Below are 288,358 nucleotides of genomic sequence, written 5' to 3' on the forward strand. Positions count from 1 at the left end.
ACTGAATATAATATGCAAAATGCATATTATGTTAGGGGAAAATGCTTAGGCAAAATTGCCAACCAAAAAAATGTGTGTAGCAGGAGAAATTTGCACCTAAGTGGCAATGAATTTTCATGAGGATTTTTAAAGAAAGGAATTCACGAGCGGATAAGTGGAATTGTGGAGAGCTGAACTGAAGATTGGGAAAGAGAGAAACTGCAAGAATCAAAAACGGAGAGATTTGCTCACCCCTATTTCAGAGTAAATATGCATGGAACTGAACTGTAAAAGCCTCTCTATCCTGTAAACTGAGTAGATCCTGGAAATTGTAAATTGGTTAGGGTGTTGATAATTTTATTTTGGAGGCTGAGAGCCTTCCTCACAGAACAGCAGTTTAGCATGGTCAGAGGCAGAAGAGAAGGGGGCTGCTGCACATTTAATAGCTATAGCTGCTGAAATTCTTTCTTCTTTACAACTATTAATGCTGCCTCTATTCCATCTGGTCACCTATTACGGATCCCAGGATTTCCTGGAGAAAGGAACTGTGTATGTCTATTAAAGGTGGGACGCGGGTGCTGCTGCCGAGGAGTTGCCGATCAGAAGGTCGGCGGTTCGAATCCCTGCAATGGGGTGAGCTCCCGTTGCTCGGTCCCTGCTCCTGCCAACCTAGCAGTTCAAAAGCACGTCAAAGTGCAAGTAGATAAATAGGTACCACTCCGGAGGGAAGGTAAACGGCATTTCCGTGCGCTGCTCTGGTTTGCCAGAAGCGGCTTAGTCATGCTGGCCACATGACCCGGAAGCTGTACACCAGCTCCCTCGGCCAATAAAGCAAGATGAGCGCCGCAACCCCAGAGTCGGCCACGACTGGACCTAATGGTCAGGGGTCCCTTTACCTTTACCTATGTCTATTAAACTAGTTTAAGGCTCCAATGCTAAATAAACGTACTAGAGAATAAGCCTACTGAACACTTACTACTTAGGGTTGCCCTCCAAGTCTGTTGCACAGATACTCACAGTCCAATGCTTTGCTTGTTTCCATTGGGTTCAATGGTTCTTGCTTCCAGGATTGCAGCCTCAGTATACATTATGGACCATTTAACAACCAAGAGCTGTACTAGGAAGACTCCAAACTTTTTTCAATTCATCTGTCCCCTCCCCACTCTGTCCAGAAATGAAAAATTAAACCCTGGAAGATTTATTAAATTGATTTCTGTAAACAGAAATGTTTAAATTCTCTCTGTTAATCGTTCAAATGTAATTGAATTTATGCAAAAGGCAGAGGGAAGGGGCGGCAATGAGGCTGCTTGTGGAAGGAGCCAAACATCATTGCATTCGCCGGCTGCTTGCAAGGCAAATCGACAAACAACTCTGATCCATTTAACGGTGTGGCAGAAGGATCTCGACGCCCCCCGCCAGACTGAGCTGTGCAAAAGCTTGAGATGGCCAGCAAAGCAAGCATGGCCAACCTAGCAAGTCCTGCCATTCCGACATTGCAGCTAACACCACAAGGATGTTGTACAGAGACAAGGGAAAGGCTATAGTCAGTGCACATGGATAAAGTCCCAGATTTGATCCCTGGCCAATGAAGGAGTATTGTCTGAAATCCACCTTCTCAAACAGCTTCCAGGGGCAAGTCCGGGGCCAGAGACAACAGAGGTTTGAGGAATGCATGTAAACCTAACCTTTGCACAGTAGCCTAGTTTCTACACCTCTCTGTCCTCCGTCCAGGCAAGCAGGTGGCATGATCTGAGTTCAAGGACACATTTCAGGCAGGCAAAAACACTTGAGGCTGGTGCAACACTTGAGGCTGGTCCTAAAGAGAAAGTATGTAGCTGGGGGTACGTCAGGCGTCAGAGGATCCAGCCCCACAGTAGGTTGCCAGGAACGGATAAGACAAGGAAAGTTCTGTCCTCTCCCCCATGCTTTTTAACATCTATATGAAGCCGCTGGGAGAGATCATCAGGGGGTTTGGACTGGGTGTCCATCAATATGCAGATGATACCCAGCTCTACCTTTCTTTCAAATCAGAACCAGTGAAGGCGGTGAAGGTCCTGTGTGAGTGCCTGGAGGCGGTTGGAGGATGGATGGCAGCTAATGGATTGAAGTTGAATCCTGACAAGACAGAAGTACTGTTTTTGGGGGACAGGGGGCGGGCTGGTGTGGAGGACTCCCTGGTCCTGAATGGGGTAACTGTGCCCCTGAAGGACCAGGTGCGTAGCCTGGGAGTCATTTTGGACTCACAGCTGTCCATGGAGGCACAGGTCAATTCTGTATCCAGGGCAGCTGTCTACCAACTCCACCTGGTACGCAGGCTGAGACCCTACCTGCCCGCTGACTGTCTGGCCAGAGTGGTGCATGCTCTAGTTATCTCCCGCTTGGACTACTGCAATGCGCTCTACGTGGGGCTACCTTTGAAGGTGACTCGGAAACTACAACTAATCCAGAATGCGGCAGCTAGACTGGTGACTGGGGGCGGCCGCCGAGACCACATAACACCGGTCTTGAAAGACCTACATTGGCTCCCAGTACGTTTCCGAGCACAATTCAAAGTGTTGGTGTTGACCTTTAAAGCCCTAAACGGCTTCGGCCCAGTATACCTGAAGGAGCGTCTCCACCCCCATCGTTCTGCCCGGACACTGAGGTCCAGCGCCGAGGGCCTTCTGGCGGTTCCCTCATTGCGAGAAGCGAAGCTACAGGGAACCAGGCAGAGGGCCTTTTCGGTGGTGGCACCCGCCCTGTGGAATGCCCTCCCATCGGATGTCAAGGTGATGGACAACTACCTGACATTCAGAAAACATCTTAAGGCGGCCCTATTCAGGGAAGCTTTTAATGTATGATATTTTGGTGTTTCTTGGTTTCTGTGGAAGCCGCCCAGAGTGGCTGGGGAGACCCAGCCAGATGGGCGGGGTACAAATAATAAATTATTATTATTATTATTATTGCCGATGCTTTTTATTCAATATTCACAGAGAGAGGCTTAGAAATACAGCCTCTTGGAGCAATGGCGTTGCTCTAAGTGACTCTCCATCCCCTTCCTCTCTCCTATTATGTGTCATCACTACGGGTTGAGAAATGTGCCCTCTGCCTCTGAGCTCTCTGCTCTCCTACTTTCAAGGCCCACTGGGTTCTGAGAGAAGGGGGGTCTGGAATGCTTTCTAAAGACACTGTGTCCATCAGCTGTCTCCCCCCCCCCCGTGCTTCTTCCTCCTCCTCTTCCATTATTTCCCAGGTTTCCCACTCTTCTGCCTCTGAGCTATCATCTCCCTCAAACCCCTGTTGTAATTCTGAACTGTCTTCTTCTTCTCTGGAAGGGTCAGGCTGAGGAAACGGGCTCTACCATTCCTCCTCTGCCCAGTCCCTGGCTGGGTATGACCTGGTGGAATAAGAATAACAATAACAACAACAACAACAATTTATTATTTATACCCCGCCCATCTGGCTGGGTTTCCCCAGCTACTCTGGGCGGCTTCCAACACAATATTAAAATACAGTAATGCATCAAACGTAGGGACACAGGTGGCACTGTGGGTTAAACCACAGAGCCTAGGATTTGCCGATCAGAAGGTCGGCAGTTCAAATCCTCACAACGGGGTGAGCTCCCGTTGCTCGGTCCCTGCTCCTGCCAACCTAGCAGTCAAAGTGCAAGTAGATAAATAGGTACCACTCCGGTGGGAAGGTAAACGGCATTTCCATGCGCTGCTCTGGTTCAACAGAAGCAGCTTAGTCATGCTGGCCACATGACCCGGAAACTGTACGCTGGTTCCCTCGGCCAATAAAGCGAGATGAGCGCCGCAACCCCAGAGTCATCCGCAACTGGACCTAATGGTTAGGGGTCCCTTTACCTTTTAATGCATCAAACATTAAAAGCTTCCCTAAACAGGGCTGCCTTCAGATGTCGTCTAAAAGTCTGGTAGTTGTTGTTCTCTTTGACATCTGGTGGGAGGGCGTTCCACAGGGCGGGTGCCACTACCAAGAAGGCCCGGAAGTGCCAGGGTACACACAGAGAAGCCTAGAGGGTCCCAGATCCCTGAGTTCAGTAGGCTAGTGGCTTGATCTGGTATAAGGTGGCCTTGAAAGCTCAACTGAAGGGTGACATATTGTTGCTGGGAATTGCAGGTGGCCGTGTGCTGTTGTGCTGAAGCCCTGTTCACAGATTTCCCACGGGTATCTCTTTGGCCATTGAGCGATCAGGATGTTGGACCACACGGAGCACTTGCCGGACCCAGCAGGGCTTGTCTGGTGCTTTTGTGTTCTTTTAAACAAATGTCCAGATGGCTGGACATCAATGCGTCCGGCCATTTGACAATCTGGTGTCCCCCACCCTACAGCTCGGACGGCGTCAGCCTGGACACCTTCCCGAACTTTGGGGAAAGGGCAGAGGGTAATGAGGTCAGCGGACAGCCGCACTCCTTCCCGAAATCCCAGGAGGAGCCGGCGCCATTTGGTGACATTTGTGGAGCAAATTGAAATTTCAGGTTTCTCCGAGTGCATTTGTAATCAGCAGCTGCATCCCTTCTGGCATCTATGGGTAACTTATCACCCAGACAGCAGCAATCTGGGCTTTCACAACCATATTGAACTTCTGCGCCACGTTCTTGAAGGTTATATATTAATTCCTGATCAATACCAAAAGTCGCAGCCTTCCCGCCCCCCCCCTCCTGCTGTTCTCCCCTGCCCCCCTTTCCGCCCCGCCGGCCTCCACCCTTTGCCGCCAGCTCCCTTGCTAAATGCATTGTCCTACATTATTTACAATTCCCCTGTTTTGTCCAGCAATCGCCTTCAATCACAGCATTCCCATCACTTGGGGAGGCCAGGGACCAGGAGCGGCTCGTAGATCGGCCTTCTATGAACTGGAGAGAATGAAGAGGAATTGGAGGGAGGCAAACTGATCCGTTCTGGAGGCTGACAATGTGGTTGAATACACACACACACACACACACACACACACACACACACCCCTAAACACAGAGAACTGTCATAGCACAGCAAGGGCATCTGTGGTGCTGCCTTCTAGTTAAAGGTTGTGCAAAACCACTTCTGAGAAGTTTTGGTAGCAGAACAATTCAATTTTTGTTTTGCTCAAGCTTCGGGGTGGTTGCCATATCCAGACTCAGTTCCACAACAACCCACTCCAGATATATGCAAATAGGGTTATGCAATACATGTCCCAAGGCCTCCAGGATATCAAGGGGACAATGAAGCCACTATCCATATTGACTCCTTGGGGGGGAAGAGTCTGGGACACAGAGTATGGATCTCCCCAGATCACAGTACTAGAAGAACAGGATGGATGGATGGACTGACAGCTTTATCTCTCGCCTTTTTCTCCAAGGAGCTCAAAGCATGTATATGTGTGTGTGTATGTGCATTTGTGTATAAAAGATGGTGTGATTTTGCTGTGTTGTGTGTGTGTGTGTGTAAGATGGTGGGATTTTGCCATCTTAAATTATTGTCAGTTGCGCCTTGTTAGTCAAATCTTGTATCTATTTTGACCTTGGGGGCCCTTTTGCCGAAAGGCAATATGGAAATAAACTGAGGTAAAAGCTCCAGGTGGTGTGCGTGGCTGTCCACCTCCCACAACAACCCTGTGAGGAAGGTTAGGCGGGGGGGCAGTGACTGGCTTAAGGTCACCCAGTTAGCTTCATGGCCAAGTAGGGATTCAAACCCTGGTCTCCTAGCTCCTAGTTTGACCCTCTAACCCAGGCTTCCTCAAACTCGGCCCTCCAGATGTTTATGGGCCTACAACTCCCATGATCCCTAGCTAGCAGGACCAGTGGTCAGGGATGATGGGAATTGTAGTCTCAAAACATCTGGAGGGCCGAGTTTGAGGACGCCTGCTCTAACCACTACACCACGTAAGTAAGCCTGCCGGATTATGCCAAAGGCCCATCTCCTCCCACATCCGGTTCTCAGAGAAGCAAACCAGACGCCAGTGAGAAGCTGGACACAAGAGCAAGAGTTTCCAGCAACTGGCATTCTGAGGCATGATGACTTTGACAATGGAGATAACCCTTGATAGCCTTGGAATTATCTAATCCTCGCTAAGCCATGCCTCGTGTTCTGGGCAAGGTCTCCAAGTGCAGAAAGGACCCAGAGGTCTCTGACCTGCAGAGATTCCCAGAAAACAGCAAGGTCTCAGAAGCTTAACACTTGACCTCGCTTTCCTTGCCCAGAGAACACCCCACAGTCCCTCTCCCTGAAAAGATGGCCCAGCTGCTGTTTATTTCCTTTGTTCCTTAGAAATGAATGAGAGCCACGGAAAATGGAGAAGCCTGCTCACAGTCTGCAAACAGTCCCGTTATAGTCGCATAGCTCCTTCCCCCTACGTCCTGTCTCTTGGCCACTCTAGAGTGGAATAAAGAGATGGCTAAGGTAGATAGATACATGGGACGCGGGTGGCACCTTGGGTTAAACCACAGAGCCTAGGGCTTGTTGATCACAATGGGGTGAGCTCCTGTTGCTCGGTCCCTGCTCCTGCCCACCTAGCAGTTTGAAAGCACAAAGTGCAAGTAGATAAATAGGAACCACTCCGGCGGGAAGGTAAACAGCATTTCCGTGCGCTGCTCTGGTTCGCCAGAAGCGGCTTAGTCCTGCTGGCCACATGACCCGGAAGCTGTACGCCAGCTCCCTCGGCCAATAAAGCGAGATGAGTGCTGCAACCCCAGAGTCGGCCACGACTGGACCTAACGGTCAGGGGTCCCTTTACCTTTACCTTAAGGTAGATAGATAAATTGACAGAAAGCAAGAACAAAATGCATACTTTCCAACGTTTCTCCAGTGAAAATAGGAACGTCCCATTTATATTATTATTATTATTATTATTATTATTATTATTATTATTATTATTTGTATTTGTATTATTTGTACCCCCGCCCATCTGACAGGGTTGCCCCAGCCACTGTGGCTGGCTTCCAATTCAATAAAACACAATAAGGATTTAAAAAACTTCCCTATACAGGACTGCCTTCAGATGTCTTCTAAAGGTTGTATGGTTATTCATCTCCTTGGCTTGGGGGTCGCATAACTCCATCCCCTCCAACATTTCTCCAATGAAACTAGGGACGTCCTAAGGAAAAGCGTTCAGGGGTCAAATCAGAAACCGGGACGGCTTCTGTGAATCCGGGACTGTCCCTGGAAAATAGCAACACTTGGAGAGTCTGAAAATGCCAGTTTTTGTGGTGGGTTTGCTGCATGTTCCAAGGACCCATGAGGAGGGTGGTGTACTTGTGGGGTCTGTGAAGATGGATACATTCAGCACTAGTATATCCCCAATGAAATCTGGAGCACTCAGTGTCAGGGGAGAGGAGATAAATGTTGCCCTCATGGCCACAAGGCTTTAGTGTTCCTTGCAGGGCTGAGAGGCAACTTTTCACTTACAGTATATGAGACCGAGGCAAGAGATGCACTCTGGGAGACCATTGGCGTTTTGCTAAGCTTGTCCCATCCCTTGAGGCGCCACTGAGAATCAAGCTTGTTCCTATCTGCATAGCTTCTTTCTGGGTCCTCTCCCCACTTCCTAAGGAGCAAGCCCCACTGAACTTAATGGTACTTTCATTGGTGTTGACATGTATAGGGTTGTGCTGTTGGTCACACAGGTGTGTGATGGAATGCAGGCAGGCAGGCAGGCAGGCAGGCAGGCAGGAAGGAAGGAAGGACCATAACCCAGTGCTTTGCATTCAGAAGTTCCAGGTTCAATCCCTGGTGTCTCCAGGCAGGGCTGGGAAAAGACCGCATCTGAAGACAAACGCTGCCAGTCAGTGTTTTCAAAAGGGAGCTAGATAAAGACTCTCCTCCCTGCAAGAGAGGGGAGTGGTTGTGGCCGGGAGCCGGACTCCGCCTCAAGCAGGGGGCGTTTGCCCCCTGCCTCCCACCCACCTGGCTGGCGCCCACGCCCTCAGCCAGGCATCCAACCAGGTGCCTTCAAGGGGGCGTGTACAGCAGCCTAAATTGCTGCAGCGCCAGCCTCCAGACCTCACTTTTTGTTGTCCCGTCATAAAGTTGTGGCCTTTTCTTGCCCATTAACCTTATATCACGTGTCCTTGTGTTTCATTCCACTGCACGGGGTTCGGGTCCTCGAACCACAAACTCATGCTCTGACTTGGTATAAGGCAACTTCCCATTTTCCCTTATGTACAAATGCTGAAAAAAGGCAGAAGAACTGCAACGTTTAACTTGGTTAATCAGTTTTAAGATTTTCAATCAGCTGAAAAGGTGCTGCAATTAATCAAAACGCAGATTATTCTTCTTATTATTATTTTTAAAAGGGATTATTCTTTTTAATACAAATGCTGATGGCAAGCACCAGTCATAGGGTGAAGACCAGGTAATAAATTAAAATACAACAACAACAACAACGCCCACCTTTTCTCTCACATATGATGCCTATGATACATGTGAATGCCAACCAAATCCCCATGTTCTTGCAGTGTCCCAATCAGACTACTGTAACATGTTATATGTGGGGCCGCCTTTGGAAACTGCAGTCAGATTGCTAACTGGACCTGGTATTGCATTTGGGAATTTCATTTGAAGAGTAGGGGTATAAACCAAGCAACGAAATAAATAAGACAAAGGGAGCGAGATTCTTGCTTTTAGAAATATTGTTTTTGCGTGCATATGCAAATTCAATCAATAGCTTAATCGACTAAAACTCATAGGGTTAATCAATCAAAATATTTTTAATCAAGTTGCAGCCGTGATAGATATTAATGCGGCACACGGACTGCTGTCTCCTTTTCCCATCATCCATTCCTTGCGCAGAAGCCATCCATGGCGGCAGACTGGCTCCCCCCTCACAGTTTACATTGGTACCATTGGGACAGGTTTTGGGGAATGGCCCAGGGGCCCAATCAGCAGAGAAAGCAGGAGGGCTTCCAAAACACAGGGCCACATGCCAATCAGCCGAGGGCAGGTCCAGGGGCAAAAGTGGGTAGGCAGTGGAGGTTTTGGCGAAGGGTGGGATGTAAGTTTTAAAATAATAAGGTAAAGGTAAAGGTACCCTTGACAGGTAAGTCCAGTCACGGACAACTCTGGGGTAGCGCGCTCATCTCACTTTACAGGCTGAGGGGGCCAGCGTTTGTCCGCAGACAGCTTCCGGGTCATGTGGCCAGCATGACTATGCTGCTTCTGGCAAACCAGAGCAGTGCACGGAAACGCCATTTACCTTCCCACCGGAGTGGTACCTATTTATCTACTTGCACTGCATGCTTTCAAACTGCTGGGTTGGCAGGAGCTAGGACCAAGCAACAGGAGCTCACCCCGTCGTGGGGATTCAAACCGCCGACCTTCCAATCAGCAAGTCCAAGCGGCACAGTGGTTTCAACCACAGCACCACCCACATCCCTTTTAAAGATTTTTAATATTTTAAAATGATACATTTTAGAAAATTGGGCATGGTGACCTCATCCTGCTCCTTGCTCAGCCTACCTTGCAAATGCAGTAAGATACTCCAAGCTCTGGAGATGACTGCGGAGGGATTTGGGTGAGGGTGGTGGGGGGTTTTTTGTGCGTTTCCCCCCTTCTGCCTGTTTCATTTGTGTATTTAATTGTTTTCCTTTCTTCTTCCTGTCTTGACTTGTTTGATCTTGTGGTAACAGCTGTTAGAGGCTCCAAAGATACCTGTCAGAGCGTAATTGCTAGTGTATGGTTAATTAGTTGAGCTAATCAGCGATGTTTAATCGGTGTGGGAAAATAAACACACAGTAACCTCGGCCTCTGAGTGGCTGAGCCGAAGCATAGCTGCCAGCAAGGAGGTCAGCCAAAGATAATTCCCAGGACCTGGGAGTCCTTGCGACAGCCGAGAGGGAAAGGGGAAAATTGGTAGACTGTGTAGCGCAGACCCTCCAACATGGCACAGGTGAGAACAGGTGAGGTGGCTGTGTTGCACCATCTATGTGCATGGCTTATGCGCATAGATCCACATGCAAGTAAGTGTGCGCTGGAATCAAGTTACATGTCATAACACACAGGGATGTATTCTCCTAAGATCTACCCAGAGCAGAACCATTGAAATAATAATTTAAAAATCTAAGTTATGTCCATTAACTTCAATGGTCAGTCTGTCAGTCAAGTTTATTGTATATAGCCATATTATTATTATTATTATTACTATTATTATTAAATATTATTATATAATATTATGTTGCCTTCTTCTCTAGCAGGGAATAAGGCAGCTTACAGATATCCAAAGGCCGTTACAATACATAAAACATAAAAATTCCAAAATAATGCATGAAATAAAGGAGAAACTTGTTAAGGAAGTCACAGGGCGAACATTAACAGCATATATGCTCCCCTCGCAGGGCAACAAAGCATTGGACTGGAAATTATAATACATTATAATTCTTGATATGGCTAGAAAGCAGCTTCTTAGCTGCCGGTGCAAATTTAGCTACCAAATGTGTAATGTACAATTCTTTGTCAGCTGGAAGTTCAATTACCACTTTCTGAGGCGGTTGATCTGAATACAGCTGAAGAACAGGTGACAAAAATTTCCCTCTGGGCTCTGAATACATAGGACAGAGCAGCAAATTGTGTGTAATGCCTTCGATCTGATTACTTCAATGGGTATACTCCGAGTAGGACTAGCATTGAATAACACCCACATGGCAACACACTTTACATGAAACATCTCAAAGCAATTAATAAAGGTGGCTTGCACAAATGAAAACAACACAGATTGAATACAAAAGGCTAAAAACTTATAAAAGTTTAAAAGTGTTAATAAAACCACAATCGAATCGTAGAATTGTATAGTGGGAAGGGACCACGAGGGTCATCTAGTCCAATCCCCTGCGATGAAGGAATCTTTTGCCCAATGTGGGTCTCGAACCCACAACCCTGAGATTAAGAGTCTCATGCTCTACCTACGCAGCTATCCCAACTCACCTTAGAATTAAAACAATATAAAAACAGATCTATTAAAATACAGATAGTAAAATGGCTCAGGACCGCCATACCTCAAGGACCACCTCTATCCATATGTGCCACCCGGACCCTGAGATCATCCTCTAAGGCCCTTCTTTGTGTGCTCCAGAAGGTGGCAACACAAGAACGGGGCCTTTTCTGTGGTGGCTCCCGTTTGTGGAATGCTTTCCCCAGGGAGACTTCCCCAGCCCCTTCATTGTACATCTTTAGTCACCAGGCAAAAACATTCCTTTTCAACCAGGCCTTGGGCTGTTTAACATCCTATACCCTTTAAAATGTGTTTGCGGGAAGGGGTAGCAGGGAGAGGGAGTTATTGTTTTGTTCCTGTTTTTATTATGTTTTGTTTTGTTTTAATTTGCTTTTTATTAGTTTTCTTACTTGATGTACAAACACAGACAATAAAATAACCAAAATAGTAAAATGACAACAACAAACTAAAGGGGGGAGAGAGTTACAGATAGGTAGCCGTGTTGGTCTGCCATAGTCAAAATAAAAAAATCCCTTCCAGTAGCACCTTAAAGACCAACTAAGTTATTTCTTGGTATGAGCTTTCGTGTGCATGCACACTTCTTCAGATACACTGAAACAGAAGTTGCCAGATCCTTCTATATAGTGAGAAGGTGGGGAGAAGGGTATTACTCAGAAGGGTGGTGGGAATGGGAGATTGGCAGATAGCTGAGATGAGCCTGTTGACGACTCTTAACGAATGCAATAGGTATTACAGGAAAAGACAAGGGGTGAGAAGGTGAAAAATGGCTTAGTCATGTATAATGAGATAAGAATCCAATGTCTCTGTTCAGACCAGGTCTCTCCATGGTTTTGAGTTTGGTAATGAGTTGCAATTCAGCAGCTTCTCTTTCCAGTCTATTTCTGAAATTCCTTTGTAGTAAAACAGCTACTTTGAGATCTTGTATAGAATGTCCTGGGAGATTGAAGTGTTCTCCTACTGGGGGGAGAGAGAGAGAGAGAAAAGGAAGGAAAAAACAAACATACAACCATAAATGCATAAGTTCTTACATACAGACTTATGTCACCCTATTCTTCAATCCCAATTCCCTTTCTTCTCTCATAGGCTTCCGTCCTCCTCAACGTGGGTCTATTTTGTCTATTTTTTAAACTGCTCTTTTTATCCTTTCTTCATTTCTACTGTTTGCTGCATACAATACTTGTAATCCATGTTGTGTTTTGCGAAAATTAATCAAAGCAAACCCAGGGCAGTATACAAATTTAATAATAATAATAATAATAATAATAATAATAATAATAATAAATTGTATACTGCCCTTCATCCATAGAACTCAGGGCACTTCACAGCAGAAAAATACAAGATATAAACACAAAAATCCAGGTTTTAATTTTGCAGTATACAAATTAATAATAATTATTATTATTATTTTAAAAAATAGCAGCACAGCACTATTTAGAAGCCCTTTCCTTAATAGAACAGTCAGTCGCCAAAAGCCTGTGGAAATAAAACAGTCTCCACTTGCCATCTCACTGCAGACCACTTCTCAGGCACTGCTACCCTCGGAACAAGGTGCAAGTCACCAGATCCCACCAGACACCACCACAGTCTCTGGACAGGCAAAAACACATCTCCTTCTCAAAGAGAAAAGCAATCCACCCATGTTCCCAGATGTAGGCCAGGGTGGGTATCCTTATTCCATCTCAAGGTCCGCATTCCCCCCTGGGCAATCCTCTGAAGGCCACATGCCAGTGGTGGGAGGAGCCAAAGACAAAAGTGGGTGGGGCAACCAAAGTCAACGTTGTCTTTGAGTTTCTGCACATGCAAACTCCCTGCTCTCTTTCCTCCACCCAGGGGAGCAAGAGGCATCATCAGAGGTCAAAACACATTATCCAGGTAAAAACACTTGGGTGCAAAGGAGGACCAGTGAGGGGCATGGTGTGAGGAAGTTGGGGGGGTTGGAGAGCATTCTGAGGGCCTGGAGGTCTGTATTTGGCCCCTGAACCAGAGGGGCCTCACCTGTAGCAAAGAAGAAGAAGAAGCAGAAGCAGAAGCAGAAGAAGAAGAAGAAGAAGAAGAAGAAGAAGAAGAGGAGGAGGAGTTTGGACTTGATATCCCGCCTTTCACTCCCCTTAAGGAGGCTCAAAGTGGCTAACAATCTCCTTTCGCTTCCTTCCCCACAACAAACACTCTGTGAGGTGAGTGGGGCTGAGAGACTTCAGAGAAGCGTGTCTAGCCGAAGGTCACCCAGTCATTGCAGGTGGAAGAGCGGGGAAGCGAACCCGGTTCACCATATTACGACTCCATCGCTCCTAACCACTATACCATGCTGGCTCTCTGCACTTCATCAACCAACAGACTAATAATAATAATAATAATAATAATAATAATAATTTATTTATACCCCTCCCATCTGGCTGGGTTTCCCCAGCCACTCTGTGCGGCTTCCAACAGAATATTAAAACACAATAATCTATTAAACATTAAAAGCTCCCCTAAGCAGGGCTGCCTTCAGATGTCTTCTAAAAGTCTGGTGGTTGTTCTTCTCTTTGACATCTGGTGGGAGGGCGGGTGCCACTACCGAGAAGGCCCTCTGCCTGGTTCCCTGTAACTTGGCTTCTCGCAGTGAGGGAACCACCAGAAGGCTGGACCTCAGTGTCCGGGCAGAATGATGGGGAAGTCTTTGCTTGGTGGAAAGGAACTCTGCACATGCTCAGAGGCAGCAAGATCTAGGGCCAGGTTCCCCCCCCCACACACACATGAAACCAAAAGTGGCAGGCCTGGAAAGAACCCTGACGGTAGCAGGAGGAGAAATGAGTTTGTGACAGCTCCCCACCCCCTTTCCCTTCCGCACCACTAGCAAGTCACCAGCAACATGAGATTAATTGCCGTGACAAAACTAACCACGCTGGCATAGACATCTGTCATCCTGGCTGGGGCTGCGGGTCTGAAGCCAGATTGAACGTGACTGAGGGTGTCGTAGGAGGTAAGATGCCTCTGGAACAGCAGAAGGAAGTGCTATCATTCCATGCGCCTTGCTCAGGGAAGGGAGATCAGGAGGAAAACAAACCGTCAGCTGAGAAATTTTATAAAGCTTCCCTGTTTGGTCTGTCTTGCCACAGACAAGGCAGGAGGTGTCCACACACACACACACACACACACACACACACGTGCATAGGGATGTATATTATTGGGGGGGGGAGTGGAATCTGAACAAAATACACTACCATCTGTCCAATAAATCTGACATAATAAATATGTCATTTTACTTAACTAGTGTTCAAGAGAAATAGACAGAGCTAAAGGAATCAAGAGAGCGTTTGGTTTAAAGCACACACACACACACACACACACACACACACACACGAACGCACCCTCTCAAGACGGCAAAATTAAAGCAATCAATCAGGGCCTCTCAAAACGTTGACATCACTTGGAATAATATTTTATTGTCAGCTATTGATTGGATCCCGCAGCACCAAATTGCAAACAATGAATTCTGGCATTCTCTAAACAAGAAGCGCCACTGGAATAACTTATGCTGAAACCTCGCGTGTGATCTCTGCGCGTTTGGCAAGACAAAAAAACAGTTCTGGAAGTGTTCTGCTTCTCGCTCGCTTTTATGTGGAGCTCCTTGTGTGCTGAGGTCCCCCAAAACACCCCTACCCCAATAACTTACACATCACTCATAAATTTTTGTTTAAGGTTTTTGGCATAATTTTGGCCACAACTTTATTAAAATACAAATTGTGAGTGGTTGCTTAGGCATTGGTTATGACTATCTGTCTCCCCCGCCTTGGGGGACAGCACTGGCTCCCGGATTCCAGCGAAAGCCAGTGTGGAGGAACAAGATCAGGGATAACTGGAGCTGCGGCACAGACCCTCAGCTTCTCCCCGCATGCTCCCAGGGGCTTACGCGGCCCGCACCCGATTCCAGGGGTTTAGACGAAAGAATGGTAAGCCCCTGAATTCCTTTAACGGAATTCCCTTGCAGTGGCAGCATTGGAGGGGCAGGCACAGCCAATCCATACCCCTCCACCAACCAATTCAAACCAATGCCTAACCGCCAACCTTACAAGTTGTGACGATTTGCTACGCAGTAGGCAAAAACCAAATGGCACACACTAATCAGCCAAATGGAAAAATTCCTACCAGGCCCCCGCACCAAGGCGGACGACCCCATGACAGGCATAGCAAGGTCAAAGCACAGGCCCAAACAAGGGAGGGCGGGTGGGTGATCCGGTGCCCACAGCGAAAGAGAAAGCAGCCTGCTGTGCACCCTGTTTAAATAACCTCTGTTCCCACCCCCAAATTGGCAACATCAAATTTACCCCAGCAACACCAACCACCAATCCCAAGCCATGCCCATTTAATCTATCCTGCCTGGCAGCTATGGGGTGCTCTCCTTTAATGAGAACATGCTTTGTCAGGAGGTTAGCCAAGAGAAACCTTTGCTCCCGATTTCTCCCCATCTTTCTGTTCTTGAGATTGGGCTTTTTTTGTTCAATGGGTTCGTTAGGCCACATCCAAAGTATGCATGAGTGGAAGGCCAGTTGGGCAACCAACCTTTCTTCCCTCCCTCAGCAGACCCCTTCACCACCCAAATCTATGGTCAGAGTGTGTGATGTTCATTCTAACAGCACAGGCTGTGTTGGACCTGCTCACAAGTCCTTGTATGATCAGTGGAAGCAGTTAGTCCTGGCAAGTATTAACCACGGTCAACTCCAACCTGATAATTGCCACCTGCCCAGATTTTAACTTGTCTGAATTAATTTTGAGATGTATTGTGCTAGGCAAGCAATGTTGGGAAGGAAAGATTCCATTAACGATGTCTCCGAAAAAATGTACACATCACTTGGGAAGACAGGCGAACTAATGACAGTGTACTGGAAGAAGCAAAGCTCACCAGTGTTGAAGCAATATTCTTCAACATCAACTTCGTTGGACTGGTCATATTGTGCGGATGCCTGATGATCGTCTTCCAAAGCAACTACTCTATTCCAAACTTAGAAATGGAAGGCGTAATGCTAGTGGTCAACAAAAGAGATTTAAAGACTCTCTCAAGGCAAATCTTTAAAAATGTAGTATAAACACCGACAACTGGGAAACACTGGCCCGAGAGCACTCCAATTGGAGAACAGCCTTTCCCAAAGGTGTCATGGGCTTTGAAGGCGCTCAAACTCAGGACAAAAGGGAGAAACGTGCTAAGAGGAAGGTATGTTTGGCAAACCCCCACCATGATCAACTCCCACCTGGAAACCTATGTCCCCTCTGTGGAAAGACGTGTGGATCCAGAATTGGCCTACACTGTCATTTATGGACTCACTGTTAAAACCGTGTTTATGGAAGACAAGCTTATTCGGCTACGAGTGATCGCCAAAGAAGTAGTAGTAGTAGTAGTTGGGAAGGAAAGTTGTTTTCATTTGATTGGCAAAAGTTGCTTCTCAAGGAAGCTGCTAAGGGTTGGAGTTGTGGAGTGTGTGCGTTTGGACATTACATCTCTTAAAATTCAGCTCCGAGATGCTGCTGGCGACGAGCATTCCCAGGACAACTGAAAATCAATGGACGCCCCCAAGAAAAGGGCTCCGAGATGTAATTAGCCAACACACACATTCCTAACCCAAACATGGCTGCGGATGAATGGGAAGCAGCTCCCGGTATCCCTTAGCTACATCTGAACCCCTTTGACCCTAATTCTCCCCTCCCGCCTGTGAATCGATGATCCCAGCCTTGCAAAGGCGACCTTCGCACGTTAATTCTCCAGCTATGAAAGGGTCCCTCTCTGGGCAGCTGATTCTAGGGAGAGAAATTAGTAATTCAAATGGGAACAAAGACTAATCCACCGATTCGAAAGCTCCGGACTGAATTTTCTAACATTTATTTTAACCGAGGAGAGGACGGCACTTGCATTTGACCATCTTAACAGGTTGATTCGTTATGCAAGACCTCCCCCGAGAAAGGGCCCTGGTGATCATTCAGCGCAGCAGCAGGAAAGGAAGACTCTGGGAAGGCAGAGTGCAAAGGAGAAGAGGGCTGGAGAAGAGGAGAAATCTGTCTCTTTTTCTAGGGTGGTACCCAAACTTGACGAAACGCTGTTGGATGGAACAGGTGGCTGCGTGGGCAGAGTATATGGCAGGATGTTGTGTGCAGATTCTGACTCCAAAGGTTACAGAAGTGCTGCAGGGGGAGGGAAGAAGGAGAGAGATTCACTTCAGCAAATGGACATACAAATAGCAGACACATTTAATACACCAACCAATCTCACAAAACACACTGGAGGCTTTTTAAACAGAGGTTGGGTGGCCATCTGTCAGGGATTTTTTAGTTGTGCTTCCTTGCATTGCAGGGGGTTGGGCTAGATGACCCATTGGGTCCCTTCCAACTCTGCGATTTTGTGCTTCAACATTAAACTTAATTTGAATCCTCTTTGCAGGATAACCGCAGGAATAGGGGCCATTGTAAAAAATGTTATTCAATTCAGATCGCCTTACAATGTATTGCATTGTTGGTTTCCATTCTTTTACTTTTCTCCCCCCCCCCCAAAAAAAAAAAATTTGCGTAACACTCACAAAAAGTATAAAAATGTGTTTCAGGATATAAAAGTACATACTGAAGAAAAAAGATAGATAGCAATAAAACCAAATAAGAGGGGGGGAAATCTATTATAAGGGCACCAACAACTGTTACTAGACACTGTGCTTCTGTTGATGCAGCCTAGAATAGCATTAGCCTTTTTTGCTGCTGCATCACATTGCTGACTCGTGTTAAGTTTGTGGTCCACTAAGACCCCTAGATCCTTTTCACATGTATTGCTGGCAAGCCAGGTGTCCTGAATCTTCAAAGATCCAGCTTCACTGGATGTCCCCGAGGTCTAGTGTCATGGGGTGGGGGGGACTTGTTCTGTATCTATTCTCTCCATGCCATTCATAATGTGTGAAGCACACATTACTCAATCCTCATTTGTAGTTCTGGTGAACACAAAGGGCCATAAAACCTATCATGTTATCAGTACCTAAAACCTTCTCAATACCTCCTTGTCTTTTTGCCCTCATTATAACTAGATCTCTCCCTTGTTCCTGCCCTGAAGACCGGATTTTCTGGATGGTCCTGAATTAGCAGTCAGCAATTAAATGGCAACGCAACCCAGATAATAGAGAATTTGTAGGCCGGTGGAATGGGCAGTCAGGATGCACTGAACTTGGAAATTTCAGCCCGAGCGGAAATGTATCAGCCATGCTAGGGCAATCTGAAGAGAAGGTTCCTTGGATGAAAGCAAACTCTGGTGGATTGAAGTGCCCTCTGGTGGGGATGGTTTGGAACCTGCCGTATTCAAGCCTTTCCTTGCCCTTGCTTCTCACTGGATTATGTTTTATTTTAGGGATTCCCCTGTCTTCCATCATCTGTCATGCACAATATGAGAGAACGGCGGCTCAGAATGCAGGAGAGAGAAGGCAGAGGTGGCGTGAACAAGCTGCTGCCATAACAGTACGTCCTCGCCATTGACACTCTTCCAAAATGCAGAGCCCTAACACGACACTAAAAGCTACCCCACAGCACACAGCACAAGTTCACATGAAACCGCTCGGTGAAATCTTGAAGGCCTCAAACTTGCAAGTTTGTTTTTATATAATGATAATGATTTATACCCTGTCCATCTGGCTGGGTTTCCCCAGCCACTCTGGGCGGCTCCAAATAGAATATTAAAAAACAGAATAAAACATCAAACATTAAAAACTTCCCTAAACAGGGCTGCCTTCAGATGTCTTCTATAAGTCAGGTAGTTGTTTATTTCCTTGACATCTGATGGCAGGGCGTTCCACAGGGTGGGTGCCACCACCGAGAAGGCCCTCTGCCTGGTTCCCTGTAACCTCACTTCTCGCAGGGAGGGAACTGCCAGAAGGCCCTCAGAGCTGGACCTCAGTGTCCGGGCTGAATGATGGGGGTGGAGACACTCCTTCAGGTATACTGGGCCAAGACCGTTTAAGGCTTTAAAGGTCAGCAGCAACACTGAGAGGTGCCACACGTGCAATGCAAGGAATATGCAGAAATCACACCCTCATCTAAAATATCTCGGAAATATCTGGCCGCACATCAAATTAAGCTAAACAGCCTTACAGGTATTGCACATGGGCCAAGCTGAGGCCCACACAGGTCCTAATTTGGCCCACAAGGCTGTTTCCCTCAAGCCACCCCACACCTGATGCCCTAGGGCACAATGGGGGGGGGTTCGTACGGAGCCCCCGGTCGTCTAAACAACTAAACAACAACAACAAGGCCTACAGGAATGGAGCAGCAAGAGCATCTGGAACTTAGGAAGCAGCCATAATGCACTAATATTTGTGGCTTGTATAACGTAGGTGTGCAGAAACTTTGGCACTCCCAAAATTTTGTAAAGGTAACGTGACAGCCATTTGCTTCATGCATCCAAAGTTTCTTATGGGTCAGCTCTCCAAGATGAAGCACACCCAACAAGGGCCAAAGAGAGCAGCTTCAGGGCACTGTATGATGTTGTTGTTGTTGTTGTTGTTGTTGTTTAGTCGTTTAGTCATGTCCGACTCTTGGTGACCCCATGGACCAGAGCACGCCAGGCACTGCTGTCTTACACTGCCTCCCACAGTTTGGTCAAACTCATGCTGGTAGCTTCGAGAACACTGTCCAACCATCTCGTCCTCTGTCGTCCCCTTCTCCTTGTGCCCTCCATCTTTCCCAACATCAGGGTCTTTTCCAGGGAGTCTTCTCTTCTCATGAGGTGGCAAAAGTACTGGAGCCTCAGCTTCAGGATCTGTCCTTCCAGTGAGCACTCAGGGCTGATTTCCTTCAGAATGGATAGGTTTGATCTTCTTGCAGTCCATGGGACTCTCAAGAGTCTCCTCCAGCACCATAATTCAAAAGCTTCAATTCTTCGGCGATCAGCCTTCTTTATGGTCCAGCTCTCAGTACTGGGAAAACCATAGCTTTAACTATATGGACCTTTGTTGGCAAGGTGATGTCTCTGCTTTGGAAAACTAACTCTCCTTCTCTAAATGCTGCAATTTCTTCCTGCCATACCCTTTGCCCCATCAGTCACCTTACCTAAGCATTGGCGATTGTATTTTATGATACCGAACACTGCCATGAATTGCAGATTCTGTATGTCTGGAACTAATTGTTAGGAGAGGAGGAAGGTTCAGCCAGTGGTATTTAAGTGCAGGACTGAACGGAACGTCCATTGTTCAACTGATGAAGGGCTATGGCTGTGGCATGAATTTTAAAGGGACTTCGCGATAACTTCTACTCGCTGCGATAAATGCATGCACTTGTGATGCAGCCAGACATGGGTGTAGCCAGGATTTTTGTTGGGGAGGGCAGAACTGACATGTCGGTATTTCTATTGTTTTACTTGATCTGGGGGGAGGGCAGCCACCCCCCCCCCTGCAATGCCCATGCAGCCAGAACCCACCCCCAAATCATACAGTTAGGAGGACTATCAAAAAGAAATAAGATTGCAAAAGAAAGGGGAAACAACATTATATTATTACTTCTTGTAATTTTTGTTTTTATTATTATTTAGATTGCTTACTTGCCCTTCACCATAAGCTCCCAGGGTGGGTTGCAACAATGGAAATAGTAAAATTAGTGAAAAGGACACATTAGGAATGCATCTAGTGCAATTTTAAGATCTGTTAAATAAAATAAGATACCCCAAGAAAGAGAAGGGAAATATCAAATGATCACAACAGTAAGCCCCAGGAAAAGGAAAATCCTCAGGGAGGATGCAGTTGGTAAAGCATGAGACTCTTAATCTCAGCGTTGTGGGTTCGTGCCTGATGTTGGGCGAAAGATTTCTGCACTACAGGGGGTTTGGACTAGATGCGCCTCGTGGTCCCTTCCAATTCTACAATTCTATGCTTCTATGAACACCCCTGTATAACAGGAGCAAGGAATCCCTTTCCCCCTAGGGCCCAGCTCCCCACGGAAAGTGGCTGGGGTCACATGGCCAAAGTGGGTGGAGTCAAAGACTAAAGTATGTAGGCTTATGACGCCCACCACTAACTCCTTTTTTTTTTTTTTTAGCTGCTAACTACCCATAACGCTTCTCCCTCTAATGGTTCCTCGGTAGAGAAGGCAAAGGGGTCAATTTTAAGCTGTTCAAGAAAGCCGCATGAAATATACTCAGAGTCGAGAGTGGATGTCATGCTCTTTATTCAGCTCATTGTGGTGAGGAGGAATGGAAGTTCCCCCAGAATGTCTGCTTTATATACATTATTTACACAATGGGCCCCACGTGATTGACTAATTCCGGGATTCTCCTGTAGGCCAATCAGGTTGCGGATTCACTTCCACCTGGAGCTGGATTGGGTGGCTCCTGTGGACCAATCAGACCGCTGCATTCCGAATCCTATTGTTCTAGAACCAATCAGACTGCTGCATTTTGGATCCTATTCAACTCAGTACATAACACCACAGTAGGTTCCTTCAAACTTCAAAGACTTTAATTTCCCCATAGCTTTGCTCAGCGGGCAGGACTCTGGCAGCGATTATTAGGCTGTGGGATGTAAAGACTTGGTCAAACTCTGGGGACTCTGTTAGATGAACATCTGCCCTTTCTGGGAGTTCTCCCAGATCCAACAGAGCCAAACTCTGCTTGTGTCAGCCAGAGCTTGCATTCTGCCCTATTATTTGGAGCCTGAACCATCTCGCTGGCCAGATTCCAGCTGAAGGTCAGTGAATACTTGCCAGTTCCGGCTTAACATGCTGCAGGCCCATAGCCTGGTTGGAAGAGGACAGTATCCTGGCAACTGAGAGCGACAGCAGTCTGCAAAGTTCAGTTTGCCAGCCCTGTGTGTCAAGATGGGCACCTGCGCACATCTGACCAATCGGATCTTATGAATGTAGGTATTTTAAAGATGCAATGATAAATAGTAAAATATAACATCAGCCATATACCCAGGACTGGAAACCAGAGCTCCCATTTCCAAAAAGTCACTTTGGAGGGACTCTTTGGCTTAATTGCGAACAGGTATAGTAGATGCACTATAGGTAAAGGCAAAGGGACCCCTGGCCATTAGCTCCAGTCGTGACTGACTCTGGGGTTGCAGCGCTCATCTCGCTTTACTGGCCGAGGGAGCCGGTGTACAGCTTCCAGGTCATGTGGCCAGCATGACTAAGCCGCTTCTGGCGAACCAGAGCAGAGCACGGAAACGCCGTTTACCTTCCCACCGGAGTGGTACCTTATCTACTTGCACTTTGACGTGCTTTCGAACTGCTAGGTTGGCAGGAGCAGGGACCGAGCAATGGGAGCTCACCCCGTCACAGGGATTCAAACTGCCGACCTTCTGATTGGCAAGCCCTAGGCTCTGTGGTTATGCAGTAGATGCACTAACCCAAGTCTAAATTTGTTATTGACCTAACCAGACACACGGTTTGTAAATAATTTTTTTATTTTAATTTACAAGCGTAGAGTTATACGAATACCAAATAAATAACCAGATTTTGAGATTTCTCTGAATCTCCAGACTTCCCCCATCTCCTCCATGGATCTTATTGTCAGCATTTCCAACTGCATATTGTTTCATAATCCCATGTTTTGTATCTATCCATATTGTCCATAGTGATTGTTACAAGTGTTATTAAATATTGCTAATGTTTTCATCTGCTTACAGTGGTCTCCTAAATAAATTATATTTTTTTCCAATTCTTTCTTAAAGTTTTTGTCTTCTTGGTTCCTGAGCTTTCTGGTCGGTTTTGCCATTTTGGCATTTTCTCCAATCTGTAATTCTTGCAGTTGTTTGTTTGCTTTGTAGAATAAATAATATATAATAAATAATAAATAATGGCTTTTTTTAGCAGTTCTGGCACTTCTCAAGTGGGTACCATTGCCATTATAAGAGAATGAGGGAGGTGTTCATGGTGAGTTCAGCCACCTGTTTCTCTAGAAAAATAGCACTAATAATAATAATAATAATAATAATAATAATACTTTTTATAGTGTGAACTCACTGTGTGCCCCGCCACACCGATTCCTGTTTACCTCCCTCATTATTTACTCCAAACTTCAAATTATCACAGTGCTTTCTGGACATTCTCTGAAGGTGTCACAATAAATTAGGTTGCCTTCTGCTATTGCTGTCCCCAAGCTCCGCACCTGATCAGTCCATGCCAACATATTGGCCTGCTATCTATGAATACCGTGAAGTAAACTGAATAGAGCAAGGAGGGAGGAAAATCCTTTTTAATAGATCTGTATCCCTTGCCAATGGTGATGTCAATATCCTTTTATGTTAACCATTTTGGCAAAAACTCCCATCCGAGAATCTAGGGGAAATGGAAATAAACCAAGCCGGTGACTTGAAGCATAATTTCTCTGCCCTACCTTCAGTTAGAGTTGGGGGAGAAATTCAATTCAGTTTGCATTTAAAGGTGAACCTACCTAATTCACACTTTCCAAAACAATACAGAAACTGAAATGCTGCCATCCTTCAAAATTCGCAATGCAGTTCTGCAGCCAAGCAATGTGTACAAAAACCCATACACTTGGGTTGGGTCCAAGTGTGCGTGGAAATGCATTTAATTGTGAAAGTAACATATAGAAATTCATTATTTGCTTTGTGCCAATATGTATACAGTGGTACCTTGGGTTAAGAACTTAATTCATTCTGGAGGTCCATTCTTAACCTGAAACTGTTCTTAACCTGAGGTGCCACTTTAGCTAATGGGGCCTACCACTGCTGCCGTGCTGTTGTCGTGCGATTTCTGTTCTCATCCTGAAGCAAAATTCTTAACCTGAGGCACTATTTCTGGGTTAGCAGAGTCTGTAACGTGAAGCGTCTGTAAGCTGAAGCATCTGTAACCCGAGGTACCACTGTATTCGGCAAAACTGCATTCAGAAGTATGTCTGTTAGGAGAAATTCACACTAAAATGCTGATGAGTTTTAATGAGGCCTCTTTAAAAACAACAACACTCAAACCAATGAAGTAATGCGGAGAACTGTGATTGGAAAAATGAGAAACTGCAAGATTCCAAAATTGTTAAGATTTACTAATCCTTACCTCTAGTGCATGCATATTATAGTATGTTGAGTCAAGACTACTGTTTTGTTGAGCCTTTGGTCTGGATTACATAGACATTGTTTGTGTTTTGTTTTGTTTTGTTTTGTGTTTTGTTTTGTTTTGTTTTTAAATCTATCCCACCTTTCCAAAAAAAGCCCATAGTTTCCTTCTCTTTGGTGCTTTGATCATTCTGCTTGTGCTGCTGACTGCACTTAATCCGCTGCTCCAATTTCTGTTGCTTATTTAGTTGTCCCGCTGTTGTGTTCTCCTGTGTATATAATTTTCTCCTTCAGCTGCATTATTTGGGTGTGTTTCACCCAAATCCCCCAGGGCTGCAATAGGAAGGAAAGCCCTTGACTGTGTTTGCAAATGCACCTCTTCTTGTTCGGGCACAGTGCCACTGCGCTGAGGTTCTTAGCGGTCAGGAAACGGGGAAAAAGAGCACTTATTCCTGCTTCCTAAGCACTAAGATCTCAGGTGAAATAGCAGTGCACCTGAAGGAGAAGAGGCATGTCTCCAACGTAAGTCGAAGGCAAGAGAAAGAGGTGCCTAATATCAGGAGGGCTGGCAGGTCACCTGAAGTGGTTTTGCAGGCCAGACGTGATCGCTAGCCCTGAAGTGAGTCATGGGCAACTCACCACTGTCAGGAGCAATGCCCCAATGCCTTCTACATGCACTGCTTCAGGAAGATTTGGGGTGTCACAAGGCAGTGTGTTCTCCCAAGCCCACATTCCCAGCATGTTCGCACTCCTGTCTCAGCGACTTCTACACTTACTTGGTCCTGACCACAGAATGGAAGACCAGAAGGATGTGCTCTTCGGAGAGCTGGCTTCAGGCACCAGGCTCATTGGCAGACCAACTCTGCATTACAAAGATGTCTGCGAGCGTGACAAGAAGGCTGGCAACACCGACCCCGCCATGTGGGAATCTCTTGCAGGTGACAGCAGTGCCTGGAGGCAGACAGTCAAACTCTGTATCCACAGCAGTGACCAGAAGAGACATGACCACAGAGAGACGAAACCCATCTGCAGCAGCACAACCGGACAGATTGTGGAAGAGACCTACACTATGGAGGATGGCCAAGGCACAGTCTGACCCACTCCTTCGGTAATTCTCACAGAACTCTAGCCCAATGGCTGCTATTAATTTGATTTTGAATTGATTTTAGAATGAATTGATTTTAGAATACATTTCAATTAATTGCTTGTGATTTTATGTAAATTGTGTTACTTTTATTGTTGTTAGTCGCTCTGAGCCCGGCTGGGGAGGGCGGGATATAAATAAATTATTATTATTATTATTATTATTATTATTATTATTATTATTATTAGCAGACAATGCAAAGGAGCTCTGCCAAAGATCCTGGGGAGCTGTGGCCAGTCAGAATAAACAATCCTGGACTAGTCTTTTACTTTCTCAACCATCCCTGTCTTCCTCTCTAGGAGACCGAGACGCCAGTGAAAACCTGACTCCTGGGCTTTACCAGTTCTGTTGAAGGGGCAACTGTACCCCGGCCACAATCAAAACTACTCCAGGACTTCAATGATGGGTGTGACACTGCTCTGGTCTTCAGCTGGTGGGATGCTGTTCTATAGACGTGGTTGTTCCCAAGGTAGGAAACCTGTGGCTCTGTTTTTAATCCTATTCCTTGTAGTTTTACCATGTCATGGGAAATCCATCTCCATGCCCAGGCTAAATACATACAGATGGCTCAGTTGCTGTGAAGGCATGGATAGGATTACTGCAAAATCGGGAAACCAATGAGAAGACTGTATTGAGAGTAATTAGAAACATAGTTCATCATTATTAGGAGAAGCAGTGGTGAACGTTAGGCTAACGTGTTCCCCTCTCATTTTTGCTTCTTCCTTCATGTGTGAAGGGAAGAGAGTAGCCCAGGTTGAGAGAGCTCCTACTTCATGGAAAACCACTGTTTCCCATTCTCAACAAATGAGGGTTTAGGCAATCCATAGTTTGCTCTCAAACCTGGATCCCAAACCATATATGAAGGAAGTGGGGGTGGGGAGCCCAGGCCTCACCACTGTTCATTCTTGCAATGATAAACGATGGTTTGCCAAAACATCTGATTGCATTGAATGCCAAAATGTTCTGAAGCCCATGATATAATGGAACCACAGATATTAAAACACATTCATAAAAAACACCAATGGTGCTTATCACACTGACCAACTGAGAGAGCAGTGCACTACAGAAGTGAGTGCCAATTTTGGTTCAGCAAACAGATTTTCGAAGAAAACCCACTCCTTGGGGCTAATATAATGGAACTGATTCCGTCCTGTGGGCTTTTGCACATGGCTAATAGTAACACGTAGCTTAATCTGCTTGTGTTTGCTGTAGGAAACTCAGTCTAACAAGCTCTGTTTTGTCATATTAAAAATAAACCGATGAAACAATTTGTCAAACCCCTAAGGCAAAATGTTCATGAAGCCACTAAGGATTTCGGAGAACTTCTTTTGATCAAATGACCTTTTACTGGCAATTAATCCTAAAGTAAATAAAATGGTGGTAGAGTTAGAGAGCCCAAGTGATCAGCCAGTGCACAGAGCTTCTTTTTAATTATTATTTTTTGCACAGATCAGGGAACATAACCCATCTGTGACCTTTAAAATGACTCTTAAGCAGATCTTGCCTGTCGTTCCAAATTGTGCGGTCAGCTGGTGATGTGGATGTGATGTTCACAAGGGACCAGGAGCAGACCATCAAAATTGACATCAACCCTCTTAACAGGAATAGCTCCATCTTCATCTTCCAGGAACCTGAGAGGACTAAGTTACGTGCAATGCAAGTTATAGTACCAAATCCAAACAAATGAAATAAATGGATAGCATTTACTAACCAGTCGTTTCCCTAAGTTCACTGCATTTCAACATCAGTTTATGATTCAGCACACACACACACCGAGTCCTCATGAAACTTCCTCAATATTTGTGCGAATTTATCCCTCTATCATGGGTGGTGCTCTGGGTTAAACCACAGAGCCTAGGGCTTGCCGATCAGAAGGTCAGTGGTTCGAATCCCCGCAACGGGGTGAGCTCCCGTTGCTCTGTCCCTGCTCCTGCCAACCTAGCAGTTCGAAAGCATGTCAAAAGTGCAGGAAGGTAAATGGTGTTTCCGTGTGCTGCTCTGGTTCGCCAGAAGCAGCTTAGTCATGCTGGCCATATGACCCAGAAGCTGTACACCGGCTCCCTCAGCCAGCAAAGCGAGTTGAGCGCCGCAACGCCAGAGTCGGCCACAACTGGACCTAATGGTCAGGGGTCCCTTTACCTTTACCTTATCCCTCTATAGACATTTTGTCCGCAACTTTTGCCTAGTATACTCATCTCTGCAAAGCAGTGCTCCCTAATAGCATGTATTTCTGAATGTTATTTTCAGTAATAAATGCATTTTAATATGCTGTATGAAATGTCAAAGTTTTACATGAATCCCACCCTTATTGTACAATGTATTTCTGTACACGCTTCTTCCTTTTTAATGTAAGTTATTAGTCTCTTAGATCTCAACGATGCATAAACTGAATTAATACTGATTCATTTATTTATTACATTTGTATATAGCCCTTCATCCATAGGTCTCAGGGCGGTTCACGACATAAAAGTACAATAACACAAAGTACATAATGAGGTTAATAAATAAAACTAATAATATCCAGTGCTTCTTTTTTTAAAAAAAAATAGAAAAATATGAAGTTGTTACAATAAGTACCCACTGCATAACCTTGAGTACCCCTAGAGAAAAGCACTGATCATATCTCCCATATTGGGAGAAGACGAGCAGAGCAGTAATATTTAGCAAAACAGTCTTAATTTGTGCACACTGAATGGGTCTGATGTCAGCTGAGGTTACCTGCTCATTCTCAGTCTCTGAAGTCCTTTGGAGTCACCATTCTCATGGGCCGTTAGGTAGAGATGGAAATATAACTTCTCTTGACATGGATAACCTCCAGTAAATGAGCGAACTCCGTCATGACAAGCCGATTATGGAAACTCAAAAAGAACGGGGCGTGGAGCTATATTTCCCTTGGTTTTTTCAGAATAAAACTGTAATCCAGAGCAGATTTACTTTTTGGGGGGTGGGGGGAGTAAATTCCATTGAACTCTGTGGTGTGATTTGTAAACTTTTTAAAGGATTCAACTGCCAAAGGGGGAGGCAATGGGGCAGGGAATAAGGGTTGCAAGAAGAATAAAAAAAAAGACCCAAATTTTCTCTACCATGGGGCTGGATTAACAGTTGGGTTAAGTATGCTACTGAATAGGGTTAATAGGTTTTTCTATGGCTGCTGGGCTTCTGCTGAATGCTTAAGAATAGAGCAATAAGGATCATACTACATGTTGCATCATGTACCTGCTTTAAAGCACACTGCCCCTTCTCTCTCTTTTTCCTTTTCTTATTCTGCAAAAAAATATATAGAAGCAAAAATATGGTTCTGCACCATCAAGTACAAACTGATCTTCCATCTTCTCCTAACCCTGTAGCCTCAACGTGGCCTCAATCTGGGTTTAAGGATTGAATGGGAAGTGGGTACCAAGGTGATTGATACAGCTAAAATTAAATATGGCAATAGTTCTACTGATTTCGGAGAGAGAGCGAGAGAGAGAGAGACTGAGACTAAACCCTTAGTTCTCCCTGGGGGATCTGTGGCCTTGATCCAGCTGTGCACCTTTTTTGAGCAAAAAGCAGCAATTGTGCAAAACATCTGTTCAGCAGCGAAGGGTCAGCAAAGGAAACTGAATGCAACCTGCAGCCCCATTCCTTTTTCCAGAACAGCTTTTTGATGCTACTAGAGTAAAGTTCTCTTGGTAGCTGGCTCTGGGTACAGTTTCTCACCGAGTTAGGAATATGCACGTGAAGTGGCTCTCACAAGTGTATGGAGCATCAAAATGCTGACCTTTGTCCGTTTACTTGCTTCTGTACTACATTGTATGCAAGGGGGAAGGGGAGGTTCCTGAAATATGAACTGGTTCTGTGTTTGATTAAACCAAATGCTAAACAAGATAAGCTGCTTGAGATCTGTGGTTGAATCTTCCGCCTCTGTCATTTTCTCTTGAGAAGCAGTCACTGTGGGGAGGGAGTTGGGGGTGTTAGTGTATGAGAGAAAGAAGAGGGGGAGAATCGGTTTGGGGTAGCAGGGCTTGGGAGGGGAGGTTAACTTCTTACAAAACAGAGATGCCCAAGCTGCCCATTTTCCCCACTGAGGAAGGCACTCCCACCTACAGTTTAAAAATAAAATCCTAAAATGCAGCAAATCCAGTTGTTGATCTCCAGTGCCTCATTGGGTTTGGGTCCCAATGCACACAAAACTGGGCTGCATTGTGTAATAATGACCCTATATAAAGCCTACAGAAAATGATGGCGTTGTTCAGAAGTGTGATGGTTAGAAAATGGTTATTAAGTCCTTCCCTTCTGTTGCATTTGCCAGAAGTCTAAAGGGGGCGAATAATACCAACTGCTCATTTAATGCCGCGTGTATCCATGTTTCCTCTTCCCACCCACCCACCCAGCCCTTCTGCCTATCTAGTCAAGAGTTCCTTTGACAATCTGAGAGAGTGCTTACTCCCTACAGCACTCGCTTAAATTTTTAACAGATGGCCTGTAATAAGTAAATTGAAAAGTGCAAATAAGGTTAAAACAATTTTTCGTTATTGAATATCATTAACTTCAAGGCTGCCCACTTTAAAATGCTAATTAAGCCTCACTTTCCCTTTCGCGGGGTCCTGGTGAAGACAAATGGCTGTGGAGTAAATTAATCTTGTTTGCAAAGGACCGGCCCAGGAGAAAAATCTGATGAATAGATCTTCATCCCCACCCCCCAAGGTTATGCAAAGCATTTTTGAAATTTTTCACAGCGTGCAGCAGCTCCTGCTAATTAATTTCTTTCCCAAAACTATAAAGAGGGTCAACAAGAGCGTTGCAGACTGAGGCACACGGGTTAAACAGCAAAATGAACCCCTCGCCCGCCCCTTGCTCTTGAACGACGTCAGGACCAGGAATTACGTTGCCAGCTAGCGCAATCTAAAGGCACAGTCTCCCTTGGATGGCCTTCCGGAGATTCGCTGTCCAAGAACCAGGCTACGACTTCATTTCAAGAAACCTGGCTCCAGTTCAGTGCTGGTCTCTCTATGGTCACAAAGGAGGGAAAACACTTTGATAAAGGCACCTGGCTGAACTGAAGAAGATCCCCATGTTCATCTAAGGGAGGGGATTTGGGGAACGCCTTTTGGGCTGAGGGCCACAGTTCCCTGGTAGAAAGCTCTTGACACCTGCATTTCAATAACGAGCAGGGACAGACACACACATAGTCACAAACCCTCAACAGAGGGAGATGGGCACCCACAATCACTCATGTGCACTGCACTTTCCAATGGAAACAGAGGTGCATTTAATCCTGAGTGACTCTGATCATGTTTAACCTTCTGCATTCTGCAGAAGTTGGATACCCAACACCTTTTCTCTGTCCCCAGAAGAATGTAAATGGTGTTAATACACAGCTGAAGTGCAAGCTCTGCATTGCAGCCGTTTAAAACCGTAAACTTCAAAATGCCGTTGCATTCTGCAAACTGCATGTGCACATGTGCATGGTTCGCTTTTTGCATATTTGCAAGGAACACCAGACTGCCTCTCTGCTGAGACATTCCCCTCTCTGCTTGTATTTTCCTGTGGCAGATCCTCTTGCAGAGGACGGAACTGGGCTTGCATGCTTCGAGCAGCATCAAAGCCTTCCCCCCTCTCAACTGATGTCCACTGGGGCTGAAATCCAGGGGCATTCAGGGACATTGTGGCCCTTGGCCTGCAAAAGGTTCCCCAGGTCTACTTTATGGTCTGTTGGGAAACTTGCAGCCTCATGTGTCCATGGAGTCCATTTCAAAGCTAGTCACCCCCTGGTTGGGTCTGGAAAAAAATCTAAGCCAGTAAGAATGTTCACTGGGTCAATAGCGGAAGAGGCACTTTCTGCAAGGATGCTGTATTGATCTGTGTAAACTCAATTATGTTTCTAAAGGAAAGAACTGTAAGCAAAAGGAATGAAGCATCCAGATCGCCTAAGCCAAGAGACATTCTCTGGGCCAAACTAGGCAGAAGGTGTGGGAAATCTGTGAATAGGATCCCAACGGTTTGTGTTTGTTTTGTCTTAGCTCGAAGAAGCACCAGGAGGTGGGAGTGTGACTTAGATTGGAGACATGGTTTGGGCAGCAAGAGGTTGAATACCTTTGCCATTGGTCATGCTCCCAAGCCAATTTGAATTCCCCACCACTGAATGGTACCTCTATGTTGTGGGATGTAACATCAATGAAGCAGTCAAATACAACATTTCCTGTTCGCCTAGGGTGGATACACAGGGGAATGTTGCTCCAGCCAGGATAACTTCCTGTCACACCTGGTCTGGAGCATCCTCCTCCCGCATGTGACCAGGTAGATGGGCGTGACCCTGGCAGACCCTATAAAAGGGCTGGTCACGCAGCTATCTTCCCTTTTTTCGCCTTATCCCCTCTTGATGCCTTTTGCTGTGTGCTGGCTCTCAGCCAGCAGCACATGGGATCACCCCTCACAAAGGATGAACTCACACTTTTCTCTGTAACTGTAACTACGAGCTAAAACCTGCCTTCAGGACCATACTGTGAAGTGAATGTAAGTAAACCTTATCATTACTTTTAAAAGAAGACTGTTGTGTCATTATTGTTTTTAAGAGGGAACTAAAGGGGATTTAAGGGACACGGGTGGCGCTGTGGGTTAAACCACAGAGCTTAGGACTTGCCGATCAGAAGGTCAGTGGTTCGAATCCCCGCGACGGGGTGAACTCCCGTTGCTTGGTCCCTGCTCCTGCCCACGTAGCAGTTCAAAAGCACATCAAATGCAAGTAGATAAATAGGTACTGCTCTGGCGGGAAGGTAAACAGCGTTTCCGTGCGCTGCTCTGGTTCGCCAGAAGCGGCTTAGTCATGCTGGCCGTGACCCGGAAGCTGTACGCCGGCTCCCTCGGCCTGTAAAGCGAGATGAGTGCCGCAACCCCAGAGTCGGTCATGACTGGACCTAATGGTCAGGGGTCCCTTTACCTTTATCTTTAAAGGGGATTTGCCATGAACAATCCAATCTGGACAAGCCAGACTGGATTGCTTAACTCAAATGGTTCTAACGAACCTATCAACTAGCTTCCTGCTATGTACAAGGGAATGTGCTTTGCTACTAGCTCACTAGCGTGAGTGAGGTAGGATAATATTTAATCAATATATCCTCTCCTACTATCCACAACATTCCCACAAATGTTAATCAGGAAAAACTCAACGGAGGGAAGGATTACTGCCCCCTCTTTACCAGGGGGAGCCAGATGTTGTTAGACTCGGTGTACAGCAGCAGTGAAAAAGGTGAATCATTAGGAAAGGAATTGAAAATAAAATTCCCAGCATTATGATCTATGGTGTCAATTGTGGTTGCCTCACCTCAAAAAGGATTCAGAAGAGCTCAGAAAGGTTCAGAAGAGGACTACCAAAATGATAAAAACAGCTGGAGCAATTCTCTCATGAGGAAAGGTTGCAATTTCCAGGGCTCTTTAGAGGAAAAGTGAGTAAGAGGAGACATGAAAGAGCTGTATAAAATTATGCATGGAGTGAAGAAAGTGGAAAGAGAAGAAGAGCTTTGTTCCGTCTCTCATAAGACTAGCCAGGTTGATGGGAGTTGCAGTCCAACAGTTCTCAGGTGGTGACAGGCTCCCCACTCATGGACCAGAAAGAACTGAAGCACAAAACCACAGCAATATTAAAGCCCAAATGCCTGGGAGAATAATAATGGCATCAAAAAGATGACCCTGCTGGTACCCTGGCAACAGCACTCCACAAATCGGGGGCTTGCTTTGAAAAAGCCTGCTCTAGATTTAAGTATAGCGCAGGTGCAGCAAGCAAGAGCCATCAAGATATTATAGGCTATAATTCCAATTAGTCCCAGCCAGCATATTCAATGGTCAGGGATGCACAACATTGGCTACCTCTGGGTCAGAGGAATCGAACATCGCCTTAGGTTGTCAGTTGCTTAGGTGGAAAGGCAATTGCATAATGCTTATACAGAAAAGAATAGTGCAATGGTACAGGCAACGATCCTTATAGTGAGATGTCACAATTGTCCCCCAAAGCAGCCTGAATTTCGGATTGCACAGATGAAGTATACAAGAATACATGTTGCTCCTCCACATGCTCATACACCAGCCTTTCTCAACCTGTGGGTCCCCAGATGTTGTTGGACTACAACTCCCATCACCCCTAGCTAGCAAGGCCAGAGCTCAGGGATGATGGGGGTTGTAGTCCAACAACATCTGGGGACCCACAGGTTGAGAACCACTGTCATACATGGAATTTGCAGCAAAGAGGCATAGCCTTTTGAGCCACAGAAGCACAGCTACCTTCTTGAAGGAATCTCACCTGGCCAAGCTGCAGAATGGGGGCTTGCGGGCACAATCTGGGTGTCTAGAAGAGTCCCAACTAAATCAAGGAGCAAAGCATGATTGACGTAATGCCGTGCAGACAGAGATCAAAGGGAGTGGGGGTGAAATGCATGCCACCCTCAACGGATGCCCATCGTAAACTGCAGGCATCCTGTGCTATATACAGGCTTAGTAGGGTGCCACCTGGCCAGTGAAAAATATACTGTACCCGGATTATGACCAGATGCTTTTTGACAACCTATGCTTATTTCTCCTGTCCACTGCTGGCCTCGAGCCTAACCCTCAAGAGTAATGGCTTGCAGTGGCGTTGCTTTTAAGCACCTCCTATATTCGCCACACACATCCCCACATAAGCACACACCAAAAATAGTTAAACTGAAGAGGATTCAGCAGAGATCAAATTAGGTGTTGTTGGATCAATGGTGTCTTTTAAAGCACGAACACTGGGGTCGGTAGCTTCAGTTTGTCAGCACTTTGAAAGCAAATCCCTTCAGAAAGCGCCAACTGGTTTGTTTCCATTTCCATGATAAAAGGGCTTTAGGCAGCAAAGAAAATAATTTTTCATTGTGTCAAGCTTATTGGAGAATCAATAAACGTTTTGCAGATGGATTAGAGGTAGGTCCCAGGGACCATCGTGATGTTAAAGGGAACGGCTGCAGCTGTAGGCTGTCTAAGTCAACGCTTTGTATTCAAGATCCAGAAAACTAGGAGAAAGGAGAGGCGAAGCGTGCGACTGAAAGGATGTTAGCAGGCAGAAAACGTATTCAAGAACCGCCACGTGAGTTGAAAGCTTTTTCAGAGATCCAAAGGAGAGTCTAGTTCCACGAATCCCACCTCCACATGATACTCCAGATACACTTATGTTTTTGTCCAAATTCTCAGAGAGTGGAAGTTTCACATTTTCATAGCAAGGTTGAGAAAAGACTAGGCAGAGGTATAGGAGGGGTGCTGCCAGATGGAGTAGTAGACAATTCCAGGCTAGAAATATCTCTGGTTTGACTCTTAATAGAAAGAAGCTCCTAATAGGTTAGTAAATGACCCACAGCTCAGTGACAGAGTACATGCATTGCATGCGTAAGTTCCAGAGTTAATTCCTAGCATTGCCAATTAAAAGGAACGCCAGTGACGAGGCTGGAAGAATCCTGTCTCAGACCCAAGAGCCAAGATCTTGTTGGATTACAATTACTATCATCTCTCCCAATGCATTATATTAGGGGAAATTGCTTGCAAAAATATGTACGTTAGCGGGGAAATTGCGTAAAAATATGTGCATATTAGAAGTATGCACAAAAACGCTGGAAAATATTCATGAGAATTAAAAAATATATTCCAAACCTTTAAAAAACAAAACATTTATTCGAAAGTTACATTTTCAATCAATATATCCCCTCCACAGATACCTCTGTGATGATGGTGGTATGAAAATATCCTGTTCTTCTTCCATAAAAGAGAAAAAGGGTGACCAGATCATGTCAAAGGTAAAGGTACTGATGCGAAAATGTGACAAGCTAGACTTAAGGTTGGAAAAAACTGGGAGAAACCTGAATTGATATCCCTAGTTAGCTTAGGGCTGTCACATGTCTGAATTTTCCTGGTTTAGGGCAACCCTAAGTTAGCAGGCCATATGAATTGGACATCAGGAACTGCCCTGTGCCTCATAAAAAAGGTAAAAGTACCCCTGCCCGTACGGTCCAGTCGTGTCCGACAATAATAATAATAATAATAATTTATTATTTATACCCCGCCCATCTGGCTGGGCTTCCCCAGCCACTCTGGGCGGCTTTCAAAAGAATATTAAAATACTATAATACATCAAACATTAAAAGCTTCCCGAAAAGCTTCCTTCTCTAGGGTTGTGCGCCCATCTCACTTAAGAGGCCGCGGGGATTCAAACCGCCGACCATGCGATCGGCAAGCCCTAGGCACTGAGGTTTTACCCATAGCGCCACCCGTGTCCCCTGTGCCTCATAGCCCAACACTAATTACCTGCCTCTTCACATAAGGTTGGTTTGTTTGCTTGCTTGTTTCTTTAGGGGATGGAAGATGCCTCACCTGGGTTTTGTGATGATTTCTAAATATTAAAGCACGCACACACATAAACCTCACTTTCATTTTCTTTTTTTAAGTATTCACAAAGAATGATGAGAAAACCTAGATGCTATGTAAGTCAAAGAGGGGGAAGTTTGTTCATTCCTAGCACTGGGTTAGATGAACTGATCATTTGGCTGAGTTTAATGTTGCCTTGCCTGATACGGATCTCTTGCAGTAACCCCGAACTCACCCTACCCCAAAATTGTAAGGCGATACATTTGAAAAAACGTTGCATAAGAAATGTCTGAAGGATCATTCCTCACTGAAGCATCATATATAAGTTTATGATAGGAAGGCAGAAACCTCTACCATAAAAGCTGTGCAACTATTGCAGTTTATTAGCTTTCCAATGAAACAAGCAAAGCTAGAGGTGTTCTTCCTTGAAAGGAAAGAGAAAGGCCATTTAGCATCCGTCTTTAGGAGAGGGGCAGAGTTGGCTCTTAAGTTTTTGTGGGGCAAGCTCATGCCTCACCTCTCTACATTCCTTTGAAGCAGAGACGTCTCAGCTGGGAAACACATGCCAGAGGGGGAATGGTGGAGTGGCCTTTAATCCAGAATATCCTCTTTCTCCAGAAATAAGCATCCCTTCTCCATTCCTGAGCTGGCCTCTAACCTTGGCCCAGCTCCCAAGACTCATGTTCTGGTTCCTGCTGTGAATTCTGCATCAGAAATAACAAAATGCTGCACACGGAACAAATGGTGCAAATCAAATTTATTGTTTGCATTTATTTTGCACATGCAATTCAAATTTTCAAAGAGTTTAAGTCATTTCTCCTTTTTTATTTGTGTTGGAAAAGGGGATATAGAAAGGAAAGACTACATGAAGCTGTGCAGGACTTTACAACCCAGCATCGTAACCCGGGAAACATCTACCCAGCTCCAAGCTGGTTATTGAGGCTAGAGCTACAATACAGGGTTACTTTTGCCCACAGAACTGAATTCTTTGAAAAGGACGTGTGAATACAAAAATCTTCAGTGATCTCTTACAAAAATTAAATCAGATTTCCAGGTTCTTTTGGGGTAAAAACATGGTAACTAACTGGTAGAGTAAGCCATCAGCTTTCATTTAGCACTGCCCAAATGTTTGTCTGAAGCTACAAATTTTTTAAAAAGTGCAGGTATTCTCAGAGTCCCGGACTTTCAAGGTGAAGCAGCTGGCTTGCTTTTGCTTTTCCTGTTTAAAGAAGGTTTTAGATTGATGTTTTTGGTTCTCTCATATGATGTTCCTTTGGCCTATTCAGTACCTGCTGTTCAAGTTCCTTATATCGTTTAAGCAAAGGCTGGTAAACCTAAAACAAAAGAGAAAGATTACATTTTAAAGGGGACCATTAAAAATATTTTAGTCTTTTAGCCTCATAACCAAAGAAATCAATCTAGTACAAAAGTCCAGGGCTGTTTATGTGCAACTACTATTCTCTGAGTGACCTGTGCGTTCACACATCGAGGCTCTGTGGTAAACAGTAGTGAAACTGAGGAAAACAGTGGCAATGAGAGATTAAATTCTAGGCCTTACTGGCAAATTTAATACGAGCAAATGACCAGGTCCGGATGACATCCACATGAGACTTTCTTAAGCAACTCAAATGCGAAATTGATGAGCTTCTAACAAAAATGTGTAACTTGACAGCCGCCATACCTGAGGACTGGAAAGTGGCTAATACAACATCAATTTTTAGAAGGGGATCCAGGAAATTACAGGCCAATTAGTTTAAAAATCTTTTCAAAGGAAAACTGCTAGAAAGCATGGTTAAAGAAAAAGAAAATTGCCAAGCATGTCGAAGGAGTAGTCTTGCAAGGGTTAAGTCTTCTCTACCTTCCCCACCAAAGACTCTCGAGTAAGCTTAGAAATCATGAGAAGGATTTCTTACCTGCCCCTTTACCATGAGGTCTCTGGGTGGGTTGTGGCTGGCAGCTGAGGAAGGGCAGAATGTCCTCCATCATCATCTTCAAACAGAAATTCAACAGTGAGAGAAATTTATGTTTTTGCCAGATGATGCTGGAGGACACACCTAACATGTGGGATAAATCAGAGCAGAGAGTCCCTAGGCTCCACTCTACTGCTGCAGAATCTTTTGCAGAACCATCCTAAGAGTCACTGTGTCACAGGAAGAAAACACACAGAGTTCGAATTGCTTTGTGGATGCTCAAAGGAGCTGCTTCACATCTGTCCAGGACTGAAGCAGTGCCTCTCATTAGCTGCAAAGTCCCCAAGGCGGCCGGTTGCTCAGGGCCTCCGAGTCAATGATACACACAGGAAATGGAAACTAAAACAATAAATAGAGAGCTCCTCCAAAGGAGAGCCCAAAAAATAAAATATGAGATTTTTAAAACTCCAAAACCCAGTGTAGCTAATATTGCAGGTCTCTTCTCACATCTAGCATATGCCATTTTTATTCCTGAGAACATAAAGGGCTGGATTGGGGAGGGGTGAGGACAACACTACTGCCTGTGAACAGTGGGAGGGGAAAACGAGTTTATCTCTGGATAAACAAAGGGTTTCTCCTAAGCACCACTTTATATGAATGAAACCCACATCACAAGGTCTGAAAACCCTCCTTTCTAATGTTGTCACAAGTAGTAAAACAATCCAGTAAGTTGGCAGCTTCAGGGAACAGGCTCTTAAACTGGTGTTTAAGAAGGTAAACCGACGACGAGAAGGGCTTGGAGGCTTCTCCTCCTCTTAATAAGCCAATATAGAAAGAAGCATCTTCTTGTCCTTGATTCTATTAAAAAAAACAGGCTCAGAAGCCTCCAGAGGGAATATATGTCAAAGAAAGGAATAAAGAACATTTATCTAGTATTTAAAGCATACACTTCATTTAATATCGAACTGCCAAGTTCCAGACAGGGGGGAAAAACCCAGAGAATAGCACCTGAGCTTTTATCTGCTACCATGTGCAGCCCTTAGTCAAGTTACACATATTGTACAGAAAAACTAAGGTCCACTGAAGGTGTGTATACCAGGAGTTCCTTAAGCCAATGAACTGAAAACCTTTATAAAAGAGAAGGAATTGTGCATTTTCGAAGGCTACAGCTGAAGCCTCGTGAAACTCGAATAAAAGACAAGTCCATCTTTCAGTTTCATCCACTAAGCTAACTCAGACCCCTTTTCTAGGGGAACCCTTAAAATTCCTCATGGACTCCTGAGGCGATTATTTTATTTATCTGTTTTAAAGTGTAGCTATTTAGGAGAGCAAACTGCCCTTTTAAGTGCTTCCACATATATGTATTACAAGGTCTTCTGGGTGAGTAGAGGGGACCTTTTGCAAACACATGAAAAAAGTCCTGAGGGAATTTGTATCTACTAATTTATTTGACTGTGTCCCTCTGGAAGAGCCAACGAACTTTTTTGTCCCTGCCCTTGGAAATGCTCCCCTGACCTTTCAGACCTCGGAGAGGAGAGTCAGCTTTCTAAAAGGAAACAATCTGATCCTCAAATTCCAGCACCTTCTGGGAAAAGAGGGGGGAAACTCCTCAACTAGAGGACTGCTCTCACGTATCTGCCCAGATTGCCTAATTTTGCTGTCTGTTCTGAGGAGAAAAGCGCCTCATTTCCCACAGAAACAAACCTGGAACTTATTATTATTATTCATTTCATTTCTAGACCATTGTATATTTTTTTCTGGGGGGGGGGGACTGACAGCAGTTTACAGCCTACGCTAAAACATCAAACAAAACAATCCAGAATCAAACATTCCCGATGAAAGTCAAATACAAAGTATATCTTTGCGGCGTAATTAACAGGGAACAAAAAAAACGTTATCTTAAAAGATTTCAAAACAGAACACGACGAAAAAGGTCAAGTACAGAATGCACATTTAAAACAGCATTTTAAGATTCCTCACCAAACATCTCACCCTTTATGTTTCTGAGGGGGGCGAGAACTGACACAGGTAGCCTTGAGATAGACAAGATCTGAGGAAATCTCCTTGAAGATCACCACAACCTGACGTATGCCTATCTGCAATGATAACATATCCATAGCTCCACTCCTTGACCTTAAACCCCTGGAATTTCAGGGCTGGGAAACATGGAGAAAAGATACACTTTGCAACCTGCAAAAACTTTTGCATCACAGTCCAAGGTAACACAATCTCCCAAAAAACTGATTAGCAACCTTTTTCTCCAGCTGACAACTTTGTGGGCAAAGCGACCTAACATCAGCCATCACAGCAGAAACACAGGAAACTAGAGACTGGTTTAAACTTATTTGGAAAAAGCCTACTGAGCCCTCCAAGCATTATTATTGAAATGAGAGCTCAGGCTGCAAAATCCGCCTGGCCTTTGCCAAGCAGGCAGAGAAAACTTCAGGTGTGAAAAGGCTGCCTTGAAAAACCGCAGATTTCAACGCTGAAAACTCGCAGCGGAAGCAGCCTAAGGTTTCTGCATAAGCCAGCGGATCAAGCACTGGGCTTCCCTTGTAATCTCAGTTCTGAAGGATATAAAATATACGATCCCTGTGACCCATGTGTTTGGGGTGCATAATAAAAGAATCAGCTGGGTGTCTGGATTCAAAATGTGGGCTTTAACAGTCTCTAGCAGGAGAGAGCCCCCAGTAGAAGAGTCACAAAGTCAAGGAGCACAGTGAAGCGTTAGGAATGCAGGCTGTTAAGCCTTTTGCCCCATTTAGTCTCCTTGCAAACAGTGTTCCTCTGTTTCTATTTACCCCTCTTGCAATGAACAGACCACACACTGTTAAGTACTTTTAAAATGCTTTACTTACTAAATCCAAGGGTCTGATTCACTGTCCCATACAGCAGCAAGAAGAACACAGGTAGATTACTCCTGGGTGCAAAATACACAATATAGTTTCCAACATGTGGTCTGAACCTGCAGCAAGTTCAGACACATCCATCCTGGGTGATTTCATGGCGAGAAGAGGGAAGGAACAGGAAGAGAAGGTTTTAAGTGATTTCTCATAAAAGAAGGGGGGCGTGACCCAGCTGAGTCTAGGAATCAAGCTCTATTGTCTTAACCCCTTCATGTACCAACTAGGACTCATGTTTGATTGCAAGTTTGCATGGGTAGCCTCCGTCTACCAAACTGTAATGTCTCAGCTGCAGGCCCTTTGCTATAAAATGGAGACTAACCGGCTGGGCTTTTGTAGGGACAGATGAGATGGATTGTAACGTATTCCATGCATTTAAAAAGGCTATAAAATGGCTCTTTAACAGCTACATTTTAATGATATACTCAGCCGGTTTCTATGGAGATTGTGGTGGTGGCCAGAAAAGGGTGCTTCACTTTAATATCATTCTAGTGTGCATCAGCCACTTACTTCAGGGATAAATCTTAAAATCACAAAAGGATTTCTTGCTAACCACATGACCAGGGCTGAGCACAAGCAATTGGGGAACGTTTGGTGAAAAAGTATGTCATGTCAAAAGTCAGAGTTTCTGAAGCACCTAGGCCTGGAGCGCCTTTCTCACCCACCTGGTCCTGCGATTTGTAAAACTGTTGTGGCCAGTATGAGGCACACTGTGGTTTTAAAAAAACGAACAACCCATTGCCCAGGTAGCCTGAATTCAACAGCAAGAAAAGCTGCAACCTGCGTAAATTATGCAAATAAAGTATATCCTCATAATTTCACACTGGTGGGGGTGGGCTTTGCTAGTTATGGGGAAGGGAGAGATGTCCATAGCCACTCTGTGTAGTTACATTAGAGGGCAGGCAAGAAAGAGATACTCCTCCATCAACTGGGTCAGGGATAGGGGAAACCTTTCATTAGCATGGCATTCCCTTCTGAGGAACCTGCCAAGGGTTGCAGGCCAGTAGAGGGTGGAGTCAGGGGCAAAAGTGAGTGGAGCAACAAATTTTAGCTTTGCACAATACCCTAGTTTATATTCTCATTGTTGCCTGGGTGCCCATCAGAGTGAGAACAGTGACTCCAAAGGACTTCAAAGAAACTCCGGCAGCACTGAGGATGAGCTGACATCAGTCATCAGGGGTTCACAAATTAGAGCTGCTTTGCTGAATATTACTGCTTTGCTCTTGTCTTCTCCCCATATGAGGGATGTTATCAGTGCTTTTTTCTGGGGGTACTCAGGGGAACGCAGTACCAGCACATTTTTTCAAGAGGAAAATCACCGGTTAAAAGTATGACACTTGCTGTAACAACTTCATGGGGAGTACGAAACCTCTTTTTTCTAGAAGGAAAGCATTGCCGACATCCATCTCAATTCTCCATTTGGGGCAAGAAAGGGGCAGTGTCAGAGTTCAAGGACACAGTCCCTGTTATCAATAATTAGCAATAGTCCTAAATTGAATAATCCCATTGAAATCTGGTTAAATAAGATTTGGAATGTGGCTCTATCTCACCACAGAAGGGTAATTATAGGCAGTTCAAGGATAGACACTTTTGGTGAGACTTGGCTTCCTTTCTTTGCCTTTGTAAATAGAGACAGAAGGTACTTTTATTCCACCCTTAACACAAGAATCTCTGTGGAGAGGCTACTTGAACTGATAATACATAAATAAACATAGTGCTTGTGTGCTATGTACTGCATATGGAACTTAATAAGAATGTACCACAAGTTGCTGTAGTTATATGCTGCTCTTATTGTTGTTTAGTTGTTTAGTCGTGTCCAACTCTTCGTGACCCCATGGACCAGAGCACGCCAGGCACTCCTGTCTTCCACTGCCTCCCGCAGTTTGGTCAAACTCATGCTGGTAGCTTTGAGAACACTCTCCAACCATCTCGTCCTCCGTCGTACCCTTCTCCTTGTGCCCTCAATCTTTCCCAACATCAGAGTCTTTTCCAGGGAGTCTTCCCTTCTCATGAGGTGGCCAAAGTATTGGAGCCTCAGCTTCAGGATCTGTCCTTCCAGTGAGCACTCAGGGCTGATTTCCTTCAGAATGGAGAGGTTTGATCCTCTTGCAGTCCATGGGACTCTCAAGAGTCTCCTCCAGCACCATAATTCAAAAGCATCAATTCTTCGGTGATCAGCCTTCTTTATGGTCCAGCTCTCACTTCCATACATCACTTCTGGGAAAACCATAGCTTTAATTATATGGACCTTTGTTGGCAAGGTGATGTCTCTGCTTTTTAAGATGCTGTTTTTTAAAGATGTTTAAGATGCTTTTTAAGAGGCTGCTCTTATATTTAAATGGAAAACAAGAAAAATGACTGGGGAGAAAGGACACATTCCAGTCAGGCAAAAACACGGGGGGGGGGAAGGACCAGTGAGTGGTGTGGCCTGGGGAGAATTTCAAGGGCTCCATTCACTCCTTGGGCCTGAAGTTCCCCACTCTTCATCTAGGCCAAGACCAAGTGCCACCTGGTTCATCCCTCTCCTAGCCTTGTCTCCACCAGTGCCCATTTCTCCACCTGGCTATTATGTGAGTTTCATGTGATTATGGAACAAATAGACATGATAGAAAAGGAATAAGGGATGAGGAGGGAAGAGAACAACCAACAGGTTTGTTGGTTGTCCTCTTCCCTCCTCATCACTCTTTCCTTTCCTTTCATGTCTATTTGTTTCGAAGCCATTATGGCAAGAACCTATCCAGTCTAGTTTCTGTACAGCGCTAATGAGCATCTTGGTGTAACTAAACATGCACACCCAAGCAAGGTGGTGGGTATATTTCCTGTCCTCAAGGATAGAGAAAAGTTTAGAGGTAGACTCATGTGGAACTTGAGCCTCAGAGGATTGAGGGTGCTTGGCAAAAAAAGGGGGGGAGGAGGTAAGGGTTACAAACCTCTGGCCTGAACCAGGAATTACTGCTGCATCCTCATAGCACATCAGCAGCATCTTGTTTTCCTTGAATATATATGTTGGAGCAAGCAAACTACCGAACAAGCACTTATGGCTGTATTAGGGGCATCAATATGTCAGGCAAAAATAGCTCTTTTATTTACTGAAATATCTATAGTCAAGCCTCACTAATTCTCACTTTGATTATCTGCAACCCTGATAAAGCCTGCTTGCTTTGTGCCAACTGAGATTTAATAGCAGGGCCCTGTATTGGCTGAAAGCGGCTGTGCTACTGAGATAGCAAGCGCCGTATTCCTTTCCCAGCGTGAAGAATATTATTATTGTTTTTACAAATTAAAAGAGAGAGGGAAAAGAAACCATACTACCTTTATATACAGGCGTGTTCCAGAGCATAGTGGTGAACACATTGCTCTAAATTAAAAGTGTCAAAAGAAACGAACGGCTACATTTAAGGCTACAGTGCTTTTGACTGTTTTATTGGACTTGAATGCTTAACTTGCTAATTTGCAAAATTCCAGCATCTGCTGCAATGGGTCTCCCAGCCATTAGCATGAATAACTGATGTTTGGCTGTTGTTTTATACCCATGTGAACGTGGAGGGAAAATTAAACCGATCCTTCTTTCTTTGTTTCTATTAATTTTCTGTGAAATTCACCTCCTTGGGCCTCTCTGTTACTGTAAATATGGGATATAAAATAAAGAAACTTTTGCAACCCATCTTGGACTCTTAAAATGCGGCACACAGTCTGAAGAAGAGGCTGTGTAATTTGAAAGCTGGCTTTCCTCCTCCTGGAATCGTTCCCATTAAACAATCAAGGCTGGTTAGGGTTGCCAGAATTGCCGCAGCATGATCTGAAGAAATCTTGGTTGATTAATTTCATGGGTTTTTAACCAATTGACTCCTTATCAATTAAATCTGCATATAAGCTCATGTGGATGAAAGAAATGGCATACTTTGTGTCTACATGAAATCCGCACTTGTTGCAGAGGCACCATCTGAGAAAAGGTATCCCCTCTCATGTGTTGAGAGAAGAAAGAATGCCTCTTTCAAGATGGCGCCAGCTATTGTCATGGCTCCAGCCTTGAGCTCAGATGAGGAGGAGCCAGTCAAGTCTGGGGCTGCTGTAGAACCAGGTGAAGAACTGAGCCAGGCTCCTGAGCCTCACAGATGCTGCCCTCAATACTGACTCATCTGCCCACTGGTACCAGCAGTGTACAAGGCAGGAGCCACAGAAAGGCAAAGATGTGCTCATCTTCATGTTGGGAATCTGACATGAGATACCCACACAGAGGAGGAGGCCCCAGTTCTAGTCACCACATAGGGTTCAAAATAGTTTACCGCCTTAGAAGATTAGGCTTCAGTAATAGTTCCTGATGTTGATCTGTGCATACAGCTTGTAAAGGTAAAGGACCCCTGGACGGTTAAGTCCAGTCAAAGGTGACTATGGGGTATGGGGCTCATCTCGCTTCAGACCAAGGGAGCCAGTGTCCACAGACAGCTTTCCAGGTCATATGGCCAGCATGACTAAACCACTTCTGACAGAACAGAACACTGTGATGGAAACCAGAGTGCACAGAAACACCATTTACCTTCCCGCCACAGAGGTACCTGTTTATCTACTTGCACTGGCATGCTTCCGAATGGCTATGTTAGCAGGAGCTGGGACAGAGCAACGGGACCTCACCCCATCGCAGGGATTTGAACTACTGACCACCTGATCGGCAAGCCCAAGAGGCTCAGTAATTTAGACCACAGCGCTACCTGCATCCTTATACAGCTTGTAGGATTTTTCAGATACAGATATATCCAAACACTGAGTATCTCTGTTGCTCCGTTTTCAAGACGTAACACAGACTTCGACTCCGTTCTCAAGATTCACTGACTGACTACTGAGCTGACATGCCTTAATCACTTATATAGTCAGCCCTAGGCCGTTACCATAGCAACTGGCTCGGCTGACCTTGCACCTGTGGCTTATCTCATCCATGGGACGATTGGTGCCCATGAAGGAAATTAACCCTTTGCTCCATGTCCAGTTCCTCCAGCACTTCAGACCAGTGAACAGGCCCTTTAAGAGCCACAACCTTCAGGCCCAAGGAGGCTCTGGAGCCTGGGAAGGATGGGCTGGGGGAAGAGACTCCTAAGCCTCAATTCTTCGCCAGCCCCATTGGAGCAAATTGCTCACTTGGAGCTCTCCGTGGTGCTGCAGCCATTGGTCTACTTTAACTCTTTGGGTACCTGATACAGACAGCCACCTGCAGTTTGCAGCAAGAGGGGAAATTCTTGCAGGTCTCGCTAAGGAACACAATGTGTTCTCAAAAAATTGTTCACATAACAAGTCAATCATTTCCAATGATTTCTATGGAGAAATTTCTAATGCGTTCCTGACCATGTAATTTTGACAGGGGGAAACCCAGGAAAACCCTCTGAAATCTTGCAAAAGGCAAACAAGGTAGGAAATAAAGCTCTCCACTAATGGTTCCTCATCATCTTGGGAAAAAGTGACAAGTGGAGTGCCACAGGGTTCTGTCCTCAGCCCGTTGTTGTTCAACGTCTTTATAAAAGACTTGGATGAAGAAATTGAGGGGACGCTCCTTCCTTAGAGGTTTATAAGTAGAGGTTAGATGGCCATTTCACATGTAGGATTTAGTTGAGATTCCTGCACCACAGGGGGTTGAACTAGATTACCCTCAGGATCCCTTCCAACTCTACAATTCTATGATTCTATCCCCCCCCCATTGTTTTTGACAAAATGGCTGCCGTGGACCAACAAAACACAAAGAAGTAAGGCTTGTTTAAGACTGCTTATTTGTTTACAATACTACACACAGGTCTGGCTGTTGGATATCTGAATCTGCAGTGTGCATAGCAAGGCTTGGGTACTAATCTCTTGTGTTTTGATAACTGACTTTTCAAACAGCAAGTGTTTGGATAGTGGGATCTGAATGTAAGTACAATAATTATACTTATTATACTTTACCTTACCTTACTGTTTTATCTTTTTTGTAAATGGCTTTGAGGTTGTTGTTTTTTTACAATCAAGCGATGCATAAATTTTATGAAATAATAAATAAAATTAAGTGGATTATATACAATGTTGTATACCAATTATTTCTTTTTAAGACTCTTGCATGGTTAATTGGAGTTGCTCTTTCAATCAATCAAAATGCTTTTAATCCAATTAATCTAACCACTCAATCACTCAACGAGATGTTATACCCTAGTTTCCAAGTTTCAACTCACAGAGCCCACTTGTACCTTGACCAGTATCTGTGTGGTGAGAGAAGTTGCCTAGACAGTTTAACCCCAAGTCATTACATCAATTGAAGGAAACCCAAATCTCATGGTACCTTTAAAGACTTAACAAATGTATCATGGCATAAGCTTTCATGCCCACGAAAGACAAGCAGGGTCTTCTCTGTGTTGGCATCTCTTGTATGGAATGCCTTTCCTTCTGAAGTATGAATGGTCCTGACTTTATTTCAGCACCAGTTGCTAACTTCTCTTTGCCCGGGGTTTTGCAAGAGTTTAATGTGATGAGCCTGTGTGCATTCTTAAATGGTATGTTTCTCTTAATCTTTATATTTTATCTGATTCTGTTGTGTTATGAACTGGACTTTTATGTTTTTGAGGATTTTAAATGCAATCCACCTTGGGGTTCTTAATCAATGAAGGGTGTGGCTAGAAATACTCAAATAAAAATTCATGACCATAAAATCAAAGGTTAATAATCCGAACCCTTACCTACCCGCAGCAGCTGAAATCTAATTCCTTTGCATTTCAGGTAGCTGCATTCTATTGACCTTATTTTGGAAATCTCCTTCTAAGAGATTTCTGGAGTATATAGCCTTAGGCAATTAAATGGATTTATTTTTTGTAATTGATGTCCAAAGGAAATAAAGAACACTCAACGATGCGTTAAAAAGGACCCTTAGGAACATAAATTCCCTCGTCGTTACAGCAGCAAAATCTAATGCATCACAAGGAGTGATATTTTACAAAAAGTAATTATACAGGCCACCCTGAGAAGCCTGATCTTGCTGCGTGTAGCGATCCACTCAGCAGACTTCTGCTACCAGTGGGTAAATTAGTTTCACTTGCTACCTGTCCTTAACTGCATCTGAAGCAAGTGGGAGATACATTACAAGTCTCCACTGTGGCTCCTCAGTGCATAGTAGGAGCAGGCAGTTTTCTCCATCAAGCGGCTGGGATTTGAAGGAGGAATAGGGATGGATAGATCTGTGAACTACAGTTTCTCTCCACTTTCCATTCATGGGGATTTATTAATTCATTGGTTCAGGAAGACAAATTAGGTAGATCTGCAAACCAAATGAATATCCCCACCCCATAATGTGAAAGCAAACTATTGCTTCATGGAGCAAGATATTAGGGGTGGGAGGTTAAGCTGAATGCACATCTGAGTGAAGATGCTGTCTCTGCTTTGCTTTCAGTGGGATACACATCCGGGCTCATCTCATTGGGAAAATGTTGGGGTTCAATACCCAATATATCCTGCGGGTTCTTGCTGGGTGGCCAATAAGATCCAGACTCCAACTGTCCCTTAAACAGGATGTTTATTTGGGAATTGCAAGGGCAAGGCAACACAACCTCCAACAGCATGCAGTTGAGGGGTGACACTGTCAGTATCTCAGCTCACAGTCAGAGGTAAACTGGCCTCCCCCGGGCAATTGAGTGAGATACTTTGTTTACCTTCCGTCTGCTACTCCCGGCAGGCTAGGTCGTAAACCGGCGATTCTCCTCATTAGATGTGAGGAGAACACACCCTCTGCTTCTCTTTCCTTGCTTTCCCCCAGGGAGGGGAAATGAGAAAGACAGGAGTCCTATTTACATGCTTTATTCCTGTCATTCAGCAGTACATAGAAAACGTGACTGCACCCTTCAGACTCCATCAGAAGAGTCACAACTCCGCCCCTGTACTTCCAGCACAGGTCAGATGACACTCTGAGCTAACATCCAGTGCTCAGTACAGAGAATAGACTCCTCCTTTTTCCCAACAGTACAGTTGCAAACCACAACATCCTGTTTTGCATTCCAGCCATCTGGAGCTGGCTTTTGCCTTGCTGCTTTTATCCAACAGACACAACAAATATGAAAAAAGCACATGGAAGCAAAGGGGCAGTTATGTCCGTATATGCCAGTACTTCCTTCTACTAGCTTCCACTGGTTTAATCACAAGGAACTGTCCTTAACAGTTTTAGCAAAAACTCTTGTACGCATGCCCTTCTGTCCTTCTTTCATGGTTCTCTTAAAAAGCACAACCTTCACATTCCAACCTTCGCTTGCTCAGCCTTGCTCTCACACATTTCAGTTTTCAGTTCTATTATTTCAGTGACAATCCAAATGCACATCCCACTGAAAACAAAGCAGCATGGACAAACCAAGGCGTCACTTCACAGACATTTGGGTTACGTATGCAGCCCCTGAACCAGCAACTGATGGTACCCATGGAAGTTTGGTTCCACGTAAGGGGCTGGATCAGGGCATGGATGTGTGGAGGATGAAAGAGAAGAAGCAAACAAAGGCAGTTTTCCTCTCTTTGCCCTGACCCTCAATGAGATTTCAGCTACTTGCATTCACTGCAAAAAATAAATAAAGGCCTGCGAAGCAGCAAACAAAAACAATAAAATCCACACACCACCATAAAACAAAATAATAATCCATAAGAAATCAATACCAACAGGCAGTGATTGTTTTAAAACAGCAAGTCCACCTAGAGCAAAGGTTCTCTCAAGCTATTTGCCCAGTTCTGTGAGTGACCCCAGCAAGGGGACTGACATAGGACTCCCCTATATTAGTAAAGAAAAAGAATTTTAAATGCGTTATAACACTGTGACACCAGATGACGCTGTAGAGTTCCGTTTTTCACCAACGCGATTTCCCATTATGAGGTTTACAACACATTTTCCTGGAACATTTTTTTGATGTGTCTAGATCCTGCCATTACAGTGGAACCTTGGTTCCCAAACAGCTCCGTTGTCGCACATTTCAGTTCCCGAACTCTGAAAAACCAGAAGTAAATGCTTCGGTTTTTTAATCTTTTTCGGAACCCAAACATGCAACGCGGCTTCCGCTGAGTGCAAGAAGCTCTTGCAACCAATGGGAAGCCGAGTCTCGGTTTTCAGACATTTCTGAAGCCGAACGGATTTTGTTCAAGAACTGAGGTACCACTGTATTAACGTGACATTTCACCCAACAAATGGAACCACCCCACTTCCTGTGAAGCCTCATTCAGCTGGTAATAAGCTCATTAGATGGAAGCCTTTCTCCCTCTGACGGCTCCTCCTCCTTGGACATGGCTGAAAGTCCCTCGAGGAAGCAAAACCAACATTTGAAGGAAGCTTCAAATGAAGGTAAATTCACCCAACATGGTTGTCTGCCATACGGTCCTCTTTCCTTAAGTTAAACAAAGGGACAAAGGGGTGTCCCAAATGCACACTGCACAGCTGGGTGGATTGCTTCAGGGATGTATAATCTAGGGTAACCTTTTCCAAACCTGGTATCCCAGGTGGTTTAGACTACAATTCCCATCAGCCCCAGCCAGCACAGGCTGATGGGAGTTGTAGTTCAAAACATGCGGAGCAAACTAGGTTGGCCAAGGCTGGCCTAGGGGTTGAAGCGCCACCAATCACAGGAGTCAGCGTCACAGCCCTCTGTTCCATTCTGCACATTTAAAAGGGTGCAAGCACATGCATGTAATTTGGGTACCACATGGTCTCAGCAACAGGTTACGAGTATACAGTATATAAGAGAGGTGTGCAGCAAGTTGATGGCTTTGGAAGGTAATCACAAACATTTTGTATTAACAACTTCCATGCATATGCACAAAAACAGCGAGAGGCCTTGAAGCAAGTGTCATGTGCCTTAACATTGTTAGGCCGTTTTGCAGGGCATGTGGCTTGTAAAAACACCGGCGCTGTGATTATCTTCCGAGATAATCGTACTCCATTCTTGTGCCTTTTGGCTTAATTAACCAACAAGCCAAGCATCTCCGGTTTTAATAGATTGCTAAACTAGTGCTGCATTTTAATGCCGTAATAATGGATTCTTACTGTCTGTTAGCATATACTTAGTGTTATAAAATCTTCCCAGTTATTTCAGTCATGCCTACTGCTTCGGATTAATCTTCCTTTTCTAAAAGAAATGTTTTCAAATCTTCTCTTCTACCTCTTCTCCTTTTTATTATCAAATGAGGGTTGGGGGAGAAGCCTCAATGGGTTTACTGAAACAAGACACAAAGAACTTGATGGGCTCAGCTGGTCATTCAAATCCACCCTGGATGGATAATGAGCAAAAATTAATTACCATTAGATGGCTCTTTTAACAGCCTATTCATTTGTCCACTGATTTGAAGACAGAATCAGTTGCTCCAGGCCAGCTTTCCAACACCGCAACATCATCATGATAAATGAGGGCATTTGCCAAGAGTCCAGACCGCAAAGACAGACACCTCCATGTTATTAGATGAATCTCCTGTTTTGTTAAATTCTACATAGCTGGCTTTGTTCAATGTCTAGATTGCACAATATGGCACCCAGGGGAACCACGGCACCCTCAGCCAAAACCCTTGGCACCCACCAAGGCCCCTGCTCTCTCTCTCTCTCTCTCTCTCTCTCTCTCTCTCTCTCTCTCTCTTTCTTTCTTTCTCTCTCTCTCTCTCTCTTTTGGGTTGGTTGGGAGGGGATTGCCTGTCTTTTTTGGGGGGGGTACACTTTTTGTGGATTTTATTTGCTTTTAGAGGGTAGCTGTTTTCTTTGGGATGGTTGTCTGAGCATTGCTAGTTTTTACTCTGTGAAATGGGTACTTTGTGGTATCCAAAACAGTTTCTAACATTTCCAAATATGACCGCAGGCCCCAAAAGGCTGAAAGCCTCTGTTCCTACGCCAACAATGGTCCTCAACCTGGCTCCCAGTTTGTTTGGAGACACAATTCAAAGTGCTGGTTTAACCTACTAAGCTCTGGGTCAGCTTTCCCCCACCAGACATTGCTAGACTGCAACTCCCATTATCCCTGACTATTGGCCATGCTGCCTAAGGCTCATGGGAGTTGTAGTCCAACAATATCTGATGGCCACCAGATTGAGGAATGCTGTTTCAAACTGTCTGCAAACCAGGTACCACTTTCTCCTGTGTGAACCTGTTCATCTTCTGCTATCATTTTCTAAGGTATTCCTTTGTTTGGCAATTAAACAGGTGAATACCAGAAAAGACGACTGTTTTGGGAGGCACCGTGGTTTTTCACCACCCAAGAACCAGAAGCCAACTCCAAGGCTAATATTGAGCGAATTGTAGCATAAACACTAAAGCGAAATCTGAGCAATGGGCCTTAAGCTTCGGTTACAAAACAAGAACTGCAGCATAAGCTAGCACTGTAATAAAATAAGTCTCTCACTTCTCTCTCTCTCTCTGCTCTCCCTTGCCTTCTACCATATTTGAAATAGAATCTAGATCCTGTAAAAATAATCATAAAATGAAAAGACATGCCCTCTTTACAATCTAAATTATTATTATTATTAGCATTCACATTTTTATCCTTCTCTTCAGCCTCTGATTGGGAAAGAGTAGGAAGGAAGGAAGCTCATGCATTAATTCTTAGTTACAGAGATCTAGTAGTGAACAGCAGGGATGGAAAAATTTGGAGAGAAGCCAAAAGTTACTGGTATTTCAACATAGGCAATGGGAGACCCTGTAGACCATTCTGTCTCTCTGAGACACACACACACACTCAGATGGCTCACTAGATGGACTTGAAACCAGAATCAACTCGAAAACTTCACACATGAGAGCACGCTGACACTACCCAAGAATTATTAATCCATTTCCCTTTTGAAAACCCAGAACATAACCAGCCCACACAACCCCACTTGCATTGTTTCCTATTCAGTGGCTCAGTGGAACATGACTTGCAAATCTGCCAGGAGGTACAAGAAGCAAGGTTTCCCGTGCAATGAGGCATGTCGTCGCCGTCTCCAAGAAGGGATACAGGGCAGCGTGCTTCAGTTTCATTGCACTCACTCCTATTATTAAAATGTAGGTGGGGGGCAACGCAACGGAGCATTCATAAAATTAGTCTTGATATCTACTCATGGGTGTAATTGTTTTCTCTTTCTCTTTTGCTTCAGGATTGTCTAATACCTGTGTTGTCACTTATTTGTTTTTGCTAACGCTGGGGATTTTAAAAAGCAGTCTGTGAGCTGGTTTGGCAAGTGAAAAGAGGCAAGGCAGATTCACTGGGCAAATGGTACAATGCTAGCCTGCATTCCTCGGAGCAACTTCAGTGCTGAAATAAACCTTGGGTGTATATTTACCGTATTTTTGCACCATAACACTCACTTTTTTCCTCCTAGAAAGTAAGGGGAAATATCTGTGCGTGTTATGGAGTGAATGCCTACGGATGGCGGGGGCATCTGCTGCAGTCGTGAGCAGAGGATCCATGGTTCCCCTTCCTTCCCTCCTCCGTGGCTCGCTTTGAAACAGCAAAGCAGGAGAAGAGCCGCTGAGTGGGGAGGAGAGAGGGACAGAGAGCCTGCTTGCTTTAAAGGAGCAAAGCGGGAGAGGAGAGGAGCTGCTTACACGGGTCACCCCAAATTCACCAGCAGATCACATAGCATGTCCATGGCTACAGCTTGCACCAAAAAAATCACGCACCCACTGTTTCCTGGGGCCGCAGTGGTGCAAAAACGTGGTTACAAAGCATGGATCCACATGGATCCTCAGGATTTTTGCATTGGGCTACCCCAAACTCACCGTCAGATCACATGTCTGTGGCCACAGCATGAACCACAAAAATCATACATCCACTGTTTCGTTTAGAATATTTTTTTTCTTGTTTTCCTCCTCTAAAAACTACATGCGTGTTATGGTCGGGTGCGTGTTATAGAGCGAAAAATACGGTACATTTGATAAACGCAAACGTCTGGGTCCACAATGTCTTCAGGACATCACCCATCTATATGTAGGCTTTATGTGAAACAACCTGGTGTGAAGAGAGCTTGTCACACATGGATGCTCATCACTTGATGTCCGTAGTATCGGGCGGTGGCTTATATGTGTGATTGAGGTACCAGACTGCTGTGTGCCAACAGCCGCTAGACAGATACCAAGTACCTAGAGCAGACGAAGCAGGCTGCATTCAGGCGTGCAACCTGGAAGTGCAGAGTGGCTTCTTTCTCGTTGCTAAGACTATAGGAGTCCAGCAGACCTTGGATAGCAGGCCATGTTATAGGACTGGCAATCTGGGGTTCTGATGCACAGGACAGAGAGGATTGAGCTTTGGGATGTGCTGGCATCCCAATGGGAATGGCTTGTCCTCCTCTATTTTGACAAATGGTCTTGGTGCTGCTGAAGGAAAAAACTGGAATCCATGCCTCACCCGAGTTCAAGGCTTCAAACCAGGAGCCTGTATCTGCACAACAGAAAGCACTTCCCCATCCATTCCAAATTCTGCTCCAAAGGCAAGACTTTTCAGTGGAGTCAGTTTACTCATTCAGCAGCATCGAGTAATCATTTGATTTACATGCATCTGTGAATGTGCGTAGGGAGACACATACTTAATCCCCTGCAAAGGGTTTTGTTTGTGCGCATGCCCATCCACGTGTGTGTGGTTTTTTAAAAACGGTTGCTTGCATTTCTTCACATGGCAAAGATACAAATTTCATAGCCTCCAAAAAAAGAAAACGTAGGGTTGTGATCAAGACAACTTCACATGAGGTTAGGCAGGTTGCTTTGCAGAGAATTCCCCAGGAAGACAGCGCTTAACCTCAGGTTGACTTTGAAGTTTATAAAAAGAACCATCACTTAAGTGAAAGCTGCTAAACTCGACAGAATGAAATCAGATGGACAGAGAGAAGCAGCCCTGTTAAAAACAGAACCAAACTGACTCATCAGATTATGAACTTCTCCTGCACTTTTCATGCTAGCACACTATATTACTGACAGGCCCTCTGGCTTTTGTGGTTTTGCAGCCATGAAGCTCACACAGGAAGCCATGCTGTCAACAAGCAGAATTGTATAGATTTCTAAAATGGGAAGGGAAGTGTTGGGGGGCCGGGGAGAATGCATTTTTAGTAAGATCTGGTCTGAGGACATCAAGGCCCCCCAAACCCACAGAAAAAAACAGGGAAAGGAGAAAACTACATGCTATGAGAAAGCATGGGTCTGTACCAAGAATGGCAATTCTGGGCCTCTCTGTAATGTATAGTACAAATTACCCTGTGTCCTGTGCATTTATCTGCCCCCTAAATCCACATTATTGGCTACTTCTGGCAGGGAAGAGCTCAGCATAATGAGCTTAGGACATAGAGTAAGTTGCTCTATACATTATACAGGGGTGAATCTGCCAGCAGCAAACCCGTGTTGGTTTGTTTTCAACACTTAGTTTCTTACTTAAATTAAGATCTGCCTCTTGGATGGTAAGGCCATGCTGTATGTAGGGCAAATTGCTCCATCCCCGCTTCTCTATGGCACAAGTCGTCAGTGCCTGGCATTGGTTGCTGCTCAAAAATGGACATGCTCCGTTTGATACCAGAAATACCTATCTGACTTTTTTTTTTTTGACCATCACTGCTTTAAGGTGTCTCAAGACTCTGTTATTGTGTGTGTTTTACTCACACCCATGTAATTCATTTGTGACCTGAAAGAGAAAGTGGACTATCTCCTGCAAAACTCACTTACCACACAGGCCACCATGCCAGTGCCTCTTTATAGAATGATATTATCTACAAAGGGTTTGAACTGCAGTGGTCTAGGAACCTTCCTCCTGGGAATAGTAAACACATGATGTGTTTACTGCACAGAAAGGCAGGTCAAGAGGAGTGGCTCCAAAGCGTAGGGGCTGCAATCGTGGGAATTTGTCCAGCCATGCTAGGCTTGGATAGCTCATTCCCATCAGCAGCAAGCTACTCTCTGCCAGTGACTTGTAACATGCTTGGCATAATTACTTTTGTTGTTGCTGCTAATACTTGCTGCTACAGTGCATGTTAAAATTCTCAGGAGGAGGTGGATAGCCCCCCAAGGGCTTAATTAACAGCTCCAAACCCTTGACATCTCTACACTCATGGCTGATCCCATCTAAGACACCTTCCACCGATGGTAACATGGCACTGATTTACTAATGCAAAGCAGCAAGTTGGGCATCCCAACATCAAGGTAGTTCAATGCACAACAGGGAACTACAGAGGCATATGTGGCCATAAAGCTTTACCATAACAGGAACCCAGTATCCAAGAGAAGTTTGTGCAGCATCTTCAGTGAAAGTCAGTAGCGGTGGGCAAGTTTAGTTGAAAAAACAGCTTACCCAGTACAACCAACTCTCCCTTCTTCTGAAATGCACAACCACAGGAGATGGTTAGGTTTGAGCTCTACTGAATTCACACAGTCCAACATGCACCCAAATCCTTTGTAATGTGCAGAGATTCATCTCCATTCAGTTTTATCCAGAAAGAGTTACCGTATTTTTTGCTCTATAAGACTTACTTCCTAAAAAGTAAGGGGAAATGTGCGTGCGTCTTATGGAGCGAATGCAGGCTGCGCAGCTATCCCAGAAGCCAGAACATCAAGAGGGATTGCTGCTTTCACTGCGCAGCAATCCCTCTTGCTGTTCTGGCTTCTGAGATTCAGAATTTTTTTTCCTCTTGTTTTCCTCCTCCAAAAACTAGGTGCGTGTTGTGGTCTGGTGCGTCTTATAGAGTGAAAAATACGGGTACCTGAAGGTAGAAGTTTGCCATTCATACAATACACTTAAAACTGGTCATTCCCCCTTCTCAGGGAACTCTGGCGATTCCAAGGCAAACACTCAACCCCAAACATATTCCCTAAACAAAGGAGACTTGAAAATGACTAGCTCAGATTCACCCTATAATACTGATTTGCAGTACATCCAAAAAAAGCGATTCTTCCCGTAATAAGTTCTCTCCCCTCTATAAACATTTTAATTATCGGCCAATCTATTTGTAAAGCAGAAAGAAACAAAAAAAAGGGGGGGAGGGGGAAGCCAACCAATAAAATTGCCTGAATCCACCTCACCTGAGCCATGCCAGCAGTCGGAGTAGCAACTAATCTGGGCTCTGGTGCTAATTTCACAACATCAGTCAAGGACACGCTTGTCTCTGCCACGAGTCCTGCAATGAGGATCACAGACCTGATCAATGAGCAGAAACAAGATGAGGGATGTGCCTGGACTCCTTGGCAAATTAATACATTGCATTGATCTTCCTTGGTCAGGTCAGCATTCAGAAGTGAAGGATAAAGGGTAAAGATCTTACATTCCAATGCACTTGGGCCTGGGCAAGCAGGGTCTCGGAGATTGAGTTTATGTCAGTCATTCAATTTGTCCCATGGAGGGCAAAGCTAGCCACAGAGTTGCAAGTTCAACAGTATCAGTAATCATTGAGGAACGCCAATAAGGCAGCAAATAGATGGGAAAATATGGAGAAGTAATAAATTCAAGGACAAAGCATGACTTAAAAAAGGAAGAGTTAGCTACAAAAAGGAAGAAATTTGGGGGCAAGGAGGAAAAAATATTATCTCAGTTTTACCAATATTTTTGCTAGCTTGTCTGCCACACTCTGTTATTGTGTGTGTTTTACTAACACCCATGTAGTTCATTTGTGACCTAAAAAAGAAAGTGGACTATCTCCTGCAAAACTCACTTACCACACAGGCCACCATGCCAGTGTCTCTTTATAGAATGATATGATCTACAAAGGGATTGAACTGCAGTGGTCTAGGAACCTTCCTCCTGGGAAGAGTAAACACATCATGTGAACTTGAAAAGCACATGAGTGTCTTAAATTGGGTCTCAAAATTTTATACTTATTGTTTATTTAACCTTGGTTCCACCACCATACGGGCAGGACTTCATGTTTCCCTCCTGCATTGACCCCCAGTCCTCCACGCCACAGACTACACTTCCAGCATGTCATGTACATTTAACAAACTGCATGCTTCTGCCTTGCACCATATTACCTCTTGTGCTTCTAAGACTGGGGCATATTACAGAAGTTGGGTTTTTTGTCAGGTACACTGTAGTACATGGGTAGGCAAACTAAGGCCCGGGGGCCAGATCCAGCCCAATCGCCTTCTAAATCCAGCCCACGGACGGCCTAGGAATCAGCGTGTTTTTACATGAGTAAAATGTGTCCTTTAACTAAAATGAATCTCTGAGTTATTTGTGGGGCCTGCCTGGTGTTTTTACAAGAGTAGAATGTGTGCTTTTATTTAAAATGCATCTCTGGATTATTTGTGGAGCATAGGAATTTGTTCATATTTTTTTCCAAAATATAGTCCTGCCCCGAACAAGGTCTGAGGGACAGTGGACCGGCCCCCTGCTGAAAAGGTTTGCTGACCCCTTCCTGTAGTGGCTAGAGGGCAGACACAGAGAAAAGAGAAAAACAGAACAACCTGGTGAGCCGCCTACCATCCAGCTCCTTCTGGTTCCAACTGAAGTGGCACCTCCCTTACCCAACAGGCTCCATATGACTACTTAGGAACCATCTTGCCCTGAGCAGAGGGGAGAAAAGTCCAAACAGCCTTATAAAATGGGGGTAGATATGTTCATGGAGGAGAGGTCTGCCAGTGACTATTAGACACATGGCAGCTAATTAGATCTTCTAGATTCAGAGGATGGAATCCAACGTAGCACTAAGTCCCCCATTCCGTAAGCACAAGGGTGTCCATTTGCTCAGTAGAACTCCCCCCACCCAACTAGATCTGTTCTAGGGGTTCCACCACACCTCTGGCGCAGATCTATGGAGAGTGCAGGGCGTGCACAAACAGAGGTGTGTGAGAGTTCCGCTGAGCAAATCCTTGCACTTGATGGAACAAGGGAACCAGTAAAGTAAAGGGACCCCTGACCATTAGGTTCAGTCGTGGCCGACTCTGGGGTTGTGGCGCTCATCTCGCTTTATTGGCCAAGGGAGCCAGCGTACAGCTTCCGGGTCATGTGGCCAGCATGACTAAGCCGCTTCTGGCGAACCAGAGCAGTGCACGGAAACGCCGCTTACCTTCCCGCCGGAGTGGTACCTATTTATCTACTTGCACTTTGACGTGTTTTCGAACTGCTAGGTTGGCAGGAGCAGGGACCCAGCAACGGAAGCTCACCCGTCGCAGGGATTTGAACCGCCAACCTTCTGATTGGCAAGTCCTAGGCTCTGTGGTTTAACCCACAGGGCCACCCGCATCCCTGCCCAAAACAGTAGGTAAGTGAATATCAGTAGCTGGGGGACAAGACCAGGGAAGGTGCTTTCGTGCCCTGCCTGTGGGCTCCCCGAGGCATCTAGCTGGCCATTGTGGGAAACAGGATGCTAGACTAGGCAGGACTTTAGCCTGATCCAACAGAGCTCTTCTCCTATTCCTACACAGCACATTCAATAACCTGACTCAAGAGAGCCTTGGGAAAAGAGCAAGTAAGGACATAAATTTAAGCTGAGGATTCGCCTGTGACAAGCACGGGAGGCAGCAACTGCAAACAAAGTTTTTGAATCCTGTTCATGCTGCTTAGAGGACTCTTTGGTTGACTTACCATGGATTGCTCTGTAAGCAGATCCTAAACAGGCTGAATTAGCAGTGTCAATAGTGTAAACTGGAGCACTGAACACATCAGACAAGACCTGAGAAGCATAAAAAGCATCTGTTACAACCAGACTGTGGGAAAGAGAGACAGTAGGCAGTTTTGTTTCCATTGCCAAGGCTTACAGAGCGGCGTTTGTTTCAAGACGGGACCTTGTACTGATAATCAGGTTTGGATAACTAGTCACTGAAGTTCCCAGGCACTGAATCTGGAAGGCCACATGACAAAGGAAGTTTCTGCGGCTTTTTTGAGTGTTGCCTCAAAATAATAAAGCAGGGGTATGGAACCTTTTTCAGCCCTGAAGGCTGCATCCCATTTTGGGTAACCTTCCTGGGGCATGTGCCAACCTTCAGTGCTCCTCACATTTCCAATGACCCTCTAAGTTTCATTTCTAATAGTAAAAAACAGTCGTGAATCTCTAACATGCAGGTAGTTAATCTCCAGGTTGTGCTCAGACCATTGTTTAAGCCAGGGGTAGGCAACCTAAGGCCCAGGGGCCGGATGTGGCCCAATTGCCTTCTCAATCCGGCCCGCGAACAGTCCGGGAATCAGCGTGTTTTTACATGAGTAGAATGTGTCCTTTTATTTAAAATGCATCTCTGGGTTATTTGTGGAGCATAGGGATTCGTTCATTCCCCCCCCCCAAAAAAATATAGTCTGGCCCCCCTCATAGTCTGAGGGACGGTGGACTGGCCCACGGCTGAAAAAGGTTACTGACCCCTGATTTAAACAATGCTGATTTTCTGTGAGAGTGTTCAATGGGAACATTCCTAGGTCTACAGGCTGACCCAGCCCTGCCTACCTACAACTGTTTCTCTGCTGTTTCGCACTGTTGGCTAAGGGCCAAAACAATCATTCCTCCAACTGCATCTGTGTCTGGACTTGTAAAAAAATAATATTTGTTTGGCCCCAACTTCTGCTTGAGATCAGTCCCCTCCTGGCCCAATAGCTCAAAGGTTTGGTATCCCAAATGCAGTAAGGCCTACGTACTTGTAAAATTGCTTTATTGTGGGATGCCCCTCCAGTAGCCAGGATTCTTGTCGTAGGCACTGCAAACCGAAAAGGAGGAAACAAATGAACGCAAGTATAATGTGTCCCCATTTATACTATGATGAGTGTTTGGTTATGCTAGCCTAAATTGCACAGTTTGGGTTCTGGGATCAGTGATGGAAAGCAGATTCACACAGTCCCCTTTGCTTGCGCAAAGTTGTCCATTCACAATAGCATGTTGCAAAACAGGAATTGGATTGTTTCACAAGAGGGGGTCCACTGCTCTGTTCTGTACATGTCATGGACTGGCTGGATGTAGAAGAGGGGTGGGAACTCCCAAGGGAAGCCGCCTCAGAGCCCAGGGATTGGGGGGGAGGGCGATGAGTGGTCAGAAGGAGAAGAGGGAGCAGACTGGGAGGAGGAGGTATCAATAAAAAGGTCATCTGGAAACATCCATAATAATAATAATAATAATAATAATAATAATAATAATAATAATAGATTTTATTTATACCCAGCCCTCCCCGGCCAAAACTGAGCTCAGAGCAGCTAACATCAAATATATAACATATTACCATAAAATCAAGCACCCAATTAAAATACATCCTGAAATCAAATCAGAATCAAAGTGAAATCCAATCAGATGGCAACCCGCAAATTAGGGATGGGGACCTTAAATGCTCACCAGGCCTAACTGTTTATACTGATCTTATATAAGCCTGTGAGAAAAGTTGGGGGGCCACTTTCATGCAAGTTCTTATAAGGAGAGAGGGGGAGCCAGATTGGACCCCGGCCAAAGGCCTGGCGGGTCTTGCAGGCCCTGCGGCAAGATGTCAGATCCCGCAGGGCCCTGGTCTCTTGCGACAGAGCGTTCCGCCAGGAGTCGGAGGTGTAGAACAGGCTCTCCACATCATTCCTGCTACAGGGTGGATGCCACATTCACCATGGAAAGAACGGTTAACAAAACTGTGCAGCCATGGAAATAACTTTATACTGAAGCTATTTTTAAAATGTCTGCCTGAGTCTGAGTTTTCATCACGCAAATGTTAATTGGAAGGTAAGCAGCAAAGTCAATAAAATTCCTGAAAACATCCTTTTACAATGTCCACAAATGAGACATCAATTAAATTTTGGCAAACCCCAGCAATATATTAATGAAATTTGGTCCAGACATGAATCATTAGCAAAGAAGAAGGGAACAATTGATTTATTAATCAAATGTATACCCCGCCTTTCCTCCATCGAACTCAAGGAGGTATAGAAACCCATGGCGAGACAAGAGAATCTCCCTGAAATTTTGCATCATCTTTGTTAGACAAACAGGTTGGTAGGACATGGGGTTTCTGAGCCCAGAATGCTTCACTTGGGTGCGGACTTTCACAATGCAGCCAACAGCTCTGCAGAGAGGAGACTTCATTCCACCGATAAATTTAATCAGATCTTCCTCTTTGGAGGATATTCAGCGATGCACAAATTGGGTTTAAAAAGCCATTAAGATCTCTGTCAATGTCAGTAAACAAATAAACCACACAGCTGAGTGATTCCTTGGAGAAAACAAGTTTCAATTATACCTGTGCACAGTGACAGAGCCCTGCCAATACTTTCAGAAACATGTCACTGAAAACCAGTGAAAAATAACTGCTAAGACCACTAGGCTTGGAGGGAAAAGGCAAGAAGAAAACACAGACACACACCCAACAAAAATTCTCAAAGCCTTGTGGTTAGGCTTTTTTATATGCCACAAACAAGGGACCGGCAAGTTGACACCGCAAGAAAACAAATGCTCAGTTGTGGGTCTGATTCTCCTTAAGTAAGACAAGGCTAGTCCAACAATTTATTACATATTTAACAAAAAATATAGACCCCTTACTCAAACTAAAGTGGTTTACTAAAAACAAGGCCCCTGAAACAGCCGCATTGCCTTCTTTTAGAAAACGTGCACCCCACAGTTCTTTGAGATATTTCAAGGAATGCTGGGGCATAATCCTCAAAATACATTCTTATTTCATTGGCACCCCAGAAATCATTGCTTTCTCCTCTCAAAAGAAGAAATCAAAGCTGCATGTCCACTTTTTTTTACAGCTTTGATGTGGCAGACATGCAAAAAAGCCAAATGATACTGTACTGGGAAATGATCTATGGAGGGGTAGCCAAAGAAAGACTAACATGAAGTCATAAACCAGAAGCCTCACATGGACTTCTTATGCAAAAGCCGGTCAGGATCTCCCAGGAAGCTGGCTAATGTCCCCAGTGGCCAACCAAGCTGCAGCTGGTCAACAAACAAGAGGTGGATCAGGAAAACAAGCAAGGCCCATGGATTCAAACCTGACACTGCCCTGTTGAGATCTTCAGCCAAAGCCTACAAAGTCTACTAGCCCTCAGTACAAGAAAGCAGTTGTAAGCTCGAGGGAGCAAGGGCACATGTAGCAAAAGCTGAACTCAGAAGCAGACAGAGGAGAAGGTGTGCTACTTGGGGAGAATTGCGTTGTTTTGGCTTTTAGGGATGGCTGGTGGGATACTTGAGACATTACGCTAGCAGATGTCAGAACCAGACAGAGCCACTACGTACTAAGGAAATAATTCTGTACCTATCTGCATTCTCAGCTGCTGACTGTAATAGAATTAAAGGGACAAAATCTTGTCTTGGAACAGCATGTCTCTGTTCCGGGAGGCTTTTATGAAGCCGCTTTGTCATTTTGAGCTAAGGGTCGCAGGCAATGGAGGGGCAGGAAATCTGCAAGCCTCTCTGCTGAAAAAGAGACCTCAAAAATAAGGTCAATAGGACTGGAAGGAGTTCAGAAAAGGGCAACCAAGATGATCAAGGGTTTGGGGGAACTCTCCTAGGAGGAACAGGGAACAGGCAAGTAAGCAGAGACATGATAGAAGGTTATGAAATTATGTTTGGGGTGGAGAAAGTGGATAGAGAGGTTTTCTTCCTCATCTCATGATACCAGAACCTGGGTTCACCCTATGAATCTGAATGTTGGAAGATCCAGGACAGACAAAAAGAGGTTCATTGCATAGTACATAATAAAACTATGGAACTTACTATCAAAAGATGACCACCGAATTACATGGCTTTAAAAGGGAGTTAGACAAATGATAAGACTATTGATGACTACTAGCCTTGGTGGCTGGGTGATGTCTCTGCTAGCCAGAGACATTACCTTGCCAACAAAGGTCTGTATAGTTAAAGCTATGGTTTTCCCAGTAGTGATATATGGAAGTGAGAGCTGGACCACAAAGAAGGCTGATCACCAAAGAATGGATGCTTTTGAATTATGGTGCTGGATGAGACTCTTGAAAGTCCCATGGACTGCAAGAAGATCAAACTTATCCATTCCTAAGGAAATCAGCCCTGAGTGCTCACTGGAAAGACAGATCCTGAAGCTGAGGCTCCAATACTTTGGCCACCTCATGAGAAGAGAAGACTCCCTGGAAAAGACCCTGATGTTGGGGAAGATGGAGGGCACAAGGAGAAGGGGACGACAGAGGATGAGATGGTTGGACAGTGTTCTCGAAGCTACCAGCATGAGTTTGACCAAACTGTGGGAGGCAGTGGAAGACAGGAGTGCCTGGCGTGCTCTGGTCCATGGGGTCATGAAGAGTCGGACACGACTAAATGACTAAACAACAACAGCCTTGGTGGCTAGACTACCACCAGGATCAGAGGGAACATGTCCCTAAACACCTCTAAACATCCAAAGTGGGATCACCCGGTTGATTTCATGTCCTGCTCAGGGGCTTCTCATGGGCATCTGGCTGGTTTTGAAGAGAGCCGTTCTGTTCTCTGAATGGGGCCAGGAGCTTGCTTCTAGCCACTGTCCTCCTAACTTGTCAAGGATGTACAAATCACAGGTCCAAACAGGCTGTGTGCTAAAACGAGCCCCTGGAGATCCAAGATTTGATGAAGGGACACAATCTTAGCACTTTGCACACAACACCAAAAAGCGTATCACAAGCCCTATACTGTTTGTGGTTGAAATCTCAATCTTCCTTTAGCTTGGACCCTGAGATTTCACTGGCCATATTGAGACTGAAAGCTTCAGCAAACAGACAAGCTAATAAGCCGAAGGAATCCTTTAAAGAATTGCTCTATTCCTCTATCAACCTGCTTATGCAGATTGGTAGCTGATGCGCACCTTAACAGGCAAGCACCAGGTGGTACCAATCTATTCGCTGGACAAGGTTCTCACAAACAGGATGGTGGTGTTGCCTAGCAACAAGAAGATACTTAAGGCTTGAAATTTAGCTTACAGAAATCTAACAGGCTGAAGGGAAACAAAGCCACAGATTCATAATTATTTATTTCATTTTTAAACCACCCTTCATCCTGTAGGATCCCAGGGTAACCTGCAACACAATCAGATAAAAATGCATTGTCACAGAACAAGGTTTGAAACAATTAGAAGTCTTCTTACCAAAAGCACATAACAACTGTAAGCAATTTCCATCCTTCCGCAGAGAAAATAAGGACAGCTGTGCTTCCATAGAGTGTTCCATCGCCCAAAAGCCCAAAGGAGAAAATGCACCTTACAGTTGATGCTGGAAAACTGACTGCTAAGGGGACGCCATAGGTAAGGTAAAGGTACCCCTGCCCGTACGGGCCAGTCTTGCCAGACTCTAGGGTTGTGCGCTCATCTCACTCTAGAGGCCGGGAGCCAGCGCTGTCCGCAGACACTTCCGGGTCACGTGGCCAGTGTGACAAGCTGCATCTGGCGAGCCAGCGCAGCACACGGAACGCCGTTTACCTTCCCGCTGGTAAGCGGTCCCTATTTATCTACTTGCACCCGGGGGTGCTTTCGAACTGCTAGGTTGGCAGGCGCTGGGACCGAACGACGGGAGCACACCCCGCCGCGGGGATTCGAACCGCCGACCATGCGATCGGCAAGTCGCAAGTCGCAAGTCGTTCAGGGAAGTTTTTAACGTGTGATATTTTACTGTATTTTTGGTTTCTATGGAAGCCGCCCAGAGTGGCTGGGGAGGCCCAGCTAGATGGGCGGGGTATAAATAATAAATTATTATTATATTATTATTATTACTAGGCGCTGAGGTTTTACCCACAGCGCCACCCGTGTCCCACTACTGCTAAGAGGACGCCATACGTCCACACAGAAGTGGCCCATGAGTTGGAGTGGAGTCACCAGCTCAACACCAGCATTGCTACAGCTTTTCTGGGCGGGGCTAAGAAAGCTGAGGCTGAGCAAGTTGTAAGTGATGCCAGTATCACATGGACCGCTGCTGGCTGCATTAGAAGGAAATTCCACAATCAGGGTGCCGCAACCAGGAGGACACTATCTTGTGTCACCAGCAAATAAGCTAAGCCCATCAGTGGGCTACAAACCAGGCTTCCCCCTAGAACTGAATGCATGGACCAGCAGATTGTGAGAAAGTTGCTCCTTTAAATACTTGTGTCCCAAGCCATCTTTGTACACCGGTACCAATACCCTACGGGGTTTGTGTGCAATATGCATGCATGTGTGCAACGCCGCCAACAACGATTAGTATATTTTCAGAAATCAAACAGTCTAAACACCCCAAAGCTGCTGGCAAAAGTGTGGCGTGCGCTTGGTGAAGCTAAAAGTCAATGATCGAAAGACCCTGAAGAAATTAGCTCAAGAAGAGCCCAAGGAATCAGGAGCTCATCTGGATGAGAAGAAGCTAAAGGTAAAGGTAAGGATCCCTGACAGTTAAGTCCAGTTGCGAATGACTCTGGCGTTGTGACGCTCATCTCGCTTTACTGGCCGAGGGAACCGACGTTTGTCCGTAGACAGTTTTTCCGGGTCATGTGGCCAGCATGACTAAGCCGCTTCTGGTGAAACCAGAGCAGTGCACGGAAACACCGTTTATCTTCCCGCCGGAGTGGTACCTATTTATCTACTTGCACTTTGATGTGCTTTTGAACTGCTAGGTTGGCAGGAGCTAAGACTGAGCAATGGGAGCTCACCTTGTTGCAGGGATTCAAACCACCAATCTTCCTATCGGCAAGCCCTAGGCTCAATGGTTTGGATCACAGCGCCACCCGCGTCCCTAGCGTAACGTAACAAGTGAGTGGTGTGTGCGAAGCATCAGGATGTCCCAGTTCAAATCTTGCCTCTGCCATGAACACACAAGTTGGGCTCACAAAAACCGCTTCCTCTCAACCTCAGCTCCCAATCTGCAACCTAAGGACACAACATCCATCAACGGCTACCATTCATAATGGCAGCAGACTATCCCCAGGTTAAGGGATCCTATGCAGGAGTGGCCCGTGCATTAGGTGAGGTGAAGCCATTTGCTTCAGGCGGCAGATCCGCTTGGCACCCTTGCCATTGTGCTGGTGCCAGCCCTTGCCAGCATAACCCCGTTGCCCTCACTGCTGTGCCCTTGCCGCTGCTGCCTTGTGATGGCAGCACAAATTCAATGGCTTGGGCAGAGAGATGGTGGGGTAGGGTGGTGACCCAGATCTGCAGGAGCAGAGGTGGGGCATTTTGTCTACATTGGCAAAATGTCTTGGGCCAGCCCTGATCCTATGCCTCTGGATAGCTGTTGCTGGGGGAAAAACAACAGCGGCTACTGCCTTCATGTCCTTCTTGCAGACTTCTCCAAGGCAACTGGTTGGCCACTGTGGGAACCAGGATGCTAGATTAGACAGGCCTTTGGCCTGATCTAGTAGGGCTCTTGAGAAGAGAAGACTCCCTGGAAAAGACCCTGATGTTGGGAAAGAGGGAGGGCACAAGGAGAAGGGGACAACAGAGGAGCATGAGTTTGGCCAAACTGCGGGAGGCAGTGGAAGACAGGAGTGCCTGGCGTGCTCTGGTCCATGGGGTCACGAAGAGTCGGACACGACTAAACGACTAAACAACAACAGTAGGGCTCTTATTATCCATTGTGCAATGGAGCGGTGATAAGGAAGAATGATAAGCAGCACTGTCACTTTTTATCACAGCATGGACAACAATGTCATCTTCTGGGGGAGCTCTGCATACCAAATGAATAAGCTTCTTTTTTCCCCCCAAAGAGAAACCCACCAAATAAGCTATGCAGAGAAAAGAAGCAGCATTCATGGCTAGGGGTTAAACTGTCACCTTTATTTTAGTCCCTTTATTATGAGCAATCAAAGTGCCACAAAACAGCGAGCAAGCTTTTCAGTGCACCAGAACTCCTCATCAGGCTGGATATGAAGAAAAGCTGGAGGGGGCAGACCAAAAATTCTGACTTGGTATTGAAGCCATGGGGTCAAAAAAACCGTTTGCATTGTAAATAGTCTTAGAAGAGGAAGAGTTATGGGGGCATAGCAATGGAGATTGCCATGCAGAATGCCTGCACTTCGCAATTTCCCACCGAACCACTGATTCTTGTTTTCCTTACTCTTGGACAACCTCAAAAGATTGCTGCAAGGATTGTTGAGATAACGGAGTTTTACGAACTCCTGAAATATAAATGTAAATGCTAATATTATGAGTGGAGCACCAATTTAAACTTTCACTCGTGTGCTAGATCTGCAGAGTCACCAAATGTTTGTATTACTAATTCAATTTTTTATTACTAGATTAAATTGTGTTCACAAATGCAGACATAAGAATGACTTGTATGAGTACAGAAATGGAATGTAAGAACCCCCACAAATGTGTTTCACGTAGATCTGGGCTCTCATTGTTTATTTTATGCAGGAACCCATTACTGCTATCAAAGCCAAGAAAGGTTTTTACTCCATGTTTGGATTCAGAGACATTTGACCAAACTACACAGAGTGTACACCTGGGAACAACCTGAAATAACCTTGGCTTTAAGCATGTGCTATAAATTCCTGGTTTTAATGGCCACTGAATGTCACCAATCTCTGCTGCACTGTATTAAACAACACCGGGACCATGGGAAAAGTGAATAGCGCTGAAACTGCCCTTGAAGGACACGGGTCTAAATTACTCTCCCCTCCAGAATATTCATATGATCCTACTGAGAACAAATCAATTATGGAATGACAATGCCAAGTGAAACGACAACGGCAATATTAATCAGAAGAGACACACCTCATTCATTCATTTATTCACTCATTAATCCATTTGTCCATCTAGAGAAAGTCCAACATGTTGATTTCAAACTCTTCTCTTGTTTTTGGACTCTCGTTAAAAAGCTCTGCAGTGGGCATACACAATTTCTGCCTCTAGCGAAGGACACTTGAACAGGGCTTGCCGGTGGTCCAGCACACAAAGGATAGCACAGAGATGGAAAAGTCACAGAAATGAGAAAACAAAATTATTTAGAAGTTGTGGCACCTTTCGTATAAGGAAAGGCTTAAGTGGTTGAGGGCTTTTTGGTACAGGTGATGGAAAAAAGATAACTAAAGGAGGGGCATGTTAGAGGGTTAAAAAATAATGCCTGATGTGGAGAGATTAGATAGATATTTTTGTCCTTCCCAGACCATTACAGCTCAGGTCTCCTAATAAAATTGATTGAAAGTTCAGGACAAAAACACAACACTTCTTCATGCGATGCATAACAACTGGATGGAATTCACAACCACCAAATATGAGGATGACCACTTCCTTAAATGGATTTAAAAGGGGAGTTGTCACACAAAAACTTTTTTTTCCTAATGTTAAAAGCTTTGTTTCTGTCTCAGTACTGCCTTTTAATTGAAACACTCAGTTCAGACTTTAAAAAAACACAAAAGCTTCCGTCTCTTTCACATCATTTCTCAAATTCACACAGCCTTCAAGAATCAATGTCATTGGCTGCTCCATTTGGCGGTCTCCCCCTTTCTTCCAAACTGACAATATTCATCCCTCACTGCAAAGGGCCTAGGACTGACAGAGCTTTGCTTCAAGTTCCCTGGCACACACAAAAAGATTTGTTTATTTTTTTGCCCGATTGTTCAAAGAGAGGCTGTTCCAAGAGATAAAAAAAAATGCCCTGCTGGAGTAACTGAGTGAAGCTGAGTTTAAGTTGCAAGGAGTTTCATTCTCAGAAATGAGACTGTGGGCACTGTGCAAAACAACACCATGCTGAACTCCAGAGGAAGCACCAGCGGCAAAACCAAAAAATGCAGCTTCGTTCCAACACAAATATGCATAATAATCATCAACATCAAGCAAACTACTTTGCTCCATACAGATGCTGGACCAGATGTCACAATTAGGCCACGAAGTGGGATCAGGTTAACACCTATCCCTAAGAACCCGCACTGGTTGCCTGGTTGCTACTGGGCCAAATTTAAGGTGCTACCTTTTGTCTATAAAGTTCTATACAGCCTAGGTCCTACCTCCTGCTATCGTGATTTTAAAGTGGGGAGAACCTGTGACCATTGAGACTATATCCCATTATCCTTGACCATTGATCACTCTGCCTGGGACTGATGGAAAATGAAGTCCAGCAAGATTTGGAGGACATAGGTTCCCTTGTTTTAGACATCAGGCTAGTTCTACAGTGGTACCTCGGTCTACGAACAGCCTAGTTCATGAACTATTTGGAATACGAACACTTTAAAACAGGAAGAAGGTGTTCCGGTTAGCGAACTTCTTTGGAATCTGAACGTACTCCGTTCGGGGGTTTTGAGTGCCACACTTTCGTTGTCCAACAGTGGAGAAGGGGGTCGTCACGGCGTTTCCCGCAGCCGCGAGGGAGGGAAGCTGCACATCCGCCAGCCAGCTGGTTGGCAGGTGCGCAACTCCTCCCACATGCCACTGCGGGAGGTGCGCGCTCTAGGGAGCATTTCTCACAGCGGGGGGGGGGATCTGTGTGGATCCCAGTTCAGCTACTGATTGATTGATTGATTGATTGATTGACTGTGGGACTGCGGAAATGGATAAAAGCCCCCCATCCAAACAATGACTATCACCAGTGCAGGTAAGAAAATTTTTTAGTTTTCATTTTTATCATCTACAATACCATTTTATTTATTTTACAGTACAGTACATTGATTACTGCTTTCATTTTATGGATCAATGGTCTTGTTAGATAGTAAAATTCATGTTAAATTGCTGATTTCGGGGTTGTTTTTAAAAGTCTGGAACGGATTAATCCATTTTGCATTACTTTCTATGGGAAAGCGGGCCTTGGTTTAAGAACACTTTGGTTTAAGAACGGACTTCCAGATTAAGTTTGTAAACCAAGGTACCACTGTATCTTGCTGGCCCAAGATTTTCATAGCAGTAAACATCAAGTGCTTTTAGCTGTGTCTTGGTATTGGTACTAATGGCTCCTCTGTATTATTTTAACCTGTTTTTAGGATTGCAAACGTTATTACTATTTATTATTGTGATATTAATCTGAAGACTGTAAACTGCCTTGAAGGCTATTCTAATGTGAAGTGGGATATAAATCTGATAATTAAACAAAATTAGATATACTTTAGGCAAGTATCAAGGTACAAGTAAGCAAAAGTCTTACATGTAGAAAGAATAATGAAATATAATTAGTGACCAAAAGAAGCCCACTGGTCATACTTGGCCACAATGTTTGCCCAGATAAAGGGAGCTATTTGACTTTGAGAAAAATCCACACACTTTGACAGAACTCTGCGAGAACAATGCTTGGGCGCTGCCACAGACTATACCGCCCTGAAAGTCCTCACATTGGGGATTTGCGACATGGAAAGCACAGACAAGAGGCTATTCTCAGTTGACCAGAGAGATCACAAGGAGGCACAGGGAAGGGCAGCCTTGAAGGTTACAAAGGGCTTGCTTAGAATTGCCATCAAAATGTCACCTAGAGTGAATTTTAGGATTCTTTCTCAGGAGAACCCTCTAAGGAATTGCTAGGGAAACCAAAAGAGTTTTGCTATGGAAATAAAAGAAGCAGAGATGGGAAACGGAAGCTTTTTTGCAGTCTCATGAATTCCCAGAAGAAAATATCTTCTGGGGCAACCCTCCTATTCTACTCTAACAAAGCCTGCAGCTTTGCCTGATTAGCAGCATCCTAATTATGCAAAACATGCAAACTCAGTTAATCTGTATATTTCCAAGATGTTAACAGAATTCATATTTTCTCTGAGTAACATTTGGAAAGGGGGCAGGAGAAGAGGAAGAGTCACCAGGGCGCAAAAAACGTTTGCAGCGAAAGAAAGGCTCCTGTTTGAGTGAGTCTCACATTGTTGTGCACTTAGCACAAGAGTTAATCCAGCACCAAAGCCAGAAATAGTAATTGTGCAAAATGTCACCCTTGCGTGATAAAACTGAAAGCATCCATAGAAGTAACTTTTTCTCCTTTTCCATTCCTCAGGACCAACAAGAATCTTGCACACAGAGAGAAGGTGGAGTGGGGTGGGGGTGGGGATCCATTGGGAATTGCAATTGGCCACAACTGCCTTGCACTTGCACAGTTCATGTTTATAGATGTGCATCTCCCATTCACACTTGACAGCTCTCCCTTTGGCAAACATCAGACTTGCTGTGCAAAGTGTGAATTGGCTGTGTGCAGAACGGGCTGCTCATATGTGAGCCTCTATATATAGAGACGCACATGCTATCAATATTCACTGTATTCCCAGAAATAGTATTAAATGTTGGCTCCCAGTGGGAGGGAAAACCCATAGTCTCTCTTCATTAATACTTCAAGAGGCACAGAAGGTTTTGTATGCTGAAAAGGTTAATTATACCATGAATAAAATAAAGTACTTGAATAAACTGTATGTTTTATAGGTAATAGAGGTTGAAGGTGGGTACATTTGTCGAGCACAGAAGAGAAAGCCTGTTAGGTATCAGCAAGTGGTGCCAAGTAGCCAAATGAAGTATTAGCAAGCAAGAAGGGGAGGCTGGGAAGCTATGTATCACTTGAGGAGCTTGGCAGCCATGGCTTCTTCCTGCAAGACTGTCACTGACAGGCAGGTAAGAAAACACTGTTATCTTTTCATCCCTGCAAAAGCAGTACTGCTTCCATTCCGCTGCAGTTTGTCTTCCAGCAAATATATTATTCGTTTACTATGGCAAAATTACACAACTGTCGGGTGGGTGTTGGGAGCAGGTCAGCAATAACTCAGAAGGTGTCCATGAAGTTAACTCTTTATTCAAAGAAGCAGAACCGTTCAGGCCTGGTTAGCACAGCAATTCTTCCCAGTAGCTCTTGCCCCAATGAGGCTATTGTGAGGACTGAAGATCCCCGCCTTCCCACAGCCCCCTAAGTGACTTTCTCCCCCAGTTCCTTCCAAGCAATCTGAGGCTCCTTCATGTAGCCTGTCTTCCTCACTAGCCTGACCCATTGCTGCCTCATGGCCCCCATCCTCTCCAGCCTCCTCTCCTGCCTCTCATTCTGGACTGCTCTCCGCCACAGACTCTTCCTGCTCACTAAACCTTGTTACCTCTTCAGTTTCCGACACCACCTCCTCCCAGTCTGCTGCCTCTTCTCCCCTGGCTCTGAGTCTTCTTCACTTGAGGGTTCTCTTGGGGGTCCCCCAGCCGGTGCCTCCCACCCCTCCTCTGCATCCAATCACCCCATGATAACCAATTCCATAATTTGTGTAATTAACTATGTAAGTCACGCTGTCGTTACATCGCTACAGTCCAATCATTTCAATGCAAAGGAAACACAATGCCAATGGGGAGGAAACATAATCAAATATGCTATTTGTGGGCTGAAAGCAGGAACAGAAAATAGGAAATCGTTGTAATAGTGATGAGAAAGTGGTCCTAGGAATTTCTAGATTTTCTAATATATTGGTCAAAACTGCTTGGGCAATACATAGCTAAATGCAGAGGAAACCATTTCTACATTTCCCCCCCCCCCAAGGTGTGGTTCCCTTTGAGATCAGCCGTGAACTAGAATTACAAAACACAGTGAGTTTGGTTCAGTGCTTAAAGATAAGATCATCATCTTTCTCTAACCCAAGGACAGTTGTTCGCCTTTCAGAAAGTATCAGCATTTGTTGCTTTGCAGCCTTGAATTATTCATCAAGCTCAGACACTTTCTTGTCCAATTCACTTTGTCATTTTCCTCTAACTTATTCCCAGCAGCTCTGATGAAAATATAACATAATAACACCTGCTTACAAGAAGCATTCAATTTACTGCATGTCTTGATTGAAAAGACATTTCCTGTGGTCCCAGTTAAAATTAGGTGCTCTTTTTAAATGGAAGATCCATGTTCTCTCTCTCTCTCTCTCTCTCTCTCTCTCTCTCTCTCTCTCTCTGTGTGTGTGTGTGTGTTATAAAATGCTGCATTATTTCTCCAAGAAAAAAAATCCTACCACAAGTTTTGTCCTTCACCAGGAGAAAAATCAAAACATAGAATCATAGAATCATAGAGTTGGAAGAGACCACAAGGGCCATCGAGTCCAACCCCCTGCCAAGCAGGAAACACCATCAGAGCACTCCTGACATATGGTTGTCAAGCCTCTGCTTAAAGACCTCCAAAGGAGGAGACTCCACCACACTCCTTGGCAGCAAATTCCACTGTCGAACAGCTCTTACTGTCAGGAAGTTCTTCCTAATGTTTAGGTGGAATCTTCTTTCTTGTAGTTTGGATCCATTGCTCCGTGTCCGCTTCTCTGGAGCAGCAGAAAACAACCTTTCTCCCTCCTCTATGTGACATCCTTTTATATATTTGAACATGGCTAGCATATCACCCCTTAACCTCCTCTTCTCCAGGCTAAACATGCCCAGCTCCCTTAGCCGTTCCTCATAAGGCATCGTTTCCAGGCCTTTGACCATTTTGGTTGCCTTCCTCTGGACACGTTCCAGTTTGTCAGTGTCCTTCTTGAATTGTGGTGCCCAGAACTGGACACAGTACTCCAGGTGAGGTCTGACCAGAGCAGAATACAGTGGCACTATTACTTCCCTTGATCTAGATGCTATACTCCTATTGATGAGGCCCAGAATTGCATTGGCTTTGATAACACACCAAGCTAAGCTCCTACATTTTCCTACCTGGGTATCTGAAGTTAAAGCTTTCTGCTGAGTTGGGATGTGGTTGCTTAAAATGGCCTAATGTTATTTGGTTCTCTAGCAATTTGAGGGAGGCAAATCACAGAGAAAATGTCATTATATGGGCACCTTGTCCATCCATTCCCAGAATAAGAGAATTGTATAACTTATTCACATGAACTGTAGGACTCCACATTCACAGAATATCAAGCCATTTTCGCGAAGCAGGAAGAAGTGATGTGAGATATTTTGGTGCTCAAATCCGGAAATCCAAATGACACACAGCAACATACACTCTGCACCACCACCATATCAATATTTGACCATCTGGAGCTCATAAATATCACCAAAATGCCAAACAGGGGCAACTGCCACACTCTCCTTTATGGTAGCTGGCTCCAGAAACAGGGCCCTCCTTACCCAATAACACTTCTTAGGTCTATTATGATTTCACTACTTGTTATTTCCAGGATTGCCTCACAATTTTTGGAGTCAATAATATCATGGCTATTGCTTATCCCATGTGACTAGGAGGTGCTGTTGGTAAGAAGAGATGGGCCTTCTATGATACTGATTTCTACCTCCCACATCCTTGTGTGCAAATACTGTCACTAATAAATTTTAAATCAAGTGCAAACTGAAATCCTGATCAAGCGGTGCCCAAAACCGCCACTTGTAAATTCAAACCTGAACTTGTGCAAAAGGCAACGCTAGAAGTGTAAACACCCCCAGTTATGTCATCAACACCATGCAAATATTTTAAAAGCTAAGTTACCCTAACAGAATTGCAATGTGTCAACTAGTTGCAGCTCTTTGGCTGGCTGGTTGGCTGGCTGACTGGTGGCATTCTCAGTTCAGCCCTTAGTTGATAAACCAGTTGCCAATACTTGGAGTAATCTCACCCCAGGTTTACATTGGTTTAACTGAGATGGGAAAGCGAAGGTGTCATTTGCTTTATTCCCTAGAAGGCAAAATCAGATTACTTGGCATGTGTGCAATGATGCCAACCTCCGTCGCTGGTACTGCTTACTGGCGCCATGCAAATTCCTTCTAGCTTCCCAGTTTTTCAGGTTAACAACAGACCTGAACCATCCTGCGATCCACTAGGCCACGCGTAGCCCACCAGCCATTATAGTGGCCTAGCAGAGTTTCAATTAACTTCCTGCTGTGGTTTGCCTGCCACAGTCTTGCCAAAACTAGGGGATTCCTAAGCACCTGGCCAATCAAATGAAAACAACTTTCCTTCCCAACTACTACTACTACTACTTTGGCGATCACTCGTAGCCGAATAAGCTTGTCTTCCATAAACACGGTTTTAACAGTGAGTCCATAAATGACAGTTTAGGCCAATTCTGGATCCACACGTCCTTCCACAGTGGGGACATTGGTTCCCGGGTGGGAGCTGATCACGGTATGGATTTGCCAAGTGTGCCTTCCTCTGAGCACATCTCTCCCTTGCATCCTGAGTTTGAGAGTCTTCAAAGCCCATGACACCTTTGGTAAAGGCTGTTCTCCAATTGGAGCGGTCGCTCTGAATCTTTTCTCTGATGCGATGCGCTCTGATTCTTTTCTCTGATGTGTTACCCACTCCCGCTCCCTTCTCTTCCCTCTCACACAATGCCCCATTTAGTCTTAGAAAAACTAACAAAAGTCCTTGTTCACGTCAAATATTTAGTCTTAGTTACTATAAACTATCTTCAGGGAGAACTAACATTTTCTCCCTCTGGCAACCTGTCAGTCACAGGAAATCTGCAAATATACTGTCTGACTCTATTCCAGTCATCGTAAGGAGTAAAACTGGAGCAGCTGATACGGCCCCCGTCCGCCCCGCCCCCTGTACCCCCAAACAAGGCTGTTTTCACAGCTTCTGGCTGGGTTCACTGCTTCACAGCAAGTCTGATCTGATATATTGTGTGCAGCAATGAGTGACATCTTTGCTAATCATCCTATTAAACTTGCCACCTTTTGGAGAGAGGGGGGGGAGCACACACACAAGATGACTTTTCAAGGACACCGAGACTTCTTGATTTTGTAAACAACTGATTCAGTTCTACAAACCAAAATGTAACACCAAAATCATCTCACAGGTCAACTCTCTCCTTGTTGGCTCCAGATTAAGTACGACTGAATTGGGGGGGGGGGTTCCTACTGCCCAGAAAGCACACCCAAAATTGCAATCTAAAAGAAGGTACACTTAAAAAAAAAGCAATTAAAAAGCAATTCCACTAATAATGGGATATTGTTACACCTTTCCTTTATTGTGACAAATGGAAAGTGGGAGTGAGGAAGCTACGAAACAAATCAAAGGGAGTCAGACAAGAACGCTGACTGGGCGCATTCTTCATCCAGAGACTAATTAGGCATAATGATAAAACTGTTAAGGAAAAGAACCGGTGCTTTTGTTCCACAAGTTACCATTTAACACAGAGGTTTGATACTCATCTAACTCTCGATGCCTTTTGGTGGCACCCATTTGAACCACATTCCTCCCCCAACCCCAACCCTCCCCCCCCAAAAAAAAAACCAAGCAAGTGTGGTTTAGTGGCTGGAGCAGTGAGTGAGTAGCACTTAGCATGCTGTTGCCTTTCAGCCTTCCTTGCAAGGTTGTCATGGGGATAAAAAGGCTACCTTGAGCCTCTCGGAGGAAGAGGGACATGCAATTGTACCAAATAAAGGAAGGCCTGACCGACCGAACCGAGGCTACAACAATAGAGCTGCTCAACCGGAGGAAATCTGAACAGATGAAGGGCGTGTGAGCTGTTTGGCAACACCTCGCAAACTCTGCAAGCGCTGCCGAGGCGCCGAAGCACTTCGAAACGTAGCTGTTGCACAGCTTGTAAGTTGCCCGCTTTGGAGCTGATGGGTTTGCAGCGCTATAAGCTCCTTAAGCTCTTTAGTCTAGATCTAAGCAAACAGCTTGCTGCAGTTACAAGCTTCCCTACCCTTGCAATAAAGTTATTAAGCCTCTTAAGCTGACTGTCTCCTCCTGCTTCCACTGGTTAAGTTTTTGTTCGCGATACAACCACCTAGCACCCTGGACATGCACATGACATTTATATTTTAACAATCGGCTCCCAATGAGTCTTGAAGAGGGGGAGATCAAGAAAATCCAATTCCTCCTACCTGTGAATTTTCATTCTTACAGCTGCACTTGGCAGTAGCTGGAGGAACGGAGGAATCTCCCCCTCCGGCTACTGGAGGGGAGGAAGTGGTGGATCGGGATCTCATTCGGTGCGTTAGCATTTAGACTACAAGCACCTCCAAAATGCAATGCAGCAAAAGCCAGACTGGCATTGTTCTTGGGCCAATGTTTGCACAAGGTCCACAGTTGCAGAGGTATGCACTTTGTGTGTAGGATTTAGAGACATTTTAAATATATATATAAACTCGATCCTATCAGTCAAGATAGCCCATGGGGAGCTGAACCCACAGAAAAGCTTACTCAAAATTTAAGAAAGTGCTTCCTCCCCCTAGCAAGCTCAGGTCCCTCCCTAGGGCAATAACCTTTCCTGCTCGCCCCATCTCAAGAATCTACTTGGGGAGAATTGTGCTTAAGGACATAAGAACTACGTCAGAACTGCCTATGCTGGGTCACTCCAAAGTCTAGTCTAGCACTGTGGTCAAACCAGAGAGCTCAGTGGTAGAGGACACACTTTGCATGAAGGAAGTCTCAGGTCCAACCTTGCAGTGCAGAAATCCTGCCCACAGCTGTCCCAAACCACCAACCTTTTGGTTAGCCTCCTGCTGAAATCCCCACCAATGTTGGGGGTGGGTGTCTTGCTTTCGTTGCACTATAGCCCCTTTGTACAGCAATAACGTGGTAGCTTTGGAGAAGCATCACAGAATACGTTGCAGGATACACCCACAATAATACACCATGTGTTGCCACCTGTTTCAGTATTCTGGGAGTGCCTCCTCACCGGAAGGAGTTGCAACAGGCAACCTTCTCTAAGGATGGGTTATTCTTATCTGCTGCTCTGTATCTTGCAGTGACTGAATCCTCCAATCACAGAATTTTCTGTGCCTGGCAGAAATAACTTGGAAGGAGCCCAGATCAAAGTAGTGAATCACGCAGAGATGCACATTAGCACTCCTCTTGCAGCACACTGCTGCACTTCCACAAGCAGTTTGGGAGTTATTGCATTAGAGCATGGCACAGAAAGGGAGAACCGTAAAGCAATGAAATTTGCAAACGGCACAAAACTACCCAAAGCGAGAGGGCAAAGAGGTCATAGAATTATCTCGCTGTTGTTCTGATTTAGCTATTCACAGTGACCTTAGTCAGGGCAGAAAAGAAATACATTTCAAATTCCTAGATACCAACATGACATTTTTAGCTGCTCAGGCAAACAGGATTCTGCCAGCCCTGATCTTGCAAGAGTATTCACTGAGGCATCCATAATGCCGCTCTCAACAAATTCAGCATATGCTCCACTTTTAAGCAGATAATTCACTACTTTCATGAACCGGGAGCTTAATCCTGCCTTCATTTAACAAATCGATGAGAGTTACTCCCTTGTAACTGAGAGCAGGGACAGTCTTAGGAATTCACAACAAGGAGGCCATTCTATGGGAAAGCTCCTGCGATCAATTTGTTTTGAAGTTGTTACCTGGGTTCTGGCACACAGCAAGTTTTCTTTTCTTCTTTTTTAGCGTGCTCCTTCTCTGAATGGGAATGTGCAAATGTTTCACACGGACACAGAGACTTTCCGCCTCCCATTTTTTGAATAGCGATGGATAACAATATGGTGCAATGTTTTGTAACGTATCACTCATTGGGTGCCACTTAGCAGCAGAATACAAGCAAACATTCACAAGCATCTAAAAACTACTGCTCTTTCTAGCATAATCTATGGTAATGTGAGACAGGCCATTCTAGTTTTGTGAAAAGGAAACAGATATACTATTCTCAAATAAGCCACAACAGTGAAAAAGCAAGGGAAGCTTGATTGCAGAACAAGACCTCCAGATCACAAGGAACACTGTGGTAGGAAATTTATTCTCCCATGTTGTCTTTACTATAAACTAGTGGAATTGCTTGGGAATTCTAAGAAACAAAATAAGGAGTTTTGAAATCAATGGTTAAAATCAGTGCAGTTTTGAAAGGTTTGGCCAATCATCTCAATTTATAACGATGCTCAACTGTGCATCATTATGGGTGCATATAGCTAAAAACTTGTTCCTTGGTCTCAGGAACCATCATGCAAAACTCAGTTGCAATACGTTAAGATGCACAGAGAACAAAGACACAAGCAACTTTCAAAAAAACATAGTACGATTAAACTAAGCAAACTGCAGAAAAGGTGAAGAATCCCCTATAGACCTTTGAGAGCTACCATAGCATGGCACTTAACAGCTCATGTTGAGAACTTGGAAATGCCCTTAGTTCAAATCTGATCTTAGCAACAACCCAAAAAACCCCTCCCTAGACAAGCCACTATTTCTGGGCCTCAATCCTAGCTATGATATGGAAATTATTATTACTTAATAATAATAATAATAATACCCTGCCCATCTTGCTGGGCTTCCCCAGCCACTCTGGGCAGCTCACAGCATATATCAAAACATACTAAAAAACCAAACACTAAAAACTTCCCAATACAGGGCTGCCTTCAGATGTCTTCTAAATGTCAGATAGTTGTTTATTTCTTTGACATCTGGTGGGAGGGCGTTCCACAGGGTGGGTGCCACTACCAAGAAGGCCTTCTGCCTGTTTCCCTGTAACCTCACTTCTCGCAGCAAGGGAATCAGCAGAAGACCCTCAGAGGAGGACCTCAGTGCCCAGGCTGAATGATGGGGGTGGAGATACTCCTTCAGGTATACTGGGCCAAGGCCGTTTGGGCTTTAAAGGTCAGCACCAACACTTTGAATTGTGTTCGAAAATGCACTGGGATAACACTACATGTCTACTTTGCAGGACTGTGATGAAGTTTACAAAGATAATACAGTGGTACCTCGAGTTAAGTACTTAATTCATTCCGGAGGTCCATTCTTAACCTGAAACTGTTCTTAACCTGAAGCACCACTTTAACTAATGGGGCCTCCTGCTGCTGCCGCGCTGCCGGAGCACGATTTCTGTTCTCATCCTGAAACAAAGTTCTTAACCTGAAGCACTATTTCTGGGTTAGCGGAGTCTGTAACCTGAAGCGTATGCAACCTGAAGCGTATGTAACCTGAGGTACCACTGTACATGTGAAAAACAGTAAGCTCTTAGGAATAGTACGAAACAAATTACCATCCAAATTCCTAGAACGCAGTTGTGTGGTGACTAGGGTAGCCATTTATGGGCATGGGGTACCTCTAATAGTCCCCCCCCCTACTTGACTTAGAGAGTCTCGCAGGGGCAAAGTCAGAGAACCCTTGGCATAACGCAATATGGCATAAAGATGAAGGCATTCTTCATTTGTCAAAAATAATTAAACATGTCACTGACATTCTGCATAACTCAAAAGCCAGCTGGGAAAAGAGCAGTATGTCTCCAGATCCTTTTGACTGACAAGGTCAGCTCATCCCTCTTTTCTTCAGCTGCTCCTCCATCACGGAGCCTGTTCATTATGCCGTAAATTAATCTGTAAAAATTTGGACAGACTACCTAATGTAATTAGCTCGGCCTGTTCAAACACAGCAGAGTTACACGGGGTGGCAAATCTGAGCAGCTGACTGGTCCGCGGCCAATGAATGACAGAAAGAGGTTAATGTACAACCCTTATTCCAAAAGAAAAGCAGCAAGGAGCTTCGAGACCTTCAAACTCAGAGGTCAGGGAAAATGTCACATCCAGTCATTAAGAGTCTGAGACTGAACTGCACTTATTTCTGCTCCAGGCTGTTGATTCCCATCCCACCTCCCACAATTGATGAGAGTGTGACATACATACATACGCACATATCAAGAATGTACACTGCTACACACATAGTGATTCATGCTCATCAGGGATGGGCAAAAACATTTTAGCACAAAACAACTCTCACCTTTTGTCATGGACTGGCTGGAGGCAGCTGGGGAACCCCTAAGGGACGAAGGCTCAGAGCCAGGGGATTGGTGGTGGAACAGCAATGAGTGGTCAGAGGAAGAAGATGGGGAGCAAGAGGTGTCAGAAGCTGAAGAGGTAACTGGGTTTAGTGAGGAGGAAGAGGCTGGAACAGAGAGAAGTCCAGAATCAGGATTAGTAGTGGGAGAGGAGAGAGGCCAAGAGGCAGAGATGAATCAGGCTGGTGAAAAAGCCAGAGGGTTTTCCCCTGCAGCTGCTTCCCTCCCCCTGGTCTCCCATACCCAGAAGAGGCATGAAGAGGGAGGAGCAGAAACAGGCATGCCATGGCAGAGTCTCAGATTGCTTGGGAAGGAACCAGGGGACAAGGAGACATAGGCAGCTGTGGAAAGGCCAGGACCTTCAATCCTCACAGCTGCCTCATTGGGGCAAAACCTACCAAGAGTTGATGTGCTCATTTGACCTGGCACTCCTGAGCAGACCGTGTTTCTTCTAATAAAGAGTTAAGTTCCCTTACTCTTCTAATATTGGATAGCTTTAGCATTCTCAGGAACCAAAAGTTCCCTCTTTTAGTAGGAAATGTATACTTTTCATGTATTCTGCAATCTCCATTTTATTGCTCACCCGCTCCTGTGACCTTTTCACTACCAGAAAAAGGTACACAATCCACCAGGAGCTGGTAAAAATCCCATTGAAATGAATGGGGAAAGGCGGTACTTCAGTCCAACCCTGGTACCTTCCAAGCAGGGCCAGAAAAGATTCTGGCCTAAAGCCCTGCAGAGCTGCTACCAGCCAGTGAGATGAAACTGATGACCTGACTTGTATAAGGCCTGGACTGTTTCTGAGGAATCAGATTTATCTCCCACTCTGCTGCCCTTAGGATAAGGTTACCAGACTTTTTCCAATGAATCCGGGGACACTTTTCAACTTCCTACTAAATAGATGGATTTTGTCAGGGGACTGACTTGTAAATCCGGGGACTGTCCCAGGAAAATGGGGACATCTTGTAACCTTACCTTAGGATTTATCACCCCCAAAATCTGTTGCTGACACCTTGCCTTATGGCAGGGCTACCTTACAGCTAGGATGCCTGAGATGATAGAAAGGGGTTAAGGTAAAGGGTAAAGGGACCCCTGACCATTAGGTCCAATCATGACCAACTCTGGGGTTGTGGCGCTCATCTCGCTTTATTGGCCGAGGGAGCCGGCGTACAGCTTCCGGGTCATGTGGCCAGCATGACTAAGCCACTTCTGGAGAACCAGAGCAGCACACGGAAACGCCGTTTACCTTCCCGCTGGAGCGGTACCTATTTATCTACTTGCACTTTGATGTGCTTTCGAACTGCTAGGTTGGCAGGAGCAGGGACCGAGCAACGGGAGCTCACCCCGTCGCAGGGATTCAAACCGCCAACCTTCTGATCAGCAAGTCCTAGGCTCTGTGGTTTAACCCACAGTGCCACCTGCGTCCCTCCAGAAAGGGGTTAAGCAGTAGCAAATTGTGCCTGGAAACTTACTGGAATTCTTCCAGACATCAAACCTGTGATACCTCCCAGTTGCCACCATCAAGGCAGCCAGGAGAGGGATGCTGCAAGATTCAATGGAAACAGACAAAGTGGAAAATACTGCCCACAGCAGCCCATCACGAATCTTATATATCCAACAAGACTGATGGTCATATATAAGCGTTTTCTAAGATGGCCCCAGTTCTGGAAACCAATGTTCCAGTGAACCCCACTTGTGCCCAATCTTGCTATTCAAGACTGTCGCTCTGGATTTGTATCTGTTTTGCCCTATATTCAGATTATATGTGACCTTCTGAATTCTTTATGTCCAAAGCCAGAAATGTTCCATTCTACTTGCTAAAAGGCTTACAGAATACAGTGGTACCTTGGGTTAAGTACTTAATTCATTCCGGAGGTCTGTTCTTAACCTGAAACTGTTCTTAACCTGAAGCACCACTTTAGCTAATGGGGCCTCCTGCTGCTGTCGCACCGCTGGAGCACGATTTCTGTTCTCATCCTGAAGCAAAGTACTTAACCCGAGGTAATATTTTTGGGTTAGCGGAGTCTGTAACCTGAAGCGTATGTAACTTGAGGCATATGTAACCTGAGGTACCACTGTATTGAAAACCTCAATCAAGAACACATGGATATTGTGTGTGATAATCTAAGTTTACCTAAATTGGAGACACCATTTGTTAACAGAAATTATCCCATGGTTTCTCAGTTATTGTCCTCTTTCCAAGGAGGTGAACTGCATGAAATTGAAAGATTTCTAGGAAACTGCTGAACTTAACTGTTACTATTCTCAGAGCATCCATTAGGGCTGTTGGGAAAGATGATTCTCTCAACTTCAGAACCGTGTTTTAATTTAAAGATGGCTTGGTCAACATGGGATTTGTATGTTTCTGCCTCACAGGTCTACAATCAGGAATTTGCTCTCTGGGCTAACAGTTTCCTGCGAACTCCAGCTGTAACTTTAATATGTAACTCGAACATTTATTTACACACTTCAAACTAGAACATAAGCTGGTGTCAGAAACAATCTTCTGAAAACATTAATCAAGTTGATCTGTGTCATCTGAATTTTCTAAGCGAAGCTTCTGATCTGTGCATCAGACTTTAATAAGGACAGAATCCTTGTGAACAGACCAACACAAATCAAGGATGCCTACCCTTATTTCTTCCTATGATAAATCAACCAACGCTTTGGTTAATCAGCCAGTTAAACAAAAGACCCAGGTTTTTTTAGCACTTTTTACTGCAGTATTTTTATTCTGTAAAAGGAGGAAATGGAGGAAAGGGGAATAATAATAATGGGTTTAGTGAACTGGCAGCAGTCATATAAGCAGATAAATGAAAGAAAAGTAAGCACTAACGGTGAACATTTTTGGGACAGAAATGTAAGCACTAGCGGTTAACCTTTTTTGGACATTCAAATAGCAACATACAAAAGCTCTATCTGCCTATGTATGGGAAAATCAGGCATGAGTTCACATGTGTACTTTTGGCATTCAAAATGACCTCAGTCTGGAAGAACACTTCAATATCAACTCATGACCAATTACCAGTTATCTCTCTGACCATCTACAGTGGTACCTCGGGTTACAAACACCTCGGGTTACAAACACTTCGGGTTACAGACTCCACTAACCCAGCAATAGTACCTCGGGTTAAGAACTTTACCTCAGGATGAGAACAGAAATCGTGCGCCGGTGGCGCGGCAGCCCCATTAGCTAAAGTGGTACCTCAGGTTAAGAACGGTTTCAGGTTAAGAACGGACCTCCGGAACGAATTAAGTTCGTAACCAGCGGTACCACTGTACTGACAAACTGGCCAAGATAACAAATAACAATAATAAATTTTTATTTATATCCTGCCCTTCCCGGTTTAAAAACTGGACTCAGGGCGGCTAACAGCAAATATAAAACACTGATTAAAACGCGACTTTAAAACAGCATAAAATACAACATAAAATGCAGCATCAATATCAATAAAATTCAAAAATTATGGGGTCATTTGGGGGGGGGACCCAGTCAGTAGACATCAAATGATCACCAGGGCTAACTGGCCAAGTTGGTCCTACTAGGGCCAGCAAGGAGACCAGGGAAGAATTTAAATGTGGGGTCCCAGAAAGGGTTTCTTCACAGAAGAGGAAAGGGGGAATAGAGGATCAGGCTAATTCAAATTGAAGGCCAGGCAGAATAGCTCTGTCTTACAGGCCCTGCGGAAGGAGATCAAGTCCTGCAGGGCCCTAGTTTCGTGGGACAGCGCATTCCACCAGGTCGGAGCCATCACTGAAAAAGCCCTGTCTCTAGTGGATAGTCTGGCTTCCTTAGGGCTCGTGAGTGCAAGTGAAGGAGGTTTGAGAAACCGATCACTTGATAGCTGGGGAAGAGTTTGAAGAGAATGCAGTATCTCTGGGGCAAGATTGAGGCCATGATGATGCCCTGTTCCTTCGTCATCTTTCCTTCTTGCCATCACTATGAACTCCTAGACTGACCATCTAGCCATCGGAGCACTTATTTATCCCTGGTAACAATACCTTTCCCTGAGCAGTGTCTGCTAAGGTAGATATATGGGAGCTCTTTCATTTTCCGAACTGTACTCAATAAAGGTTGTATTCTTACCTTTACACTCCCCCCAATTTTTTTTCTTTCTTTCCAGAATGCATGAATTTTCAGCATCTGAACTCACCCTCTTTCTCAGAACGTACACAGGGCAGCAAAGAAAACAGTCCCATTAAACAGGTCTCTCTCTGAGATCATAACGCCACATAGTGTTAAGTCAGCTCAGTGACCTAGAAATGCTATGTGCTTCTTATGCGCTGGGAAGCTTTGGAAGGTCAAGAAGGGGAAATGGAAATACAAAATGGACTCCATTAACAGGAGAGCGGGGTGGGGATGGGATGGAAACCATTTTTGTTGTTGACAGAATAACAAATACTTTGGCACATGATGGTGGAGTGCACTATTATATATTATATTATATGCACTATTATACTCAGACAACAACTGGTCTGATACTGTGTCCCTGAGTTGCCAAAGTGACGTGCAAACCCAATCCAGTACGTATTTCCTCAGGGCTTCAATTCACAGCATCACCAGATATCCTAATAATAATAATAATTTTTTTATTTATACCCCGCCCTTCCTGGTTCAGAATACTGGGCTCAGGGAGGCTAACAACAAATTTGAAACACTTAACTGTAGAAGCAGCATAAAATACAGTATAAAAACATGAATAACAATAAAATTCAAAGTTCAGAAATCAATTTGGGGAAAATCCATCTAAGAAGCATTAGATAGTCACCAGGGCTAGCTGGCTGAATTGGTCCTACTTGGGCCAGTGAGGAGGGCAGGGGAGAATTAGCTGTGGGGTCTCAGAGCAGGTAATATTCATAAAAGGGGAGGGGGAGGGAAGAGAAGGGAAATAAAAGATCAGGCTGAATTCAAATTAAAGGCCAGGCGGAATAGCTCTGTCTTACAGCCCAGCGGAAGGAGGTTAAATCCTGCAGGGCCCTGGTCTCATGGGACAGAGCATTCCACCAGGTCGGAGCCATCACTGAAAAGGCCCTGGCCATGGTGGAGGATAATCTGACTTCCTTACGGCCCGGAACCTCTAAACTTGAGTTATTCATGGACCTTAAGGTCCTCTGTAGGGCAGACCAGGAGAGGCGGTCATGTGATTGACAGGTGGGTAGCCCTGCCCACCTGCCCAATTTGGCCCACCCGGGATAGGAGATAATAATCCGGCCCACAAGTCAGAGAAGTCTAGAAGCCTGGGACACTCCAATGCTCTACACTGGCTGCTGTGGACACCTGAAGCTTCAGGCACTGCAGGTGCAATAATTTGGGGTTTCCAGACGTTTCAGGATCCAAATACACACTCGGTACTAATGATCTAAATGAGAATACAACTGGAGGGGGGAAAGCAAAAGGCCTTATATTGCAACAGTGGTACTTTCCCCCCAGGCAGAGCATTTAAGGTAAGATACTGGGATGGTGAAGAGTCGGGAGCATGCACAGCAAAGAGCAGATCAAATCTAATTGGAATTTGTTCCACACCACTGCTCTACAGAATGTCAATAAAAACAATATCCACATTGGATTCCAGGTTCACTTCATTTACATTTCCTAATTTAGAGTTTAACTAATTTAACAATGGTAATGATTTCATTCAAATTAAAGTCCAGGGTAAAATTAAAACAATTTTAAAGGGCTGTTAAAAGATTTCATTAAGGGCTATCTACAGTAATAGAAGATTTCATAATATCTCCGTAAATCTCTCCCTCCCTTTGCAACAAATACTAAGTTCCCCCTGTGCAGCCAAGCTTTAGACAAACCTTGTTAGATTTATTGGCATTATTTCATGCAATTAATTAATATATATTAGAGCTGTGAAATAAAAAAAAATAGTGCAAAGAGTGGCAGTAAAATAAATTAGGCTGTTTAAAAAAAACACCATTGCATTCTACTGAGATAATTGCTCTTTTATTCAAATGCTTTCCTGATGGGAGCCATCTAGGAATATTCTGCCCATTAGCTCCCTCCTTTTGCTAAATGCTTGAGGCACAGGGCTTAAGCGCTGGCCTCTTAAGCTGCCCATCGGAGACATTGCAGTGGCAACAGCAAGACATTTAAGACTGGAAACCCAATAGGGCTTGTCATTGTTGCTGCTGTTGCTGCTGTTTCCCTAGCGAGGCTGCTGTGGCTTTATTAGTTTCAGAAATGTAGCAAGTGGAGTTTTCCCCACCCATGCATCTGTTAAGGTAAAGGGACCCCTGACCGTTAAGTCCAGTCGTGACCGACTCTGGGGTTGCGGTGCTCATCTCGCTTTATTGGCCGAGGGATCCGGCATATAGCTTCCGGGTCATGTGGCCAGCATGACTAAGCTGCTTCTGGCGAACTAGAGCACGGAAACACCATTTACCTTCCCGCCAGAGTGGTACCTATTTATCTACTTGCACTTTGAGGTGCTTTCGAACTGCTAGGTTGGCAGGAACTGGGACTAAACAATGGGAGCTCACCCCGTCGTGGGGATTCGAACCGCCAACCTTCTGATTGGCAAGTCCTAGGCTCTGTGGTTTAACCCAAAGCACCACCCACGTCCCATGTATGCATCTGTTAGGGCTGACCAAAACACAGAGGACAGCTAGGGATAGGGGAGAAACCCACCTCAGTTCGCAGCTAAAGGCAAACCTCTCCCCCACCCATCGTTCAGCCTGGACACTGAGGTCCAGCTCCAAGGGCCTCTTGGCGGTTCCCTCCCTACAAGAAGTGAGGTTACAGGGAACCAAGCAGAGGGCCTTCTCGGTGGTGGCACCTGCCCTGTGGAACACCCTCCCATCAGATGTCAAGGAAATAAACAACTATCTGACTTTTAGAAGACATCTGAAGGCAGCCCTGTTTAGGGAAGTTTTTAATGTTTGATGTTTTATTGTGCTTTTAATTCTGTTGGGAAACCCAGCCAGATGGACGGGGTATAAATAATGTATTATTATTATTATTATTATTATTATTATTAGCACTTCCCGAAACACCACGCAAAACTAAGACAGGGCTATCCTTTAAAAAAATTCACACTTTTCCACTTTTCCAAATTTTGCAGTGCGGTTTCTTCAGCCAAGCAATTGCTATAAGATGCCTATAACTAGGGTAAAGATATAAGAGAGCTTTATATCAAGGGAAGCTGCTTGCAAATGGGTGTACAGGCATACCTCGTTTTTGTTGTGTTTCACAAATATTGCTCCTTAGGAGGATGTGAGTGCAGCTACTGCCACCCCTCTTCTGGTCACCACTGCCACCCCTCTTCTGGCCATGGGATTGGAGCTGACTAGGGCTGGAGCCAGGTTTTCCCCCTCCTGCCCCTGAAGCCATGGGGGCCTAGCTTAACATACAGTATAGTAAAAACGTAACACCGTGGCTTAAACCACAGAGCCTAGGGCTTGCCAATCAGAAGGTCGGCGGTTCGAAACCCCACTACGGGGTGAGCTCCCGTTGTTTGGTCCCTGCTCCTGCCAACCTAGCAGTTCGAAAGCACGTCAAAGTGCAAGTAGATAAATAGGTACCGCTCCGGCGGGAAGGTAAATGGCGTTTCTGTGCGCTGCTCTAATTCACCAGAAGCGGCTTAGTCATGCTGGCCACATGACCCGGAAGCTGTACACCGGCTCCCTTGGCCAATAAAGCGAGATGAGCACTGCACCCCAGAGTCGTCCACGACTGGACCTAACGGCCAGGGGTCCCTTTAACTTTACCTTTACCTAACTTTTATTTATATGCTCTGGGGCACCCCAAAAATTGTGTGCCGTGTTTTATTGCAATATACGCTTCATTGCAGTAGGCTGGAACCAAACCTGCATTCTCTCTGAGGTATGTCTGTATATTAGGCACAAATGTATATTGGGAGATATTCACCCTAAAATGCTGAAGTTCCTTATATGCCACGACAGCTGCAAGAACTATGTTAGCACAAAATTGGAAATTAGAAGTAATACCCAACATAAGTGAGTGGCAGGTTAAAATGATAAATTATGCTGAGCTTGATAGAATATCAGGAAGATTAAGGGACCAAGACGAACAGAAATTTCATGACAATTGGAAGAAATATTTAATGTATATGGAATCTAAAGCTCAGGTGACACTGGCGGGGTTGAAATAACTCTAACAGCGGGAAAGGCCTATGTAAAAGAGTTAAAAAGTACGCGACTATATAATTTATTCGATACTTACCAAAGGAGTGGAGGGAAGTCCAAGGCTCAGTTGAGACTAACTCAGTTACGTATTTTATTTATGATTTGTGAAGTGGATATAATTTGTATAAGGTATGTGGTGGATTTTTTGTTTATGTTTTTCCTGTATATATGTGCAAATATGAATAAAAATTTATGAAATAAAAAAAAATGCTGAAGTTCCTTAAAGGCTTTAAAAAAAAACAAAAAACCAAAATGCAAATGTGAAGAACAGAGCTTGAGAGCGGAAGAATGAGAAACCAAAATTGACAGATTCGCCCGGCCGTAGGACAGGGCTCCAGTACACCTTTAATAGCTGGGATGAAGAAATAATTTTGGCACCTCACCATGATGGGGTGATAAAGGCTTCATCGGCTCTGAGGGTTGCTTTTTGTGCTTATTGCTGTTTTGACAGAAAGAGGCATAGAGGATTGCGGATATATAAATAAATAAAGTTGGGTGGTGGTTTTTCATTATTATTTACGTATTTATATCCTGGGTTCTCAGGCAAATCTTCACAAAGCGGCTGTGATGGGAGACTTGGAATATCTTAACCAATGCAGGTATGTTCAAAACCAGTAACATTAAACAACGATTTCGTAAAACACAAAGTAGCAGCGGCAGTTAAAAAACAACATTATAAATACTTGGAACAAGCTGCAGTATTATGAATATTATTATTATTAATTTATTACCCGCCCGTTTCCCTGAGGTCCCAGGGTGGGTTGCAGCATTAAACTGCAATATTAAAAACAATTTAAAACAATTGCTGAGACACGCATGTACAGCACTGCTTCCGAATTGTGCCTATACTTAAAAATGCTTCCACAGAGAAGTACCAGACAACAAGGGAATTTTGGGCTGCCATGGCTGCAAAATATATTCAATTGATGTCCCCTTCCAAGTTGCTATCCATATGAATTGTTTTGCAAACAAACAAAATTACGTTTTTTACATCTGTGCCACTGAAATATGACTCGCTATACTCTATACTTAGCAACTGGTTCCAGTGTTTAAGTTACAACTTATGAAGCAGCCCTGAGACTCACTTCTTCAAATGCCCCTTCCCCCCCCCAAAAAAACACCCTCTGTGCTAGGGTGTATTAGTGTGTTGTACAAGGGGCTGGTGTGTGCTATCACATATGCACACTTTTATGGAAATTGTTTGCCATAAAGCAGTATACAGTGGTACCTCGGGTTACATACATTTCAGGTTACATATGCTTCAGGTTACAGACTCCACTAACCCAGAAATAGTGCTTCAGGTTAAGAACTTTGCTTCAGGATGAGAACAGAAATCGTGCTCTGGCGGCACGGCAGCAGCAGGAGGCCCCATTAGCTAAAGTGGTGCTTCAGGTTAAGAACAGTTTCAGGTTAAGAACAGACCTCCAGAACAAATTAAGTACTTAACCTGAGGTACCACTGTATAAGAATCTTATATAGATAAAGAACGCTGCAAGCATAACACCAACAACCAGGGAGAAAATCTCACTGAATTCAATAGGGTTTCCTTCTGAAAAAAACATGGTTAGGATTGCACTCTTAATTCATTATTCTACCCAGAGCTTTATTTTTCTGGGGGGATGTGGGGGGTACGCATACCCCTAAACATTTTGTGAATCTTTGTACTTTTGTCCATTTATTGTATTTATTTTTCCCAATTTGAACTATAAAATTTCTTGAGTCAAAATGAGAGTACAGTGGTACCTCCGGTTACAGACACTTCAGGTTACAGATGCTTCAGGTTACAGACTCCACTAACCCAGAAATAGTAGCTCGGGTTAAGAACTTTGCTTCAGGATGAGAACAGAAATCGCGCAGCAGCAGCAGGAGGCCCATAGCTGTCAAGTGTCCCTTATTTGAAGGGACAGTCCCTTATTCCAGCGCCATGTCCCGCTGCTGTCCCTTATTGATGGATGTCCCTTAATGTCCCTTAAATGATGTCCCTTAAATTTCAAAGGAAGCAACTCCTCTCCCTCCCACCCTGCCGGCCAGGGAGGAGGGAGGCTCCAGCTGTGTTGCTTGGCTGTGTTGCTCACCCAATAAGAAGTCTAAGAACGACTGGGGGGGGTGGAGCTTGCATGCCTCGTGTGTGGCTAGTTAATGCAAGCTGAGGGGTTTTTTGAATGCTGGACGCCATTTTGTTGCACGGGCTGCTGCAAACTTTGCAGTGCAAAGCCAGGCCGGGGAGCCATCTTAAGTTGAGGCTGCATAGGCCTTGTGGTGCATGTGATTCAGATTCTATTCAGTTGAACCTCTGGTTATAAAGTTGGTTGGACAGTGTTCTGGAAGCTACCAGCATGAGTTTGACCAGACTGCAGGAGGACAGGAAGACTGGAGTGCCTGGAACAGGTGAGGCTGCAGGTCCCTTATTTTGGCTGCTGGTCCCTTATTTTCAAGGCTGCTGGTCCCTTATTTTCAAATCTGTAAGTTGACAGCTATGCAGGAGGCCCCATTAGCTAAAGTGGTGCTTCAGGTTAAGAACAATTTCAGCTTAAGAACGGACCTCCAGAACGAATTAAGTTCTTAACCCGAGGTACCACTGTACCCCTAAACATTTTTTTTAGAAAAAAAGCACTGCCTCTACCAATTTATGCCCATCAAGAACAAAGGCTGGAGAGGCCCTGTGAAACATAGACGCCTCTCTTCTTGCAAAGAAATGGCCAGCAGCATCAACCCAAGGAAGCGAATTAAGAAAGCTCTGGGCTTCCCTGACATAGCCAACTGTACTACCTCGGACTGTCCTAGAGGAATCCCAGGGGCATCATCATTGCCTAGAAAGCACATTCCTATCCCTGAACCTTGGTTGACCAGGTAGACAGGAGGGTGAGTTGCCGAAAAGCAGTGTTAACAGCTGCAAGAGGGTTTCTGCCTTTTGTTTTGGGAAGTGATCCAGAAAATATCTGTGCATCTTTCTGAGTGTGAAGGGGAAAGATCTCTGCATTTTTAATCTGAAGGGGAAAACACTGTTCTATTCAGCGAATATAACAACTGCAGAGTTCGGTTCCATGCATGTTCACTCCTCACAGCCCATTCCAACCTCAAATGTTGGAGTGAACATCGCCAGAGCCCTGTATTAGCATCAACAGGAATAATCACACATTTAGTAACTAGCTTGATAGACTCCATCTGGAGCACAAATGTTCAGAGCCCTTGATAAATTTAATGGAACTATTTAAACTTGAAGTACCCTTTTAATTTGAAAAGATCATTCAAGCGGTTCCAGCCTTTCATTATAATATAATGAATACACAGGCCTAGAAACCAAGTTTAGACTTTTTAAAAAAAACACCTATACAAAGTTTGCTTTGGGAGTATAAGTAACGTAGATCTCTATTGACACAGGTCTGCGTAATTACCAAAGAGCGTCACTCAGACCTTTGCGAAGCTGCAGTTCCACAACATGTCTGGAACACAGAGCATACCGCCTGTTCTCTACCTTCAAAACTGCCAATGGCCAGGATTAGGCGAGGAATGTAAGCATCCAAGCTCAAACTTGGACCCAGGAGGAATGTTTTCCAGCCCTAGATGATCCATGATGACCCTTGCCAGCAGGACCACTGCAAGGGGCATCAACTGGAACAGCCTTCCTGGGACCTTTTAGATGTTTGTTGGACTCCAACTCCCATCAGCCCCAGCTAACATGGCCAATGGTCAGGGGTGATGGGAGCGGTGGTCCAAAACATCTGGAGGGTACCAGGTTGGGAAAGGCTGGGCTGGAGTGCAGGCGTCAGAAGATACTTCCTTGATAACCAGGCAGGGACAAAAAATCAGGCTCCTGTTATTTATACTATGTCCAACAGCCAATCTTGTGGCTACATAGGTAAAGGAACCCCTGACTGTTAAGTCTAGTCGCGGACGACTCTGGGGTTGCGGTGCTCATCTCGCTCTATAGGCCGAGGGAGCCGGCGTTTGTCCGCAGACAGCTTCCGGGTCATGTGGCTAGCGTGACTAAGCCGCTTCTGGCGAACCAGAGCAGCGCACGGAAATGCCGTTTACCTTCCCGCCGGAGCAGTACCTATTTATCTACTTGCAGTTTTTGGCGTGCTTTTGAACAGCTAGGTTGGCAGGAGCTGGGACCGAGCAACGGGAGCTCACCCCATCACAGGGATTCGAACCGCTGACCTTCCGATCAGCAAGCCCTAGGCTCAGTGGTTTACACCACAGCACCACCCGTGTCCCTGTAGTGGCTACATAGTACTAGCTAATTGCAGGGGATGGTATTGTCCACCCCAGCTCCCATCTATGCCTGAAAGGAGCCATGCAGCGGAGTCCCACAAAGTCCTAGGAAGCTCGCTAGGTTGTAAGTCCTAGCCTCAGAAAATAAGGCTCCCTGAAAAATCAAATATATTTATTTATTTCGGGTTTATCCCATCTTCCCTGGGGGAAGTGCACATGGTTTCCCTCACTTTATCCTCACAACAAGCAGGTGAGGTAGACTAGGGTGAGTCGGTTAAAGGCCCAAGGTCAGCCACTCACCAAAGTGGGGATTTGAACCTGACTCTATTAAGACTCCGGGAAAGCTATTCCTCCCCCGGTTGCAGCAAGAGCAGATGAAACAAGGTAAAGTATTATTCAATCCTAATAACAAGAGAGGGGTGTGGGTGGCGCTGTGCTCTAAACCACTGAGCCTAGGGCTTGCCGATCAGAAGGTCGGCGGTTCGAATCCCCGTGATGGGGTGAGCTCCCGTTGTTTGGTCCCAGCTCCTGCCCACCTAGCAGTTCGAAAGCACATTGAGTGCAAGTAGATAAAGAGGTACCGCTCCGGCGGGAAGGTAAACAGCGTTTCCGTGCGCTGCTCTGGTTCACCAGAAGTGGCTTAGTCATGCTGGCCACATGACCCGGAAGCTGTACGCCGGCTCCCTCGGCCAATAACGCGAGATGAGTGCCACAACCCCAGAGTTATCCGTGACTGGACCTAATGGTCAGGGGTACCTTTACCTTTTAATAGCAAGAGACAAACGAAAGCAACAAGCCTTAACAATGGCGTCGCTCCAAACTGGGCTCCTTCTCCCTCCTTCCTAGCAACAGCAACTTCCCTGACGGTGGCCACTCATGGTCAAATGTCTTTGAGTCCTTTGTTGCTGTACTCTTAACGAACGCCACGTTCTGGTAGAAGGGGGATCAGAAATTCTTTCCAGTAACAACGTTGTCATCTGGCCACCCTGCCACAGTTTCTCCCTCCCTCTTCTAACACTTCCCAACTTTTCTGTTCATCTCTCTCTGGGCTGTGACTTTCCTCAAACTCCTCAAAGCCCTGCTGTAAATCAAGGTTGTCTCCCTCATCTCCTGCAGCGTCAGGAGAAAATGGAGGGGTGATCTCCAACATTCCTCCTTCTCCATCTTGCCCTCTTGAGTCCGGTCCCTGACAGCTAAGTTCAACATCCTAGCCACTATATCACACCGGTTCCCGTGTAAATACATACCAAGTTTAACTGTGGTTTTTCAGTGTTCAAGGAGAGGGTATCACATTTCCACATGTTTTATAGTTTTCCTGGCATTTATGAAAAACAGGAGGAGATGCAGAACTGGTGCTCAAACGTGAAATGTAACCAAGGCACTCTGAATGTGTGTACCACCAAGTTTAATTCTAGTAACCCAGTATTCAAGGGAGATTTCGCGTTGATACAGGAGTAATATAAAGTAGACAAGTGAAACCAAAAGCTTTGCCAGCAGCACAATAGCTCCAATTCCTGTGCAAAAAATGCCCCAGTTCCAAAGCAAAGCTTGCTCACTTGTTTACCCCACCTGTAATTAAAATGGATAAGTAAACTAGATGCAGAGCGATTCCTTGTGGGAAAGACATTTGATTCGTATAAATAGGATCTACTTAAAAGCTGGCACATCATAATAAATCAGCAGGCAGCAGCATGTATACAGGTTACCTTTCAAAGGAGCGAGCTGATTGGATAGCCACAAATGGGAAGGAGAGGTAACAGGCGAATTAGTGACACTCTCAGCTAAGATTGACAAATGCATTTATCAGTTTATTTGCACCATGCATATACCCTCTAAAAAATGATTTAGTCCTGTCAAACTATCAACTGCAAAACTATTAGAAATCTGCCCCTAGAGCATAGGCATGCTTTTTAAAATTCAATATAATTGCTCCCTTCGAAATTCTCTGGAATTTTTTCTCAGCACAGGTTCTAACTTGCCAAGGAAAACACATCATTCAGAGCAAGTGGAAGCTGAAATAGAAGAACAGGGATGCCCATTGACTTCAGCTTGGCCAGCCCCAGCAGGGGAGGTGAGTCAAGGTTTGGTTCTTGACTCACTCAGAGCAGCAAAGGGGGTGAGGTCAGGGGTGTGTGGAGGGGGTGGGCCACCCTGGGCACCACTTGGGGGGTGACAAGATGGCCTGCTGCCTCCCCCCTGCTGTAGAGTGGCCAAGGGCGCACATGCAGTTAGTATGGGTGCCGCTTGCATGGCATCTGTAAGGGCTGCCTCTCGCACAGCAACTGTACAGGCTGCCACGCGTATGGACTTTGCACGTGTGCCGCTGGGTGGCTCGCCCCGCCACTCGGCGTCCCACCCCGGGTTGCCGTAGAGGGTTCCTTCGCCATTGGGTGGGGTTCAGCTCTGGAGACAGCTTTCCTTTTTCCTTGGTGGGGCTCACAAAAACCTGAAATTTGCTCACCACAGGAGGAGTCGCCAGCCTTTTTCGACCAGTGGGCACATTTGGAGATTTGAAAATGGGTGCTGTCACAAAAATAGCAGCCAAGTTCCATCAGATGCGGCACTGATGGGGGGAAAGCCACGTACACCAATGCTTGCTCAGAAAGGGAACCTCTTTGCACATCTCCAGAGTAGATGGAAGAGTGGGCGTCCAACCCTGGTATTCAGTGAGCATCGTTCCAAGTGGGCAAGGTTCAACGCAGGAGATACTGAGCGAGTGCAAAAAGGAACTAAAGAGCAAACATTCTCTTGTGTATTGTGACTTGTTTTCAGGGGATATTTACTAGGACCTTTGCAGGTGCCATAGGAGAAACTGATGGGCACACTATTACGGTTGCCATAAGTCCTGAATTTCCCGGACATAGCCGGAATACTGCAGGAGGAAGCAATGTCTGGGCGTATGGCAATTTTTTATTTTTTTGTTTTTGAGATTTTGCAAAAGAAAACAACTTTTGTGTCCAGATTTTCACTTTTATCTAGTACAGTCGTACCTTGGAAGTCAAACGGAATCCGTTCCGGAAGTCTGTTCGACTTCCAAAATGTTTGGAAACCAAAGCGCGGCTTCTGATTGGCTGCAGGAAGCTCCTGCAGCCAATTGGAAGCAGCGGAAGCCCTGTCAGACATTTGGCTTCCAAAAATAGTTTGCAAACTGGAACAGTCACTTTCAGGTTTGTGGCATTCGGGAGCCAAAACATTCGAGAACTAAGCTGTTCGAAAACGAAGGTACGACTGTAATGAGGACACCATGCAAGTAATGCTTACATTGACAAATAATGGGTAAAAATACTGGTTCACACAGTCTACTAACAATCTCCCTGTTAATGTTCCAGACACCTGCAAATGTGTCCGCCTTCCCCTCCTGAGTCACTTCAGTGATGTGTACAGGAGAAATACTTTTTCCACCCCTTCAACTTTAATGGAACCAATCTGGGCATGAGGATCGTGTGGGCCTTCATCCCAAATGCCCCACTCCTCCTAGCAAAAGCAGCAAAGAAAGGGCTTTCTAAAAGCACAGTTTAAGTGCCAGTGTAAGATCTAGAGCAAGTAGACCAATCCTGTATGTGTTCCTTCTCACCCGTATTGCATGTTTGAAAATTCTGGGCTCTCTCGGAAGCTAAACCATGTTGCAGATTTCGAACATTATTTCATGTTATTCAGCGTGCATCTTGCTGGTATCCCATAACAGGTCAGCTCTTCCATGAATTTCTCTCTAGCATAAATGAATGGAGGATATGCAAAGTCCCCATTCATTTAAATGGATGCAAGCGTTTAAACATATAAGTGGGCTTCTGACAACATGTAAAATAATTTGTCCATCACTAGGTATGCAATGGGGTCTTTTTAAAATATGATCAAAAGGCAGTCAAAATAGCAACCAAAAGAAAACACAATAAACTCTTTTCCTCACCATCAACAAATCCATCTTCTTAACCCTCACTATCCTTGCCAAAAAAAACTGGATTGCCAAATTTTGGGTTGTAAACTCCTTGAGGCAGTTGCTTGTCTTTTGTACTTCAGTTATTCTCTAATGCCATGAACATAGAAATAATACAAATTAATGTTCATATTTTCTGCTTGAGCTCCAGTTCCTTTACATGACCAATAAGAGTTAAAAAATAAATAAATCCCTGGCTGAATTCTTGCATGCAAAAATGTCTCATGCATGTAATCCACTTTTATTGCTCATTAGAGGTGTTAAACATGAATTAAACTGAGTTTGTTGTATCCTTAGGCTAGACTTCACTCTATAACCTTCTGCATGTTGCACTCTGCTCAGAAAACCGGCAACGTGCAAAAGAACCTTTCTGCAAATCACTGCTAGGAAGCCAAACGCTGGCCAATCCTGAATGGCAGCCATTTTTATCGCCAGACAATGCGGTCAAATGAGTTGGGGCACTGAAGTCCCACAAGTTCAATGGAACAAAGGGATCCACTGCTACTTTCCATAGCTTTTTTCACCCTACAAGTCTGCAATCCTAAGGCCATTCATCCAGGAGTAAGCCCCATTGAACTCAGTGGAAATTCATTCTGGTTAGGACTGCACGACGAAAGCTTTTTGGTTGGAATGGCAAGGGAGATTTGCCTGCCAGTGTGCTCTGCCCCAGATCTCCCTCTGCTGAACCAGTCAGACCAGGCCCTGTATAAGATAATGGCATTAGCTGGCCAGTTAAGTACCACCCTTTACATGTTCAAAAAGGCTGCTCTGTTGCCACAGAGACTAATGAGAGTAGCCCGCCTTCCCACTCCCCGCACCTAGTCGGAAGCAACATTGCTTTGTAAAGATGGAGAACAATAGGCTAAGTGGGGCTGTGTGCAAGAGGGAGAGAGTTTTGACTGGTCCTGGAAGCTGGATACACCGTGGCTTGTCTTGCTCTGCGATGGACCCAAAGCTATGGCTTGGGGATCTCTCTGGAAAGCAAGATCTATTGGGGTGTTGACACTGTGATCCCTTCTATTCTATGCTCAGATACAGTGGTACCTTGGGTTACAGATGCTTCAGGTTACAGACACTTCAGGTTACCTAGAAATAGTACCTCGGGTTAAGAACTTTGTTTCAGGATGAGAACAGAAATTGTGTGGCGGTGGTACAGAGGCAGCGGGAAGCCCCATTAGATAAAGTGGTACCTCAGGTTAAGAACAGTTTCAGGTTAAGAACGGACCTCCAAAACGAATTAAGTTCTTAACCCGAGGTACCACTGTATGTGTAAATAAAACTTCGTATCCTAGACATCACAGTCTCTACTGAGCATCCCTGGAGTCTCATGGCACCGAGACTGGGGAGCACATAATTTCTGCCTGCACTGTGCGAAGAGTGGGGTTATTTCCACACTCAACGACCGTCATGTTGTTCTTTTTTAAAACCTGCTCGTTCTGCCAAGAGATGGCTTGTGCACTTGTCTCTGTGTGTGTATTCTGAAGAGTTATGCTGTATTCTGCATTTCTTTTCTTCCTTTTTAAAATACAGAACAAACTCAAGGCCACGAACAATTTGAATAGGATTTTTTTATATATTAAAAAATGTAAATTTCCACCTGTGTACCACTTTCCTTTTTGTCTGTTTTCAACACAACAGCAGGCGTCAGACATGATAGCTGGTGTCAAGCTTAAGGAACACAATGAGAACTCGGAGCAAAGAATGGCAAGAGGGAAGCTGGCAACCAGGGCAACATCTCAGCATTGATTGTCTTTGAGAACTGCAAGTCCCTCTGGGCAAAACGAAAAAGAAAAAGCCATCGATTTAATCTGTATGCAATTACAGAGTGGCCTCCTTGCAGAGCTCTTCACCTCATCCAAGGAGGAACAACATTAGTTACGACACAGGTAGCCATAACTCTTCAGCAGTGAGCACAACAAAAGGTGACAGAAAAGGGTTTTGACAGGTTGTTGCTCACATTTAAGCACAGCTCTTAAAAATGTGAATCTGGGGCCAGAATCAGCAGCACAAGCTGCATCGGCTGCAAAAGAGGCAGCTCCGCAAAAGATTTTCACGTGGGCTGTAAAAGGCAGAATCATTTTCTGCTGCTCCAGAGGATCAGACTAGATCTAATTTGGGTGATCAGATACATAGGAGGGTCAGGGTTCCTGCACCTTTAATAGATGTTCAGAAGACAGAATTCCAGCAAGTGCAGTTTGCCATGCAAGCAAGACCGGGGGTGGGGGGGTTTCCCTGAGAAAACACTGAATCTGGCAACACATCTTTGTTCTTTAGTCCTTTGGTCGTGTCCGACTCTTCGTGACCCCATGAACCAGAGACCGCCAGGCACTCCTGTTTTCCACTGCCTCCCGCAGTTTGGTCAAACCATGCTGGTAGCTTTGAGAAGACTGTCCAACCATCTCATCCTCTGTCATCCCCTTCTCCTTGTGCCCTCCATCTTTCCCAACATCAGGGTCTTTTCCAGGGAGTCTTCTCTTCTCATGAGGTAGCCAAAGTATTGGAGCCTCAGCTTCAGGATCGGTCCTTTCAGTGAGCACTCAGGGCTGATTTCCTTAAGGATGGATAGGTTTGATCTTCTTGCAGTCCGTGGGACTCTCAAGAGTCTCCTCCAACACCATAATTCAAAAGCATCAATTCTTCAGCTATCAGCCTTCTTTATGGTCCAGCTCTCACTTCCATACATCACTACTGGGAAAACCATAGCTTTAACTATACGGACCTTTGTTGGTAAGGTGATGTCTCTGCTTTTTAAGATGCTGTCTAGGTTTGTCATTGCTTTTCTCCCAAGAAGCAGGCGTTTTTAAATTTTGTGACTGCTGTCACCATCTGCAGTGATCATGGAGCCCAAGAAAGTAAAATCTCTCACTGCCTCCATTCCTTCCCCTTCTATTTGCCAGGAGGTGATGGGCCCAGTGGCCATGATCTTAGTTTTTTTGATGTTGAGCTTCAGACCATATTTTGCGCTCTCCTCTTTCACCCTCATTGAAAGGTACTTTAATTCCTCCTCACTTTCTGCCATCAAGGTTGTGTGCATAACACAGGGTGGGAATAGCCCGTTCATTTCAACTGAGCTTGCCCAGGAGACTGTTCACGTGGACTGCGCAAATCTCGTTTAACCTTGCCGGTGACAAAGATGCCACCGAGGCAGCACTTTGCACTGGGTCAATACAGCGTACTGAAGCTATTTATTTATTTAAATAGCCTCCCCTATTCTGAAAGTTCCGGGGACGGCTAACAATGGACTAAAAGCATGTCTAAAATGCCATTAGAACAAAATGAATGCCAAAGCACCGGCTCTATAGAGCTTAACCTTGGTACCACAAAGCAGTAACCACTTTGAAAAGCACTGCAATGCTTTTGGAAAATGCTCGTTCTTGGCCCTATCTGCTGATGGCAGAGATAGAACCTGAGACCTTCTGCATGCAAAGCAGAGACTCCACTGCTGGGATACAGCCCTTTGCACTGCAAAGAAGGGTCTCATGTGGTCTACAGATCATTCCCTCATTATAAGGGTTCCAGCCTGGCTTTCTCCCCGGAATGAAGGCTTCTTTTCTGTCACCGTGTTCAAGCATTAAAGGCCGCTCTAACTGCAGTCTGGTGCAGCACTGCCCAGACACACGACAGTGAGAACTGGACTCATGTTAGGAAGAGAAAGTGGGATTTAGAAAAGAGGCATTAGGGATCCAGAATTACTGAGAGCACAGGTTGACATTCCATTCTGCCCAAATGCAAGTTTGCTTCGTCTTTCACTGAGAGGCGTTGCTCAGTTAAAACAGGGGTCAGCAAACTATTTCAGCAGGGGGCTGGTCCACTGTCCCTCAGACCTTGTGGGGGGGCTGGACTATATGGGGGGGAATGGAATTAATTCCTATGCCCCACAAATAACCCAGAGATGCATTTTAAATAAAAGGACACATTCTACTCATGTAAAAACACGCTGATTCCCGGACCATCCGCGGGCCGGATTTAGAAGGCGATTGGGCCGGATCCGGGCCCTGGGCCTTAGTTTGCCTACCCATGAGTTAGAGGATATTGCCGGCCTATATTTATGGAGCAAATTCATGGGGCATGTAGTGAGCCTCTGTTCATAAACCTGTTGGCACACCATAGACAATGGCAGGATTTTTAAAGTCGCCAATACACTTACATTATCAGATCCAAGTTTTAAAGGCTGCGAATTCAAACACGGCATTTTATTAGCAGCATGTTACCTCTCTGGAGGCCTGTGGATTTGACTGAAGGAACCGTTGTTCCAGAGTTAAGGGCCAGACTAAGAGGGTAGCAGGAGCAAGATGTCAAACATCAAAACAACAACGTAGCAATCTTGCAATCTGAATATGTGCACAATACAACGCCAACACCATCCCAACTACATTATGTCTACAATATATTTATCCTTCCAGATGGGAAGGAGGTGGATAAACCTAACATTTTCAAAATGCCATTAAAATGCACTCATTTGAGACACACACAGCCCCCAAGCTCCAAAAAGTCTGAAAAAGAACCCTCACTGTAGGCCACAGTGTGCCCCACAAATATTTTACCAAGCTACGAAACACCACTGTGCCCCAGCATGAACTGCTCAATTGTTATTTGCATTTAACAAGTAGCAGTGCATCTTTTTAAGGTTGGGTGGAAATCATGGTCTAGATCAGAAGTGGAAAACCTGCCCACCCCCACCCCACCCAGAACTCTTAAAGAATTCAAAAATGAAATTGCTGGTATTCTAACATAAATATGTAACTTGTCCCTAAAATCAGCCCCCACATCCAAGGACTAGAAAGTGGCCAATGTAACACCTCTTTTTTTTTAAGGAATACAGAGGGAATCCAGAAAATTATGTCTCTTGGGGGAAAACTGGTGGAAAGCATTATTAAACCCAAGAGTACCTAGCATATAGAAGTACAAATTTTGCTGAAGCATGATCAGCATGGCTTCTGCAAGGTTAAGTACTATCTCACTAACCTTTTCAGAGTTCTTTGAGAGTGTCAGAAAGCATCTAGCTAGAGGTGATCCAGTCGAACTGGTTAGGAAACTGGAAGCCAAGAGTAGGAATAAAAGTACAGTTGGGGGGGGGGGGAGTACAGATGTAGAAAGTGGAGACCTTCCAAGGGTTGGTTTGGGGACTTGTGCTTTTCAGTGTGTTCACAATGATTTAGGGTTGGGGTGTGTAATAAGGTTACCACAGTTGCTGATGATACCACATTGTTCAGAGTGACTGCAACAAAAAGGGATTACGTGGAGCTCTGAAAGGATTTCTCCAAATTCAGTGAATGTACAGTAAAATGGCAAATGAAACTCAATGTAAAAAAGGTAAAGGGACCCCTGACCATTAGGTCCAGTTGTGACCGACTCTGGGGTTGCAGCACTCATCTCGCTTTATTGGCAGAGGGAGCCGGTGTACAGCTTCTGGGTCATGTGGCCAGCATGACTAAGCCGCTTCTGGCGAACCAGAGCAGTGCACGGAAACGCCATTTACCTTCCCGCTGGAGCAGTACCTATTTATCTACTTGCACTTTGACGTGCTTTTGAACTGCTAGGTTGGCAGGAGCAGGGACTGAGCAACGGGAGCTCACCCCGTCGTGGGGATTCAAACCGCCAACTTTCTGATTGGCGAGTTCTAGGCTCTGTGGTTTAACCCACAGCGCCACCCGCGTCCTCAATGTACATTGAGGCAAAAAAAACCCCTAATTTCACAGACATACAAATGGATGTCACCACCAGGGAACTAAGGTACTAGCTTTTTACCTGGTTCAGGCTCCCCTGGCTCCCTATTATGGAAATATGTTTTCTTAACTGCCTGCATAAACCTGGCAGCATAGAAAAGTGTTTGGCATGAGAATATGAGCATGAGAATATGCCCAGAGATTCTCTCTCTCTCCTGAAAGCAAAGGGAAACGTGGTGGTCCAGGGAGAAAAACTGCAGAAAGATTTCAGTTTGGTAGCCACACAGAATCTCCTGTCCTGGATGAGGGATCTGTGTACTTATGGAAACTAAAAAGGGAAAAGGGAAAGGAAGATGATTCTCGATAGTAAGAAAATTCATTTAGAGAACTGCCGGGCGGTAGTTTTACAAAGAAGTCCCTATCAAATCTTGCACTGGAAGCCACTATGATTGCCATTGCTATCAGTTGTGAGTTTTGAAGCGCTGCCAAATCAACAGCCCTAAAGAGTGATAAAGCAGAATCATTATCTATGGCTTGATGCCTCTCAAATGTCAAGAGCCCCCTGACAACTAATCTAGCAGCCCCGATTGCTTACACTTCAGGGTGTTGTTCAAATGTTGGTTCCATGAAACGAGATAAGAAGTCACTGTTGCGTTGTTTCCAGAGAATAAGAACGCAAAAGAGACCGAGATGGTATCCACTGTTGAAGCAGCTTCTGTTGACACAGCAAAAGTTTGCAGGCTTTTTTGAATTAGGTAAAGGTAAAGGGACCCCTGACCATTAGGTCCAGTCGTGGCCGACTCTGGGGTTGCGGCGCTCATCTCACTTTATTGGCCGAGGGAGCCGGCGTACAGCTTCCGGGTCATGTGGCCAGCATGACTAAGCCGCTTCTGGCGAACCAGAGCAGCGCACGGAAACACAGTTTACCTTCCCGCCAGAGCGGTACCTATTTATCTACTTGCACTTTGACGTGCTTTCGAACTGCTAGGTTGGCAGGAGCAGGGACCGAGCAACGGGAGCTCACCCCATCACGGGGATTCGAACTGCCGACCTTCTGATCAGCAAGCCCTAGGCTCTGTGGTTTAACCCACAGCACCACCCGCGTCCCTTTTTTGAATTACAGAGACATTTTTTTTCTCATGGACAGTGGAAAGGTAATGAAGTTTCCAACTGTCAAGGCTCTTGACTCAAAGCACAGTCACGGCAGAGGGCCGATCACCAAGACATCAGCCTTGGGAAGGCAAAGCAAGAGAGGCACTATGTGGATGGGCAAGCAGGCAGGCGAGAAGCCTAGAAGCAGCTGGTTTAGTCTGTCAGCAGTTTTGCAGAGACTCATTACTCAGGCTTGGTAGGCCAATGTCTAAAGACTGAGACTCCTTATGTCACCTGGCAATCTCTGCCTTTGCAAACTGCAGTACCTCCTTCTGGCCACCTACACTGGTGGCGCACAAGTGCAATGTTCACCAAGCCAACAGCTCCCTCTTCCGGTACACTGCCAGAGTGGCACAGAGTGCAAGGCACTGGGGTGCATATGTCTGCCAGAGCCCTCCACTCAAGGCTCCCAGAGCCAGAAACAAGATGGTGGTGGTGATGCCAACCTTCAAATCCTAGTTACCTTTAGAGTTAGGTTAAGGACCAAATTCAATAGGCATACATGTTAGGTGCTGAGCCATTCTTGGGCTCCACATATTTCTGGTCCAAAGGCCAAGCTTCTGTATCCTTGGGTCCATTGCCACTACTGTACTGTCACGCGATACAAAGCCACAGCGCTGATCTCACCATGCGTAGCTTTCACATGGGCTTTGCCCGCATTGTGCAATCATCCGTTTTGGTGTCTGGTAGACAGCGAAGGCTCTTGGAAATCTCAGCTTTCTTTTCTTTCTTTTCTTCCAAAAACAACAGTAAAGCAATTCTCTGGGCCTTATAGCTTCCGAGATAAGCCTGAAAATATGTGGGCAGCATCTCACGGAAATTGAGAGGTGAGCTGAGCAAAATCGCAGTCAAGAGGCGGGTCTCCTGTGACGTGGATGTAATAGCTCCACGACTCTTTGTCGGGACAAATAGAATAAATTATGCTAAACAAGCAAAAGACGACATATTTGCATAAGATATTCAGGGTGCAAGATTTTCTCAGCATAGATACTGGGTTGCCTTGGTGAGGTGTTTTTTTTTTAAAAAAGTGAGCTCCCACAATGGATTGAGCTGCGAGAACTTTTGAAAAACTCAAGCACAGAGAAGAGACAGGGCCACAGGCCATATATAGATACCAGGTTGCCTAATTGCAAAACTGAGACACTCATTTTGCAAAACGGGAGGCGGGGGGGGGCAATTAGTTTATGTGGGGGAAATGGGAAGTTAGGGGGAATGAAATACAAATTGTTCCCTTTACCACCACAGAGTGTATAAATTAAAAAGGGCTGTGTTTGCTTTTTTTCTTTCTTTGTCTTTCTTATTTTTTTTCCTTTTTCTTTTATTCTTTCTTTGCTTCCCTCCCCTTAAGTCAACAACCTTTAACAGGATACAGGGCGTTCCTAGAGGATTTTCCTTGAAATTTGATTAAAACACATACAGAAGAAAACAGTAACTGAAAAAGACCTGTAAGTTCTATATCATGCCAGGAAACCTGAACTAAACTTTTGTCACATAGTCCAACAGGAGTCTTTGTACTATAAGGCAGGGCTGAGTCAGATAAAATTAATCTAATTGTTAAGATAAAACTGCCATGAGGTGGGATCGACTGCCCTCTCCTGGAGAGAGAGAACAAAATCAGGGTTTTTTTAGGTGAGCTTGTGAGAAACTGTGTGCAGTGTTTTTTGGATTCTATCCCTATAGCAATGAGTAATAATATTTAGATTTTAAAACTGCACATGTCTGCTTGGAAGAAAGATACAGCAACCCTTGTCTGTCACCCTGCAATGTATATATCATTATGCAGCAGTTTTTGTATATGCTGTAAACCGCCCAGAGTGGCTGGGGAAACCCAACCAGATGAGCAGGGTATAAGCAATAAAATTATTATTATTATTATTATTATTACCTGCAACAAAACTCCTAAATATTTTTGTTTTTACTTCTTCAAACTTCAGGACCAACCCCAGATCTGCTAATGGCTTCCTCGTCTGCATAGGGGGTGCCATTTTGGCTACATTAGAAATGATACCTGAGCCTCAGAAATAGAAGGAATGCTTCTTCAGCACCAGAGATTAACTATTTCTGCTCGAGGCTCAGGCAGTCTTGGTGTTGCAGAGTGCCTTCCATCAGCTTTGGCTGCTGCCCTAGCTGCCCCCTCTCAGGGCAGGCATAACCTACCTTCTGCCATCTAGGCTCTGCTAACCTCTAGGTTTGATTACTGCAGCATGTTATACATAGGGCTGCCTCTGAAGATGGCTCGGAAAATTCAGCTAGTGCAGAATTCGGCAGCCCAGTTGCTCTCCCGGCAGAACTATCTGCCAATTTGTTTCCGGGCCCAGTTCAAAGTGCTGGTTTTGATCTATAAAGCCTTAAACGGCTGAGGACCGCAATACCTCAAAGACTCTCTCCCTGTATGAACCAACCCAGACCCTGCAGTCATCATATGAGGCCCTTCTTTGTGTGACTCCTCCATGAGAAGTCCGGAGGGTGGCAACACAAGAAAAGGCCATTTCTGTGGTGGTTCCCCACTTGCTGAATGCTCTCCCTAGGGAGACTCACCTGGTGCCTTTGATACATAGCATTATGTGCCAGACAAAACCATTCCTCGTCTCCCAGGCTTTTGGTAATTAAACAATCTATGGCCTTTTATACTGGAGGTGCGTGTTTATTGTTTTTCTTTGTTGCTTTGCTATGCATTTTTTGCATTTTCATACAGGCAACTCCCCATTTGCACGGGGGTTGCGTACCGGGCCATCTGCCCCCGTCCCATTCGCCCCCTTCCGGCGTCAAAAACAGTGTGCACATTGGCAGTCAGGAGTCAATCAAATGCATGTGAAATGGTCATTGCCTGTGTGGTAAACTACCCTATGTTCCTCGGATGAAGAGTCGCATAGAAATTTAATAACTAATAATTATCATTATTATTACTATTAAGCATTTTAATAAAGGTAAAGGGACCCCTGACCAGTCGTGACCGACTCTGGGGTTGCGGCGCTCATCTCGCTTTATTGGCCGAAGGAACCGGCGTACAACTTCCAGGTCATGTGGCCAGCATGATTAAGCCGCTTCTGGCAAACCAGAGCAGCGCACAGAAACGCCGTTTACGCCAGAGGTATATCAGGTGAGCAGCGCAAATCCACCCCACTGCCCGCTGCTGTAGCTACCATTTTTAAACTTGCAAAGCCTCTATGGATACAATCGACCGAGAATTCTCCCCTAAAATGAATAAGAGCAAAGCAACATCAAAGCAGTTGTGTTCCTGTACCAGTCCCATTCATTTCCATCGGGCATGCTAAGGAGAACTTCATGGTGAATTGTGCCCTAAGTCCATTTCAGCAGATGCTGCCACAGAGAACAAAGAAAAGGCCTGAAGAAAGACCACTCCTTTCACTTTTTCTTTTTGCTATGCATTCACAAAGGAACCGCCAGTGACTGAACACAGATCTAAGGATAAAGCCACAGTAAGAACGAGAATTTAGGAAAATATCAAACACACCAGTTTCACTTTTTAATGCTTGACGTTATACTATGTGATAGCAAGGCGCAGGCACGCGTATAGTTTTATAAAAGCCAACATTTCATCTTAATTGCAAGAGACCTGGGCTTCATGCAAATCTATATGCACATTTTGGAGACGACAAACACCAAATTAGCAGATGTTTCCAGACTGGAGAGCAGGCTTGAAAACAAGCTCTCTTTCCAACAGAGCAACCTTGATTGTTTTCACAAAGGTATGATTTCAGGCAAACATGAAACGTGAGGCGCAAGCATCACTTAACAGCAGGCGTTGCCACAACAGAAACTAGAGCACAGGAACTGAGCCTCTCTTTCCAGGACTCAAATACTAAATTATAAAGTGCGCTTTTCCCCAACTACAGTGTTATGTACTGAGTTGAATAGGATCCAAAATGCAGCGGTCTGATTGGTCCTAGAACAATAGGATCCAGAATGCAGCAGTCTGATTGGTCCGCAGGAGCTACCCAAACCAACTCTAGGTGGAAGTGAGTCCGCAACCTGATTGACCTACAGGAGAATCCCAGAATTAGCCAATCACGTGGGGCCCATTGTGTAAATAATGTATATAAAGAAGACCTTTCGGGGGAACTTCCATTCCTCACTACTCTGAGCTGAATAAAGAGCATGAAATCCACACTCGACTCTGAGTATATTTCATACAGATATTAGAAGCAATAACAGCATGGATGGCTTTCCCCTAAAACTGCTTCCCCAATGGTGCCTGCTGCAATGCCCCCTACTGCTTAAAACATGGATTTCTCTGAAGGTGGAAAGATAAGATTTGAGGGAGGAGGCCTTTAGTCTAGCCTTCTCCCCTAGCTTTCCATGTGCAGAGATGTGCAGCACTGGGGAGCATTCATTCATGCACTCCACTCGCACTCGCTACCGGCAGTCTAAACCAATACGGTCCCAGAAGACCCAGACTATGTTCTTTTTTTCCTGCACTTTCAAATCTGCTCAGAAACATAACAGTTGTTTGTTACTTGCCCATAGCCATACAAAGAGTCAGTAGAAGACCCAAGAATCAATCAGCTCAGGGCACACAGATGCCCTCGCCAGCTTGGCAGTGCAAGAGTGACTCCGACCCCTTTCCTTCTGGCAAGCACGCAGCAAGAGCCCCCTGTGGAGTGCTGGGGCCATGTGGCACCATGTGGCACTGGCGAGAGCCAGTGTGGTGTAGTGGTTAAGAGCAGTGGACTTGTAATCTGGTGAACCGGGTTCGATTCCCCGCTCCTCCACATGCAGCTGCTGGGTGACCTTGGGCTAGTCACACTTCTCTCTGAAGTCTCCCAGTCTCACTCACCTCACAGAGTGTTTGTTGTGGGGGAGGAAGGGAAAGGAAATTGTTAGCCGCTTTGGGACTCCTTAGGGTAGTGATAAAGCGGGATATCAAATCCACACTACTCTTTGCCTTTGTCCGAGGGAAGGGAACCAGAGGCTGGCCTTGGGGGACAGGCCAGTGTTGTCCACAGGCGGCGGTGGCAGCCTTAGAAATTGCCCCAGAACCAGGATCAAGAGGAAGGAGATGCAGAAGCCACTCTTGTTGCTCCTGCCCAACCTCAAGACCAGCAGATCTAGCAAGGCCAACAGTTCTGATGGGCCCTTCAAGTGGTGGCGGCAGCCCAAACGAAACCAGAAGTCCAATCAGAACAAGCCAGCGATCCTGAGCAGCTCCACCAATCCCTACAGCCGCTGTACAGCTGGTGGCATCCTTGCCAAAGTTAGTTGCCGCTGGTAGCAAGGCTGCAGCTGCCCAAGTGGCAACTGCTGGAGCTTCTCTGGGGACAGAGTGGTTTGACCGCTGCCAAAGCAGGCAAGCTCCGCCAATGCAATCAGCTCTGGTGGCTTATAGGCTCGGCTCAACCTCAGCCTCCTGTTAGACTTCCATGGCTCCCCCTTGCCTCCTCGGAACGATGCCAAAATCAAGGGAATGAAGACGCACATTCCAGATGGCTCTGGAAGGCTTGAAGCAGCCAACACGTTTAGACCTCAAGCACATAGTGATTTCCTACTTTTGGTTCAGCTCCTGCAACAAAGCACCCTTCCTTTCACTGGCAAGCCGGGTGTGGCGTTTGCCTCCTAGGATGGGTCATAAGGAAAGGGTTAAAATAGGTGTGATGTGATTGGCCAGTGAGAATGCAAGGGGGGAATAAAAGTTAGAGTGGGAGGTTTTGAAAGTCAGTTGAGTTGGGTTGAGGTTTGGGAGTTGAAGAAGGAAGAGGGAGGTTTAGGTGTGGGTTGGTAGAGTTGTATTGTGAGAGAGTGAGAGGAATTGTTAGGTGGAGTCAGATAGATAGTTGGAATAATCAGTTTGGAGTTGTTAGGAACTAAGAATAAGAAACGAACAAGAGAAAAATCAACTGAAACCATAAGCTTGTTCCTGCATTTAAAAATAAACTTGATTATTTGTTTATGTTAACAACTGACTGGACTCCATGTGTCCCCGTGAGATACGGGGTGGTGGCAGCGGAAAAAGCAATCGTCAAACGTCCGGGGGCCCTGTGTGTGATCGCCACACCGGGACTTAGCACAATGCACAAAGAGCCAGAATGTAGCCATCAGTCACCCACAACTTTCAGGGACACCGATGCAATCCCACAATATGGCGGGGAAGACTAAAAGGAAGAAGGCCACCCAAACGACACTTTCAACCGTCTGTAGATCCAAGCGATCCACTTTTTCCATTTCAGCACCCCTTCTCTCAGGCAGGATATTTCATTTCAGATCCAGTGTTTAGAAAAGGAAAAACTCTGAGGAAGCTTTCTCTAGCCCACACTCAAACTATTGACCCACAGGGACCCTTCAGCATGGCGGTACTCCTCAGAACTGGGCAGTTGTGCTCTTTTTGATCCAGATCGGCCTGGGGGGGGAGGGAATGCAGGAATGTGCACCCAACTATTCAAACAGGACTTATCAGGTTAATGCAGCATTCTTTTAGCTCTCTTGTCATGCCATAGACACACTCACGGATTGTATATCCCAGCTTTTCAGCATGAATCCTTTTGGCCATGAACTGCCCTTCAATCAAGGCCCGTATCTCCAGTTCCTTGGGAAATGTTGAGACCTGTAAAGAAAGAAAAACAGATTTATATCCATGCGTCCAATGCAGTAAGAGAGGCTACTTTAAAACCATGCACACCAAATGCCCGGTTTATGATACGTCAAAGTTGCCTTCGCCTTCTGAGTCTGTACTTAGTCAGAGCTACTTTGCCTTCCCGCAGCATCATGACAACCCCAATTCAGCTCATAATCTTGTCCTAGCTGACATTCCTCAATCCTGAAATCAAGGCTTGATGAAATATTTGCAGCGCAACTGCTAACTTTGTTTCTGTATTTTCTCCTTCATATGTAAAGGACGTTTTGAAGCTTGCTTACAGAACATTTTTGTTGGAGTGGTGGAGTGCAGAAAGCAGTAAAGGTAAAGGTAAAGGGACCCCTGACCATTAGGTCCAGTCGTGTCCAACTCTGGGGTTGCGGCGCTCATCTCGCTTTACTAGCCGAGGGAGCCGGCGTACAGCTTCCGGGTCCTGTGGCCAGCATGACTAAGCCGCTTCTGGCGAACCAGAGCAGCACATGGAAACGCCGTTTATCTTCCCGCCAGAGCAGTACCTATTTATCTACTTGCACTTTGACGTGCTTTCAAACTGATAGGTTGGCAGGAGCTGGGACCGAGCAACAGGAGATCACCCCGTCGCAGGGATTCGAACCGCCGACCTTCCGATCGGCAAGTCCTAGGCTCTGTGGTTTAACCCACAGTGCCACCCGCGTCCTGCAGAAAGCAGAGCCACAGATAAATTCACCAGCAGAAATTTGTCTTCCTGCTGCCTGATTAAAACTAACCCTGCGGTGCTGTCACTTCCCTTCGTAACAGTCAAATCCTTTGCATCTCTACCCAGAAGCAAGCTCCAATGAGTTCAGTGGGGCTTACTCCCAGGTAAGTGTGCTTGGGATTGCAGCCTAATTCAGTGAGGTGTGGAATCTTTTTTTCTCTGTCCCATGGACACTGTTTAAATAAGGAAGCTTGTACCACAAATATTGACAAACTCCCCCATGGACCAGCACATTGTTTTGTTTTATTGCACTGATGGCTGCAGACCAAAGTTCACACACTAGGAAGCAAGTGGATGTGGTGGGACTTCCTCCCAAGGATCACTGCTAGAAAACAAGTGTTTAAAGTGCTTTGTAACCTTTATTTATATTTGTGACAAGCATGTGAGGTTCGGCTGTGGTTACTATCTCTCGTTTTAAAAATGGAAAGCTGTGGTACAGACAAGAGTATCTAGCCCAAAGCCATTGAAATCAGGGGCTGAGGAGGGATTTGATTCAAAATATCCCAGGGACGTGGGTGACGCTGTGGTCTAAACCACAGAGCCTAGGGCTTGTCAATCAGAAGGTCGGCAGTTCGAATCCCTGCGACGGGGTGAGCTCCCGTTGTTCAATCCCAGCTCCTGCCCACCTAGCAGTTCAAAAGCACATCAAGTGCAGGTAGATAAATAGGTACCGCTCTGGCAGGAAGGTAAACGGCGTTTTTGTGCACTGCTCTGGTTCGCCAAAAGCGGCTTAGTCATGCTGGCCACATGACCCAGAAGCTGTCTGCAGACAAATGCCAGCTCCCTTGGCCTATAGAGCGAGATGAGCATGCAACCCCAGAGTCATCCGCGACTGGACCTAACGGTCAGGGGTACCTTGACCTGGACAAACTTGACGTGCCATACATTCTAGGGAAGTGAAAAGCTTGATATCTGTTTTGGTTGCTATTGCCTGGTTATGAATTTTGGAGCATGCAAAGTTGTGACACCTGTTGAGGAAGGGTTTGTATGTCGAAGTGTTGCCCAGGCTGGAATTCAATTATGCTTCAAGTAACCCTTAAAAAAAGATGTGAGGCTGATCTTACTCTGTTGTTGTGTGTGTTGAATCGGTGAATTCCCACTGTCTCCGGTATAATCTCCATCACATCAAAATAAAAGCCTAAATGGAAAGTTAAAAATATTACCACATTTGTGTTTTGTAACAACAATCTTTAACCTAAATATATATATATATTATGACAACAATAAGTAGCAGAATGATTTACACTTTGTGTTTGGGCATTACATGTTCAAGCCTTTACATGTTGCTTCCTCTCTCCCTTCCTTCTTCCCCCTCCCTCCTCCCCTCATATGTTCTGTTTAAATAGGTATTTCTTGGTTTCTGGTAAACCACGGTCTTCCATTACATCTTAACCAGCAAACAACGGCATGCACTTGTCCTGGAACCCACAGTTATAAACCAGAGTTTGACTGTGACTTGCAAGGGAAGAATCACTGCCTTTTTCTGACGGTGATTTCTATGTCTCTTCCAGTGGCTACTGGTAGTCTGCTGAAGCCAGTGTGTCTGATGGCAGTTAACAGAAGATTGTGTTGCTCTTCTGGTAGATGAGCAGGTCATTGATGCACAAGAGGCCAGTGGAGCAGATGCTAAAGCATCTAATCAAACCTTGATACTTCCCTCTCTTCAAAGACACATACCCACATTTCCATCATTTCCAACAGCCGTAGACAAAAGCGCTTTGGAAAATTCCTCCCATGAGCCAGAGGCATGCTCATCTCGAATCTTCTCTCTCATCAAAGAACCATTCTTATAACTAAAGTAAATTATAAAGCTAAAGTTATAAAATGCCAGTCGAATCTCGCAACAGATCCGATCAAAATTTGAAAGTTACATCATCGTTTTGTTGGGGGTCTGGAAATCATAGCACAACGCAAGTCTTCTGAAATGGAAATCCTATGTAACTCAGTCCTGTTGAAGCTGGTAGGACTTACTTTTTGCATGTCTGACCTACCAATTAAAAGAAATCTGTCTGAAAAGGCTTGTGGGCTCGTGGAATCAAGAGATGCTGTCAGGCCCATAAGATCTAATTGTGTAACCAAAGCTTATTTTAGCTGGGGACACACCTCGTAAAAAAGAGATCACTGGACCTACTCCAGTGCTCAAATAAAGTAGACAGGACTATAGGAAACAGGCCACTGGCCCAACTCCAAATAAACACAGTATTCATATGTGAAACAATATAAACTTTGTTACCACAGCATGGCCATGTAGGCTTGTGAATCAACTGGACTGCAGAGGATGTGACCTTCTAAAGCAGGTTTGGGCTCTTTAATCCAGAGAAGCAATGTATCACTAGTGCCAAGGCTAATCTGCGAGAGGAAATAATTGAGGTGTTAGTGCACAACGTGCATGAAAAGCAATGCAGAAATTAAATTAAACCCATTTGTTTGTAGTACTAATTATCTTTGAATTACACATTAAGGCAATTGCATTCTTGAGGTATCAGCTTGGCTTGTCACCTTTGCGTGAAGCATAGTGCAGAAGGAAGTGAAAGGAAATCTATGGATTTATTAGGGTAAATTCTCACACATGCATAATCGTCACTGAACAACTGTGACATACAGTGATGACTTGCGTGCGTGAAACAGCCGCCACAGAATCCCAAGCCTTCCTAGCACCCGACTTCACTCCAAGCCATACCTTTTAACAAAGCTTGTTTATGCATTCAGGCAGAGAGTCGTTTCACTAGGTTGGTTAATCAACTTTCTTTCTACATCATCTCAATCCATTCCAAAATCCTTCTCAACAGAAATGGAATCTATCTCAGACCAGCAAAGGGTAATCAATGCACATGTCCTATGCTTTTTAGGGCACACAATCCAGTCAAAATTAAGCATTTTAAGCACCACTGATCTTAATGGGGAAATATTTAAGGACATGCATAACAGGATTCCCATGCTTTTTAAAATTCAGAGGTAAATCCCACTACGTAAGGATTTACCTCAAGACCACATAACACCGGTCCTGAAAGACCTACATTGGCTCCCAGTATGTTTCCAAGCACAATTCAAAGTGTTGGTGCTGACTTTTAAAGCCCTAAACACCCTTGGTCCTGTATACCTGAAGGAGCGTCTCTACCCCCATCATCCAGCCCGGACACTGAGGTCCAGCACCGAGGGCCTTCTGGCGGTTCCCTCACTGCAAGAAGGAAAGTTACAGGGAACCAGGCAGAGGGCCTTTTTGGTAGTGGCGCCCACCTTGTAGAATGCCCTCCCATCAGATGTCAAAGAAATTAACAACTATCTGACTTTTAGAAGACATCTGAAAGCAGTCCTGTTTAGGGAAGCTTTTAATATCTGATGGATTATTGTATTTTTATGTTTTGCTGTAAGCCGCCCAGAGTGGCTGGAGAAACCCAGCCAGATGGGCAGGTATAAATAAGAAATAATAATTATTATTATTATTATTATTATTACATTCCATGGATCTTATTCCCAAGTAACTATGATAAGGATTGTAGCCATATCTTCCACTTAAATCAACAGAACCTGAAAGTGATATTTCAAATGTATTTTCAAAATACAGTGGTACCCCGCAAGACGAACGCCTCGGAAGACGAAAAACTCGCTAGACGAAGGAGTTTTTCGTTTTCTTAGCCGCTTCGCAAGATGCATTTCCCTATGGGCTTGCTTCGCAAAATGAAGCTTGCCCCGCAAGCTCCGGGGATAGCAGGGAAGCGCAGCGCGTCTTCCCTGCTGTCCCCGGACCTCTTTTGAAACAAGGGGTGGCGGGGAGAAGATTGCTTCTCCCCGTTGCCAGCCCCTCTCTCCCCGGACCCCTTTTGAACCAAGGGGCTGCAACGGGGAGAAGCGATCTTCTCCCCTCCGCCCCTTGCTTCAAAAGAGGGGACAGAGGGGAAGGCGCACGCGCCTTCCCCTCTGTCCCCGGAGATTGCGGGGCAGGCAACAGGGAAAAGCAATCTTCTCCCCACCGCCCCTTGCTTTAAACAGGTCCGGGGACAGAGGGGAAGGCGCGTGGCGCTTCCCCTCTGTCCCCGGATGGTCTCCAAAGGAACGCATTGATTGATTTTCAATGCATTCCTATGGGAAACCGTGCTTTGCAAGACGAAAAACTCGCAAGAAGAAAAAACTTGCGGAACGAATTAATTTCGTCTTGCGAGGCACCACTGTATGTCGAACACCAAAATGTATAATGTAGAACTGCTGCGCAAGGCAACTATCCCATACAGCACTGGATTAGCAGTATGAGCAAAGCATGAATACATCAACACTTACTGCAATGTCCCCTTCTCTAAGTCTCATTGCTGCCATGGATGCTGAAAATGCAAGCAAGAGAGTCCTGTGAAATTATGAGATCAGCCTTTGTATCAGATACTAGGACATCCTGCACAATAGATACAACTGAATAGATAGGCGCACCTTAATTCCATCAAAATAAATGGGACTGAAGCTGTTAACTGTGCAACTAAGTCCAGGGGCGCCGACTTATAAAAAATATTGGGGGAGCCCGCGAAAGCTCATGAATAATAAATAAGCTCATGAATATGCAGATAAAGTGGCGCCGCCTCCTCGTGAGCGAATAGTGGAGAGCGTGCTGCGCCTATTAATCAGCTCCAAAGGAAATTGGGTGGAGCTTTTGCTCGGGAGGGAGGGCAGGAGGCATGCAGCCCGACCCTGTGCATTTGGGGCTGGGGGAGGGGCGGCGGTGGCGCTCTGCTGGAGGGGCGCCCGAGATTATTGGGGGGGCGGAGCCCCCCCAAACGAATTTTTGAGGGGGCTCGGGCCCCCTCAGGCCCCATGGAGTCGGCGCCTATGACTAAGTCCCATTGTTCTTCATAAGACTTAACTTCACCTTTCTTTTTCTGGATGGCTGCAATCCAGGCACAGAAATCATTGCAGCCTCTTTAGAATAATCATAAGGGACCTAGAAAAAAATTAGACAAGGGATAGAATCATGGAGAGACTCAGAATTCTACCAAGCGAATGTTGACTTTCTTACCTGGATTGTCTCCAGTAAATGCAATGACTTTGCAGCCAGAATTAAACCCAAAGCGCTGGGTGTGGTAGGGTGAAACACAACCCTAAAATGGGGGGAAAGAGTACAATATGAAAGGTTTTTGGTTTAAGAGCACCATAACCCTTTTGCATCAAGCATATGACACTTTCAGAAAAACATCTAGCTTCCTCTACAGAAGATCCACAAAAGTCTAAGAGAGAGCTGCAAAAGATAAATCCAGCAGCCACAGTCTACTATTTTGTTACAGAGAGACTCAAAATTCTACCAGCATTTTTTTTTCAACCTAACGTTTTTACAGTACACTCGCAAGTACCTGTTCCTGAAATAATCTGCCACATCAGTTTCAAGCAAGAGCAAGTAGCCATTTAAAGTCCGATGGCAGACTCTCTTTCACTCTAAAACAGCGTTCGCAATACCTGTAGATCACATAACATATACAACCAAATTTTGCAGCTATCGATTAATTTCTTAGATCCCTTCCAACAATCGAGGTCCCAGGGATCTTTGGCCGGGGGGGGGGGGGGAGCCACAGTAATTTAAACCAGTTTAAATTTGCAGTCCATTGAAAATACAGTGGTACCTCAGGTTACATGCGCTTCAGGTTACAGATTCCGCTAACCCAGAAATAGTGCTTCAGGTTAAGAACTTTGCTTCAGGATGAGAACAGAAATCGTGCTCCGGCGGCGCGGCAGCAGCAGGAGGCCCCATTAGCTAAAGTGGTGTTTCAGGTTAAGAACAGTTTCAGGTTAAGTACGGACCTCCGGAACGAATTAAGTACTTAACCCGAGGTACCACTGTACAAATAAGTGTAGGAGACACAGCCCTTAATCCTCCACTGTCATGTTTGTCACAGCAGTACATACCAGTACTTTGCTAGATGGTACAGGATGGCCCAACTTTTTCCCTAATCCAGGTGCACAAGCATCAAGACAGGCCGGACTCCATACTTTCTCATGGATTTGCAGTAAGTTCATGCCAGAACCTGGGAAGGGAAGCAGCTGTTTTTTTCTCCAGCAGCCAAAAGTGCGGGTGCCACTACTGTGAAGGCTCTGCACCCTGCAGATCTCAGCTGGCCGGACAAGGGGGAGCTCCCCTGGTGATCAAGCAAACAAAACGTAATTCCCATTCCCCACAGGCTCACAATATATACCAGATAGACAAACTGGGGGGGGGGTGGAGAATTTGACTTGAAAGAAGTCAGTTGGAAGTAGTGCAGCAAGTAAACAGAGGCAAGGGCAGTTCAGAAAGAGATTTGCATCTTGAAGAGAGCATACCTGCCACCCCAAACCTTCCACAGATTAAACATTTGTTCATTTGTAACACATCTATGCTCAGGCCAATGGTCACGCCCTGAGCACATTGTAATGATTCCCTTTGTAATAGCTTGTCCCACACTTGCTTCTGAAAGAAGAGGGCATTTGAAAACTTAATAAAGGTAAAGGTAAAGGTAAAGGGACCCCTGACCATTAGGTCCAGTCGTGACCAACTCTGGGGTTGTGGCACTCATCTTGCTTTATTGACTGAGGGAGCCGGCGTACAGCTTCCGGGTCATGTGGCCAGCATGACTAAGCCGCTTCTGGCGAACCAGAGCAGCGCACGGAAACCCCGTTTACCTTCCTGCCAGAGCGGTACCTATTTATCTACTTGCACTGGCGTGCTTTCGAACTGCTAGGTTGGCAGGAGCAGGGACCGAGAAACGGGAGCTCACCCCGTCGTGGGGATTCGAACTGCCGACCTTCTGATTGGCAAGTCCTAGGCTCTGTGGTTTAACCCACAGCGCCACCCGCGTCCCTTAATAGCCGACGTTTAAAACACTAAAAAGAATGTTTAAGAACACTCAGTATGAAAACAGGCCTGTGGTTACACTTGGTACTGAGCAGCTGAAACTCAGAAAGTCGCAGCATCACCCCAGAAAAGGCCATCTCTCGCACCCATCCCCGAAATCTCCCCAGGCATCACTGGAGACCTAGGAGGAGCAAGGTCCTTTCTGTGGTGATGCCACAATTCTGGAATGTTCTTCCCACTGAAATCTGTCAGGCTCCCTCTTTCTGTTTCTTTTGCCAGAAACTAAAGACACATATTTCAACAAGCTTTTAATGTGCAACACCTAGTTTTATTGATGCCAGTTTTAATGAGTAACATCTTTTATTCTCGTCGCTGTGAGTTTTTTTAAGTGTTGGTTGTATCGTATGTTCCCTATCATCACTTACAGTAATTATTCATTGTACTGAGATATATATGAATTACTATTATTATTATTATCATCATCCTCATCAGGGCATTTAGCAGCATTCACTATCTAGACAGGTTGTGGAGGTAAGGATGTAACTATAGCTGAGCATTCAAACAGCATTTTCAGGTGCATGCATTAACACGAGGATCTTCTGTAGTATTTTGGCCCTTCTGGCTTGCCATACCAAGAGCCAACTGAGCCAACCTTCAGAAGTTTCAGTTCTGCGTTACAAGCTACAATCTGCTGTGTGGTTTTCTCCACCGCAAACCCTTTTGTATTAAAGATGTTTTTGTTATGCATCTTTTCTGGGAATATTTTTTGCATAATTTCCATGACATTTTACTGTTTACTAAGCATCCACCTTGAGATGTTTGCACAAAGTTTGCACAAAGATTGTTGTACAATGTCACTGTTTGCTGAGCATTCATTCTGATTTGTTTGCAGATATTATATGACATCACCCAGTGACACCGCCATCTCACATTTTCCTGTGTGTACTTTCACAGAATCATAGAATTGTAGAGTTGGAAGGCACCCTGAGGGAATGTCAATTAAAGCATGCGTGGCAGATCAAGGGAGTCTATTCCACTGTCAAACAGCTCTTACCCTCAGAAAGTTCTTCGTGATCGACAAAAATTCTGACCTGTGGTGGTGGTGCTTTTTTTTAGAGCAGGTTTGTCACAAAAGAGCACCAAATTCACTTGATATTGCACAACGTAAATTTGTCAGCTTATGATCAGATCATATCCACAAAAAAGTGAGAGTCTGGAAGCAGCCCCAGGAAGCAAGATGCGTCCACCACCCACTGAGATATCTTGTGTGCATGCTAACAAAAAGATGTAAGGCAGCAACCAAACATCTTCCCAAAAGACAAAACGGGTAGTGGTTTTCCAGCAATTTGGAGTAGAGGCTAGCACAGGCGTACCCAAACTCAGCCGTCCAGATGTTTTGGGACTACAACTCCCATCATCCCTAGCTAACAGGACCAGTGGTCAGAGATGATGGGAATTGCAGTCCCAAAACAGCTGGAGGGTCGAGTTTGGGGGTGCCTGGGCTAGCAGCACCCTGAGCAGCTCACTTCATACATGGCAGAGAAGAGTCAAGTGTTCTCTCTTGCTTTTGTGCCTTTTCTCTTCGTGTCTTTTTAAAAACAGTGCAAATCCACCTCTTGCACTTCTGTCAGTGCTCTCTCTTTTCTCTCCCTACTCTGCTTTACTTCCTTTTTCAGCTTCAATTAAGTTATTCTCTCTTTCTCTCTTGTCTCACCCAGCTATTGGCAAGCTTTTCCTTTTAGGTGTTTCTATGTTCTGATCTCTTCCAAGGTGTAGAGGGAAAGCTAGTAGGACTGTGATTCCCTGAGGCTTATTTCCATCCCACTCTCATCCCTTCCTCTCTTTCTCTCCCTCTCTCTTTATAAATAGAGAGGCACTAAATCTGCTCTTCTTCTGGGACCCTGCCAGTTCTCCAGTTGCTACTGGAGGAAGAAGACATTGAAGCATGCTGCCAATTGGCATGAGGCTGAACTGGCTCCCTTGCCGCGGACCAGGAAGCAATTAGTGGGCTGGCATCATTCCATGGGCACTCGCTTTAGTTGAAAACCAGGACTTGAAGAACACACGGTTATGAACACCACACCAGAGAGGTGCCACAGAGGTACCAGTTATTTCATAGAAGCTATACTCTCGCATCTGAGCCTGTTGCTGTTTAGTCGTGTCCGACTCTTCATGGCCCCATGGACCAGAGCACGCCAGGCACCCCTGTCTTCCACTGCCTCCCACAGTTTGGTCAAACTCATGCTGGTAGCTTCGAGAACACTGTCCAACCATCTTGTCCTCTGTCATCCCCTTCTCCTTGTGCCCTCCATCTTTCCCAGCATCAGGGTCTTTTCCAGGGAGTCTTCTCTTCTCATGAGGTGGCCAAAGTATTGGAGCCTCGGCTTCAGGATCTGTCCTTCCAGTGAGCACTCAGGGCTGATTTCCTTAAGAATGGGTAGGTTTGATCTTCTTGCAGTCCATGGGACTCTCAAGAGTCTCCTCCAGCACCATAATTCAAAAGCATCAATTCTTCGGCGATCAGCCTTCTTTATGGTCCAGCTCTCACTTCCATACATCACTACTGGGAAAACCATAGCTTTACCTATACGGACCTGAGCCTAGGCCACTCCAGTTTAGTGAAAAAATCCAACATTGAAAATCCGTTATCTAACATCACCTAAAAGATACCAGGTGCAGCACACAGTTTAAAATCAATGAGGCCAGACTTTAGGCTTGCATGATCTTCTTTATTCACTAGTACCCTGATACCAACCAACAGGAACCAAATCGCCTGGGCCTACTCACATCCATCCAGCACTCTGATGCCAAAACTAGTCATCTCTCTTGTCTTCTCCTTCAAAACTATTAATGGCCTTGCCTTTTCTTTCTTTAACTCTTTGGGCTTAATTCCACATCCCATTCTTGAATTTCCAACCCCCAATTCTTTTTCTTTTGTTAAAGGTACGGTAAGTTTAAATGGTAACCGAAGGGGAAACATGCAGACAATATTCTATCCATGCAGTTTCAGTTGCTCAGATGGAAGTCAAGTTGCTCCTATATTCCTGTGTTCTAGCTACTGAATGCAAAAGGGAAGCAACTGGAAAGCTTGTTACATATTGAAAATCAAAATTATTTCACCCATTAGAAAACTTTGTAAACATATTCAACTCTTTGTGCTTAGGTTTTGTTGCTCAGTGTACCCTTCCCTCTACAAAATGATTTTATGGGTGTGAACCAGACATACATTCTGTTCAATTTAGGTTGCTGCTATTGTTTCCATTTCTATTTGGGGGGGGGTGTTAATTTTTTTAAAAAAAACACTGTAAAGATTTGCCATTTGCATAAAGGCCAAGAATTGGCAGATTAATGTATTCAATGAGCAACTGCAGTTTTAAAGCAACATATGGCGATTTTCAGATGAAATCCCTGACTTTTCTGAACCCCGAGAAACATTTAATCAGAACTCTCTTGTGCCACTTTGCAAAAGGGCAAGATAGCTCCAATCTTTAAACTCCATCTGTGCATGATTCTCTAATCTCCTCTGTACAAAGCACATCGTCTAAACCAACGAAACCAGTAAAACCAGTCCACTCATGCTTGCATTGCAGACCTAAGATTATTTATTCAGTATGCCCAGTAATTGAATACATCTCAACAGTGCTTGTAACCCCATGAACTATACAGCTAGCTGGATGGTAAAATAAACCATCAGCCAAAGAAAATTAGGTTCCGTCATCTGGATTGCAAAACTATCCGTAGATCAACTTTCCCAGCCTCTTCATCCAGAATTAATGACTTCAAATAATGACGACTGTCCAGTAAATCATGACCCATTAACACACTTTGGTATGTATTGTCAGTCTATTCAGCCCAGAGAATGAGAAAGGCGATGCACTCTATGTTGGGCTACTATTGAGGTTGGTCTGGATGTGGCTACTCCTTTTCTGTGGAACTGTACTTTCCAGAAACAATTGAAGACATTTTTGTTCGTTTCCCACTAGTGCTAGATGAAAAGGTATTCATTTTGTGTTATGTGTAAATCTATACGGCTGCTATTGCTGCTGTTCTTAAGGATGCTTCTGTAAATTGCTTTGGGAGCTATACGTGGAAAGCGATTCACAAATTAATTAACAACAGCACAGGAGATACCTTTTATCGGACCAATGTTTGTTAATAAGCATTTTATACTGTAAACCGCCTTGTGTTCTTCAGATGAAGCTGGGCAAAGAAATAGTAATAGTAATAATTACTACTACTACTACTACTACTACTACTACTACAGCTTACAAAGTGCTACCAGGTTGCAACCTGGAGAGTATACATTTCCATATGCCAATAAAAAGATGAAGCAACTGTGGCTGCTACATCATATTCCCCCCCCCCCACACCCCAATCTTGCAACCCTGACATATAAGGCCCTACACAGCTCAGCACCAGGTTATTTAGGAGACTACCATATCCTTTAGCTCAGGGGTCAGCAACCTTTTTCAGCGTGGGCCGGTCCACCGTCCCTCAGACCATGTTGGGGGGGGGGGATGAATGAATTCCTATGCCCCACAAATAACCCAGAGATGCATTTTAAATAAAAGGACACATTCTACTCATGTAAAAACACGCTGAATCCTGGACTGTCCGTGGGCCGGATTGAGAAGACGATTGGGCCACATCCGGCCCACAGGCCTTAGGTTGCCTACCCCTGCTTTAGATACCCAATAGATTGCTGTGGTCTGCAGAAGAGCTTCTCCTGCAAGTTCCCAAAATCTCAGAATCTTACTTTACATCAACTCAGAGCAGGGCTTTTAGTGTGGCTGCTCCAGTTCTGTTGAATAACTTTCCTGTCAAGATATGCCTGGCGTCCACTATCTGAACTTTCTGGAAACCACTGAAGACTCTTTTTTTGTTCTGAAAGGCTTTTTTCCCCAGCTGGGTAAATGGGACTTTGTCATGATGGGATTTTACAGGCAACTGTGTGAAGAATTATTATTATTATTATTATTATTATTATTATTATTAGTCCTCTTTGATCCCGAGTTGGAGGAACATCCAGGTTGAATTGCATTTTAAAAAATCGAAAGAACTTGAGCACAAGGTTATCTTGCTTGCTGAAAGCAATGAGACCACATCTCGGTGGGACTATACCCATGGAGTATGGAAGCTTGCTTGCGCCCATTCAGAAAGGACTGGTGAGGACTTTGCCCACACATTGTTCTGTTTTACAATCTGCTGTTATCTATACAGAGCAATATTGCTTGAGAGAGACAGGAAGAGAAAGAAAGAGACATTCATTAAGCAGCAATGTAAAGAACGGTGCTACCCCATAGATCCACATCAAGTGCATTCAATCACTTACAGTTCTTTGGTCTACTACTCTGAATAGATACAAAGCTAGCAATGAATAGCAGTGCGCTCTCTCTCTCTCAGGTCGTGGTTCAATGACAAATGCAAAGTGGCGGCAATGCTTAGATGAAAAGTGGGGTCAATATGGGGATGAATGGAGAGGCTCACTAAGTGGTTACAGCAGCTCACTTCAAAGCTCAAAGTGGCCAAGCAACACGACTGACATTTTTAGGGAATATACAAACGTTGGCACAGTATTAACCAGGTACGCAAAAACATCTTTCCAAAATGCACAAAGAAGTTCAAGGCTGACAAAGAAATCATCCTCATTTGTCCTTTACGCTACAAAGATTGACGCTACACAGCTCTTTTCTCTGGAATTGCCATCCTCTCAAGATTGTTGACTTCCAGTGCTTTATGTATCGCCCTCCTGGTTTTTTTCCAGATCAGATCAGATTTCTGGCAATTTTTGTCCTAAAATGCTTTTGCAGCTCCAGCCTCTCTAGTACGAACAAAGTAATGTTAAGGCCCTCGTGCCTTTACACCCTTCCTCTTTGCAGGCTCTGGCCATTTTATTACCTCCTGTTGATACCGGCTGAGGAATCAGTAACCAATCTTTGAACAATCTTTCTTAGGATTGCCCCATGTCAGTTTCTATTCCTGCAGGGGACGATGGGAGTCTTTAATTACACTCGTACCTTGGCTTTCGGACAGCTTAGTTCACGAACAACTCAGACCTTGAATGTCGCTGTTAGGTGTGTGCCGGTGTGGTTGCTCAAGAGCGAACAGGCAAGACCCCCACTGGTCTTTTCAAGGCTTTATTATCGGTGTTATGTATTGAAGTTCTCACCCTGGCCACCAGGAGTATCATGTATATAGTTTTCACTCAGGTCCACGTCAGTTACTTTAGGCGGGAAACCCTGGGTTGTTGAAAGCCGGTTGCCTATAAAAGCAGGTCGGCTGAGCTGTTTGCTGTTCAGTTCTGTTCCAGCTTACAAATAAAGAGCTGCTTTGAAGAATCGCTGTGACGTCTGATATGTTCACCCACAACTTAACACTGGCGACGAAGGTGGGATTGATGGACATCATAGCACAGCCAGACGCGGCCACCCTCTGAAATGAGCTGAATCACGGAGCTGAAACACTGAGCAAAATCACAGAGCAGAACCAATTCAGAGCTGACCGTTCTGGCTAGAGCACTGTGTTCCATCCATCGCCCTCCACGTCGGCATCGGAATCATGGCTTCACTCATGCCTCTACCGCCGTTTGCCCCAGCCTCTGAATCATGGGACTCCTACCTCGCTCGGTTCAACTGCTACCTCCAAGCAAATGAGCTGACAAGAGGGTCTGTAGAGCAGAAGCGGGGACTCTTCCTCACCCTTTGTGGCCCCAAAGTGTTTGTGACGGCCCGAGCATTGGTTGTGCCTCTAGCAATCCAGGCAGAGCCGTGGGACATGATTCAAGAGAAGCGCTGCAACCACTACGCGCCAAAGCCGTCCAAGATTGCTGCCTGCCATGCGTTCTACCACCAGAACCAGGCAGAGGGGGAGTCAATTAAGAACTATACCACCGCCCTCCGACAGGCTGCAATGCACTGCGAGTTCCGAGATTTAGACGATGCCCTGATGGTTTGAATTGTCTGCGGGGTCCGGGACATCTGTCTGCAACGGCATCTCCTCGCCAAGCCAGACCTCACCTCATGCTGCAGAAAGCCACTGAGGAGGCTGTGGCCTCAGAAGCTGCTGAAGGGAATCCCAGAGAATCCGCAAGGCCAGTAGCCCATATTTAAAAGACTATGTTCACTGGACAAACTGTACATGTAAAGCTGTATGGTGAATAGGGTCAATAAATATGCTTATGTGCCTTACTGAAAACAATAAGGGTATTGCTGTATGTAATGGAACCACTATGATTGTAACTAATGCCTTATCTTGGTAGGGAGGGGTGTTATGTATTGAAGTTCTCACCCTGGCCACCAGGAGTATCATGTATATAGTTTTCACTCAGGTCCACGTCAGTTACTTTAGGCAGGAAACCCTGGGTTGTTGTTGCTACAATGTTGACAGCCGGTTGCCTATAAAAGCAGGTCGGCTGAGCTGTTTGCTGTTCAGTTCTGTTCTAGCTTACAAATAAAGAGCTGCTTTGAAGAATCGCTGTGTCGGCTGATATGTTCACCCACAACTTAACAATCGGTACAAAAACATTCACAGTGCAGAACGTTTCAATTCCCTGTCTTGCTCAGTCACTAGCAGAATCTGGGAGTGGGCAGTCCTTAAACTTTCTCCAGCAGAGTAGTCTTTTGACCCCCATCCTACGCCTCCCCTCTCTATAATATAGAGGCGGAGGAAGTGCTGCTTCTCACAATCTTTGGAGGCTCCCTGTAACCCAACTGCCCTTCCACCTCTCGCCTCTGAGACGATGGCAGTTCCCTGACAGTCGCAAACCTGGAAGTAGGTGTTCCGGTTTGTGAACTTTGCCTCGGAAGCCGAAGTCCGGCACGGCTTGGTTTCCGAACATTTCGGAAGTTGAACGGACTTCCAGAACGCACTATGTCCCAAAACCAAGGTAAGACTGTACTGGCTTCATCTTATTATCCCCTCTCCAAAAAAAATAAAAAAAAAATTCTCTTCACAATTTGAAAAAAAAGAAAAGAGGGAGAAATTTATCAAGGCCAGCTGCCTCAAGAAAGCCTCAGTCCAGCTGCTGAGAGGATGAGAAACCTAAGGAAGGAAATTGTTCAGTCTGTTTTCTACAATTTGGCGTTCCTGAACCTGCTTAAAATCAAAACACAACTATCAATCGGATTACAGACTTCTCCAGATTCTACTGAATCAGTCCCCAAAAGTGCACATATTTTACATTTAAAATGCAGATAAAATACATATTTTAGGGGTGGAGGAATTGTGTTGCAAGATGTTTATTTTATTGAAAGAGTGCAAATGAAATGTGTGCAATTTAAACAGTTTTTTTGTGTGCTTTCTTTCAGAAAGTGTGCCAAAAATGGAATGGAACCCAGACTTTATGAATGGGTGCAAGCAAGACTAACACAGAATAGACTTAGGATGCTCCATTCATCCTTAGAGAGGCACCAGGCATGGAGTCTGGTCTTCTGTGCCATTGCCCCATTGCTTTGGCTATTGGTAAATTTAAGTATTTTCATTCTGTGTTCTGCTGCTTCGGTGCAAGAAAGCATTTGCAACTTAAATTGTTAGAAATACTCTATTACCACAGTAGAAAAAGAGCTGCTTTTGGACATGAAGAGATAGGTCAAATAACTACTCCATGCATTTTATGCCTTATGCAAGTCACTATCTGAGAAAGTAAGACATCTCTGTGGTGAGAGTGAAATTTAGGCATCTCCATGGTGCGAGCAGAATGGCTGTTTTCAAAAGTTTTAGTGTTTTATCACTTGTAAAGGGTGATACATCAAATGACACATTTAAGTCGTTTAGTCTCAAGTTTCTCACTTAAAAACAAAACCCCACACAGTATAAATGGAAATCATTTGTCATTCTAATATAGTTTTTGGCACATTTTAAAAAATCAATCAACAAAGTGCAAAACATTTTACAGGAAGAGATTTGTGCCTCCTGGAACTGGAACATCATCCTAGATTTGCTTTTCTGACACGCACACTTTCTGATGGAGCTTATTGGAATTTTTTTTTTTTAAGGATCTGTTCTACTGGAGGGCTAAACAACTGGACTGAGTATCTTTATAGCCTGTACAACCCAAATATTATAAACCAAGCAGAAACGAAGGAGGGGATCATTATTCAAACAATGTGTTATCTCTGAAGAAAAACATGAGAAAGACCATGCAAACTGCAAGTTACTGAGGGCCAGTCACATGCTATATCCATATGAAGGCTGCTCCATATGGCACAGGTCATCATGCCCATTTGTTTGCAGCTGCATGCTACATCGGCAGATGCAATCGTCTGCCAATTTTTTAAGAGCTCAGGAGAACACCAGGGGATGGAACGCTCCCTTCCCTGACTTTCCACCATTCTCCACTCTGGTGCAATATCTTGAACCATGGTTAAATATTTTACTGGTAGCAGTGTGAACCATGGTTAACGCTATCCATGATTCACACTGTCAGGGGACTGCCATCAAGAGGGGAGAAGGAGGCAGGAATGTACAGAGAGCCTCCCACGTTGATCAGCAGTAACACTTCATCAGAGACTGGTGTTAGAACGGAAAAAGAAATGGGGGGAGAGGGGAGAGAAAGGCTCACAGACTTATCTGCGAGCCCCAGCACTGATCCCTGGGAGGCTAATAGGGAAACAGAGATGCAACCTCCGTCGCCTAGTTTTGGCAGGGGAGTCAAGCGTAAGGAAAAAAGGCGGAGACTGGGTGTGTCAAGGTTCTTATGCTGGGGGGGGGGACAGGAAAATCCCACTCTCGGAATCTGCTAGCGACTGAGGGAGACACGAACTTTGGGTGTCTGCACTGCACATAGTTTGCACCAAATAAAACCTGTAAAAAGGCAGGTCAGAGTCCTGGCTGTTTACTCGTGAGGAACCATACTCATCCCTCACACACACACCAAGCAAACTCTACTTTAGAGGAAGTCTGGCTTGCATTAAACACAGATAACTTTGGTGCCACAGTCACTCTAAGAAGGGAAGTGTGGAGGGGATAGAAAGGAGCAGGGATGGAGAACTTTCATTCTGTGATCCGTCCTGAGATCTTATGATGAAGTGATGAATGAAGGGCAGTATATAGCATTGGCATAGCAACCCCCACTTTTTAAAAGAGATGTTGATTTTTTTTTTTAGGAAGGCAGCCCTGTTCAGGGAAGTTTTTAATGTGTGACATTTTAATGTATTTTTAATCTTTGTTGGAAGCTGCCCAGAGTGGCTGGGGAAACTCAGCCAGATGGGCAGGGTACAAATAATAAATTACAGTGGTGCCCCACAAGACGAATGCCTCGCAAGATGGAAAACTCACTAGACGAAAGAGTTTTCCGTTTTGGAGGTGCTTCGCAAAACGAATTTCCTATGGGCTTGCTTCGCAAGACGACAATGTCTTGCGAGTTCCTGCTGGTTCCCCCCCCCCTTTTTCTAAGCCGCTAAGCCGCTTATCAGCTGATCCGATCAGCAGATAAGCCGCTAAAAGCCGCTAATAGCGCTAATAGCGCTAATCCGTCAATGGGCTTGCTTCGCAAGACGAAAAAACCGCTAGATGAAGAGAATCACAGAACGGATTCTTTTCGTCTTGCGAGGCACCACTGTATTATTATTATTATTATTATTATTATTATTATTAGGTCGCCCAAAGTTGTTGGGCTTTTTGGGGAACAGCGCCAAAACTTCCTTACCTGGCTTAGCCTGTGGTGCCCAGCCACCTTCATGATGCCCTGCACCCACCTTGTGGTTAAATAATAATAACCTGTGGCTCTCCAGGTAATGCTGGACTCTCTTCATCTCCAGCCAGCATAGCCAATAGTCAGGGGTGGTGGGAATTGGAGTCCAACAATATGCAGAAGGTCACACGCTCCCTACTTCTGATCTAGACAGTCTCTGAGCAAGATAGACTTTCCCAAGTGATCTGTGACCGAGCAGGAAGTAAATCCTAGGCTCCCAATTTCAAATGTGATGCTTGATCTGCTTCACCAGAAGCACTATTGCTCAATTCATGCCGTATTTCTGGTATTAAAACTTTTTATTGAAAACTTCTTTCATTCACAAGGAAATAGGTGAGGCTGCTGGTCCATTTATTCACTCCCAGTGGTCAGGAGAGACCTTTTGACTCAGGTTGAGAACATTAAACAGCCAACAAACAAGCCTAGAAGTCACTTACCGTCACTGTAATCAATGGGCGCATAAGCCCCTAGGAAAAGGGAGGCTGCAAAGCTGCTGACCAAAGAGATCCTCTGGAAGAGAAAAGGGAAATGAGAAAGTGGACGCAACATACATTCGTTTTGATTTACAAACAGATCAAGGGCTCATTTTTTAAAAAAAGCATTTTTAAGGTTCCACTTTCAATGGAAGAGTTAGACAGATACTAAAAAATGTCTTCTTGACCAATAGGGCTTATGGGTGCTGAACTTCCCAAAGAGTGGCTTCTGCCCAAGTATACAAAGGCAATAGGGTGCTGGGAGTCACCTCTGCAGATATACAAGGGGGGCAAAACAACACAATGCAAGTAGGGTGAAAAATCAGGATCCATGCTCCAAAACATAAGAAATTCAGAGAAGGCAGATCAAAGCTCAATAAAGCATACACTTTGCTTGCAGGTGGTCTAGGGGGTCAACTCTTGGCATTTCCAGTAAAAGCAAAGAGGTAGCGAGTGGCCCAGGAGACCTCTCTCTGACCAGAAACCTGAAGATGGTGCCAGACTATGCTGAATAGCAGCCTGAGCAAGTATAAGGCAGCTTCTTCATTTCCTTATACAGTGGTACCTCGGGATGCAAACAGGATCCGTTCCGGAGCCCCGTTCACATACTGAACAGAACGTAAGACACGACAGCGCGTATGCACATGCGCGGGTCGCATTTTGCTGCTTCCGCGCATGCGCGTGACGTCATGTTGACTGTCTGCACATGCGCAAGCGACGAAACCCAGAAGTAGCGCGTTCCGTTACTTCCAGGTCGCTGCGGAGCACAACCTGAAAGCGCTCAACCTAAAGCATATTTATCCCGAGGTATGACTGTATACGGTATACCATATAGATCATGGGTAGGCAAACTAAGGCCCAGGGGTCGGATCCGGCCCAATCGCCTTCTAAATCCGGCCCGCCGACGGTCCGGAAATCAGCATGTTTTTACATGAGTAGAATGTGTCCTTTTATTTAAAATGCATCTCTGGGTTATTTGTGGGACCTGCCTGGTGTTTTTACATGAGTAGAATGTGTGCTTTTATTTAAAATGCATCTCTGGCTTATTTGTGGGGAATCGGAATTTGTTCATATTCCCCCCCCCCAATATAGTCCGGCCCCCCACAAGGTCTGAGGGACAGTGGACCGGCCCCCTGCTGAAAAAGTTTCCTGGCCCCTGATATTGACACTGAACCCTGTTGGGCACAGCTGTAGGCCAAAGGTGGATGCAAAGGGGCCAATTTTTGTTCTGCACTTGCAAGGAATCAGTCCTTCAGTTTCACAACATCTGCACTTTGGTTTTACTGTTTTCAGCGCCTGCCAAAGCCTCTCCTGCTCAAGCATGCCTGCGCACACATGTAACTGTGACATGTATTTTAATATGCAACTTTATTTTATAACGTATATTTTAAAAACTGATTATTTTGTTTTGGGGGGGAAACATAGGCTACCTAACTAACATCTGATTTCACTGGTAATTTTAATGAATATTTTATGCAGACTGTTTAGACAGTTTGATGATTAAGCAGCATAAAAAGTCTCCTGGGCATTTATCAACCGTACTTTTCTGCCGTATGAAGCTTAACAGTTATGGAAATACCCAGGCCTTTAGCCATTAAATAATCTATGGCCTGTTAAAGCCGGGGGGATTGTTATTAAGGCTGTTATTATGATTTCATTATTGATGCTCCGTAAAATGTTTTATATGTTATACACCACCCTGGGATCTTTTGATGAAGGACAGTATATCGATCAAATAAATAACTTGTGAATATCAGGTGAATTCTTAACTGGTTAGGATACACAGATGGCATCCCTAAGTTTGGGTGCAATCCTTCCAGAACCCAGTAAAAAAAAAAAAGGATTTATTTGGATAAGCATTTAAAATTGCTGCGAGTTGATTTTATTGACTACATTCATTGCATAATTATTTTATTTTTTTTAAAAGGTACGTTATGCTTAAAATTCTACAAGGCAGGCTTAGGCAGTATGTGGACCGAGAACTCCCAGAAGTGCAAGCTGGATTTCAAAAGGGAAGAGGAACCAGAGACCAAATTGCAAACTTGTGCTGGATTATGGAGAAAGCTAGAGAGTTCCAGAAAAACATCTATTTCTGCTTCATTGACTACGCAAAAGCATTCGACTGTGTCAACCCCAGCAAACTATGGCAAGTCTTAAAGAAATGGGAGTGCCTGATCACCTCATCTGTATCCTGAGAAATCTCTGTGGGACAAGAAGCTACAGTTAGAACTGGATATGGAATAACTGATTGGTTCAAAATTGGGAAAGGAGTACAGCAAGGCTGTATATTGTCTCCCTGCTCATTTAACTTCTATGCAGAATTCATCATGCGAAAGGCTGGACTGGATGAATCCCAAACAGGAATTAAGATTGCCGGAAGAAATATCAACAACCTCAGATATGCTGATGACACAACCTTGATGGCAGAAAGTGAGGAGGAATTAAAGAACCTTTTAATGAGGGTGAAAGAGGAGAGCGCAAAATATGGTCTGAAGCTCAACATCAAAAAAACTAAGATCATGGCCACTGGGCCCATCACCTCCTGGCAAATAGAAGGGGAAGAAATGGAGGCAGTGAGAGATTTTACTTTCTTGGGTTCCATGATCACTGCAGATGGTGACAGCAGTCATGAAATTAAAAAACGCCTGCTTCTTGGGGAAAAAGTGATGACAAACCTAGACAGCATCTTAAAAAGCAGAGACATCACCTTGCCAACAAAGGTCCGTATAATTAAAGCTATGATTTTCCCAGTAGTGATGTATGGAAGTGAGAGCTGGACCATAAAGAATTGATGCTTTTGAATTATGGTGCTGGAGGAGACTCTTGAGAGTCCCATGGACTTCAAGAAGATCAAACCTATCCATTCTGAAGGAAATCAGCCCTGAGTGCTCACTGGAAGGACAGATCCTGAAGCTGAGGCTCCAATACTTTGGCCACCTCATGAGAAGAGAAGACTCCCTGGAAAAGACCCTGATGTTGGGAAAGATGGAGGGCACAAAGAGAAGGGGACGACAGAGGATGAGATGGTTGGACAGTCTTCTCAAAGCTACCAGCATGGTTTGACCAAACTGTGGAAGGCAGTGGAAGACAGGAGTGCCTGGCGTGCTCTGGTCCATGGAGTCACGAAGAGTCGGACACAACTAAACAACTAAACAACAACAACAATAGATTGTACACAACTTTGAATGTGTAAAAAGGAATGAAACATGGTATAAAAATGTTTAAGTACGGTATATGGATTGGTAATCAGAAAGCCATGCATTGCCCATATTTAACAAAACGGTTGGGGCTTAAGCCAAAACCACCAGCTCTTGCTAAGTATTCCCCCCCAAAAAAAAAACATTTTCCATTTAGTGAGAATTTGTTTGTTTAACTGTTGCCTTATTTATGCTAGTACAATTTGCACAACTAAGTTCCTCTCCAAAATATCTAGGCAAAACAAAAATCAGCTCCGATTTCCAATAAGTGAACTGAAGATTAGCCCACCTCTGTGTGTGTGTAGACCTCAGGGTTCTGGCTGTAAATCTTCGCTATCTGGTTTCCTGTAAAACGCTGCAAAAAACAGGCCAATGCTTAGGAACACAAACTGTAAATTGAGTCAATAACCATTAACTCGGCATAATGAGTTCAGGACGCTGCACTTTGGGTATTTAATTTGTCTGACGCATGATGGAAGTTGTTTTTCGATTGCAATAGGCACAAAACAGACTATTATGCATCGGCTCATTATGATAATTCTGCTCGCCTTTCGAAATAGCAGAAGAAAAATGAAAACTGCAGCAAGAGAATTCCTGGCCACAATTTACATTCCAGAAATGATGGATCAAAGGAATGTGTAGTGTTGGTTGGCTAGGCAGACTCCCATCGCGATCCAGGAATCGCCTCAAGTTCTTAACTTGTTAAAGTCATTCAGTCTGTACAACTCAGCGAGGAGACTGGTTAGATCCACACTAGCTTCAAATTAAAGTTGCTGAGGATCTTGCTGAAACCAGCTTGCCATATTTTTCCATGTATAACACGCCCCCTATTTGGGGGGTCTAAAAACTGAGAAGATGGGGGGAGATTGCCCAGAGTTGTTGAGCTTTTTTGGAGGGGGGGTTGCCTAAAAACGCTCATCTGCCAGACAAATGCTCCCACTTCTGATCGCACGCAACACAGAAGCAACCAATCATCAGACCGCTCGCCACTGCCAGCTTAAAATCACCCGCCCAATTGCCGCGGCAGCAACCAATCGGCCGCAGCCACTGCCACAGCCACCAATCAGCCGCACTGTCGCCGCTGACAATCTTCGGCTTGAGGCAGCAAAAAATTTCCCGCCCCCCCCCCCTGCACTTCAGATGCCCCCAATTTTTTTACATTGTTTTAACGTAAAAAAACCTAGTCTTATACACGGAAAAGTACAGTACAGTGATACCTCGGGTTACATACTTATGTTCTTAACCCGAAACCGTTCTTAACTTGAGGTGCGCTTTCACTAATGGGGCCTCCTGCTGCCGCCGTGCAATTTCTGTTCTCATCCTGGGGCAAAGTTCTCAACCCGAGGTACTACTTCTGGGTTTGCTGAGTTTGTAACCCGAAGCATTTATAACCGAGGTACCACTGTACTTCTCAACTGGAGGTCAGCATAAAAAACTAGGGAAGCTGTGGGGAACCTCCAGCTCATGCACCTTTCTTGACAGCCCCCCCCCCCCCCGAAAGAGGTCCAAGATCAGTAGGGGAGGGACTCTGTCCTGCTGGGTGTTGCTTCACAATCACATTTCAGGAATGCACTAGCAAAGCAGGCCCCTGCAGAGAGCAGGACTGAAGCTTCTGCTCATCAATTGAAGAGTAGAGAGTAGATAAAGTAGATCATTCTCTCCACCCCCATAGAACAACTCTGACAGGTAGACAGAACTACCCACCTGTCAGTCACCTGCTATCATCAAAGCATCAGATGGCTGTCAGGTGGGGAACTAGGCCCACCTGTCAAAAGTTGGCCCAATCTAACCAATGAGGCCAAAATGGTTTTTCACCCCTCAATAGGAGGTATGCATTCCCCTTTAGAGAAGAGGGGGTAATCATGATTCCCCTAACTGTAACTGTTATCTGAATTGGATAAATACTTCTTTCATTAAATTTTTGTCCTGCTATTCCTCCGAGGAGCTCAACGCAACAGTCTCCCTGGCCCATTTTATCCTAACAGCAAAATAATTTAAAGACTCATTTCAGCCAAAGACTTTATTCATGGGTGTATGAGCAGGAGAGAAGATACAAGAAGTGGGAACCTTGTGCCCTTAGCATCTGGCGCACACAAAAACCTCTTGGAACGACTTGTTCTCACTTCCAAGAACAGCCTCAAAAGCCGAACTTTAGTCTCGCTTCTCAGTTCTCACCTCGTAGGCTCGTGAGCCGGTGACCTCAGCAAGTTTCTGACCCCCTCCGACAGCTTTTTCCAGAGAGCAGCACTGGGCAGTTGTGCTGGAATCCATCCAAACAGGGCTGTTGCTGACAGAAAAGCAGGACTATCGGGGATGAGAAAAAAACAATGTCAGGAAAGTGGTCAGTGCCAAACCAGCAAACTGGTTTAGGAACAATTGCACATATCTATTTTGCATACCAACACGTGATTACAAGGGGGAATAGACCATGTGCGGGTCTCTATAGCTGGCCAAAAGAGTTTTCGCTACATCGCTCTCTGGTCTGAAGCAGATGCAGCCGGGCAGTAACTGCCTCCTTTCATAGCCCGAGGCAGCGCAAAATGAAGCAAGATGTGTCAGCCTGCAAAGGGAGCATCAATAGAGGAGGGAAATGTATTTATCCTATAAGACAAATACTTAGGACCCAAGAAAAAGGCTGGTTTGGATTATGCAGATGGGGAAACCTGGTTTAAACCTGATGTCATGGATGCAGAAGAGGGGTGGGAAGCATTAGTTGGGGAACCGCAAAGGGAACTGTCAGGGAAGAATTAGAGGTTTTCAGTTTATCAGAGGGAGAAAGCATTCCCCAAGGGGGGGAGGAGAGCAGTGAATCTAATAGAAGGGAGCAAGAGGAACAACAGGGAGGGACCGGTTGTTCACAGGAAAGGCAAGGGTTAAGTTCTAGCTCAGATTCGGAGGAGGGGAGATACAGGCCAGCTCTAGCCAGGAGGTTAGAAAAAAGAGCGGGAAAGCGAAGGGAAAGGCGCCTTCGCCATTTTGAGAGTGGCTGGTCATGGAGAAGCAGAGCTCAGAAGGTATCTGAAAGAAGTGACTCTGAGGAATAATAGTTAAGAACTGTTTATAAGAATGTTTTGTTAATACGCAATAAAAAGTTTTATAAAAGAACAAGAAGCGTTTGTGTGGTGATCTGAAGAGGACAACGGCCAGTCCTGACAGAATACCTTCTGCTCTGCGCCTCTTCACTATAAGTAAAGAAGGAGAAACCAAAATGGATGGAGCTGTGGCGCCAGTTGGGCAAGGAGAAACCCCCGCGCTCCAGCTAACATTACAGGACTTATGGCAACAGAACTTACAGTTGAAAAGTCAAGTCGACGTACTATCGGCAGCACTGGGAGAACATAGAACCATGCTGCAATCGACGTGTGGAGATAGAGTGAGTAAAACATTTACTGTACGTCCACGTAGCTTCAAGGGAGAAAGCTCTGAATACATGGCTTTCAAGACAGAAATTTCTTACATAATTGAGATAAAGGATAAAGAATTTCAATCTGAGCAAGAGAAGGTTGCTTATGTGATTAATTTCTTGGAAGGGAGGGCTAAGGACTGTGTTATACCCCTCATATCTCGGAGGGATGTCGCCCTAGGAAATCTACAAATTTTTCTGCAGTATCTAGACACAATTTTCTTAGACCCTGCGCATGAAACAACCACAGCTAGGCAGCTGTTGAGAATGAGACAAGGAAAAGACACTGTGGGAGTTTATTGGTCCAACTTTAGTTTGCTGGTGCAGAAATTAAAATGGGATCTGAATTCCCCAACAGTTGCAGCCCTTTTTAGGGAAGGACTGAATAATGAGATTTTAGACCAATTGGCCCAAATGCCAGAACCTAGTTCCTTGGACTCTCTGGTCCGAACGTGCCTGCAATTGAGCCTACGCGTGGAACGGAGGGCTAGTGAAAAGAAGGAACAATGGAGACCACGGTGGCGGGAAAATAATATCGAAAGTACAGAGAGCAGAGCGGGCAACGTGACAGGACGAGAGCGGTCAGAGCCCATGGAATTAGGAGCAGCCAGACCCCTCCCAGTTACTACCTCTTCCATGGTAAGAGGAAATGCAGGGAAAGGAAGAGATGCAAGGCGTTGCTTTGTCTGTGGAAAACCAGGGCATCTAGCACGACAATGTCACAATCGTAAAGGATGGGAGTCTCTATCTGGAGCAGACATGAGACACGACAATTGCACAGAGGAACTGCATCAGGGAAACGAATGTCCCCGGCTGGAAATGGGAGCTTGCAGCCGGGTGGAGAAGCAATAGAAGGCTCTCACGCGGAACCACCTATCCCAGGGCTAACGGTGAAGGTGCAACTACAACTACCCAATGGACACAGCGTCCAGGTAGAGGCGTTGTTAGACTCAGGAGCGTCAGCAGATTTCATAGACCAGAAATTGGTACAGGAACACAAAATCGTTTTGTTACCTTTGAGTTCCCCACTGCGAGTGAAAACAATCGACGGCAGACCGCTACTTTCAGGAGAAGTGACTTATGAGACTCCACCAATGAGAATGGATATGGGTCATCACTCAGAGACCAGGGCATTTCATGTGACCAAACTAGCTGGGCACCCAATGGTGCTGGGCATGAGTTGGCTCAATCGTCATAATCCGGTAATTGCCTGGCATCAAAGATCTTTGGTTTTTGGTTCGATATATTGTATGACACATTGTTTGGGGCAAAAGGGAAAAATCTCGGTGGAAGTAATGGGAACAGAGGTAGAAGGGAAGTTGATGGGGAATGAAAGTGAGATTCCATCACAATATATGGCTTATCAGGATGTTTTTTGTGAAAAAGAAGCAGATAAACTTCCACCACATAGGCCCTATGATTGTAAGATAGATCTAGTCCCTGGGGCACAGTTGCCACCAAGCAAGATATATGCCATGTCGGAAGTAGAATCTGCAGCATTGAGGGAGTTCCTGCAAAAGAATTTGCAGAGAGGTTTTATTAGAGAGTCTACGGCCTCTGGGGGTGCTCCTGTCTTTTTTGTCAAAAAGAAAGGTGAGGAAGGGGCACCAAGATTAGTATGTGACTTCAGAATCCTTAACAGTCAAATGAAGCCTCGTGTGTGCCCACTGCCACGTATAGATGACCTCTTAGAGAGAGTAAGATCAGCCAAAGTCTTTACCAAGCTTGATCTACGAGGAGCATATAATCTGATAAGGGTCAGAGAAGGGGATGAGTGGAAAACCAGTTTTTGTACTAAGTATGGTGCATTTGAATTCTTGGTAATGCCTTTTGGCTTGCAAAATGGCTCAGGGGTATTTCAAACCTTCATCAATCACGTCTTAGCAGGTATACTGGATCAGTTCTGTGTCTCTTATTTAGATGACCTCTTAATATATAGTGAAAGTATGGAGGAACACGTAAAACATGTCACACAGGTGTTAGAGAGATTGAGGACCAACAGGTTATATGTGAAGTTAGAGAAGTGTAAATTCCACACACAAAAGGTGGAGTTCCTGGGATATTGCATTTCCCACAAAGGGGTGCACATGGACCCCAGTAAAGTTCAGGCAGTGGTGGAATGGGAGGCACCTAAAACTAAGAAAGATCTACAGAGGTTTTTAGGATTTGCTAATTTCTATCGTAAATTCATAGGTAATTACTCCAAAATCACAGCGCCACTAATTGATTGTCTAAGAGGCAAGGGGGCATTCAGATGGACTGAGGAAGCACAGAAGGCCTTTGATAAATTAAAGGTGGTGTTTGCTTCAGAAAAATATCTTATGCACCTAGATCCAAGTAAGCGTATAAAGGTAGAAACTGATGCCTCTGACAGGGCTATTGGGGCCATTCTGCTGCAACAGGACAAGGAAGGGGACTGGAGACCCTGTGCATTCTACTCTAGAAAATTAAATCAATCAGAACAAAACTACACCATATTTGATAAGGAACTTTTAGCTGTGCACGCTGCCTTTAAAGTGTGGAGACATTTTTTGGAAGGGGCATCACATCAGGTGGTGGTACAAACAGATCATAAGAATTTAGAGTATTGGAGAACTGCTAGACAGCTAAACCAAAGGCAAATTAGGTGGGCAGAGTTTTTTGCTGGGTTTAATTTTAGGATTGAGTACATACCTGGGCATCAAAACATTCGTGCAGACGCGCTATCGCGCAAACCTGAGTATATGGAAGGGGAAGCACCTCCCAAGTTGCGAGAAATGCTGAGATCGGATCAGTGGGGGTGTGCAGCCGTAGTAGTGGACGGCAGGGAATTCCAGCAATTGACAGTAACAGATGAGTTTGCACAAAAGAAAATGGAGGAACTGAGAAAAGGTAAAGGGGAAGAGGAAGGTTTCAAAGAAAAAGATGGATTGTTGTACAGGAGAGGGGTGCTGTATGTACCTGCAGGTGAATTAAGAGGTAAAGTGTTGAGGCAACATCATGATAACCCGACTGCAGGACATTTTGGTAGAGAAAAGACCCTGTATCAGATCACACGGCAGTTCTGGTGGCCAAAGTTGAGGGAGGAAGTAACACAATATGTAAGAGGTTGTGAAGTATGTCAACGAGCCAAGGCACCCAGAGCAGCTCCCGCAGGGTTGTTGCAACCTATGCCCACGCCGGGAAGGCCTTGGGATGTGGTGTCTATGGATTTTATAACAGATCTACCGTCATCGCACAGGCAAACAGTGATCTTTGTAGTGGTTGACATGCTAACCAAGATGGCACATTTCATACCATGTACCAAAATTCCGACCGCACAGGAAACTGCAAAGATGTTTTTAGATAATATTTTTAGGTTGCATGGTATGCCATCACAAATCATTTCAGATAGAGGGGCCCAATTTACATCACAATTTTGGAAGAGGTTAATGCAGTTACTAGATGTGGAGCTAAGCCTCACGTCAGCGAGACACCCGCAAACCAATGGGGAAGCTGAAAGAACGAATGCAACACTACAACAATATCTGAGGTGTTATGCTGGTTATCAGCAGAGCGGGTGGTTAGAGAAGTTGAGTCTAGCAGAGTTTGCGTATAATAATGCAATGCATGTGTCTACGGGCAGAGCCCCATTTGTGGCAAACTATGGCTTGCACCCAAGGGCATTCCCAGGTCAAGAGGAGCAGTTAGCAGTACCAGCAGCAGAACAAATGATAGAGGAGTTGAGGTGCATGCATGAGATATTGAAAGAGGATTTGGAAGAAGCTAAAGAGGCTTACAAAAAAGCTGCAGATAGGCACCGGCGAGTTGGGGAAGAAATCCAAGTAGGGAGCTGGGTATGGCTGTCTACCAAGGGACTACCAATACGAGGGAAGTGTAAAAAGCTAGAACCAAGGAGATTGGGACCTTTCCAAGTAAAGGCTCAAATTAACCCAGTTGCTTTCAAGCTTCATTTGCCTGAAAATATGAGAATACACCCTGTATTTCATAGATCTTTATTGTCAGTGTTTGTACCAGCACATAAGTATCAAATCTCAAGGGAACCACCTCCTTTCCCCACCATGATGGGGGAAGAAGAGACCGAAGTGGAAGAGATATTAGACTCGAGAATAAGTAGGAGGAAATTACAGTATTTGGTTGCATGGAAAGGGTTAGATGAGTCTGAGAACTCATGGGAACCAGCAGAAAAAATTAACGTTCCGGAATTGCAGCGAGAATTTCATAGAAAATATCCCCACAAGCCAAAACCCCAGAACTGGCATCTTCAAGAAATTTTTGAAGAGACAGATAGCGAGGAAGAGGAGTTCATAGGGTTCGGTCCTCCAGAAACAGAGGAGAGCGAGGAGGAGGAAGGGGGGCTTAGGGGAGGGGGTGATGTCAGGGAAGAATTAGAGGTTTTCAGTTTATCAGAGGGAGAAAGCATTCCCCAAGGGGGGGAGGAGAGCAGTGAATCTAATAGAAGGGAGCAAGAGGAACAACAGGGAGGGACCGGTTGTTCACAGGAAAGGCAAGGGTTAAGTTCTAGCTCAGATTCGGAGGAGGGGAGATACAGGCCAGCTCTAGCCAGGAGGTTAGAAAAAAGAGCGGGAAAGCGAAGGGAAAGGCGCCTTCGCCATTTTGAGAGTGGCTGGTCATGGAGAAGCAGAGCTCAGAAGGTATCTGAAAGAAGTGACTCTGAGGAATAATAGTTAAGAACTGTTTATAAGAATGTTTTGTTAATACGCAATAAAAAGTTTTATAAAAGAACAAGAAGCGTTTGTGTGGTGATCTGAAGAGGACAACGGCCAGTCCTGACAGGAACCCCCAGGGGAAGAAGGTTCAGAGCCAGGGGACTGGTGGTGGGACGACAATGAGTAACCAGAGGGAGAAGATGGAGCAGACTAGGAGGAGGAGGAGGAGGAGGTGTCAGAAGCTGAAGAGGCAACAGGGTTTAGTGCATGAGTAGGCAAACTAAGGCCCAGGGGCCAGATCCGGCCCAATCGCCTTCCAAATCTGGCCTGAGGATGGTCCAAGAATCAGTATGTTTTTACACGAGTAGAATGTAAATTTTATTTAAAATACATCTCTGGGTTATTTGTGGGACATAGGAATTCGTCCATTTTTTTTTTCCAAAATATAGTCCGGCCCCCCACAAGGTCTGAGGGACAGTGGACCGGCCCTCTGCGGAAAAAGTTTGCTGACCCCTGGTTTAGTGAGTCGGACGAAGCTGTGGCAGAGCGCAGTCCGGACTCCGTAACAGGAGAGGAGCAGGACCAAGAGACAGAGCTGAGGCAGGTTGCTGAAGAATCCAGGGAGTCTCCTCCTGCTGCTGTCACCAGCTCCCCTCCTCCCTGGTCTCCCAGAACATGTAGAGAAATGAAGAGGGCAGAGCAAAGAGAGACAAGACGGTGGAGTCTTAGGCTGCTGGGAACTGGGGTAGGAGCATTAGGGAGCAGTGGGAAAGTGGGGAGCTTCAATCCTCACAACTGCTTCACTGGGGAATCTACTGGGAAGGGTTGCTGTGATCACTAGGCCTGCGCTGTTTTAGTTTCTTTGATTGAAGAGTTAACTTCATTCATAAAGAGATGCTTCATCCATAAAGCACCGGGTGTTTTATTGACCTCCACCTGACTCCAGCTCCTGACACCCATATTCAGCCAGGAACTTCACCCATCATGTTAGGAGCTGCCAGAGCATCAGAGTTCAGCCCTATCCAGACCTGGGGTCTTTGCAGAGGGAGCAGGGCTCTCCAGCAGATCCCAGCACCGCCTGTAACCCTGAGGAGCCACTGGATCCAGACACCCCAACCATCTGGATTTCTGGCTGGCTCTCAGAACCCCCTTCGTCACCCAGAGGGCCACAAAAGTGGAGGACTGGCAGGAGATTCAGAGCTGCCAGTGAAATGCCTGAATCGCTGTATGTGAGGCTACTTGGGAAGTAGGAGAAGTGTATGGAAGCACCTGCCCAGATCAGATCTGTCCAAGAGCCAGGAAAGGGTGACACCTCCAACTCCTATGTAAGCTCCCAGCCTGAGCAGCTTTGCTGCTGAAGCAGCAACTCCCTTAACAGCTCCAAGCCTTCCTGAACCAGGAAAACAGATATAGTTCTAGAAACCAGGAACCAAGGTTATGTTCATGGCTTCAGCGTGTGATGAGCCACTGAGACTAGAAGGTTGGAGCCTTTCCCTGAGCAGTGGAGTTTGCAGGTATTGGCTCCTCCCAACAGCAAAGGCTTTAAAGGCGTCCAGTTCATACACCCGCCACTGTTATACACTTCTTGTTCAGAGGAAGAAAAAGAAAGCATCTTGTCTGCATCATCATTTGTGCTTATCCTTTGCTAAAAGGAATGCAAAGCATGCTTCAATTATTTCTAAAGTCAGCAAGGAGCTGGGAAAGTGAGCGCAGCCATTAAGGGTCAATGAGCAAGAGTGGACTTAAACGTCCTTCCAAACTCCTAAGATAAGTTACCTTCAGGGACTGATGCAAAGGAAGATCAGGCGATAGGTTTTGTAAAACAGAGATTGCACCATCTTTCCAATAGACGCTTCCATGTTGCTGTTAAGAGAGCAAAGGCATAAAATAAAAGCAGAGTGGCAAGTTAAGATTCATATCTGGATTTCCACCAACTTTAAAATACACTTGCATGCTACTAGAACATCAGTAATGGTGCCATTTAAGGATACTAAAATAAGCTTGAAGGCAAGGCCATTTTCATTATCACAAATCATGCCGGTAACGGAGGCTCGCTCATGGCAGGGGCACACTCCCAGATCACTCCCGTTCTGCCTTCTAAACCTACTTGGCTCAAACTCTCCACAGGCTTCAATGGTCAGTGCAAGGGCTCCTGGGATTCCACTTGCAATGGTTCATGGGATTGCTAGGCGCTGTTTTCACACCTTTTTGCCCTTTCTGGGCTCTTTTTAGGCTGTTTTTGCAATTCTTAAAGTCATTTCAAGGTTTCGTGTGATGCATGTGTGCATGGTAGCACATCAATTGGCTGTTGCCTGCGCATACAATCCAGAATAAAGGTTCTCCCACTCTTTCACACACACACCTCTATACTTTTAACTGACCTGCCCAGCTCCAGACAAAGCTTTCACTCTGGAGAAGTTAAATCCAGAAGACTTCATCTTTTCCAAGATCATATCCAGGGCCTAGAAGAACAAACATGATCAAGACTGACTGCTGCGCTCCAGGAAATTATGAATCCCAACAGGCTTCAGAATTAAATAGGTAGATTCCTGTCATCAGTGACAGAGAAGGAAAATGGAAGAATTGGATAATCAGTAGAAGGTCTCTCGAGAAACTGAAATGATTAGCATGCTGAATAAAAGCATTTTTCAGATGAAGAGGGGGGGGGACCTTCAAACAAGTTTAGTACACATGCTAATCTTCAGGGCCAAACTAAACATCACAAATACAACCTTCAGATGAATAAATCTTCATCTATTAATTTCAGTCAATTAACAGTGCAATCTTAACCAGATATACTCAGATGTAAGTTGTATTTAATTCAATGGAACTTACTGTCAGGGAAGTGGGGTTAGGATTCCAGCACAATCTATTAAACTTGAATGCAAAAAAAAGCACAACAGCAGTTCTGAAGCAAAAAGCACATGGTCTTTGTTTCTAAGATGGCGCATGCTTGCTTTGTAGCAGGCATCATCTTATAAGAAGCATCCCTCCTATCTCTCACGGCCAGGAAGCCTCTTCCATAATTGAAACACTGCAAACACTAAATAGTTGAATTAAAAATTGTGCAGAAATAGAGATTTAAGCCTGCTGTCCTTTTTCCAGTTGAAAGGGTTAGAGTAATAAATCAAAAGCCATTGAATAAATTAAATATTTCCATCTTAATTACCATGAATCTGCATGTAACATTAATCCAACAATTCATTCTCTTTTGCAAAGTGCCTTTGGGAGGTGGCAATTTGCAGCAGAGGAAGAGACATGAAGGGAAATACAGTACCACATATGTTTCCCACTCTGACTGTTTTAACTACAATTTCCAACCATCAGCAGCTGTCAGGGGTTTTCAGACCAGCATATACCACACAGATGTGGATTTGGGATTCTTTGGGTGAAAAATTAGAGTTTCTGTGGGAAATGAAGAGTTAAGCACTCCTCCCTTACCAACCTTACATCTTTCTTATTTCTTCTCCACATAAAGCACACCAAAATATCATAGAATCAGAAGGAACCACGAGGGTGATGCCATCCAAGCCCTTGCAACACAGGAAACTTTTGCCCAATGTGGGGCTTGAACTCACAACCCTGAGATTAAGAGTCTAGTGCTCTACCAACTAAGCTACCCAACCTCGCTCAACTTTGAGGTGACAAATATGCCTTGAATCTTAAGGGAAACGTGCCGCAGAACAATATCATGCCAGCACAACCCTTGAAAGCAGGCACATGCTGGGAAAGTGGCCATACTAACATCTGGGCAGTTCTGCTGTGCAGATTTGCATGGCACATGGCTGACGTTCAACCATCTGCTGGACTAAGCTGAGCGCAGCCAGTGTGAAAACGGCAAAATAGATTTGCACCAGCAGAAAGGCAGAGCCTAAAAGGAAATTTATGCATTTATTTATCAATTTCAGAAAAGTGTATGTTTCACTTGATTAAAATGTTCTTCGTTCTCAGAAGTCTGTTTCTCAGAAGAACAAGAAAGAACCCTCAACACAAGGTGAGAAACGCTATCATTCTAGCGTGGTTACAATGTGCTTATAGCAGCAGCACACTGTAAACTAAGCAAGCAGCTTCTTGGTTTTTCAGTAGGCCAAGACCTGCGGATGCACCTCCGAAGTGGGGAATTTCAGGCCCAGGCACTGAAAGCGATCTTCCCAGGCTTCTCCAGCCAATCCTCAAGGCTCTCCACAGGCCATCCCACCAGCATCCCAGGCCACACCTCTCACCTGCTTGTGGCTGGTTGGAAGCTGTGCCTGAACTGTGATTATGCCTCTTGGTTCTCTGGATTGAGAACTGTGTATGCACATGTTTGTGTAGGAACCTCTGAGTTTTGGATGGCTTATGTTCCGAGGCACTACGCACATCAGTGAAATCACGTATAATTGAATCCCATTTAAAAAGCCTGCAAACACCCAGTTCCACCCCCGTTCCACCCTTTGAGTGATGCTTCAGTGAGCTTTTTATGATGTTTCCAGGTCACTTCTGGGTTTGGCATATAAACAATTACACACCTATTGAACGCATGTAAATGGCGGGCTGCCTGTATTTCTTTTACATTACAGTGGTACCTCGGGTTACATACGCTTCAGGTTACATACGCTTCAGGTTACAGATTCCACTAACCCAGAAATAGTACCTCGGGTTAAGAACTTTGCTTCAGGAGGAGAACAGAAATTGTGCTCCGGCGGCGCAGCGGCAGTATGAGGCCCCATTAGCTAAAGTGGTGCTTCAAATTAAGAACAGTTTCAGGTTAAGAACGGACCTCCGGAATGAATTAAGTACTTAACCCGAGGTACCACTGTATTTGAAAAGAGGGTGCATTTATAGCTAGTTGACGCTGCATGCACACTTCCTTTTTTGCTCCAGTTCACGTGTAATGTCAAGTCCCCACCCTACTCATGGTTAAGCCATGCTTTGGCTAAGCATTACATCCAAACTCGGACTCAGATAAACCTCAGTTACAGCTCCAGACAAATCACGAGCCATGGTTTGGACATAACAATAAGCCAAACCATGGCTTTACCATGGGTAGCACAGCAGTGGCAGTTTAGTTTCTCCATACTAAGAATTCCCAAATGGTGCAACCTTTCTTCATCAAGGAGTTGCTCCATCCGCTTGATTGTTTTGGTTGCCCTTTCCTGAGCCTTTTGCAACTCTACAATATACTTTTTGAGGTGAGGCAACCAGAACTGTACACACTACTGTACATTTTGTCAGTTGGCTTTATTTAAATATATATATATGTATGTATCTAGGGATGGGGTATAAGAGCTAAAATGGCCACTCAAAAGCCTCCACTGTTCGACAAACAAGAAAAAAAGCAGAGCCAAACTGGTTACTCTTCCCCAAAGAACAAAGAGATAAAAAGCACGAAAGAGTAATGCAGCTTTCAAGTGGTTAAACAGTATAATTATGTCAAAACTCAGCTTAATACCAAACAACGTCGACATCATTTGGAAATTAATGCATCTGCTATCACAAACAACAATACAAAATGTGACTACTTGAAGAAATGAAGAAAAAGAAGAAGAAACATGATCCAGGAAACTGCAGCGTCAAAAGGATCCTTAACAGCATTCCAAGTGAAAGAGAAAACAAGCAAATTATAAATTGTCTGGCAAATGTAATGGTTTCTTGTGTAAAGTAATTTTAATAATGCTGAGCTAAGAAGCTGAATCATCTAATGACACAGACAGAGCCAAGCAACCAAATGTAGAAACAATGGCAGCTCCTAACTAAGAAAGGAAGGGATTTGCCCTTCCAAGTTACAGTCTCTGTACTAGGTAATCACTTTGCACTCCTGCTACTGAAGGATATGGAGTGTGCGCAAAAGATTTCGGAAGTAAGCACAGGCCCTGCTCTCCTACCCAATGAGAGGGGCACACCATTACCCATTTGGGTTTCCTTTCCATGAACAACAATCTGTCCCTCACCCGGTCCTGCTGAACTTGTGATCCCCAAGACTGAGCAAAGACCAGCAGCCACTTCTTGTGACCTGATAGAAATGCTTGAGGAGACTGTGTTTTGTCGTTCCCGGAAAGCAGCAAAACTAGAAAGTTTATCAAGGTCCACATGAGCTACCATACATGGCTGCTGGGCTGCATTCAGTTTGGTAGGACATCTATGAGGATACCTGAACAGCAACTATGTTTAGCATTAGTCCAGAACCACATGGCAAGCACTTGCAAGAATATGGCAAGTATTTCCAGAAGCAAAACGCTGTCACAGCAGAAAACTACCTTTACACCACAAGGCCACTGCTAATACTGGTCTGATTCCCATCGCTAGTACGTACAAGTAGAGATGTAGCAGATCAGCAGAGAACCATCATACTGTAAGATTCAGAAGTGCAGTAAAGATACTTCTAAAACCTTTTGAGCCCCATGCAGCGGCTCTTACAATTTACTCAAGACCACCAAATGCACTTCATTGCTGAGTAACGACCTGAACCTGGATATTCTAAGTGAAAAATGAATTATGTCATCCGCAGCACAGAATAGAGTCAACCATAGTTAGAGGTAATTCTAGATCATTGCATCTTCCTTGTTGGCACAGAGATTTTGCTAGGCCTCTATTTACATAAACCTAAGCAAACAGGCAACGTGTCATTTTGAAAAAGGTAATCATATAAGGCAACAGACAGGAGAGCAAATAGGGAGAAGGGAGAGGATTGGAGCCAATTGCAAGAACCCACCGGCCTTCCTCTCCAGACACCGGCGACATTACTCAAGCATCAAACACTTACCTTCACCCACATTAATACAGGTGAAGTCACGGTCAGTCTGTCACTGTGAACATGGACGCCACCTTGAGTGCTGCAGGAAAAACAATGCCTAGGTGAATAAAACTAATTCATTATTTCACTTTGCATTTCCCCAAATAACACACAAGTACAGTGGTACCTCGGGTTACATACACTTCAGGTTACATACGCTTCAGGTTACAGATTCTGCTAACCCAGAAATAGTGCTTCAGGTTAAGCACTTTGCTTCAGGACGAGAACAGAAATCGTGCTCCAGCGGCACAGCAGCGGCAGGAGGCCCCATTAGCTAAAGTGGTGCTTCAGGTTAAGAACAGTTTCAGGTTAAGTACAGACCTCCGGAACGAATTAAATACTTAACCTGAGGTACCACTGTACTCTCTTGTACACAGCTAGGACAGTTACCCTTAAAAAGAATGCAAAAACAAAACAAAACATAGTGCAGTGTTACTAAAGGAATACTTTTAATCACAACATTCTATGATCCTTGAACAGGATCTGCCCAAGCGCAAGTGATGAAACATACCCAAATTCTGGAAGATCTTTGTCAAAATTTACACTGTCCTCATGGATGACTCGCAGTTGTTCATCTACAGCAATTACTTTCAGCTGGAGAAAAGAAAATGTTGCTGCTGCTGTTATTTATTTCATTAGGATTTGCTTCCTATGAAGCATCTCAAAGTACTGTATGATTAAAAACATGTATAAAACAATTGTATATATAGAAACGGTTAAACAATCATTTATACAAGATGTAAAAACAATTACATATACAAAACAACAGTAAAAACAATTACATAGATATAAAAACAATGTCAAATCCAATACAGATACCTACAGGTATCTTCCAAATAGTGGCGTGCCTTCTAGAATTAATTATATCCACTGGTGTCATTGATTCTAAAATGAATGCCTCCATTTGGAAGAATCAATAATTTCTGTGTGATCAGTCACCCAAAATAGCAAGTAGCTAGTTCATTCTGCACTTCATCCCATCTCCAGAAACTGATGTTCCCTGATTAGTGCTCCACTTCCTGGGAGCAAATTAGAGTCTCACTAAGGAAGTACTGAAATTCCCATGATTAGTTCAGAAAAATGCTTCGCGTTTTCCCATGAGTGCCCCTGCCCTTGCTCCTTCACCATTGGCCCCTTCTTGCTTTTCACTATTGCTTTTTACAATCTAGTTTTTGTATAGATCTTTGCATTCATAAAAACCTCACTTCCACTCATCCCGTCAATTTATTGGAGAGGTGGGATGGAAGGAAAAAGATTGCTTCAGTTCTGATCCTACATCACCTTAGCTCAGCCTTCCCAAAGCTGGTACCCTCAACGTATTTTGGATTTCAACTCCCATCAAGCTGTTTATAGTGCAAAACATCTGGAGAGCACCAGGTTGGCAAAGATTGTTTACTTTATGTTACTTATAACTGCATTTCTATGCCACTTCTATCTGGAGTGAGACATTCCATAAAGAAGGCTGATCACCGAAGAATTGATGCTTTTGAATTATGGTGCTGGAGGAGACTCTTGAGAGTCCCATGGACTGCAAGAAGATCAAACCTCTCCATTCTGAAGGAAATCAGCCCTGAGTGCTCACTGGAAGGACAGATCCTGAAGCTGAGGCTCCAATACTTTGGCCACCTCATGAGAAGAGAAGACTCCCTAGAGAAGACCCTGATGTTGGGAAAGATTGAGGGCACAAGAAGAAGGGGATGACAGAGGACGAGATGGTTGGACAGTGTTCTCGAAGCTACCAGCATGAGTTTGACCAAACTGCAGGAGGCAGTGGAAGACAGGAGTGCCTGGCATGCTCTGGTCCATGGGGTCACGAAGAGTCGGACACGACTAAACGACTAAACAACAAATGCCACCTTTACTCCAAAGACCTGAAGGTGGCATATATGATCTCCCCTATTTTATCATCACAACCACCCTGTGAGGTAGCTTAGGTTGCATAATTAGCCCAAGGTCACCAAGTGAGCTTCATAGCTGAGTGGGGATTTGAACCCTAGTCTCCCAAGTCCTGATGTGGGTGGTGCTGTGGGTTAAACCACAGAGCCTAGGACGTGCAGATCAGAAGGTTGGCGGTTCGAATCTCCGCGACGGGGTGAGCTCCCGTTGCTCAGTCCCTGCTCCTGCCAACCTTGCAGTTAGATAGCACGTCAAAGTGCAAGTAGATAAATAGGTACCACTCCAGCGGGAAGGTAAACGGCGTTTCCGTGCACTGCTCTGGTTCACCAGAAGCGGCTTAGTCATGCTGGCCACATGACCCGGAAGCTGTACGTCAGCTCCATTGGCCAATAAAGCGAGATGAGCACCACAACCCCAGAGTCGGTCACGACTGGACCTAATGGTCAGGGGTCCCTTTACCTTTACCTCCCAAGTCCTAGTATATCTAACCACTAAACCATGCTGGTTCTCTGTTGACAGCATCTTGAATGAATTAGTAATTATTGCTTTGCACAAGCAAGCTGTCCTTATTTCTCACCATTGGGCTACTGCCATCTGCACCTACCACCCCTTGAAAGGAACGAAGACCCTTCTTTCTCATTTGCTGTTTATGATCTTTAGAGAGAAAGGAGTGTTTAAATGTTTTTTCAAAAGTGTAACGGCAGTGTCCAAAGGAAAATGCTATCTAGTTATATGAACTTCTCCCACTTCATCAGTTTGGTTGGGGCCATAGGAAAGTTACAGTATTTTTTTAAACAAAAATCTGCAGGTAATGACTAACTAAACTTCGTAAGTTAACCTTTGATTTCTCATTTAAATATGCTGGAACTCAGGATGTGCAAGTAGACTTTGCTTCCAGGTACAATTGCTGAAGCCTGCGCTAAGGGGCTGAATTTCTCCAGTTTGCCAAAGGATTTTATCAGAACTGCGAGATGTAGTGCCACATCATAAAAACCAAGGGAGAAGGAGGGGGGGAATCATTGTGAATTTGAAACTCAACAGTTCTAGAAAGACCTATATTCCACAGCGCAGCTGAAAAAAGGCAAAAGGTAAAATCCATTGGCAAGTTTGCCTAAGCAAGCCACAGTTATGTGCACTGTAGCTCCTATTCATTTAAGAATATTCTAAGAGGCTGGCTGCTAGATAAGGCCAAAGTCCATGGGCATAGCCGGGGGTGGGGGTACCTGCCCCCGCCCCAAATCCATCAATTCAAAATTAATACAAATCTGAAGTTCTGGGCCCCCCAAAACAAAAGCTTGCCTCCCAACAAAAACCTGCCCCCCCAAAAAATCCTGGCTACACCCATCCTGTTCTCACAGCAGCCAACCTGTTCCTGCAATGGGAAGTCCAAAAGCAGCACCTGAGTGCACCAACGCTCTCCCCACCTGTGATTCCCAGCACTTCAGCAAGAGAACATGCAAAGCATGAATGTGTCAAGCACACGTTTGCAAACATCTCTGTGCCTGGGCTGGCTGCAACTTCCTGCTTCAAGGGTACACTCAGCCTTGCCTCTATGTAAGGTGTGAAAAGTCCCTCAGATCCAGAATTTAAAACAAACATGCCTTTATTTGATGTTGTTGTGCATACTTGCAGAGGAAAATCTTAACACTCGGCAACACTTAAAATCTTCAGTCATTATTATTATTATTATTATTCAGTGCCTTCATCCAAGGATCACAGGGTGGCTTACCATATAAAACCAGTCATTCTCACATGCTGGTTTGGTTGTAAGCATAGCTGTCAACTTTTCCCTTTTCTTGCGAGGAATCCTATTCGGAATAAGGGTATTTCCCTTTTTAAAAAAGGGAAACGTTGACAGCTATGGTTGTAAGTCGCTCTGGGCTGCCTAGGGCAAAACAAAGTGACATACTAATACTAATGCTAATGCTAATGCTAATGCTAATGCTAATGCTAATGCTAATGCTAATGCTAATGCTAATACTAATACTAATACTGCTCCCTGCTTGGCTCTATACCAGGGTTCCCCAAACTTGGGCCTCCATCCGCTTTCGGACCACAATTCCCACCATCCCTGACCGCTGGTCCTGCCAGCTAGGCATGATGGGAGATGTAGTCCAAAAGCCGCTGGAGACCCCCGTTTGCGAAACGCTGACCTAGAGGCCCATCCCATCAGAGAGGCTCCCGGGGGCTTCCTCTGTGCCCGAGTCCTACGATGATGAGAGGGGATTTCCTCAGAGCATGTGCAGAGCGCCTGCTTCCTTTCCCCCTCCCCCGCCTCCCTTACTCGAACCAGGCCCCCGAGGTGGGGCTGGGGAGGGGACCGAGCGCTGGGCGAGAGGGAACTTTTCCCGCGCCGCCGTCCCTGAGGCGACTCAGGGACGCGAAGCGAGGGAGGGCGGAGGGGGAGTCTCTGCCTTCTCCGCGGCTGAAGCCTCCAGCTCCGCCTCCTCCGCCGCGTCCATTTTTTTTGCCACGGGTACCTGCTGGGTGCTGAAGTCCCATCCCAAGTAGCTGGGCTCGGCAGGCGCAGCCATGGCGGCCTGAGGCGAGTAGGCCTCGCCGTCGTCTTCGCTCGGCGGGAGGCAGGCCCGGCGCCCGCTTTTTTGCCTCAGCGCCGCCTCACAGAAACGGCTCGCCCGGCCTCTCTCCTGTGCCCAAGCGCCGGGCCCTGGTAGTTATTAACCCGCCCGCCCTGCGGCCCCTTCGGGGGCGGTGAAGGAGGACCCGCCTCTCGCTCGCCCAGGCCCGGGGGTCGAAGCGGCGTTTAGGTGGCCTCGTTGCCCGGCGTGAGAGGCCTCCTCTCGGCGGCTCTTTTCCTCAGGTTTCTCGGCACTTCATTTCCCCCCACTTTTTAATATACAAATCACACAACAAATAAGTGCTGTCGGTCAGTGCACTTCAGAGGAAATAATAATAATAATAATAATAATAATAATAATAATAATAATAATAATAATAATTTTTATTTATACCCCGCCCTCCCCAGCCAAGAGACCGGGAAATGAGATTAAACTATGGTCTCGTTCAGATTAGCAGTAAAACAGTTTGGAAAGGAAAGGGGGGGGACGCAAGGTTAAAAACAAAAGCCTAACATATCACCAGAGGCTGACCCAAAAAAGGGGACTGGGGGCTGGCAATGGCTTGGCTGCTGGAATTCAGATTCAAAAGAAGGGATTTCTACCCTCAAAAATAATGGATCTTTGTTGTTGTGTAACCAGCAAAACTTTGGCCTCAGTTTCAATATATCAGTATGCTGCCTTGCCTCACTCATAATGGCTAACGACAACAAGGATTTTTTTTAAAAAATAACAATTTTTGTTTAAAAACACAGATGAAACCCAAGCTAGTCATTTCAAAAGAATTTAAGACTGTTAAAAAAAATTAAATGAACCAACTTTAATTTTTTAATTTTTTAAAATGTACAGTAGAATAAATCAAGTTACATTGAAAGAGGAAGATTTTCTTTTTCTGAACTACACAGTACAGTGTTCGAAATATGGTCGCACCAAAGATTTTCATAACACCATTATACAGAACTGGCAGTTTTGTTGTAAGCCAAAAATAGCTTATCTCCCGAGTTTAAGCCAATAAAAACTCAGAAACTTGAGGAGTTAGGAGTCCAACATTGTTTATTGCAAAGCAATAGGTTACAGTGGGATCGTTCTGCAAAACTGCAACACGCCCGGTAGTTCAGGCAGTGGTATTTATAAAGTTTCAAACAAAGCATTTCGATTTTCACCAATCATACATCATTACCTCATTTCATGTTTAATACACATGCGCAATAAGCACTGGCAATTTTGCTGATTCAATGTTGATTCCCACTGTGTTCTGTTACACTGTGTTAGTGTGCATGTTGCGAACCTGTGTTACATGTAGCCATTTGCACCATGTAGCAACTTATGTTCTAGCTTTCAGCTTTATCTTTGTGATTCACATATTGGCTGTACTGTATTTCTGCCCCAATTGGGGGCAGCTACTTGCAAAATCATCAGTTTCACAAAGCAACAGGTTACCATAACTTCTCTATTAGAAGCGCACTCAAGGATTTCCTTGGGTACACATTATCACATTTATTGTGGCCCTTTCAGTCCCTTTCCTAATGATCTCTAGCATGGACTTCACAATTGCCTCCTACTGCATCAACATATTAATTGAGATATCCCCCCACAAACTCATCTCTTTCCTGGTCAGTTACCAACAGGCCTAAGCCAGGTTTTGAGGCCCTCTTAGCCATTAAAAAAAGAGACAAATGCATGGAAAGAGAAAAAGGTGCCCCCCACAAAAGAAAATTGAGTTGTTTGTTTCTATAATCAGCTGGTCTGCGAGCACATTGGTCATGGTCTAATCTTGTAGCATCATTTCTATTAATATTGGTGAAATTTTTAATTCTAATATGAAAAAGGTTAACAAAAAAGGATTTTACCAAATACCCGCAGATCTAAGGAGAGAGAGTGTGGGTCATGTTTTGGTTTGATGCACATAAAAACAAGTTGCAAAACTTATTGAATGACCCCAAATTAACAAGCATCTAAATCTGAGCCACTCTTTGAACCCGAGGCCCAAGCCAAATGGCAGTATGCATGCATGGCATGTAGAAAATAAACAAGAACAGCTTTTCCTCCTAACACTGAGCAGCTGGGCCAGACTGAGAATAGCATAGTGAAAAAGGTACCCAACAATGGATGTGTGAAGGCAGTTTTGCTGTAGAAGTCTTGCACTAAGTCTTGCAGGGCAGGCAGAAAGCTAACACCCCCAAAGTTTGACCGCAGTGTCCTCCAGCTTAAAATAACTCAGCAGTTTTCTACTGTGAACATACCTAAAGCTAGCAATAGAGTAACAGTAGATTAAGTAGGTCTTTTCATTTTGCACGTGAGCGTTATCAAAGTCTGCTTGAAAATTAATGTTGACATTGATTAGAAGCTACCCGATAAAAAGTCAGGCCTTTTTGCTTTATTCTTCAATGGGCCATAATACAGAACAGCAGTTTCATATACAGTACTTTTTTACTTAAATACCTGAATTAACACCTAATAAATTATTTTAATTTTATAGACAAAAGTTGACCACCTTTGCTGAACTCAGAGCCAACCCTACTATTAGGCAGAGTGGAGGATATTATCCAATCACTGGTGATGAAGTAAGATTCAGATGGCATACTGCTTGGTTTCTGTGAGTGGAATGTGGGGAGATTTGCCTCAGGCAGCAAAATGTCTTGGGGAAGCCATGGCTGTGCCCTGTTTAAATATGTCATCCTTTGTTTGTTAAGCAATGCTAGGAATTGTAACTCAATAAGTGATGAGCTACATTGCCCAGAACCTTTGAGGGCAGAAATGTGCTTCAAATGTGTTTTAAAGATATCTGAACGCAGCCACAGTCCAAAATAATATTAATATTAACAAATGCAAGTATTACCCCTATGGGGGTTATCCAGAAGGTACAGTACATCTCTCTTTTGTACTGGTCACACATTTCAGAACAGGAGTGCATATTGCTGACTCCCATCCACCTCCACAGAGGTTCACATACTGTAAAGGCACACAGGGATATCAAAGTTTCTGCTGGTTTTGCCTTCTACAATACAAATAGTCTTTAGTGGACAGGGGCACCTTGGAGAGGGAATGAGCAGGACCAGCTGCTATATTATTCAAAGAAACAGTTCAGGATGGGGAAAGTGTTCCACTTTAAGGACTATCCAGAAATGTTCCTTCTTTATTTGAATTCTTCTATCGCAGCCACTCTGCACATTGAGAAGGACTATTTGGCAGAATCTTCCCTGGACTGTTCCATGTTTTGCACAGTCCTCACAGTGATCTACACTGAAGCTAAGTAACGTTAAAGAATAAAATGTATTTGTTAAACTGTGAATATACTATTTATGTCTCCAAGATCCAAAAATGAAATGTCAGGCTTAAGGTCAAAACAACCACCTGGAATTACATAATTCTACACAGTGCTTTTTTTCTGGGGGCACTCAAGGATAGGCAGTACCGGCACACCCCCCCCCAAGTGTTAAAAGTGTGCACTTACTGCATAACGCTGATGGAGACTCTTTACAGTTCATCAAAATCAGCTTGTGAGATACTACTCAGATTAGACTTCTAATTTTTGCTGCATTCTACAAAAAGTGAAAAGGGCCCAATAGTCCTCCAGTAGCCTCAGGTAGGTATCTTCTAGCAGCCTGGCTATGCCCCCACCCTCCTATCTCCTTTGGTATTACTTTCCCCTGGAGGACTGTTTTATTAACTGCTTTCAACCTAGTGTTCATTTTATTGAGCTGCCCCTCCATAGGCATCATCAATTCTTTCTGTGTTTCCATCACTCTGGAGCACATTGATCTGCCAGGACCTCTGAATATATAAACCCTTAAACCAGGCATCCCCAACCTTTGGCCCTCCAGATGTTTTGGACTAAAATTCCCATCATCCCTGACCACTGGTCCTGTTAGCTAGGGATCATGGGAGTTGTAGGACAAAACATCTGGAGGGCCGCAGGTTGGGGATGCCTGCCTTAAACAGTCCAGGATCACAATACCTCAAGGACTGTCTCTCATCATATAGAAACACCCAGACCCTGCATTTGAAGCCCTTCTTTGTGTGTAATATGAGGTTGAATGCAGGTGTAATGCAGGGATGACTCAATTAATTATGACGAACAAATGAGAAGTAGCTGAACTTCTGCTCCTTCTTTATTCCACATAGCTTTTACTAGCCTTCCTTGGTTTGGAGGTGGAAATGTGTTATGTACTAAGCTTGGATCCTAGAACAATAGGCAAGTAGGATCCTAGAATGCAACAACTGATTGGCTTGCAGGAGAAGACCAATCAGGCTCCAGGAGGAAGTTAATCAGCCTATTAGGCTGGTAGGATCATAGGATCGTAGAATGCAACAACTGATTGACATGCAGGAAAAGACCAATCAGGCTCCAGGAGGGAAGCAGAATCAGCCAATCAGACGGGACTCATTGTATAAAGAATGTATATAAAAGCCTTAGGGTTTTTTTTGGGGGGGGGGCAATTAAATCACGGTTTTACAAGCTGCAATAAGGAGCATGAAATCACTACAGGACTCCGAGTATATTTCAAAATGTAATGACAAAAGTTCCAAAGATGCAGCTGAGTGTTTTGTTCCCATCATTTGTGGGTAACTGTTGAGCTGAACATTTGGTTTCAGTCTTCAACACTGGGCTATCTCAAATATTTATTTAAAATATCACAACAAAGAAGGGGACACCAAGAAATATGATACATGTCTTGAGTTCTGGTTACTGGCTATTTTAAAATATTTATTTTAAAAGTTAAGGGTATGGGAGAAGTGGTTAAATGAAAGAGGATCACTTCTCACTAAGGAGGAGTGCACCTGCATATTGTTTTTTTGGATAACACTCAAGAGATAACAGTGGATTCGATTCATGCACCTAATGTGGAACAATTATTTTTCCTGCGGAACGTTTTAAAAAAACCCAACAACAACAAATCTTTGCTAAAGGGGATATAATTACAGGGGAGTTTCATCTAAAGACTTCATTCCATAGCCATCATCAACAGAAGAAGAAAACAGATGAGAGTAGAAAACAGATGGATGCGTCATTCTATGGAATATTGATAGGGTGGAATTGGTACAAATCAGAAATCAATACCCCACAACAGAAATGTACAGTACTTGTGGTCAATCGAGAAGCTGCGTATTACAATTTCCAATTCTATGCAACTCTATGTCCTTTACATTTTTTTATCTTAATATCTAGGAATAGGAGATGAATAAAATAATAATAGTTGGGGGGGGGGCTGCAGCAAAATAGTTATCACAGAGTTTACCACAATAATAATCAAATCTTATAAAATAAATATGGGGAAATTATATATAATCATGAAAGTGACATGCTGCCAACATATAACTGTGTCGCTTTAAAATTAAAATTGCTACATCAACCAGCATCTTTTAGCCTTTTGTGTGCATTTGGCTGTGTTAAATGAGGTTTTGTATTTCACTGTGGGTTTTGGCAAGGCTTCATATGTTTGGACTTAAGTCAACACCGGTTCCAGCTGAACAGTTCCTGTCATTAACTTTGCTTTCAGAGGTTCAGGACACACTGGATGTATTTGAAGCAAAGTTGATATTTCAGTTGATTGAAATCAGCAGCTCTGCACCAGGTACTGAAGGGAATCCAAGCAATGCAAGAAAGCCATTGCCTGGCTCGTGAGTGACTATTTCAGATGTTACCAACACCCTTTGCCTTTTGGCAAGCACAATGAAGGAAATGCTCTGCTTTTGCCTGATTTTGTCTGTCTTATGGGAACAGATGGTGAAGGCTTATAAATATATGGGTGGTATTTTCTTAGTGACTCATCTATCAAAGCAACGAGCCTCAGACTGTTCCGGGCAGCCAACCAAGATGGACGTAAGCATGCTTGAAGAGCAATACGACTGTCTAAAACAGAAGCAAAAACTGCAGACACACATTATTGTGTTTAAAACAGGTAAGTTTTAGACTTGGCTAAAACTTTAAAAACAAGGGGTCCACAAAAAGCCTTGAAAATGTTCATTGATTTTTACAATTGCCCTAAGCTTATGCTCACATTTGAAAAGTTAAGTACAATGTCTTCATAAGAAATAGATCCGAGGTACCTTACAGATTAACAGATGTATTGTGGCATACGCTGTACAGTCTGCTAATCTTTAAGGTGCCATAAGACTCTTACTGTGTTTGCTGTAACAGATGGACAGCCCAGTCCTATGCATGTTTACTCAGAAGCAAGCCCCACATTGTTAAATGAGACTTGCTTCCTGGTAAGCTTGCCTGGTTTACAGCCTTATTCATCTACTCCCTGTGGGAATTGTTTTCACATTGTTATACACAGTCATAATAGTTAGCAAAGCCAAACGTTAACACTTCTTTCATGTTTGTGGGGGGAAGAATATCTTTTAGATAAATGTGCTCTGTGATATACTTATTAAATGTGGGTCTTGTCATAGCACAAATTTCAGCTTCAGTCCACAAAGAAAGCCACAGCTGGCTATTATCCTTACTAGAATCAGCTAAAGTGCTAGAAAATAGTGAGCAAACTTTTATGCTCTCCAGAACTCTTGTTCAGGTAGGATGTTTAGCAAAAAAAAAAGACAAAAGAGGAAAAGGGGCGAGGTGGGGGGAAGCTGAACATGATGAAAAAGCCCCACACTGAAACTGGTAAGTAAATTAGTCAGTCTTAAGAGCAAAATACATTTCAGGTTGTACCAAGAGTTATTGGGACAAAGAACTACCAATGGCTGTTCCCCTAGTTTCTTTAAACGATAGAAGGCAGTTGTTACTCTGATATGTCTCTAGTACTGAACGTAAGAGATAATCTTACGTTCAGTACTAGAGAACGTTGTGTTAGTCCCAGAAAGTGAGATAAGCAATGTAAGTAATTTCTTATGTTTTGTTAAATTAACTGAACCAGGTAAAATGATGGCTAAAAAAAGATGCTGATGTGGAAAAAAGTTTGGCAAGGAGAATTTGAAACACAACTTGAGGGTAAACTCTTTTCAGGCTTACCTCCAAAGAAACATGGAAAATGGGATCGAACGTATTTTCGACCAACAGTGTTTGATCCAGTACAAAGTCACTATGGGTTGTCTTGGGCAAGATAAATAAATAATAAAAAAATTACCGTATTTTTTGCACCATAACACTCACTTTTTTCCTCCTAAAAAGTAAGGGGAAATGTCTGTGCGTGTTATGGAGGGAATGCCTACGGGTGGCATGCCTACAGATTTTCCTCCTCTAAAAACTACGTGCGTGTTATGGTCGGGTGCGTGTTATAGAGCGAAAAATACGGTAGTTTGCTTGCATGATGTTTCTTAGAACAAAATGTTAATTATATCGGATAGCATCTACATAGATGCTATCCATTCTTATCTACACAACACACAATACAACAGTATGTAACCATTTTAGGTTGCAATCCAGTGCATATGTTTTTGAGAGTTAGTCCTCTTAATGCAACAGGAACTTCTGAGTAAACATGCGTAGGGAGCATATAATTACTTTAAGAACCTAGCAGCCTGCTAAGATTCACCTTGAAATTTTACTGAATGTTACTGTGAAAGGCAATCATGTGAAAACAGTACACGTAGCTTTGCCAGGTCCTAGGTGGTAATATGTAACTAGGAGAAAACATGTTGCTCTGGATTACTGGTTATCAAATAATGTCACCGTGAACCTTCCTAACCAATTTGTTCAGGCCTCCTAGAATATAATGTTGGACAATTCCTTAGCCTAAGGAAAAGCCGATCAAAGGAGAGAACTTCTCTTTGCAGGTCCTTCTACAGTGTAATGTAAACATGCAGGTGAAAACCAGTTGCTTGGCAAGGAATGGGAAATGATGAGAAACCAATCTGTGAGATTTTAGTCTTTCTGAAAGAACTTAACGGGTACAGGAGTGGCAGTGGTGGCAACACAAAAAGGTAGGTCTTCACCAGCCACATTACCAACTGACTTGCAGACCACTCGGCTATCTATAGTGCCTTGCCAGGTTGTCGTTGCAATTGCATCAGAAAAGCATCAAAATAAGTTTTTAATAGGAGGATAACAGGAAACACTGGAATGCATGGTATTGCATTGCAATCATCTGGATTATCTAGGAAGGCCTGAATGAACCTATCTGTCAGTTGCAGAAAAAAACAGCTAGTGTGTGGAAGCACCCTCAGAATGACAAAATTTGGGAATTCCTCTTTATTCGCAGGTGTATCAATCCCTCAATGAAAAGCATAAGACATATTAAATCAGTGTGCCCATTCATCTTCTCCCTCTTTCTTTCTTTTTTTTAAAAGCAGGTAATTCACTTTTCTAGCTTCTTCCTATTCCCCAACATGTCCCTATCAGGAAAAAAGGTCAGAAAATCTGTATTTTGATCAGGATTCTCATCAAAGGCAAAGGGAAGGACCTTGCAAAAAACCCAAAACCAAACATTTTGTTGCACTGAGAAGATGGTGCTCCACTCACATTTTTGAAAGTGTAACAATAGCCTACTTGGGTACAATGTGGTTATTGTATGCTGTGGCAGTTCCCCACCTTCCAATGGGATGATGCGTTCACTCCCTTTGGAATTGGTCCCAGAAAATAAGATAGGCTTACCAAAATGTTCAGATTTATGTTGGCAAAAGATTGTGAAAAGGGTTTAAAAAAAAAATAAAAAGAAGCACAAACAGAATAATTGATCTGAGGCATTTTTATGTGGGAACAATGTTTCTACTTGAGAATTTAGCAATAATAAAAATTTCAAGGTAAATAGTTTTTGTGTATGTGCACCTTTCCTGCTCTTCCCTGTCCACCAAGATGTGAAAGTGGCAAAATTAGTCATAACATAAGATCACCATACCTCCTATGGTGGCTGTGAAAGACCTCAATAAATGTACAGTGGTACCTCGGGTTAAGTACTTAATTCATTCTGGAGGTCTGTTCTTAACCTGAAACTGATCTTAACCTGAAGCACCACTTTAGCTAATGGGGCCTCCTGCTGCTGCCACACCGCTGGAGCACAATTTCTGTTCTCAACCTGAAGCAAAGTTCTTAACCCGGGGTACTATTTCTGGGTTAGCGGAGTCTGTAACCTGAAGCGTATGTAACCTGAAGTGCATGTAACCCGAGATACCAGGATTGAACATCTGTCCTCCCATCTGTTCAGAACAGAGGAGAAGTCTCTCCTTCTAGATGTGTCAGCCATTTTGTGTTATGCCATGTCGCCGTGGCAGCCATTTTGTGGTATGCACACTGGACCCCCAAAGTTGGTGAATCCTTCTATAAAACTTACTGTAGTTAAGTGTTTTGCAAAAAAAATGTTGTTTGTCCAATTAAAATGGCATGGATTCTCTGGACTGTACTCCTTGCCACTACACAAATTTTCTATGGTATCCTTGATAAGTCACCTTGTTTCCATTCACTACTTAAGAGTTCTAGGAGGAAATATGAATACATATTGTTTGACCTAGATGAGGGGTGGGTTCAGCGGTCCAGCAATCAATCTACCCCCTTATACCATAGGCCACCTTTGAGAAGTGAGGTGAGGGTTTCTGATGGCACGATCACATCAAAGTTGACTCATGTGAGTGGGATTTGTTTTACCAGGAGGTTCCTTGCAGGAAGTGACACGTGTGGCACTGTGGTATAAACCACTGAGCCTTGGGCTTGCCGATCGGAAGGTTGGTGGATCGAATCCCCATGACAGAGTGAGCTCCCGTTGTTTGGTCCCAGCTCCTGCCAACCTAGCAGTTCGAAAGCACGTCAAAGTGCAAGTAGATAAATAGGTACCACTCCAGCGGGAAGGTAAACGGCATTTCCGTGCACTGCTCTGGTTTCACCACATGACTCAGAAAAACTGTCTGCAGACAAACGTCGGCTACCTCAGCCAGTAAAGCGAGATGACCACCGCAACCCCAGAGTCATTTGCAACTGGACTTAACTGTCAGGGGTCCTTTACCTTTACCTTCTTGCAGGAAACAGGCTGGTAAAGGAGCATGCAGCAGCTCTATTTGAATGGCAATGTCCATCAATGAGAGGGATTCAAATGGTGGGGGGAAGGACCTCGATCCCTAGGTGTTGGCTCCTGTGTCTATTGATGAGGGCTCTAGTTTTCTACATACCAGCTGATGAGTAAGAGTCAAATCCTGCTGCTTCAACGGCACACCAGTTCCCCATGGGGAACTGATGGGCACAGCAACACAGAAGTGAATTCCACCCCAGCCCATTGGCTGACATCACTCAGTGACTCTGTCTGAATGAGAAACAGATGTGGTTTGGGGAAATGGCTTTTCGGGCCAGCATTGGCCCACACGAGCAGGAAGTTCTTCACATCTGACCTAAGGAGAAAACTAGCTAGCAGGACCTAACTTGCCCAATCTTGCATTTATTTTCTACATGTGATTCATTTGTGATTAGATTATGGTAAAGCAGCCTATCTTTCTGGGATGTGTTAAGATTGTTTATCAGATTGCAACAACATATTTTTGCGGTTGCTGATTTGGAGCGAGGGGGAGTCTCTTGCTCCTTTCTACTTATATTTGCAACAGCCCCAAATGTGAACAATCCCATCAAGCTTGTACTACTTTGCCACGTGTAATATGCAAGCATATATTTTCTTCACAGGTGAGAATGAGACAGTCCCAGGGGAATCGATGGTCAGCACTGTTTTAATTAACAAGAAAATGAGGAAAGCAAAAGCATTTAAAGAGCATGCTCCTGTCAAAGAGGTTAGCCTTGAACTGCCCTGCAGTGAAAATATACAAGACAGTTCACCTTGGCGGATACATCTAGAGATCCACCGCCTTTCACATGGAGAACACCAGGAAGTTCCTTTGGGCGCTGTCCAAAAAAGCAATGAACAGGTTAGCGCTGACAGTGAAATACTGTCTCAGAAGGAGAGAGTGATGACATGCGAAGAATTATTAAAAGGAAGTGAACAATCTGCTGGAATACTCAGCGAACAGGAAATTTCGAGCCCTGCTGAAACGACAGACAGTTCTTATTCACATTTGACCTCAGTTACTTCACCAGCTTGGACACACGCTCAAATTTCAGTCTCAAAATTGGCACCGACATCCAGTAAGCTACCCTATTACCCTTTCCCTCAGAAGAAAACTCACAAGATCTCTGAAGCTGCAAGAAGACTTGGATTGTATGTTTCACAGTGAGAGCATCTCATTAAGGAAGGAAGCCAAGTCTTGCTACGCACAGTCCCCTACACAGAAGCAGCTGCATGTTCCTTCTGGTCACATGTGCAACTGCGATCGGATTCCAACACCTGTGGTCGCAGGAATTGCTGTGGCTGTAGCCATGTATATCCCAGCTTACACAAGTGTTACCCTGAGTGGGAAAGGAAAAACTGCTCATATATAGGGGTGGGGACAGCTCAAGCTACGGTATTTTAAACATTTGGCTAAAATATTATTTTGCCCCCATCTCCTGTGCCAAGGGGCTTGTTCACATTTGGGTATTCTTTAGCTGTTAATCCACTCCCCACACCTTTTAAATTAGATCAGAGTTGTCCACACATGCACATATTTGAATTTGTATCCAAAGAGCAACTTTGGTCTTCTCAGGGGTTTTTGAATTCATCCTAACTTCTCTGTTCTAAATAAAAGGGACTTTCACTCAACTCACTTCTGTGGGATGAGAGAAATGAAGGCTTTAGCCCAGGAAACAGCAGGACACAATATCTACCAACCTCAGATCTTAGTCTGGAGACTCTGAAATTCTCCTGCCTCTATCAGCCTCCACGATGTATAATGCTAACCCATGATTTGTTTTTAAAAACCAAGGCTTTTCCCACAGACGGTCAAACAAACACGGCTTGTTTCTCCAAAGCTTGGTTCATTTTCCAGCTGCTCTTGCCTCGTGCCCTTCCATGGGTTCAAATATGACACTATAGTTAAAGCAAGCCAAGGTTTGCCAGCCAACAACAAAGCACAACAGGAGACTGTGGTTTGCTGGCAAGAAACAAAAGTTAAACCAATGGACAGAGTTCAGGCAATCAAACAATGGTCTCTGCTTATTGGAGTCAGCTGGCCCTGCAATGGGGGAGTTAACTGTGAACACTTTCTAATATTTTACCAAATACCTTTGATGTGCTTGTTAAGGAATGATTGCTTAAAACCTACTTTGGACTACTCAGTGTTCAGACTTATTTGAAAATGCATTTTGAAGGTTCATTGTGTAGAAAATCTTTTAGCCCCGCAATGGTTCGTAAGTTCACGTGCCTTTACTATAATATAATAATGAAAAAGCAGCAGAACAATAACATTCTGCTTTCTAACGTTCTTTTTCTAACAGGATTTGGCTCCTGTTAGAAAAAGAATGATTGACTAGCTGCACCTTTGGTCTGATCAGGTTGAAGAGTTCTTATTATGTCTTTGTTAATCTGTGATCCCTGGACCGTGTAAACAAGCCCACAGTGGTTCTCTAAATGTCCTGCTAATTTGGTTCAGGTGTAGATGTAACTATGAAATGCATTTTTATAAAGTGGTGATAGTGATACTATTTTTAGAAATGTCTTATTTTCATGAACTGGAATTCAGTATTAATAAGAATGATTGACATATACTGCTTTGTTAATTCTTCATTGAAACAAATGATTCCCACCCCCTTGCACTTTCTAAAATCTGGAGTTGATCCTCTTTTTTTCCTGTCCTCTCAAGATTAAATATAGTTAATATGTAAATATATACGTTTCCTATTTTCCCCACTTTGTTTTCTCAGCTGCATGTCAGAAAGCACATATGCTTTTCCGCATCACTGAAATAAATTAATGACTTGTAATATGATTTTTCAATTCATGGAAATCTTGTTATTTTGTAAGAAATATAAATTGGAAGCACAGTTCTACTTTGCATCCAGACCAGTTGTTTTATTTTCATAATCTGCTCCTGAGAGTCAGTACTGATGTTTCATTTTGAAGGTTTTTTGGTTTTATGTGTATAAATTAATATTTGATGTGTGTACACAGAGGCTGCATTCATATATTACAATAATGCATTGTGACAAGACTTTGGCTTCTCATCCCAGAGGAGGGGGGCAAAGGAGAAAATCCAAGGCATGTTCTCATAACAGCAAACCATAGTTTGAAGTTACATTTGAGTGTGTTCATAGACCATAGTGGATATTTATATTACTTTAGTAAAAATGCATAATGCACTTTTTTCCCCTAGTCACTGCAAACTAGCATGATAGTGAAAGTTCTAGTATGAACCTTTTTGGCACATTTGTGAGGGCCTTAGGAAGTGGAGATATAAAGTCCCAGAGTCTTAAGTGGGGTGGAAAAAAATCATTAAAATGTCAAGGATGAAAAGTTGCACATAACAAAACGGAAGCCTCCTTCCCTTCTTTTCTCTTATTTTAAAAGCACTTTTTCTTCTTCTGTGACATGTGCAATGCCCCCTCACATACTTCTTTGGAAACATATGATACATCATAACCTGCTGTTCTTCGAGGGGCATTGCTGGGAAGTGGAACCCCACTCCAACCTGCATTGCCCTGGAAAAAACACGACTGAGGTGTGTCACAAAACCTTATACAAAAGCATGTTGGTTGTAAGATGCTACAGAATGAAATCCATTTTCCTACAATGAAGTCATGTGCTTCTGGGCCAGCCACTAAATGCACAAAGGGGGGGGGGGGAGTTGACAACTCCACTATCTGCAACAGACATTTTAAGCACATGGCTTCTCCCAAATAATCCTGGGAACTGTAGTTTACCCCTCAAGCATCTTTAGCAAACTACATTTTGCAGGATTTTTGGGGGGGGGGGCATATGTTTAAAATGCACAGTACGGATGTTACCCAAAAGACTGTTGTCAAAGTCAGTCCTATATTGTGATTTCTAAGTAAAGTAGTTAGTCAACACCCTTTTTAATCAACATTTTGCAAAACATGGAGCAAACGTTTGAATCCTCAGACCAGAATAGATTGTTTGTGACATTTTTGCTGGTCATAATTAAGGTGGTTTTGGGGTGTTTTTTTACTGTTGATTTGTGTTTTTCCTATGTGCTAACATACCTTCCTTTGCTTTTTTATACTATCTATAGATACACACACAGAGAGAGAGAGAGAGATTCACAAAGCTAGGCCAGGTTTCCCACTCTCCTCCTTGCCAGTTCTGCCAACTTTGGCTATCCACCCACACCTAGGACAAAAAGGGCTCACAACCTAACAGCACAATCCTATACGTGCCTCACTATCCCAATCATGTTTACTGTACTTAATATTGTGTGCACACTGCCTATGGGGCCTGCAGCCTAGAACAGTGTTTCCCAACCGGTGTTCCGCGGCACACTAGTGTGCCGCGAGACGTTGCCTGGTGTGCTGTGGGAGGGAGGCGGGCGAGTCGGGCGGCGAGGAGAGGCCGCCCAGCGCGGGGCTCTCGCCGTCTGCCTGCCTGGCTGCCTGCGTGGCGCTGACGTCACGGGGCTGTAACGTGCCCCACATAGGCACACGCGGGGCGGCGAGCGAGCTCCCTCCCACATCCCATCGCCGCTCGCTTCAGCCGGCCTACTGGGCTGTCGCAGGCGGAAGGCCTGCGCATGTGCGAGGTTTTCGCGCCTTCGGGATTCCCTTCACGCCTTCCTCCTCCCGGGTCCTTGAGAGCGCGGGAAGCGGCAGTGCGAGACCGGCGTTGAGCCTGGTAGGTATTGCGCTTGCCAAGGCAGTCATTTGGGAAATGAAAACTTGCAAAGCAAGCAACCAGTTCAATCTGAAGTACGTGTATGCTTAATATCCTGTATCTGAAACCTGTTCTGCCCCGTCCCCTACACTTGGTGCCATTTTCATCTACACATGCAGCAGAGTAAGTTGACCCAGAATAGTACCAATTCAGATGGCAGATGAGAGAATGACAGTGCTGAATGCTTTCCCATGTAGAACAGTCCCTGCAAATAAAAACCTAGCATATTTGGAAGAGGGATGCTAGCCTAACCATTACCTTCTATGCTGTTACTATTTTTTTATTTTTTTTTACATAAGTAAAAAGTGACCTTTCCCCATCTGGAATGGTGGTGTGCCTCGAGATTTTTTTCATGAAACAAGTGTGCCTTTGCCCAAAAAAGGTTGGGAAACACTGGCCTAGAATGTGCTCCTTAAAAGTTTCTGCTACGGAAGCAGTAGGTAAGCACCATGACTGCAATTTTTTATTTTAAAAACAGGAGCCTTTCAAAAATGTGGCCCCTCCATGAGGATCTGAGAGGGGATCAACCAAAGAACAGGGCCTTTTCTGCAATTGCCCCCTTCTTGTACAATTCCCTCTCCAAGGAAGCTAGCCTGGTGCCTTCATTACACATATTTAGGCGCCAAGAGAAAACCTTCCCCTTCTCCCCCACTTTTCGCCAATTCAATCTATGGGCTTTTAAATGTTGTGTGTTCCAGGCACGGAATGGTGTTGTTTTTATTTTGTTACTATGGCATTTTTGTGTGCTTTTATGTTGTAAGCCGCCCCTGTGGTCCTCGGACGAACGGGCGGCACAGAAATATCCCAACTCCGTTCGGCTTCTGAGGAAAGGAGAGAATGACCCTCGCGCCGTTGTCGTTAGGTTTAAACGAGCGCGTGAGGGGACTCGTACACCTGGCTGAGGCAACGGTTGGCTCCTCCCCCGCGTGACGTAGGCCGGCGGCGCGTGCGAAAAGCGGCGGCGAGCCTTTCGACGCCACAAACGAAAGAAGAACTAAAATGGCGGCGGCGGCGGCAGCGGCTGCGTCTCGGGAGCGCCGTTCCCGGTCACATGACCGCCCGATCTGGGAGGGGGAGCCGGGAGTGTTTTCTCTTTCATTTCCGACGGGCTCCCACACGTAGGAAACCCGGCAGCGCCTTCTGTTCCTCGTCAGAACCCGGGTCTGGCGGCGGGTGGGTCGCCGAGGGGCGGCGGAGGCGGCGGCTGGGAGGCGGAGACGCGTCTCCACCCAGCGCGCGCCGCTCTGGACGCGCCCTCCTCCTCCTCCGCCACTGGAAGCGGAGCGGGGCGGAGAGAGGAAAGCGCTCAGGTGAGTGACGGCCAGCGGCGCCCCATAAGCAGCCGGGGGGGGGAGGGAAGGAGGAGGAGAAAGGGCCAGAGCCCCTCACGCTGTTCTCAACAAAGCCCCTCACGCCTGGAGGAGGGAGGGGGTGGCAAAAGGCTACTTCAACAGTCACCTCAACCATAAATATTGACAACAGCGCCCTACAAATGCTCTCTGCGTAGGGGGCAGGGTAGGCTCAAAACGTCATCATAAAGGATTTTAATCTGCATTTTGACAGCATACTCCCTCAAAGTGGCTAACCTGTAAAAGTATACAATGCCGTATGAAAATTTAAAATGCCCATTTCATAAACTGACATGGTGAATTGCCTTGAAATCTTTTGATGAAGGGCAGTACAGTGGTACCTCGGGTTAAGTGCTTAATTCGTTCTGGAGGTCTGTTCTTAACCTGAAGCACCACTTTAGCTAATGGGGGCCTCCTGCTGCTGCTGCGCCGCTGGAACACGATTTCTGTTCTTATCCTGAAGCAAAGTTCTTAACCTGAAGCATTATTTCTGGGTTAGCGGAGTGTGTAACCTGAAGCGTATGTAACCTGAAGCGTATGTAACCGGAGGTGCCACTGTATATAAATAAAATAACATTTAATAATGCATGCACACACACCCCACACACTGTGTCCCCAGGGTGGGTGGGTGGGAATCTGGCTTGATCTGTCTGTGCCTCATCTCGGGGGAAGCACTTAATTCCCTCCGTCACCCCCCAAGTTAAATCGGTTCGTTGTGGGCTTGTGGCATTGATGTGCTGCCAAAAGCATCTATTCAGGGTGTCTCTGGGTTAAAAGCACTGGGCACCCACACATCCAAACACATATCATTAAACCAGTAGGGTCATTACAGGTGGCCACCGCAGATGACCTCCTGTCTGAGCATTCATTCTGAGGTGGTTGTGGGGAGGTCATGCGCCGTTGTCTCCCGTGGTTGCTTATAACCGCACTTTCAGCCCGTCGCCCCTCTCACTTTTCCGTACTGCAAAAAGTCAGATTTTTAGAAGCAGGTTTGTGGCACGTGAGCTTGAAATGTGTTTTGGTTGCGGAACCTGAATTTATTTGCTGGCATCTGCATCCCGCCCTTTCCTCATATGGCCCCCAAAGAAGAATTTAAGCAAAATAAATAGAATAAAACACTTTTGCAGTCAAATAGGAATATCGATTCTGTAGGGGGCTGCAGAATTTAAAAATTGCCATGACATAAAACAGCATCATGGCAATGTACTGTATAAAACTTGGGAAAATGAAACTGTTTTCACCCCATGCCTAAAAGATGATGGTGTATGCACCGGGCAAATTGACAACTTGCAACATTTCTCTTTAGTTTCCTTGTGCCTGTGTCTTTTAATAGGAACCTGACTCATGAAAATGACACCACTGAAGGTTTACCTGCTGCTTAGCTCCATGTACACAATTACCGTATTTTTTGCACCATAACACTCACTTTTTTCCTCCTAAAAAGTAAGGGGAAATGTCTGTGCGTGTTATGGAGGGAATGCCTATGGGTGGCATGCCTACGGATTTTCCTCCTCTAAAAACTACATGCGTGTTATGGTCGGGTGCGTGTTATAGAGCGAAAAATACGGTAATTCATTTTTAGTTCAACGGTGTAGCTTTTCTCCAGAATTGTGGTTACTTGAGATCTGCAGATGACAGGTGGCATACAAATTTAATAAATAATAATAGGCATTTGAAACCCCTCCCCTCTAGGGGATCATTGACACCTTTTCTTCCCCACATGCACCCACCCACAACATCACTGGACAAATGACTGCAGGGCAATCAGTCTGCAATAAGTTTTTACTTTCAGAATGAATTCTGTTTCTCAAGAAGTGTTTTTCAGGGGCAAAAAACATACAATAAATCTAGTTTGTATTTGGACTACATAGCGGGGGTAGTACTCTTTCTCCATTGACTCTAATACAAAATGTTTGTACACAGCCCTAGTCACTGTTTAAAGGCCATGGGGGAGGGCCAAACTGGTAACCCTGTATCACATGTGGGGGGAAACCCTGTGCCACCAGCTAGTCCTTAGCCTGCCTTAGGCAGTTGAAATACAATATCCTGTGCTATAGGCCTGTCTGTTTCTAATAGACTCCTTTAAACAGCCATGTGACAGATTAAAAGCCAAAGGCAGCAGTCTCCCTGAATTTTAAGTCTTCCCTGTTGGATCTCTGCATGTCACACAGCTATGAAAAATGCAAGAGGGAACTGGCAACTTGGTGGGATGAGCAGAGTGGTTAGATCAGTTGCTAATTGATGTGTGTTTCTTGCAATGTTCTCAGCTAAAATATATAATTCAGTGCACCTCCCTCGCTGGTTTTCTTACAGAGGCACTGTCTTTAAAGTTTGCTCATAAATTTGCAGCGTCTGTCTGAGAAGTAGAAGTTTCACACAATAAAACATTAATAGAAATGTTTCCTTATGGAGTCTCCTTCCCTTTCAGTGTCAATGGCAGTGCAATCAATGCATATGAACCAAACACTAGAAATAAAAGCAAAACTAATGAATCAATTTTACTGCCTCACCCCAAGTGGCAGATGGCAGCATTTTAAGATCTTTGCCAGATCTTTTATCAGCCATAAATGAGTCTCTTGACTCTTGAAGAGGCTCTGCATGTAGATTTCTTTCACACAGTGTTCTCAGTTTCAGTCTTTTCGTTTATCCTGCTCCTTAATATCTCCCCACCCCCATCCTGCTTTCTGTTTTTCTCATCTGGCTCAAACAGAAATGGCAATGCCAGTCAAGACAACCACATATTTGGTTGATTGTGTAGAAGGAATCAAAAGTTAAGCCCCTGACCTTCTGCTTATCCATATGGTGACAGAAAGAGAAAGTCCATGAAGCAATCAGGAGTTTCTTTTCTCTGGCTTCCTCCTTTCGTCACAGCTTCAAAAATATCAGCATGTTGGCAGGATTTTTTGGCTAAGTCTGTAAAATCTGGCAGCAGCTCTGGCTGCGCTGGGATCCTTGGCAGATACTAAAGTGTGGAAGGCATGGTAGAGATGGAAAAGAGAAGTAGCAACAGCTGAAGTCCTCAGACCACTTCCTCTCTAGAGTTGTGAATCTTGCAAGATTAAAAGGGGTTTAAAGATTGCAGCATTTGAAATTTCTGTTTTGCCCTTTTTGGTGCCAACTTTTAATTTGGCCCCTGTATCACAGCCTCTGGTGGCAGCTTGATCTGCAGACATTTGCAGGTGGTCATGTTTTTCTTCCTGCTATCAATAGCTTCCAAATGCTGGTTTCTGCAAATCAAGCTGCTGTTTAAGGCTCAAGAGCAGCCCAAGCAAGCTTTTCTGGTCAGCTGGCATCCAATGCCAATCCAATTTAGTTAGAACTTCTCCAAGGCTTTACATAGTCAGCTGCATTAAATCCTGCTAAGATTTTAGTTTGAGTAGATTTCAGAGCTGATATAACATTTTATCCTGGGTAAAGATGTGAAGCTGTGTTGGAGCATTGATTCAGCATCCATCTCCATGAATCTTAAATTTCCAGTCAAATACATTAGTTCTTTCTGTGATTGCAGGCATAAGATTTCAACTTGTCAATGGTTTTTTATAACGATTGGTTTTCAAGAGGAGACAGCAATATGGAGCAAATAAAAACATGTTAAATCATTAACAAACATCAGTTCCAAGTTTATTGGCTGCTTGCTACTCAGCATCAGCTGAATGTGTTTGTTTGTTGCTTGTTTGTATAATGTACTTTGCAACTTCCATTCATCATGAATAATGTAGGGAGGGGGAGAGCCATGCATGATACCCTGAACTTGAAATAAAGGTTTATAAAAAGGAAAAAATAAATTAAATAAATAAATTAAAAACAGTTTCATAACTGGTGCAATTTCTTTGCTACCCTTGCACTAAAAGAAACAGTTCCACTTCTCTGCCTCCCCCCACCCTTTAGCAGTCTGTCATTAACTGCCATGTGGGAAGTATCCTGATGTAGTGTTAAATGTTAATAATGTTTCTTGTGCTTTACAAACACATAAGTGAGTGCTGTTTGTAAGCTGCTTTGTATTATAACCTGAAAGGCAGGATATAAACAATTGTAACAAAGCCATAATATATTGGAAGCTGTTTTGCACCAAGTCAGACAATGGTCCATCAATCTCAATGCTATTGATGCCGACTAGCAGTGGCTTTCCAAGGTTCCAGGCAGGTCTTTCTCACTGGAGATACCAGGGGTTGAACCTAGGATTTACTGTATGCAAAGCATGTCCTTTTCTACCAAGCCATTCCTGTACTTCATCGGTTTCAGCACCATGTAAACAAACAGGTTTCTTTTTGGAATAAGAGGAAGTAGAATATGCATTTTGATGCAGCCTACCTACAAGATTACGATGCCCATTTCAGCAACTAATGCACATAGAACTGAGTGTTTTAATTTTGTTTCTTAGGTAAGGATGGCACAGAACAAATACCTCGCAGCAAAACTGAAAAACTATTTGCGAGAAGACAAAATTCAGCTATGGAAACCCCCATATACAAACAGCTGCCAGGAGGCGGGTGAGGAGCTGAAGGCAAGTAGTCTGTGGCTGGCATATTGTTGCTGCTTTTTACTTCATGCAAATTTACTGCTTTCATTTCTTAACAGATCCATTTTTATCATCCTAGGCTCTCGCACTGCAATATTCAGCCAGGCTAAATTGTAATGACAATGAAATAGAGGCCCTCCTGGAAGAGATACGCTCCAAAGCAGTCGAGCGAGGAACGAAAAATGAAGCTTATAAGATGACGGGAGTTGCGACGCTTGAAGTAGCCTTGCCTACAAGGTTGGGTAAAGTAAGCAATTGTTTAATGTTCTCAAAGGAAGCATATATAATACGTTCAGTAATTGCTGTGGATGTGTAATGAATGGAAACATTTCATGTATACAGAAGAGGCGGATAAGCTGCCTGAAATGGGTCTTCTCCTTGCCTTATGTAGGGGGTGATGGAGCAAGGAGCCACTCAATTGGATAGCTCAGTTGGTTAGAGCACGGTGCTGATCATGCCAAGGTCTCAGGTTTGATCTCCATATGGGATAGTTGCATATTCCTGTATTGCAGGGGGTTGGATTAGATGATTCTCAGGACCACTTAATTTCCAATTGCACAATTCTAATATTCAGTGATTGGACTCCTTTTGTTTTACCTTAAGGCTTCATTGCATGGAACTTCACAGTTGGAAATTATAAAGTGTTGAGTGTCTTGCTTGGTCCTCCAGTGCTTTTAAAAAGCAATTTACAGATTTGACACTGGGGTCAAATAGCCCTAACATAAACCATTGTTTAGAATAAAAACTCTCAATTCCGGAAAGAAATTTGGATTTGTTGAATTTTGCAAGTCTCCTTGGAAGGAACCACACAGTTCGCTTTAACTTGGCATTTATATCTCTGCAGGCAAGAAAAAATGTGCTGGAGACAAAATTGGTCATCACAGGCAAGGAGCTCAGATCTCAGTAAGTAATTACCATTTGCCTTTTTGAGGTTTTCTTCCCTGCCCCCCTTTTATATAGTTCTTTTTATACCATATAATTTGGGTCTGGTGTATTCGTATTTGATATTTAACTTAGTAATGCCTCCTAAATTGAACACAGTAATGGCACCTTTGGCATATTTTGCAAATATTTGTATCAAAAGGTGCAGGTGGATTTTGTGCATATTTTTTCAAAAGTAAGTCTGTGAATTCATTGGGATTTACTTGTGGGGTTATAGCCCTGTGTGATTATCAGTTGATACAAGTATGGGACTGACAAAGCCTTTTGTTTCTGTGTGGTTCTTCGTCTATAGCAGTGGTTCTCAAACTCCCCCCATCCCCATGGACCACTTGAAAACTGCTAAGGGTCTTGGTGGACCACTTAATGGTTTTTTTCTGCCTGTTGTAGCAAAACTCAACTTCCTGTCTATGTAGTAAAAATGTGTAGGGAAAAACCTCATTATTCAGAAAAAATAAAATATTTCAGTATTTCCACCACCACCCCCCCCGAAAAATGTTAGAAGTAAACAAAAAACACTAATACCCTGTTAAAACTGAATAGCATTTAATATCTATTGCTCTGCTTCACAGAATAGCACAAGCATATGGATTGGAAGAAAATTGCATCAAAATAATTATAAACAAGAAGCAGCTTGACCTGGGTATGTATCTTACCGTTTCAAATATGGTGACCATTTTGTGCGCATATGATTGACATGCAACCGCCAACACACACACTGCTTTCGGCCCCAGAAGACGGCAGAGGGTGGAGCAGGCTTACGTGTGACTGCTGACATGCACACTGACCTGGAACGCAACTCTCGTGCAAATGGGGAGTTAGCTGTACTTACTATAAAGTGTTGTACAGTATTTTAATTGAAGTTGTGCCCTTTTTTTGTTTCTTTTAAGCCATACGTTTAAAAAACTTTTAATCCCATATTCCTCCAGCTGACTTGGATGCATTAAACTTGCCTCCATTTTACAGGAAAGACACTAGAAGAGCAAGGTGTGACGCACAATGTCAAGGTCATGGTGCTTGAGCTGAAACTGTCCGAAGAAGAAACCAGGAAGAAAGTCCGCAGTGAGGAAATGCAACAGGAGGAAGAGGCTGTGAAGAAAAAAGAAATGAACAAAAGGATGCAAAGGACAAAAAAAGGCTTAGAAATACTTGCAGAGCGAGGTAAGGAGCTTTTGTAAATCCCATCATTAGCAGTACAGATTAAAATTCCATTTAAAGAAGAATAATGAAATGGAAAGGGCATTGTCCTGCTTTGCAAATAGTGTGAAGATGCATGTCGTTCTTAAAGAGACTCACAGCTGGTTTTTCTCTTGCAGTGTAAGCCCAGATCTGCTTTTCCCTCAACAGACATACCAGCAACTGCAGTCCTGGAACACCCATCAGCCTTGCCCTTCCTTCATGCTTCAGGCAGCTTGTGGGTGTTTTGTTCGCTTACAGCAGAGAGGAAGGACCTTTTGGGTCAAAAGGCCAAAGCGTTATATCCCACCCCATGTGTCACCCACTCCTAACTTGGACAGGCGCTCCACAAGGATACCAAGTTTCTTTGGTCATGGTTCTAAAATCCAGAATGGTCCATGCAACTGAATGGTTGTATGTGTGTTATCCCAGCTAGGAGTTTGTCACTGTCATGGGTGTGAGACACCTGGTTTGCATGTAATGCTAAGTAGTAATACAGTGGTACCTCTAGTTACGAACTTAATTCGTTCCAGAGGTCCGTTCTTAACCTGCAACTGTTCTTAACTAGAGGCATGCTTTCGCTAATGGGGCTCTTGCTGCCGCTGTGCCGCTGGCACACGATTTCCGTTCTCATCCTGGGGCAAAGTTCTCAACTTGAGGTAACTCTTCCAGGTTAGCGGAGTTTGAAACCTGAAGCGTTTGTAACCTGAGGCATTTGTAACTCGAGGTACCACTACAGTAATATTAATTTGTTATTTATACCCCGCCCATCTGGCTGGGTTTCCCCAGCCACTCTGGGCGGCTCCCAATAGAATATTAAAAACACGATAAATACATCAGACATTAAAAACTTCTTTAAACAGGGCTGTCTTCAGATGTTTTCTAAAAGTCAGGCAGTTGTTTATTTCCTTGACATCTGATGGGAGGGCGTTCCACAGGGCAGGAAAAAGACCTCAATTTCTTTTGGACAGAGTTGTGTATTATTAAGGACCTCATTTAGGAACCACAAAATACCTTCTTCTTTTTTTAAAAAAAAAGATGCAACACAATAATCAATTATTTCTCGTGGCAATTGATTTATCAAAAAACTAATACAGATGTGTTGTATACAGAACAAGGAACAATCCAGTGAAGCAGGCCATTGTATTTTACAGATGCAATATTGAGAAACAGTGTCTTGGTTTATACATTACTGGAATTTAAAGGACCCAGAGCTAATCCTGCAAAGACACATATTTCCTCATTTTCTGTCTGATCTGTTTCAGAGGATTCCATGGATCCCGACAGAGCACCTTACCTGGACATAGCAAACCAAACCGGAAGAACGATCAAGATTCCTCCACAAGCAAAAAAAGTGAGTGTATGCTGTGAATAAGTTGCTCATTCTGTTCTGTTCGTTTCCCCGAAGAACAGGAAAGGCTTGCTTTTAATTGCAGTTTGCACTAAGGTTTAGTGTTAGTAAAATGCTTTCCCCTCCACCCCCACAGGCTCTGTTCTTAGCCATGGGCTATCATGAAAAGGGCAGAGCATTGCTGAAGAAAAAAGAATATGCTATGGCGCTGCCGTTCCTGTTGGATGCAGATAAACATTTCTGGTAAGAACCTCTTGGTACTTTTAAAAGAAGTTTGGATATGGTTCTTTACAGAGCAATACCATAACGTTCTTTTAAAAAGAACTGGCAGTGTATCGCTGCTATAACCAGAACATGCCCCACATGGGAAAGAAAGGAGGACATGTCAGATTTTTTTAAAAAATCAGCAAAAACTCCAGCCACATTTCCACTGCCCTTAGTAGCAACACCACCCCTGTCCACAAATCCCATTTATATGTAGCCCACCCTTGGACTGCATGATTAAGGTCGTGCTTTGAATGCCTATAAATAAACCCAGTCTCATTTTGGTTCTTACTTTGCCGTCTTTCTCATAGTGGTGGCCATGTATCTGGCATTTCTGTGCTGATACAGTGGTGTGTTCTCTGAATCCTATTGCCCAGGGGTGCAGAACCAGTCATCCAGGAATTGCATGCTGGCAGTAGGAGGGGCCAAAAAAAGAAGGGGTGCAGCCATACCCTCCAAAATTCTTCTTCATGCCAAATTGCTTTGTGGGGGTAATCTTCACGGAGACTGCTTCTGAGAGGGTTAACCCTTCCCTCCCTAGCTGCACTGTTAAGAAAAATTCCCACAGCAATTGGGCTTGGAAACTGCCTTCTGTTAGCACCAGTAGAAGGCCTATGTGAGGTGGGGTGCGTTGCTGCTAAGATAGGAAGGCCCCTGCTGGCTGCTACCACCCTTTCCTACAGCCCCTAGTCCAATGGAGTTTCAGTCAAGAACTGTTCCCTTATCCACTGTGCTACACTATTGCACCAGACTTTTAAGGAAAATAATGTGTACCGTATTTTTCGCTCTATAAGACGCACCAGACCACAAGACGCACCTAGTTTTTGGAGGAGGAAAACAAGAAAAAAAATATTCTGAATCTCAGAAGCCAGAACAGCAAGAGGGATTGCTGCACAGTGAAAGCAGCAATCCCTCTTGCTGTTCTGGCTTCTGGGATAGGTGCGCAGCCTGCATTCGCTCCATAAGACGCACACACATTTCCCCTTACTTTTTAGGAGGGAAAAAGTGAGTTATAGAGCAAAAAATACGGTATTTTGCAGCACTGCACATTTTATGTTCATGTAAATTCTATCAGTGGCTTAGCCTCTTTGGAATCATTCATTTTCTTGTTGTTTTTCAGTGAATGTGGTTCAGACCTCCTGAACACTGTTGATAATTATGCAGTGTTGCAGCTGGACATCGTCTGGTGCTACTTCCACTTGGGTCAGCTGGATTGCCTTGATGATGCTGAGAAAAAGCTCCTTGCAGCTCATGATTGTTTCAGGAAGTGTTACGGAGAGAACCACGAAAGACTGGTCACTATAAAAGTAGGCTAAAGAGGATGGTGTGTGGTTGTGGTAGGGTTTAATTCACTTGCCCGTGAAAATTGTGTTTTGGAAATATGAACTGTCCCACTAGAGCTGGTTGCCTTTGATACTCAGGACTTGCTTCTTGCTTTTCCCAAGGAAGGAGTGTGTTCTTGGGAACTAAAGGCGGGAATACAAAATCTCAGAAAGGAAGTGCATTCACAAAAGATGCATTGAATCCAGGACTGATTCTGTAAGATCACCTGTCAGGTGTCTTCCTTCCGAATGTTGTTCTTCAGACATTGCATTTTTTGCACATCATGGAACACAGAAGTAACTCTGAGAATTGCACTTAAACTTCTGCAAAGGCTAGGGCAGTGGAAATTGTAGCAACTCAGGAGGCTTGCATGTTCTCAATCCTTGGAAAATTCAAGCAGAAAACCCAGTTGCGCTGTTAACACTCTTGCTAAGGATGCTGTGGTGTGGATATCTGTGGGCCCCTCTCAAAGAGCAACAGTCCTAGGGCCTCTGTTTTACCAATATGGTTAGAAAGCCTGAAAGGACTGTATAAACTATACTGAGTGAAGACTGCGGACTTCTGAAATTCTGTTGTTGCATACAAATGGCCTCACGTTCTGTAGCTCCTTTCATACTCTCCAGTTATCTGTCCCTTGAGGTTCCGTATCTTGAATTTGCACGACAAGCAAAGAAAAGGAATAATCCTCCAACTCAGAGCAGTCATTCAGCCCTACTATTCCAATTAATGTTAACAAAAGTAATGAAATCTGATCCCTGTGTAATCCGGTGGGAAGGTGCTTCTAAAGATTAAGCAGAAGCGTTTAGCAGGAGCATTCCGGCTGTGCCCATTGAAGTGAAAGGGAGCTGAGCAAGCACCAGGCGGCTCTTGCACAGTTACCATTTGTTTTGGTGGGGCTTGTCCAGCCTGATGGTTTTTCACAAAGCAGCATTACAGATCCAAAATAAACTAGGCCCTAAGGCTGGGTTCCCAACACAGCATCCATCAGCACCACAGTGCCCTCATGCACATCAGTTTCATTAAGGACCCATTCCCCTCCTAATTTCTAAATTGAGGGGTGTGGGGTTTGTTTTGCTTTTGAGTGGAGCTGCTTGTTTGAACAGGTACCTGTTTTTTATGGAGGGGGTCTTGCTTTTTTGTCTGTGTTTTATTTGTTCTTTTGCAAGGTGTAGGTGTCTGGGGGCAGGTTCCTGAGCATCGCCAGTTTTTCTTCTGTGAAATAGGTATTTTTGTGGTGGGTGCCCATGACAGTTTTTAAGATTCCCAGATGTCCCTAGGCCCAAAAGGTTGGGCATATTTTCTCCCCTTTCAAAGCCTTTTGGGTGGCTAACCCACATACAGCAAATGACTGAGAAAACAAAAACAAAAATGTATAGGTGCTTCTTATTGTTAGGAATCTCCTCATTATTCATTGATTGAATTTCACATTAAACCTTTTCTAGATTATTGGTTGCATATCTGGTTTTCAGATCCCAACCTCTTATTTGATATTACAGGTTACTTACCTGTATTCAAGCCTGATCTTTAACCAGTCCATTTCATGGGATTCTTTGTAGAGAACTCAAGTGTTCTTGTTTCAGTTTCCCAAATTTCAAGAGATAAAGTGCAGTGTCAAGCTTGTATGTTGTTCCATATACAAACCATTTTTTTGGTACCTTATGATTGTGGGGTCCTATTTTTCTCGCTTACATTTTTTGTAAACTTACATGACTTTCAGTAAATAAACAGAAGGCCCATAAACTATGTTTTTGTTGATTGGAATTTTAAGTTTACCCATTTATAAACGCTTGCTTTTCTTTAGGGAAGCTCTGGGAGAGAGAAGGCTTTGTTTCTAAGGCTGTACTTGCTTCAAGGAATAAGCCATTATCATAATGGCAGAGAGAGGGAGGCTGGTGAAAATCTTCAAAGGGTAAGTTTCTGTGTTTAGTGTCGCACTTAATAATCCCTCCCTAAGCCTGTGCAGTTGCCTGGAAGGAGGCCCCTTTGAACACAGTTGTGAAGCATCAGATTCCCAGTTTTATTTTTCCCAAATAGCCTGTAAGCAGAAAAACGGTTTTCTTCATATTTTATTCATTCCCTTGAGCGGAAGTGTATTTTTCCTTTTCCTCTTCTTTTTCTATGCAGGCACATGACTTGTTTAAAGAGTTGTGCATCGATCCTGACAAGATAAATAGCTTGTTGCTACTGGGATTCTCTGCTCAGGAAGCCCGCCTGGGTCTCCGAGCTTGCGATGGGAATGTGGACCACGCTGCCAGCCACATTTCCAACAGGAGAGAGGTACAGTGCCAGGGTGGTACCATAAGGGTCTGTTTTAGATTACTGTGGTGCAGCAAGTGGGGAAACATGAGGAAAAGCTAAATACCACCAGCATTGGAGGTGTGTGTGTGTGTGTGTGTGTGTGTGTGTGTGTGTGTGTGTTGCTGCATGACAAACCACTGAAGACACCTCAGAGAGGTTTCCGCATAATGACCGAATGGGTGGATCCAACCATTAAAGAGGCAGAGCTGTACTCACTTACACGTTGCTTTTCCCATTTAAAAAGGTCATGGGCTGAATTTCTGAACAGCTTCTGAACTTCTGAATTTAATGAACAATTTGAACATCCTTTGGTAGAAACCTCTGAGAGAGGTGAAAAAAGAAACTTGCCCAAAGTCTGTGTTGAACAAACCCATTTTGATTGTAATAATAATAAATTTTTATTTATACCCCGCCCTCCCCAGCCAAGACCTGGCTAACAACCAATAATAAAAACAAGTTGATTAAAATACAATTTAAAAGATTAAGATACAACATTAAAACAATTAGGGAGCAATCTCTTCATAGGAGGAGAAAGGAAAAAGAAAGAGGAGGAGGGAATCAAACTGATTCTGAGCCAAAGGCCAGATGGAACAACTCTGTCTTACAGGCCCTGCGGAAAGAGATCAGATCCCGCAGGGCCCTGGTCTCAAGAGACAGAGCATTCCACCAGGCCGGAGCCAGTGTTGAGAAGGCCCTGGCTCTGGTTGAGGCTAATCTAGCTTCCTTAGGGCCCGGGACCTCTAGGGTGTTGCTATATATGGACCTTAAGGTCCTCCGTGGGGCATACCAGGAGAGGCGGTCCCGTAGGTACGAGCGTCCTAGGCCATGAAGGGCTTTAAAAGCCAAAACCAGCACCTTAAATCTGACCCTGTACTCCACCGGGAGCCAATGCAGCTGGAAAAGCACTGGGTGAATATGCTCCCATGGCAGAGACCCCGTGAGGAGCCTCGCTGCAACATTCTGCACCCACTGGAGTACAGAATGTATTGTAGACTTTCTGTCTATTCCCTGTATCACTTCCTTGAGAACTATTGCACCAAGTGGCTTGATGACTGCCACTTTCATCAGGTCCACTGTAAGGACGCCAGCAAGAAACAGTTGTAATGGGAAGAAATGTGTCTGAGTCAAAGGATAAATCTTAACAACACAGAAAATATCCACCAGGAGTGTGTGTGGGTATGTAGCTTGCTTATATAATAACTAGCTTTCTTCCTCCACCCCCGCCCCCCCAAACCACCACTTGTACAGGAAAAAGCTCAAATAAGAAGAGAGGAGAGAGCTAAAAGAAGAAAGCGATTGGAGGACATTAACTCCTTGAAGAGTATGGGCTATTCAGAGCGAACTGCTAGAGAAGCTCTTCACAATGCAAAAGGAGACCTTGAACTAGCGGTTAAGGTAAATGCTTTTCCAAACTTTTATTAAACTGCAAAAGAAAAATCCCACATTCAGTTGAAGTACATAAAAAGAAATTCTCTTGGCTTTATAGTTTCTCTGGCCTTCTTCACTTTTACAGACCCTAACATTAAATCCCAACCTGGCGAATCAGGTTTCACTGTGCATCGATATGTAGAGTCTTGAACATGTTCATTGGACCTGGACAACACTCTTGATTCTAGGAGTTTCTTACCAAGCCTCCCTGTGCCTGGATCTGCGAAATGAAACAAATGGATTTCAGCCGCAAACATGTTCACTGAGCAGATAAGGAAGAGGGAGTGTCAAGCTCCATTTGATGATCCAATGCCTGTTGTTTTCCCCCATAGAAAATGGAAAGGGTGGCCATTAAAGAATGAAATAATGGCTGTCTTTTTGGCTACCCTTCAGGAGTCCTACGCTGAGTGGTCAGTGGCACCCAAAACGAGATGGAGGATAGTCTGGGGTGCATATAATATCCCACCCCACCCTCCATTTTTATTTTTTGGGACACTCTAACTTTTGTGTGAACTGGGGAGGCATAAATTTGTTCAGTATATATACTGTTTGTTGTCTGCTCTAGATTATGCTTGAAAACCCTCACCTACTCCTGTCAGATGATGACGATCCGGGGCCCAGGAACCAGTTTCAAGTTCCCCAGGAAAGTATTGATCAAGTAAGTCCAGAGAATAAGCTTACATTTAAGAAAAAGAAATCCAGTGACTTTTAGGGTTATCAGGCCTTGTTCTCCTTCTAAGGTCCAGTTACAGTTCATTGCAAGCTACTGTTTACTTCAGCAAAGCCAATTAGTAGACCCTAGGTATATTTGTGGTGCATTTTCCCCAAACCCATACCTCTTGCATCGTGGAACAAGAGCTGAGAGTGTGGAGTTTGTATATGGGACGTGCACTTCAAACTCCCATTCAGCTATGCAGTGGTAGCCTTAGGCAACTGTTCTTTCTTGGTGGAACCCAAATTAAAGTCATTCTTAGAGTGAGATTTATTGAAATCAATGATGCTTAAGTTAGTTATGACTTGGGTCTCAATCTGACTGCGCGCTGTCTTTTTGTGTTACCATAACCTAGCTTATCAGGGACGCGGGTGGCGCTGTGGGTTAAACCACAGAGCCTAGGACTTGCCAATCAGAAGGTCGGCGGTTCAAATTCCCACGACGGGGTGAGCTCCCGTTGCTCGGTCCCTGCTCCTGCCAACCTAAGCAGTTCGAAAGCACGTCAAAGTGCAAGTAGATAAATAGGTACCGCTCCGGCAGGAAGGTAAACGGCGTTTCCGTGCGCTGCTCTGGTTCGCCAGAAACGGCTTAGTCATGCTGGCCACATGACCCGGAAGCTGTACGCCGGCTCCCTCAGCCAATAAAGCGAGATGAGCATCGCAACCCCAGAGTCGGCCACGACTGGACCTAATGGTCAGGGGTCCCTTTACCTTTAACCTAGGTTATCAAGCTGTTTTGACATGAAAATGCTATGTTGCCCTCTTTGGAGGAAGGGTCCAATGGCTGGTGACGTGTATATCTTCCTTGTCCTTTTCTTGCCTAGTTGGTGTATATGGGCTTTACTCCTGAAGCAGCAGAGCAAGCTCTGAAAGTATTTAAAGGCAACATTCAGCTGGCTGTGCAAACGCTTGCTCATTATGGGGGATCTCTCCCTGCTGAATTACAGACCCCTTCAGATAGCATCACTCCCTCAGATGAATCCAGTTCGTCAAAAGACTCTCCTACGGACTCTGCAGGTAAAGGGGCTTGCTCCAGGGTGGGTGGGTGAGATACTCTGGGGGTGATGAAACCAGGAGAGAAGAGGGAATTATGTCGCATACATAGTGCCGGTTGAGACAAGGAAGATGGAGCACAGAAATACTGGGAAATTTCCTTGTCCATGGGCAGCTTCACACGTGTTTGGACTGTGGCAGCAAGGAGAATGTTAAGTCAGACACTGCACTATAAAGTCGAGGCGATTCACACATTCAGCTGTGAGTTCTTATCACACAATGCATGTGGGAGCTGTTCCCCATTTCTCAAATTGCTTAGTTATCTGTATTGGCTGTGCAGCTGTCAAGTAGCCGCCTGATGGCTTGACACTGTAAAACTGACAAGACAGCTTTACAGAAGTATTTCTGATGGTATGCACTGGAGGCCTTTGATTTAGTCTTAGTGTTATTGCGCAGCTGATAGGTTTGTTTGTTTGTTTTGTTTTCATTTAAGTAGGATAGCTCAGTTGGTAGAGCATGAGACTCTTAATCTCAGAACATGGGTTCAAGACCCACATTGGGCAAAATATTTCTATATTGCAGGGGGGAGCAGACTAGATGATCCTCATGGTCCCTTTCAACTCTACAATTCTGTGACTTGCAAATAAGATAAGATATATCCAGTAAAAAAAAAAAACAACCTAACCTCAACTACATTTAATTGCTGCAATTACTCTGACAGCATTATTTACTTTTTTATTTTTATTTTTATTAATACCCCACCTTTCCACCAGAACCAAGTCTTAAGGATGCTTACAAAAATTAAAACAAGCACAGATTCAACACAGATAGCTAAAACCAATAAAAGATGAGTTTAAAAGTAATTAAAACAACGTTTAAAAAATCCTAAATATAAATATTAAAAACTCTAAAAACAGCACAGCGCTATTAAATACTGACAATATTTCCTGATGGGAAATTTGTTGTTCCAAACATCACTAACGCTGCCCATCATTTCTTAGGCTGCTGAGACACTGCATCATCCTGACCTGTCTGTACATCCATAATGGCTAATAGTTTTGTCATAAGCATTATGTGCACAATTTGTCTGCACTATACATTGGTAAATTGTAATTATTGAATATGTTATATGGTCGTAAGCAACCAATCTTTTATTTATTTATTCCCCATAAATCATCTTACTATTTTTATTGTTGTCAGGAGAGATACTAAAAGTGGTGAGTTAGTTGCAGACAGTTTGAGAGATACTAAACGTGTTTTTTTATATAAAAGAATAAGAGAGTACTCTGATGTGCTCTCTGAACTTCTTTGAGCAGGTTCCAAATTTGAAAGTCTTGAAACTACGGTAGTGGGTTGGTTTGTATAGTTTCCTGAACTTCAGTGCATGTCATAAATCTTCCTATCATGAATATATTGCAGAGGCAGGTCCGTCTGGCCCCTTCCTAGGTCTTAAAGTCTGAGACTTCTTTTGCCACCTTAATATCTTTATAGAAGATCACTGAAGTTATTGGAGATGACTCTGATGCCCACTTGTTCCCTAACAACATCTTTGTACTACTTAGGCTATGTATAGATAGATGTTTTTTCATGTGTATATATAGACTAGGAACATCCCATTCTTTCAGGTGGATCACTAGTCTTAGCTATCCAGTATCATAGCAGATATCCCGACTGGACTCCCACCATTGACCAAGAGAACTTAATATGGCTATACATTAATGTCAATTACCATTGCTGTCTGGCAATGCCACCCCTTGTCCCTCCATCTCCTTTATGAAACCTCAGCTTTGATGCCGGGGATTTTGGTAGGTCCAAACAAAGTAGTTTGTAATTGCTTGAATCAAGTCCAGCTTTTCTTCCTTGGGCAGTTTTATTATCAGGTTACGAAAGAAAGAAAAACTCAGGCAAGACGTGCATTTTTAGCATTGTCGTCCTGTCCAGCAGTGTTATGTTTTTAATTTTGACCGCTCTTGTATTTGCTGTTTCACCTTGAATATGAGGGTATTATTTTCAACCATTTATTTTTTCTGTCATTTGAAAAAGTGCCCCAGATATCTCCCTATGTTTGGCTTTCCACTTAGCTTCACATCAGTGGGCAATTTCCACTTCAGTTGTGTCTCTGTTTACTCAGACTTGTCAAAACTCATATGCTGCCAGATCTCAAAAAAAGCTCATTTAACTGTGACAAGGTTAAGGCTCTTGGGGGGAAGGGGAGAACCTAGGCTCTCCAACCATGTGTCTTCCACCCTAAGTCATCCTGTGGACTCTAGGGTACAACATTGATCAATACATCAGATACCAAAGATGACACGGGAGCCTTGTTTTATGCCTCTCTGAAGATAGACATTCCTTGACTGCTGCCCATTGCCCAAAATGCCACCTGTAAAATGAATCTATCCAAATTCTTATCCCATACGTTTAAAGTTTATCTAAAGCACCTCTTAAAATATTACATCGCCTTTCTGCATCTTCTGTGCATTCATTAATGGAGAAATGGACACAGTTGGTTATACCAATTACTACACCTTTCGTTTTTGTTCATGGGGGAGCGGGTTGCTATGTAAAAATTAGATCAAATTCCTCCCTTAAGAAAAGAGAGCCGTCATTTTTAATGGGTTGTTCAACCCACTTACATTCAAGCTCATCCATTTGAAATTACTCATTTTTTTATTTTTTGTCTAAAAAAAGAGAAAAGGAAAAAGAGGAAAGAAGAAAGAGGAAAAACTCAAGGTAATAACAGCCTTCCTATTATCACTAATTGCTTGTCGGAATGAGATGAAACCTTATAATTAAACGCAAAGATGGCACCCTAAAATTCCCCACTGTATCTTCAGGGCAGCACTGCCTTCACAATCTTCTTTATTTCTTATATCCTCTGTTGTCATGTCATTTAAAGCTACACTTTGAACCTCCTCCGAGCTTATATATATGTTATATACCCTCTGCCTCTTGCACTGAGTGATAGTCAGCTCTCTCTAATAATCTACCATTAATTTCATGGGAAACCCCAATCTGTATATTCACTTTTCTTTACTTAATGGTGGTTTAAAAAAAATGTAATTCCCTCCTTTTCAAGTATAAACCTGAATAAACTAAAACTTCCAATCATTCTACCATCAATTTAGGGATTTTGTATAGTGCATTTCCTCTAAATCTTTCCTCTGCCTGTTCTATAATTTTACTAAGAGATTTTGAGGCATGTTGGTTTTTCTAAAATGTTTATTTAAGATCCTATGGTTGAAATCCTATGCCCATTTTCCTAGAAGTAAGCCCCTCTGAACACAGTGGGCCTTTGAGTAAGCATGCACAGGTTGTGTTGTAAAAGCTTTAACAATCTTTGCTTTGGTCTTAATACCTGAACTTATACATGCAGTGATCAGGTCCTTTAGACTGCAATCCCATACACACTCACTTTGGAGTAAGTCCTACTGTGACTTAATTCTGAATAGACATGTATAGGATTACGCTTTTACATAAAGAACTAGCTCAGCTCCATCTCCTTCAGTCTTCTTACTCTGATGATACCCTGTTCTTATGCTTCTGATGTCTATATCCTCTGAGGGATCTGAGAAATTATCTGCTGTCTCTTCTTGTTCATTAAACCTTTTGCTTGTATGTGAAAGGCTCTTACAAACTTGTTTGTACTTGTCACAATTTGTATTCCTTTTTGTATTTTAACCACTTTCTGTTCTTATACTAAATTTGTTTTATGCTTGAACGCTCTAAATCTAAAGAGCTTACTTTCAAACGTTGGCTTCTGCTTCATGCATGGATTTTATAATGGGTTGCATGTAGCCAATGCTGGTTCTACTCTGAGTAGGGCCATTAAAATTAATGGACATAACTAACTTAGGTCCATTGAGTTGGATACAACCCACTAAATGATATTTTTCTTTAAATATTAGCTCTTTATCCATAAAAAAAGTCTTGCACAGTGACGGCTTGAATAGATTCCAGGGTCAAGTCACTAGCATCTTGGGGTGCCCCCCCCCCCTTTCGTTATGTTAATGTTCACAATACCGTTGTCAGTAACTAGTTACGGGTCTGGACGTTATGGAAATAATTCCTGCTTCTCATCCCCCACTGATACCGTGCTTGATAGAATCTGGAAAAGGTTTAAGTCTGAACAGTACATCTCAACTATTGACCAGATCAGAGATTCCTATAAAGCCTTTTACCAAATCAAATTGTTGATGCAAAGTACTGTTGCAGAAGAGCTAATGTTATGGTGAGGTGCCTTTTGAGACTTGAGAATTAGAGACTTTTCCGTCGTGTGTGCTACATGCCTGTCTTGTTTGCAGGCACTTCCGGGGCTTCAACTGATGAAGACATGGAAGTAGATGCTGTCAATGAAATCTTAGAGGACATCCCAGAGCACGAAGAAGATTATCTGGACCTAACTCTGGAAGAGGAAGAGCTTGTCATCAATGAATACCTCTCTTACATACAGCACCTGCAAACACAGTCCCAGTAGGCAAATTCTGAAAGACTCCAGTATCACATACATGAACCAGCATTTGTGGGGCTTAGATCCAGGGGGGAAATTAGTTGCATGTAAGTCGCAGTGAAGTCAGTGGGTCATGACTAATTTTAAGTGTAATGTACTTAGTCTAGATTAGGACCGTGGACTTCTAATACTTAGATTGCAAATATGTCTGACCCTCTTTTTGCCAAATGCCTTAAGTTAAGTCAGTTGCATATTTTTAAAAAACAAACACTGGCATGAGTAAAACCTGTAGTACTATTAATCTAGAGTGACACTGGAGAGGAATACATTTAATTGTAGAACAAAAATATTTGCAGAAGAAATATTTTTATAGAGAGCCTCGATATATTATATTGGTGTGAAATTCATCTATTTAATTAGTAGAGCAAATAAAATCAGTTCTGCATACATTCACAAAACCCAGATTTCTTTTAAAACTGCAGATCTGACTGTGACAGCACATACATAGTATCCACTGTGACTAGCTCTAATATCTTCTGGTCGCAGAAATAGAGACCTAAGTGTATAGATTTTGTCCGTTCTTATAGAGCTTTTTCTGGCCATCCTGTATTCTAGAGCCAGCTGTAAATCTATGGTGCATGGACTTTAAAGAGCTCCTTTTTTCAACAATGCAGTAACAACCGATAAACCCCCCCCCCACCCATCCATCACATTTATTGCAGTTTCCCCATAAAGCTGAGGACTGCCCATTTGGAAGTGATAGGCACTGAAGTTAATTAATTATCTTTAAAGGAAGAGGCTCTTGGGCAATGTCCCATGTTGCTTTTCCCTGCTGATGCTTTTCCCTGGAAAAGTGATACAAGTATGGATATTCATACTATACAAATAGCCAAACATGTGCTTGAACTTCAGTTGCAGCACATCAGTTGAGGAGTCTTTTGTTTCAATTGCAACCATTTTGTGACCTCTTCCCCTTGTCATCAAAATGCAAATGAAAGAAATACTGCAAGCAGAGCTTTTAGAAATGGGCTGGTGGGTTCTCCTGAGCTGCCTTGCTTAACCCTGTTCAAGAAGGAAATTGCGTGGCCTCGCTTGCACTAAACCAAACCATGCCTTAGCAAAAAGGAGCAAGTATGCCAGGCACTCTGAGTGAATATCATGGTCACTAGGCCGTGGTTCAGGTTTAGTGCTGTGAGTGAACCTAGACTTGTGTGTCTCCCTGAAACAAACCACTAGTGGTAAATCTAGAACCACAAACTTGGATTCACACACAACACCAAGCCCAAACCATGCCTTAGCTCTGGGTAATATAGCAGCAGCAGGACAAGGGGAGGAGTGAAAGGGTTGTGATTTTTGCTCTGGGTACCAGCACACATGCTCATTTTTGCCAAGCCATAATTTGGCTTAGTGTTACGCGCAACCTGTGACGTGGTCTTTAGTCTAGGCTGTGCTTGTTCAGTAGTTCCAAAATTTAAGGTTTCTTGCCTTAAAAATAGAAGTGTGTTAAAAGTACAAAGGCAGGCGCCATGCTGTGTTAAACCAGTTAAACCATCCAGTTCAGTACTGATAACTCATGCCATCATTGGCTCTGTGGGATCTCATGCAAAGAAACACCTTTTCCAGTTTTTGCAATATCCCGTAACTGCTAAAACTGTGTCTTCAGTAAATCATCCTTCACTGTTATCACTGCTGATTAGCAAACCTTGGAAAATTAACTTGCAAACTGCAGCCATAGAGAGCCTATAGGAGGTGGTTTTGATCTGGACAGGGTTGGCAATGTGGTACAATTCTTCCTTGTACTGCTGGCTTACAAATCACTCCCCTCCTTTATCCTTCCAATGCAAATTAAGCCCCTCTTGATAACCAGACAGGGAACTACTGGTTGTAGTGGTGATGTAGTCACAATCTCATGTGCATTTATGTATACACCAGTTTTTGCAGCTATAAACAAGGGGAAGTAAATAAAGAATTGTTGGTAAAAACATGGCAGACACTATTTTTTAACCTGCCTAGCAGTCCTAGTTCTGAAGGCAGCCTCCAATGTGTTTAAAATGCAACCAAATAGGCAAAAGAAACTAGTAAGAGGCAAATGTGCATACAAGTTTTTTTCCACAGATGTTCCAGCTGCTACTGTGCTTCTGAATCCCTGGACCACAAAAAAATCTCAGAGTAAATTGCTCTGAAATGTTAGTCTCTCACCTAGGAGGCTGCCATTGCCTCCTTAAATCTCCTGTAGTTTGGTCTCCTGGGGGGAGATTCAAGAGGCACCAGGAGAGCAAACGTGTTTATATAGCAATAAAGCTTCATGATCTTAACTGGCACCCACATTTTAAGTATTAATGAAGAACTACAATTATTGCCTTTGATCTAGTAACTTCTGTTTTTATGATGTGATGGTTCTTGCACCCAAACCTTTCCTCCTGTGACACAGGATAAAAACCTTGGTCCTTGAAGAGACCTTCCCAAACTGAAAAATAAGTTGCTGTCTCGCCACTAGAGGTCAGCCGGGATTCATTCAGTATTTTAACTAATATGAGACAGAGATGCAGGGTTCCTGTTCTGGAGATAATGCTCCTTAAGGCTGCGCTGGCCTTGCTGCCATTAAAATGGCTTGGTCAGGACAGGGGCAGGCAGCCAGGTCACGGAGCATCATTCTCCCATCAAGGCACACCCCAAAAGCCACAAACCAAGTCTGCTGGTCATCATCAGAAGGCGATCTTGAACCTGGATGTATTGTGTGCACATTAGGCAGCTTACTTCACTTTTCCAAGGGACAGGACTAGAAAATGGTAGGTTTCGTTTTTCTGAAATGTCCTGATGCACTCTGGGTGGTAACTTTATGATTGGGCACAGTCATTTGGGTGATGACAAGTATCAGGCACATGAGATTTGCTTCTCAGATAAGGGGGGATGTAGCAGTTCCTACCAGTGTCATTGTCCTTACACCTAACTAGCACTTTCTGATGGGAAGACAATGTGCTGGTTATCTGTTATGTTTTCAGCCATACAGACAGAATAAAGAGTATCTGCACTTGCTTGGAGACTTAATTCGTTTTATGAATTCTTGAAAGGCCCAGCCATAGTGGTGGAGAGGAAGTGGGGCTCCTGATACTTTTTCTGTAGCCTTTTTGGTGCTAGGTTTCTTAACTGTGTTTTAAATACAGTGGTACCTCGGGTTAAGAACTTAATTCGTTCGGGAGGTCCATTCTTAACCTGAAACTGTTCTTAACCTGAAGCACCACTTTAGCTAATAGCTGCCGCTGCGCCATCGCTGCACGATTTCTGTTCTCATCCTGAAGCAAAGTTCTTAACCTGAGGTAATATTTCTGGGTTAGTGGAGTCTGTAATCTGAAGCATATTTAACCTGAAGCATATGTAACCCGAGGTACCACTGTACAGGCTGTGAACAGTGCTTGCTTGCTGCGTCTGTTGTAAAGACACTTTTTGCTTTTTACAGCTTGTTTCTAATTGTGTTGTGTTGGGGTGTGTGTGTATAATAGTCGTATCTCCGTTTACGTAACCCTCTGGTTATGTAAACTTCAGGATGCGCGCACGGCAAACCTGGAAGTATTTTACCAGGTTTTGCCACGCATGCGCAGAAGCATTCCTCAGGTCGCGGAAACCTCAGGATCCGACCCAACCTCTGGAATAGATCCTGTCTGCAACCGTAGGTACCACTGTATATATATATTTGTCAACTGCCCTGGGAATATTTCCTGATGGTTGGCAAGAGAAATTTAATAACAATTTCAATGGTCGTGATTTACCCAGGCATGCAAGCCTGTTAACATGAGCAGAAAACTGAGGGTAAGTTGTAGTTTGAGAGACAAAGAGACGTGTGCCACCCTGTGACATCTTCCCCCAAGAAGTACAAGTCCCCAAGTTCCTTTGTTCTTGTTGACACTTCCTATGCATAGGCAGCAGGAGCCAGCAAGGCTTGGCCTCTTGACTGGCAGCAGGAGGAAGAGACAAACAGGAATTGAAGGCGGTGAGACCTCAGGGACAGTGGAAGCCGGTGCCCCAAACGTGAGTTTTTAGTCTCCTGGCTCCAGAGCAGCTAAAAAGATTTGTCACTGGGGTCACATCCATGCCATACATTTAAAGCGCTCATATCTCACTGGTAACAGCCATGGTCTCCCAGATAATCCTGGGATGTGTAGTTCGTTAAGGGTGCTGAGAGTAATGAGCCGCCACAGAGGTACAATTCTCAGCACCCTTTATACAAACTACAGTTCCCAGAGCACTTTGCGGGAAGCCATGACTGTTGAAATTGAGGAACAGGAAATTGTCTAAATGGCTTTTGTCATGCATGCTTATAGTTGAAACACCATCCTGAGCAAATCAAGCATCCAGAAGTGTAAGCGAGTTTAAACAAAGCTAACATGCGTGGATGTTGAATTATGGGGAAATTTTAAAAATAAATAATATAAGAATACAGGGCTAGTTCAATTACACTACACCATAGGGCATCATAAGTAAGGGTATGAGCAAGAAGCAATTCCAGAAGGCCCAGGAGAAGCAGGCAGCAGTGGTGAGGAGAAGGGATTGCTAGGAATGAGATCAGGAGATGCTGGGGAGCTGCCATGTTTGCAGGCAAGCAGGCAAGGCACATGGCAGGCTCTTCGGTCAGTGGGGCTCAGCACCCACCTGGACAAATGTGCCAAACTCAAGCAGCCTGGATTCAACCTGGGAACATGAGCCCTTCAGGGGGCCTCTGGCATTTGAGGATGATGATAACATGGATAGAATACTGCCCTACTTTACAAAAGAGGTTATGTGGAGAAGGTCCATAGCACCTCCAGCTAGTGCTGGGAGTGCTCCTTTCCTGAAACCCTGGAGAGCTGCTGCCAGTCAGTGTAGACAGTACTGAGTTAGATGGACCGCCGGTCTGACTCATGTAAGGCAGCTTCCTGTCTTCCACTGAAACATTAATGGGGAGACGCCTCGCAAGCGGCTTCTTTTCGTAAGGAAGCCATCCATTAGCACCTACCATGTGCCATTTGGCTTTCCTTTTTAAAAATAAGTTTTAAAAATTTGTAGAGTTGTCACATTTATGAGTACTATGAGAGCTAATTAGTGTAGAAGCCATTAGCCCTGCGTCTTTTACTTGGAACGCTGAAAGCACCCCAAAAGCTGCCACTCCAGCTGGAAAGAATTGTGCAAGTATTTGCAGTTTGCACAGCAAGAGTAATTGGCAGAAGCGTGAGAATGTTGTAATCTGCTCAGGAACAGGGAAGCAAATAAAAGATGCATTCATCCACCCCAAACGAGCAGGCAGAAGAATTGGCTGGAAGCCTCAAAAGCCGTCCCGTCCCCCCACCAACTCCCTGACACTGTAGGACTGGTACTATTGAAGTCAATTGAACTACTCCACAGTCTCCCTCACTGCCCCTTTTTCTCCTGTGTCCAGTTAACTCTGCTGCTCATCCTTGCTCAAATCCTATCAAGACTGCAACCCCCGAATAAGAATAATAATAATACAGTCATTTAAAAATAAAATATTGGCCCATGCCCTGCAGGGAGCTCTTGTGCAGCTTGCACCAAATGCTCCCCTTTCTCCCTTCTATCTTAGGGATATTTAGCCTCTTGTTTTTTTTCCCATATATGAGTTATATGAATGAACTTTATTACGGTCACAGACCAGCAGAAGAAAAAAGTTCCATATTTGTATTTTTTGTACTTCTGCCATCCTCTGGGATTTCCCATTAGCATGATGCTACCTCCATTCTTGGCTTCCTCTGTTTCCCCTCCATTTCCCTCAGCACTGCCCACCTGAGTTGTTATTAGAGGAAATGGCTGTTTCATTAAAGGCAAACTGAAAGCAAGGTTTGTCACCTGCTTTGGCATTGTATGGTTTTTATTATTATTATTGAAACGAAAAGCTGCTGGAGGGAACCAGATTAGAACTATGAGGTGGGAATGGTAGCAGTGGGAGCACCAATTGGGATCATTGTAGGGGCAGTGGGTGAATGCACAACCTGCTTTGGTCAGCTAGCAATTGGGTCTTTTTAATTCAGTCTAGTGAAGAGAGAGGATAGATAAAGTATACACACACTTCATATTTATATAGCGCTTGCACCGTTCAAAGCATTTCACTGCATACACTATTTGCAGTAATCCTTACACCAGCCCTGTAAAGTAGGCCAGTGTTATTGCAGATGAGGAGGCTGAGGTTGAACTAATAGGGCCAGGTAGTGTATTTGTGGCTGAGAGATGTGAACCAGCAGCCTCACAGCTCATTCTCTCAAGTCACTACACCAGGAATGGGCTTTGGGAGGAAAGCAGTGATCCCTGCTGACCCACCCACCAGCAGTGCCTTCTTGAGTTGGCTTTCTAGCAATATAACTTGCTGTTTAGAGGTATAGGATCAGCCTTGCGGGCCAAATTTGACAGAAAGTGGGACTGCCCTTCTGTCAGCCACCTCACATCACAATGACATCAGGTGCAAGGTGCTTTGAAGTCCCAAAGTTCGGTTTCAAAGCACCTTGCAAGTCGTTGCTAAAAGGAAGGATTTCCCCCTCTGCTTTTGCAGGGGATTCCATGCAAATCCTTTCCTGAAACATTAAAGGGTTTGGCTAGAATGCTGCCAAAATGAGCAGGATTTAACCCTACATGGCTGATGAGCAGGGTTGTTAATTCCTACTGCTTTGGCTGCATGTGTTTGTTACCTGCTGATAACAGGTGCATGCAGCCAATGCAGGATTTAAGTCCATCGGATGATAATAATGAGTGTTGTCAGCTGATGGGAAGGTGTGCATGGTTAGAGGAAAATGGTCTTATAGGCCAGCTTGGATGCCTTGGTGGGCTAAGATTCGCCCACAGGCCAGAGGTTCCCGGTCCCTGGGATAGAGGAATACAGTACAGCACTTACAAAATTGCTGCCTTCCTTTTCTCCCCCATGCCAGTTATATTGCTTGTATTAAACTTACATTTGATGCCAATGCTGTAGAATATGGAAGCCTTTCTCCTACTGTGATTAAAATCAGTCCAAAAAAAGAGAGGACACATTAAGTGTTATCTCTATGACAGTTTTTATTAACCCCCCCACCCCCGCTTTGTCACAGGCACTGGCTCGGTATGCTACACAACAAAGAAAGCCACACACAAGTGATTAAAGTACTTGTTTCAGTTAAACACTGCTACAACAAAATCCACAACATCATAGTTACATATTTATGGCTCAGTGGTTATCTAAACAAACATCAGAAGGAGAAAAGAGAAAACCAGGGTAAGAGATTGCTTCCCCAGGTGGAGAAGCTTAGCCACACAAGCAACAGAGGTCTTCCAAAGCCTCATGCTAGACTCCACTTCCTTTGTCTTTCATGAACAGAAAAGCAGCTCACACAGCCTCCACTCCACACACATCCCATCTCAAGGACAGCTTCCAAGTCACTCTGCTGGGCCCATATTCCACACATTCACACACACACATCTTTGCTGCAAGGGTTCCTCTCCAGTGAAGGACAGGAGATGTATCTCCCTGCTCCTTCTGCCACCAAGGAACCTACACACCTTTACTTCTGAAAGAGCTTACGTCAGACCCTCATTCCATCACCAGTCCCCATGGAGATTATCACAAGTATCTCCTACCCACTTACAAAAAACACTCCATATTTTACCCTGATAGAACCCAGACCAATTTGCTCCAACCGTATCCTCATGAAGACAAGCCCAACCATTTTCCAGTTCCCAAATGTTGCCAGAAACCTCTCGCCCTGAAACCCAGTTTTGCTTTTAAGAATCCAGCCTTTTGCTTTTAACAGAAGTTTGAAAAACAAATCAGTAAGTGAGGCTTTTTGTGGCCTGGAGCTGAATATGCTCATCTGTAGATCGAACTCTTGTTTAAGGGTCATCTGGAGAGGCCAGTGCAAAAGCTCACAATTCACCACAATGGCAATTTCTGCACATCACACTAAACTAAGCCATGGCCTAGTGCAGATGTAGAAATGTGCTGGCTCCCCAAGTGGAAAGGCAGCTGTGCAAAGTGCTGATTGGTGGGTGGCTGTGATCCCACCTTGGATGAAATATACTTTGCATATGCATCATGCTCTATGGGGAGTGGGGGGGGGGTTGTAAAAGTGCCATATCATTCATGAACTTATCCATCCATTTAGCATGATTCATTTGCAAATAATTGCAAAACTGCTCTGAGGAGAACGAGGGATTACAGACATCAGTAATCAGTCCTCTGCTTAGCTGGCTCTGCTGCAAAACCCAGAGAAGCAGTTTCCCCTGGTGTTAAATTATGGAATGGGAATATGTTGTTAACAAGGCATTAAGTACACATCCAACGCACGGCAACTGCTTTTTTCTGCATGTACCATTAAATACCTTTCCAGGTCTGGGCACAAAGCAAAGTTACCATACACCCCTGTTCTGTGACACGCCACCTAAACATGACATCAGGCTCCCTAACCTTCTATGACTGACCTGTTAAAGCTCTGGCTTCCACCCCTGAGTCTTCCTTGCCCTCTCCCTTTCTGAGCGGCTCCTAGTTGTACTGGCTCTGTGGGCCCAGTTGCTTAGAAATCTGCACCTGCAGCGTGCAGGATGAGACATCTCTGTGGGCGACAAATGGTGTGTGATGCAGTAGGCCAACAAAACGGGCATTTCTATATGTTCACGAGAATAGATACATCATCATGAAATAGGTATCTGTCATAGTTCACTTCCCTGCTGCTTTTTTGTTGCCATTTCATCAGCATCAGGCCAGGATCGTGCCCACACAGCTTGTGACCCACCTTGCTGAACGCAGCCCACCCAAGATACAAGGCTGTGGCCAGCCAGGTGCTTGATTATGGCAGGTGGGCAAGAAATGCCAGGACATGGAATCTGAGCCCCTGATAGGCCTGCTCAGTATAATGAGCTACAGGCTGCATTTGGCTTGGTAGGTCAGTTGGCTCAGGCGTTCCCTTATGTAGTCGACTGGGTGCTTCCTGTCCTCTCGCACCAGCCCAGCCGTCACACGAGCTCCACGGCCTCCTGCTCCCCCCTGTTTTCCTGGTGCACCATGCAGCCCACTTTGTTGTTGAAGAGCCGAGACAGGCTTCCCTTCTGAGAACGCCTGCCCTGGATCGACCTCTCCTTCCAGCGCCGCTTGCTCCGCTTGCTGACCTGCCGTATGTCCCAGATCCTTAGCGTGCCGTCGTGGGAGGCCGTGTACAGTAATTCGTTGTGAATCTGGAACAAAAGTGCCGTATTTTAAAAGGGCAGCTTAACCATAATCACAACACAGCACACAGAAGCAGCTTCTCTGTTCCCTTTTTTGTACAACCCATTTGTGGAGCGCGGTTTTCTCCCTTCCATCTGAGCCCAATCCCAGGTGTGGGTGGGGTGGCTGGTTACAAAGGTGTAAAGCAACAGCCTCCTTTATTATTTCATTGTACAGTGGACACTCGGGATGCGAACGTGATCCATGCGGGATGCAACCCACAGCGTTCGCAACCCACAGCGGCGCATCTGCGCACGCGCGGGTTGCGATTCAGTGCTTCTGCATATGCGCGGCCCCTGAAACCCGGAAGTAACCCGTTCTGGTACTTCCGGGTTTTGGCAGGTCTGTAACCCAAAAAAACACAACCTGAAGCATCTGTAACCCAAGGTATGACTGTATGGTGGTTCAGCTTGCGGCCCTCAATGCCTTTTTTTAGTGGCCCTTGGCAAAATTTGACACACACCCCAACCATCACACTGCCTCCCCAAATATGCTTTTCAGGGGATCAGCAACATCTGGAGGACCAAATGTTCCTCACATCTGTGATATGTGACAGGTGAAAAGACACCCACAGTTTTGTCAGAGGCAGGACCTGTTCATGTGCAACCAAAGGGAGCACACAAAGAAAGCGGGAAGTACTCCTTTATTCCCCCTCACCCTGCCTCCAGCATGATGAGAAGAAGAAAGTGTGGCAAGCACAGAAGGAACAAAGTCTGGCAGAGGAGGCCTGCTAATGCCTACCACTCAGAAGCAGACACAACACCCAGTGCGTGAACCCAGCTTCAAACCGATAGTGGTAGGAGATGCAATCCTAATTTTATTTATACTTAAACACCTAAGTGATTTTTAACAAAGTGTTTCAAATGTAACGAAACCTGAAGAGGCATCATTATCTTGACCTCCTGGCTCCCACTTCCTGCAGGCTCCATCCAAAAAACAAAGGGCTCTTGACTCATCCCACTCCATGCAGCACAAAAGAGCAATAGAGCGTTGTTTTTTCCAGGGAGCTGCTCACTGCCATGTGCCTATCTTGGCTCACGAATGTGAGTGCATAACAGAAGAGCACAGCCAATGCCTCTCTCGCTGCTCACTCTGACGGAAGCTTTTGGCCTTCATCTCAGGCATGTTGGGTGCATAATTATGAGAGGGCTCTGCTAAAGAGTCCAGTTCTGTTTACTGGGGAGGAATGGGTGAAATAGCTTTTTTGCATGTGCCTTAGCTCACTGAGAGCTTGCAGACTGGGGTTATAGCAAGCAGCCAGGTATGAAGTCTACGGGGGCTGGCTTGAATCCCCAGGTTGCCTAAGCAACATTTGACCGGATATTGTGAATTAACTTAGGACCCAGTCACCATGGATGGGTCTAGAACTTATTTTAAAGCTGTCTAAGCAAATCAACTTCATAGGGTGACCCTATGAGCAGAAAAAGTAGAGCCTTTTTCTTAAGAATCTACCACATCCATCATTGCACAACAATTGATGAGTATAGGTAACAATGTCAGTCCATTGTTCCATCTGGCTGAGCCTTGTCTGGACCAGCGGGAAGGGGCTTTTCAATGCTCTTTTCTATCTACCTGGAGATGCTGGGGATTGAACCTGGGACCTTCAGCATCCAAAGCATGTGTTGTAAAAGTGAGCTATGGCCCAGCCTGCCATTAATAGCTAACAGAAGGAACCCTTAAGTGCTTGTAAAGGAAGTGACACCAAACCGTTCCTGACCCACAGAGCTATAGGCAAGTGTTGTGCAGCTGCTCTTTGTGAGGCTCACCTGGATGCAGTTAATAACCAGCTTGTGACCTCGGAACACTCTTTGCAGGATGCCAGTCTTGGTATTAAAAGCTCGGGCACAGGCGTCACCGCTTCCTGTAAACACTGTAATGAAAACAAGGGTGAGGGACCTTTTCAGAATAACTTTTTTTTTATTCGTTTGCTATTAAAATGTTTGTTTTCTCCTATTTTCAACACAAAGGGTCAACTCGGCAGGCAACAAAGCGAAGATTCAAACTACACAAGATAAGTGTCATTGAATTCATCAGAACTTACTCCCTCATAAGTCGCAGATAGGTAACCGTGTTGGTCTGCCATAGTCAAAATAAAAAAAATTCCTTCCAGTAGCACCTTAAAGACCAACTAAGTTAGCTCTTGGTATGAGCTTTCGGGTGCATGCACACTTCTTCAGATAAAGTGATCACCTAAGAGATCTACAGCAAACCTCTTCAGAACTAAAATACCCAGCAGATGAAGTTAGACAACAGATCAACAGAGCCAGACTGATACCCAGAGAGAACTTGCTGCAAGACAGACCCAAAAAAGAAAATAACAGAACACCTCTAGTCATCACATACAGCTCCCAAGTTAAAACAGTACAACGCATCATCAGAGATCTACAAGCTCTCCTGGACAATGACAGTTCTCTTTCTCAAGCTCTGGGAGGAAAACCTTTCATTGCCTACAGACAGCCACCCAATCTTAAACAACTCCTAACCCACAATAATACTACAACCAGACTTAACACGGACACTGGCACCAGAGCCTGCAATAAACCCAGATGCCAACTTTGCTGCCACATACACCCGGACAACACCATTACTGGCCCCAACAACATCACACATACCATCTCAGGACTATTTAATTGCTCATCGTCTAACATTGTGTATGCCATCAAATGCCAACAGTGTCCTTCAGCTCTCTATATTGGACAAACAGGCCAAACCTTACGCCAAAGAATAAACGGACATAAATCTGACATCAAGAATCACAAAACAGAGAAACCAGTAGGAGAACACTTCAATCTCCCAGGACATTCTATACAAGATCTCAAAGTAGCTGTTTTACTACAAAGGAATTTCAGAAATAGACTGGAAAGAGAAGCTGCTGAATTACAACTCATTACCAAACTTAAAACCATGGAGAGACCTGGTCTGAACAAAGACATTGGATTCTTATCTCATTATACATGACTAAGCCATTTTTCACCTTCTCACCCCTTGCCTTTTCCTGTAAGACCTATTGCAATCGTTAAGAGTCGTCAACAGGCTCATCTCAGCTATCTGCCTATCTCCCATTCCCACCATCCTTCTGAGTAATACCCCTCCCCACCTTCTCACTATATAGAAGGATCTGGCAACTTCTGTTTCAGTGTATCTGAAGAAGTGTGCATGCACACGAAAGCTCATACCAAGAACTAACTTAGTTGGTCTTTAAGGTGCTACTGGAAGGAATTTTTTTCCTCATAAGTCGGTTCAGGGTTGTAGCCTAAAGTGAGTCTTATAAGGGGAAAGGGTGGAACAGAGAAGGTAAATGTGCCAACCCTTTGGGAATTATTTTCAGCTAATTTCCATTTTTTGATAGCTAATTCTAATTTGATAATCCACCCTGAGGCTGAATGTAGCACTCAATAAAATAATAATATATGTAAGGGAAGTCGTAATGTATTTTTTCGCTTTTTAGCCTCACAACAAACTTGCAAGATAGGCTGGGATGGGCACTTTCCCCAATTCTCTTAGTGAAATTCACAAGGAGGGGAACTGAACCCAATTATCTTATATATTTTGGCACTCCTCATCTTTACATTTTTTAAAATTTATAAGCATCCACCAAATACCAAAGATGGAAACAACTGGAACATGCAAAAAAAAGCCTTAAAATTTATGACATCAATAAGAATTTATGACATCAATTATAAATTAAATCAAAGCTAAACACCCTATATAGCCATGTAATTTCCTTTTCTATCAGTTAGGCACGAAGACCAAATATACCACAGGATGTAACACAAACAATGAATCACTTAGCAAGCAGAATGAGATTTTCTTTTCTTTAATTAATTGTTTGAACAACAGAGCAAGTCATTTTTAATCTTAGTGTCTTCTAAAAAGGGGCATTTCTATTTGGAATGTGTTAAATATTCTTTTTCATTCAATTAACCCAGGGCATTTTTTACTTTGAAAAGGTATCCTGCTATAGAAACCCATAATCACAGGGTTCATGTGATAAACATAGTCAAACAAAGGTTGCATTTACAATCCAGACATGTTGTAAAGCAAGAAAGGGCTTCCGAAGGGTGCCATGCCTGTCAAATTTAGAGTCCTCAAAGGTAATTCTTTGCCCTTTACCACCCGCAGAGGTAATAGCTCCTCCCAGCACTCACATGGGATCTTTCTCCTCCCATCTAGCAATGAATTCTTATTAATGGGTCTAGGTGGCAAACAGTTCTGGGTTGCAAAGAGTGGCACAGCCTCTGTTAGGTGTATTGGGAAGTGAAGGGCATTAGGAGTGAATTACACGCAATGTCCAATTCATCCTTAAGCTGCTGTTTTCTGTATTCAAAGCTAAAACATATCTGAAGAGGTCAAGGCCCGTGGCTCAGTGGCAAAGAGCATGTTTTGCCTGCAGGTTAGATGGCTGGTATCTCCAGACTCTTGCCTGAAACCCTGGAGAGCTGCTGCCACTCTCTGCAAACAGTACTGAGCTAGTTACAGGTAGGTAGCCGTGTTGGTCTGCCGTAGTCGAAACAAAAAAAAAATCCTTCCAGTAGCACCTTGGAGACCAACTATGTTATTGGTATGAGCGTTCATGTGCATGTGCTTGGGCTCAGAATAAGGGAGCTCCTGACTGGCTATGGTGTTAGGATGACAAGACATGAAGGAATGCATTGCTAAAGCATTCTAGAGCCAGCAGCTTTTTTGCAGCTCAGGCTGCAAGGGGTAGACTCTTAGCTTTAGTTGCCAAGGATGCTTTCTGGTATGATTACTTCAGGTAGGCAAACATCCTCTCTACACTTTCAGTTCTAGCATGTCCAGGCTAAGAGGGAAGGAAACCTGTTGATGCAGAATGGGCATCAAAACACAACCACAACTGTTTTCAGCACAAATCGTGCCACTTCAGCTGTATGCTTGCTGCACATCCAATATGCAACTGGGGTTGTGTCAGCATGAATAAAGTCTGAAAGGGGTATCAGATTGGGTATATGTAGAAAAAAGTCACGCAAAGCCAGTAATGCCCTCTGAGAACATTTATTACTTTACATCCAATTACTACATTGTTGGGTGGTTTTTTTTTAACAGAGATCGAGAGAACAGTCCAAGTTTGCCAACTGCCAGGATGATTTTGTGCCATCTGGAAGCATTTATTCCTTAAACGCAAAGGCCTTGGTCTGCTGCTACAGAAGGGGAGAGTGTGACTATCTCTGGATGAACAACGGACTGTTCTGCTTTTCTACCAAGAGCAAGGATGTGCAGGGGGCAAAAAATAAAGAAAGACCCAGCTCAGAATACCTCTGCACTTGCAGCCCAAAATTACCTTAAAGTACCCTCAATGTTCAACTGAAAGTGGGGGGGGGGGGGGAGCATAATATAATTTGCAGTGTGGCTATGCAGCTTAATCTTTTGGGCTAGCAAGGTAGGGTACTGCCAGCAGGGGAAGAGCCCCAATTTAACATTTGGCTTTTAACTGGTAGCAGCTTATGCCAAGGGCATAATCTGCCAGGCACACCTCTGATGAAAGCCCCATTGGAATGAAGCCACCTGGACCATGGGCAGTGGGAGCATGAGGAGGAAGTTAGCTGCTAGTGTAATTCCTCACCGCTGCAACCCAATATGCTCATTACCTACCATGCAGCTGAAAGGGATTCGAGCCTACAAGTTACAGAGTCCCCTCTCTGCAGGCCAGAACTCTGGGCTACATGGATCCATTCCAGGGAGTTCATGCCAACACCTACATGTTTCTACAACAGGGTAGGGAGTCCTTTTAACCTGACATGCCAGATCCTTATCTCCCCACACCCCCATGGAAATATGACAGCTGGCTGGGCTGACCCATCTGTCAATCATCTGATGTCATAATGGCATCAGGCTACTGATATCTGGGTAGTCCTGCCTACCTGTCAAAGTTGACGGGGCGGGGGGTGCTTTGCCAGTGTGTTCCCTTCACCTAATGAGCAACCTCATCAGGTGATGAGAAAAGGGGTTATATCCTGCTACTTTGGGTGCACAGCCCCAACCCTGTGGGGAACAGGGGGTGCAGCCAATGGAACATTTTATTTGTATTCATGTACTTAAGCCTAGATTGTTTTTTTCTTTGTAATGTTGAGTTTATTATGTGTTTCCTAAACTACAGATTATTGTTATTTTGAATTTACTGACATATACTATATTTTGTATATTTGTACTTTTAATGCTTTGAATGTTTGCTGTAAGCCACTTTGGGCACAGCTTGTTGTGGAAAAGTGACATATAAGTAAACTCAATCAAAGACCTGCCCTTGTATATCAGCTGACATCACTCACCCATCAGCGTGACATCAGCTGGGCATGGTTTGGGTGAAAACGCCTTGTAAGCCAAACTGGACTCTCCAGCAGGCCAGGATTGGCCCACAGGCTGTAAATTCCTCACTCCTGTTCTAGGAGGTCTTTGGTTTTTCTGCAGTATAGTTTGTCCACAAATGCCTGGAAAACTGGTTTAACCAGAGACCACAGCAAGCCACCAAAATGAGATTTAAAGCAATAACCACAGCTAAGTTTTTGAAAAGATGTCACTCATTCACAATCTTCATCCTTAACAGGATATTTCATCGATATTCATCTGCTTTCACTTCTTGCAACATCTGTCAGTTAGATTTTTATTGTTTGCAGCCAATTTACTTATTACTTACTTTCAACTATTTATATACCACTTAATCACCAAAGTTGCTAAGCGGTGCCATTACAAGCTCTGCAACATACACAAAAACAATTTCACAGGCCTGGTCTAAAAATATAAGCGTGTCTTCAACTCTAGCAAAGTGTGCCAGGTGAGCAAAATGGCATCAGGGATGAGAGGAAAGAAAATTCAAAATCTGAAACAAGATGTGTGACACCCTTTTTATAAGGAGCTAAAACTCTACATGAGCCTCTGCCTAGCTCTGTGTTGTTGGCTTACTTAATAAAAGAAGGAGAATAACATGGGGGTGATTGTCTCCTTCATACCATCAGGACTTGGATAGTTGTGGCAAATTTCTGCTATAAGGAGAATACATAGAAGGTGGTCGTTCCTGGACTAACATATCTGTTGCCAGTGGACAAAATGAGAAAAGGCAATTGGGAGGGTTTGTTGGAACTTACATATTCCAGCATGGTATTTCAAAGTGCTGACGCTGTGCTTGTGAGCCTTGAATGTCCGGACTCGCTCCCCTGTATCGGCCAACCAGCATTTCACCGTCCTGTCTGCACTCCCTGAATACAAGCGCCGATTCACAAGCTAAGAGGGGAAAGAGAGGAAAGATCACTTTCACGAGGGAGCATTGTTCGGAGTCATGGTCATTTTCAGCGCTACCTTCCCCCAGCAAAAAGAAAAATGATGACACAATTCAATGATATGATTGCAATGTAGAAAGCAGCACAGCTTTTGGAGCTCTAGCACAGACCTCTGATCTTATGTTCTGCACGCAGCCAGGGCTCCCAGTGGGCCTCCAAATGGCTTTGAGATGTCAAAGAGGAACAGATGAAATAGCTCTCACTCTGCTAGTATAATTAGGAGCAGATCCTTTAAAGCTAGTGAAGCTCCATCCCTTTGCATATATCTGTAAATAAACCACGTATCATGAAGACCCCACAGTCTCCACTGTGCCTCATTCCCAAAAGGAAACATGAATCCTGGGTGAGCACCTGGAACTCCTGGAATATCTCACCATTCAGAGACTGGGGTGGCATGCAACAATAGAGTATTAAAAACAGTTTAAAATAAGTGACACTCACAAGAAAGGGAGAGGTGTGTGTGTGTGTGTGTGTGTGTGTGTGTGTGTCAGATGGCAAAGGCCAGGGTAAAGAGTTGCATTTCAGCATAATGAATATGCTAGATGCACCTCTGTGGGGAGGAAATTCAATAACTTCCTGAACTTCTTAGAGCAGTTGACCTACTTAGAGGGCCACCTCTGCTGAGCTTAACACCCAATAGAGTCTGTAGAAGAGGTAATTACTGCACAGTGGTACCTCGGAAGTCAAATGGAATCCGTTTTGGAAGTCCGTTTGACTTCCAAAACATTCGGAAACCAAGGTGCGGCTTCTGATTGGCTGTAGGAAGCTCCTGCAACCAATTGAAGCCAGGTTGGACATGCAGGTTCCAAAGAACATTTGCAAACTGTAACACTCACTTCCGGGTTTGTGGCGTTCGGGAACCAAAATGTTTGAGTCGCAAGGTACCAAGGTATGACTGTTTTTGTTCCTCAGAAAACGGAGGTACAAATAATCCCTTGTATATGCTTCTAATTTAAAAGACAGTGGATTAGAATGACTAACCCAATGACTTGGGTAACATAGACTGGAGGTGGCAATTCAATTCAGGATTATAAACAAGCAAATCTATATGTATTTAGTTAATGGCAAGCAGTTTTTTTAAATGTAGGGTCAGTTACAAAACTCTGGGCTCATCTACACTTACATTTCGCCCTGTGCTTTCTAGGCAGAGGTCCATGTCTTAAAGTGTGGTGTCAGAGCACCTCCCCGCCCCCCTGCTTTCCCCAGGAAAAACTGCTTTTAATGCTGAATCTTAACAAGCAACAATTCGGGTTTTCTGCAGATTGACGTTTTCTCCAATGCAGAAGTAAAAAAGCGGGTTTTCATGGGGAAAAGCACCAGGCCAAACAAAAAAGTGCTCCAACACATGGCTTTAAAGAGCAGACGTGTTCCTAGAAATGTGGCACAAAAGGAAGTCTGGATGAGGCCTCTGAGAAGCTGCACACTCCATAACCAAAGCCAATGTCTCCTACCAATTCATATTTTCAGCTATTTTCCTCTACAGAAAACATACATAGGCAAGAAACCCACAAAACAGCAAACTTTCTTGTTCAGAAAACTTCGGTTTGGTGCAGGTTCCCCCTCCCCCTCCTCCTGAAGGAATGCTTGCTTCCAGAAGAGATCCATTATTTTAAATAAAAGAAACATTTCATGCAACCTCCCACAACAGTCATTTGGCTAATGGAATGGAAAAACAACTGCAGCCGTAGGGCTTAAGGTATCCTATATCGTGAGGCACATACCAAGTGTGTTACAGGAAAGCCTATACACGATTTTTGCTTCATTTATGTCAAGATAAAATAAAGTGGCCAATCTCTGCGAAACGTGCTTTTAATTTCTTTCATTAGAAAGACAGGCATGCCTTTCATCGACAAGAGCAGAGATTAATTTCCCATGATTAGCAAGGGAAGGGAGAAGCGGGAAAGAGCCCTTTCCACCATAGGTTTCTTCCAAACTTATCCAAACCCTAACAATGCCTGATTTTTTAAAAAATAAAATAGCTGGGGAGACACAAATCCCAATTATAATCTGCCTGTGGCTTGAAGAAGCAGCAAACGGCTTTGTTGCTGTGTTTTTCTTGGCTGGCATTGGAAAAGGCTTTGTTCACTCTGGCTAATTTCCCAACAGAGCGGCTGTTGGAGAAAAGCACAGCACATCACGGAAAACAAGGAGTACAACTGCGCTCGTACCTCTTAGGGAATGTCTGCAGAGTGGCAACTGCCTGAGCTCCTAAAAGACAGATGCTCTAGCCTTCTGTGGCATTCGCAGGCTGCATCGTGAAGCGCGCTAGGCAGGTCCCCCGCAATCGCTTCTGCTGTGTGGACAGCTAGAGAAGCAGACAGCATGGAGGCGTCCGTCCTTTGCACCAGGGATGGGAAGCATCTCTGGCCCTCCAGAGCTTGCTGGGCTCCCACTCCATTCAGCCCCAGCCAGCATGCTCAGTGGTCAGGGATGATGGGAGTTGCACTACAACATCTGGAGGGCCAGAGGTTCCACAGCCCTGCTTCACACCAGTGGAGCTTGCAACCCTTTGTTCAGTGGCGCTTGCAGTATCTTCATATCCCAAAGAAAGGAGGAACTTGGTGGAAACTCATTTGACAAATTTCTCAGGTCGTGTTGTCAATACTACATGGGATGGCTTTCATCCCATTTCACTTGCTTCGTGCCATCCCATAAAACATGGAGGAAGAGCCTTAGCCATTTAATTTCCAGCAGGCCAGTGCAGCTTCTCCTCTCACTCATCCCTGGCCATGTTCACATCAACATGTTTCATGGAATCACAGATAACACTGTCCACACATGACTGACTCAACCCTGGAAAGCTTAAATTGACACCTACTCATTTCCACTACTGGATAGGCATTCGCAAAAATGTGTAGAAGGCAAGATTATCTATCTCTACCTTGTAGTTATCCCACTGCGTGGGGCAAATAACAGCTGCTTCCTGATCAATGCCTTGCTAAACCATCCATTGAAAGTGCCCTGTGTTAAACGCAGTCATGCAGTCAGGTACAGTCCTCACGCTTATTCGTTTTTATAACATTCTTCCAATGAGATCAAGGCGTCAGTTAACCTCTGCAACAATCCTGTGAGGTGGGTGTCAGAAGCTTTTGGGCAGTACACCCAAGGCACGTGCCTTATTCAGCTTCTCAACACTATGACCTGATGAGCCACAGCTGAACATGTGGATTCATTCCACTAAAAGGCAAAACACCGCTGACATGAGGTAACTGGGTTCTGTCCTTAGCATTTGTTTTGTGACAACTCAACATGAAGAAAACACCCATTCGTGCTGCAGTCCCTGAGTGGTGGTGGACATGTGTTTGTGAGCCAGCTTGGCAACTTTCTCAAGGCTGTTCAGTGAGCGTCATTGCTGAGCAGGATTTCAACCTGCATTCTCTATGCCCAAGGCCAGCATTACTCACTCTACTAGTCTACAAATCATAACATTGAAGAGATCTTTGTGGTGGATAGAACATGTTTACAGTGATAATTTATCTCCCGCTCCAACTTTCTGTGGTCCCTTCCCTTGCAATTATACAAATATATTTTTCACAGGGTTGCATGGCTTTTCACAGCTCCCCACATGGAATCATGCCTGCACAGCTGCCTTTTTCAATGGTTACCGCACCACAAATGTCATGGGTCAGTGACAGAGCAGCTGCTTTGCATGCAGAAGGTCTCAGGTTCGATATCCGGTATCTCCAGGGAAGGCCAGGAGAGAATGCTGTCTGAATTCCTGGAGAGCCACTACCTGTCAGTGTATACTGACCTAGATGGACCAAGGGTCTGTATGAGGATACTTCCTATGTTCTTCCTAGAATTAGTCTCTCTCTCTCTCACACACACACACACACACACACACACACACACACACACAGTATGTAGCTCTCGCCTCAATGCAAGGAAAATAAAATCCCAGAGTAGTTGACAGACATGCTCCGCATATATGCAGCTGTTCAAGGCTATTTCTGTATCTTTCTGACCAAAGAAATCTAGAAGAGAGTTGCTCAGAAGTTCCTTCTGACCACAGTTCTCAGAGATGTGCTCCATCCCAATCAGATGCAGAAGACTATTCTACTTCTTTTCTTTGTCATAGAGTTCTTCAGTTCATCTCATTTGTGGACACACTATGACAGGTGCTATACTTTTCCTGAATCTCTCCATGTATGTATTGCAATATGTCAGGAAAGACCTTGTTTAAGTATACGACACTGGGATAAGTTAAACGAGATGAGCGCCACAACCCCAGAGTCGTTTGTGACTGGACTTAATTGTCAGGGGTCCCTTTACCTTTACCTTTTACTTGGGCCATTTCTTACATTAGTTCTATTACTATAGAAGTCCTTTATCCACACTGGCTTCCTCTGCTGTTTTCTCTTCCCAACAAATGCTACCCTAGTTGGTTGCCCAGTTGCTCCAAGCAGCAACACTGGCCTTAGTGAATGGCTACATTCGCACATAATGCTAAGCCTTAACCATGGCTTGTACATGAGTCACCTTGCATACATTCAAAGAAGCCATGGTTCATTCTCCGAAGCTTGGTTCATTTTCCAGCTGCTCTTGCCTCATGCCTGTATTTTGGCATGCATTTGGGGTGCTGTGGTCAAACAAACCAAGGTTAAGCAAGACACCTGGATTCCAATGTGCCACCAAACAATCTATGGTTTGTTAGCCAACTACAAAACACATCACTGATTGTACCCATAAACTGTGGTTAGTCTGCTGGGCTGGGTTCAGACATTCAAACAAAGGACACTTTGGTTAAACAAACCATGGTTTAGTGTTATGTACAAACCAGGCCAATATCAAGTCACTTACCTCTAGGCAAATGACAGATCCTTGATGCTCTTTGAACACTCTCAGCTGCTCGCCAGTCACGATGTTCCAAGTCCGAATGGTGTAATCAGTGCTGCCTGAAAAAAGCTCCCTGTTTGGAGCATCAAGTATAAGACATAAGACGGCCCCAGTGTGTCCCAGCAAAGTTTGGTGGCAGCGCCCACTGGACACCCACCAGACCTTGACAGTGCAGTCTGTGCTCCCTGTCACCAAGAAGCCCCTGCTCAATTTCTCCTCCTCCAACTCTTCCTCTTCTGAATCCTCAAGGACATCCTTGGAGGAGTAAAGAGCCAACGTCAGAACACAGTTCCGGTGGCCTCGAAACTCCTGGATTGGCTTCTCCTTATCCACACTCCAGCACCGTGCTGTCCTGTCATAGGAGCCACTGAAGAGATAATCCTTGAAAACCAGAATCCTGTTGGGGGTGGGGGAATAAGCCACATGTCAAAAGAGTTTGAAGTTTTCCCCCAGCTCCTTCTGCCTGGCCTTATAATGTTTCTTCCAGTAGCACCTTAGAGACCAACTAAGTTTGTTATTGGTATGAGCTTTCGTGTGCATGCACACGAAAGCTCATACCAATAACAAACTTAGTTGGTCTTTAAGGTGCTACTGGAAGGATTATCCCCCCCCCCCGAGTACGGCAGATCAACACGGCTACCTACCTGTACTTATAATGTTTGTGCTTTAGACTGTCAGCATGTAATCCTATACATTTCTACTGAAAAGTAAGTCCCACAGAATTAAATGGGGCTTACACTCAGGTAAATAAGATTGCTATCTTAATAATCCTTGTACCTTTTTTCTCAGTTTTATTAGCTGAACTGCTGTATGCAGAACTAAACATAGTATCCCACATGAATATATTTTTATTCCCCCAATTTGCATACTGCTTAATCACAGTCATCTCTAAGCGGTGTACAGAATATCCAGTAGAATAAAACTAAAAATGAGTTAAAACAATACAGTAATGTCATAATTCAGTTGTGAAGCCTGCTGGAATAAAAATACTGTGCTAGTTCCTTGAATTCCCGGCTAGTTTTCCAGAAACTTATTTATATCTAGATTAACTGGAATGGGGTCAGATTAAATCCTGGAGCAGCTGAATTCTCAACCTTATCCACTAATAGCCATGGTTGCATGCCAGCCATAGTTTCCTAGATGGTTTCTCTCCTTAAACAAATTGTGGTGCAGCCCTGTACTGTAAGTGCTTGGCCACGTGGACAGGTGAACTTTATGACAGCCCTAGATTTCCCCAAGTGCAATAAAACTGAACACTGCAGATGACCAACTCTAAAGACGGTACTGTATAGTAGCCCTAAGGGTGGTCCTCTGTATTTCAGCCTAGGTTGCCAATTTATCTAGAAATTCCATTTGCAAAAAGGAGAAGTACATTTGGCAGCTGACACACACACAAAAAGGATCCCTTGCTTGCTTGCACACAGAATGCACGTTTAGCATAACAAATCAACGTCTGGCTTTAAGCTTCTCTGGGGGGTAATTAACAGCAGGGCAAAATTCCAAATCTTTAAACAAAGCTTTAGCTGTATCCCCCCTTTCTTTCTTTTTTACTACTAAGAAGTATGCTTAACACAATGCTTTTTAATCTCTTTATCAGGTGCAGCTGTTGCCAATTTCATTCCCAGCAGAGGATTCGGTTCAGTTCCTCCTTGTTCTTCTGTCCGTCTCTCTTGCCCAGGCTGAGGCTGCGTCAGCATTCTTGCTGGAATAACTAATCGCATACGGCCAAGAGCATGTGTAGCAGAAATTTAGGCAATCCATTTGTGCAATACAGCACAGGGAGGAAACGACTGGTTTTGAACAGAATCAGAAGTAAGGATGGGGGACCTGAGGAGGTTAGCTGAGGAGCTAACTAGCATCAGATTACAGGTTGTGACAAGCAAAGAACGCAGGGTGAGGGGAGAAATCTAGGCAGCTCTAAATAAAAGACTCTGTGGTACCTACCTGTTGACAATCGATGTGTGCCCTCGGTAAACTGCCAGGCACTGGCCTGTCATCACGTCCCACTTTCGAATTGTGTGATCCGCACTACATGTAAAAGCAGCTTCATTTTCTAAGTGGCAAAATGTGATGTAGCTTTCATGTCCTGGGGGGAAAATATACAGAACTAAGAATGATCAGTACAAATTTACTGAAAACTACAAAAGGAGATTTTTGTAACAGGAACTTGTGGCTGTCCAGATGTTGTTGGATTTCGGCTCCCATCAACCCCAGGGCAGCATGGCCAGTGTCCAGGGATGATTGCAGTCCTGCAGTCTCTGGAGGATGACAGGCTTCGCTGCCCTGGTCTTGTAACAGGAAGGTTTGCATCACACTCTTAAATTGATTACTGTGGCAGATCTGAAAGAACCTTTGTACTGGTCTTATGCTAGTCTGTCAGGACTTCCCTCAAAGGATTCCTGGGAGGTGTGATTGTCAGTGCCTGGAATTTTCTACAGACCTGCAACCACTTGAAGATCTACAATACCCTGGATTGCCAGGAAAGGGAGAGATGTCTGCTAAACCTGTTCTGAATCTGATATAAATATGTCCTTATGCAGGGCCCCCCCGGCCAGGACAATTGCTCTCCTTTTAAAACATGCTTTCTACTATCTCATACAAACCACAGCTCTATGCCTCAAAATTCACACTCCAGTTGTATAAAATAATAAATGTTGGAAATGTAAGGAAAAAGAAGGTACTTTTTACAATATGTGGTGGGAATGTAAGAAAGTGAAGGACTTCTGGGAAATTATTTATAATGAGATTTTTAAAATGCTGAAATATACATTTGTAAAAAAAAATCCCTAGAAGCCCTTTTACTTGGTATTGTAGGTACAGAGATTCATAAGCATGATAAAAAATTGTTTTTATACGTGACAACTGCAGCAAGAATACTATTAGGCCAACGATGGAAGCAGGAAAAGAAGAGTGTCAGATGAAATTGATGGATTATTCTGAGTTGGCAAAATTGCTGGTGAGTTGCTGGCGGAACCAGCAAGACCAGACTTTCCTGAAGGACTGGAAGAAATTCACGATATATTTGAAAGACAATTGTAATCAATTGACATCGCTTGTAGAGTTACAAGAAGTTTTGTAAGGAGAACTATATGAATTATTGCGAAAGAGGACCAAGAAGGAGTTTATTTAGGATTTGGATTTTATAGCAATAACTATAATAATAAAATGCAAAATTAGAAAGGAAGTTAGAAAACCATCAGTCCATTAGGATGATGGAAGTCCTAGGCAGTGATAGCCAAAGGTCTGTTATGTTGTTCAAGATGGGATGTTATGTTTGGAAAACATGTGTAAAAACCAATTAAAAATATATTTTAAAAACAAAAACAAAATTCACACTCCAGCAATCCAGTGGTGCTGTTAGGTAATTTTTAAACTCTGGACTCAATGGTTATGGGGTCTGGGGTCCCTGCCTCCCTGCTCATTTTCCTGAGTGCAGAGCCCTAGATGGGCTGGTCTGATGTCTTGCTGTTAGCACTGACCACCATTGTCCTGTGTTTTTCACACAGAGATCAATGGGACCTGTTCCCAAGTACGGTAAGTTGCACATAAGGATTTCAGCAAGAGAATGGGTAGGAATTAAACCTCCCCCTATTCACATTCTCCACATGCGTGGGAAGAATGCAATCTATATGAAAGATGACTAACAATTTACGTACACTTTGGAAATTCAAGCTTCTTCTGACTCAATGTTTTTACTGTTTCGAATATAGTTTTTCTTTTTTTTAAGTCCACCGAGCGCCTTGTTTAATAGGCACTTCCTTCTACCTACATGGTCAGCTTCCATGTTCTTTAATCATTTTGAGGTCAATCTATGGAAATTGTATAAAAAGTGGCCTTTCTCATTCTGAAGATGAAAACAAACTTAAGAGCAGACAATCAAGCTGTTTACATGAGCCCTTAGCGATTATTCAGTTGCAAAAGAAACAAACAAAAACTAACTAAGTGAATACCTAGAATTGGCTAAACTTACAGACTCAATAAGAAATCATTCAAAGGAGAGAATGGGGTGTTTTTTATAAAATATATGAAAAATGGAGGTTCCCAGACCGTCACTTGGCTTAGAGTAGATTAAAATCCAGAATGTTTCTCCACAGATTTACCAACTGAATACAGATATTTAGAAAAAGGAATTATCAAATAACGTTCATGGGTAGTGGAAGACATGTTAGGAATCAAGGAGTCAAGCCAGAAGTTGCAAAAAGACGGCTTGCACTCTCTACGAAGAATTGTATTTGAAAATGCTTGGTTTTGAGGCTTTTTAAAAATTTATTTTTCTTTTTCATTTTTTATTGCTGATATGCTTTTTCTTTTTTCTTCTTTTTGTTTTAATATTCTGATTATTTGATGTGTGTATGTATGTATATGAAAAATCAAAATAAAATTAAAATATTTTTTTTTAAAAAAACTGCTTTTAAATAAATAAATTTAAAAGGGAGGGAAAAAACCTGCATCAAAACTCACAAAAACAACTCCAGGAAAAGATTTGTTTAAAGACCTTCTAAGTCAGGTTTTCAATGTTTTTGAGTCCACGGCTCCCTTGACCAACTACATTCTTTCTGCAGCACCTCTGTGGGCCTCTGGAACCTAGTTATGTCACCCCTGCAGAGCTGCCAGCCCCTCACCCCTTTTCAAACACCCTCCCTTGTGGAGTGTTCCCTCAACCTCCTTTCCTCTCCCCTCTCCTTAGGAGTCCTCCAGGCAGCCACTTTTGCTGTCCCTGGTCTCTGAGCTGCCCCCCACCCTGCCCCAAAGAGAGGTGCCTCCTCACACTGCCCCACTGGCAGAGACGGTTCCTGCCCCCCCCCCCACTCATTCATCCCAAGTTGCCCATATTGTTGTATATAGTGGTAGCTCGGGTTACAGACGCTTCAGGTTATAGACTTTGCTAACCCAGAAATAGTACCTCGGGTTAAGAACTTTGCTTCAGGATGAGAACAGAAATCATGCTCCAGTAGCGCAGCATTGCGGGAGGCCCCATTAGCTAAAGTGGTACCTCAGGTTAAGAACAGTTTCAGGTTAAGAACGGACTTCCGGAATGAATTAAGTTCTTAACCTGAGGTACCACCATATTTGTGATGGGTTTTAATTTATGCATGCCGTTTGGGGAGCCAATGTCTTGGGTAGCATAAAATAAAATGGCTTCTCCAGAGTCAGTCTTGAATGAAAAGGTTTTTAAGCAAAGGTTGGATGGCAACCTGTCATTCTGAATGATCTAGTGGATTCCTGCATCACAGGGGTTGAACTATAGGGCCCTCCAACTCTATGATTCTATAAAATTGCCTCACAACAATTTATATGTGTGTGTTGTATGTGTGTGTCTTAAATATATCATCATCTGCCTTCTCCCATGAAGAAAAAGGTTTCCCGTCCTCATTTGAAGGAATCCTCCAAGGATTCAAGCATGGCAGGATCTCAGCCGTCTGACTAAGCAGACAGACACACTGCAGCTTGCCAGGTATGTTATGGGCTACCACAACCACACAGACATTAATATCACTTAACCAGAATTTGGGAGGGGCTGTGTGATGGACAGACCATTGGGGTCATCCTCCAGAAGACCATCAGCCAATCATGGCAGGGAAGAGAAATGGCTAATCGGGAGAGAGAGTGAGGATAGTAGAGAGAGAATTTGACAGTTTAACTGCCACATGGAGTCTGGCTAGGGAAGTTGCTTAGAGGTTTGTCAGGCAGGATAAACCTGTTTAATTTTGTCATGTGAAAGAAACGGACCCAGAAAGGGTCTTTTACAGAAAGAGTTAGCCATTCTAGGAGGAAAGAGATCTATTAGAAATAGCTCTGTTGTGGGGAATTATAAGTTATTGCTCAAACCTGAAACAGCATTTCTGAAGGAAAAAGTACTGTCCCTTTAACAGTAAAAGTGCTTTATCCTTCATTAAGCGCTTGTTAGTAAAAATACAGTTTCCACTTCCATCGTGCCTCAGCTTTAATTTATACCTAGTTTGGGAAATAAGTTGTCACAGGAAAACCAATATTAAGAATCTTTAAAGCCGATTTATGTTGTACAAGTGCCCTGCCACAGATAGAGAATCCCTGAATTCTCTTTTTTATATATATTAATTTTATTAGTTTTCCAAATTTTAACAAATCAATCCCAATTATTTAAATTTAATACAATTTTTTAAGTAATTAGGTTTCCCACTCCTGTTACAAACATATGTCCATTGCTTCCTGATGTTGCTGCTTCATTCTTCTTTAATCACCTTCTCATCTATTGATTTTAATTCATTTACATAGCTAGCCTTTGTTTCTTCCTTGCAATTAGCAAGAATCCCTGAATTCTCAGTTGTCATAGACAGGTAGGTTAAATCACCCCATATGCGGTCATTTTGCCCCGCTCCCATCTTCACTGAGGGAGTTTGTCACAGGGTGCACCCCAGAATCAGAGGCTAAGGGAAGGTTTACCCTACCTTGAAAATGGGCCCTGCACTGGCTGTCCGCAGTGCTCCAGAGCCGTGCAGTGCCATCTTCACTACCTGTCAGGAGCCACTGGCCGTCTGGGCTGAGGCTCAGCCAGTTGATGCCTCCCTGGTGATCAGTGCAAACTTTCAGTGCCGAACTACTGCTCCCCATCCTGCAGGTTCCACAACAAGACAGGAGCTGGGGTGGAGAGTCTCATAGGGTCAGAGCCAAACAAGGATCAGGAGTAGGCCTTAAAACAGCAGGCTGCATCAAGCCAACTCCAAGGATCATCTTTGGTGCAAAAACAAACAGCAGGGGGATGTTGCGGTCTCTACGAAAAGTGACAAAAAATGTATTAATAATGATAAGAGCAACAACACCACAATAACAAATGATACTAGATTTCTCAGGCACACAGCCATATTAGCCAGAAGCTTGACCATTAAGCTGGCGAACCCCTGCGCCTCCCCCATGAGTAAACCCATTATATTAAACATTTCGTTGTTTATTGTAACATGAGAATAACTCTGGAAAATAAACCTTGAAAAAATATCTGGATACTTTGCCTGGTTAAAAAAAATGGCCAGACTTTTGACTAAAGCCCACTGTTTTTCCACATGTAAGCTTTCAGCTGAAACAGAATAGAACTCTACAGTTCCATGATTCTACTACAGTTATTCCCAATTTGTATGCCAGAGCATTCTGGTATGACTCGGATGAACTACTTACTGTGCCTAAAGGAGGCTTGTCTGAGGCCCTGGGTGTGCCTTCTTTGAGAACAGGTAATTCTGCTGATCAGGTGTGATTGATTGAATGATCCGATCATGCAATCATATCAGATGCAGACAAACAACATAATTGCTTCCCCTTCCCTGCTGTCTGTGATTTTCACTGCTCTGGGCATGTCTCTTCTCAGATGCAAAAGGAGAGGAGACTTTGCTACCAGTGTTCCTTAGCAATCTGGAGTCTGGGAAGCTGCCCTGCAGAGTTTAAGCAAACTTATATTGAATGATGCACCTACATCACATGCCAGACCTTGGAGAATGGAGGGCTATAGTTATGGCTAAGAGTTCAAGAAACAAACTCTGCAGTTTATTCCATATGTTTTTCATCCCTCACCGCAAATAGTGGTTGCTACTCACAAGTGTCCAAAAGCTAAAGGGAAGACAAATTATTTTGACGCTAGCTGCTGTCATTTTAATAAAGGCCACGGCTGTTGTGCCAAAGGTTGTGCCAAAGAAAATCAAATTCTGTGACCAGAATAGACATTGCAAATATTATGCATATCCTTAGTTTGCATACACTTATCCTGCTTCAAAAATCCAGGTTTTCAAAATGCTTGGAATTCTTTGGCAAAGGTTAAAGGATACTGAGAATATGTGGGCTGGGCGGGGGGCACAGAGCTGCCTCAGATTAGTAAATTCCTTTGTGGAAACACAAGTACAAAACCATTTCTGCAATAAATATCAGTGAGAGGGCAGCAGGGGTTGCAGTTATTTATCCCAGCAAGTGGCCCCCCCAATGCCTTGATCCCAGGAGAAAATAGTCTCTAGATATCATGGGGTTTGTCTTTAATCTGCACAAGGCTGCCTGGGCTAATATCTCCAAGCCAAAGGGAAGCCTGTCATAGCAAACTCTGCCTACACAAATTGTGTAAGCCAAACACAGCCCACAGCGAAATCTATCACAGCCCATCAAGAACTCAATACACTTCCTAGTTTGCTTCCTGCCTGGGACTGGCAAAGATAAAACAGTAAATTGTGAAGCACCTGGCAGCCCTAATCCAGCAGCCAGAAGAAGTGGCAAAAGGAAAGCATACAGATAAGGCTCCATCCATCTTTCCATTCCATCATACAGCAGTAATTTACTCCCCCGAGGGAGGGGCTGTAGCATGCAGAAGATCTCTGGTTCAATCCTGAGCATCTCCAGATAAAGATAGGAGAGTCTCATGTCTGAAACCCTAGAGAGCTGCTGCCAATCAGTGCAGACAATACTGATCAAGATAGGCCAATGGTCTGGCTCCGTATAAGGCAGCTTCCTGGGCCTTGTGTTCCTGACCACAGTGAACTGCTCCTATTATCTTGAATGCAGCCTGGTTCAATATGAAAACTGGCCACAGGGTGAAGCTTGGCACATTCCTCATCAAGCCATGTTTATTTACTTTCTTACAGTATTTATATGCTGTCTTTCATTTAAAAATGACCCACAATGCAATTTACAGTAAAGAAGTAAAGAAGGAGAGGCTAACATGTGGCCCTCCGAATGCTGGTGGGTTCCCAACGCTCAAGGCCAATGGCCAGGGATAATGAGAGTTGTAGTCAAACATTGTCCGGAGGGACAGAATTTAGCCGCTCCTGCTGTAAATATTATATTTGAAGCCTTGATTCTTGCACCCACTCTAGGAACAGAGACGTAATATACGTGCAGCTATGAGGAGGGTTTTCCTAGTGGTGCAGCAATAATTGCACAGTCCCTTCCAGCTATACAATTCTATGATTCTATGTGCAACATCAACACTGCCTTTCAGCCTGCCTCGTGTGCTATTTATGTGTTGGTTAGAGCATGGTGCTGATAACATCAAGGTCGCAGGTTTGATCCCTGTATGGGGCAACTGCATATTCTTGCATTGCAGACGGTTGGAGCAGGATGATTCTCAGGGTCCCATCATCCCTGATAGACCACACTAGCTATGGATAATGGACTCCAACATCTGCAGGCCCACAAGTGCCCCGATCCCTGCCCTACATAAAGGCCTTTAATTTTTAAAATCAAAATTATTTCAAAATTGAGCCCACACCCAAGGTGGTGCAGATATTTTATAGTCCATCTCACGTATCCCCTAAACCTCAATTTAATGCCACAATCCTATACATGTTTTCTCAATAGGCAAACCCATTAAACTCAGTGGGGCTTATTCCTAAGAGTACAGGATTGTAGCCTAAGCCTCAGGTGTGAAAGCGCCTTTCTAGTTTCCAAGTCCACACTCACAGGGAAAGGGGTTGGCCAGGGGACAAGCAACCCGAAAAAGGTCTTCCTTGTGGAATCGCTTCCCCCTTTGACCGCAGGATATTAACCTTCCTAAATGGGGGCGGGGAGAGAAATGGATCCCTTCGAGGGCGGGAAAACTCCGGGAGCAGCCAAGACCCCTTTCGCCTGCCTCGCCCAGGAAGGGAGACAGCCAACTCCTCCCCATAACCATGTCTGCGCTGCTTCCCTCACGCCACCGCCTCCCCACCCCCCATGTCTGGGTGGGCTGAGGCTTCCCTCGCCTCCTCTAAAAAGACACCCCCGGACTTCCCTCACGGCCCCTCTTTAAACAAAAAGAGAAGCCTCAGGGCTCTGTCTGTAACCCTCGCCCACAGGATACGGAGCAGATCCTGCCCGCTCCCCTCCCCCTCTGAAGAAAAAAGGGGCGCGCGCGCACACACACACAACTAGCAACGCCCCCGACCCAAATCCGCAGCGCCCACCCCCCACGTCTCTCCTGTTTCCTTTGCCTGCAGTCCTCCTCTCCGCTTTGTTTCCTGTCGCAGCCCCCCTCCTCATAGCATTCTTGCTTTCTTAAAAGTTTCCCTCACGACCCCCCAAGGCTCCCCTATAACTCCCAACTGTTTCCCTCGCCACCGCCACACACACGAATTTATGTATTTCTTTTTCCTATCCTGAGGACAGAAAGAAGAAAAGAAACCCCCTCCTCGTGTAAAAAAAAAAAAGTCAGCACATCGCTCTCCTCTCCGGGGTCACACAACTCCCCACGACTCGACGGCGTTTGGGTTTTTTATTGGGCTGCCGCTTCCCTCAGCGAACCTCTTCTCTTCTCCCCCCCCCTTGGGTGCCACACGTTGGGTGCCTTCCCAAGACCCCTTCAGTGGGGAGTGGGTCCTTTTTTTGTAGGAATGAGGAGGGGTTTCTGAGGCAGATTGATGAGGCCGGTCGTAATATCATGAGGGAGCAAAATACAAGGGTGCGAATTAGCCCCACACGGTGACCTCCATGACCCCAGCTGCGCCTGCCTTCTTCCCTCAGAAAGAGCCCCCACAGCAATCTGTGTGAAATGTCCCCAGAGAGAAGCACCCGTCCCAACTGTGCAAGTTTCCCACCCGCAGGGAGTCACATCTCTCTTGCGCTTCTGTCCATTTCTCCCCAAAGCTACATCATAATTCATTTTCTAAACAATAAGGCAAATCAAGTCTGCAGACCCCCAGCTCTCCCACACGGCACCATTCCCATGTTTCCGCCTAGCAATCTCGCAGATTTTCAAAAAAATAATAATAATTACATGTAGACACAGCACACAAGAGTTGCTCGCTTACTTCACTTCAAATCCCCATCCCAAGGGGAAATCCTCTTGCTCATGATCTCTGGTGTCGTTGGAGAGAAGCCAAATCAGCAAACACGCACACCCCCTTTCGCCTTCAGAGAAGCTTCATCCAAAAATGTTATCTTTTTACGCACAAACTATGGCCAGGCGAACAAGCAAAAAAACAAAATTAAAATCAGAAAGTGCAGGGATCCGCGCTGTAGGATCAGGCTTCTTCACATTGTTCCAGGGGGGTGGAAGGAAAAATCCTAGAGGACACAAACTCCAGAGAGCAAACTAATCTAGTAACCGCAAAACTCATTTCCAGGCAGATCTCATAAGAAAGAAAGAAAGAAAGAAAGAAAGAAAGAAAGAAAGAAAGAAAGAAAGAAAGAAAGAAAGAAAGAAAGAAAGAAAGAAAGAAAGAAAGAAAGAAAGAAAGAAAGAAAGAAAGAAAGAAAGAAAGAAAGAAAGAAAGAAAGAAAGAAAGAAAGAAAGAAAGAAAGAAAGAAAGAAAGAAAGAAAGAAAGAAAGAAAGAAAGAAAGAAAGAAAGAAAGAAAGAAAGAAAGAAAGAAAGAAAGAAAGAAAGAAAGAAAGAAAGAAAGAAAGAAAGAAAGAAAGAAAAGGGGGTGACAGATTGCTGGGTTAATGGAGCCAAATAGTTTTGCCTGGACTCTCAGGCAGTTCCTAAATCCTAACTTTCTCCAGTGGCTTTTTGCATTGTAATAAGAAGGTGCCTATGCAGATCCTGAGTCCCAGTTTAGCATAATTCATTGGGGCGGCTGTTGCAGCACTGCAGAGAGAAAAAAACGGTTTTTAAAAGTCTTCCTGTTTAGAGAGGCTAGCTGCCTTTTGTCTCCTGTTCTTACCCCCTTCAGTTGTGTGTGAAGAAGGCTCATCTGAACTGCTTGCCAAGATCCCTGCAGGACTCCGAAACCTCGCTCTCTCTCTCTCTCCTTTTACCCAGTTCTCCCCCAAAACTTTTTCACTGTTTCTTAGATTAATACAGTTGTGCAGAGCATAACTTGTCCGTCTTTTCACGCTCTGCGGGGGATCAAATACCACCCCTCAGATTTCTACAAGGTCCTAAAGAAAGCTGAATTAAATAGCAGAAACTACTAGGATCTGTAGCAGAAAGAGTGCTGCAAGACTCTTCGCTGTTTTTACTAGGATTTAAACAACAGATTCTTGGAAATGCGTAATGCCTTGCGGTATATAAGTGATATGGAAAGTTTTGTATCTCAAGGTGCTAAAGGAACACACACAATATGGAATTCCTAGGAAGGCAAGATTTGAAGGCAATGGGGAGTGTGAGGACGAGCAAAAGAAGCTTTGGCCAGATCAGAATTTGGGCTTTATCAGATGTGTCAGTCTAGTTCAGTGTTGCCAATCAGAGGATTGGCAGCCACTGCGCAGGGTTGCACTGCACTGCAGTTTTCTTGGGGGTGTATGGGGTGTTAGGGGAGAGGTAGTACCTCTGGTGGGGGACATGTCGTGCTCCTTCTGGAGGAGACTGTTCACCTCTGGTCCCTGCCCTGCACTCAGCTCTCACCTGTGGCTCCTAGAAGGTGTTAGCATGCGGCAGTGCCCGAACTCCAGGAATGGCTTTGACTGGCTGGCTAAACCAGGTGAAGGGAGCCAATGGGTCTCAAACCCTCAGTGAGTTAGGGACTTCCTCTACATGTGAAGACAGGCTCAGGCGGATTGACCGAATGAGACCAGTGGTGGGTCCATTGGTCAATAAGGTGGTTTCTGCATGAGCTGTAGAGGGAAGGAAGACTCTGATCCTAAACCTCCGCTGCTTTGTGGGATATCTTCAGAAGAAAAGACTAAGGAGTAAACCCTACACAAATCCGGAATGGAGTCCCTAAGGAGGTTGGGTGGCACCTTGAACGCTTCCTTCCGGCAATTCCTGCAGCCAAGCTTGTGCCAAACATATTGCTCTGCTTTCCTTTGGACCACATCAGCCAGGCCAAGAGGGTTTTTTTTGTTATCTGGGCAGCCCAGGAGGTCCATACACACTGTCCAGACTTGTACCCCCCGGGAGGTCACTTGGGTGCTGCTAATGCAGCGGTTTGACTTCACCCCTGGAGACACACTGCATTGTCCATCAAGAGAGATGGATGCCAATAACTCAGTTTTCTCAGTCTTATCTGATGGCTCTGGGAATTAAACCTAGGAGAGCTATTTGCATACAAAGTGATTTTTCATACAGAGAAAAAGTAAGAGGTGACATACACAGAGGTGTATAAAATTATGCATGGTGCAGAGAAAGTGTATAATGAAATGGGTTTATCCCTCTCTCATAACATCCAAACTCAGGAACATCCAAAGAAGCTGAATTTTAGAAAATTCAGGACAGTCAAAAGAAAGTACAGTGGTACCTCAGGTTACAAACACCTTGGGTTACAAACACTTCGGGTTACAGACTCCAGTAACCCAGAAGTAGTACCTCGGGTTAAGAACTTTGCCCCAGGATGAGAACAGAAATCATGTACCGGCGGTGCGGCGGCAGCAGGAGGCCCCATTAGCTAAAGTGGTGCTTCAGGTTAAGAACGGTTTCAGGTTAAGAACGGACCTCCGGAACGAATTAAGTTCGTAACCAGTAGTACCACTGTAGTTAATTCATCCACTGCATAGTTAAAGAGGCAGTGATGGCCACTGACTTTAAGGACTTTAAAAGAGGATTAGTCTAGATCAGGGGTAGGCAACCTAAGGCCCATGGGCCACAAGCGGCCCACGGGAGTCGTTTAACCAGTCCACAAGCCACTCCCAAACCGAGCTGCTCGCTCGGCAAATCCCTGTGCACTGCACTAAACCAGCGCAGCACGGCGTGGGGACTTGTTTCTGTGGCGCCAAAAACCGCGTCTGCGCAGGCGCAGATGCCGGAAATCACGTGCGCTCACGCACATGCGCAATCTGGCCCACGGAGGGATATCCACTGGAGTGAACCGGCCCAGGCGAGGTAAACTTTGCTGACACCTGGTCTCGATGGAGGAGAAGGCTGCTAACCCTGATGGCTGCGTTCAGCTTCTCTGCTGGAGCCAGTATGCCTCTGAATACGTTGCTGGGAATCTCAAGCAGAGAAAGCATTGTTGCACTTTGGTCCCTCTTGTGTGTTTCCCATAGGCATCCAGTTGGTCATTGAGAGAACAGGAGGCTGGGCTAGATGTACCATGGGCCTGATCCTGCAGGGCAATTCTTATGCCAGGCACCCCAAACCTGCGTCCCTCCAGATGTTTTGGCCTACAACTCCCATGACCCCTAGCTAACAGGACCAGTGGTCAGGGATGATGGGAATTGTAGTCCAAAACATATGGAGGGCTGAAGGTTGAGGATGCCTGTCTTATGTTCTTATGTCTGTCATGTTATTGCAGGGGAAGCCCAATTCACAGACGCAAATCCTCACTTGATGTTGCAAGAATCAAGTGAGGAAATCTACGTGTGAATCGACCCACACATTCCACACTAGGCTGGTTAATGGGGCAAGTGGGCTGCTCTGAGCAGAGCCTGCTGAAGAATCTACCAGTGGCCTCTTCTTCCTGCTTTATTTTGCAGGAGCCACAGAGAGGCTGGAGGGCCAGGAGGACAAGGCAGCCAAATTAGTCCCAGCTGTGCCTCATTCCAGGTCAGGAAGTCAGGAACAAATATCCAAGCAGCGAGTCTGAATAACCGTGTCATGCAGTGGCTCATAGGTCCATGCCATAAATCAGCCCTGCAAATAAAATGTATGCCTTAGTGCATTAATCTGTAGCACCAATCTGATATAGCTGGCTGTCTACCCTAATTACTTACTTTAAAGGCTGGGCTTTAAAAGCTATTTCAGCCATCGATATAATAAAACGGGTTTGCTCCCATTTCACCAAATAGTAGGAAGTTTCAGGGGCAGCTCTGTAAAGGATCAGTTTCCTTGTGAGAGAACAGTCTTGATTATCTTTTTATGTAATGCTATATTTACAAAAATAGGAAATGAACATGAAGAAGCAGGCAACAGGCAAGGCCAGTACTGCTGGGTTTTAACCCGTGTTGGTTTCCCCCAAATCAAATAACATGTCATTTGAAACCCTCCCACACCTACAAGGCTCTTTAGCATTTAACTGGGGGGGACGGGGACAAAATGTGGTTTCTGCCTCATTCACTAACTTCTCTCCAACTGTTTCTGTCAAATTCCCACCAAAACAACTAGAGTATGTTCAGTAGCAGGCTGCCACCAGCCATCAAAAGCCATCAGTGCTAATTTAAGGAAGCACCTTTCAGCCAACAGTGCTCACTGAAGAAAGATCTTTTAGCTATTGAATTACAAGAGTCTAGAGAAATTTTTATCCTCTCACTTGACAGCTATAACAACAGTATTAAGAGTAGTTCCCTTGCATCTGAAGTTTTGACTGAACAAACATTACCTCTGGCTAATCTGGATTCTTTTTCATTTGGTGAATAAGCATTTAGACTCCCACGGCAAGCTTCAATTGCAGCTGGAACAAAATAAAAGAGGTTAAAAAAAAAGGCATTTGATCCTGCCTTGTTTTGCTTTCAAAAGGCAAAAGGTTTTGGACAAAACCACGATTTATGTTTACAAACAAAATAAACAACCTTATTAAGTTTTAAATGGAGAGAGGATAAAACTACTTCTGATTCCTGTTTTTTGGGGCCAAATCCAAGATGATTAGGAGTGCTATGGTCTTCTGCAGACAATAAAGGATCTTTTGTTCTTTCTAGGAAGTGGAGCCAGCCATGTTTTAAAGGCCTAAGCAGTCAGTCTCAAGCCCCTTCTTAAGCTGATCATAAACAATGAAGTACCCAGGCATTCGAATTAACTTTCCTAGAGGATTAGCCCCCTGCACAGTGCAAGTCTATCCCATGTGATAAAAGCAAGAGGAGGTTGCTATCCAGAAACAGAGTCTCCAAGTTGTTCAGACTAGTGAGAAATCCTGACTGGGAGGCCTTCACAGAGTATCCTCTCACCTGCTCTGGTCTCCTGCTGTTAAGAATTTTTGTTACACGTGAATGTCTGAACCCTCAAGCGTGTCTACCCTGCCTAAGGACCCAGCAGAGACACCCACCTGGGAAATGAAACCTGTTGCTTGGAAACAGAATGTGCATTGTTTAAATGCGTGTGGTAAAATGGTAAAACCAGCACTTTGAATTGGGTCCGGAAACTATTGGCAGTCAGTGCAGTTGGGCCAGGATCAGGGTGACATGTTCTGTGTTGGCTGCTGAGGAAGAAAGAGCCCTTTCTCTATGACCAGCATGGACATGCAGAAGGCTAGCAGAGAAGGGATGGGTGGGTGATTCTTTCTCTCCTCAACCGGTCCACTTGGTAGAAGCAGTGGTATAGCATTGGTTGCTGGCATCCAGGGCGGGTGGTATGTATCAGGCAGAGGGTGTCAGCCCAGCTAATGCTGCCAGAGTGATCCCACCCCCACCGGAGCAAAGTGGAGCTGCAATGAGCTGCCTGGCTGGCCAGTGTGGCCCTTAGCAGGTGGAGAAGAGCACTAGGCCAGGCCACTTGCTTCGCACCCGCTTGAAAATTGTGCGCCTGGAGCCACAAGCCCCTGGCATCCCACACGCTATGTCCCTGGGTAGAAATGTTTTTTTCCTAGCCAGTCGAGAGGTTATAAATACCTGCATTTCTATGCAGGCTTCAGATGACAACCAACATGGAAATTCAAGCTTCTAGCCTCATGGCATGCGTGCACATGCACATGCACACCCACATACACGCACACACACTTGAAGGCTTCTAACTTTTGTGGACTTACTTGATCAATGCATTGAATGTGTTAGAAAACCCATTATGGACTCCTGGACACCACCGTTCCTCTTCTATTTTTGTACTTATTGCAAAAACGGAAAGTTGTCTCAATACACAAATCTTCCTCACTGGATTTTGGATAATACGTTTGGTACCTCTAATTATAAAGCACCCTTTTCAGCGGTGCATACATGGCTGCTGGTACAGCTGTTTTAGGAAAGGGTTACCGCCAGCAGCCAGTTCTAGTCAAGCCAGCCATTTCCCAGGGATATTGTTGCGTTGTTGGAATTTGAAAAACAACACACACTCGTTGTAATAATCTAACCTGTTCCCTACTTTGGTGGAAGCTCTTGCTTCATATGCAGCGAACTGGCCTCTTGCCCAGCCTTGTCTATCTCTAACAATACATTCCTGAGGGGCTAAATCTAAGCACAAGCCAAAGGATATAAGTGTAAAAGTATATAAACAGGTCTTGGTCAACATCGCTCTTGTTTACACCAGAGATAAATGAGGAAATGGGACCCAAATTGTGAAATTGAAAACAAAATGAAGGAGCAAATAAATGAAATGAAACAGCCAGTGGCTGTTTCACGTTTCAAAAAGCAACCCTCCTTTTTAGTTTGCAAGATTTGTTTGCAAAGTAGCAACTGAAATGGAATGAAGATTGTTGTAATTATTTTTTCAAAGTAGGAAGAGTCTTATAAAAAACTGAAGGTTTTTGTTGTTGTTGAAAAAACCACATAGGGTCAAAAGGAAAGATGACTGATAAGTTGGAAAATGAAGGTGAGCAATTATCATTTCACATACTTAGAACTTGGTTGCAGCTTGGTTGCATGCTGAGTGGAACAAGACATCCCATTTAATTCAACAGTGTTACAGAATCAAAATATACATAAACTCAATGCTGGAGACCATTGTAGGAATAACAAGATCTCAGAACCACTGGCAGTCATCTTTGAGAATTCCTGGAGAACAGGCGAAGTCCCGGCAGACTGGAGGAGGGCAAATGTTGTCCCTATTTTCAAAAAGGGGAAAAGAGAGGACCCAAATAATTACCGCCCAGTCAGTCTGACATCAATAGCAGGGAAGATTCTGGAACAGATCATTAAGCAAACAGTCTGTGAGCACCTAGAAAGGAATGCTGTGATCACCAATAGTCAGCATGGATTTCTGAAAAATAAGTCATGTCAGACTAACCTGATCTCATTTTTTGACAGAATTACAAGCCTGGTAGATGAAGGGAACGCAGTGGATGTAGCCTACCTTGATTTCAGCAAGGCATTTGACAAGGTGCCCCATGATATTCTTGTAAAGAAGCTGGTAAAATGCGGTCTTGACTATGCTACCACTCAGTGGATTTGTAACTGGCTGACTGACCGAACCCAAAGGGTGCTCATCAATGGTTCCTCTTCATCCTGGAGAAGAGTGACTAGTGGCGTGCCACAGGGTTCTGTCTTGGGCCCAGTCTTATTCAACATCTTTATCAACGACTTGGATGATGGACTCAAGGGCATCCTGATCAAATTTGCAGATGACACCAAACTGGGAGGGGTGGCTAACACCCCAGAGGACAGGATCACACTTCAAAACGACCTTGACAGATTAGAGAACTGGGCAAAAACAAACAAGATGAATTTTAACAGGGAGAAATGTAAAGAAATGTAAAGTATTGCACTTGGGCAAAAAAAATGAGAGGCACAAATACAAGATGGGTGACACCTGGCTTGAGAGCAGTACATGTGAAAAGGATCTAGGAGTCTTGGTTGACCACAAACTTGACATGAGCCAACAGTGTGACGCGGCAGCTAAAAAAGCCAATGCAATTCTGGGCTGCATCAATAGGAGTATAGCATCTAGATCAAGGGAAGTAATAGTGCCACTGTATTCTGCTCTGGTCAGACCACACCTGGAGTACTGTGTCCAGTTCTGGGCACCACAATTCAAGAAGGACACCGACAAACTGGAACGTGTCCAGAGGAGGGCAACCAAAATGGTCAAAGGCCTGGAAACGATGCCTTATGAGGAACGGCTAAGGGAGCTGGGCATGTTTAGCCTGGAGAAGAGGAGGTTAAGGGGTGATATGATAGCCATGTTCAAATATATAAAAGGATGTCACATAGAGGAGGGAGAAAGGTTGTTTTCTGCTGCTCCAGAGAAGCGGACACGGAGCAATGGATCCAAACTACAAGAAAGAAGATTCCACCTAAACATTAGGAAGAACTTCCTGACAGTAAGAGCTGTTCGACAGTGGAATTTGCTGCCAAGGAGTGTGGTGGAGTCTCCTACTTTGGAGGTCTTTAAGCAGAGGCTTGACAACCATATGTCAGGAGTGCTCTGATGGTGTTTCCTGCTTGGCAGGGGGTTGGACTCGATGGCCCTTGTGGTCTCTTCCAACTCTATGATTCTATGATTCTATGAACAATTCCCATACAGTAGTAGACAGGATGTTTCAGTAGTGGCCACCTTTTGTGGAATGGCACCATCATGGTTCGTTTTTAGGTGCCAGGCTAATACTTCTTATTGACCAAGGATTTTGGCAGTTAAGTGGGTGCTCATCTTTTTTAGTGGGGTGGGGTAGGGCTTGTACTTACAGCATTTTAATGAGCATTTTAAGGAATTTTGTATTGCACATTTATTTGTAATTTGTAATTTGGCATTTAATTAATTTTACCTGCTTGCATTTTACCTTGTTAAGATCCTTTGATTGAGGGAGGGTGGGTGGGTGTCTGACAAACACAGTTGATAATAACACTTGCAACCCACTTCAGAAGGCTGCTTGGAAGGATGAAGAAGAAAAAGTGAAATGTTTTGCTGAAGTGAGAAATAATCGTTCCCTTCTCCTGCGCGAAAGACTGCAGTTAGCTGATTCATAAGCATCTGTTTCCATTCATTCCAGACTGCGTGCCCTGATACTGCTGGATTCCTTTCCAGCGCTGACTAGGGGGCCAAGGAGCGGTTTTGCTGCTAAACATAGCATATATACCCAAGATGACATGGTCTGAATATGGATGGATGCGGGAAGCAGCCTTTTATGAACTTCCTTTAACTCATCTGGTTTTGCAGACAGTCCTCCGACTCAACTTACACAGTGTAATCAGCGGTTTTGCTCTGACGAATGGAATGTGCATCCATACTCTGTCTTGCTCCAAGTGAAACAGGAGTCACTGCTGTTTCTGACCGAGCAGGCAGAGACCCCTTTCCAGTCATTCTTAAACCTCGGAGCAGTCTCCACTTCCTTTCTCTTCCTTCATGATCAACAGTATCCCAGGGGCCACCAGCCTGATGCCCAGGGGCCCATCGAGACCTTGTGCCTATAGGGTGCCCTCTCCCTGCTGAAATCAGGCTGGGTAGAAGCCCCATCTAAGCTAGCTTGTTCTTCTTACAGTAGTGGTTGCTGTCCCATCAACAGCAGGGAAACCAGATTCCATGGCCATTCCAATTACCTTTTGCATATGTCATGGGATTGCTCCATCATGCCCTTCACCTAGGGCAAAGAAATGAGTTGGGCCAGCTCTGGAAATACTGCTTGTGGTACAATAGTGTTGCCTTGCTCTCCCCTCATCGTACACGGCCTGACACATGAGCCTGTACAAGCAGCGGTTGAATTCACACGTAGCAAAAACCTAGAACAACTTACTGCAACTGGGTGTGAATGAGCAGCATGCTGGTGCACAGTGATGCCTGGTTCCTCCCACTTTGCTCCTCCCAGGACGTAAGCCGGGTAAACGAACCCAGGGAGGTTGTGCTCACATTACTGCTTTAAAATGCAGCTGCGTCATTATATCTCTCAGTTCGGATTGAAGTGGATTCGGGGTGGGGTGGGGGAACATATCAAAACACAGTCTTTGGACTCAGCTACATTGGCAAAGAAAAAACAGTTTATATGTGTTGTTTATGCATCCTTAACACTGTGACACCAGATGGCGCTGTGGAGTTCCGTTTTTGCCAACCCGATTTCTCATACAAAGTTTGCAATGTGTTTAAACCGAAACGCTTCTTTGATGTGTCTAGATCCAGCCTCTCTTAAGAAACAACCAAGTAGACACAGGATTGATAAGGATTGTGTGTTATGTTGTGTGTCTACTGCTTCCCAAGCCAGCAGTGAGAGTGCACTTGGTGCAAAGTAAACAGCAGTGTATACAAAGCCAAAGATTTAACTTCTTGTTGCGTTGCTCATGGTCTGCTTTTCCCTAACAAGCCCCCATCACTAGCCATCCTTAATCTGTGGTTTGCTGTTGGCTTACAGATCGTGGCTTCTGACATGACCGGAAGTTGGTTATCCTGGCTGGTTATCCTGCTAATGGCAGGGGAGGAGCAAAGTGGGAGACGTGGTAAAACGTGCTGCAAGAAATCGGGTAAACCAGTCATCAGCGTGGATTCTGTGATGGTGGTGAGTGATGCGTCAGATTTTGTTTACCTTTTTTTAAAGACGGGTGGACAGAACCAGAAGTGGAGGAAGGGGGGTGCAGTAGGTGCTGTCATCACTGAGGGGGAGGTGTGACAAAATGACAAAAATATGAGTTTAATTTTTAAAAAAATTGGGCTCACGAAACTTTTTAGTTCAGTCAACAAACGCAGCTGGCACCGGGCGCCACACTGCAAGGGTCACCACTTACCACGGGGCCTGCAGTGTGCCCAAGCCATACGTCTCTCCCGGGAGTGACGTGATGGCTTGGGCACCTGCAGGCTCAGTGCTGCCTGAAATGGCAGCGTGGAGCTTGCACCCGCTCACCGCCTCTCCCTCAGCCACCCTACAGCTGAAGGGGAGGCTGCAGAGAGGCTCCACGCAGCGTGCCCCACCCCCATGGGCGGCTTGCCCCCGGCTGCACCGGGCACCCAAGCGGCTAGCTATGCCACTGGATAGAACTGGGTGGATGCGCCAAGACAGGCACATGTTGTGCTGAATGCACAGAGAGGTGTGCAAGGTGATTCACTGCAAGTACACGATAGTGTGTGAATCTTTGGTACAAGTCCCACGAGATTCCAAAAGACATTATGGAATGTGCCAGCTTGCCAATGGCTAACCGTAACCATTAAATGCTGTGAAAGTGACTCAGTGGGTTGTGGTGGGAGGCCATCATTGCTAGGGCTGGGAAGGATGGAAAGCAGTTAAGGTGCCTTTCAAATTCCACTGGTACCCCCAAAGTATCTGTGAAAACCTCAGGGTTTCTTTCTGTAAACCCAGAAATAACATTTCTGCCACATTTCACCCACCTTTGGGAGCTATAAAGCACTAAGCCAAAGTACAGCCTGAGGTTTGCTATTCCATTATATGATTATTAATTGCGGTGGGGAGGAATAAAGGCATGAAAGTTTGCAAAGCACCCCTCTTCTACCCAAAGTAGAGAACAAATGGAATTATAAAGCTCACAGCAGGAGCACCAATTTGCCTCTGAAGACCTGGGTTCAGTTTGCATGTCAATAAAAAAGAAACATACATGAATTTGAACCAGCCATTTTACGGTCCTGCTCGTATGGTCAGCAGCCTTGTTGCCATTTTCTCAGGAAGCAGAAGAACCACTTTACACAGCAGGGTGCTGGGAGATGCCACGCTGCGGTCTGTTAACATTTCCTGTGGGAAGTCTCCAGGCCAAGTCACAGTTTAGAGCAAAAAGAAGATGACCCTGCCATGTTTCCACAGGGGACAAGTGCGCTTACACACAAACACACCTGAACATGTTCCAAACCGGTTGCGGAGAATCTTTATCAACCTGAAGGCACATGGCCCTGCTTCCGAACTTCTTGTTTCTTGGACAGGTGGGAAGTGTGAACCAGTATGTGGCAGTGGGTGGGTCTGAAAGAGGATTAGACAAATTCATTGAGAATAAGGCTATCACAGGCCCTCCAAGTGTCCTTATTTCAAAAAACCTGATCTTGTTTTTTGACAGAATTACAAGCCTGGTAGATGAAGGGAACGCAGTGGATGTAGCCTACCTTGATTTCAGCAAGGCATTCGACAAGGTGCCCCATGATATTCTTGTAAAGAAGCTGGTAAAATGCGGTCTTGACTATGCTACCACTCAGTGGATTTGTAACTGGCTGACTGACCGAATCCAAAGGGTGCTCATCAATGGTTCCTCTTCATCCTGGAGAAGAGTGACTAGTGGGGTGCCACAGGGTTCTGTCTTGGGCCCGGTCTTATTCAACATCTTTATCAACAACTTGGATGATGGACTCAAGGGCATCCTGATCAAATTTGCAGATGACACCAAACTGGGAGGGGTGGCTAACACCCCAGAGGACAGGATCACACTTCAAAACGACCTTGACAAATTAGAGAACTGGGCAAAAACAAACAAGATGAATTTTAACAGGGAGAAATGTAAAGTATTGCACTTGGGCAAAAAAAATGAGAGGCACAAATACAAGATGGGGGACACCTGGCTTGAGAGCAGTACATGTGAAAAGGATCTAGGAGTCTTGGTTGACCACAAACTTGACATGAGCCAACAGTGTGACGCGGCAGCTAAAAAAGCCAATGCAATTCTGGGCTGCACCAATAGGAGTATAGCATCTAGATCAAGGGAAGTAATAGTGCCACTGTATTCTGCTCTGGTCAGACCTCACCTGGAGTACTGTGTCCAGTTCTGGGCACCAAGAGTTCAAGGACACTGACAAACTGGAACGTGTCCAGAGGAGGGCAACCAAAATGGTCAAAGGCCTGGAAACGATGCCTTATGAGGAATGGCTAAGGGAGCTGGGCATGTTTAGCCTGGAGAAGAGGAGGTTAAGGGGTGATATGATAGCCATGTTCAAATATATAAAAGGATGTCACATAGAGGAGGGAGAAAGGTTGTTTTCTGCTGCTCCAGAGAAGCGGACACAGAGCAATGGATCCAAACTACAAGAAAGAAGATTCCACCTAAACATTAGGAAGAACTTCCTGACAGTAAGAGCTGTTCGACAGTGGAATTTGCTGCCCAGGAGTGTGGTGGAGTCTCCTACTTTGGAGGTCTTTAAGCAGAGGCTTGACAGCCATATGTCAGGAGTGCTCTGATGGTGTTTCCTGCTTGGCAGGGGGTTGGACTCGATGGCCCTTGTGGTCTATTCCAACTCTATGATTCTATGATTCTATTTTCCAGGGACAGTCTTGGATTTACAGAAGCCATCCTGGTTTCTGATTTGATCCTGGAATGTCCCACTCTTCCTTAGGACATCCCTATTTTCCTCAGAGAAATGTTGGAGGTAACAGAGTTATGCGACCCCTGAGCCAAGGAGATAAGAAACTATACGACGTTTAGAAGACATCTAAATGCAGCCCTCTATGGGGAATTGTTTATTGTTTAATGTTTTATTATGTTTTTATGTATGTTGGAAGCTGCCCAGAGTGGCTGGGGCAACCAAATTAGATGGGCGGCGTATAATGATGATGATGTTGTTGATGATGATATTGGAATAGGAAGTCCCTATTTTCACTGGAGAAATGTTGGAGGGTATGCTATCAATGGCCACAAGCAATAATGCCTCCACTGTTGGAATCAACATACCTCCAAAACAGCTGCTGGGGATCACAGTTGGGGAGAGTGTTGTTGTGTTTAGGTGCTGCTTTTGGGCTTCCCATAGGCATTCGGTTGTTCCCTGTAAGAGCAGGATGCTGGGCTAGCTAGATATTTGGTCTAATCCCAGCAGGGCTCTTGTGTAAAGAGACAATGTCACTTTCAGGAGACAGATAGGTAGCCGTGTTGGTCTGCCATAGTCAAAATAAGTATATCTGTGTATCTGAAGAAGTGTGCATGCACACGAAAGCTCATACCAAGAACTAACTTAGTTGGTCTTTAAGGTGCTAGTGGAAGGAATTTTTTTATTTTGACTTTCAGGAGAGAGGGGGAAAAACAGCAAACAAAAACAAAGCATTTTACACTTTGAGTTGATGCACGCAGGACCCATAAAGCAAAAAGAAAGCTCCTTGAGTTCTCCTCTGATTACTATTATTACAGGTTCAGATGATCCCATTGTTTTTGTTTCGTCCCGCTGGCCAAGATAACCACGTCCCGCGGTGCGAGTCTCAGCACATTCTGCTCCCTGCTTAGTTACATTTCGGAGAAATTGCGATGCTGGAAACTCCAGTCACACGGTCAAACCATTTCAAGTGTTGCAGTAGAAACAGGACCAGGCTAGGTTACAACCGGCTTCTAAAAGAGTTCTGTTTTTTGCTTTCACCTTTCTGAAATTAGAACGTGAGGGATATGGATGTGTGGGTTTGCCTTTAGAACATGTTTGTACCCTGGATGGCAAGCAAAATTATTCCTGAAGCAAGCTGGGGGCTCAGGAAGCAAGGTGGAAAAGAGAGCTCTGTGCTGCGCAGCTGGCAATGGCTTTAGGAACCAGCACTACAGTCACTGGGAGGCTTCTTTCTATGTGGCGCCTCTTCAGATGTGTACGAAACTAGCTGATTGATGCTAAGTAGTACCTGGAATGATAAAGAAGAGCACATTTCCTTGCTCCTATTTCCCCTGTTTTATCCAAATTAATGTAAATTAATGTTCAACAGAAACAGATGAGATTCTCAATTTGTTTCCCTTTATTGTTAGTTTGTGAAATTGCACAGCTGCACAAAATGCTTGAGATGCAATTACAAAAAACAAAACAAACAACAACAACAAGGCTACTGTACTAGCCCAAATCTCAAAGGAATTGATTTTTAAGAGGAAACCTTTGCACTTAACCAGAGGCGGTTTGCTCTTTGTGCATTCCTTCTGCTTTCAAGGCAAGTGACGCCGTTACTGAATTTGAACTCAAATGAAATTCCACAGCACTTTTGAGTTTTCGCCTTTCACTGGCACTTGAGATGGAATTCTGCTGGGAATCCACTAGAAACTGACCGTGGTTCCAATGGATTCTGGCATAAAGGCCTTAGTCTGTGATGATTGGGCAGCTGTCCATAGAATAATAGAACCACAGAATCATAGAACTGTAGAGTTGGAAAATACCCCATGCAGGAATTTCAACGAAATAATAATAATATTGATAATTATAATTTAATTATTTATACCCCTCTCATCTGGCTGAGTTTCCCCAGCCTACTCTAAAGCATCCATGACAGAAAGCTATCCAACCTCTGCTTAGAAACCTCCAAGGCAGGAGAATCTGCCACTTCCCAAGGGTGCCTTTTCCACTGTCGAACACCTCTTACCAACAGAAAGTTCTCCCTGATGTTTAGTCAGAATCTCTTTTCTTGTCACGTTACCCACGCAAGATCACGGAGCTCAAAAGATACACTCTTTTCAGGGCTGTGCTTTCAGAGCACCCCAAAATGTGTGCTTTGTGGTGCTGTGCAAGATTGCAGCTCTGAAAAAGCATTGGTGGGCCGGGGGGGGCACAATCTCATGTTGAAATTGTGTGAGGTCATGGCGCCCAAAATGGCCGCCATGCTCTCGCAAGGGAAAATGGAATGTCCCAGTTTTTTCTGGGACATTTGAGGGGTATGCCAATGATTAGGCAGAACCACTCTCCTGACCCCTGCATCACTATCTGCATACCAGGATGGGGCGGGTGGGGACAGGGTGGTTGCAAGTGTGGGGCTGCAGGGACATACTGGTGGTGGCACCAGAATGGCTCTTCCAGTGCAATCTCTTTTTTATATATATATATGAATTTTTATTAGTTTTTTAACATATCATTTTCGACAGTAATTAAACATACTTTTACATCTTATTCAATTTTTTGACTTCCATCAGTCCTGTCTGAAAATTTTCCAATCTAATCTCTTAGTAGGCATTTCTTATTTTCCCTATTACATTTCAAACTCATAACCAATATCTCTATCTTTTTCTACTTTGTAACACTTTGTATATTTCTCCTTACAAAACTTCTTGTTGTCCTACTAGCGTAATTTGTTGATTACAGTTGCTCTTCAAACAATTCATATACTTCTTCCAATCTTCTGTAAATCTCTGGTCCCGCAGATTTCGAATCCTTCCTGTCATTTTGTCCAATTCTGCATAGTCCATTAATTTTGTCTGCCATTCTTCTTTCATCAGAATTTCTTCTTGCTTCCATTTCTGGGCTAACAATACTCTTGCCGCCGTTGTTGCATATAAGAACAGTTTGACATCTTGTCTATTAATGTCTTGGCCTATAATTCCAAGTAAAAATGCTTCTGGGTTTTTTTTAAGAATGTATATTTCAACATCTTTTTCATCTCATTATATATCATTTCCCAGAAGTTCTTTACTTTCTTACATTCCCACCACATGTGAGAAAATGTTCCTTCTTTTTCTTTACATTTCCAACATTTATTATTTGTCTTATACATTAGTGCAATCTCACTGTCGCACTGCCGCATCCAGATAAGTTGCAGCGGTGCTGGTGTTCCGAGGGCAGATCTGCCCCTCCACAACAGCTGGTATTGGAAGGTTGGGCCCAGAAGAAGAGACTGAGCTGGAAAGTGCCTATAGGAACCACCGAGAAAGATATCCTGCCCACGTGGCACCCAGAACTTCGGCTCAGCATTTCTCCTTGTGCTATGCAAGCTGAGGACAGCAGCCACGAGTTCACTTGCAGGGCAGAGTCAACCTAAGGTTAGCCGCAGTGGAGGAAAGGGATTCATTACAGAATGCATTCAGCATGGATGCCTTCCGTCCTGTTAAACACCCGCATTTTGCAAGAGTCAGCTGATGATTATTATGATTATTATTTCAAGCACGGAGAGAGTTCTTCCCGTTTTAAATCACTGGCTTTCTCTCCCACTTTATTGCTCCCCGTTCCTAGTCCCAAATGACAACCTCCTCAAAAAGACGGAATAATAAGAAATAGGTCACTGTTCTATTGAAATCACGTCTGCGAAAAAGCCCAAGCTGTGAATTGCTGACAGATTAGCAAGGCAAGAGGTCATGCTGGAGCCAGAATGTACGGTTCTAAACAGAAATATTTAATGGCACTTTGAGCAATAAAAAAAAGGAGACTAGTGAGCTACGCTGGCCCTGAACGGAATGCAGTTTGCAAGTGGAAAATAATTTTAGGAGAGTGCGGAATCGGGCACAGAGCATCAGTGCCTTAATCTTGCATGTTGCAGCCCAGTCAGGGTGGCATGAGTCATTTTCTTCCTCTGCCCCAAGGCAACCTCTTTGCCTTGGTCACTTATTGAAGGGGGCCGATTTCTTTCTAGATGAGGACATAGAAATTTTCTGACATTCCTTCAGAGACAACTCCCTTAGCCACGGCTATGCAGACAAGCTTTGCAAGGGGGACAGTAGGGAAAGACAAGAGGTTTTAGCAGACGATGGCAACTGGTTCTAAAACATCTGGAGGGCCATAAATGCTCCATCCTTGATGTAACTGGAGGTGTAGTTTCTTCAGAGTGCTGGAATTTGTGGCTCTGTGTGTAGCTCATTATTCTTTGGGGAAGACTATGACTGCTTACAGGGACGCGGGTGGCGCTGTGGGTTAAACCGCAGAGCCTAGGACTTGCTGATCAGAAGGTCGGCAGTTTGAATCCCCACGATAGGGTGAGTTCCCATTGCTCGGTCCCTGCTCCTGCCTACCTAGCAGTTCGAAAGCACGTCAAAGTGCAAGTAGATAAATACTGCCCTGGCGGGAAGGTAAATGGCGTTTCCGTGCGCTGCTCTGGTTCGCCAGAAGCGGCTTAGTCATGCTGGCCACATGACCCGGAAGCTGTACGCCGGCTCCCTCGACCAATAAAGCAAGATGAGCACCACAACCCCAGAGTCGGCCACGACTGGACCTATGGTCAGGGGTCCATTTATCTTTATGACTGCTTACATGGCATAATGTGCCTTATAATGTGGATAGAATATGCTCAGAGGCACTGTGTTCTTGACATCTGACAGGGGAACTCTTCCTTGGCTTCCTGCCCCTTTCTAGGTCTGGAGTCTTCCTTCTGCACCCAGACCCCTCCCCATCTATACAGCCAACGGGATGAAATGTGCCATGAAGTGGACTTTGACCAGCCATTAAGGCCCGTAATGGCTTTGGGACACTAGTTCACACGCTCTCTCACACTGGCCTACCTCACAGGGTTGTTGTGAAGACAGCATGCAGTAACTCGGGTGTCTGTCAAATTTTTAAACATAGTCTTCACCACCTCAACTTTCTGTGAACTTTCCAAGCGCAGTTCATGGCTGCTGCCAGAGCACGGCAGATTTCCCTGATCTTACAGACATCGCTCCCTGCTTCTCGTTTCCTTGCGTTCCTGTCAGCCTGTGCTTTGCTGCAGTTCAAAAGCGGCATTAATGAGCAGCAGCAGCAGCATGGCGTTGCAAAGAAACCCTGCAAGTTCTGCTGATTTGAGGCTGCACTGTCACGAACAACAGACACCTCCCTCTTCTCTGTGCTCACAGACAGGGTGAAGTCCAGGGCAGAGTGTGTGTGTGTGTGTGTGTGTGTGTGCAGAACATCCATTTGCCAGGAGCTAGCTGCCCATCTGCCCTCTAGAATTGGCAAGCCAGATAAGATCCCCGTAAAAGTGACAGATCAAAGTAGCTAATTCATCAGACTCTCCAGGAGATTAGCAAGAGTGGCTTATAGCAGCGCCACCGCCGCCAGCATTTGTGGGCATCCATCATGCAGATGAGTCCAAGCTGGCAGTGGGGGGACTTTTCCAGCCTGAGGGCCACATTCCCTTTCAAGGGCTGCATGCCAGTGGTGAATGGGATCAGAGACAAAAGCAGGTAGAGAAAGTCCTCGGAAGTGGATTTAGGGCAGTGAAAGAGGTACTGCTGCAGGAGTGCACAGCCAAAAAGGGTGCCTTCCCAGGGCCCGGTAGGGGGCATCAAATGGCCTCAGAACAGGGTGGCATATTACCAAGGCCCACCCCTGAAGTCCTGCCCATTTCCCCTTTGCACAGTAGGTTCGTTTCTTCACATGCCAACACACAACTCTCTCTATCCTCTCTGTCTCCAATATAGGAATGGAAGGACACATCCCAGCCCAGCAGAAGCTTTTGGAGTGCAAAGTGGGGGTCAGTGAGGGGTGCTGCCTGGGCAGAAATCCAAGGGCCAGAGAAAGGGGCCTGGAGGGCCACATTCAATCCCATGCCTGAGATTCTTCATCCCTGGTCTAAACAGCCAATGGATGATCTTGCAGAGAATATCGTGCAATGCCTTTAGGAGCGTGGTCGTCACTTAATGTTGAATGTCTCCTATGCTCCTTTGAGACCTCATACCAGGGTCAGTATCAACAGGTGGCTTCCTCGGGCAGTTGCCCCAGCACCTTTCTAGTCTCCACCCTCCACCCCACCAATACCAGCACTAGGTTTCTATTATTATTATTATTTTTTCAGCAAGGCACTCCAAGCAGCAACTAACAGCTGGACTTCCCTGCCATTTTGACTTGTTCCCAATGCAGCCGTGCTCTTGATTTCAGAAGCCCACGTCGTGTTGAAGTCCAGTCGATTTCCTTTTTCATCTTGCTCCTTCTTTTCTGAGAGGGTGTGTGCTCACCTCCACATTTAGAAAGAGGATGTCTAAATGGTCTTATGTGACAAAAAGCAGCTTTCCGTGCCCCTGTTAAGGGTCTTCAAACCCCGTAATTATCTATACATCATTAGAGTTCAAGTAACAACCTCCTTATCCATCTCTGTATCCCTTGCAGTTTATTGTGAGCCTTCAGGATGCACCATTCCATGAACAATGGCACTTTTTCTCCCCAAACAGAATCACCTTCCTACCTCAATTGGCTGGTCCATGTCGGCTACCCATACAGTGCGCTATCAGGCCCTGGACTGCTTAAACTGGTGACCTGCCTGGGCATGTGGAGGAATGCAAAAGAGGCACATCGGATTTCAAGTCTTTATTATTTCACATTTCTAGAGACCAGTAGGGAAGGGTCCAGACTCTCCGTTTTCACCAGGCAGTTAGCTAAAAATAGTTGACAACCCTTCTGATTGACTGGATGTTTGCACAGGCAGCTTGCCACTCACTGCAGCTGCTGTAGTCACCTCTCTCGACCACATACATCTGGCCACGATAGTTAGGTTCCTCATACAGCACCCATCTGAAACAGAAACAAAATATTTTCTGGTCAAAACACTCCAAGCCACATTCAGAGATGGTTATGGTGCCATATTGGTTTCCTCCAAACAGTTGCCATTTGATGTTAAAAGTTGATCACAGCTAAAATTTCTGGTGGCTCCGAGGTGGAGAGATGGACTTGCTCCTGTTCTGAAGGATTGGTTAACCAAAGGTTTAGAAAGCAGCAGTGATGGAGACATTAAACCCAACATATGTATGTCTGGGAGATGGCAGACAAAAAGGAGAAAGAGTTTTTTAAAACAACTGATCACCGTTTATTCACCTTATAAATACAGTTTAACAAATGCGTTATCTTTTCCTCGATGTGAATTAGTACGCACATCTCCCATTTGTTTAATGTTTATCTTGCACATATGTTTGTATTTAATGTGTTTATTTTAGGTCTCTGTTGATTATTTAATTGTGTTTGGGTGTTTTGGAGATACTGAATTTGTAATATGTTTTGTTATAAGTTCATTGACCTAGACGTCTATCAAATTCACTCGCTCAGCCAACCCCCAAAGTTCTTAATGTTGGGAACGTTAATATGAAAAGGCTGCAGAAAATATGCTTTAAGATATCCTCTTTTTCATAAATACATCTAATAAGCGACACAGGGCTTAGAGGCCAATCCACATAATTTCTGGCCAGAGGTTCTATGTGAGCACTGGGGTACCTGCCCCACCACATATGCCCTATTCTAGTTGTGCAGAAGAACCCATTGATCAAGGCAGGTGGTTGTCTCAGCACCAAGGATAGCGCCTAGTGAGCAATTTGCTCTAAGAAAGGCTGGAAGCGAAGCTAAACCTTTTGAGCCTCTGCCTGCTGCCCATCTCTCCTAGGCCAACCCTCTGACCTACAGACGGGCACTCCTGCGCTCCCTGCCCTGCCCACCTGGTGTACCTCCTGTGCCACTGGACTTTCAGAGTACTGTGGGAGGCACTTGGTTCCTCAGGCCCAAAGGAAAGCACCTGTGAGGGTTTGCCTCTGGTTTTATAGACCCTGGGTGCTGTGGAATCTGGCAATGTGGACTCCTGTCTGCCAGCCTCAGGTTCAGTGGTTCCTTAACTCCCTGCTGAATTCTGGGGTCAGGACTAGGGTTGCCACCCATCCTGTATAATATGGGACCGTCCTGTATTTCCATGTAATATAAATGTGAATAAATCCTATTTCTTAAGGCTACGACAGTCTCCACTGTGTTTTGATTCTCCAAGGAACACAGATCCTGGGTGAGCGCCTGGAAACCCCTGGAATCTTGCCACGGCTTGGCAGAGATTGGGGATGGTGCCCAACTTTTGTAACAATAGTCGTACCTTGGTTGTCAAACGCCCTGGAACTCAGATGTTTTGGCTCCCGAATGCCGCAAACCCAGAAGCGATTGTTCCAGTTTGCGAACGTTCTTTTGGAACCCGAACATTTGATGGTGCTTCTGCGGTTTCTGATTGGCTGCAAGAGCTTCCTGCTGCCAATCCGAAGCTGCAATTTGGTTTTCAAATGTTTTGGAAGTTGAATGGACTTCTGGAACGGATTCCGTTCGACTTCCAAAGTACGACTGTATATCCGTCAACTGAGGATAACACTTCATGCATCTGATGAGGTGGACTTTATTTCATGAAATCTGATGCTGTAATAAATCTGTTATATCTTCAAGGTGCCACAGGACTTTCCCCCTCATCGCTGTTAGGGATTTAGGAAGCTGCCTTGCTCCAGGCCAGACGCTTCCTCCATCTAATCCAGGAGTCAGCAAGGCTTACCGGTCATGGGCCGGATCACTCCTGCGGAGATCCTTTGTGGGCCGGGCCAGTGCAGCACGACACCGGAAATCGCTTCTGCACATGTTCACGACGCCTGAAATTGCTTCTGCACATGCCCAGACGTTGAAAATTGCGCCTGCACAGAAGCGATTTCTGGTGTCTGGGCATGTGCAGAAGCGATTTCCGGAGCTGCGGAAGAGAGTCCCTGCACCGCACTGGCTTAGCGCAGTGCGCGGGGACTCACCAAGCAAGCAGCTCAGCTCGGGGGCCGGTTAAACGGCCTCGGTGGGCCGCTTCCGGCCCATGGGCCTTAGGTTGCCAACCCTGATCTAATCTGCTATTGCTTCTCTTGTCTATCAGCTCTCCAGGGTTTCAAGCAGAGGGTCCTTTAAAATAAAACAACTAGCAACAGCCTTGCAGTTGCCAAGCCTTGAAGAAAAGGCTCCTCCCTGGCCACAGAGCACATCTGACAAGCACTCTGGGCATTTCAGCCAGAGAGCCCAGAACGGTTGTCGCCATCCTGCTTCCCCACCTAGCCGCAGGATCTACCACCATCCCAATCCAGACTGTGGCCCGTAGCATCTGTCAGAGCACCAGGTTGGGGAAGGCTGCCTTTGAAGTTCTGCTTTTTGCCCTCCTAAGTGATGTTCCCTTGGCACGGAAGCACGAAGCAGCATGAGCCAGAACTCCAGCTGTGCCTCACACAAGTCAAGCACTCTCTGGCGCGGACAGAGGGCTCCAGCTCTCCCCCAGGCACGCACATCTAAGTCATGCCTTCTGATTGTGTTTGTTTGTCCGAAGGAAGCGCATGGTACCATGAGGTCACAGAGATAGTGGGGGAGGAGAGAGAGAGAGAGAGAGAGAGAGAGAGAGAGAGAGAGAGAACGAGCCAATGACATCATAACATGACAACTCCATCACTGGTGAAAGGGTGAGACACACACGATGATTTTTGTTTTTTTCCACCCCCTCAAGAGAACATTTGTTCCTGGTCAGAGTGATGATGGAAATACAACCCTGTGTGATCGCCGGGTTTCAGGGGAAATGTTTTTGGGACAGAGGGAGGGACAGCAAGACTGTTGGCCTCTCCCAGTTTGGCACTTCTAGAGCAAAGGATCAGAAAGCAAGAATGCGAGAAGGAACTATAGTGGGGAAGCTATAATTGGTGTTAATCTTTTCCAGAATAAAAAGGCTTGTTAAACTGATCCTCTCGTGCCACATGCATTTATTTTTTTTTGCCTCAGATGAACATTTATGACGGAACTGCTGGATTGGATATTGCTAACCTGCAATTATTATTACTACAGTAAGGACTCCACACATAGACCCAAGCCCAGGTTGGTGGAATGTCAGGGGAGCAGAGAGCTGGGTTTTGGTCTCTTTTAAAAGGGGTACCCTGTAGATATGCAAATAATAATAATAATAATAATAATAATAATAATAATAATAATAATAAATTACTGTACATGGCTTTTTTGAAGAAAGCAGATGGAAGCTGCCTTATAGTGACACAGACAATTGTTCCATCTGGCTCTGTGTTGTTTATGCTGACTTTGAACTGATCAGTAGTGCTTGCAAACCCCATTTTTTCAACCAGCCACATCTTTTCCTGCCTCACATCTGACATCAGGTGTAGAGGAAGTGGATATTAAGTCCTAGACCCAACCCTGGAACATACAAGAGACGAGAAACCCACTTAGTAGGTTTAACCTGTGGGGGGGGGAGGGGTGACTGAAGAAGGGTAGGGACTGGTAAAAGCTACAGAAAGCAACAGGGGCCTATATCTGCGAGTGACTATTCTGGCATGGAACTGCAGAGTCAGAGCTGTCATCATCTGTATCAGGGTGGTGAGCCCCCTATCTCCTTCCAGATGTGGATGGACCAACTTCCATCATTGCTGACCTTTAGCCATGCTGGTTGTCAGGGGCTGATGGGAGATGGAGTCTGGCAGCAGTGGTGGGCAATGGATCTGCTGCCCCTGTGGATTCTGCCACCTGAGGCAGTCGCCTCATCTTGCCACAAGGGTGGGCCAGCCCTGACCTCAACAGATCTTGCTTCCCCTGTCGGTTTCCAGAACAGACCCAAAGTCCAGCACAAAGCAAGACATCTCTCTCTCTCCCCAGCTTTCAGCTCACATACACAACTCTGGCTTTGTTCTCTCATCTATTGGGCAGGTGAGGTGGATAGCGAAAGGCCTGCCCATTTATTTCTATGGCAGCAGAGCTCACCTTTTCGAGATGCAGACGATGGGTACTTAACTGGACAGTCAAAGGAACTGGCACTGACAAACCTTGACAAAGGAACTTGTTTGGCAAGTTTCCTCTTATGCACTCTATCCTCACAGATGCAGTTGCAGGTTCAGAAGGGATCCAGTTTCATCCAGACTGACCAATCTAGTAACTACATCAATAGCAATCTGAATTATCCAAGTGCTAGTGGTTACGTAGTGGAAATGGCACCGTACATGCACACACACAGACACAGAGAGATGAGGTAACAACATGCTCAGGGGAACCCTAAGAGGCAAATGACTCACTCCAAAAAGAAAACAGCAAGATGGGGGCTGAGTATGCTCAGTGTGCAGAGAATAGGAAAATGGTGGCAGCTGGAAGAAGAATGGAATGGAGTACTCTGGAGAGGGCTAAAAGGAGGATTACATGCGGCAACCCTTTATTGCAGGTTGCCCTTGTATTATTTTGACACCCGTGAGTTACTTACGCTCCATCCCCGTAGACTTTGATGGCGTTGATCCAGTTTTTGGCCCAGCCTTGCCTATGCAGGCAAGAGCAATCTTCGGTGAACTCCTGGCTGCGACCACTAAAGTGCCTGCCCTCAAATACTTCGATCCGGTAATTCTCGCCATGCTGTTGGCAAAGGCAGGCCAAAATTAGCTTCATGAAACAGCAGCGGCAAAACCCAGAGACACCTCGCTTTTCCAAATTCATACTAAAGAGCTTGGTGTTGCGAAATATGAGTAAAAATGTATTTAGAAAAATAACATTTGCACCCTTCTCGTCTTCTAAGGAGCTCCAGGCAACAGAGAGGTTTGGGGTTTTTTTTTTTCATTTTGACCCACAGGTGAAAGACAGAAATGTGCCCCAGGCCGGCCAGTGAATTCTGTAGCCAGCAAAAAGCCACAGGTGGAAAATGGGTTCAGCATCAGCCCTCGCCAGCCAGCGACTGTTTCATCACTTTCATCTTTATTTTGTCTACTGATTTAAAAATTGGTATTCCACTTTTCGAAAACATAGCAAGATCTCAAGAAGGTGGTTAGCAGCAGACATAAAAATATATATCAATAAAAATGTATTAAAACATTTCTTTGAACAAGCAACACTTCGTCCCCCTCCCCCATACTATATACAAAATATGCCAGTGATTTGTGTCCTAAACACAGAAGTAGTGCAGTGTAGTGGTTAGAGTGTCAGGTTGGGATAGGACGATGTTTACAATTTATTACGCACCCTTTATTTACCTTCAGGTCCCAGGCTGGGCTACGACAATTAAACCACAATATTAATATTTTTTAAAAAAGTTTAAAGCAACTTTAAAATTCAGGAATAAGGTGGGTTCTAAAATACGCATCTCCGGTGTCAAAAGCCAAGATAAAGAAATGTGTCTTCAGTTAGGTCTTCAGACTCAGGTTCAAATCGGTTCTGAGCCGTGAACCTCACTAGGGAATTCTCTCCCTCAGACTATTTTGCAGGATTGATTGTTGTGAGAATCAAACCGAGGTGGGAGAGAAGGACCCGTCACTTTACAATATGAGCAACATTCCTGTAAACATGTGGTCATGTTAAGTTCTCCAAGCAGTTAGTACTTTTCTTATTATTGTTGTTTTCAGTGAGTAATTTAATGCCAGACTATGAAAGTGTTCAAACTTCAGCTGGGATGGGGGAAGGGGTTGTTATTGTGGCCAACCTAAAGATTTGCGGCATAAAGAGAGAGTTTCAGACCATCCTCAAGTGCTCTTTAGCATAAAACTTGCACCGGAAGAAATACAAACCACGAAACGACCACGCACAAGGTCAAGAAAACAAGGCCACAAGAATGCCACTTTTGACATTTGCAAGAGAACCAGACATCCATACTTGGGAAATGAATTAAGAACCCCACGAGGAACGGAACTATGAGGAGGAAATTCCAAAACACACATCTATTTGAGACTGTTTCCCTTAAAACAAACAAACAAAATAATAATCACATTTTCCTTGTTCCTAGTCAAGTCTGTGGTTATTTATACAGGATAGTTGTGACTTTATTAAGCAAGGAAAAGAAACACACACACACGCCGCCCGCTTCGGTCTCCAGTATCCTGTCTATGCAATTCTTGGAAGGTGAACTGAGGTAAATCGCTTTGGAAATCTCCCTCTCCTCCCGCCGGTAGGTTTGGTAGGTATTTGTGAGGGAGTCTGCAGACAGGTATAAAGTTCTTTTTAGGAAAAAAAGAAAAAGAACCAGCAGACAGAGGACATATAATATATTTATAAATGGAATCATGTATGAGAAGACTTGGCTGAGGTAGAGGAAGGCTTGTGGCATTCTTTTGGCGGTGGAATGTCAGATATGCCTGAAACCTCTGATGGCAGTCCAAAAAAACAACCAAATAAGAGGTTCTCCCCTGTTCCCCGTCTTGTACATACAGTGCGCAAATACACAAATACACACACCTTCCACTGCAATACAAATTTAGGCTGAAGACAGGAAATAGTAGTTAAAAATTGTTGAGGGTACTTTGAGGGAGGGCTCCATTCCTGTGGTGTGTATGTGTCTTATTGTATTAAAAATATTATTTTTTTTGCTCTTCAGCTAGTAAGCTTGCAGAATGCCTTACAAAAAAGGGCAGCAGGAGAGCTAACCCATTAACAGCACAAACCAGTGCATGTCTAAAAGAAGTAAGTCCCATTGAGTTCTATGGGTTGTTTCCAACTTAGAGTAGAGCCACTTTATAGGCATAAGATAGTCCTGCTCATTAAGTACAATGGGTCTACTCTTGAGTATGCCTCACCACCCACAGCTACTGCCAGGAGATTGAAGTAGGACATATCTAGTGGATCTTAATGACTGGGTGGGGTATTCCTTCAGATACTTGGGTTCCAGGTCATTCAGGGCTTTATGCACCAATATTAATAAGTTTATTTGAGCCTGGTAATGCACAGGCAGCTGCTGTGGGGACTAGCGAACCAACTGGAGTTTGAAGAAGATAACAGAAACAGAGGCTTAGACAACAGAAAATAGTTGCCTTGCCACTCCTCAGGTGACAGCTTAGAACTCATGAGCAGCCCCAAGCAATGAACTTGGTCCTTCAACCACCAACCCACAGAACTACCATCTCGTTGGGCTTCAACTTCAATTTATTGGACCTCAACCATCCCAATACTCATTCCAAACACTGGTCAAGTACTTAAACAGCCTCTTCTGATTCGGGTGAGATAGACCACTCTGTGATCTTCAGATGTCGGGCATCATCATCATCATCACTGAAGACATATTGATTGTGCCTTGCTCCAAATCCCTGGATGACTTCCCCCAATGACTTCATAAAGATGTTAAAACAGCAACTGGGAACACAATGGAACCCAGGAGGACCTCACAGTCTAGAAGCCATGGGGCTGAGCAAGGAGCAAGGGACTCCTATAGGTAGGAACAGAACCACTGGGAGACAGAGGCACCAACGCCTAACCCAGAAGGATGCCAAGGTCCAGGAGATACAATGTCCTTGTTCTTTGTCTTGCTTGATCACATGATGATGGGACAAAGACCTGGGCTGACGGGGGTGGCGCTGTGCGTTAAACCACAGAGCCTAGGACTTGCTGATCAGAAGGTTGGCAGTTCGAATCCCCGCGACGAGGTGAGCTCCCGTTGCTCGGTCCCTGCTCCTACCAACCTAGCAGTTTGAAAGCACATCAAAGTGCAAGTAGATAAACAGGTACCGCTCTGGCGGGAAGGTAAACGGCGTTTCCGTGCGCTGCTCTGGTTCACCAGAAGTGGCTTAGTCATCCTGGCCACATGACTTGGAAGCTGTATGCCGGCTCCCTCGGCCAGTAAAGCAAGATGATCACCACAACCCCAGAGTCGGTCACGACTGAACCTAATGTTCAGGGGTCCCTTTACCTTTTATGAAGGCAGTGTTTAATCCCCTGGAACAGACAAGCCTGCCCAGGCATGTAGAATGCATATTTTAAACTGTTTTTAGTTTATTGCAATTTTTTTAAAAAATGTTTTAAATAGCTAAATGACTAGTTAAATAGTTTAAATGACTAAGCCATTTTTCACCTTCTCACCCCTTGCCTTTTCCTGTAAGACCTATTGCAGTAGTTAAGAGTCGTCAACAGGCTCATCTCAGCTATCTGTCAATCACCCATTCCCACCACCCTTCTGAGTAATACCCCTCCCCACCTTCTCACTATATAGAAGGATCTGGCAACTTCTGTTTCAGTGTATCTGAAGAAGTGTGCATGCACACGAAAGCTCATACCAAGAACTAACTTAGTTGGTCTTTAAGGTGCTACTGGAAGGAATTTTTTTATTTTAAATAGTTGTTGTTGTTTACTATTTTTACTGGTAATTTTATTGTTTTATACTTTGTAAACTACTCTGAGGTTTTTCTTCTATCGAGGTGCATAATTTTTTTATGAAAAGTAATAAATTATGACCATTCCGGCAAGTTGTTAAAACATAGTGATGCTGAAGACATTACAGACATCCTCCCAAAGGGCAAGAGTGACAGACACCTGAAAACAGACACTCCCTGTCCTGTCCTGTCCCTCATCAACAACAACAAAAGGAGCACTAACCATCCCAACTGGCTTGCAGGATCCCATTCGGTCATTGTGCCCGTTCCAGCGGTGGAAGCCAGGGTATTCGCCATGTTCCAGGATGTACTGCTGGCCTCGGAAGTCTGCGAGGCTGAAACAGATCCAGGCTGCGCTCTGCACACAGATGGAATTGACTCTGTTCATGAAGCCCCGCTCCTGGAAGTTGTCGCAGGGCCCGGTAACCTCCAGCTTCCGGCCTGTGAAGCATTTGCCTTCATAGAAAGTGATCTAGAGGAAAGAGGACGTTCCACGGATTGAGCTGCAGCCATTGCGCGGCCCCACGACCCACCGGTATTCCAAGCAGATGGAATCCGCTGCCAGACGGATTTAATTTTGCTTTCAACGAGAGAGTTCATTGAAAGCTGGAAGTATTCTTTTAATGAGACATTACAGTTTACAACACTGTGTGTGGCTAACAATGCAACCTCTTGGGGTTTTCTTTTCTTTTATAAACATCACTTTTTAAAATTGTGTATTTAGATTAATTAAGACACACTCCATTGTATTTCCCAATCCTCATTATCCTCTCGCTTTCATATGCTTTTCCTTCTCTGGAGTTGCCAGATTCCTTGCATTTTAAGGAACGCCCCTTAATCTCAGACCACCCCAGCTTGTGTGGCCCCATCCTGCAAGGCAACACAGTCCCACAATGTTTTGGAAAGTGTAGCTCCATTAAGCCATCCTGTCTCCTGTTGGCATCCAAAGCTTTTATTTTTCCAGCTCATCTCCTCCCCCCTCTTTTTTTAAAAAGCCTCTGATCTCATACATAAGCAAAGTTACAAAAAGGAACATGTTACTTACTTTTCCTGAATACTGAGACATGTTTCACTGGCAACTGCTAACGCAGAGGCAGACTCCCAAATGGGATTTTCAGAGCCACAGGAAGCTCTACTATATATCAGCAGCAGGGAGACCAGGTTGGGTTTGTAAGGCCTGCCAAACAATGCACACTGGGGATGGTTCGTGCTTAGCTGGCAAGAACGGCATACCTCTCTCTCTGCTGATACGGGAGTTTTAATTTAATCCAGACAATTTAACAAAAGAATCACTCGTTGGGGGATTTGAGCAATGAGCATCGAACGTTTACAGTTCCTTTTAGAGAGAAGCTGTATTTATTAGACTAGGTAACAAGCCGATTTTCATCTGCTTTCCCTTTTAACACAGCACACGTAAGCCTCTCCTCCTGGAGCCCATAGAGCGAGTCTTCAGAAAATGCCTTAGAAATTAGGAATATGCCCTATACCCTATTGGTCTGTCTAGTCTGGCATTATCTGTTTTAACTGGAAGTTGTCTAAAGCTTCAAGTCTCTTTTCCCTCTTCCTTCCTTGCCCCCTTTTCCTTGTGTCTCTCTTTTTTTAAAGATTGCAAGCAAGGACTGCCTTGTTTTAATTGTATATAAGCCACTCTGGGAGCCTTTTTAGCTGGATTCTCAGATACAAATGTACTAAATACAAGGAACCCAAGATCCTGGATATGAAATACACTGTATGTAAAGTGTAGGAACATAAGAAGCTGCCTTATTATTATGAGAATTTGCATACCGCCCTTCATCCAAATATCACAGGGCAATTCACAACATAAAAATGCAAGATAAAAGCACTAAATACACAAAATACAGGCCTGAAGGATGTTTAGAATTACATCTGAACCAGACTGCAGCAACAGCCAACATACAAACGCGGACTTGCCCTTCTTTAGGGGAAATGGGATCTTCTACTCTCAACTAGAGGCTTCCAACGAGTGTTTCCAAGAAGCAAATTCCTCTGTGGCTTTGCAGAGGCTAGATGTGTTGTACTCACATTTTCCTCACAGAAAACAAGCCCCTATGGTGTATTAAAACACAGAATGGATATGTTCAGAGCAGCACCTTCTTGCTACCATATCATGCTGTCCTGCTTCATCAGAAGACCTCATTAAACAATACTGGAACCAATTTCATGTTAAGCCAAGCCCTGAAAATACATTTCTATTGCCAAGCTTCAAAATAATTTCCACATTGCATATGTACACCCCCCCCCCCAATTCTATATGGCTTATAAACGCCCTGCAGTACTATAGTTAATTCCTATATAAACCAGCAGATATTGAATGAGATCAAACTGGCTCAGCAAGTGCTATTTTTGTACCAGCACGCAATTTATTAGCAGGAACATTTTATACATTCAAAGCGCTCTAGAGACAAAACTAATTAAATCATATTACCCCTGGGGAAGGAGCTAATGATAATCATTCCTTTTTCACAGTTGGGGAAATTGGGCCAATGGGAGGTCTCAAGCCTCAAGAGGGAATTAATGGGAATGGCAGACTTGAAATCTAGCCCTCCAATGCTTGTACTAGGCCCCCAGGTGCCAGACTGCTTTCATTGCTTGGATCTTGGCAAAGCTTGCTGGATGGAGAAATACAATGCACCGTGTAGCGTGCTTCCATTGTGAGCTCGTTATTTTACCGGCGTTACCATTTTGTCTTCACAATCAACCCTTCAGGTACAAGAAGGCTGAAGCTGTGATTGGTCACCAACAGGACGCATGACGAAGCAAGGATTTGCGCTCATTCGTCCAATCCAATTCTACCTACTGCAGAACCCTTGTTCTCAGATCAGAACTGAACTGTGCCATTTGAAAAGGGGGACCCCTAGAATGTGTCAATGTACGCCCAATATGAAATGTGGGCAGCTGACGGAAAGGTTTATGATTGGCTGCTGTGGAGTGTCACTCACTAAGGATCCTCAACTGTGGGAGAGGGCTATTGACCTTGTGACCTTCCCAAATGCATTTGGAAACAGAATGCTGGATGAGACATATCTCTCCTCTGACCAGCAGGGTCCTCAAGTTCTTATGGCCTTTGCTTTCATTATTGAATTAGTACACCCTAAAATTCATGCAACGGTCAAGACACTTTTCAGAATAGCATACAGAGCAGCAACCCAACTGAAGTATCCCAGCCTGTTGAGATGCTGAAAATTTTACTACACATCAGCCTGTCCACCTAGTATATTCACAGCTTTCCAATTTTTGTGTACCATTTTTGGATGACGAGTAGTGCTGTGACGTCTTATTGTGGAATGAAAGCTTTAGGCCCACATCAAATGAGTGAAGAGAATGAAACTGGATTGTACTGGCAGGAAAGTGAGGAAACATACTGGCAAGGGGGGGACGACCTGGTTCACAAGATTGCGTTCAAAAAGATAATATGCATTCAGTTCACCCGTTACTAGAGCAGTAAATATAACCGTAATTATGGCCAGTGGGAGGTAATATACTGCTCAAAGCGCAAGAACAAGCCATAATTTTTCTTCAAAACCTGGAAAGTACAGCTAAATATGTTAAATTCAAAAACTGCAGTCTTTTCCTGTAACTGACCTTTGAAAATGTTCTGTTTAAGCATTCCATCAAACATTTGGTGGCATACTGTACTAGGTATTTTTCAGAAACGGCATAAAAAAAAATGTAAAGAACCTGTTAAGCAGTGGGCACACAAAGGTTTGCAGCTATTTTATTTACAAGTATACATTTAACACAAAGAAACACTGATATTCAAGCCTAGTTAATAGTAGTGTAACAATATGCATCATCTGGATGATTATTCTAACCCAACTACATTGAAAAATTAATGCCAGTAAAATTCTTGGTCATAATATTAAGAAATACAATATATAAATTGAAAATATGATTGCTTAAAATTTGAAAATGGAAGTGAAGCCTTTTTTTTTTTGCACAGGAGTCAGAGTTTAACATAATCTGAAGGAAAAGTCTCCAACTGACTTTATATTGTTCAGGTTAACAGAAGAAGAAAAAGCGTAGTTTCGCTGTGAGGGGGAACAGGCAGTTTGCTTCTTAAGGTAGAACATATTCCCAGTGTTCAGCCTTCGGTGGGCAATCACATCACCGAGCATGAAGACTTCCCTTGTGAAGATGCCCCGTCAATTTTCTCTGCCTCCAAAATTATCCTTCTGAAGACGTCAACAGCGGTCTGGAAAGAAGGCAGAGGGGCTATTAAGAGTCTGAAGCACTAGAAAGCACAGCAGCCGCTGTAACTGTTTTAGAATAGCGAACAAGGATGAGAAGAGGAAAGGTGACGACATGCTGCAGCTCAGCATTGCTAGCATGCCTGAGATGGATATGCATGTGATACGATGCAATAAAAGCAACGCAAAAAATCAGGACCGCCTAATTTCCCCACCCAACTCTGACCTGCAAGCCTTCCTTTTTCTTGTAATATGCAAGTAATGCTCAACATGTGAACTGCCTCTTTAGCCAAAATCGCTCAGAATGGGCCTTGTGTACCTTGCACAATGCGTGCGAAGATCACCGCAGGCCACCATGCCGCTGAAGTTTCAAGCCAAAGTGTGAATCAGGTGGCTTTCCAAGGTGTAACGAAGACCTCTTTGTTAGGCCTGGCATGAGACCAGTGAAATATAATAGTAATTTGGTTTCATACCTACTTGTGTTGCACAGTAAGTATTGTTACCTGCCCTGAGCACTGGGAGTGGAAAGATTAGCAGTCTCATCTCAGAAGGATACGAGGCTATTTCAGGGACCTGAGCCTGAATTCATAACCCAATAGTTATGCGAAGTGAGTTACAGAGCTGGAAGCTACGAAGGCCAGGGAAATGTTTCTGAGAAACTAGAAGGCAATGTCAACAGATGCTAAGAGGCAGGTGACTCAAATAAGCTCCAGGAGCTCCATTTTGGTTTGGAGAAATAGAGGCTTTTCAGAAGGTACTTCCATTATTCTGAGCTAGAAGGTAGCACAGAAAGGCACCCAAATATATAAGGGCTGAATAGTCAACAAGCAAACTATCACCTTTTCCAAAAATGTTGCCCTTCAGTAACTTTATTAAAAAAAAATATATAATCTCTTATCACCTAGTTGCTATTGATGTTTCATTTTTTCATGTTAAAAGCTCTTTTCCTCTTGTACTGAAACTTGTTAAGAATTTTTGCCTGCAGAAATAATAGTTGCAGGGAAAATATAGTAAAGAATGAAGTGGAGGTTTTGGTAATGAGAATGCTGCAAATCATTTGTGTGAAACAATCTCGGCATTTTTGAGTTGGCACACTTGGAGAATCCAAAGCTCGTCTTTCTATTTTTTTCTGTTCATCAAGAATCATTTGCCAACAAGGTACAATTCTGAACTGGGCTTGCTTCCAAATATGCTCCAATGGATTCAAGCAGTCCCTTAAGCATCTTAAAAGTGCAATATAACAGTTAATTGAACATTGCCTCATATAATGTCAGATATGTACTGTATCTCATGTGACATTTAAAATCTAAAATCAAATGAAAAGGGTATTTGTCAGTACAATGTTTCCCAGGCACAAATTGTCCACAATTGGTCAATTAACCTAATATATTTCCTCTGCAATTAGATTTTTTGCAGAATCCCAAATAGCTTCCTCTACCGAAGTTTCACCTCTACATGCTGTTTCTTTACTCCTGAAGGTAGACAGGAATGCAATTTTATTGAAACATTCATATACCCTCCTAGATATTCTGAAACAGTAATTCAGCTCCCATTTTTAACAAGGAATGTGCTGCTTTAACTCAAGCTCATGTCTAAAACTGCCAGTGCTCTTTTTAGCAGATCCTTTCATCTTACAAAATTAGGGAGCTCTTAATCTATGGTGGCAAAGCAAGAGTCCACCCTACCTCTGCAGCTTAAGGATAAATTGATGCAGTCATGCAACGAAGTCTATGGAAAATACATGTTTTAACAAGGTTCCCAGTTTGCATCGCCCATAACTAATCTTGTTTGTTTGTAGTTTTAAGTGGCTGCATTCATGTGACCGCATTAATCTTCTGATGACTGTAATAGTTACATGGCAGTCTTGTTGCCAGAAGATTTCATCATATGGTGGCATATCACAGTACCTGTAATCTCCAGATCAGGAACAGTCAATGAGATGCAAACGCCCAAGTGATGACTTTGCCACTATGCAAATGGTCATCAGCAAGCTGTAAAAGGCTGACTTGGGCAGCTCTTCTCCCATTTCCCTGGAAACACATTCATAATTAAGCAGCAATTCCTATTTCAACTTCAGCCCTTTAGAAGCAAATTGATTACCTGGTTTTCTTTAGCAGAAGATTCCAAGAAAGCTGCATTCCAGGATTCTGCTAAAGCTTTCCCTTCTTCATAGCTGATCACCCTGAAAAAAAGGAAAATTATTTATAGTAAGAGCCCTCTAAATGAAAGTTCCAATCACCTGATTGCTCGTCGTACTGTATTATATGTAAGATTTAGGAGAACTGGTCTAACAGATCCAGATATGATATGTTTACAATTCGGATTATCAATGTTTCATGGAGAAGGTTTCACATCAATTTTCAATTAGTGCAAGAAGCAGGCGACACCTAGTTTTGAAGAAAGGGGAGCTGAGTGTATTGTTAGAAGATACATAATGATAGCCAACGCTTAGTCAGATCACACAATAACATTAAAGCCCTGCTGATCACACAGGTTTGGAATCAACAACACAGTCACCATCTCTAACAGCAACTTCACAAGCACTATGTTGCATATTATTCTGGGTACAGCCACTTTGAAAAATAAGTTAAGGCCGTGCCCATTTACAGGCTAAGCAACGTCCCATGGGTGATCATCTAGGAAAGAGGGTATTATTTGGACCATCTCTCTTCTAAGAGTAAAATTTTAATAGTGGCAACAATATAATTATTCTGTTTATTAAGAATGTAGGAGAGCCTCCTGGATTAGGTCTAATCCTGCTCCCACAGTGGCCAACCAGGCACCCATGGGAAGCCAGCAAGCAGGATTCGAGCGCAAGAACACTCTCCCCCTCTGCTGGTTCCAGCAAGTGGTATTCAGAAGCATAGGGCCTCCAACTGTGATTGGCAGAGAACGGCCATTGTGATCACCATATCCTTCACTAATTTGTCCAGTTCCACAGCTGAGCCACAAGCTGCTTGAAGCAGTATAACATAATTCTGAGTTTCTGTGTCACCATAAATGTGTAAGTGATTTTGATGGCAAGTGATTTTTCACCAATCAGCAAAGGGGACTGGTAAAGATTACGGGAATTCTATTGTTGTAGTGCACACAGTAGTCAAATTAAAAATCAACTTTGCCCCGACAGTAGTAAGATCCACCAGAGGATCGGCGGACAAATATCCGGGCAATAGGTTACCCTCAGGCAACTTTACATGAACCTGACCTGGCCAAAATGCTACGTTTTAAAAATAATTGCAACTCTAAAACCTGAAAGCAATACTCAAGTACCAACCAAAGTAGGATGACATGAGCTCTTTGGAGGAATAGCAGGGCACAAGTGTGACAAATATAGTTCATTCTTGGCCTCCTACATAACTCCTCTGCAGATAAGTAGGTCATCAACTGACCAACATTCCAACCTTAGTTGAATTTATCAAATAAAAGCCAGGAATAGGAATTGGAATGAGGCAAGCTGTGGTATCTGAGGTGATGTATCAGAAGGAAAGGTAGTAAATTACAAGAACATTTCAAGGCATAGGACTGCTACAGCTATCTGCAGACCGTTATGCTCAGAGAAGCATATTCTTCTAGATTCTACAGAGGTTAGACCCACTGAAATGAATAAGCAATGAATCAAGGCCAGTAACGTCTATTAATTTCAACGGGCCTACTCAGAGTATGACTGGATACAATGCACCAGAACATTTTAATCTTAGCAGGGTTGCCTTAATTCATCTCAAGAGAAATATTCCATACCGTTCCATGTGCAGGTCCTTTTTATTTCCAACCAACATAATGGGGATCCTACGGGATTAAAAACAACACAAATTACTTTCAGAGCAGAAGCTGATGTCTGCAGAGTAATACGACAGCAAAATGAAACATGGAATGAAATGAGAGTGTTACTACTTACTGGACTTTTCCCACCATATCCAATAACTTGCCATGGATAACTTTAATCACTTCAAAACTGAAAAATAAAAGGATGACATCATACACGCCCTCCAACGTTGCACCCTCTGGCATTTCTATCCCGCCCACAAATAATTCTACAAAGATCAAAGCCACAAGCAAACACTGCTTCATTAAACTACTGGGGATTCTATTTGTCTGGAAAACCTAAGTGAAGCCCCGATGCCAATGGTATCTCATCACGTTTACACAATTAAAAAATGAGAAATTAAAACCTGCACCCTGGCTTATACATGGCAAGCGAGACATTACTTGAGTTGTGTATGAATTTGATTTCTTTTAAACAGTAAAAGGTGATAAAGTTGCGCATCAAACACCATAATTATTTTAAGTCCCAAACTCAGGGTTAAAGAGGCTGTTTCCAAAACATCACACGAACCTGATACTGTTATATACCAGGTCACTTCCAAAGCAGTTTATGTTCTGTGTAGGCTGGTTGCACAATCCCCAGGGAACTTGCGCTGTGCAAGCCTCACTGAAAGGAAGGGAGAATTGCACAACTGCAGTGGGAGTGCATGCAGGCGTTTCCACCACAGTGTGACCTTGACCATGAAGGACAACTGGGTCAATGAGGTCAGGACTTCATTTTGGCACAGAAAAGTAAACAGAGTTGGAGAAAGCCAGAACTGTCATTGTGACAGTTTGATCGCTCATGTAAATGGAAGACAATCCATAAAACACCAATGGCAGAATTCCAACACAGCGCAGTACAATCTAAAAACAATTTGCTGACTGAAAAGGGAGGTGCACAAGGTTCTGTATTCACCCTGCTCCTTTCACCTCCTACCAGCAGGCCAAGCTCATATCACCCTATGTTTTATGTACGGACTGCAATATTTACATACATCACCAATTCCCCAAGCCCTTGCCCGCTATCTGCATCTAACACTGGGGGGAGGAAACTCCAGCAACTTCAACCAACTACTCCACGGCTTTCTCCTTCTCTACCCAGCTGGTCTGTGTGGTGCTTCAGGCATAGCCTGAACTTGCTGGTGTTTGCTTCACATTTCAGTGTAGACTGAACCACTCACGTTCCCTTCCTACGGCTTGCACTGCAAGGTGTTTAGGATTTGCAGAGCTCACCAGTACCAACACCTGCCAAGGCTTGGCCTCGTTCACCCCCATGAAACAACTTCACACATAAGAAGGAAATAAGAGATCACGTCGGAGACATGTGAGACATTAGAGTGGAAATATATTTGCAACTCTCATGTTCCTCAAAAACAGAAGCGAAATTACTGCAGAGGTACAGCTTAAGCATACTCTCCAGTATTGACAGTTATCAGGAATTTATGAGAGAAGTAAATGCAGAAGTTGTCCCAGTGTTTATTCTTTGTGTGTGAGAATACAGTTAACTCCAGGAAAACAAGGTAGGATCCAGAGGGCTGTAAGTGGGCTTACATGAGCACACCAGGTGTTGTTTTTGTTTTTTAGGCCTCTCTACTGACTACAGCCCTCATGCCCCATTCCAGCCACTCCTGAAGTTTGTGTGTGTGTGTGTTTTGGGGGGGAAGGTTGTTCTCTGGAACAACTTTCAATATAGCACAGTGGGGCCACAGCTGGAAGTGAAGGTTAGCAAATACCCTGTACAGAATACGGATACAACACAGTGCCTTCCCAATCTACTTGAGGCTCCTGGACTGCAGTGCATGATGATGCGCTGGCAACTGGGTAATGGGCAAGTTAGGGAGCAGCTCAAGACCCAAGCGCTCTTTCCTCGTGTGTGGCTTATGGCCCTATCATGTGGGAGCAGAACACAAGTCCAATTTATCTCTGATAGCTTAAGGTGCAGAACAGCAGACCGATGAATAAAATATTCTTAAAGGGCAAGAGATCACAACAATGCTGAGACATATGACCATGCCCTTGGAGGCTCGCCATAATGGGTATGAAGTTCACAGAGGCACAAGTGACACTAAAGCAAGCTGTGGGGCTCATTTTAAGCAAAACATGTGTTTGCTCGTGCACATAGATCTCACTTCGCTTCTCCCTTAATTGAGCACGGAAGCAAACCACGGAGTGGCTGACTTCGCATTGTGTCTGTATCAGCACTTGTGGTTTGCTTTCCTCTAGACAAACCATAACTGGGAAGTCAGGCTTCACATTGTGGTTTGTTTGGAGAGAAGTACACCACAAGGACTTTGTTCAGAGGCAACTCCAAGCCAGCTGACCTGGGACTTCTTTAGCAGCTGAACTAAGGGAGGAGGTGAAGTGTTACGGTTAAAACTAACCACATGGCTTGGCATAGCATGTGGTCACCATGACCCTCCTCCTATTCATTATGGCCAGTCCCCAACAGCTGTCGTCTCCTAACAATATTTTCTTCAGTCTGCTGCTCCCAAAAGGAAGTTAGAAATCACCTACACTTATGTCTGTGCGAGAGGACAGTACCACAAGGTTTGCAGAATATTAATTTGGAAACTTAAATTAAAACATCAACATTTTTATTAAGACTGCAAACAGGCTTAACAAGAAGCCTATTTTAAAATTCTCTATTAAAAGAAAGAAAGAAAAGCAAACGAATTGCTATCCACCCTGCGGCCAAGAACACACACATATGAGAAAGTGATAATTGAGCCCATCACAGAAAGCGGAGCTCAAAGAATGGAAATTTCCAAAGCAAAAGAATGCCTCACTACTGACTTCAAAAGCCAAGGTTACACAGTCCAATAAACTCTTGCCTTCTGCTATCCTGTACAGAGTGTCCACATACACTGCCCCAATAAGGAGATCTGTCTGAGTCCTCAGAGCATACTGCAAATGGATCAAGGTTGCACTCTCATTTTTCATAGGCTACCAGGCAGCTGAAGGTTGGTAATGCCACAAAGCAACATCGTAAGTGAGCGAACTCAACGTGAAAGGCTCTATATCCCATTAGCAATCCTTTACCCACAGTAATAGGCTTTAGGTTATCAAGTACTAATGGCCTTGAAATGGTGCCAAGATTTCTCTTTCAGGAAGGCAGAAGGGCTAAAATCAAATGAGTGGAAGATTCAGCCTAGGGACAAATTCACAGACCTCACTTTTGATACCCACTCAGTTGTGTGCAAGTTCAGTTCTAAGGCTTTGCAATATTCATTTCAACAGATGAACACGAAGTTCTACTCAGGGTTCGCCCATTGAAATCTATCGACCCAAGTTAGTTTTGCCCATCAATTTCAATGGATCTGTTCCTACGATACCAGAATGCTTGACACATGCACATTAGTAGGTCAGAGTGGGTTGTAGTTTGGTTACCACAACTTTGGGTACCTATACACAGAGCATACTGGTGTGCGTTTGCAGCAAAACAATACTGGCAGGTACACTGTTGCACACTTGAGAACAAAATTAATTGTCTAAGAAAGTAAGTAAAATAAAACTGTATTATATGGCAATATAGATTTTTGAGTAATTTTTATACATATTCAACAGTCAATGTATATTTCTGAGCACAAAACCTACTGTTTATGAAAGAGCATCAGTGGAATGTGTCACTTGTTAGCTGGCTTGATGACAAAGGCAGAGGAAAGGACCACAACTGCCTGAAATACTGTTTTGTTTTTTCTTCTAGGTCTTACAATTTTGCTTCATGACGAGCAAATGGATGCTGCCCTTTTATAGAACTTCTCAATTTAGCTTGCACTTTATGGCTCCCAGAATGTCAGTGAGAGGCAATACTGTTTTGAAAGCTAATAAATAAAAACTCAGTATGTTTTTATGGCACTCGATCCATGTCCTGCAAAATATTTTTTGGTTGTGTTTGCACCACATTTTCAAGCAAAGTAGGGAGACTAAAGCAGCCACTAGTCTGAAACAACTCAAAATTAAGAAACTGCCTTGATAGCAGGAATTGGAGGCATGTCTTACCTTTTTATTGATGTGACTGAGTAAACAAGAATGTATCCATTAATGTCTATGGAGTACGTCTGAGGAAATATTGAGTATTCATCCTGTTGGAAGATAAAGCTGCACGTTAATGTTTTGCTGCCACACAAGCTCATTAGTGAGCTTGAAGAACTGAGTTTGGATTAAGCGCATTTAATCCTTGCATTGTTAAAATGCTGTGCATGAACGTACATGTACTGACTTCCTTTCACTGCTGTCTTGCATTCTAGTGAATTCTTTGCATAGCTGAAGGATTACAATTCCTCTACAAAGGTCTACAGGAGCAGTGCCACCGCTGAAAATGGAAGGCACCAAACAGGAAAGCTGACATTTCACGAGCATGATGCACTCATGCACTCACTATGCATTTACAAGAACGGCACTGAATGTGAGAACTGGTAACTTACAATTACTAAACAGTCCTATGGGAAGCTGTCCATCAACTTTGACACACTGTGTCAAGACAGACAATTTTGGCATTTAAACCTATCAGTATTGTATCTGTTGGGAAATTGGACATCTACTTAAATAACTTAGAACATGCTCAATACTGTTGCTCAATACTGTTTAAGATGCCAAATGATCTTTCGACTATGAAGTACTGCAAATAGTAGGTTATCAACAAAGCACTGATCAAATTCCATTTTAGCTTCCACAGATGTGAGCACTAGATCGATCTCTCATTGCTCCTTCAGAATTTAAGGTAACTTTGACTTGCCTGGAAGAAGGAACTTTCTTAATGACAATGCAAGCTGACAAATTCAAAACAAGGTTCTGTTTAAAGATTTTTATTTTACTAATTAAAATACAATTCTAAGTACACAGTAAACACAATTTCCCTCATCTTTCCTGTGACTTTAGGATGTTCGCAGAGGGAAAGTTTCCCATTCACTTCTCCCTCCTCGAACCACCTATGTTCCCACAAGTGCCTGCCTGGAGGGTCAGGAATTCCTCCTGCACAATGTGAGATGAGGTCCAGAGGGGCTGCTAGGGAAGAGGGGAAATGGGGATTTTCCTCCCATGAACTTGATTAAGTTAAAATGATGAAATTGATAAAATAAACAACTTATGTAGTTTTATTATTTTGATGAGTATGTTGTGGATTTGTCATTTCACGCATTTAGTGTTGGGCGCATTTCACCATTAATACATGAGCCCCCAGTGGCACAGTAGGTCAGTGCGTCTTGCTGTTAACCAGAAGGTTGGTGGTTTGGGGTGGCTGTGGGCAGGATTCCTGCATTACAGGGGGGTTGGACTAGATGACACTTGGGGCTCTTTCCAACTATACAATTCTATTATTCTATGTTCCTGCTCATCTTTACTTCATTTTATGGGGTGCCCATTGAAAATATAAATATGCTACAACTGAACTATCCCTTTGGAAGGCTGAAGCCTATGCAGGGGAAGTATTTTGCTTCGGATAGGGAAGGTAGCCTGGAAACCAAATATGCAGCCATTTGAAGCTCTGTTACCCCTTGATGTGACTTGATATGGCTTCCATGAGTTTTTCTGCGGCTTTAAAAATAGAGAAACATCTAGATGCCCTTGGTTTCCGAGGCTAGAATTGGGACGATGGTTGGGGAAGAGCCTAATTCTGCTCGAGGTCAAATACTGCCAGACTGGAAGATACCAAGAAATTATTGTACCTTCGGTTAAGCAGTGGCATTTTGCAAATGTGCTATAGCATCACATTTGAGCAAAAGGAGATGTTCTTGTTCAATTCTCAGCAGGTCCCATGCACAAAGACATATGCTACATTTTGAAAACTCACAGCAGGCTATTTATGCACAGGAATAAGCCCAATGCTCAAGGCTACAAAACAGTTTTCTCTACAGGGAAAGAGAAGTTCCTGCTTTGCATCTTTTGAGGTTTAGTAGTTTCCTTCCTCCTACTTGCCTTATGTCTAGGGCTGGCATATTTTGAAGAACAAAAAAGAGGATACATTTGCCGGCGCCTAGGGCAGGGAGGAGGGGGTACGGGAGCAGGTGAGCACTGGAGCATGCTATGGGTGGGGCATGTGCTGGAGCGACATCAGAGGGCACTGGGATGTGGCCAAATTTGTGCATGCAAAATGGGTGTGTGTGTGATACATACATACATATGCCTCTCCCTCTTTGGGACGTGCACAAGGTGGTAATGCATATAAAATAATTAATTAAAAAGCCCAGGAAAAGCAATAAAGCGAAACAGCATCTTTTTATGTAGAAGGAGAAAGAGAGGAAGCAAGACATTTTGGCAAATTTGAAAAATCTGCCAGGAGAGAAATTTTGCCCCTGAAAAGGAGGACATGTCCTGGAAAAAGAGAATGTATGGCAACCCTACTTATGTCATGAAGGATTGTGAGACATACTTTGTGCAAAAAGGATATAATCTACTGTCTTATCAGCACACTTGAGATTAAATCCAAATCAATAATCACATATTTCTCTCCTTCACTTGAATTCCCTCTATAAATGGCAAATTCATATGACAATTTTAGATTAACTGCAACTATGATCTTTCTGTGCTTTAAGCAAGAGTAACTGAGTTGGTTATGAAAATGTACTTATGATCTGCTTCTTCGAAGATTTTATACAATCTGTAACCAGACACTATAGGATGAATCATGTCTAATTTCTACTTGAAAATAATTAAAAGGGCCATAGCCTTCTCTCCTAAGTCTTTTAAGGCACCGTACCAATTTTAGGATATCAACATTGGAAATACTATCAGGGAAACAAACATCACTTACTTGGCCAGCTGTGTCAACTACTTGAAGATGATATTCCTGCCCATTTACTGTAATCAGCTTTGTGAATGCTGGACAAATGAGAAAAAGGGCAGTTCAGTGCTTCACAGAAAAAGTCTATCACTTCAGTTCAAACTGGTCATTTTACTCTTTAGTAGAATAAAAATAACCTGGGTTTCATTGGCCAAATTTGCACATCACAGTTAACTATTCTTAATGGATTAAAAAGAATGTGATCTATGGCTTACCATTATGTCTGAACCAGAGGCTGTGGTTGGTTTCACCCAAAGACAAATCATGATTTGCAAGTCAAAAACAAACCTTGACTTATAGATCATGGTTTGAGTGAAATACACCATGACCTCCAGGCTTAGATTAAGGCTGTGAAACTTATTTCATACACGTATATTCAGTGCTTTTTTTCCTAGAAAAATAGGTGGTGTTACTCACCATGAAGTTGTTACAGTGAGTGTCGGAACTTTTTAACAAACAACAACAACAACAACAACAACAACAACAACAACAACAAGGTGCTAGTACTGCGTACCCTTGAGTACATCCTGAAAAAAGCACTGCATATATTTCTGAAGAGTTGAACTAGAAAGACTAGCCCTTATATTAACTTTAGATCCAGCATAATTTCAAGCTCATAGGTCTCATTTCCCAAAAGGCTACAGAGAAGTGTTGCTTCTATTCCTTCTCTGCATATGTGATTTCTAAACACAAGCCATAGTATGTGCACAAATTTAAAAAGACCGGCTGGTTTACACCCTAGCTTCTCTATAGAAAACTGCACTTTATGAAGTTCTGCCTCTGTTAAACATCCAACTTCAGATTAAATGATAAATCAATGAAGCATAAAGTGCTTCAAGCTCTTTGGAGGAAAAGTGCTTGTGTGGGCGAAATGGATTAAGGCAAATCAACTCCCCTTGAATGTTCAGAGAAATAGTTCAGTTACTTACTGTTCTCTATGGTAGGATCATATGAATCAACGAACTGGCCTTCCACGAACTGAATCGTCAACGATGATTTCCCTGTGAAGAAAACAAGGCAAAAGCTAACAGTGCTGCAAATGCGGTTAATGGCATTCTGTCACCAAACACAGAAGTTTTGCATTTTTGTTTTGTTTTAAAGATCTGTTTAGGTGATCCTGACTACACTGCGTGAGAGACAGACAGTGTCTGTCTGACTCCCTCCTCCTATGCCATATCTGTGTTTAAATTGGATTGAAAATTGATTGATGATTTTTTCTCCCTTTGAACTGTAGCGCATCATGCCATATCACAAACTGTTCTTTACATTTTCCTCTGCTAGGATCTACACATTATGGCTTGGCTTCTTAGTCACACCCATTATTTGCAGCTACTTCCATTACCCTAAGACTCAAGGAAGTTAGCATCTTTTACACACCCTAGAGAGGTTACTGCCATCCCATTTGGTCATGCTGTCACTTCTGCTGTAAAGCAGCAAAAATATCAATAGGCATTAGAATAGCCCTGCCTCACATATATCCAATGCAGGTTTTCACAAGTGCTATGGGAAATATGTATAGAGGTGAAAATACAACCACGGCCTATTAAATACTGAAGCATTGCTCCAAGCTTCTTTCAAACTTTCAACACTGAGTTCTAAAGATGTCAATCTGTCTAAAAAGGAAGGTGTTTCATATGGTGAACATATGCCTGTGCCAGGCAGCCATCTTATTTCCACGTACCACTTATTACCATTAGAATAACTTAAAATAGATACTCTCATTGTTCCACGTGAAACTAGAATGATTTGCACGTAAGGTGATCATACATTCCCCCCTTAACTGTGACAAAAGTCAATGTTCCAATCCTCTTGTCTCTTTAGGAATGTTATGTTTGCATAAAAACACACACACACAAAACACAAAAAACCCCACCACCCTGACATCTTCCACGAGGGCAAAGCCTGTGACATACACAGGTATTGCAAACAAGGATGTTTTCAACCCACACCCATCCCGAACCTTCCCAGTAGACACTTTCCCTCCCTGCATTCCCATGAATGGAAAGCACTATTATTATATTTATTAGTCACGTTCCTCACAAAAGTGACCCAAAACAAACCAATTGTAACAAGGGGGCAACAAATATGTGGAACATTTCAAACTAAGGACCAAAAGCCTGGATAAAAATGAAAGGCTTTGCCTAACACCTTAAAAAAAAAAAGGAAAGATGTTACCAGACATGCCTCCAAGTGGAGATCCTTCCACCAGCCACCAATGAAAAGGCCTGTTCTAGTGTTGTCGCTCTCCAGACCTCCCATGGAGGGGCACACAGAGAAGGGTTGCACATATACCCATCTGGGAGGGAATCAGCCTCTGTGCCAGGACACCCACCTCTGTGCCCCTCCTGGCACACAACATACTTAATAGGCTGATCTGGGCATGTCTGTCTCCATTGCTTGAGGGAACTCTCTTGACTGTTTACTTTGACTTCAACAGATCCTGTGAATCTGCCTGCATGGAACAAAGAGGATGCTAATGTTTTTTATAAGTCATTGAACTAATCTATTTATTTATTTAATGCATTTTTATCCCACTCTTCGGCTGAAAAAAGGCTTCCAGAGTGGCTTACAAATGTCAATGATGAGCCAGTCTCTGCCCTCAGGCTTACAACCTCCTAGAAGATGCAAAAGAAAAGGAAAGGGGATTAGGAGGGGTGGAGAGACGGCATTAGAGGAAGGATTAGTTGGGAAATTACTATTTTCCTTTTATGCAGTTTCTGATATATCTTACTCTATTGTATTGCAATGTTTAATAAATATATTGAATTAGAAGTCTGGAGTTGATTAAAGAGCTTTACCCGTACACAGCCTCCTTCACGAGCTGACGGCTGTGCCCAATGCTACATGGATCCTGGAACAGAACTAATTCAGGCCTGCTTCTTCCCGTTAAAGATACTGTTAAGTCTGAATTCCCACGTATTCAGATGAAGGTCACGCCACACCGAAAGTAGGGGTAGGAAATCTCTGCCCCACAGCACAAAGTTGACCCACCAGGTCGCCCTATTTGGCTCACGAGGCCATTTCCCCCAAACTATGCCCGCCTGCCCCACATCCAGTACCACAAGTAAAAAAACCCTGACAAAAGCAGGACTGAATGCACTTGGTTCCCATCTCTCTCTATCACTATGGGTTAAAGATCTGGGCCCAATTGGCCATAAAGATTCCCCACATCATCCCAAAGGCTTTACTTTATGCTGTGCCCCACACTGTTAATTATGGATTTTAAGATACTGCAACGTGAAGCACTGGGGAGCCAGTGCTAGGCAAAATGTTAAGAAGCCTGCCATCCTTCAGGTCCTTGGGGAAACTTTCTTTTTGAGATATAGCTGTGCCTTTTTCTGCACTGCAGTGACCCCTGTCTACATGAAATAGTTGCTAACACCTGTCTGACGTGTTTGCCAACGGCAGGCAACATAATCCTAAAGCAAAGATCACAAGGCATGGTGGATACTTTGGGGCCCAGGCTTGTATTTTTTTAAACTACACACCACATTGTAGTTGCATTTTGTAAGCTAGTAAACAGGTCATCTGAATTAAAAATGAAACCAACGACTTCTCACATGGCAGGAAGAACCAGATGCACAAATATAGGGTGGGGGACACCTGGCTTACTTAGCAGTACATGTGAAAAGGATCTAGGGGTCTTGGTGGATCACAAGCTTAACCTGAATCAACAGTGTGATGCAGAAGCAAAAAAGATAACACTAGTCTAGGCTATATCAGCAGAAGTATAGTGTCCAGAGATCAAGGGAAGTAACAGTACCACTCTATTCTGCCTTGGTCAGACCACACCTGGAATACTATGTCCAATTCTAGGCACCACAATTTAAGAAGGATGTTGACAAGCGGGAATTTGTGCAGAGAGGGCAAACAAGTTGATTAAGGGTCTGGAAACTAAGCCTTACAAGGAGCGCTTGAAGGAGCTGGGTATGTTTAGCCTGGAAAAGAGGAGACTGAGGGGAGATATGATAGCCATCTTCAAGTATCTTAAGGGCTGTCACATGGAAGAGGGAACATGCTTGCTTTCCTACCAGTCTGGTAATTCTAGATATGTGTTTTGGTTGCAAAAGAAGGCCTATAGCTCAGTGGGGTTAAACACCTGCCTTACATGCAGAAGGTCCCAGGTTCAATCCCTGGCATCTCCTGGCACGCCTGGGAAAGACCCCTGAAATCCTGTACAGCCGTGGACAAAACAGAAAACACTGAGCTATAAAGACCTGACTCAGTATAAGGGAGATTCCTATGTCCTGACTATTACTTCAAGGTGTCTACAGAAAACCTTGTACTGTAAACTGATTTCACGTTTCAGCTGGGCAGAAATTTTCCATTTGATGGGCACGGCAAAATTCCCGCTGGTGTAATTATAAAATGTTTTCAAATGTTGCTTTCGCCCATTTGAACTGAATCCAATTTTTCATTCACAGGCGTTGTAGTAAGGGAACATTTGAAAGCAAACCAGCAGAAATCCAGATAGCACAAGGCCGGGGGCGGCATTCTATGGATGATATAGGGACAGCAAAAATCCAAGACCAAAACATTCTGCCAATCACATTGGTAAAAAGTGTGAAGCCCTTTTAAAAAACCCCACTAGAGCAGAGATGGGAATAATGAATTATAATATGTGACAACACAAGTTCAATTACCTATTCAGCAGCAAGCAGACTAAATTAACATGAAAAAATGTTCATCATTTAAGAAGTTGCCAGTTATGCAACGTTCAAGCTTCCGGGCTCCTTGCCAACCAAGTGTGGGCAGGCAAGCAGCATGCTTGGCTACAGTTCAGGGCTGGCCAAATGGCACTGGAATATATTGCAAAATTGCAGTCAGACAGGATAAAGCACAATAGCTCCTGACTACTTTCAAGTTTGAGTGGGAAGAGGGAAAGAACACTGTTATGTGCAAGTCTAAAATGTCTGCCCGTACCAAGACTGTTGGCGTGGCTTGTCTTCTTCATGTTAGGCGGCCATCTGTGAATCAAAACCGCAACAACTCTCAAAGTTGCTTTAAATCCAGATTCAGCAACCAGTGTTCGAAACTCCCGCTGTTCTAGGTGCATTTTGTGAAAGGGAATTTCATTAGTGTGAGCAGTTTCTGAGCTCTGGGTGCAGTACTGTGCTTAAGATTTCAGATTAAAACTGCAGAGTGGAAGGAAAGGAGGACATTTTTCTGCCTCCCCACTTCCAGCTACTCTCTGAAAACTGGAGAAGAGACCCTCTTAAGAATATTAGAGGGGTGGGCAGGGGAAGGGCTAGACCATGTGAAAAATGAACATAATATTTTAGCTGCAGTTCATTCATTTTAAGCTCTGTATTGTTATAAAAAAGTGTGCCTAGACATTCCGTTTTTGCGCCCATAACCTAGGTTTAAGGCGCCATTTAGCTCCTAGCTTTCATATCTCAGCTTCTAACACTGTCAGTGACTCACCCTTTATAGCATTTAGGGGAGTCCAGGAGGGTTAAAGTAACTGGCCAAGTTATTTTCAACACTGTTTCGTTGTTGTTCAAGAATCCACCGACAGCAGACAAATCAATATGGCTAGCTTCACCCAACAATCCTGCTCCTCCCCCAGCAAACAAATCTCACTGCAGCCAACTAAAACCACCAAACATGCCCCGTCCCTCTTCAAGCTCTCTGTCAAGGAAATATAACAAGTGAATAGAAAGAGAACCTTCCCAAGTGATGCTGACACAAAACCCCACACATACACTAATAATAATAATAATAATAATAATAATAATAATAATAATTTATTATTTATACCCTGCCCATCTGGCTGGGCCTCCCCAGCCACTCTGGGCAGCTTCCATAAAACCCAAAATACAGTAAAATCACACGTTAAAAACTTCCCTGAACAGGGCTGCCTTAAGATGTCTTCTGAATGCCAGGTAGTTGTTTATCGCTTTGACATCTGCTGGAAGGGCGTTCCACAGGGCGGGCGCCACTACCGAGAAGGCCCTCTGCCTGGTTCCCTGTAGCTTTGCTTCTCGCAATGAGGGAACCGCCAGAAGGCCCTCGGCGCTGGACCTCAGCGTCCGGGCAGAATGATGGGGGTGGAGACACTCCTTCAGGTATACTGGACCGAGGCCGTTTAGGGCTTTAAAGGTCAGCACCAACACTTTGAATTGTGCTCGGAAACGTACTGGGAGCCAATGTAGGTCTTTCAAGACCGGTGTTATATGGTCTCGGCGGCCGCCCCCAGTCACCAGTCTAGCTGCCGCATTCTGGATTACTTGTAGTTTCCGAGTCACCTTCAAAGGTAGCCCCACGTAGAGTGCATTGCAGTAGTCCAAGCGGGAGATAACCAGAGCATGCACCACTCTGGCGAGACAGTCCGCAGGCAGATAGGGTCTCAGCCTACGTACCAGATGGAGCTGGTAAACAGCTGCCCTGGACACAGATTTGACCTGTGCCTCCATGGACAGCTGTGAGTCCAAAATGACTCCCAGGCTGCGCACCTGATCCTTCAGGGGCACAGTTACCCCATTCAGGACCAGGGAATCCTCCACACCTGCCCGCCTCCTGTCCCCCCAAAACAGTACTTCTGTCTTGTCAGGATTCAACCTCAATCTGTTAGCCGCCATCCATTCCCCTCTCTGCCCCCCATTCCCCTCTCTGCCCCCTTTTCTTCCCCAACCTTATACTGTATACAACACTAATGTCTCCCAACAAGCGTAATCAATCTGTAGAAAACACAACCTGAAAAAGAGACAATGCACATGCTTTTGTAAACCATGAAAATCTTTAATATTTTTTTTTAAAAAACAACCACATCAAAAACTGTTCTTATTAAAAACTGGTGGAAAGAAGGAAGCAACCGAGTCCATATTTAATCTTTTGGAGTTGTAAGCAGAAGTACTTACACCCCTTCCTATAAAACATGTATTCAAGTCTCTATTCTGATTCAGCTGCTGGTGGACTTGAAAAGAGTTTTGAAGTTACAAAAACTAAGGCTTCAAGGTAGGATTCAACAGAAAGCATCAACAGAGTATGCTTAGATCATTTTCAGAGGTATGGATAGCATATGCACTATGTATAAACAACATAATTCTAAAAGGAAAATTTTTGGATAGACTCAATAATGCCTCGATTTGAAGTGTTTTTCTGTATATTGTGGCTGTGGCAGACAAGGAGGGGGAGAGAGAGAAGGTGCCCTGTGGGTGTTCTTCTTCTTTACACTTCCCTGAGGGCCAAATTTAACATGGCTCTGCTTTCTCCTCAAGACCATCCTTCCCACTTGCAGCAAGCAGCATAGCCATGAGGGAGGAAATTCTGGCACTGTCCTCCTTCTGCACTCTCTCGCATTCCCATGCACTGATAGAAGTTCCAGATGGGATATTTCTAAACTTCAGTGGTTTGTTTTGAAATCTACTTCAAAGTGCTAACTATTCTGATGTTGTGCTTAGTGGTCTATAATTGTCTAGGTTCTCAGTGAACTGCCTTTTCCCATTATCTCCCTTCTCCATAAATAACTCTTGGATTAATAAGTATACAGAACTGAATTTCATAAATTAATCTTAAGCGCCTTTAAAATGCTAACATTCTGTAGCATCCATTTTCTTGTTAATGAAGCTTAAACTATTATTATTATTAATAATAATAAATTTGCAGAAGCCAAAAAGAGCACAGAGCTATCCCAACTGCGCCAAACAATTTCTTATAACCCCCCCCCCAACTTCTCTATTCTGGTTTCCAAAATAACTGCTCTTCAGTTTGAAGAGCCACCAAACTGGACAACATAACAAGATTATCCATATCTCCATCAAGATTTATACCCTAAGACAGTTTTGCTTCCAGCAAACCTCCTTCTGTCAGTTAAAATCCACTACAAGATTAAGAAGGAAGTACGCTGGTCTTCTATCATCAGTCTGCCAACATGAGCTATATTTTTCATGTTCCTTGCATGCAACTCAAAGGGAAGTGGCAGTACAGTAAAATGGGCAAAGAGAGGAATGTCTAGAATACTGGCCACAAATTAGAATTCAGAATGTCCTTTTTTATAAGACGTTTCTAGTCCTCATAGTCTTAGAGAACAATTTACTAAGGTGCAGGCAGGGTTTACTGAACATCCACTGGCAGAGTTCAATGGGGTCTTCTGGTCTGGGAAAAGTGCTGGGAAATGTCCTATAGAGCAGCGAAGCCTGTGCAAGTGTAAACCCGAAATAATGATTGCTTGTAATCCTTAACTGGAATGATGAATGCTTCTTATAACTTCATCTGCATATTATACTACAGCATTGACACTTATAAGCAAATTTCAGAAAGGCTTGATTCTAACATTTTAACAATTTGGAACTACTCTCTGATGACTAGTGGCATAGAAGACCTAATGTCCCAAATTCACGTGACAATAATTTGATGGGCTATCATACCAAGTAAATTAGGACCAGTGGGTCACCAAACCAAAAAAACTGGGAATCACAAGTAGAGTTTACAAGATTTTCCCAGCACGCCTAGCTGCCAACTTTTCTCATTTCCCATCTCCATGCTGCTCCGACTTCTAATTTCAAACATTCTTCTATTGTTGACAGTTAGTGACCTGAATTTTAGATACCCATGATTTTTTGCCTAGGTTTAAAGAGGCAACTGGTGGTGGTGGTGGGATCAATTTGCTGTCCCTACATAGTCCCCCCCACCCCACCTTTTGGTACATGCTTCCAAATGCAGACCATGTGCTGGAACAAAAGTTAACTGATCTTAGATTCATAGAAATGTAGAGATGGAAGTCGGCCTCCTGCAATGCAGGAATATGCTGCTGCCCCATATGGTGATCGATCCTGCAACCTTGGCATTATCAGCATCTCACTCTAACCAAATGAGCTATCCAGGCTACATTATCTAAATAATATTTAAATGTGTGTACTCAAAATCAGGTAATGATTTGGAGTCACTCTCATGAAAGGCTACCATCCTCTTCCCTGCCTCCTGAATCTGCAAGGGATTCTTTTTTGTTTTTAATACAGTTGTTTTCTGCAAGATCTCTTCTGTGAAAAACAGCTGATTTGGTTCTAAAAAGGGGGAACATACCCTATCAGCTGATGGAAGCAAAATGGAAATAGGGGGTGTGGTGACAGAAATGTCACCAGAACCACCCACAAAATGCACTTCAGTGTATTCACAGCAGAGTAACAAGTATACTCCGTTTAATTCCCCTTTTCGGATTTTTCCCAAATCTGCGTTTATTGTTGAAAAACTGCAGGCAGCCAATTGGATAGGGGGAAATGTCATGTTGAGAGCACATACACACAAAAAGGCACATGCTGCTTCAAATTCACATTAGGTTCACATATGGATGAACCTGTAAACACAACAGTTCACTTTCCCAGCAAAGAAAACTGCAAACAAACTCTAGAGGCTGCACTGAAAGATAGCTGGAAATCTGAAGTGGGAAGTTGCAGAGTTGGAAGTAAGCAATATGGTAGACCAGGGTGGTTCAACCTGTGGCCTGGATATGGCCCATGATGGCTTTTTTGGCAGCCCTTGGCAACATTAAAGAAAAAATAACATAAAAGCCTTTTTGTGTCATCTGTTATTAACATAAGCACATACATGTGTGTTAAAATGTGTTTACCAATTAAATATATTTAATTAAAAACACAATTAATAGATCTATCTTATTTGTGCTATTAAATAGTAATAAATCTATTGCAAACACTTTAATTTACAATGTGGAAATTTAATCAAGTGTGTTGCCCATGGATTCTGTGTTGAAGTACTCTTGTGGCCTCCTTGGTATGAGAAATTGGACTGCCCTGTGAAAGACCATAGTACAACCCCCAAGTTACATTAGAGACAATCTGAAGACTGCCCCTGATAGCCCACACACTTCTTCTATGGCAGAGGCAGGGAACCCATGGCCTTCCGTATATTGATTGACTCCAGCTCTTCATTAAAAGTAATGGATGGCTAGTAAGAAAGCCAATCATTTGTGATCCCAGAGGGCATCTCAAAGTAGGCCTAGCACACCTCCAAGATAGCTTTCTCTCCCATCCACAGCCTTTAAGATCAATGCGTCAAACGGCACAATATCATCTGAGCACCATATTATAATGAAAAGGTTATGTAAATGTTCAGTACCTGCCCCCAAACTGTGAGACACCCTCATCCTTGAGATCAACAGTCTCAGACTGAATACTGAGATGTGCTGATCCTGCATTTGACACACAAAGTTAGGTGGGCAGATGTGTATGTGTCTAATTTCAATATAATTCAATTATCTATCTCAGACATTCTATTTTTAGTGTGGCCTCCCACCTGCACCACCTTAAACACTTAATCCAAGCCATCTGAGGCACGGGTGAGGACAGAAACTGAAGTAAATGAGGGGCGGGGGAACCCTCTCACCATATTCCTGTAGGACCAGCAGGGTCTAGAACAATTAGGCATGCTTTCCTTTGGCAGGAGTTATCAGTGCAAACACATCAATAGCCCTGCTTAATGCGGTCCCCAAAGCAAGAGCAAGCACTGAAAACAGGCTCTGAACTGGGAGCCTCTTTGCTCATTTTGAATACTAACAGAATTTTAAGTTCGAAGTTGCATCACTTGATTTATAATCTAAATAACAGCTGTGTTTTACCTCACAAGGGAAATGCAGCATACAGCATTTCAGGCAAGGTACTATATATTCATCAGCTAAGGCCAAGCATTCACATACATGCAGTTATATTATGAAAAAGATGAATTTTATTATGCAAAGAAGCTGAAGATATTTGACTTCCAATGTTTAAGGTAGCTCTGAAAAAGAAATCAATTTTGTCAGGATTTACTGCAAAGGTATGCCAAGTAAGTTATTGCAAATCAGCCTTAGAAAGTGCACATTATTCAAATACACAAAACTGGAAGGTCAGAGCTAAGTTCCATTTGACGGTGTCAAATAGCTTCATAGTACGAGCCAAAAATATTTGAGGCTTCCACAGCACAGAGACCTAAGATTCAATTACATCAGTGTCTATATTTGTAGACTATGCATTGCATTTAGGAAACTGATATTTATATAAATACAGGAAGTGTTAAAAGGAGTTGGTGACTGAACAAGGTATCCTATGTAAATATGTTAGCAGCTTGACTGTTTTAAGTATTGTTGAGAGATGAGAAAAAAAGCTCAGAAATGCAAACCAGGCAACTCAGGAGTTAATTCTAGCACAGTGTCCTTAAATAACCCTTCCAGTGGCTTGATATTACAGTCAAACATGCTGCCTCTAGAGTTTACTGCTACCATTAACAAGTGCATTGCAGTAAGATTTGCCACTAGACAGGCAGGAATAAAATGAAGCTTTTAATTAAAGCTGACTACTACTCAGGAGCAGCTATCCTGCTTAAGAACAAGATCTGGATTCAGCAAATAGTGAAGACCATGACCAAAGAATTGTGTAAAACTGCATTTCAGCAGCTGTTTCAATGATGTGATTAAATATTTGGCAACTTTTAATTGCAGATTGTCCTTGTGTGTTATGATCATTCCCCCATCCATGTTTGAAAATGTGTCCAATATTTAAGAACCCATAACTAAAATAACTAAGAAAAGAAACTCACACTAAAGGCATAGAATGCAACACTACACTAGCATAAACCAGTCCTTTTTTAAAAAAATAATAATACCCTAGCACTAATACCTTAAGGTACAGGTGGTGACCATTTCGCATGGGGGTTGTGTTCTTGGCCCCCGTGTGTGTTGGTGGAGCATGTATAAGTACGTTCTGCCCTCTTCCGGGTCCAAAAGGACTCACATGATGGTGATCACATGTCAACTGAATACATCTAAAATGGTTGCTGCTTGTATATCAGTGTTTATAAGGCTAAGACAGGGGTAGGCAACCTAAGGCCCGTGGGCCGGATGCCGCCCAATCGCCTTCTCAATCCAGCCCACAGATGGTCTAGGAATCAGCGTGTTTTTACATGAGTAGAATGTGTGCTTTTATTTAAAATGCATCTCTGGGTTATTTGTGGGGCTTAGGAATTGGTTCATTCTCCCCCCAATATAGTCCAGCCCACCACATGGTCTGAGGGACGGTGGACCGGCCCACGGCTGAAAAAGGTTGCTGACCCCTGGGCTAAGATATGGATCCTCCATAGAGCCCTTCTGCACCTGCCTCTCCCCAGATGAAACTTTGAATGCTAGAAGAGCCCCAGCTCATCTTTCCCGCTTTTATAGAAGGAACTTCCTGTCTGAAATGCTGTAAACCCACTGTCAGTCAGTGTACTGAGCTGGATGGCCAATGGTCAGACTCTGTCCTGTGTACTTCACTGTATGTGTGCAAAGGTTTCAACAGGAGTAGGCCTCCTTCAGAGAGTTCTGTGGGCCATTTTCAGATCAGTAAGCAAACAAATATTGTAGGATAGCTATTTTCAGGCAATCCAAATGATTTAATGAATTAGAAAGTCTACCTTTACTTTCCTAATCTACTTTGTTCACCAGGTACTTTCTTTGCCTTATACCCTTGCTAGCTTGAGCCTTATACAAACAGGCTACCTTACACCTGAATTATCTTTGCCATACCAGCCTGTAAAGTCCACACATGTAGGGCAAATTCTTGCATTCAATTACAGACTGATGCTGATTGTTTCCTTGGTCACATTGTATGAACAAGCTACATTTTTGTTCTTCTATTCAGGCCTCTCTATAATCTTTGTGCCAGGGAAAGAAATGGAATTACAACAACTGGAACTTGATCCAGGCATGAAGAAAGCCTTGAGGTATGCCTTTTTCACACTGAGAAAGCATCTGAAGAGTTCTGAAACCAAAGTCACTGTAAATTTTACAGCACCGGAAAAGCATGTCAATGTTACATCTGCTTTGTTCTATTGCATTGCCTTGATTTCCTCTTCATTCCCAATAAAGGTGGAGAGGGGAGGGAAAAGAAATTGCTATGTTAACAATTCTTTGACACTAGCTTGACAACCATTCTTCCCCAAAGTATATGAAGAAAGATACAGGATGAGAACTTTATAAGGTTGTACTGTACTTGGAAACTATTTTAACAAGGAGTTAAGGTTCTGGATTGAACATATCATTTTAAAGATCCCACTTCAAAACAAGGGTCTGATTTTAGCTAAACCACCTGTACTTTCTGCCAGAGCTGATAGTTTGTTTCTTCACTGAACCTAGTAAAAATGCCTCAAAGGTACATGGTTTCCTCCTCCTCATTTAATCCCCACAACACCACTGAGGTAGGTTAGGAAGATAGTGACTGGACCAAGCTTACCCAGTGAGCTTCATGATGGAGTGGGGATCTGAACCTTGGTTCTACTTCAACACTCTAACCCAGGGATTGTCAACCTGGTCCCTACAGCCCACTAATGCCTGTTTCAGGATTCTAGGTGGGCGGTAGGGGGTTCTACGGCACAAGCTGAATCCTCCTTCCATTGAGCACTGGTGGGCGGTAAGGCAATTTTACCATCAAGAAAGATGCATTAGTGGGCGGTAGGTATAAAAAGGTTGACTCCCCCTGCTCTAACCACTACATCATTCAAGCTCTCCTACAACAAAAAAAGGCCCTATAAACCAAAGTATGTTTCAGCATCACATTTCCAAGCATTATGGCAGTCATTACGAGAAAGGAAGCTGGAATATAAGAACCTGCCTATTTAAACATTTCTCTTATCTACATTATACAATAAAACTTAAATAAAGATTAAACACCCAGAAAGTGTACTGTGAAAGTGAACATGAACAGCTCCTCAACTTTGGACTCCTCCCATCTTGTGGTGGAAATAACTTATTTTGCACACTATGACTTAACACTCAGCTGGTTTACACTGTGGATGCTGCTACCCAGTTTGTTTATATAGCTGGACTTTGAAGCCCTTGCTTCACCCACCTTGCTCTCTAACATTACTTTTGTTTACAACAGAACAAAATATCTAAAGAATGCCATCATTTCAGCATTTAAAGGTCCATGGACCTTTAGGGGCAAAAGCAGAGAGCACAGTGTTAAAAAAGGGTTAGATTCCAGCTTTAAATGACCTATGATAGTGCTGTTATATTGGTGAGCAGTAAGTGGATGGAAAGAGGGGCATCCCAAAGCACTTGCTACATGTTTCAAGCAAGCAGCTGGGTAGCAAACTGCACATCTGACTTACTCATGTAACAGAAGACCTTTACTAAACACTCAAGGGTTTTTTTGTGTATGACAAGGTGGCAAACCCAGGTTTGCTGCCAAATGTGCACTCAATGGGAAGCTGTTGCCAATCACAGCTTCCAGACAAATGTTATTTGTACAATGATACACATGTGAAAACACCTGTGTTCAAGTGCCCATGTAATTAACACTTTGTTTTGTAGGTGTGCACCATAAAAGATGTGATGAGGCCCCAATGCAGCTTCGTCAGCTGTAGAAGTGGTCACATGCTCTTTGCCCTCAAATGTATTTTGAAAGTGACCCCATTTACCTGACAAAGACCAGGTGTCCATTGAGCTTTCTAATAGAATCAAATACATACTATTTAATATACTCTAGCACTTGCTGTACAGTAGCCAATAAAAAACACACACATACAGTCACACCCTTTACTATGTGTTTACCTGTCTCATCATCACACCTGGAGGAAACAGTCAGAAACCAGACAAGCTGCTAAATGTTTGAGCAAGCACAATAAAAGAAGTTTGCCTAATCCCTGAAGTTGATTTGGGCCTCCTTAAGGAGGCAACTGTTAGGAAAGGGAGGAGGCTTCTTTCAGAGACATTCCCCTGCACCTCCACTACATGTCCTAAGTAAATTATAATTTCATTTTCAATTACTCCACAATAATTACGGTACTTTCTAATATTACATTTGAAAAACCTAGCCAATGATTTCGGGAGACTTATTTGGCAAATCCTGAGACCCCCTAATCTAAACTACTTTAAGCAAAAAAGTAAAATGATTTACAAAGAGCGAACTGAAGTTAATGTCTTTTATATGTAGAAATTGCACCTGTGATTAGTTTCAAACCACTACCAGCTTTCTGGGGAATTCTGCTTGAATGAGTTTTACTCCCTATGAAAGTCCTTTGGTGCAGAAGCTAAGCAGGTCTATAAAGTATGTCCAAGAGACGAGACAAAGACATAGTTATCTTCCTCACGGGATCAGACCAAGAAAATTGGTGAATGGTTTTAGTAATGCATCACTTCTCTTCCTGTACAGTATCCAACACACTGTTAACATGCAATAAATCCACAATAACTGACCCACATAGCAATGTAGTTTGAGGAAACAAAACTCAAATTGGTTAACTTGCACTAACGCTTTAGCCACACTGTCATCTTCAGACCAGGATAATTTGCAGAACCGAATGTGCAAATTATTTCCACCAACTCATTTCAACCAACTCATACCGGTTTCCAACTTTGGGGAGGGATGGAGGGAAAAAACACAAGAGCCCAATTTTCTTAACGCGGTGGGTCACCGGAAGCGAATGCTCTCAAAGACCAAATGTGTGGAGCGGCAAGAAGAGACTGTCACTCACTGTTAGCGGCTGCTACAAAATCATTATTGCGAAAGCGCGATCTTGGGTATGCGGTGCCAGGCGCAGTGGATGGGAGTGGACATCTGGGAGCTGCCCCGGAAACCACCATTACCCGTAACCACGCTTTGCACGAGGAAGGGGGGTGGGTTGGTAAAGCGATTTCACGTCAGCCTGGAGCGGGAACGGTGTTCCCCGCGAGCCAGACCGCGGAAGATTAACAAGTCGCCTCTGCAGACGCGGGAAATGCAAAACGGCCGCTCGGAGCCTCTCCGGAGAAAACGGCCCCGGGAGTTGTGAGGCATCTGCCCCGGGTGCACTGCGTGGCTCGGCATCCTGGCGAGGCTAAGTTACGGGAAAATGCACACAAACACGCGCGCGAGGCCACCGCCACACGCTTCCCATCCCCGCCAGCACCGAAAGCAGGCAGGGCAGCAGCCCGCCCGGAAAACGGCTGACAGGCCCAAGGCGGGTCGTCGTCGTCGTCGTCCTCCTCACCTGCGACCGGCTTCGAAGGCGGGCTGCCCCCTTTCGGCCACCGCCAAGCCGCGAGGCGGGAGCGGCGCGCACGTCCGCCTGCGGAGCCTCAACTTGGGCCGAGGGCGGAAGGCGGAGGCCGGGCGCCCCAGTCTGGGGGAGCCCCTCGGGGCCCGCTCCCCGCACCCTCCACCCGCCTCACGGAGTGACTCACCGACGCTCCTGTAGCCCAGGATGGCGATCTTACGGGACTTGGACGGCGGCATCTTTTCCCCGCCGGGCCCCGAACCACATCAAGGGCTCCGGCCACGGGCGGGCGGGACGAGAGGGAGAACGGGAGGCGCTGCTCCTGACGAGGAGGCGGAGGCGGGCGGCCGAGGCCTTAGGTGGGGCCGGCTGGGGACAGGTAGAGGCGGCAGGGGGCGGCAGCGCGCGGCATGCAAGGCGGCGGAGGGAGGGGTGAGGGGAAGAGACGGACCGCGCGGGACTCGCTGACTAACTGAGAGGCACGGCGATGCGACGGCGCCCGCTTCACTCACGTGACAACCGCCGTCCTCGGCCGTCTCCTCCTCCGCTTCCTCCCCCTTCACCCCCCCACCGCTCGCGCGTGCGCGCATCTTCGCCTCAGCAGTCGCTCGCCCACGTACGGCCGCCGTCGTGCGCGCTTGCGTCACGGGCGAGGGAGAGGTTCACCGTTGGACTGGCAGGCGGGCAAACGGCCGAGCCGAGCTCGCGCTGGAAATTTCGCTGCGTCATCCTTCCCTCCAGGGGGTTGCCCCGCCTGCTTGTTTGGCTCTGGCTCTGGCTCTGGCTCTCCCGACCCCGCCCACTCCTTTTCACCTCCTCAGGAGGGGCAGGCGTTGGTTGGATATATCGGCTATTTTTTGTTGGTTGGCGGAGGGCGGGGCGGCGGCGGCTTTGCGCGCGAACGGGGCTGCTGATTGGGTCCCGCTGATGACTCGCTGCTATTGGCCAAATCCGAATGGAAGGTGTGGGAGGGTGGAGTCGCGGGGGTTGTCTCTCCGGTGATTGGCAGGAGATAGCGGAGCGGCCTTGCGTGAGGGAAAGAGCAGCGCGTGCGTGCGTGCGTGCTTGAGTACGTGCGTGCTGGGCCCATTGTCAAAATGTCCCCTTAACTAGTGGGCAGCTGGCAGGAAGCTGCCGGTGGTTTCTGTGTTAACGTGCGGTTCTAGTGCAATGGTTGCCGCACGCTTTGGCCCCCAAATCAGCGCACGGGACAGACTGAGCTCCCTCCGTTTGCACTGGGAAAGCTTTAAAAAAATCTCCAAGCGGTTTGTTGTTTAGTCGTTTAGTCGTGTCCGACTCTTCGTGACCCAGTGGACCAGAGCACGCCAGGCACTCCTGTCTTCCACTGCCTCCCGCAGTTTGGTCAAACTCATGAACACTATCCAACCATCTCGTCCTCTGTCGTCCCCTTTTCCTTGTGCCCTCCATCTTTCCCAACATCAGGGTCTTTTCCAGGGAGTCTTCTCTTCTCATGAGGTGGCCAAAGTATTGGAGCCTCAGCTTCACGATCTGTCCTTCCAGTGAGCACTCAGGGCTGATTTCCTTCAGAATGGAGAGGTTTGATCTTCTTGAAGTCCATGGGACTCTCAAGAGTCTCCTCCAGCACCATAATTCAAAAGCATCAATTCTTCAGCAATCAGCCTTCTTTATGGTCCAGCTCTCACTTCCATACATCACTACTGGGAAAACCATAGCTTTTACTATACGGACCTTTGTTGGCAAGGTGATGTCTCTACTTTTTAAGATGCTGTCTAGGTTTGTCATTGCTTTTCTCCCAAGAAGCAGGCATCTTTTAATTTCGTGGCTGCTGTCACCATCTGAAGTGATCATGGAGCCCAAGAAAGTAAAATCTCTCACTGCCTCCATTTCTTCCCCTTCTATTTGCCAGGAGGTGATGGGACCAGTGGTCATGATCTTCGTTTTTTTTATGTTGAGCTTCAGACCATATTTTGCGCTCTCCTCTTTCACCCTCATTAAAAGGTTCTTTAATTCCGCCTCACTTTCTGCCATCAAGGTTGTGTCAGCATATTAAATCAATAAAGCATAAATAAAACAATCTGAAGAAAGTCAAATATAGGGTATACAGTCAAAACAACATAATTAACAGAAAACTAAAGATTTCAAAATAAAATCTTCCTATCCAGGAAGGGAACGGCAGAGTTGAGTTTTTCCGTTTTCTCCTCACAACACGCTGTAAACAAGAGCAAACTAAGAGGGTTGTGATTTGGTCGAGGTTCACGGTCAAGCGCAGCAATTTCAGCCATGGGTCAAGTCTGCTACAACTATACTGCGCCACACTGGCTGCTTTTATCAGTGACTAATAATTCTAATATTGTATGCACTCACACAGAGAAATTATATGCACATTAGTCACTGTGTTACAACTTACATGGTTACAATTCTGCTCTTTGTGAAGGACTGGGTGAAGAGGCCTTATAGGTTTCTGCCTACATTATAGGTTCCAAAGCATGCAAGTTCCCCAGGATTTCTTGGGGTGTGTGTGTGTGCTGGTTGACAACACGGTGGTGGGTGTGCTTCCTATCTCCTATTCTCCAACTCACTTGCTTCTCCCAAGCATATGTGTAGCTAGCATAGAGTAACTTTTATGGGGGCCAGTGTGGTATAGTGGTTAAGAGCAGTGGTTCTTGTAAGGGTGTGGTGGTGCCACACTGGTGTGACAGAAAAGGATGGCAGTGTGGCAGGAAGATTCAAGGATCATCAAAGAAACATTTAAACATTTCAGTGCAGTATAGTATAGCATACAGGCAGCAACCATTTTGTACACGTCCAATTGATGCACAACTGCTGACAAGTGGGTCCTTTTGGAGGTCAGAATGAGGGAGTAATGGGCTTATGCACACTTTCCTGACCCACCCGAGGGCCAGGAATGGAACCCCCAAGCAAAATGGTTACCGTCTGTATTATCAAAATATTTTTTATTTGTAGAACATTGCTGTGAGTCCTTTTTTGTTTTCAGATGTATTTATCAATAATAAAAAAAATCAGTGCAACATGAGCAAGTTTTTAATTGAAAATATAGTGTAATGAGTATGGGTTGCTCGTGCGTAAGTTGCCGCCTCTCCTGGCTATGTTGCCTGGTTAAACCTTTCTGTCTGGACAGCCCTTCACTTCGTGGCTGCCTCAGTCACTAGCAGAATCCGTCAGTGGGCGTTTCTTAAACCTTTTCCAACATAAAAGTTGTTTGACGCCAAGTCTCCTCCTACTCTCCCTGCGCGGAAGTCTTCTGCGCAGGGAGGGCGTGGGTAGCGGAGGACCCGTGCTCTCCCCGCTGGTGTCCAGTGAAGAGTCCTGGAGCCCTCTCGCCGATTCCCCCATCTGCCCCCCTTTATTCCTGGTGTTGCGCTGATTTGCTTCCCCATCTGTTGAGCTGCCTCTCTCCCTGCTGGCTCTTCTCCAGCATCATTTGAGAGCCTTCCCTCCACCTCTAGCTCAGATGTCAGTTCCCTGACATATAGCATAGAGAAAAAAGTTTGAGAACCACTGGGTTATAAATGCAATGAATATTTTTTAAAAACTTCTCCTTCTGGGTATTGAGGATTAGGCTCATCTCAGATGGTGCAGCGAAGTTTGGATTTCCCATAGAAAAGATTGAATAAGAGTTACCCGAGAAGGCTGACAGTGTTATAGTAGAGTCTTTGTATATGTACTCTGGAGATTGTTGGGACAAGTAATTGTTGAGAGCATGCTTGAATATATGGGTGAATGTATGCTGGTAGTTTTACAGATGTTTCAGTAGAATTTATGTGCATCCTGAGTGAAGGGAATCCCATTTCATGCATTTTGATATTTTCTGTTCTATATACTGTAATAATAATTTTAAAAAATCAGGGCTTTTATTTCAGACAGGACCTTGCCGTAATTCAGTACCAGCACCTCTCAGATGGCTGCCATTGCCATTATAAGAGAACTAGGGTGGATTTTATGGTGAGTTCTGGCACCTCTTTTTCTAGAGAAATAGCTCTGATTATGATGATAAATAATTTACTTGTACCCTGCCCATCTATTAATTGTGTTTGTTGATTTCCTTTGTAAACTTTGCCATTTTTTAATGAAAAGTACTTCTACAAATAAAATAATATTTTGTGTTCTAGCCATTCACTCCTCTCAGATAATATTATTTCATAACCCCTCCTGTTTTTCTGCTTCTGCAAACCTTTGAGTTCTCCCTAGCTTGCTGATACTTCCCTAGTTCCTTGTGCCATTTTGGCTGCATAAGGATTCACACTTGAAGAAAGAGTATACTATTAGTTTATACAATGTATCTCTCAGCTTATAAAGTGTTATTTAATTTAAAGATACTTTGGCCAACATGGGATGTAGTTTTCTTATCCAATAGCATTTACTAATAATTGCTCCAAGTCGTTGTTTCATACACGTATTTCACTTACGTATTTAATTTTAATGTTTAACCTGTTTAAAGCACACATTCTGAAGAGGATACAAGCAGGATAGAAGTCAGTACCAATGGTGGAAAAAGTACATTGTCCTTCTCAGCCATGTTAACTCTGGCTGCAGCTGACAAAATCTTATCCCATCTGAAATCTCTGGATAATTGTTCACCTTTCATGAGAGACCTCAATGCTGTACTGACACCCTTCAGACGTAGACGATGAAATTTGCACAAACCATCATGTATTGTTGGAGGGGTCAGGAGTTCCTTCAACAGGAATGGTTTGGAGTGTAGATAAAAGGAACAGGGTATTCTGGATTGTAAGCACGATCAGTTCCTTTTGTTTTTTGTATCATACGTATCACCTATTTGAAATGTAAATGATGCAGAAGAAAACTAAGGCCTGTCTTGCGTCACATTCTGAATGTCCACAGACACAGCAAATATATTCTGGGGGGAGGGGAGGGGTGTCTTTATTTTGTTGCTTCCTAAATAAGACCCTTTCACACTGCTCTTTCATAAGCATCTGGATGTGAAATTAACAGTGTGTTTCTACATGGCGCAATGTTGATTTTGTTGTTGTTTAGCCATGTCCGACTCTCCGTGACCCCATGGATGAGAGCACGCCAGGCACTTCAGTCTTCCACTGCCTCCCGCAGTGGCGCAATACTGCACTATATACTCCACAAGCGTTCTTCTCCATGGCCAAATCTTCTGTAATGTTTATTCACAAGGAAGTTGCATTCAGCAAAGGTTTCTTGCAACGTTAGTAGATGCCTTATTCCAGGTTTAGTGCTTTTTATTGCTACCTATGCATGTGGGTAAAACCTCAGCGCCTAGGACTTGCCGATCGCATGGCCGGCGGTTCGAATCCCTGTGGCGGGGTGCGCTCCCGTCGTTCGGTCCCAGCACCTGTCAACCTAGCAGTTCGAAAGCACCCCCGGGTGCAAGTAGATAAATAGGGACCGCTTACGAGCGGGAAGGTAAACGGCGTTCCGTGTGCTGCGCTGGCTCGCCAGATGCAGCTTGTCACATGACCCAGAAGTGTCTCCGGACAGCGCTGGCTCCCGGCCTATAGAGTGAGATGAGCGCACAACCCTAGAGTCTGGCAAGACTGGCCCGTACGGGCAGGGGTACCTTTACCTATTGCTACCTATGCAGCACAACTGGGTGTGTGGATTACTTATGAATTGCCCCTGAAGCCTGTTCCATTTGTGTGTGGTGTGTATGAAGATTTAATTACTGGCTTCCTTTCATTATGTAATAGTTAAAGAGAGCTATTTGCTATGGGAGGAAATAGACAATAAAAGCAACAAACCTTCCCCAGTGAAGTTAACTAATGGTTATCATGAAACTTTTCAAGCGACACAGCTGGAACAGCCTCAGCAGAAACACTGAAAAGTTGGAGGAGTGAACAGAGCCCACAGCTTTTATCACTGCCCTTTAATTTTTTTTATTTGACTGTACTAATTTTTGCTTTCTGTCAGGCATTGACAAGGCAGAAAGGTGGAATATAAATATTTTAAACAATTATAAAATGGGCAGAACCTGTAAAGAAGAAACGGTTAATTAATGATCAAGTACACTCTAAAGCGCCGGGGAGGCTAGCCCTCTGACTGTATTTTATTAGAACACCCCACCCCAAAACCAGGACATTGCACTGAACATAGGCACTTTGGCAATGATATCTGAACAGTAGGGATGGGAAGTCTTGTTGCAGAGATACATTCTGCTAGTATACAGCCAACATATCCACACCATGTACAGGGGACAAATAGATGCTTAAGGGACAGGACCTTCCCTGGAAAGAAGCTATTCAACTCCAGAGTCTTCCACAGATATCTTTCTTTAATTTCTCAAAAGGGAAAAGAACTGCCTGTTTTCTGATTTTTTTAAAAAAATAAGCATATTAAAAAGAGAAGAGCACGTCCTTAAAAACAACTACATTTTGGACAACAAATATATGTTTATAGTTTACACAAATAATCAGTTTGCCTTCTGAAGGGAATAAATCTGAATTGCCCTAAAAATGGAATATGCCAGAACATGTGATTGTACTGCATATGGAGATTTATGGGTGTATTTTTAAGTGGATTATGCCATCTTCTGGACACCTAGGATTTTTTTTGTTACTAAAATTACACAGTAGGACTTTTGGAATTATTCTCACACCCTGGTTTTCATTCCAATCTTTACAGACGACCAGCATGATACTGTTACTTTTCTGCAAGTTTATATGCAATCAACATTCACCTTCCTTTGTTGATTACTTTTTCATAGCTTCTTTTCTGTGGAAATATGAGGTGTCTAGTGGTGATACATTTGACAAACCCCTGATTTCTGTGCCCCTTGTGTACAACCCATCTAAATGCCACATGGTTTTTAGTAACGAGAGATCTTCTTATATAACAATCAAAGTTTTATTAATGAATATGGTGAAGTTTTAGCTATCCACCAAAGATGTGTAAAAAATTGCAAGAAAATAAAAATAAATAAAGCTGGTTTTAGATCAGTCTTGTTTTACCATCTCTTCAGAATGCAACATTTATAAACACACAAAACTGTCATTAAAGTCTTAAGGTAATCTACTGATATTCAAATTACAGCTTTTATGACAAATCTAATGATAACTGAAACTGATTTGGTTTTAGGTTTAGCAACTTGAACATTCAAATACAGTGTCTCGTTTCACACAATACTTCCTCTTATTGTGATGGGCAACAGCGATGACATATTGTTGGCTTTTTGACATAAGGCACTATGATATGAATATGCCATACACTTGCCTTATGTCAGAGATCTGTTGCTGAGCAGTGACTTCTATCAAATACAAAAGATGTTTGTTTTCAGGATACAGTGCATTTTAGATGAAGGACATCATGTGAAGTCTTTCAGCAAACATTTTGAAATGCAAGCCTGTATTTAATACATAAGCTTTTTGTCATGCTGCTTTTTGTGTGTGACAGTCACTGGGAAGTAATAGACTAGTTACCCAACACTCAGTCCCAATACACACATACTCATCCCCATTTCTCTCTTCTCTAGTGCTGCCAGTGTTCTTGAGGCAAAGATGACCCAGTAACTTCAATCAAGTTCTTCTACAAAGGTTTATATGTTCACAGCAATCATTCAGTTTCACTTTCCTTTTGTTTGGCACCTGTTAACGGAAAGACATATATGAGAAAATGTGTACACCAGGGGTCAGCAAATGTTTTCAGCAGGGGGCTGGTCCACTGTCCCTCAGACCTTGTGGGGGACGGCCTATATTTTGAAAAAATAATAATAATGAATTCCTTTGCCCCACAAATAACCCAGAGATGCATTTTAAATAAAAGTACACATTCTACTCATGTAAAAACACACTGATTCCTGTACTGTCCGCGGGCCAGATTTAGAAGGCGATTGGGCTGGATCCGGCCCCCGGGCCTTAGTTTGCCTACCCATGGTCTACACTCTCATATCATGGGAGAGATTGCATTTGCCAAGCATTCAACACATAACATTTTTGTGCCTGGCAAAATTTGATCTTTCTACCCCTGCACCCAGTAAAATTTTCAAAGCCATTATGCATTCTGCCAAACCTTTTATTTTTATGGAAGTTTGGACTATTCATAATATACAATGTATAAACTTTACTTTTAAGCTCTAATGCAATATACACTGTACTTTTTATTATTTTAAACTTTTTAGCTAGAGGACAATATGGTCCAGATGCAAAGTTCAGCTGATACCCAAATGCATTCATAGCAGTTGTGGCCTGTATACAATTCTTTGCTCACTTATATCAGAGGCAGCCCAGTGCACTAAGTGCAAGTTCAGTCTATTACATTTGTGTGCAAGGGAAAGATTACTGTGCATACCAATGCTCCAACATGCACAAGGGTCAATCTGTCCGACTAACTGATAACTAGAAGTATTAATCCAGTTCTCCACATAATGGAGAAATTCACATTATAGGGGTGCTAACTAAAAGATGTGCTGGTTTTAAGATAAGGTTATCATTGTGACATTTGGTGTGAATACAGGAGACAACTGGCTCAGTTATGAAGCCCACTTGGCCTTGAGCAAATCAGCATCAGTCTCAACTTTCAAGAGTTGTTGTGAGCATAAAGTTATTGCACGATACTTTGTATGTTACAGAAGAACTCAATACATAAATGCTGCCTACATACCAGCTGGTGAGAGCACCAGAGCTTGTAGGATGTCCGAGAGGGAGATGATACCAACAATACTATCTGCTTCATTCACTACCACCAATCGATGCACCTGCAAACATGAAACAAAAGCATAGTAAAAGATTACTGTATTTGCCAATAAGCTGTGCACTCCACGTTCATGTTAATAATAGCCAGATGAATCAAGTTATTTAGAAGGACACTCAGCTCCCCCTCAATGAATTAATATAGAGACTTCCCAGAACAAATTTTTGTCCAGCTCCAGAGACCCAGGAGGGCACAACACATTCAAATCGAATTTACAGTGAGATACAAAGAGAAAACATGAACTGGTTTCATTTTCCAATGCCGCTAGGTGAAGCCTGGATCAGACCATTTAGTTTTACACCAGTGTGTCATTAAAAAGCAGTCCCAATTTCCCTGTTAGCACTGTGCGTTTGCATTCACATCTTTTCTGTGGGCTTGTACATGAATAACTGGAGGCCAGCTGCTCTATAATTGAACAGGGACATGCTGCACAGTAGCAGAATACATTTCACTTTTCACAGCTATGAAAGGCTAATTGTTGAAATGCTAGCAAGGTGTTACTTAACAGTAAAGAACTGTCCGTCGACAGAAGAAATCTGAGAGTGCAGATTGCATTTTCCTCATTGTCAGAACAGAATATAAAGTTCAACAGAAATTATTCCTACTCATTATGAATACATTCAAGTGGAAAGTTCTTGTTAAAAATAGATACTGTCTGTAACCCAAACACTGCCACATAATCTAACAAGGAACAGACTAAAACTAACAAGTCTATTTTTATTATAAAAGTGAAGTGTAATGTTACTGGTTCCATACATAGTTAAATCATATTTATAATTAGATTAGCCTAATTTACAACGTCAGCTTAATGGTGTGTCTTTAAAATTTATGCACCGCTATTTTAGGTGCATATTATAGTTTGTGTTTGCCCAGTAGGACTTTTAAACAACATACCCTCCCCACATATCACATCTCCTGAGTTTCAAAATCAGTTTGCTATACTGCACAGCCACCCCTTTGGGCAAATGTACAACCAGTCAAGTATTGATGAGCAGACAGTGCCAGCAGCCCTCTGTTTGTGAGTTTGCATCTAGTTAATTGAACTGGGGAACATGCCAACAGCAGTGCCATAAACCCACACGGAGTATGCCACTGTTGGCATCTCATATATGGGGTATGTGAACAGCTGTTTGAGAGGGAAAAGTCCACAACCTTATCTGACACGCTTTTCTAGAGTAGGTCTACATCTTTTTCGCTTTATAATCGGACAAAAGTTTTGTTCAGCTGTTTTTAAATACACACACTTATCATGGAGTACTTGTAGCTTTGCCACGAAGACATTTGAGTAAGACAGCAGTTGTTGTTGGGAAAGATGCCCAAATGATTAAGATGCAAAATAGTGAGATGATCAGTTCCCACAAAGCATTTAAAGAACGACCAGACTCTCAACAGATGACCTCGGCTCTACTAAACATTTGATGTTTTATGATTGCTCTCAACCATTTTCCGATTTTGTAACCACTTTAAACTTCCATCAAAATGTTGGCTAAAAGTAACTCAGAAATACAAGAAACAAAGAGCAAGAGAGGCCTTTGTCAAAGAAATAGACATAGCAAAGTTCAAGTCAAGGTACTTCAACAGTTTAGGACAGAGGTGAACTACATACCGGCCAGGTAACTTAGAGCTCCTCTTCTCTTGTATTTGAACAGTCATACCCACCTGATACAAATGGGGAACACAGGAAAGAAATAGAAAGGGGGGAAATTCTATTTTTATATATGTTCCTCTTACGTTGGCGATACTTTAGACAGGGTTATTATGATGGATGGGTTTAATATGACTATTAAGTATGGACTATCACATGGTCAGTCACTTGGCCATCTTTCTCAAGTTCAACAGCTTCATTACTCAAAGGCTATCGATTAATAAAGTGACAGTACAATCACTTCTCTGCCAAGACGCAACAGTAATAACCAATTACTTAAAAAAAAAAAACCTCCAC

General features: G+C 44.3%; 7 protein-coding genes across 33 annotated transcripts in view; 2 read left to right on the forward strand and 5 right to left on the reverse strand.

The window, feature by feature from the left end:
* Nucleotides 1–36,129: 36,129 nt before the first annotated feature.
* Nucleotides 36,130–151,526, reverse strand: XYLB (xylulokinase). 15 transcript variants are annotated; one of them, XM_083466988.1, is made up of 20 exons: nucleotides 147,843–148,491; nucleotides 147,531–147,613; nucleotides 146,990–147,059; nucleotides 142,629–142,709; nucleotides 142,024–142,110; nucleotides 134,371–134,499; nucleotides 132,485–132,550; nucleotides 128,963–129,035; nucleotides 116,914–117,143; nucleotides 116,033–116,114; nucleotides 115,309–115,349; nucleotides 113,267–113,382; nucleotides 112,711–112,826; nucleotides 112,098–112,171; nucleotides 110,171–110,267; nucleotides 59,726–59,784; nucleotides 58,688–58,775; nucleotides 56,191–56,285; nucleotides 37,303–37,378; nucleotides 36,130–36,723 (listed from the first exon to the last, which is right to left on the reverse strand). In XM_083466988.1, exons 1-20 carry the CDS (start codon nucleotides 147,921–147,923, stop codon nucleotides 36,704–36,706), a joined length of 1,764 nt encoding a protein of 587 aa, XP_083323114.1. In that variant the 5' UTR covers nucleotides 147,924–148,491; the 3' UTR covers nucleotides 36,130–36,703. The 15 variants fall into 15 exon arrangements, with proteins under 15 accessions (XP_083323114.1, XP_083323108.1, XP_083323120.1 ...); XM_083466982.1 differs by lacking the exons at nucleotides 37,303–37,378; nucleotides 147,843–148,491 and adding an exon at nucleotides 151,396–151,526 and having other exon boundaries at nucleotides 116,914–117,032; XM_083466994.1 differs by lacking the exon at nucleotides 37,303–37,378 and having other exon boundaries at nucleotides 116,914–117,032; nucleotides 147,843–148,251.
* A 100-nt stretch (nucleotides 151,527–151,626) lies between these two features.
* LOC310689487 (uncharacterized protein C9orf152) lies at nucleotides 151,627–163,204 on the forward strand. Of its 4 annotated transcripts, XM_083467267.1 has the most exons (5): nucleotides 151,627–151,736; nucleotides 153,971–154,055; nucleotides 154,651–154,749; nucleotides 157,226–157,394; nucleotides 162,038–163,204. In XM_083467267.1, exons 4-5 carry the CDS (start codon nucleotides 157,238–157,240, stop codon nucleotides 162,580–162,582), a joined length of 702 nt encoding a protein of 233 aa, XP_083323393.1. In that variant the 5' UTR covers nucleotides 151,627–151,736; nucleotides 153,971–154,055; nucleotides 154,651–154,749; nucleotides 157,226–157,237; the 3' UTR covers nucleotides 162,583–163,204. The 4 variants fall into 4 exon arrangements, with proteins under 4 accessions (XP_083323393.1, XP_083323392.1, XP_083323391.1 ...); XM_083467266.1 differs by lacking the exons at nucleotides 151,627–151,736; nucleotides 153,971–154,055; nucleotides 154,651–154,749 and adding an exon at nucleotides 155,776–157,113 and having other exon boundaries at nucleotides 157,257–157,394; XM_083467265.1 differs by lacking the exons at nucleotides 151,627–151,736; nucleotides 153,971–154,055; nucleotides 154,651–154,749 and adding an exon at nucleotides 155,782–157,113 and having other exon boundaries at nucleotides 157,217–157,394.
* Nucleotides 163,205–167,044: 3,840 nt separating this feature from the next.
* NUB1 (negative regulator of ubiquitin like proteins 1) lies at nucleotides 167,045–189,940 on the forward strand. Of its 2 annotated transcripts, XM_083466939.1 has the most exons (16): nucleotides 167,045–167,416; nucleotides 171,837–171,959; nucleotides 172,054–172,221; nucleotides 172,819–172,877; nucleotides 173,486–173,556; nucleotides 173,880–174,074; nucleotides 175,355–175,443; nucleotides 175,577–175,683; nucleotides 176,825–177,011; nucleotides 178,829–178,936; nucleotides 179,152–179,304; nucleotides 180,574–180,720; nucleotides 181,319–181,411; nucleotides 182,289–182,481; nucleotides 185,146–185,187; nucleotides 186,759–189,940. In XM_083466939.1, the coding sequence occupies exons 2-16, from the start codon at nucleotides 171,843–171,845 to the stop codon at nucleotides 186,929–186,931; spliced, it is 1,902 nt and encodes a 633-aa protein (XP_083323065.1). In that variant the 5' UTR covers nucleotides 167,045–167,416; nucleotides 171,837–171,842; the 3' UTR covers nucleotides 186,932–189,940. The 2 variants fall into 2 exon arrangements, with proteins under 2 accessions (XP_083323065.1, XP_083323066.1); XM_083466940.1 differs by lacking the exon at nucleotides 185,146–185,187.
* Nucleotides 189,941–193,916: 3,976 nt separating this feature from the next.
* WDR86 (WD repeat domain 86) lies at nucleotides 193,917–214,831 on the reverse strand (the record flags this gene model as incomplete). Of its 2 annotated transcripts, none has more annotated exons than XM_083467147.1 (6): nucleotides 193,917–196,084; nucleotides 197,882–197,985; nucleotides 203,213–203,348; nucleotides 208,205–208,637; nucleotides 210,185–210,326; nucleotides 214,669–214,831. In XM_083467147.1, the coding sequence occupies 6 exons, from the start codon at nucleotides 214,829–214,831 to the stop codon at nucleotides 195,866–195,868; spliced, it is 1,197 nt and encodes a 398-aa protein (XP_083323273.1). In that variant the 3' UTR covers nucleotides 193,917–195,865. The 2 variants fall into 2 exon arrangements, with proteins under 2 accessions (XP_083323273.1, XP_083323274.1); XM_083467148.1 differs by lacking the exon at nucleotides 214,669–214,831 and adding an exon at nucleotides 213,580–213,728.
* Nucleotides 214,832–238,447: 23,616 nt separating this feature from the next.
* On the reverse strand, nucleotides 238,448–250,594 carry CRYGN (crystallin gamma N). The gene is made up of 4 exons (XM_083467287.1): nucleotides 248,057–250,594; nucleotides 247,235–247,483; nucleotides 243,156–243,301; nucleotides 238,448–238,666 (listed from the first exon to the last, which is right to left on the reverse strand). Exons 1-4 carry the CDS (start codon nucleotides 248,075–248,077, stop codon nucleotides 238,531–238,533), a joined length of 552 nt encoding a protein of 183 aa, XP_083323413.1. The 5' UTR covers nucleotides 248,078–250,594; the 3' UTR covers nucleotides 238,448–238,530.
* Nucleotides 250,595–250,731: 137 nt separating this feature from the next.
* On the reverse strand, nucleotides 250,732–278,614 carry RHEB (Ras homolog, mTORC1 binding). Its single transcript, XM_083467286.1, has 8 exons — nucleotides 277,931–278,614; nucleotides 262,731–262,802; nucleotides 261,772–261,839; nucleotides 259,023–259,105; nucleotides 255,115–255,171; nucleotides 254,958–255,005; nucleotides 253,320–253,401; nucleotides 250,732–251,224 (listed from the first exon to the last, which is right to left on the reverse strand). Exons 1-8 carry the CDS (start codon nucleotides 277,980–277,982, stop codon nucleotides 251,132–251,134), a joined length of 555 nt encoding a protein of 184 aa, XP_083323412.1. The 5' UTR covers nucleotides 277,983–278,614; the 3' UTR covers nucleotides 250,732–251,131.
* Nucleotides 278,615–284,555: 5,941 nt separating this feature from the next.
* The window catches only part of PRKAG2 (protein kinase AMP-activated non-catalytic subunit gamma 2), a 199,270-nt gene continuing 195,467 nt past the window's right edge, over nucleotides 284,556–288,358 (reverse strand). For all 8 annotated transcript variants that reach the window (XM_083467219.1, XM_083467224.1, XM_083467220.1 and 5 more), the window contains 2 exons: nucleotides 286,327–286,420; nucleotides 284,556–285,311 (listed from right to left, as the gene is read on the reverse strand). In XM_083467219.1, coding sequence (XP_083323345.1) covers nucleotides 285,280–285,311; nucleotides 286,327–286,420 — 126 coding nt within the window. In that variant the 3' untranslated portion in view covers nucleotides 284,556–285,279. The remainder of the gene's footprint in view (nucleotides 285,312–286,326; nucleotides 286,421–288,358) is intronic.

Source organism: Podarcis liolepis, assembly GCF_965112155.1.
Source record: "Podarcis liolepis genome assembly, chromosome: 12".
NCBI lineage: Eukaryota > Metazoa > Chordata > Lepidosauria > Squamata > Lacertidae > Podarcis > Podarcis liolepis.

What these genes read in the sequence shown, in the direction of transcription:
- NUB1 (XM_083466939.1), top strand. Translation starts at nt 171,843, where the DNA reads ATGGCACAGAACAAATACCTCGCAGCAAAACTGAAAAACTATTTGCGA. An exon ending in GGCAAGGAGCTCAGATCTCA is followed by an intron (nt 172,878 to 173,485) that starts GTAAGTAATTAC and finishes TCTGCTTCACAG; the next exon opens with AATAGCACAAGCATATGGAT. An exon ending in CTGGTGAAAATCTTCAAAGG is followed by an intron (nt 178,937 to 179,151) that starts GTAAGTTTCTGT and finishes TTTTCTATGCAG; the next exon opens with GCACATGACTTGTTTAAAGA.
- LOC310689487 (XM_083467264.1), top strand. Translation starts at nt 157,166, where the DNA reads ATGAAGGAAATGCTCTGCTTTTGCCTGATTTTGTCTGTCTTATGGGAA. An exon ending in CATTATTGTGTTTAAAACAG is followed by an intron (nt 157,395 to 162,037) that starts GTAAGTTTTAGA and finishes TTTTCTTCACAG; the next exon opens with GTGAGAATGAGACAGTCCCA.
- CRYGN (XM_083467287.1), bottom strand. Translation starts at nt 248,077, where the DNA reads ATGTCTCAGTATTCAGGAAAA. An exon ending in TGTCTCAGTATTCAGGAAAA is followed by an intron (nt 247,484 to 248,056) that starts GTAAGTAACATG and finishes TCTTTCCTCTAG; the next exon opens with ATCACTTTCTATGAAGGCAA. An exon ending in CCTGCAAGCCAGTTGGGATG is followed by an intron (nt 243,302 to 247,234) that starts GTTAGTGCTCCT and finishes CTTTGCCAACAG; the next exon opens with CATGGCGAGAATTACCGGAT.
- XYLB (XM_083466980.1), bottom strand. Translation starts at nt 147,923, where the DNA reads ATGGAGGCATTCATTTTAGAATCAATGACACCAGTGGATATAATTAAT. An exon ending in CCACTATTTGGAAGATACCT is followed by an intron (nt 147,614 to 147,842) that starts GTAGGTATCTGT and finishes TCTTTTCTCCAG; the next exon opens with CTGAAAGTAATTGCTGTAGA. An exon ending in CGACTGCTGGCATGGCTCAG is followed by an intron (nt 49,510 to 56,190) that starts GTGAGGTGGATT and finishes CTTCATTTGAAG; the next exon opens with CTTCCTTCAAATGTTGGTTT.
- RHEB (XM_083467286.1), bottom strand. Translation starts at nt 277,982, where the DNA reads ATGCCGCCGTCCAAGTCCCGTAAGATCGCCATCCTGGGCTACAGGAGC. An exon ending in TGATCCTACCATAGAGAACA is followed by an intron (nt 261,840 to 262,730) that starts GTAAGTAACTGA and finishes TCATTTGTCCAG; the next exon opens with CATTCACAAAGCTGATTACA. An exon ending in CTTCTGCTAAAGAAAACCAG is followed by an intron (nt 251,225 to 253,319) that starts GTAATCAATTTG and finishes CCTTCTTTCCAG; the next exon opens with ACCGCTGTTGACGTCTTCAG.